Here is a 227,717-nt window from a genome sequence, read left to right on the forward strand (position 1 = left end):
GACGAGGGCTCCTGGGGAGGATCTATGGGTCCTGACATTGGATAGTTTACTTAGAAGGGTGGAGCAGGAGATCCTGTGGCCTCTGCCCTGGACAGACAGGATGTGGAGGTGGCCTTGGGGATGTACAGCCTCCCCTGCCTGAGGCAGGCTGCACAGGAGTCCAGGCAGGCCCTGGCCCCATTACTGTGGTTTGTCAGGTCAGTAGGGCAGAGACTGCCCCAGGCACGAAGGCGAGCTGGGCCTGCATATCAGCTGCACACAGACAGACGCAGTGATAACAAGGCTGCTGTGGATAAAGCCCTGCCACATCCCTGCCGTTCAGCCAGTCACCGGCTGCCAGGCACTCCTCCTGCTACTTGGAATTCAGTGATGAACAAAACAGACAAAACCCCTACCATCACCAACCTCATGACATTCTAATAGAGAGGCGCAGACGATAAACTAATATGTGAGGAGGTACTCAGGACTTGAAGGAGGACGAGGCCAGGTAAGGCAGGGGAGCGTGGCTCGCAATGAGGAGATGGTGGGGGGGAACCTCAGAGGAGGTGACACACGACAGTCCTGAAGGACCAGAGGGAGCACCACGCACAATGCCTGCAACCTGGCAGGTGCGGCTTCAGGAAACCCTCCTGCTGTCCCTGGCTATGTGAGTGACATTCTCCCATCTTACTGACGAGGAAGCTCGAGGTTCGGACTCAGCCCTGCCTCCCAGTCCTCGCCTGCCTCTTCACTGGCTCCCAGGAGTACAAGCACACTCAAGCATGTGGACCTCACGAAGCCTGTGCTGGGGAAGGAGGGGTGTGCGGTGGGGTCATGGGGAGAAAGGGACACGCACAGGGCTATTGGGGTGAGCAGATCTACAGTTCACTCTGGAACACTTCCTTGAAGATGTGAGTTTAGAGTTAAGCTTGGAAAGAAGGAAGGGAGGGAGAGGAGGAGGGAGAGAGAAAGGAAGAAAGAAAGGAAGGAAGGGAGGGAGGACAACTTCAAAGGGAGAGCATCTGGCTCCTGCGGATCTTCAGTGGGAGTGGTGAGGAGAGCTGTCCGCAGGGAGGAGCCTGCTTTGGAGCACACGTTTGGTGCAAATTCATGGCAAGAGAAGAGCCCTCGGATTCAGGTTGTACACTCTGGTCCAGCCTCATGCTGGAGGGCCCACAAGGATGAGGCCTCTAGGCCTTGCCTCAGGGAGCAAGGGAAGAAGAGAGCAAAGTCAGAAACATCCTAGGACAGATTGTAGCAGATCTGACAGTAACCACACATCCGACACCCAGCCTGTGGTAGGCCGGCCAGGCATAGTCCCCTACTGTTGCTTACTCCGTCCCACATTTGTGTCTTCAAGTCACATCTTCTTCCCTACCGCTAGTACCCAAATGTAGGGGGGAGATCCCATAAACACCGAGGCAGGAGCAAAAGGCCTCAGCCTATTTCCATATAAATAATGAAGAAGAAATTGACTAGAAATATAACCGTAGTAGTTATTAGTTATTCATGGGAGATCTTAGTCATTCATAGGTGATCTTAATTCTTTTACTAATGCCTCTCAGGTCGGAAGTATGAACCTGGGGTGACATTGTGAAATGAATGACACTAAGGCAAGATGCTCTAAGCCCTCTGTCACGCCCGCATAAGGGCTGCTGGAGGGCGCCTCGGCCGTGCGACAGCACCAGTGCTGTGAAAGCGCCCGCTGTTTAACCAGCTAGGGAAGGAGGTGTCCAAAATGACCGAGACATCTCCTTTCCCGAAGGAGTTAGGAGAAAACTCTGCTTCTCCAAGCTCTTGTGGTAAGGCCTGGCAGCTGTCAGGGAGGCCCGCAGACATCCAGGGGCTTAACTGTCTCTATGTGATGCTGTGCTCCAGTGGTCACGCTCCATGTCCACTCTCACACCCTGCTTCTGCACCTGCTTCCTTTTGTCTCAGAAAAGATAATCAGTAATAGTAATGTAAATCTTAATGTTTTGGTTCTTTCTTCATAACTATGGAAAAAGTGCTGATGCATTATGCTCCTTACCTCACTTAAGGTGCCAGAAATTCCTGACCCCTACCTGAATGACACGTGATGTACTTGACCCGATCACTGCCACCCCCTATCTACCCTGCCCCAGTCTCCGACCACCAAGACCACGCCCTACCTACCCTGCCCCCAGATTTGCAGCTCAATAAAAGTGAGAGCGTCCCGGCATTCAGGGCCACTGCTGGTCTCCGCGATTTGGGTAGCAGTGGACTCCTGGGCCCAAACTCTCTTTTCTTGATCTCCATGTCTTGTGCCTTTTATTTCTACAATTTCTCGTCCCGCACCAGCCGGGAGGGGCTCACAGAACCCTGTAGGGCTGGACCCTGCACCCAAAAATCCTTGGTTCATTCAGTCACCACGTATTTACTGAGCAGCTACTATGGGCAAGGCACAGTGCCAGGGGGTACAGCAGTGGCCAGAATACTGCCGTCACCTCACAGAGTCATTGTCCAGTGGTGAAGAGGGGCATTTCACAGGAGACAAGGAGGATTAATTAATATTATGCTGAATGCTACCAAGGACAAGGCAGAGACCAAATGGAACGGAGGCCTGGGCACCAGACCTTCCCCCAGCCACATCTTTGAAGGGTCGAGTGGAGGGGGCTGGCCTGTGGGCTGGGTGCAGGGAGGCGGGCCTTAGGGGTGGAGTGGAAAGGGATGTGTGGGCTGGATGTTGTGGGGAGGGAGGTGTGAAGAGGGGAAGCCTGTCTTCCAGGCCCCAGAAGGCTGAGAGGTGCCCGATTCCTAGAGCTGTCCCCACCCCTGTCCTCCACCAGGGGGTGCTAAAGCTGAGGCAGGGAGAGAGGAGGAGGTGGAGGCCCAGAGAAAAAACTCCTGTAGTTTACAAGGGTGCCTGAGAAGGAGGGTGCCTTTTTTTTCCTTTTGAGACGGACTTTCGCTCTTGTCACCCAGGCTGGAGTGCAATGGTGCAATCTTGGCTCACTGCAACCTCTGCCTCCCCAGTTCAAGCGATTCTCCTGCCTCAGCCTCTTGAGTAGCTGGGATTACAGGCGTGCACCACCATGCCTGGCTAATTTTTGAATTTTTAGTAGAGATGGGGTTTCACCATGTTGGCCAGGCTGGTCTTGAACTCCTGACGTCTGATGATCTGCCCACCTCAGCCTCCCAAAATGCTGGGATCACAAGGAGCGTGAGCCACTGCAGCCAGCAGAGGGTGCCTTGTCTTTTGCTGCTAAGATACATGTTCTGCCTGAACCCCAAGTCTGCTGACCAGCACTTGCCCTGAGAATGGAAACAGGTAATAGGGAGAGAAGGTCCGGGAAAGGGCCTTGCAGAAGGGGGCCGGTACTCTGTCAAGTTTTCAGAGGCTGGCTGGCCACAGTGGCTCATGCCTGTAATCCCAGCACTTTGGGAGGCCAAGGCAGGAGGATCGCCTGAGACCAAGAGTTTGAGACCAGACTGGTCAACATGGTGAAACCTCGTCTCTACTAAAAATACAAAAATTAGTGAGGCATGCCTGTAATCCCAGCTACCCAGGAGGCTGAGGCAGGAGAATTGAGGCAGGAGGTGGAGGTTGCGGTAAGCTGAGATCATGCCATTGCATTGCAGCCTGGGTAACAGAGTGAGACGCTGTCTCAAAAAAAAAGTTTCCAGAGGTCAGTAAGGTGTCCCAGGGGCTCTAAGCTGGTCCCCTGAGGGACTTACCAGAGGCTGCTGGAGTAGGAAAGTGATGGACACAGGAGGAATGAGGCTGGGTGCCTGGGGCAGGGCAGGGCCTGGTCTGCAGGGTCAAGTGCCCCTGAGGGGTTTGGAAGGTAGACACCTGCTCTTTCCCCAGATGTCTGCTGGGCCCACTCCCAGGCCTATTCAAGGGCTGCTGAAATGTTGCCTCCTCAGAGAGACCTTCCCTGATCAAATAATACTCACTAGGCTTTTAGACTGTTACTCTACCTTATTTTTTCATAGCACTAATACCACCTGCCATTACATTTGGTTCAACCAAATGTATTAAATATCAACATTTTAAATTATTGTTTTGTTTACTGAGACAGGAAGGATCTTGCTTTGTTGCCCAGGCTGGAGTGCAGCTCACTGCAGCCCCAACCTCCCAGGCTCAAGCAATCTTCCCACCTTAGCCTCCAGAGTAGCTGGGACCACAGGGGCGCACACCACACCTGGCTAAAAAATTTATTTTATTTTATTTTAATAGAGACTGGGTTTCACCATGTTGCCCAGGCTGGTCTCAAACTTCTGGGCTCAAGTGATCCTCCTGCCTCAGCCTCCCAAAATGCTGGGATTACAGACCTGAGTTACCACACCTGGCCAACAAATATATGTTGAATAAATGGGTCAATGAATCCTTGTGCTGAGTATCTGGCAAAAAACTTAATAGAGCAGTTGGATGTGAGTTTGAGCTGACTGTCACCGAGGGGATCGTTTCTGGGGCAGGGACTGGACAGCCAAAGAGCAGTGGCTGGGGTTGGGCAGCTGGCATACCCGGGCAGAGCTGACACAGTCCACTGGGGAAGGAGCCTCTGGCGGGACCTACTGTGTGCCAGGCTGAACTGGACACTTCTCGAGTCATCTCTTTCAGTCTTCACAACAGCGCTGTGACATGGGTCTTATCACCCACTCACATTTTACAAATGAGAAAACTGACGCTTAGAGGAGCCAACTACCTTGTCTAAGATCACACAGCTTACCACGCCACAGAGCAGCCCGCAGGTGCAGTCTTTCTTCTGCATCTCCCTGCCTCCTTGCAATTTTGCTTGTTTCATGGAGTTCTGAAAGCCCCAAAGAGCATGGGAATCTCTAGAGCTGGGGCCAGAGCTCTAGGACGCCCTGACCTGTCCCACCCTCAGAGGACCCCGGATGTGTCACGCTTTCTCATATCTTTGGAGGACTCGTGAGGATGTTCATGCTGGTCCTGCCATTTGGAACAGAGAGGGTGGCTGCTGTGCTCCTGGGGCAAGATGGGGTCTAGGAGACCAGGATGGGGGATGCGACAGCCTCATAGTTATGCGGGGCTTTTGCCTCAATCTCTAATAAACCATAATCAATCCCCACACCATGTCTCTGCCTCCAGAGGATCACAGACTAGTTAGAAGACAATACGGCAACAGCCCCTTCTCAGGCACATGCTGGACACCAGGCATTCTAGTTCGTGGTTAAATGTGCAGACTTAGGAGCCAGATGCCAGGAATGAAGATCATGTTCACCACTTTCTTAGTTATGTGTGACCTTGGACAAATTACTTAACCTGTCTGCGCCTCAGTTCTCTCCATGTGTACTAGGGGAATAATTATATTGAAATAGACTAAAGCAGCCCTGATACCTGGGAGCTGCCCGGTCCCATCAGCCAGGACTTGGTTGCTCGGAGCTGCCCAGCCTGGCGCAATTCGGTCTTGCTGTGCTAAACATAGATAATTTCACAGACATCAGCATCGAACAAGGCCATCCCTGACCAGGACAGACCAAGACAAAAATGAAACTACTCTATAGTCATATCAGAATACAGACAAAACATGAATTTTGTCCAAACCACAGAAATGACCCAAATCCCCCAGTAGAGCTAAGCTGAGTGGCGGCTGCTGCTTGACCAGCTGTAGCTTCAGCCTTGCTCCAGTCTGCTTTCCTTCTAGGCAAGACGCATCAAGACTCCCAATCACAGTGTCACCTCCACTTCCTGACAGCATCAACCCAGAACAAAGCCCCGCTTCCTTCACCCCTCCCAAATCGCCTAACACAACTCCAACATTAGACTAAATCCTTTCTAATGCCCCTTCCTGGGATGCCCGTGATCCCCACGGTGCATGCTCTCCCTCACTGCAAAGAGTCATCGGCTCAGCTTCTTCGCCCACATGTGTGTCTCTGGTGATCTCTGGTTGGAGGCATTGAAAGTTCCTACCTCAGTGGGTTGTTCTGAGGAATATACTTACACTGCACCTGAAATGATACAACCCTAAGGCTTTTTCAATATGCTTGTCATACTTTACGATTATCCCCATTTCACAAGGAGGACTCTGAAGCTCAGAGAGGGGACCAAACTTTGCCCAAGGTCACACAGCAGGTAATGACAGAGAAGGGAGGCAAATGCAGGCCTCATTCCAAAGCTGGTTTCCTGAACCCCTGCCTCCACATTCATAGCGCAGAAACCAACAAGACAACCTTGGTGGGGTTGGTGTCTGGAAAGGAGAAGAGCAAAGGGCCCTTGGAACTCAAAAGGAGAGAGTCTCAGGCTGAGGAGGCAGGGCATCCAGGATGACCTGAGTGACCCTCTCCTCCTCCGCTCCCATTCATGACTCCCCGACTGGATCCTCCAAGGGCTCCCCCCAGGCTGCCTGGCTGCTGAGTAACGTGGGGCCAGTCAGGCCCAGAGTAGGGGTCAGTGTCAGCAGAGTCGGAGGCCTGAGTCACTTCCTGACCCTTGCTCAACAGCATCTGGAGCCACAGCCCGAGTGGCTGCTCTTGTCCTCGGGAGATTGCACCCACTTGGGCAATGAGCATGCCCTTGGTATCCCCACAGTCCTGGACTCACCTCTGCCCTGCTCTGGTATTGAAGACGTGCGGCAGACAGGGTCCAACCTCACCTGCTGCCACATCCTGGCCCCTTTCCTTACTGGATTCTCAAACCAAGAAAACCTGAGTCTCCCAGATCACTCACTCTCTTTTGCCTGCATCCAGCCTAAAATCAGACTTCTAGGACCCCACCCCAACTTCATATCAAGGTATCTTGCACTGGTGCCACCGATCCCAAAGGTCCAAAACTCCTGCAGCACCCCCTAGCACAAAACCCTGCTGCTTAGGCTCCCATGGGTCTCAGGGCCAGAGCATGGGGTGAGGGAGGGAAAAGTCTGGGGAAAATATCGGATACCTCAGGACAGGATGGGCTGAGGGAGACATAGTCTGATCAGTAGACATGTCCTTATGATGTGGGCAAGGCCATTGCCTTTGAGGAGCAATTCTCTCAACCTGAAGCCACTGCATAGCCTTGCAGCCAAGAGCAGGGACCCTAGAACCAGGACGTACTTGCTTTCACCCAGCGCTGCCCTTACCAGCTGTGTTGCCCTGAGAAAATTACTTAGCCTCTCTTTACCTCGGGTTCCTCATCTCTAAAATGAGGACAATCATAGTACTGACTCATAGGCCTCTCGCCAGGATTAAGTGAGTTATATAAAACACTTAATGACTGGCACATGGCAAACATAAGTGTTTATTAAATAACTCTTTCACATCTAATGGGCTGACTCCTCCATTCATTCTCCACGTATTTATTGATTTCCTGCCATATGTCAGAAATGAAAGAGACAGATTGCCTGCCTGAAATAATGGCGGGCATTGTTGTGTGAAGCCTGCACCCCACCCTCACCCCCGAATGGTCTTCCAGGCTGTGTCCGATGCTGCAGGACTGCCCGAGAGGGTTTGGGGCACAGAGTTTGGGGGCTGCAGACTCCCTAGTGTGGACCCCCAGCTTGCTGTAAGCCCCTAGCAAGTTTCTTTCCTTGTACTGTAAGCCCCTAGCAACTTTCTATCCCTTTGACTAAGTGAAGCAAGTAGTCCCGCCCCTTCTACAGCCCATGCCTGGGCCAGAGAGGGGTTGGACAAGTCAGGCTGGGCATCCAGACCCCTTGCACCCTTTCCTCCCCCCACATCCCCACCATGTTCCTCAGAGGCCTCTGTGACTTGAGCATAGAATCTCCCTTAGGCTGCACAGGCCACCAGACATGTGGCAAGGGCCCCAATTTGACATTGTCCTCGAAGGGCCTTAGGAAGCCCACAGAAACTGTGTTCAAAACTGCCCATTTGGGCCGGGCGCGGTGGCTCACGCCTAAAATCCAAACACTTTAGGGGGCTGAGGTGAACAGATCACCTGAGGTCGGGAGTTGGAGACCACCATCTTGGGCAACATGGTGAAACTCTGTCTCTACTAAAAATGCAAAAATTAGCCAGGCGTGGTGGCATGGCCTGTTAGCCTCAGCTGCTTGGGAGGCTGAGGCAGGAGAATTGCTTGAACCCAGGAGGCAGAGGTTACATTGAGCTGAGATGGCGCCACTGCACTCCAGCCTGGGTGATAGAGTGAAATTCCATCTCAAAAAACAAACAACAATAACAAAAAAAACCTGCACGTTTGAACCTGCATGAATATTTGCCATTATAGAATTAGTGCTATTAATTTTAGGCTTAAGAATGTATTGTGGATATATTTTTTAATCCTTAACTTTTAGAGATACAAAAATATTTATGAACAAAATGATATGGCGTCTGGATTTTGCTTCAAAACGATGGTGGGAGAGGAATGTAGATGAAATAAAACTGATTATGAGTTGAGGTTGCTGAGGAAGTGGGGTCACGGGGGTTCACGAGAACCTCTTATCAGTTGTGGTCCAGAAGCCTCTGATCTGGGAGCTGGCTAGAAAATGCCGAATTTCGGCTCCACCCCAGACCTACCGAGTCAGGACCTGCATTTTAATTGAATAAAATGCCCGGGAGCTTCCTGCGCACACTCAAGTGTGAGAAGCGCTGGCTTACTCTGTTCGCCTCTTTCCCGCATGTTTGACATGTTCCCTAAGGAAGAGGTTGTGGGGTTTTGTTTTGCTTTCCTGTGTCTTCACAGTCCCGGGGAGCTCTTCCTACGGAGACCGGGGCTGCAGGGAGCTGGGAAGCGCTGCCTCCCGGCTCCTGTTGGGACCCCCCAGCCCCGCTGCTGGCCCGCGCTCGGCCGGGAGGCACCAGGGTCCCGCAGGGCAGCCCCGACCCGTGCCTGGGCGACCTGCCGCGGTGGCTCCGTCGGGCCGGGCGGAAGCGCGGGAGCGCAGGGTTGGGCAGGCCCAGGCGTGGCGGCCCCGGCGCACCTGGACGAGCCGGCAGGTGGGAGCGTCGCAGCCCCGGGGCCCCCGCCCTCGCGCGGGGGAGGAGCGGGCGGCGCGGGGCGGGCGCGGCGGGGACCGGGGCGCTGGGAGCCCGTTGGGCCGCGAACGCAGCCGCCACGCCGGGGCCTCCGAGATCGGGTGCCCGGGATGAGCCTCATCCGGAAAAAGGGCTTCTACAAGCAGGACGTCAACAAGACGGTCTGGGAGCTGCCCAAGACCTACGTGTCCCCGACGCACGTCGGCAGCGGGGCCTATGGCGCCGTGTGGTGAGACCCCCGGGCCACTGAGGCGCGAGGCGCGCGGGGGGCGCGGGGGACGCGGGGGGAGGCGGGGCGGGCGCCCTGCGCTCCACTTTCCGTCCTGGCCGCCCTGGGCGGGCCCGTCACCAGCGCCACCTGTACCGAGAACCTCAAGGTCCAGCGCCCTCCCCGGGGCCACCCAGCCGCCATCTCCCTTTTCTCACCGGGCGGCTGTGTGAGGTCTCTGTGGGTTGAGTTGGGAATTGGGCCTGGCTTTCCAGGACTGTACCCCTGCAAGGCCCCAGAGTACATCGGGCAGATCGTCCCTGTTGCTGACGAGTACACTGAGGCCCCAAGACGGGGAGGTGGCTCGCCAAGTGGCAGGGAGACTGAGCCTCCCACCCGTCCGGGGAGATCCTGTCGCGAGGAGACGTTGCTGCCCCCGGCATTGTGCCCCTCTCTCGGCTCCTGCCTGGCGTCCCACCCCCTGCCCTGCGCCCCGCGGCTCCCCCATATTCTAGGTGGTGGGCGTCCCCCCCCCAGCCCAGCTGCCCAGCGGAAGGGGTGAGGGAGGCCTGGGAGATACCTCCCAGGAGGAGAGCCTCTCATGCTGACCTGCCTGTGCGCGACAGCTCGGCCATCGACAAGCGGTCAGGGGAGAAGGTGGCCATCAAGAAGCTGAGCCGGCCCTTCCAGTCCGAGATCTTCGCCAAGCGCGCCTACCGAGAGCTGCAGCTGCTGAAGCACATGCAGCATGAGAACGTAGGCAGCGGCGGCGGCCCTGGGGAGGGGGGCGGGGGCTGCCCTGGGGAGTCAGGGGCGGCGCAGGCGGGGCCTCCCGGTACAGAGAGCGGAGAGCTCAGAGAGCTCGGGACAGTCTCCTCCCTGCTCCCCTGATGGTGCCTCTCACCTCAGTATTGAAAGGAGGGGGTGCCGGGACCTGCCCTGCCCACTTTCCAGGAAGGGGTCAAAGGGTATTTTTGGCAGAATGCACTTTGTGAGGTACAGACTGTCTCATCCTCCCGAGGAAATGGGCACAGGGGAACTTTGTCATTGGTTCCCTGTCTGAGAGCTTGTGACCAGCTGGGACTAGAATCCTGGTTAGTGTCCTGTCCACCTGACCCTGATAACAGCAACAGCAAAGGACACATAGTGAGCGCTTCCTATGTTCTAAGAGCTCTGCAAACACGAACTTGTCTAGTCCTGGTGATATAGGAATACTATTGCTTCCGTGTCACAGATGAGGAAACTAAAGCACAGCAAGGCTCACAGGTTAGGTGGTTAGTGAGTACATGAGCTGGGGTTTCAATCTAGGCAGCATGGCTCCGGCCCTGAGCACATGACCGTCATGTCTGACAGAAGCAGCTGGGAAAACCAGGGACCCAGCTCGGGGCCTGGCAGCCAGGCTTTGCTCCAGGATACCTAGATTGGAGGGCAGACATTACAAAGACTGATTTCAAAATGTTATGTACATTTTAAGCCCATCCCTTTCCAGCAAACCCTTTCCTTCTGACCTCCAGCCAGGGTGATCTTGCCCTTGGCTCCCAACGAGCCCTGTGGCCGGCAAGGATGGATGTGGCTGTAGACCCAAGGTCAGGGGCAGGGAGTTTGCTGGCTGGAAATCCTCTTCCCTGTTCCCTCCTTTTTCCCTTCCACCCTCCCTTCGTGCTTTCCTGCTGCCTATGTGAGTTGAGAGTGGGTCTCATTGCTTGCCCTGAATACCAGACTTGAGAGCTATGAGCACACCTCATTCTTCTCCCCACCTTCCCTTCTCCCCAGCCCGACTCTCTGTCACCATTTATTGCAAACTCCTTCCAAATCCAGGGGATTCCTCTAGCCTCTGCCCTTTTTACTGCTTCCAAGAAGGTTGGAGACCTGCCTCCTGCTGGAGGTGGTGCATTAGGAAAGGGGGAATGGTCCTGTGCATGGCCTGGGCCCAGGAGGAGGTGGGAGGAGAAGGCAGCATCTCTCTAGCCCTCATAGGTGACTTCTTCCCCAGGTCATTGGGCTCCTGGATGTCTTCACCCCAGCGTCCTCCCTGCGCAACTTCCATGACTTGTGAGTTGAGCTGCACTGGGTTTGGGGGCATTAGCAGGCTGGGGAGCAAGGTGGGGGGAGGTCCAGGGTCTCTATTTCGGGTGTGGTAGGGAGAGCCTCCTTCCCTGCCAGTCCTGTGCCTTTGCCTGTCAAGTGTGATTCTCTCTGGAAAGATGCTTTTAGCCAAAGGCAGACAGGAAAAGGCAGGAAGGACTTTGTGGGGTGCTTGACTGGCAGGGAGCAGTCCACACAGCTACTTTGCTTTTTACCCAGCTTTAACACCATGAAGACACATCTGCCAGTCCTCACAGGGTTAGCGCCAACTTGCCTTTCCTGGGGACACAGATGCAAGTCTGGACCTTGGAGCTCTTTCTAGCATGAAGCAAGGATTAAGAAGCCTTGGCTGCCTCTGGCTGATGGGTGTGTTTGAGAGCATGGCACAGAACCAGAACATTCAGTTGCAAAACGTATAGCTTTGCCTGTGCAGTGTTTGAATGAGACTGGACTATTTGGACAAGATGGAGAAGTCAGTGTGGCGAGTGGAGGCCAGCAGCTGGCTTGGCCAAGCTGAGTCTGGATTGATCCTACAGGCAGCCTCAAGACCTGGGGATTTTGAGCAGGAAGGTGATGTGTTCAGATGGGATTTGGGGGATGCACTTGGGTAGCAGCAAGAAAGGAGTAGGAAGCAGCTCTGGGGCAGAGGGAGACCCTGGAGGTCAGTGTCAGTGACCCAGACCGGGACCTAAAGTAGAGGTGACGGGACACCGAGAGCAGACTTGAGGCCCCATTTGGGAAGCAGGGCCGACACAATGTTCCATCTGTTGGGGTGCAGTGGCTGACGGAGGTGGCAGAGGTGGGGGGATGTGCAGGTTCCTGCTTGGAATACAAGGTGGGGGAAGAACAAGTCTTGGGGGAAAGATAATGAGCTCCGTTTAGACACTTTACTTTTAAAGAGCCTGTGAACATTCATTCTGATGTTTAATCACAGTTGCAAATAAACATGAACCTCAGGAAAAGAAGGCCTGGGCTAGGGATGTGGATTTGCGCTGGAATAATCACCTATGGGTGATAGCTGATGCCCGGGGACGGGTAACTGTAGAACGTGGTAAGATAGTGTTGATTCAGATATCAACATGAAAGAGAAGATCCAAGAGGATCAGCAGGTGGAAGAAGCTGAGAGGGCCGGATCGGAGGCAGAGGAGAGTCAGCAGAGAATTGAGAGGGAGGTTCCGGCTTGACCAAAGGTCAGATAAGAAGAAAAGAGAGTCGTGGTTTGTTTGTCGGATATTCACTGGTGACCCTGAGCTGCGTAGTCTGGCAGTGGGAGGGAAGCAGAAACCGGGTTAACTCAGGACGGGGAGGTAAGGCAGTGAGTCCAGGAGTGTGAACCACCCTTTCTAGAAGTTTGGTGGTGAGAGAGGGAGAAGGGGTGGTCAGTTGAAGAAGCAAAGTAAAGAGAATGTGGTTGTAGCACAGAGAGGCTTCAGGAAGTTTGTCGCCAAGATGGAAGAACCAGTGTTTGAGTGGAGGTGAAAGACACAGCAGGGGACCAGGCATGGTGAGGGCCCCGAGGGAGGTGTGTGGTCAGGCAGGAGAGGGCTGCCAACATCCAAAGTCTCCTGGAGATGCCTCCAGCATGTCCTTTCCAAAAAAATAAATCTATTTTATAACTTTTTAAGGTAACTTTTTTTTTTTTTAATTTATGATATTCTAGAGATAGGGCTGTGTCCCCCCAGACTGGAGTGCAGTGGCACAAACACTGCAGCCTCCAACTCCTAGGCTGAAGCCATCCTCCTGCCTCAGCCCCCTGAGTAGGTGAACCTATAGGTGTATGCCACCATGTCCAGATTTTTTTTTTTTTTTTTTTGAGACAGAGTCTCATTCTGTTGCCAGGCGCCAGGCTGGAGTACAGTGGCACAATCTCGGCTCACTGCAACCTCCACCTCCCGGGTTCAAGCAATTCTCCTGCCTCAGCCTCCCGAGTGGCTGGGACTACAGGCGCAAGCCACCACGACCAGCTAATTTTTACATTTTTAGTAGAGACGGGGTTTCATCATGTTGGCCAGGATGGTCTCGATCTCTTGACCTCATGATCCGCCTGCCTTGGCCTCCTAAAGTGCTGGGATTACAGGCTTGAGCCACTGTGCCCAGCCTTTTTTTTTTTTTTTTAAATAGAGCTGGGGTCTCACTATGTTACTCATCCTGATCTCGAACTCCTGGCCTCAAGTCATCCTCCCACCTCAGCCTCCTGAGTAGCTGAGACTAAAGGTGCATGGCACCACACCTGGCTAATTTTTTTTTTTTGAAAGATGAGGTCCAGGCCAGGCACAGTAGCTCACGCTTATAATCCCAGCACTTTGGGGAGGCCAAGGTGGGCAGATCACCTAAGGTCAGGAGTTCGAGACCAGTCTGGCCGACATGGTAAAACCCATCTCTACTAAGAATAAATAAAAAAAAAAAAAACCCAGGAGACGGAGATTGCAGTGAGCCGAGATCGCTCCACTGCACTGTAGTCTGGGCGATGGAGCAAGACTCCATCTCAAAGAGAAAAAAAAAAAAGGAAAGATTAGGTCCCCATGTTGCTCAAGCTGGTCTTGAACTCCTCACCTCAAGCTATCGTCTAGACACCAGCTCCCAAAGAACTGGGATTGGAGGTGCGAGCCATGGCCCCTGGCCTATTTTATAATTTTTATGAGTTTTTTGTCTTTATCCTGGACTTCACTTTATTACCTTGAGAAACGGTTACATTTTGCTGGCCTCATTCTGTTGTACAATCCCCTAGGAGGCTGCAGCAGCCTCCCCATCTCCCGCTTCCCCCCTCCTGGAAACGGTTTCCTTCTTGGAAAGGTAGACATGTTGTTTGTTTGCGGGGGCATCTCAGCTGGGCATGAGGGATACAACATTTGGACAGAAGCCGAAGGAAATACTGGCAGATTTTCTGACTCCTAGCTGTGGCTTTCCCTGGGGTGTGGAAGAGGGCAAGGAGAGAGTACCTTTGAAGAGCAGAAACAGCTCCATGCGGCTTTCCAGAGTATGCTCCAACTGCCAGCTGGGCGGCTCGCCACGGGAGGCTGGGAGCCAGGAGCCCAGAGGCCCGTGCAGTGGTCTGGCTGGCTGAGGTGGGGCTGGCTTTTGTACAGTGGAGGGCATCTCTTTGGCCCCTGTTCTGCCCTGAGGCCCCTCCTCTGAGCTCAGACCTGGGGCTGAGGTGGGACCTGGGACTGTTCCACGAAGCCCTCATGTCTTCCAGCTACCTGGTGATGCCCTTCATGCAGTCGGATCTGCAGAAGATCATGGGGATGGAGTTCAGTGAGGATAAGATCCAGTACCTGGTGTATCAGATGCTCAAAGGCCTGAAGGTGGGTGGGGACTTGGAGAGTGGCAGAGCCGACGCCTTGGTGTCCAGACCTGAGGTGTGGGGAGGCTGGAGGGAGCACACTGTTACAGGTCGGAGGTTTCTGAGCCAGCCTGATGTGCCTGATGTGGGAGCCGGGCCATGGACTCACCCTTCTCTCTCCCCCATACAGTACATCCACTCAGCTGGGGTCGTGCACAGGGTGAGTGCTTCTTTGACATGGTCCTCAGAGGCCCCGTCCCATCCCTGGGTGGGGGACTCTCTGGAAGCCTCGAGCTGCCTCACCTCCACCCGCAGCCTCTCTTCCTTGCCTCCTCCGTCTTTGTGCCTGGCCACTGCCAGCCCTACCTGCCACCTGAAGCTCCTGCCCCTGCCTTCTTGGTGGGCATTGTCTCCTGGGTGCTCTTTCTTCTTGAGCTGACTTCACTCTCCATGCTCTGTCTGAAGGGGGTTGGGAAGGAGTGGGAAAGGTGGAGGGATAGGACACTTCCCAGGAGCACAGAATGTGGAGTTTTTCAGACCCAGCCATGGCCCAGGAAGACCTGCTCGAAAGAGTTGCTGTGTCCCAGGGGACTTCCTGGGGGAATTGCTGCAGACACAGTGAGCCCTGAGCTGAGTGTTTCAGGCTTCAAGAAGCAGGAACATTTTAGAGCTGGATGGGCCCCGAGAGAACACCTAGTCCAACCCTCATTTACACATGAGGAAACTGAGGCCCAGAAAGGGAAGGGGCTTGGCTGAGGTCACATCCCTGGGTGGTGGTGGAGCTAAGACCAGCTCCGTCTCTGCCTCAGCCTAGCACGCACTCTCTGTCCTCCCCCCAGGACCTGAAGCCGGGAAACCTGGCTGTGAACGAGGATTGTGAACTGAAGGTGAGTGGGCCACGGGCTCAGCCCAGAGGCGGGATGGGCCCTCCCCGAGGGGAGCCTCTGGAAGCCGCTCCCAGAGCCTCCTCCCCTCTGCAAGTTCCTTTTCCATTTATCCCCTGAGCCATAGATCCTGGATTTTGGGCTGGCGCGGCCTGCAGACGTCGAGATGACTGGCTACGTGGTGACCCGCTGGTACCGGGCCCCTGAGGTGATCCTCAGCTGGATGCACTACAACCAGACTGGTCAGTGGTCAGTGCCTGAGAGGGCGGTCCTGGGGCCAGCTGGTCACTCAGCGCTGACTGACTGCCGGGTCCCGGTCAGACATCCCAGGTGATACTCTCCCTCCCTCTGCAGTGGACATCTGGTCTGTTGGCTGTATCATGGCGGAGATGCTGACAGGGAAAACTCTGTTCAAGGGGAAAGATTGTATCCTTTGCTGGAAAAGCCAAACTCCATCTAGGGATTCCTTCCTTCAGCAGACACTTTATTTAAATAACTGTCTTTTTTTTTTTTCTTAATGTGAGAGTGATACATACTCCCTGTAGAATAATTTGTAAATGCAGTAAGGCTGGATGAGGTGGTTCATGCCTGTAATCCCAGCACTTTGGGAGGCTGAGGTGGGAGGACCGTTTGAGCCCAGGAATTTGAGACTAGACGTGGCAACATAGCGAGACCCCATCTCTAAATTTTTTTTTTAATTAGCCAGACATGGTGGCATGCACCTGTAGTCCAGCTATTAGAGAGGCTGAGGTAGGAGGGTTGCTTGAGCCTGGGAGGTTGAGGCTGCAGTGAGCTATGATTATGCCACTGCACTCTAGCCTGGGCGACAGAGGGAGACCTAACTCAAAGAAAAAGAAAAAGAAAATGTTGGGTGGGCGCGATGGCTCATGCCTGTAATCCCAGCACTTTGGGAGGCCGAGGTGGGCAGATCACCTGAGGTTAGGAGTTTGAGACCAGCCTGGCCAACATGGTGAAACCCCGTCTCTACCAAAAATCACAAGAATTAGCCGGGTGTGGTGGCACACGCCTGTAATCCCAGAAGGCTGAGGCAGGAAAATCACTTGAACCCAGGAGGTGGAGGTTGCAGTGAGTTAAGATCGTGCCACTGCACTCCAGCCTGGGTGACAGTGAGACCCTGTCTCAAAAGGAAAAAAAAAAAAATGTAGATAAGCAAAATGATGAGAAATGAGTCACCTATAATTCTACCACTATGGAAAATACATGTTGGCACCATACACATGAACTGAGTGCCCGTGTGTGCAGGGCAGGCCTTTGAACAGAAGACAAGGAAACGAAAAAGAATGACTGAGTGGGATGAAGGCTGAGAAATCCAAATGCATTTGTTGAGTAGGGACCCCCACTCAGCCTGCCATGTTGGAAAGGCCTCTGGAGCCCTGAGCCCTGAAGAATGAGCCTCCTCCTGAGAGCTGGAGATGGTTAGGCAGGGCTAGAGCCTGGATGACCCATTGCCACGGTGCCCGGGTGGAGTGATGGTGGGGTCGCGGGAGGGGCAGTCTCAGACCCACAAGGAGAGCAAGGCTAAGCCTTAACCTGCCATCAAGACCTGGACCAGCTGACCCAGATCCTGAAAGTGACCGGGGTGCCAGGCACAGAGTTCGTGCAGAAGCTGAAAGACAACGCGGTGGGTGGTAAATGGGACGTAGGGTGGCCTGGGCTGTGTGCTTGGCTGACGTGGGCCTGGTGGACTGGAGGCCTTTGTGGAAGAAGGCTCGCCAGCACCTTCCCACAGCATCCTCCTACCCTGCAGGAGCTCTTGTCTTCATCTCACCATGGACTGTGACCTGAGCCTTCAGCCCTGCCCTGAGGCTTTTCTGAAATCCCTGCTCTACACCCTAAGGCCAGAGCCCTGAGGGATTTGATGCTTTTCTGTCTTCCAGGCCAAATCCTACATCCAGGCCTTGCCACAGAGCCCCAAGAAGGATTTCACTCAGCTCTTCCCACAGGCCAGCCCCCAGGGTGAGTCTCAGGGTTCCCTCCTCAGGGGCCTCTCAGCACACCCCCATGGGCGGGCTCTCCCTGGCCCAGTGTGAGGCTCACAGCTCTGCCACTGCAGCCGTGGAACTGCTGGAGAAGATGCTGGAGCTGGACGTGGACAAGCGCCTGACGGCCGCGCAGGCCCTTACCCATCCCTTCTTTGAACCCTTCCGGGACCCTGAGGAAGAGACGGAGGCCCAGCAGCCGTTTGATGATTCCTTAGAACACGAGAAACTCACAGTGGATGAATGGAAGCGTAAGAGCTGGGGCCTCGGGCTTCTTCGCCTCCACTTGAAGCCTTTCTTCCTTGCCTCCTCCGTCTTTGTGCCTGGCCTCTGCCAGCCCTACCTGCCACCTGAGGCTCCTGCCCCTGCCTTCTTGTTGGGCATTGTCTCCTGTGTGCTTCTTTCTCCTTGAGCTGACTTCGCTCTCTGTGCTCTGTCTGAAGGGGGGTGGAGTTCTCGCCCTCAGCACCTCCTTGCCCACCTTAAACCATGCTGCCTTTCTCAGAGCACATCTACAAGGAGATTGTGAACTTCAGCCCCATTGCCCGGAAGGACTCGCGGCGCCGGAGTGGCATGAAGCTGTAGGGACACATCTTGCATGGCACTGCCGGCCAGACACTACCCAAGGACCAGTATTTATTTGTCACTACCAAACTCAGCCCTTCTTGGAATACAGCCTTTCAAGCAGAGGACAGAAGGAAGGATCCTTCTCCTTGAGTGGGAAATGGGCCTAGTAGATGCAGAATTCAAATGCTGGTTGGGAGAAGATAGCTCTGATTCTAATGGGCCACATTAAACTGCTCATCTGGAGAATCGCCTGCAGTGGGGGGCCTTTCCTTTCTGCTGGAGTGGGGCTGAGCAGGTGCTGAGCCAGGCCGGGGGGCTGCTTTGGTTTCCTAGGGATGCTCTAACCAATTACCACAAACTGGGTGGCTTGAAACAGCAGCACTTGATTCCTTCATGGCTCTGGAGGCTGGAAATCTGAGCTGGAGGTGTTGGCAGGGCCGTGGTCCCTTTGAAGGCTCCAGGGAAGAATCCTTCCTTGGCTCTCTTTAGCTCATGGTGGCAGTGGGCAGACCGTGGCATTCCCGGCTTGGGCTGTATTCCTCCAATCTCTGTCTCTTCTGTTCTCTCCTCCTTTAAGAACAACAATCATTGGATGTGGGGCCCACCCTAATCCTGTATGAGCTCATCTCGATCCTTATTAATTACACCTGCAAAAGCTCCAGTTCCAAATAAAGTCACATTCTCAGGTTTCAGGTGGACACGAGTTCTGTGGGGGAAACTATTGGACTCACTACAGATAGCTGGGAGGGAGGGCCCCTTCCTGGGCCTGGTGCTGAGGCCTAGTGCTCTGTTAAGGAACCAAATGTGTTTGGCTGCTAAATTAAGGGAATTGCGGAGAGAGCTGCAGCTGGTGCGATTGCATTCAGGTTATTTTGGGTGAGTGATAAGCAATCAAGATATGAAACAACAGCAGGCTTGGAGCCTGCGAGCTGCACAGGCAGAAATGGGCTCTTGCCTGGCTTGATGGCAACCGTTCTGCTCCCTTTGGGAGATGGCCTGGCCCTCCAGAGCTTTGACCTGCCAGTGGCTAGAACCTCTATGTTTTTATCTGAGAAACTCTGGCAGAACAAATTTCCATGTGCACAAGCTATCACGGACACAATGGGTTTCAATTTCCCTGTGCACCAGGGGACTTTTTAACATGCAGATTCCTGGGCCCCACTCCAGGGCTTGTGACTCAGCAGGTCTGGAGTTGAGACCTGAGAATGTGCATTTGAATGAGGCCCTCTAGCCCCTACCCAAGCCTAGTGATTCTGATGGATATCAGACCATAGTTCGAGACATTTAGTGGATTTCAGTCCCACTTGATTTGTTGGGAGGCCTTAATCAGAAACCTACAGTAGGAGGCTGAGGGGCTTCAGATGGAGCTTCACACTCATCTTACAGGTGTTAAAACTGAGAAAACGAAGGCTCAGACAGCTGTTTTTTTTTTGTTTGTTTTTTTGTTTTTTTGAGACAGGGTCTGGCTCTGCTACCCAGACTGGAGTGCGGTGGCACAATCACAGCTCACTGTAACCTCAACCTCCTGGGCTCAAGCCATCCTCCCACCTCAGTCTCCTAAGTAGCTGGGATTATAGGTGTATGCCACCAGGTGTACCAGGACTACAGGTGGCTAATTAAAACAATTTTTTTCTTTTTTGTATAGATGGGGTTTCTCTATGTTGCCCAGGGTGGTCTTGAAATTCTGGACTCAAGTGATCCTCCCACTTTGGCCTCCCAAAGTGCTGGGATTATAGGCATGAGCCACCCTGCAGGCCCAGACAGTTTTTAAGGCCTTGAAACTCTTCTGTATGACACTGTAATGGTGGATACATATTGTGTATTTGTTACAATCTGTAGGACTGGATAACACAGAGTGAACCCTCAAGTAAACTATGGACTTCAGTTAGTGTATCAGTATTGGTTCATAAATTGTAACAATTGTGCTATACTAATGCAAAATGCTACTAATCAGGAAAACTAGGGAGAGGGAAGGAGAAGGAGTACTGGGAACCTCTGTACTTTCTGTCAACCTAAAACTGCTCTAAAAAATAAACAAGGTCAGGCACAGTGGCTCATGCCTGTAATCACAGCACTTTGGGAGGCTGAGGCAGGCGGATCACGAGGTCAAGAGATCTAGACCATCCCGGCCAACATGGTGAAACCCCGTCTCTACTAAAAATACAAAACTTAGCTGAGTGTGGTGATGGGTGCCTGTAATCCCAGCTACTTGGGAGGCTAAGGCAGGCAAATTGCTTGAACCCGGGAGACGAAGGTTGCATTGTGAGCCAAGATCGTGCCACTGCACTCCAGCCTGGCAACAAAGCGAGACTCTGTCTCAACAACAACAAAAATTAACAACAACAAGGCTGGTCGTGGTGGCTCATGCCTGTAATTCCAGCACTTTGGGAGGCTGAGCCAGGTGGATCACTTGAGGTCAGGAGATCAAGACCAGCCTGGCCAAAGTGGTGAAATCAACCCCGTCTCTACTAAAAGTACAAAAATTAGCCAGGTGTGGTGATTCTCCTGCCTCAGCCTCCTGAGTAGCTGGGATTACAGGCTACTCAGGAGAATGAGGCAGGAGAATTACTTGAATCTGGGAGGTGGAGGTTGCTGTGAGCCGAGATCGCATCACTGCACTCCACCCTGGGTGACAGAGTAAGACTCCATCTCAACAACAACAAATACCCTGAGGCCCCAGAGACACTGGGTCAGATTCCCACAGCTAGGAAGTGGTAGAGTTAGGATTGGAACCCAAGTAGGCTTGACCACTGTGCCCAGCTTGGATTCAAGGGTTGCCCAGCCTTCCCTCTTCTCGCCAGTCTCTCTGAGACCCTTACTGCTGGCTGTGTCCATGGTCTCTGTTTTCTCTCCCACAGAATGACCCTGCTGTCAAGGAGCTGGGGAGTTCTTGACAGGGACTGGCTCTGTCCTGCCCCAGCCCTGACCTTGCTGGCTACTAAACTGCCACAGGTTCCTTGAGTCCAGATCCCTCCAAGTCTCCTCCTGAGAATCCTCACCGCCCCAAGGAAAAAGTCCAGCCTTCTTGGCCTGGCATTCAAAACCCCTGTGTTCTCTTTCATCTCATCAGCTCCTACTGCCTCCCATAGTCATGTCAGTGTGGCCTGCCCATGGGAAACCACTCCTGGAGTCCATCATAAGCTTCACTCTGTATTCACAGGTTACATGTCCTGGCAGGTCCTGCAGTAAAGAGATGAGTTCAACTCATTTAATTCGGCACTTCCCAAATATACTTAACCACAGGACCCATTTTCTCCCAACACATGACATAGCCTTTTTTGCCCTGTGCAGCCCAGTGCACAGGTCCCGATACTGCCTCTCTCCAAGCAGGCTTAGCCTTCTTTTAGTGCCTGTGTGTGGAAGGCCCTCCATGCTCCTCTTCATTGTCCTTGGCCTTCAAGGCTCTACCTTAGGCCTCCCTCCACGCAGCTGTTCTCCATCATCTCCCCTGGGCTGCAGGCCCTCTGTGGGCAGCATTTACCATGGTGTGTGATTTGGCCTCCCCTTCCCTTTGCCCACAGTAAGCAAGTACCTGTGCATGAATGAATGAATAATGAGTAAGTGAATGATGTCCCAGAGGCCTGTTGGTCACTTCTTTGCCCCGACCAGGCCAATGTTGTCTGGAAGGTGGCGGAGAACACAGCAGGAAGCAGAAGTGGGCGTCCCCAGGCTTACCTTTGAGCTGCTCTCCTGAATCATCTCTGTTCTCTCAGACTCCCAGACCCTCCCTATCATCCCTTGGTGTCTCCCCAAGCCATCCCCCCTTCAGAATTAAACCTCAGCCCCCTCCCACAGAGCTTTCTCAAACCTGAGAAGTTTCTTCAAAACCTAGTGGAGGTGTTCAGCAGTGCAAGGTTGGGGGTGGAGGAGTGGGGGTAGGGTGGGGGTTCCGCGTGTTTGGGTCTTGCCCATTAGGTACATGGGTGATAGGAAACAAGTCTCTTCTGCCGCCGGGGGGCAGAGGGGCTGGTGGGGGGGGGGGAGGGGGATTTAGGCTCAGGTACTCTTGGTGGATGGGCTTTGTTCTGTGGCTGATGGGGTGGCTTAAAAGATCTTTTTTTTTTTTTTTTGAGACGGAGTTTCGCTCATTACCCAGGCTGGAGTGCAATGGCGTGATCCCGGCTCACCGCAACCTCCACCTCCTGGGTTCAAGAAATTCTCCTGCCTCAGCTTCCCGAGTAGCTGGGACTACAGGCGTGCGCCACCATGCCCAGCTAATTTTTTTGTATTTTTAGTAGAGACGTGGTTTCACCATGTTGACCAGGATGGTCTCGATCTCTTAACCTCGTGATCCACACGCCTCAGCCTCCCAAAGTGCTGGGATTATAGGCATGAGCCACCGCGCCCAGCCAAAAGATCTTAACAGAGAGATCAGGAAGCCAGACTGCAAGGTGGGGGACATTTCCTAATAGTAAGCGCGCCCTCCATTCCCTCTTTTGAGGAACAGAGGGTGTTTTTGCTGGGGCCTGAGTCATCCATCAAAACAGACAGCAGAGGATTGGGGTGGTGCTGCTCCCAGTGAGGGGCAGCTCAAGGGGACATGGAAATGGAGGAACAGCCCCCATAAGGGTGAGCCCAGTGTGCACTGGTGCCCCGAGCTGCCTGTGCAAGGCTGGAGGCTAGTTTGGATGAGGACATGGCTCAACTTTCACTTGGCACATTGAAATAGCTTTTGCTGTCTGCTAGGATGTGGAAAGCTGTTTTCCCATGACCCTGAGCAGTGCTGCAACCACAGCTGAGGAGGGAGGAATCTCTTCCCAACGCTTGGCTTTTGCATCCTTAAATTTGGTTGCAACAATTCCCTAAGATCCAAGGCTGGGAGGCTCCCCTTCCTTCTTTCCACAGTGAACTCTGTGCTATATCCACATTCTCCCTAAATCTCCCTGAGCTTTTTGGTAAGAGGCTGGTGACTTTTCCTCTTTCACAATGGGCAGCAGAGGTCTAAGGTCATTCCATCAAACCGAAGATGGCAGCAAGTTGTCCCCACTTCTTCATCGAGCGCCCAGGGTTGTGCCTGGAGCAAGGGTGGTGCCAGGGATTCTCCTGCTCTGGTTCCTCCTTCGAGGCCCCTGCTCAGCTGGGCAGCTGCCCTCACTCTGGGTGGGTGGCACATGAGTGTCAACAGGGACCCTCTCAGCCAGGGGCTTTTGGCCATTTTTTGTGGCATGGATCACTTCTCAAAATACTATTTTCTTTTCTTTTGAGACAGGGCCTCACTCCATTGCCCAGGCTGGAGTGCAGTGGTGAAATCATGGCTTACTGCAGCCTCGGCATCCTGAAGCTCAGCTGAGCCTCCCACCTCAGCTTCCCAAGTAGCTGGGACTGCAGGCATGCGCCACTAGATAATTTCAGAATAATATTTTCATACACATAGAATATGTAGGAGTACAAAGTAAGCTAGTTATACTGATATATAGTTGTCATAATAGTTTTAAAATGTGTCACATGGGCCGGGCATGATGGCTCACACCTGTAATCCCAGCACTTTGGAAGGCCAAGGCAAGTGGATCACCTGAGGTCAGGAGTTCGAGACCAGACTGACCAACATGGAGAAACCCTGTCTCTACTAAAAATACAAAAAAATTAGCTGTATATGGTGGTGGGCACCTGTAATCCCAGCTACCCAGGAGGCTGAGGCAGGAGAATTGCTTGAACCTGGGAGGCAGAGGTTGCAGTGAGCCGAGTTCATGCCACTGCACTCCAGCCTGGGTGACAAGAGCAATACTCTGTCTCAAAAAAAAAAAAAAAAAAAAGTGTAATGTGACGCTATGCACACAGATTTCTTTATTAACATATTGAATAACAAGATCTAGGGGTGGGCCTATTAAGCAATGGTAAATTGAAGTAGAGATGAGTATAAATGATATTTAAAGATACCTGTGGCAAACTGTAAAGGGATATGAAAAGCTCTGTGGTTTCTATTGGGGCTGCTGATACAACGCACTTTGCCACCTTTGTTCATAACCAAGGACATAGAAGTGACTGAAAATAAAGTTGTATTCTATCCCAATCCAAGTGCATAGACCCCTGAATTCCACAGTTTGTAGACCCCAGTTATGAGCCCCTGTTCTAGCTACTGAAATGAGGCTTTAGATATCCTCTGCAAATTCCTAACAAAACCCCCAGCTCCACCCTCTATGGTCACGGAGCCAGACTGGAAACTCCCAGCACTACACCTGGACACCCACACCTCATCATCCCCACTCCTCTGGACTGCCCAGCCTCACCATCCAGGTAAAAATGGATCTGACTGGGCATTTTGCTGGGGCGGCAGTCCCCAACCTTTTCAGCTCCAGGGACTGGTTTCATGGAAGACAATTTTTCCATGGTTGGAAGGTGGGGAATGGTTTTGGATGAAACTGTTCCACTTCAGATCATCAGGCATTAGATTCTCATAAGGAACGTGCAACCTGGATCCCTCGCATGCGCAGTTCACAACAGGATTTGTGCTCCTGTGAGAATCTCGTGCCACCGCTGATCTGGCAGGAGGCAGAGCTCAGGCTGTGATGCCCACCTGTGGCTCATCTCCTGCTGTGCAACTCATCCCTAAAAGGCCACGGACACGTATCGGCCCCCCGCCTGGGGGCTGGGGACCCCTGTGTTAGGGAATTGGTGGAGGCCTCTAGATTTAGTTTGCAGAATGGGTGGAACTCTTCCCGAGTGGTCCCTCTGAACAATTTTACTGATGGAGACACTTAGGCCCAAGTAGGGCCAGGACCCAGGTCTCCAATCCAGCACTGCACCATTCTTCCTGCTGCCGCAGTGGCATGGGCACTAGGGAGGTGAATGTCTGTTTTTGGCTCCTTGTGTTACTGCTCCTGAGCTCCTCCTGCCACCACTACAAGCACAAAGGTAGCTACAACTTGGGACAGGTTTGTGTTAACGGGCCAAGAGAAGGAGCTGCCACAAGATATTCCTCTCTGTTTTCCCAAAAGTCTCATTATTGAGAATATTTTGCCAGGACCCTGGGATGGGACAAGATGGGGGACAAGGGAGGAAAGTGTGGTTGTGAAACACTGTGGCTTAGATAGGATGTTTCTCCTGATCAGAAGGAGGTACAAAGAAGCCCATGTGTCCCCATATTCATTTGGGATGGTGCCAGCTCCCCCAAACACCCTGACAAAGCCCAGGAGGGAGCTGCTGGGTTGCTTGGGGAGGCTGGGCCTTAAGCCCAGGGCTCCTGATCTTGGTTGAAATTTCTGTGTCTGGAGTGTGGCCTTGGGTGGCAGACCATGGACCCCAAAGAGCCCTGTGGACTGGGATAGTGCTTTTCTGGGACAGAAGTAGTGGTTACTCACCCAACAGCCATTCTCCCATCTTCCTTAAAGACCCCACATTTTCTTCTAGATGCAGCTTGCTCAGGAAGGTGGGCCTTCCCTCCAGCTCCAGAGGGTGACCCATGAAAGCCCTATACTAAGTGTGGTGATTTTCCCTTTGCTAGGGATCCATTTAGGACTGCCCAAGTGAACTTGGGGGAAATCTGGGTAGGAGATACAGATGGTCTGTACCTGCTGCCTGCCCTGAAGATTGTTTTGTGAGCTCTGCAGTTCTGGCAGCCATGATGTGACCATGAGGTAGCAAGCCTAGGGTAAAAGGCCCACACACTGAGGATGATGGAATGGAAGGTTGGAAAGATCCTAAATGCTTGGATACATCAGGGAGCTATGAAAACCACTCTGGGACTGCCTGCCTCTAGACCTCTTGCTATGTGAAATAACTAAAGCACTTTTTAGCTTAAGCCATTATGAGGCAGGCTTCCTGTATGTGTGTCCCAAACATTTTTAGCTGGCACAGCATCTCAGTGGTTTCAACACAGATTCATACTCATGGGGGCTTTCTTCAGGTTGTGGGGTCCATAAGATGGCAGAAGTTTTGTAAAGTTCCAGGGAAGAGCCCCAGTAACGACTGCAGGCAGATTTCCTCCAGGCCGGCAGGATAGGGCATTGGCTTTAGAAATTCGAGCTTAGTTCATCCTTTCTTTTTCTTTTATCTTGTTTCGTTTTTAGACACAGGGTCTCGCTCTGTTGCCCAGGCTGGAGTGCAGTGGCACGATCATAGCTCACTGCAGCCTCAAACTCTTGGACCCAAGCAATCCTCCCACCTCAGCCTCCCAAGTAGCTAGGACTACAGACACATGCCACCATACCTAACTAATTTTTTTATTTTTTGTAGAGACAGGGTCTTGCTGTGTTGCTCAGGCTGGCAATCTTTCTTTTTTATCCTCCGTCAGAGGAAGTGGCACCCCTTTCTAATGCTGCTGCCTCCCTGTGTGGTACACTATAGCAGTTAAGTGCCAGTTCTGGAGACATATCACATGCTGTTCTTAGCAGCCATGTGATCTGGGGCCTCAGTTTCTTCATCTGTAAAATGGGGACTGTAACACTAAAGAAATAAAGATAAAGAATGTCCTCAGAACAGTGCCTGGCACAAAGGAAGTGCTTGTCAAGCATTAAGTGTTCTTTTTATTATTTTCTCTACCACATCCTCTTCCCTCCTCGATTACTCCATCTTCCTGACATTTCTACTTCCTCCTTCTCAATAGCTGTTTTTTCCACTCACCTTATCTCCAAGTTAAATCCTTCCTCGACGGGTCTACTGCCTTATTTCCATCTGGGTTCTTTTCCTCCTTGCCAGGCCATCTGTTTTGTCACCTCTGTTTTCCCACAACTCCCTAGCAAACACCCTGATACCTGCCTTCAGCATCTACCCTTCTTCCACAAGGACTCTCTCATGTTCTAAAACAGTCTCTGATCAACGAAGTTCCCTGTCCTGGGTCCCACGCCTCTCCACTATGCCTGCCACCCCCATTCTACAGGGAGCCCCTGTACCTCAGTGGTGTGACTGTCTCCCACCCCCCAGTGCCTTCCAGCTCTATCTCCCCAGTTTTGGCCACTGGGCCAGCGTCCTCCTGCCTTTGACCTAGCTCAGAGGGCAAGATCTTTAGCCTGTGGCTTTCCTTTCTTTGCAGCCTTACTGGCCCTCCAGCATGGTCCTCTCTCTAGAGCCTGGATTAGACTCTGGAGGCTTTCTGTGGAATCCTCCCACTGGGCCACCCCATCTCTTCCCACTTAACCTTCCTAAACTAACATCTCTAGACCAGCTCTCCCACCAGCCTCCCCTACTCTGGCCCATGATGCCCTCTGTCTCTTGGCCATTCAGCGGGGCCACCATGAAGACCCCTCCCTGCCTCTGCCTTGTTTCCCTGTTCATCCCACATCTAGGGACCTTTCCATGATAATGCCAGTCGCAGCTATTCTGCGTTGGCCATTCTAGGCCCCTTGACGCCTGTTCTATTATAATATTAATAATACACAATGATTTCCTCCTTCTAGGCTCTTCCTTTGCTTATCTGTTCTGCTACCAGATTCTTCTACCTTAATGATGCTGAGACACCTCATCCCCTTGCTCAAAAGCCAGATAGCCCCCTCTTGCTTACAGCACCAGATACAGTACCCTGACTGGCTGTGTTAGTTCCCACAGTAGGAACATAGCTGGGTTACAGCTGTTCTTGCTTAAATTACAGCTCTGATATCTGCAGCCTTTTAGGCAAGGTCTGCAGAGTGTGGAGTTTAGAGCCTCAGCTTTGCATTCAAAAAGAGCTGGGGTTGCATCCTGGCTTTGCCACTTATTAGCCATGCATATTATTCAGGGTTCTCCAGAGAAACAGAACCAACAGGATATATGCAGAACCTGCAAAAATTATCTATCTATCTATCTATCTATCTATCTATGTCTGTATCTATCTATCTGTCATCTATATCTATCTATGTATCTATGCATCTATGTATGTATGTCTGTACCTATCTATCTATCATCAATCATCTATCTATCTATCTATCATCTATATCTATCTATGTATCTATCCTATTATCTATCTATCTATCTATCTATCTATCATCTATCGTGATTTATTTTTAGGAATTGGCTCACAAGATTGCCAGGGATTTGCAAGTCCGAAATTTGTAGGACAGACCAGCTGATTAGCAATTCAGGTAAGACTTGATGTTGCAGTCTTGAATCTGAAATTCATAGCGCAGGCTCGGTAGGTTGGAAACTCAGGCGAGATCTCTATGTTGTAGTCTTCACTCAGAATGCCTTCTTCTAGAAACCTCAGCCTTTGCTCGTAAGGCCTTCTCCTGATTGGTTGAGGCCCACCCTCAATAGGGAGGGTAATCTGATTTGCTTACAGCCAACTGATTGTAAATGCTAATTCTAGCTACAAAAATTCTTTGCAGCAACATCTAGACTATTTAGCCAAATAACTGGGCATGTAAGCCTGCTCGTCACACTATGCATTTTGGAACAGGGTATTTTCCTCCTCTGAGCCTTATTTTTCTTCTCCAAAATGGAATGTTGGAAGAGCTTAGCTTGTAGGACTAGTGAGGGTAAAGTGCATACACAGAGTGCACAGTAAATATTAGCTATTTTTGGCCAGGCACGGTGGTTCACACCTGTAATGCCAGCACTTTGGAAGGCTGAGGCAGATGGATCACAAGGTCAGGAGTTTGAGACCAATCTGGCCAACATAATGAAACCCCATCTCAACTAAAACCACAAAAAATTGGCCAGATGTGGTGGTGTGTGCCTGTAATCCCAGTTACTCAGGAGGCTGAGGCAGGAGAATTGCGTGAACTCTGGAGGCAGAGGTTGCAGTGAGCCGAGATTGCACCATTGCACTCCATCCTGGGCAACGGTGCAAGACTCTGCCTCAAAAAAAAAAAAAAAAATTAGCTATTTTTACTATTGTTATGGTTATATCAGTGGGTACTCAAAAACACTTGTGGACTATGTCAACACTCTTGAGAATACTGGGACCTACAAAACATGGCTGCTGCCCTCCAGTTTTTGGTTGGGCTGTGTAGGTATAACACAAAACCACGGAGGTGAACTGTGCTTATTCCCATCTGACTCTAGCCCAACCGATTGGCTCAGAGCCTTTATTTACTTCATGTACAAACTCCCAAAGGAACAAAATCATCCAGAATTCTTCATGTTCTTTTTTTGTGAAGGAAGGAGAAAGTTTCTCCACTGATTTCTTCATTTTGAGAGGATTTGGAACAATATGTCAAAAAGAATTAAATTTCACTTCTTCAGCAGCCATTTCACGTTTTGTAAGAACTGCATATTTCTGCCAGTAAACAACAAAGTAGGAACAAGATGATAGCTCTGTTTTCCTGGAAATCAGGAAATCAATCAAGCTGTCTCAATCTGAGATGTCTGCATTGTGAAATCCTGCTAACATTCCAAAAAGCTGTTTTAAATAAGAGTAATTTTTATAAATGGAAATCCTCTCCTCTCTTTCTCCTTCCTCTCCCCTCTTCCTTCCTTCCCTCCTTTCTTTTTTTAAACCAGTGTTGCCCACTGACTACCGATGTGTTCAGCCCAGGCATCGATTTTTGAAAATAGGTGGGATGGGATATGGGTTTCTCTGCTTCTGTCTCTGAGACCTTTCCATTGTTTCTGCCCAATTAATTGGCACCCATCTCTGCCTGCCTAGGAGTCTGCTTGCTTGCCTTTGTCCACACCAGCCCTGCCTGTTCCTATTCATTTTTTTTTTTTTTTTTTTTCCGTGAAGCCGTTACCTCAGCTACCTCTTTCAGAACCAGGAATAAAATGATCACAAAACAACTTCTCTGTGTACAGTATTAAGATTACATATATGCATATTGTATTTTATTTTAAGGGTACAGTGGGGTATGACTGTATTCCCAGCTACTTGGGAAGCTGAAGCAGGAGGATCACTTGAGCTCAAGAGTTAAAAACCAGTCTGGGCAACACAGCAAGACCTCATCCTTTAAAAAAAATTTATACAATGAACAACTTTTTAATTTTAAATTTATAGAATAGCTGCAAGAAGAATACAGAGAATTTCTATACACCCTGCACCCAGCTTGCCTCTTATTAACATCTTAGTACAGTACTTTTGTCACAACTAATGAACCAATATTGATATATTATTTTTTTTTCTTGAGATGGAATCTCACTCTGTCACCCAGGCTGAAGTGTAGTGGTGTGATCTCAGCTCATTGCAACCTCTGCCTCCCAGGTTCAAGTGGCTCTTCTGCCTCAGCCTTCTGAGATTACAGGCATGTGCCACCACACCTGGCTAATTTTTGCATTTTTAGCAGAGATGGGGTTTCACCATATTGGCCAGGCTGGTCTCGGACTCCTGACCTCAGGTGATTCACCCACCTAGCCTCTCAAAGTGCTGGATTATAGGCATGAACCACTGCGTCCAGCCTATTACATTATTATTAACTAAAGTTCATACTTTGTTCAGATTTCCTTTATTTTTACCAAAGTTCTATGGTAAAACTTACTTCCTAAAGTTTTACGTAATGTTCATTTTCTGTTCCAGGATCCCATCTAGGATGCCACATTGCATTTAGTCATCATGTGTCCTTAAAGTCCTCTTGGCATGACAGCTTCTCAAACTTTTCTTGTTTCCAATGACCTTGATGATTTTGAGAAGTATTGGTCTGGGATTTTGTAAAATGTCCTTCAATTGGGGCTTGTCTGATGTTTTTCTTGTGATTGGACTCAGGTAATGTGTTTTTGGGAGGAAGACTACAGCGGTAAAGTAACCTTTTCATCACATCATATCAAGGCTATGATATGACTCAGCCCTATCAATATGACTCAGCCCTGCTGGTGTTGACTTTGATCACCTGGCTAAGGTAGTGTTTGCCAGACTTCTCCACTGTGAAGTGATTTTTCTCCACCTTCTTCCCACACCATAGTATTTGGAAACAAGTCACTAAGCAGAGCCCATACTTAAGGAGGGGGGTTTACTCCACTTCTCTGAGGAGGGAATATCTACATAAATTATTTGAAATATTTCTGTATAGGAGATTTTTCTGAATAATTTATGTCTATGAACCCACATGTGTTTATTTTATACTTTGGTTATAATCCAATAAATAACATAATAAAAATAAGGAATACTAGTGATATGGTTTGGCTGTATCCCCACCCAGATCTCATCTTGAATTGTAGCTCCCATAATTCCCACATGTTGTGGGAGGATCCCAGTGGGAGATAATTGAATCATGGAGGAGATTCCTCTGTGATTCTGGTGGTAGTGAATAAGCCTCATGAGAGCTCATGGTATGATAAGGAGCTTCTCGTTTTGCTTGACTCTCACTCTCACTCTTGCCTGCTGCCATGTAAGACGTGCCTTTTGCCTTCCGGCCTCTGAGCCACTTGGAATAGTGAGTCCATTAAACCTCTTTTTCTTTATAAATTACCCAGTCTCGGGCATGCCTTTATCAGCAGTGTGAAAACAGACTAACACAAATAGTAAATCATTTCTGTTTTTTTGAGATGGAGTCTCAAATTGCTTGAACCCCAAGATGGAGTGCAGTGCCGTGATCTCAGCTCACTGCAACCTCTACCTCTGGGGTTCAAGCAATTCTCCTGTCTCAGCCTCCCAAGTAGCTGGGATTATAGGCACCCACCACCACATCCAGCTAATTTTGTATTTTTAGTAGAGATGGGGTTTCACCATGTTGACTAGACTGATCTCAAACTCCTGACCTCAAGTGATCCACCCGCCTTGGCCTCCCAGAGTGCTGGGATTAAAGGCATGAGCCACTGTGCCTGGCCAGTAAATACACACACATACACACACACATACATATATACACACACACATATATGTATACACACACATATACACACACACATATATACACAGACACATACATGTGTGTATATATATATATGTACACATATGTGTGTGTGTATATATATATATATACACACAGACACACGTGTGTGTGTGTGTGTGTGTGTGTGTGTGTGTGTATTTTTTTTTTTTTTTTTTGAGATGGAGTCTTACTCTGTTGCCCAGGCTGGAGTGAAGTGGTATGATCTCAGCTCACTGCAAGCTCTGCCTCTCAGGTTCAAGTGATGCTGCTGCCTAGGCCTCCCGAAGAGCTAGGATTCCAGGTGCCTGCTGCCATGCCCAGCTAATTTTTGTATTTTTAGTAGAGACAGTGTTTCACCATGTTGGCCAGGCTGGTCTTGAACTCCTGACCTCCAGTGATCTGGCATCCCAAAGTGCTGGGATTACAGGCGTGAGCCATGGGGCCTGTCCAGTAAATAAAATTTTAAAGAGCTCTGCCTTTTGACTTTGATTTGTAGGATTTACTTCCTTTTGTGTGGATTGAGCCCATTTCCCTGAAAGGACCTGGAGGTACTGCTCACAGCCAAAGGGAATCAACTTAACAGTCAAGCAAACCTATGGAGTCTTGGGGGTGGTGGAAACATGTTTCACTTCTCCCATTTTGATGCCGATCAATCCAGAGTCCACTTTGGATGGGCACCCTGGAGGCCCTTCCCAATCTCATCTGGCTTCTTCCTTGTTGATCCTCTCTGCCTTTTCCATCCCAACACCCACCTACCCCCTGGTAAGACATGTGGGAGATCTTCATTCTATTTGCATGAAATAAGGAAGCAAAATATAACAGATATAAGTCATGGGTAGGGTAGTTATCCTTTTGTTGCATGTTTTCTAGGTGCACTCTTCTGGGTACTTTAAATATATAATTTCTAATCTTCACACTAATTACACAGCAATTATTATTACAAGTTAACAAATATAGAAACTGAGTTTCTAAGAGCTTTTTTTTTTTTTTTTTTTGAGACGGAGTTTCACTCTTGTTACCCAGGCTGGAGTGCAATGGCGTGATCTCGGCTCACCACAACCTCTGCCTTCTGGGTTCAGGCAATTCTCCTGCCTCAACCTCCTGAGTACCTGGGATTACAGGCACGCACCACCATGCCCAGCTAATGTTTTGTATTTTTAGTAGAAACGGGGTTTCACCATGTTGACCAGGATGGTCTCGATCTCTTGACCTCATGATCCACCCGCCTCGGCCTCCCAAAGTCCTGGGATTACAGGTTTGAGACACTGCGCCTGGCGCTTTTTTTTTTTAATTCCTCAAAGTTTTCCTCTTACTGCAGTTTTTTCTTTTCAGTCTCTTCCACCAGCAACTCCTCTTATGCATCTCCTAATGGTTGAGTGCTCATGGCTCTCTCTTTGGTTGCTCTTTTCTGTTCGTGCTCCCCTCTAAATGGTCCTTTCTACTCTCACGGCTTTCCATACCATCTATATGCTGATGAATACCAAATGCACATCTCTACCGTGGATGTTTAAATTTGATTTCAGACAAGTCAACATCCTCACTTGAGTGGTTTAAATCAAAAGTCAGAGGCCCTGCTTCCAACAGTGGTGAAGTCACTTGTATTGTATTATAATCATTATAGAATCTGGGCAAAATAAAAAACGCAACTATTGGAAGGCACTGGAGAGACCAAAAGCAGGCAGAAATGAGAGGCGAGCAAACCACCAGAAGAAGGGAGTGCAACGGGGAAGATTTGTGATCACAAGGCTGTTGCCTGAGGGTACTCTTCAGAACAGGTAGCACAGGATGGCCAGAAAGCTGCTGGTTTTACTGGTTTGACGAGTCAGAGAATGGGATTTAGAAAGAAAATCTCAGAAATAAAGAAGCCACAGAGGCTTCTTAAAAGTGCATATAAAATGTAATCAAATCCTTGGCTGACTCCTGACCTGTGCATGGATAGGGGATACTTTAAAGAACCCAGCGAGACAGGGAGGGGAGCATTACACACTGGGGTCTGTTGGGGGGAAACAGGGGAGGGACGGTGAGGGGTGGGGAGTTGGGGGGAGATAGCAAGGGGAGAGATGCCAGATGTAGGTGATGGGGAGGAAGGCCACATGTGTACCTATGCAACAATCTTGCATGTTCTTCACATGTACCCCAAAACCTAAAATGCAATAAAATAAATAAATGAAAGAAAAAAAAAGAAATACATAAAATGATAAATTGAAAAAAAAGAACCCAGCAAGAAACAAGCAGAAAGTAAAAGACAGGAAGTTGAAAGAACTGAGCAGAAAGTTTAGCTGCCACCCACCTCAGGGGACACAGAATTTGGAATTTTATGCCTGCCAAGTTAGCTGCCTGGAAATAAATGCTCTTTAGAGGAAGGTAACAGAATCCAGATTCTCTACAATTGTATTATCTATAATGACTAGTATAATAAAAAATTTTAAAAACTCTAAACTTGAAAACAAGCAGGGAAATGTGATCCATAGTCAAAAGAAAAGCAGTCAATGAGAACCAATCCTGAAATACTTCATATATTGGAATTAGTAGACAAAGATTTTAGAGCAAATATAATAAATGTTTTCAAGTACTTTGAAAACACAGTCATAATGAATGAACAGATGGGCAATTTCAACAAAGAACTAGAAACTATAAAAAAGAACCAAATGGCAATTCTAAAATTAAAAAGCATGATATCTGAAGTGAAAATCTCACTAGATAGGCATAATAGAATATTGAGGATAAAATAAGAAAAGGTGAACTTGAATAAAAATCAATAAAATTTATAATAATCTAAGGAACAGAGAAAAAAATCTGAAAAGATACACAAAGCTTCAGTGACTTATACGACAATATAAAATCATCTAACATACACACAATTTAGTTCTTAGAAGGTGAAGAAATAATGATACAGAAAAATTATTTGGAGAAATAAATAATTTGGAGAAATGGCCAAAATTTTCACAAATTTGATGATAAATATACAGTAAGCTTACAGACCCAAGAAGCTCAACACAATTTGATAAATACAAAGAAAACTACTCTTAAAACACATCATAATCAAGCTACTAAAAACCAGAAAATCTGGAAAATGACCAAGAAAAACAGTATATACTAACTACATACAGGGAAGCATGAGTAGAAAAATCAGCTAACTTCTCATCAGAAATAATGAAGGCCAAAGGCAATGGAATGCCACATTTGATGTGTTAAAAGTAAAACCCTGAAGCCCAGAATTGCATACAATATATTGATTTCATTATTATCATGTTGCTAATATATTTATTATAGCTTATTCTAAACTCTTGGTTCATCTGTTCTAATGCATCTCCTTCTGATAGTATCTGTCATCTGGTCATTTTTTTTCTCCTTTGAAGTGGTTGTGTTACTCAGATGTCTCAGTTTGGTCTGTGAACTTATATCCCCTAGCTCCTCTGTCCAATAATGAACACTGGGGAAGGACAGAAGCCACAGTATCACAGTCATGAGCTAAAGTGTGTGTGTGTGAAAGATAGGACAGAGAGAGAAAGATGGGAAGGATGTGATGTGGAAGAACAAACACTAAGAGATCCCTGGTGTATTAGTCTGTTCTCATGCTGCTAATAAAGACATACCTGAGACTGGGTAATTTATAAAGGAAGGAGGTTTAACTGACTCACAGTTCAGCATGGCTGGGGAGGCCTCAGGAAACTTATAATCATGGTGGAAGGGGAAGCAAACATGTCCTTCTTCACATGGTGACAGGAAGGAGAAGAATGAGAGCTGAGTGAAGGGGGAAGCCCCTTATGAGATTTCCTCAATACTATCACTATTACTAATTATTTATTACAAGAATAGCATGAGAAAAACCACCCCCATGATTCAGTTATTTACCTCTCACCTGGTCCCTCCCATGACATGTGGGGATTATGGGAACTACAATTCAAGATGAGATTTGGGTGGGGACACAGCCAAACCATATAAACCTGGGCACCAGAAAACCAGTAACATCAAACCGATCTTCAGGTTAAGTCTTCATTGAAAACAGTCAAGGAGAAGTTATATTGGTAGGAGGGTTGGGAAGGTGACTTGAGGCTCTTCAACATCCACCCATGCAACTCCTCTAAAGAGCAGAACTTCTGCACTGTCCTGACTCTATTCCCTGAACATCAGTTCAAAACAGTCCAGTACAATGTTAAATAGAAGCAGAGGTAGCTAGATGAATCCATGGATATAGAAAGCCAAATATATATACACACACACATATATATATAAACACACACATATATACAAAATATATAAAATATACAAATATACAAATTATGCAAAATATATATACAAAATATATAAACTCTTACAAAACTAAAATTTATCAAAACAAATTGACAAATACTATTACTCTGTATCTTCAACAACCATATTTTTTACACTATTTATTCAGGTAGCAAGTAAAGATCACTTGTCCAATAATTTTACTAGGATATGTTTGAATAAATTTTCTGGCACATGGTATATACTTTGACTTGAAAAGAAGAGTCAATCTTCCTTTATTTCAAGAAAGATTTTTAAATTTATATATTGAAATATATCTTGATCTAAATCATAAACATAGTTGGCTGTCCATATCTATGGGTTCCACATCCATGGATTCAACCAACTGGAATCAAATATATTCCAAAGAACAACAATAAAAAATAACAATACAACAATTAAAAACAATACAAAAGTTAAAAATACAGTGTAACATCTATTTATATAACATTTACATTGTATTAGGTATTATAAGTGATCTAGAAATCACTTAAAGTATACAGAAACCCAGCCTGGGCAATAGTGAGATCTCCATTTCTACAAAAAATAACATTAGCCAGGTGTAGTGGTGCATGCTTGTGGTCCCAGCTATTCAGGAGGCTGAGCTGGGAGAATTGCTTAAATCGCAGAGAAGGCTGCAGTGAGCGGTGATCACACCACTGCATTCCAGCCTGAGCAACAAAGTTGAGACCCTGTCTCAAAAAAATAAGTAAGTACAATAAAAAATAAAGCACACAGGAGGATGTGCATAGATTATATGCAAATCTCACACCATTTCATATAAGAAACTTGAGCATCCTCAGATTTTGGTATCCATGGAGGGTTCTGGAACCAATCCCTTGTGGATACTGAGGGATCACTGTATACACACAGACACACACACACACACACACACATATAAATAGACACACACACATATAAATACACACACACATACACAGAGTGCAATTGCTGGAGTGTCTGGTAAGCCTTTGTTAATCTTGTAAGAAACTGCCAAACTGTCTTCCAAGTGGCTGCATCATTTTGCATTCCCACCAGCAATGAATGAGAGCTCCTGTTGTTCCACATCCTCATCAGCATTTACTGTATTTTGGATTTTTAGCTCATCTAATAGGTGTATAGTGGCATCTTGTTTTAATTTTCAATTTTCTAGTGACATATTATGTTGTGAATCTTTTCATGTATTGAGAATCTTTTCATATGTTTATTTGCCATCTGGAATGATTGCTAATGGAATGAGGTTTTCATTCAGATCTTTTGCCCATATTTTCATCAGGTTGTTCATGTTCTTATTGTTGAATTTTAAGAGCTCTTTGTATGTTGGATACACATCCTTTATCAGATAGGTGTTTTGCATATATTTTCTCATAGTCTGTGACTTGTATTTTCATTCTCTTAACAGTGTCTTTGCAGAGCAGAAGTTTTCAGTTTTAATGAAGTCCAACTTATCTATCTTTCCTTTATTTTATGGATTGTGCTTTGGTGTTTTATCTAAAAACTCACTGCAACCTGACCAACATGGAAAACCCCATCCCTACAAAAAATACAAAATTATCCGAGCGTGGTGACCCATGCCTATAATCCCAGCTACTCAGGAGGCTGAGGCAGGAGAATCGCTTGAACCCGGGAGGTGGAGGTTGTGGTGAGCTGAGATCATGCCACTGCACTCCAGCCTGGGCAACAAGGATGAAACTTCGTCTCAAACAAAACAAAACAAAATAAAACTCACTGCCAAACCCAGAGTCACCTAGATTTTCTCCTATGTGACATGCTTACCTGACTTGAAATGTTTGGCTTTTTCATTCTTTTTCACGTACAACTCTCATCTAACTTCATTAAAAAAAAAAAAAAAAACTGTAAGCCATTCATTCTAGTTTTTCCGTATTTTAGCAGCCACATTACCAAATCACTTATTTTTCAGGTTCCAGTTTTCTCCCCTCTTGGGAAATCATCTCCCTGAGTCAGCAAAGGCCCATTACTTTTTTAGTTTTCTAGTGTCTTTAGTCTCACAGTTGTGTTCTCTGACTTTTGGATAACGATCACTCTCCTCTTTAATCCTCAAAACATTGCCATGGAGTTTTAAAAGGAAGGAGAGCAAATGATATGGAGGTAGCAGTTGCTGATTTCCTGAACCAACTTCAGGAGATAAATGAGCAAACACTTCCCAAACTTCACAATTCCAGCCTGTTTGGCCCAAATTTATATGCAGTGCTCATTTGTCAATTAATAGCTTTTTCACTGATTTTTCTTGCAGCCTTAGTAAGGAAACCTCTTTTTTTTTTTTTTTTCTTTCTTTTAATGAGACAGGATCTCACTATGTTGGCCAGATTGGGCTGAACACTTGCCCTCAAGCAATTCTCCCACCTCACCCTCCCAAAATGCTAAGATTACAGGTGTGAGCCACCACGCCCAGCCAGGAAACTTCTATAAGAAAAGAAGAATTTATTTTTTATTTTTAAAATAGGGCTCTGTCACCCAGGCTGGAGGGCATGGCACAGTCACGGCTCATTGCAGCCTCAACCTCCCAGGCTCAAGCAATCCTCCCGCCTCAGTCTCCCAAGTAGCTGGGACTATAAGCATGTGCCACCATGCCTCATTAACATTTTTAGTTTTGTAGAAACAGGGTCTTCCTATGTTGCCCAGACTGGTCTTGAACTCCTGGACTTATGCAATCTTCTCGCCTCGGCCTCTCAAAGTGCTGGGATTACAAGCATGAGCCACTGCACTTGGCTCTGTTAGAGAGTTTAAACTGACAACAACTCTTGTATCAAGGAAAATTTAACTAGTTTCTTCCCATTTGCCTTTTCTTTCTGTAATGGAGTTCCAAATGTAATTAGTAATAGGTATAGTAATTTGAGTTCTGAATGGTTTTAACAATCACACTTTTATTTCATTTGAAAACAGTATTAGTAAGAAATGTATAATGTACTACAGCCTGGATGACAAAGTAAACCTCCATCTCAAAAAAAAAAAAAAGAAAAAAGAAAGAAATGTATTTGATAGACTTGTTAGGTAATTGATTTTATAAATAACCGCTGGTTCTGATTAAGCACACTTTTTTTTTTTTGAGACAGGATCTCCCTCTGTCACCCAGGCTGGAGTGTAGTGGCTCCATCTGAGCTCACTACAACCTCTACCTCCCAGGCTCAAGTGATCCTCTCACCCCAGCCTCCTGAATACCTGAGACTACAGGCACATACTGCAAGGCCCAGCTAATTTTTGTATTTTTTGAGAGGCGAGGTTTTGCCTAGGCTGGTCTTGAACTCCTGAGCTCAAGAGATCTGTTTGCCTTGGCCTTCCAAAGTACTGGGATTACAGGCATGAGTCACCACACCCAGCCTAAGTATGCTTCTTATAAAGATAACCCACTAAATCATTCATAGTGTTTCTGTCTGACATGTTTAATTTAGATGAGTTGAGGTGAAGAATGAGTATGAGTTTCCTAGGGCTGCTATGACAAATGCCTACAAACTGGATGGCTTGAAACAGTTGAAATGTATTCTCCCACAGTTCTGGAGCACATAATTCTGAAGTCAAATGTCAGCAGAGTTGTGCTCCTTCTGAAGGTTCTAAGGGAGGAAGAATTCTTCCTTGCCTTTTCCTAGCTTCTGGTGGTTGCTGACAATTCTTACCATTTCTTGGCTTATAGCTGCATCACTCCAATCTCTGTCTGCACATGGCTGTCTTCCCTCTGTGTGTATGTCTTCAAATCTCCTTCTCCTTATAAGAACACCAGTCATCGGATTTAGGGCCCACCCTATTCCAGTGTGACCTCACCTTCACTTGATCATGTCTCCAAGGATCCTATTTCCAAATAAGGTCACAACCACAGGTATTAGGGTTTAGGATTTCAATTCAATACACAGCAGAGCGATGCTATAAGGCCTTGGACATAAAAAGAAAATTCAGAGGAGATATGCTAGAGAGAAAAACACAGAATAAAACATGCTTCAGGAAGAACAATTGGAAGCATGTGTGGTGTGTGGTTACAGCTTTGAAGACAGGCTGCTTCAGAGTGAGAAAATGCCTTTTGCAAATATACATAGAGAAGCTTAGTCTAAATATGTTTGACTTTAACCTTGAAAAGAATAATTAAGAAAATAAAAAACCCAAATCTTCAATATTAACTAAAGTACACTGTCAGAGAGAGTAAAAGTTTAAAGCATAATTGCAGCTGAACACGGTGGGATGTGAGAGGTGAGGTCTCACGACTGGTCACCAGTCAAGTAATAACGGGCAGTGAACTGCCTGTACCTTTATTTTTGTTTCATTTTGTTCCTGTTTCTGTTTTGCTTCATTATTGATTGATCAGGCATCTGGTAAACATTTCTCATCAACAGTATTGATTGGCATCTCACTCTACCATTTGCTCAGGTATCAAAAGTATTGGCTGTGCTGTCATGGCACACAAGTCACCTGGGGAGTGCAGTGGAGAGAAAGACCTGGGGTCTACACAAGGACATTGTGCCTTCTGAGTATGACTGAGAAGGTGGAGCTAAAACCTGCTGGTCTTGCAGTGTTTCAATTCCCTCACAGTGTTGGAGATTACAGTGTGTGGCTTTAAATGTCAAAGGTTATTAATTAATTATAGTAACGATGCAATAATTTATCATCTTTTGCATTGACAGATTTTTCAAATTCACTTATTAGTTCCAGTAGGGTTTATTTTTTTCTGGTCCCCCTATATCCGATTTCCACCTATGCCTTACCTATTATTTTATAGTGAAGACTTCCTAAGCTTCCTTATGAGGTAGGAGGCAGGACTTTATTTTTTTTTATTTTTTATTTTTTTTTATTTTTTTTTTGAGACGGAGTTTCACTCATGTTACCCAGGCTGGAGTGCAATGGCGCGATCTCGGCTCACCGCAACCTCCGCCTCCTGGGTTCAGGCAATTCTCCTGCCTCAGCCTCCTGAGTAGCTGGGATTATAGGCACGCACCACCATGCCCAGCTAATGTTTTGTATTTTTGGTAGAGACGGGGTTTCACCGTGTTGACCAGGATGGTCTCGATCTCTTGACCTCGTGATCCACCCGAGGCAGGACTTTAATATGGACCACATTGAAGACTGCCTGAAACAGGGAAGAGGTGAAAGCGCCTCTCCAGCCTGGGCACAGTTGCTCACTCCTGTCATCCCAGCACTTTGGGAGGCCAAGGTAGGTGAGGCTTGCTTGAGGCCAGGAGTTTGAGACCAGCCTGGGCAACATAGGGAGATCCCATCTCTACAAAAATACAAATGTTAGGCAAGTGTGGTAGCACGTGCCTGTAGTCCCCAGCTACTTGAGAGGCTGAGGCTGGAGGATTGCTTGAGCCCAGGAGTTTGAGATTGCAGTGAGCTATAATTGTGCCACCAAACTCCAGCCTGGGTGACAAAATGAGATCTTGTCTCCAAAAAAAAAGTAAAAGAAAAGAAACACCAATGCCAAATATTTCTAAAATTCATATGGAACCAAAAAAGAGCATGCATAGCCAAAGCAAGACTAAGCAAAAAGAACAAATCTGGAAGCATCACGCTACCTGATTTCAAACTATACTATAAGGCCATTGTCACCAAAACAGCATGGTACTGGTATAAAAATAGGCATATAGGCCAATTAAACAGAATTGAGAACCCAGAAATAAATCCAAGTATTTACAGCCAGCTGATCTTTGACAAAACAAACAAAAACATAAAGTGGGGAAAGAACACCCTTTTCAATAAATGGTGCTGGGATAACTGGCTAGCCCCATGTAGGAGAACGAAACTGGATCCTCATTTCTCACCTTATACAAAAATCAACTCAAGACAAATTAAAGACTTAAATCTAAGACCTGAAACTACAAAAATTCTAAAAGATAACAATGGAAAAATGCTTCTAGACTTTGGCTTAGGCAAGGATTTCATGATCAAGAACCTAAAAGCAAATGCAATAAAAACAAACATAATTGTTGGAACTTAAACTAAAGCACTTTTGCATGGCAAAAGTCACAGTCAGCAGAGTAAACAGACAACCCACAGAGTGGGAGAAAATCTTCACAATCTATACATCTGACAAACGACTAATATCCAGAATCTACAACAAACTCAAACAAATTAGCAAGAAAAAAAATCAAACAGTCTCATCAAAAAGTGGGCTAAGGCTGGGCGTGGTGGCTCACGCCTGTAATCCCAGCACTTTGGGAGGCCGAGGTGGGTAGACGAGGTCAAGAGATAGAGACCATCCTGGTCAACATGGTGAAACCCCGTCTCTACTAAAAATACAAAAAATTAGCTGGGCATGGTGGCATGTGCCTGTAATCCCAGCTACTCAGGAGGCTGAGGCAGGAGAATTGCCTGAACCCAGGAGGCAGATGTTGCGGTGAGCTGAGATCGCGCCATTGTACTCCAGCCTGGGTAACAAGAGCGAAACTAGGTCTGAAAAAAAAAAAAGTGGGCTAAGGACATGAATAGACAAATCCCAAAAGAAGGTATATAAATAGGCAACAAACATCTGAAAAAATGCTCAACATCACTAATGATCAGGAAAATGCAAATGAAAAACCACAATGTGATACCACCTTACTCCTGCAAGAGTGGCCATGATCAAAAAATAAAAAAAAAAACAGATGTTGGCATGGATGCAGTGAATGGGGAACATACTACACTGCTGGTGGGAATGTAAACTAGTACAGCCACTATGGAAAACAGTGTGGAGATTCCTTAAATAAATAAAAGTAGAACTACTGCTTGATCCAGCAATCCCACTACTGCCTATCTACCCAGAGGAAAAGAAGTCATTATATTAAAAAGATACTCACACACATGTTTATGGCAGCAAAATTCACAGTTGCAAAATTGTGGAACCAACCCAAATGCCCATCAATCAATGAGTGGATAAAGAAATTGTGGTATATATATGATGGAATACTCAGCCATAAAAAGGAATGAATTAACAGCATTTGCAGCCACCTGGTTGAGAGTAGAGACTATTATTCTAAATGAAGTAACTCAGGAATGGAAAACCAAACATCGTATGTTCTCACTGATATGTGTGAGCTAAGCTATGAGGATGCAAAGGCCTAAGAATAATACAATGGACTGTGGGGACTTGGGGGAAAGAGTGGGAGGGGAGCAAGGGATAAAAGACTACAAATATGATACAATGTGTACTGCTCCGGTGATGGGTGCACCAAAATCTCACGAATCCCCACTAAAGAACTTACTCAAGCCGGGCGTGGTGGCTCAAGCCTGTAATCCCAGCACTTTGGGAGGCCGAGGCGGGTGGATCACGAGGTCAAAAGATCCAGACTACCTGGTCAACATGGTAAAACCCCGTCTCTACTAAAAATACAAAACATTAGCTGGGCATGGTGGTGCGTGCCTGTAATCCCAGCTACTGAGGAGGCTGAGGCAGGAGAATTGCCTGAACCCAGGAGGCGGAGGTTGTGGTGAGCCGAGATTGCACCATTGCACTCCAGCCTGGGTAACAAGAGTGAAACTCTGTCTCAAAAAAAAAAAAAAAAAAAAAGAACTTACTCATGTAACTAAATACCACCTGTACCCTGATAACTTATGGAAAAAATAAAAATTAAAAAATCCATTCTTTTGGCTTATGCATACATTTTCCTCCATCATCATTGAGAATATGTTATCATAATTTTGTGTTTTTATTTAACACCTTTTTCTGATAAAATGTTGTAATAATATTATTTGCTAGATTAAGGCAAAAAGTGTTTCTGATATAATTATAGTGGCCATGTAAATTTACATGCTCTCTTCTCATACCTCCTTAAATCATAACAAATGGGAGAGTCAAGCTATTTCACCTTTTTAACAGTAACTTATACAAAATTCATTCTCTTTTGCTCATTTTACAGTGACAGATTGCTAAGTATTGTGCCAGATAAAGAGGATCTAAAAAAAAATGATAGGTTTGTGACCTGGAATACTTACAGTCAGGGACAAGGAATGGACACAGTCAATAAGCACATAATTTGCCTTGGAAGGTATGAAAAAAAAAAGCACATAATTACAGTTTTATATGTGAAGATATGATAGACACAGCTCTGAAAACATACTTACACAGTGTTATAAAAGTGCAGAGGAAGGCATGTAATCCAGAACCGGGGATGGGGCAGGGAAAGAGGACTCAGGTAACGCATCATAGAGAAAGTGACGTTGGAATTGAGTTTTGAAGGACACATTGTAGGGTGCCAAGTGAAGAAGTGGTGAAAGACATTTTAGGCATAGGACTGACCTGAGCAATGGCACAGAAGAATAATAATAAAGCACGATCCTAGAATTTCAGAATAGTCAGCACTACACAACACAGAACATGTGTTGGAAGCGTTGCAAGAGAAGTCTTTTTCAATATGTAGCTTTAAATCATTTTTTAAAAATCAGAAAGATTTTGTTGAATTATAGTTTTTAGTACTTGTTCTATTCTCTAATTTTTTTAAAAACCCTGGGACTCTTATTACACATATGGTGGCTCTTCTTTATCTTCAAGAGGAGATATCTTCGCTATTGGCTATTTTCTCTCAAATCCTTTTTTATCTTTTTATTTGCAAATTTTCTTTCTTTTCATCTTACAGCATCATCTGTTGTATTTATTCTCTCTTGTGTTTCTTTTAATTTGGTTTTCATTTATGAAACAATCTTTTATTTCTAATTATTTTCTGAATTTTGTCACTCACGCTGTTTTTCTAATTCTGATTTAGGGTTTTCTTTATCCCATGTATTATTTTATTTTAATGTCTTTTAGCTTGTTTTAAAGTAACAAGTTACAATTTTGATCCATTGTATAGGTTCATCCTGGTATGTGTTTGTTAGTTGTAGGCATGTTATTCTACATATTACTCCATTTTTATTATAATAATTTTGTATCAAATTGATCTCGATACTTTCTGTTGCAATTTTTTTTTTTTTTTTTTTTTTGAGACAGAGTCTTGCTCTGTCACCCAGGCTCCCAGGCTGAAATGTAGTGGCATGATCATGGCTCAATGTATTCTGGAACTCCTGGGCTTCCTGGGCTCAAGCAATCCTCCCACCTGGATCCCAAGTAGTTGGGGCTACAGGTGCATGCAACCATGCCCAACTAATCTTGTTTTTTTGGTAGAGACAGGGCCTTGCTATGTTACCCAGGCTGGTCTTGAACTCCTGGCCTCAAGTGATCCTCCTGCCTCAGCCTCCCAAAGCAGTAAGATTACAGGCATGAGCCACTACACCCAGCCTCTGCTATACTCATTTTTATCTGAGATTTGTTTTTCTGAACTTTTAGAAGGCAGTATGGTTGAGATGAGGTTTTTCCAATCTCACAGAGTTCTCTCTTCTGTTTCTGTGTACTGTTCAAATAAATTGCAGCTTATGTTCTGGGATTTTTCTGGCTCTATCTCCCTGTCCCTCCAAATTTCATTTTGTCCTTCCTTGTTTTCTGTGGTCCTGATATTGTCCCTGTCCTGCTCAATTTTAATTCCATTCCTCAGTTTCTCCTCAATGTGGAAGTCTTGGGAGGTCAGTCTCATGAGAATAAGGTGCTGTACTTCTACCATCTTATCAGACTTTTCTGGGGATGGCCTTATACTTGCCAGCTAGGGGAGTGAGCAAAACTCCTCCTGGTTTCTGTGACTATTCTCAGAACACCCTAGTTCACTTTCCAGTAATACTTTTTTGGGAGCACTTGGGGGTTCTCATTTTCTCAGGTTGCCCAGGAACACCATCTTTCCTCTGCTTCCTCTCACACAGATGCTGATACTGCGTAGGTTTGGGGCTGTTGTTTTGGCCTGCTCCCTGATATTTTCTGGGTTTGTCACCTAGTTTGGTTATAAGTATCATCTACATGGTTTTGGTTTCACTATCTAGTTACTCTGTTTTTATTTGAACATTAGAGGAAATTCATTATGCCAATCTCACATATTCTGTGATTCCATTTATATAACATTTTTGAAATGACAAAATTATGGAGATGAGAATCAGATTAGTGGTTGCCAGGGCTAAGGGATGTTGGGCAGAGCAGTAATGAGGAAGAGCATGATGGTGATAGAATAGTTCTGTATCTTGGGTGCAGTGCTGGTTATATGAATCCAAACATGTGATAAAATGGTACACACCATTTTATTTTTACCAATATCAAATTCCTGGTTTTGATATTGCACTATAATTATGTAAGATGTAATCACTGGGGGAAACTGGATGAAAGTTACACCAGACCCCTCTGTACTATCTTTGCAATTTTCTATGAATCTGTAATTGTTTCAAAAAAAATTTTTTTTTTAATTTTGAGATGGAGTCTCACTCTGTTGCCCAGGCTGGAGTGCAATGGCACAATCTCGGCTCACTGCAACCTCCGCCTCCCTAGTTCAAGTGATTCCCCTGCCTCAGCCTTCTGAGTAGCTGGGATTACAGGCATGCACCACTATACCCAGCTAATTTTTGTATTTTTAGTAGATGGTTGGTCAGGCTGGTCTCGAACTCCTGACTTCACCATGTTGGTCAAGCTGGTCTCAAACTCCCAACCTCAGGTGATCTGCCCGCCTCAGCCTCCCAAAGTGCTGGAATTACAGGCATGAGCCACCGTACCCGGTCAATTATTTCAAAATTTAAAAAACGTTTAAAAGAGGAACGAAGTATTGATACATGCAACAACATGGATGAGCCTTGAAAACAGTATGCTAGCCAGAGCAATCAGGAAAGAAAAAAGAAATAAAGGGTATTCAAATAGGAAAGGAGGAAGTCAAATTGTCTCTATTTGCAGACGACATGATTGTATATCTAGAAGACCCCATTGTCTCAGCCCAAAATCTCCTGAAACTGATAGGCAACTTCAGCAAAGTCTCCGGATACAAAATCAATGTGCAAAAATCACAAGCATTCCTATACACCAATAACAGACTTAAAGAGAGCCAAATCAAGAACAAATTGCCATTCACAATTGCTACAAAGAGAATAAAATACCTAGGAATACAATTAACAAGGAATGTAAAGGACCTCTTCAAGGAGAACTAGAAGCCACTGCTCAACAAAATAAGAGAGGACACAAACAGATGGAGAAACATTCCATGTTCATGGTTAGGAAGAATCAATATCGTGAAAATGGCCATACTGCCCAAAGTAATTTACAGATTCAGCGCTATCCCCATCAAGCTACCAATGACCTTCTTCACAGAACTGGAAAAAACCACCTTAAACTTCATATGGAACCACAAGAGAGCCCACATAGGCAAGTCAACTCTAAGCAAAAAGAACAAAGTGGGAGGCATCACACTATCGGATTTCAAACTATACTACAAGGCTACAGTAATCAAAACAGCATGGTACTGGTACCAAAACATAGATATAGACCAATGGAACAGAACAGAGGCCTCGGAGGCAACACACCATATCTACAACCATCCGATCTTTGACAAACCTGACAAAAACAAGCAATGGGGAAAGGATTCCCTGTTTAATAAATGGTGTTGGGAAAACTGACTAGCCATGTGCAGAAAGCAGAAACTGGACCCCTTCCTGACACCTTACACTAAAATTAACTCCAGGTGTATTAAAGACTTAAACATAAGACCTAACACCATAAAAACCCTAGAAGAAAATCTAAGCAAAACCATTCAGGACATAGGCGTAGGCAAGGACTTCATGACCAAAACACCAAAACCATTAGCAACAAAAGCCAAAATAGACAAATGGGACCTAATCAAACTCCACAGCTTCTGCACAGCAAAAGAAACAGTCATTAGAGTGACTTGGCAACCAACAGAATGGGAAAAATTTTTTGCAGTCTACCCATCTGACAAAGGGCTGATATCTAGTATTTACAAAGAACTAAAACAGATTTACAAGAAAAAAACAAACAAGCCTATTCAAAAGTGAGTGAAGGATATGAACAGACACTTTACAAACAAAGACATACACGAGGCCAACAAACATATGAAAAAATGCTCATCACTGGTCATTAGAGAAATGCAATCAAAACTACATTGAGATACCATCTCATGCCAGTTAGAATGGTAATCATTTAAAAATCTGGAGACAACAGATGCTGGAGAGGATGTGGAGAATTAGGAACACTTTTACACTGTTGGTGGGAGTGTAAATTAGTTCAACCATTGTGGAAGACAGTGTGGTGATTCCTCAAGGATCTAGAAATAGAAATTCCATTTGACCTAGCAATCCCATTACTCAGTATATATCCAAAGGATTATAAATCGTTCTACTATAAGGACACGTGCACACGAATGTTCGTTGCAGCACTGTTTACAACAGCAAAGACCTGGAACCAACCCAAATGCCCATCGATGACAGATTGGACAGGGAAAATGTGGCACATATACACCATGGAATATTATGCAGCCATCAAAAACGATGAGTTCATGTTCTTTGTAGGGACATGGATGAACCTGGAAACCATCATTCTCAGCAAACTGACACAAGAACAGAAAATCAAACACCACATGTTCTCACTCATAGGCGCGTGTTGAACAAGGAGAACACATGGACACAGGGAGGGCAGCATCACACACTGGGGTCTGTTGGGGGGAAATAGGGAGGGCCAGCACGGGGTGGGGAGTTGGGGAGAGATAGCATGGGGAGAAATGCCAGATACAGGTGAAGGGGAAGAAGGCAGCAAATCACGCTGCTATGTGTCTAGCTATGCAACAATCTTGCATGTTCTTCACATGTACCCCAAAACCTAAAATGCAATAAAAAATAATAAAATGAAAATAAAAATAAGAAAGAAGAAAAAAAAAACAGTATGCTATGTGAGAAGCGAAGTACAAAAGACCATATATGATGCAATCTACATGAAATGTCCAGAATAGGCAGATCCAGAGACAGAAGCGCAGATTAGGCGCTGCCTAGGATGGGAGATGGGGTCAGGGAAAGGAGAAAGTAGGGAATGAATGCTAACGGAGATGAGGCTTTTACTAAAAAATTAGGTAGTCATGTTGATTGCACAACTCTGTGAACATGCTAAGAAGTTATTGAATTGTATATTTTAAATAAGTGGATTTTGTGATATATAAATTATGTAACAATTCAATAAAGTTGTTTTAAACTATTAAAAATTACTGGCTGGGTGTAATGGCTCACCTCTATAATCCCAGCACTTTGGGAAGCCAAGGTGGGAGGGCTGCTTGAGTCCAGGAATTGGAGACCAACTTGGGCAACATAATGAGACCCTGTCTCTACAATTTTTTTTTCATTAGCCAGGCATGCTGGTGCATGCCTGTAGTACCAACTACTCAGGAGACTGAGGCAGAGGATCACCTAAGCCTAGATGTCCAGGCTGCAGTGAGCCATGATCACACCACTGCAATCCAGCCTGGATAGCAGAGACCCTGTCCCAAAAAGTTTTTTTAAATACTGTCCATACCAAGTATTGGTGAAGATGGAGGAAAGTTAGAACTCTCATTCACTGTTGATGGGGATGTAAAAATGGTACAACAGTTTTGGAAAACAATTTGGAAGTTTCTTTAAAAAAAAATGATCATAAGCCTGCCATATGATTCAGCCATTTCACTGCTAGGAATTTATCCAAGAGAAAGGCAATATATGCCCCATACTTGTTCTTGAATGTTCATAGCAGCTTTATTTGTAATGGTCAAAATATGAAAACAATCCAAATGTGTATCCACAGGTGAATGCATAAATAAACTGTGGTATAACCATACAATTGAATACTACTAAACAATGAAAAATTAACTATTGAAACATGACATGATATGGATGAATCTCAAAATAATTATGCTCAGTGAAATAAGCCAGATAAAACACAGTAATACTGTATCATTTCATTTGAATATCACTGGTTGCCAGTCAGGGATTCAAAGGAATAAAATAAAGGAATTACAAAAAGACATGAGCAAACTTCTGGAAGTGATTGTGTGTTCATAATCTTGATTGTGACAATTTAATGGGTATATACGTGTCAAAGCTTATAAATTATATACTTTAAACATACGCAGATAATTTTATACCAAGTGAACCTTAATAAAGCTGCTTTAATAAAACTATGCTACCATCATGTTCTTAAAATCAGCAATCATGTTTTTAATTCTCAAGAAATCTTTCTTGTTCTTTGTTACTGTTTTATAACCCAACTCTTTTTTAAATTAAAAAAAAGCTGTGTCTTTGAGAATACAAATTATTCGTTGTTGTTTTTAATCTATTTCCTGAATTGTCTCTGGTGTCAGATTTTTTTCTATTTTTTAATTTTGATTTTCCAGTTGTATACTATAGATCTTTCTCAATGTCTGGTGATCTTTGGTTTTCTACTCATATTGTAAAATAGAAAAGAGGACATCTCACTGAGGGCCAGGTACATGGGAGACCTGTGTTGCTTTGGGTAAGGTGGAGGAATCTTGCTTTACAATGAAGTTCTCAAATTCCAGAATGAGGAGGGCTTGGTGAGATGCCGACATCACACTAGCTGCCTCCAGACTTTGTGTTCTATTCTTTTTAGAAAAATATTCTGTGCTATTTGTGGTAGGATTTGGGTGGAAGGGATTGTCATTTCAATTACCCTCCTGTGTTTAGCTTCAACTTTATAATTCACTTCCACTTTAATCACCCACTGAAGCAGTCTCTTCTCCCTTACATGATGAAGCTGTCTCTTCTCTACTTGAAAACCCATCTATCCCCTTTCCTTGCAAGAGAAAGGCAATCCTAACTAAAGGCAAATTCCAGTAGGCTTTTAGAGATAAAAGTTCAAGTCAAATCTAGGAAAAGCTTTATACACAAAAATAAGTATAGGGATATCACCCATTCATAGCAGAACTGGATTCTGTGTCTACCCACCAAATGAGGAGGAATGTAGTTTTAGTTTGGGACTGAGTTTACTGATGTGGATGTCCTTACACTTTTGGATTCATTATGCTAGCAACAGGGAATAGTTCTAACAATTTGCTCAACTGGTTAACCAAAACCCAGACCCTGGTGTTCACTTAACAATGGACCACACTAAGTTGAGGTGCCAGAAGTGTCCTGAAATAATGCAGTAGTACATAGGAAGCTCCTTTGCTTAGCGTTTATGGGCCCGTGGATCCAACGGTGTTCCATAAATGAGTGTGGCAATTGTGAATGTCATATGGAATCTGTTGCAGGCCTCAATAGGAATTGCAGCAGAGGCCCGTAGAGTAATGGAGCAAAGCCATTGTCTCATAAGCAAGTGATTATTTTCATTTTGGAAAACTGCTCCAGCCTTGCTCTGGGGATCTGGGGAATGCACAAGTGCTAAGATCAAAACTGCCCACTGTGAATTGTCTCAGCTACCTAGCTATAAAGTTGGGCATTCTATGCAACATTTTAGCATTAGCTGTAAGAGGTATAAAATACAGAATGAGGCTCCAGCCATAGCTGAAAATACAATAAGCTATTGTCTGAATATAAGTAACACATGCTTCCACCATGCGTAGTCTGGCAGCTTGCCTTAGAGAATAGCAGAGGCCCTGCTGAAGAGCCAATTGTGCCTCCAACTGGGACAACACCTCATGAGGTTGGGGCACTGGCATGCAGGATGTATTATATGTTCTGAATCATGAACCAATGTGTGCATATGTGTTGCTTCTCCTGTAATTAGAATATACAGGTGTGGAAACAATGGGGTGGAAGTGGAATAGTACCTTTTGTGATTAAGTCTAACGTGTTTATTACTCATCAAATTGTTGCTTCTGCTGTCCATGATTTGGGGCTCTGTTGACTTGGCACTTGGGGATCCAAGCAATAACTGCTTCTATAAGAAGACAAGGCCGGGCGCGGTGGCTCAAGCCTGTAATCCCAGCACTTTGGGAGGCTGAGGCGGGTGGATCATGAGGTCAAGAGATCAAGACCATCCTGGTCAACATGGTGAAACCCCGTCTCTACTAAAAATACAAAAAATTAGCTGGACATGGTGGCGCGTGCCTGTAATCCCAGCTACTCAGGAGGCTGAGGCAGGAGAATTGCCTGAACCCAGGAGGCGGAGGTTGCGGTGAGCCGAGATCGCGCCATTGCACTCCAGCCTGGGTAACATGAGTGAAACTCCGTCTCAAAAAAAAAAAAAAAAAAAGAAGACAAAACAATGTTTCCACTGCTGGTCATTTTGGGCTCTTATACCACAGGCAAAAAAAAAAAAAGGAGGTCATGATTTTGACTGGGATGACTGATCCTGAATAATCTTGACCACCACGGGAAAGAAGGTTGCTGCTTCAAAGTGAGGATGGGGAAATCTTTATTAAATTTTTATATAGGGTCTCACTCTCTCACCCCTACTATCACAGCTCATTGTAGCCTCTACCTTGGGATGGAAAAATCTTAAGAGAACTCAGGTCTGCTACTCTGAAGCAGGTCTTAGCCACATCCAGAGGAAAAAGTTACTGGAAGACTGCTATATCCCTGTAAGGACAGAATTACCAAGGAAGTAATTCTTATGAGGTGAGTTTGGTAAGAAACTCCAACTTACTGAGTTCCTCTGTGAAGGCAAAGGGAACATGACACAAATTACAGAGACGAAAATTTATACATATCAACCACAGCCCCATAAGCAATTACAGAATAGGGACTGTCACCTCTTCCCATATTTCTTTCCCTGTTGGGTATATATTTATACATTTTAATGAATTTTAAAATCCTCTTCCTCACTTGTACTATTTATGTTTGGTATGTAAAAGTGATTATACAATTTCTTTTTTTCTTTTTAAAAATATCAGGTTTACTGAGGCCTAATTTTTTTTTTTTTAAACAGGGTCTCACTGTGTTGCCCAGGCTGGAGTACAGTGGCATAATCTTGGCTCACTGCAACCTCCATCTCCTTAGTTCAAGAGATTCTTGTGCCTCAGTCTCTCAAGTAGCTGGTATTACAGGTGCCCACTACCATGCCTGGCTGCTTTTTATATTTGTAGTAGAGATGGGGTTTCACCATGTTGGCCAGGCTGGTCTTGAACTTCTGACCTCAGGTGATCCACCTGCCTCAGCCTCCCAAAGTGCTGGGATTTTAGTCGTAAGCCACCGAGTCTGGCCAAATTTTTTTCAAATATTTTAAATCAGCAATCGGTTGACTCTGAAGATTCAGAACCTCAGAGGGAGACTATGTTGTTCAGAAGACTTACAGATTTGATTAGCTCAAGACATTTTAAAGTACACATGGTAAAAATTTTAATTTTAACCACAAAAGAATAAAATTAGAATGTATAATTTCCAAACCAATAGAGAGAAGATACATACAAAAGGAAGAAAAGGAAGGAAGGATTGATTGAGAGGCAAAAATCTAAAATGAGGCAAGAAATGTGTATATGTGTGTGGTGGGGGGAGTATAGTGAAAAGGGCACAATGCACAAAGCAAGGTGATGGAAATAAGACCAAATATATCATAATTACAAGAATGTTAATGAGCTAAATGTGCCATTTAGGACAGAGATACTTAAATTTGAAATAAAAAAGTCCAATAATATACTGTACAATAGGCTCACTTAAAACATAAGTCAACAGAGAGGTTGAAAGTAAAAAGATGTGAAAGACTAATCCAGATAAATACTAACAAAAGAAAGCTGAGGTAGTTATACAAACATTAGAGAAAATGGATTTTAAGACAAAAACATTATTAGGGAGGAAGAAGTTTTTTATATAATTTTAAAAGTATGCCAGGGAGTTATAACTATACAAAAAATTGATTAAAAATATACAAAAGATTTGAATAACACAATTAGTTTTATTTTGTTTTGTTTTTGGAGACAGGGTCTCACCTTGTCACTCAGGCTGGAGTGCAGTGGTATGATCTTGGCTCACTGCAACCTCTGCCTTGCAGGTTCCAGTGATTCTTCCACCTCAGCCTCCGCAGTAGCTGGACTTTAATAGGCATGTGCCACCATGCCTAGCCAATTTTTGTATTTTTTGGTAGAGATGGGGTTTCACTATGCTGGCCAGGTTGGCACGATTAATTTTTGATCACACAATAGAACTCTTCATCTAAAAATTAGGGAATATTCATTCTTTTCAAGCACATGTGGAACATTTATAAAAAATTAAATACTAGTCCATAAAGTGTCAGCAAATTTCAAATAATTGCTATATTATTGATAATATTCTCTGACTACACTTAATTTTCACTAGAATTAAGTTAGATGTTAATAATAAAGAAATAAGGCTGGCTGTGGTGGCTCACGCCTGTAATCCCAGCACTTTGGGAGGCTGAGGTGAGTGGATCACTATAGGTCAGGAGTTCAAGACCAGCCTGGCCAACATGGTGAAACCCTATTTCTACTAAAAATACAAAAATTAGCCAGGCATGGTGGCATGTGCTTGGAATCCCAGCTACTTGGGAGGCTGAGACACGAGGGTTGCTTGAACCCGGGAGGCAGAGGTTGCAGTGAGCTGAGATCGTGCCACTTCACTCCATCCTGCGTAACAGAGAAAGACTCCATCTCACAAAAAAAAAAAAGGAAGAAGAAACTATATATTTAGAAATTTAAAAACATACTTCTAAAAATATCAATACTCCCCAAATTCTTACATAGGTTTAATAAAATTTCTACTAAAATCCCAGCAAAGTTGTATGTAAAATACATATTTTAGGTAGAAAATTATTCCCAAATTTATACGGAAAGACAAAGGAACTAGAAAAGCCAGAATAATTTGGAAAAAAGAATAAAGTGAGGAAACCAGTATACCCAGCTTCAAGACTTTTTATAGAGTTACACTAATCATGACTGTGTGGTATTGGGAGAGGGACAGATACAGATCTGTATCCTGTATCAACAGGATACAGGTTACATGGAATGGTTACAATGAAACAGGATACATTGAATTGGTTTTGCACCTTTTTCAAAAATAAGTCAGACATTTTTATGTAGGTCTGTTTCTGAGTTCTGTATACTGTATACAGAAAATAGGCCTACATAAAAATGTCTGATTTTTGACAAAGGTGCAAAACCAATTCAATGACAAAAAGCCTTTTCAACATACGGTGCTGGAGTAATTGAAGATCCATAGGCAAAACAAATAAAAACCCATGAACTTTGACATAAGTCTCATACTTTCTACAAATATTAACTAAAAATAGATCACATACTTAAATGTAAAGCATAAAACTACAAAACTTTAAGAAAAAAAAAACAGGAGAAAATATTTGAGATCTAGCACTAGGAAAAATTTCTTAGACTTGACAACAAAACATAATTCATAAAAGGAGAGATTGATAAATTGGACTCTATAAAAATTAAAAACTGTTGGTCTGTTAGAAATCCTGTTAACAAAATTAAAAGAAAGGCTAAAAACTGAAGAAAACCACTTATCCAACAAAGGACTAGTATCCAGAATATACTCTTCAAAGAACTCTCAAAACTCAACAGTAAAAAATAATCCAATTACATGGGAAATGAGCACATATTGGGGTGTTTAATATCATTAGCCATTATGTAAGTGCAAATTAAGCCACAATAAAATATTAACATATACCTCTCAAACTAGTTAAAACAAAAAATTTTGACAACATCAAATGCTGGCAAGTATGCAGAGAAACCAAATCATTCATATATTGCTGATGGGAATGTAAAACAGTAGAGCTGAATTGAAAAACAGATTGGCAGTTTAAAACAATTAAATAAGTGAAATATGTAAATGCCATATGACTCAACAATTGCACTCCTTGGCATTTATCTCAGAGAAATAAAGATTTACATTCACATAATAGCCTGTACGTGAATATTCATAGCAGCTTTATCCATAAGTCCTTAAACTGGAAACAACTCAGATGTTCTTCAGTGGGTGAATAAAGAGTGATACACCCATATTATGGATTACGCCCTAGCAATAATAACAAATTATTGATCAAGGTAATAATCTGGATAAACCTCCAGGGAAGCATGCTGAATAAAAAAAAGCCCAAAAGGTTATATACTGCATAGTTCCATTTATATAATTCTTGAGATAACAAAATTATAGAAATAGAGAACAGATTAGTAGTTGCCAGTGCTTAAAACAGTTATAGGAAGGAAATGCATATGGCTGTAAAAGAACAAACACAAGAGATCCTTGTGGTGATTGAATTGTTCTGTATCTTGACTGTATTAATGTCAATATGACGGGAGCTGCATTCCGATTGGTGGGGTATGGATTGCCAAAAATTGATTTCTCCACAAAAGCAATGATAGCACTGGCCAAAAATTGTTAAAATCAACATTTTTAGAACTCTGAAAATTAACCAAAGACTCACAACAGTCTGGGGAGCATTTTCACACACACATCACACACACACACACACACACACACACACACATGCTAAATCTCATAAGAGCAAGCTTTGTGGCACTTTAACTTGTCCTATTGCCATCCCTCTTTCTGCAGTTCAATGGTAGCCTTGGAAACCAACAACCTTGCAATCACGGTAACCCTGAAAACCAGCAACCTAGCAGTCACTGAAGGGAGCAGAATGGGCTTGGAGTTCCCCTAAATGCTCATCTTCTATGAGTTATTCTTTGACTTGTCTGGCAGTTTCCTGGAAACCACAAGGGCTCTCAGAGCTGGTCTTTATTGGAACTGACTCAGAGGTCATTTACTGTGAACAGCCTTTTCTCTTCGGTGTTTATTGAAAATGATTAGTGGCAATTGTTTAACATCTCAGGTGCCTCAGGTGATAACAATTGGGGGAAAAAAGATTACAAGGAAAAAGTGAGGAATAAGATTTTTATTTTTTAAGATGGAGTCTTGCTTTGTTGCCCAGGCTGGAGTGCAGTGGCATGATTTTTGCTCACTGAAAACCTCTGTCTCCTGGGTTCAAGTGATTCTCCTGCCTCAGACTCCTGAGTCGCTGGGATTACAGGCACACACCACCGTGCCCAGCTAACTACTGTATTTTTAGTAGAGACGGAGTTTTGGCATGTTGGCCAGGCTGGTCTTGAACTCCTGGCCTCAAATGATCTGCCCGCCTCAGCCTCCCAAAGTGCTGGGATTACAGGCATGGGCTACTGCGCCCAGCTGGAATAAGAAGTTTGTAAGTGTGTTCAGAAAGCTTAATCATATTCCTGGAAATGCAGAAGACCACAGGCACGTATAGGCTGTGTCCCTGCCCAGAACTATGTGTGTACCCAGGAAAGGTTTAAGACCTCAATCTCTCACTATTGGCTGACCTTGAGGGTCTGCACAAGAAGAAAGTAAAGACTAAAGCAGAGTTTTCCAGTGTGTGGTGGAGCTTTATGGATACGTCCCAACACACACAGAGACTTTTGGCAAAGGCTAGAGACTTATCAATTCAAAGCATTTAAGAAAATATCTGTCCATTCATTACCTGATCACTAAGCTAACCGAGCAGAGGCTATAGTGGACACACATTACAAAGAATACAGACTTTACAGAATTAGTTTAGGAAAGTAACTAGACAAACAGCAGCAACAGCAACTGCAACAAGAAATTCTGGGGAGTAGGGAGAATCTGATTTCCAGAGTTGCCACATTTTATTATTTAAAACATCTAGTTTCCAATAAAAGCTTATGAGACATGCAAAGAAACAGGAAAAATAACCTATACACAGTCGGGGCTGGTGGGGGCCGGTGCGGGGGAAGCAATGAATAGAAACTGTCAGGAAGCCCCAATGCTGGATTTACTAGACAAAGATTTAAAATAAGATAGTATAAATATATTCAAATAAGGACAGGAAACCATATCTAGAAAACTAAAGAAGAGCATGAGAATACTGTCTCACTATAAAGAAAACATTGATAAAAAAGATACATTTATAAAAGAGGACCAAATAGAAATTCCAGAGTTAAAAAGTACAATAACTGAAATGAAAAAATTCACTGGAAGAGCTCAATAGTAGATTCAAGCTAGAAGAAAGAAAAAACAAACTGGAAGAAAGGTCAGTTGAGACTCCCCAACAGAGAGAAAAAGAATAGCGCTTCAGACATCTGTGAAACACCATGAAGTGTACTATCATACGCATAAAGGAAATCAAAGAAATAGATGAGACACCCAGAAAGAATACTGGAGGAAAAAAAGGCCAAAACTCCTCAAATTTGGTGAAAAACATTAATCTATACATTTAAGAAACTCAGCAAACTCAAAATATGATAAACTCAAAAAGATTTGCACCTAGATACATTATAATCAAATTGTTGAAAGCAAAGGACAGAGAATCTTGAAAGCAGTGAGAGAGAAGTAATTCATCACATACAAGGGATCTTCAGTAAAACTAACAGCTGACTTCTCATTAATGTCAATATCTTGATTGTGATATTTTCTTTTCTTTTTTTTTTTTTTTTGGAGAAGGAGTTTCACTCTTGTTACCCAGGCTGGAGTGCAATGGCGCAATCTCGGCTCACCGCAACCTCTGCTTCCTGGGTTCAGGCAATTCTCCTGCCTCAGCCTCCTGAGTAGCTGGGATTACAGGCACGTGCCACCATGCTCAGCTAATTTTTTGTATTTTTAGTAGAGACGGGGTTTCACCGTGTTGACCAGGATGGTCTCGATTTCTTGACCTTGTGATCCACCCGCCTCGGCCTCCCAAAGTGCTGGGATTACAGGCATGTGCCACCGCGCCCAGCCAATTGTGATATTTTCTATAGTTTTACAAACGGGAGAAATTTTACAAATTGGGAGAAACTGGGTCAAGTGTACACAGAATCTCTATTATTTCTTACAGCTGAATGTGAATCTATAATTATCTCAAAATTTAATTAAACATACTTCTGAAACAACACTTGAATCAAAGATGAAATTGTAACAGAAGTATAAAAAATATTTAGAAATGAACAATAATAAAAATACTATGTATTAAGATGTAGGAAACAATGGTGGTAATTCAAGGTAAATTTATATAGCTTTCTATGCTTATATTTTAAATTAAGAAAGCCTGAAAATTACATAATCAGACATCCAACTGAAGACAGGAGAAAATAAAGAATGAGCTCAAAGAAAGTAAAAGGAAGCATATAAAAATTATTAAAGCAACAATCAAGAAAATACAATAGCCAGGCACAGTAGTGTATACCTGTAGTCCTGACTACTTGGGAGGCTGAGGCAAGAGGATAATTAAAGCCCAGAAATCTGAGTCCAGTCTGGACTACACAGTGAGACACCATCTACAAAAGTAAAATAAAATGAGGTACTTTTAAAAATTAAGGTACTTTTAAAATTATTTTTAAGGCCGGGCGCGGTGGCTCAAGCCTGTAATCCCAGCACTGTGGGAGGCTGAGGCGGGTGGATCACGAGGTCAAGAGATCGAGACCATCCTGGTCAACATGGTGAAACCCCGTCTCTACTAAAAATACAAAAAAAAAATTAGCTGGGCATGGTGGCGCGTGCCTGTAATCCCAGTGACTCAGGAGGCTGAGGCAGGAGAATTGCCTGAACCCAGGAGGCGGAGGTTGCGGTGAGCCGAGATCGTGCCATTGCACTCCAGCCTGGGTAACAAGAGCGAAACTCCATCTCAAAAAAAAAAAAAAAATTATTTTTAGAAGTACAACAGAGGAACCAAAAAATCCAAAAGCTTGTTATATAGGGGAGAAACTAATAAAAATGACAAACTGTGGTGGCAGGGGGAGAAGAGAGAGGGAGAAAAAATATTAGTAATGCAAAGGGGAACATAACTACACATGGAGCAGAGATTTAAAAAATTTTTTTTTAACTTAGATGAACAAAATCCCAGGAAAACATACTTCAAGAAGAAATAAGTCCTATGACCAGTAAAGAAACTGAAGTTAATAAAAATCTTACAATAAAGCCATCGGGATTAAATAATTTATATTATCTGAATGTCCCCTAAAACTCATGTTGTTTCATGTTGAAACAGTCTCACCAATGTAATAGTATTAAGAGGTAGGTAATTCTTTTGTGTCAAAACAGGGGGGGATAATAAAAAAAAGAGGTAACCCCTTTAGGTAATGATTAATTCATGAGGTAGAGTCTTCATGAATGGGATTAGTGACTTTATAAAAGGGTCCAAATAACTAATCAGCTCCTTTTGCCCTTTCATCTCTTCTGCTATGTGAGGACATAGTGTTCGTCCCCTGAGGGAGGTAGCAACAAGGCACTATCTTGAAAGCAGAGACTAGATCTTCACCAGACACCAAACCTGCTGGCACCCTGATCTTGGACTTTCCAGCCCCCAGAACTATGAGAAAAAAAATTTCTTCATAAATTACCCATTGTCAGGTATTTTGTCCCAGCAGCAGGAACAGAGTAAGACAGTGAGTTCTACCAACTTTCCAAGAAACAGTTTATTCCAATCTTATACAAACTCTTACAGAAAATAGAAAAAAAGAAAATATTCCCAACTCATTTATGAGGTAAATAAAACTTGATTACCTAAACAATCAAATTATAGACAATCTCACTTTGGAGCCTATATGTAAAAATATTAAAGTATTAGCAAACCAAATCATTAAGATATTTTAAAAAGATAATAAATAATGACAAAGTCAGGCTAATCCAGGGATGCAAGAATAGTTTAATAGATATATTTTTTGTCAGCAGAATTTTCCACTGCTGAGAATGGTTTAATATTTCAGAAACAATTCTTCACATTAATAAATTAAAGGGGTGATTGATATGGAAGAAAACAAACTGTTTCTCCTACTATGCCCTCACAACACAGGACACTTCTGTGACTCCAGATGTGTAGGGGTTTATACCCAAACATCAAGCAAGCAATCAGTTCTACAGCAGATACTGAGTGTCTTTTAGTTCCATTTGATTCTGATACTATCTACCTGGAGTTCTATACCCATAGGTTAAGAGATCAGTCCCACAAGACTCCTCTCTACTTTAGATACCAGTTGCAAGCATAGATTGTGTTGTGCTTACATTGTGCAACCTGAGTTTCTGATCAACTGACTATAAATTGAGGGTTCCCATGACTCCCTCCTTGGGTTTGCTTAATTTGCTAGAACAGCTCCCTCAGCTCAGGGAAATACTTTACTTACATTTATCCATTTATTATAAAAGATATTACAAAGGATATAGATAACAGCTAGGTAAAAGAGATGCATACGGTAAAGTACGAGAGAAGGGGCATGGAGCTTCCATGCTCTCTCCAGGCCTGCTATTTCCCAGGAATCTCTACATGTTCAGCTATCTGGAAGCTCTCTAAACCCAGTCTTTTGGGTTTTTATGGAAGCTTCATTACATATGCATGCTTGATTAAATCATTAGCCATTGGTAATCAACTTAAGCTTCAGCTTCTCTCCCCTTCTTAGAAGTTGGGAGGTGGGGCTGAATATCTCAACTCTCTAATCATGCCTTAGTCTTTCCTGTGACCAGCCCCCAACCTGAAGCTATCTAACAACTGCCAGCCGCTAGTCACTCACTAGCATACAAAACATTCCCTTATCAATTATCATTATCACTGCCTTCTCATGAAATCCCCTCCAGAGATTTCAAGAGTTTTAAGGGATGCATGTCAAGAAACAAGAATAAAGACCAAATATATACTTCACAATATCACAAGGAGAAAGCTAATTATAATCTTAATAAATGCAGAGAAAGCATTTGATAAAATTCAACATCTGTAATGATAAAACAATTTAAAGTAGAAATTTTTTTCCTTAATCTACTAAAGGGTATCTAACATACCTTTACAGCAAACATCATTCTTTTTTCTTTTTTTTTTTTTTGAGACGGAGTTTCGCTCTTGTTACCCAGGCTGAAGTGCAATGGCGCGATCTCGGCTCACCGCAACCTCCGCCTCCTGGGTTCAGGCAATTCTCCTGCCTCAGCCTCCCGAGTAGCCGGGACTACAGGCATGCGCCACCATGCCCAGCTAATATTTTGTATTTTTAGTAGAGACGGGGTTTCACCGTGTTGACCAGGATGGTCTCGATCTCTTGACCTTGTGATCCACCCGCCTCGGCCTCCCAAAGTGCTGGGATTACAGGCGTGAGCCACCGCGCCCGGCCTAGCAAACATCATTCTTGATAGGGAAATGTCAGAGGCATTCTCTTAAGTGTGCAAACAGAGCTGGGCATGGTGGGAGGCTGAGGCAGGAGGATTGCTTGAGCCCAGGAGTTCAAAACCACACTGGGCAACATAGTGAGACCCTGGCTCTACAAAAAATACAAAAATTTAGCCAGGTATAGTGGCATGCACCTGTAGTTCCAGCTACTCAGGAGGCTGAGGTAGGAGGATTGCTTGAGCTTAGGAGGTCAAGGCTGCAATGAGCCATGATCATACCAGTGCACTCCAGCCTGGGTAGTAGAGCAAGACCCTATCTGAAATAAATAAATAAATAAATAAATAAATAAATAACAAGACAAGCAAGACAAGGATTTCAACTATCACTTTTTCTATCCAATACTGTGCTGAAAGTTAGAGAGGTGGGGGAGACAGGGAGAGAGAGAGAGAAAGAGACACACAGAGAGAGAGCGAGAAAGAGAGAGAGAGAGAGGCAATAATGAAAGCATATACATTCAGGGGACCCCAGTCTCTGGCTGGTCCCTTTAGACCCAGGCACCAGGCCTACCTGCCCATTGATTCAGGCACTAAGCCATGCTGCCCAGGGACTCCAGCAATAAGCCTTCTTGTAGGCCCCACCAGCTAGCCTGCCCAGAATCTCTGCACAAGCTGACTGGTGAAGGGCTTTCCCTGCTGAAGCCAGTGCGCAAAGACTGGAAGAGACGCCTGCTTCTTCAAATGTACGGACATCAACACAAGGCAATGAGAATCAAGAATAATCAGGAAAACATGACACCATCACCAAGCTAACAAAATAAATCACCAGTAACTAACTCTAAAGAAGCAGAAATCTATGAACTCCCTGAAAAGAAATTAAAAATAATAATTTTAAAGAAGATCAGTGAGCTACAAGAGAATATAGACAACTGAGCAAAATCAGGAAAACAAGACATAAAGAAAATGAATGAGATGTTCAACAGAGATAGAAACCATAAAAAGAACCAAGCAAATTCTGGAGCTGAAAAACACAATGACTGAACTGAAAAATTCCATAGACAGCTTCAATAGCAGATTTCATCAAGCAGAAGAAAAAAATCTGTGAGCTCAAAAACAGGACATTTGAAATTATTCAGCCAGGGAAACAAAAAGAAAAAAGAATGGAAAAGAATGAAAAAAGCCCATGGTGGGATACCATCTAGTGAACCAATGTATATATTATGGGATTCCCAGAAGAAGAAAAAGAAAAAGGACAGAAATAATATTTAAAGAAATAATGAGAGAGAGCTTCCCAAATCTGGAGAAGGAAATGAACGTCCAGGTCCATTAATCCCCCCAAAAACTCAAATAGTTAAACACAAGTTTTTTTGTTTTTTTTTTTTTTTGAGATGGAGTCTTGCTCTGTCACCCGGCTGGAGTGTAGTGGTGTGATCTCGGCTTACTGCAACCTCCGCCTCTCGGGTTCAAGCAATTCTCCTGCCTTAGCCTCCCAAGTAGCTAGGACTACAGGACATGCCACCCTGCCCAGCTAATTTTTGTGTTTTTAGTAGAGATCGGGTTTCACCATGTTTGCCAGGATGGTCTTGATCTCTTGACCTCATGATCCACCAGCCTCAGCCCCCAAAGTGCTGGGATTACAGTCATAAGCCACTGCGCCTAACCCATAAAAAGATTTTTACTGAAACACATTGTAATCAAACTCCTAAAGAGATAATTTTGAAAGGAGAAAAAGAAAAAGACTTGTCATATCCAAAAAAACTCCGTAACACCATGAGTGAATTTCCCAGCAGAAACTCTGTAGGCCAGGAGAGACTAAGATGATATATTCAAAGTGCTGAAAGAAAACAACAACGAAAACTGCCAACTCCAACAAAGCTATCCTTCACAAATGAAGGAGATATAAAGACTTTCCCAGACAAACAAAAGTTGAGGGAGTTCATCACCACTAGACCTGCCTTATAAATACTAAAGAAAGTTCCTCAAAGTGAAACAAAAGACATATGTCAAAGAGATATCTGCATTCCACTGTTCATTCCCACACTGTTGACAACAGCCAAGATTTGGAATCAAAGTTTCCATCAATGGATGAATGGATAAAGAAAATGTTATAAACACATACAATGAAACATTACTCAGCCTTAAACAGAAGAAAATCCACTGGGAATGATGACTCATGCCTGCAATACAGCAGTTTGGGAAACTGAAGTGGGAGGATTGCTTGAGCTCAGGAGTTTTTGAGTTCAGTCTTGGCAACCTCATCTGTACAAAAAATTAAAAAAAAAAAAAGCCAGGTGTTGTGGCTGACACTTGTAGTCTTAATTACTTGGGGGGCTGAAATGGGAGGATCACTTGAGCCCAGGAGATTAATCCAGCCTGGGCAACACAGTAAGACCCTGTCTCTAAAAAAATTTAAAGAAGGAGATGCTGTCATTTGTGACAACATGGATGAACCTTGTAGGGTCCCCAGTTTCCCCTGCTTTCTTCCTTTGTTTCGAGTCAGAGGCAGAGTACCTTGACCATTCTATGGCTTGGGCAGCTGTATGTTTTCTCCTGCAGGCTTGAACCCAGGCTGGGACCTTGAACATCTCCATGAACTGATAAATTTGTTTAGGATGTTGTCCAAAACACTGAAACATCAACATGCTGCTAAATATGTAAACAATAGCCTTGGCCCTAAGCCAAACTCCTTAAACCTCCATATAAACTTTATAACCCAACCTCTTCGTTGTTGACATACCTAGGTAGAACATCTTTTTTCTCACTGTCAATCAGAAGGACTGCTGAAGCACTCTGTATGTAAGTTTCCCTAATTAGTGCTTTGGACTGATCATTCTGACATTTAACACTTCTTTCTTTGGGATCCCCACTTTCTCCATCTCAGGATGGTTTGGTCAGTCCCTTGCAGGAACTTCTCTGCTGCTACTTTTGTGTCAACTTTAGCAGTGGACTTAACTGGATAGAACAAATGTGGAGAACATTATGCTAAGTGAAATAAGCCAGAGACAGTCTTGTGGTAATCATTTCACAATGTATACAAATATCAAAACATCACATTGTATACCTTAAATATGTACATTTTTTACTTGTCAATTACATCTCAGTCAAGCTGGAGGGGGGGAAATACATTTTTTTTTTTTGAGTTGGAGTCTCATCCCGTTGCTGAGGCTGGAGTTTAACAGCACGATCTTGGCTCACTGCAACCTCCATCTCCCAGGTTCAAATGATTCTCCTGCCTCAGCCTCCTGAGTAGCTGGGATTACAGGTGCCTGCCACCACACCCAGCTAATTTTTGTACTTTTAGTAGAGATGGGGTTTCACCACGTTGACCAGGCTTGCCTTGAACTCCTGACCTCGTGATCCACCCCCCTCAGCTTCCCAAAGTGCTGGGATTACAGGTGTGAGCCACTGCACCCAGCCTGGACCCCATCTTAAAAAAAAATTAGATTGTTTGAATTATTTTTTGTTGCTTGCAAGCACACATCCTGCAACTACATTATTTAATATTTTATAATTTATCATTTAATTTTGTTTATTTTTATTTCATCTGAGACAAGGCCTGTCACCCAAGCTGAAGTACAGTGCTGCCATCATGGCTCACTGTAGCCTCGACCTCCTGGACTCAATCGATCCTCCCACTTTAGCCTCCCAAGTAGCTGGAACTATAGGTGGATGCCACCATTCCTGCCTGATTTTTGTATTTTTTTTTTTGTAGAGACAGGGTTTCACCATGTTCCCCAGGTTGGTCTTGAACTCCTGGGCTCAAGCGATCTGCCCCTCTCAGCCTCTCAAAGCACTAGGATTACAGGTGTGTGCCACTGCACCCAGCCCTATTATTTTAATGAGATATTTGAATTACAACATGTGTGTTGGGATCCCCAAGATCATCCCCAAGTCCAGTGATTTGCTAGAAGGAATCACAGGACTCAGTATACAGCTGTACCCATGGCTGTGACACACTGAAAGGATATAGTGCAAAGTCAGTCAAGGGAAAAAACACATACAGTGAAGTCCAGAGGAAAGCAGGCCCAAGATTCCATGAATCCTCTCCCAGTGGAGTCACTCTTATCAGTTAGAGTGGTGGAGAACACTCCTAAAATCCAAGTCTCCAGATGCCAACTATGTGCCTGGTCTGGTCACCATCCTTTGAAGGATCTGCTTACAATATTGGCTTCACTATAACCTTGAATTCCTGGCTCAAGTGATCCTCCCACCTCAGCCTCCTGAGAAGCTGAGACTACAGGCATGCACTATCATGCCTGCTTAATTAAAAAAAAAAAATTAGATATAGGGTCTGGCTATGTTGTCCAGTCTGGTTTTAAACTCCTGGCCTCAAGTGATCCTTCCACCTTGGCCTTTCAAGGTGCTGAGATTACAGCATGAGCTACTGCACCCAGTCTATATTTCTTTTTCATGTGTGATGTGGTCTGGCTGTGTTCCCACCCAAATCTCATCTTGTAGTTCCCATAATCCTCATGTGTCATGGGGATGGACCCAGCGGGAGGTAACTGAATCATGGGGTAGTTACCCTCATGTTGTTCTTATGATAGTGAGTGACTTATCCTGGGATCTAAGGATCTAACATTATGTAAGGGACTTTTCTACCTTTTGTCCATTCTATTTCTTGCTGCTGCCATTTGAAGAAGCACATGTTTGCTTCCCCTTCTACCATGACTATAAGTTTCCTGAGGCCTCCCCAGCCATGCTGAACTGTGAGTCAATTAAATCTCTTTCCTTTATAAATTACTCAGTCTTGGGCAGTTTTTTATAGCAGCATGAAAACCGACTAAAACAATGTGAGTTATCTTTCTTGAAATTAGTAATTCTCTGATTTAAAATATTTATTTTCTATGTATACGTTATTAAATCCATCCTAAAACTTTCCATCAGTATTGAAAAACTTCCTCTCATATGGTCAAAGGCCATGTGGTAATCTATCCATTTCAATTGTTTCTGGAGTCCTCTGTCTTCCTACTCCAATGATTTCGTTCTAGACCTGCCACACAATTCTCTTCCTTGAATTTCACTTCATCATAATCCTGGGAATATCTTTTGCTTCTTTCTTATATGGAATCCTGTATTAGTCCATCCTTATATTGCTATAAAGAAATATCTGAAACTGGGTAATTTATGTTTAAAAAACAGGTTTAATTGGCTCACAGTTCTGCAGGCTATCTAGGAAACATGGTGGCCTCTGTTTCTGGGGAGGCCTCAGGAAATTTACAATCATGGGGGAAGGCAAAGGGGGAAGCTTGCACTTTACATGGTTGGAGCAGGAGGAAGGGTGGGGATAGATTCCATACACTTTTAAACAACCAGATCTCACAAGAACCCATTATTGCGACGAAGCACCAAAGGTAAGGAGGAAACGTGTCCCCATGATCCAGTCACCTTCCACCCAGCCCCACCTCCAACACTGGAGAGTACAATTTGACGTGAGATTTGGGCAAGACTCAGATCTAAACAATATCAAATCTCATTTCCTGGATCCCATATACTTTACTTTTCTTGTTTTTTTCTCCCTCATTTTTGTGAAAAATGTCATGCAGTTATTTCCTGAGAAAGTATAGATAAATGTGAAGTCTTGAATGTTTGAAAATGTCTATACTATTCTCACACTTGATATTTTGGCTCGGCATAGACTTTTCTATTGGAAACACTGTTCCTCAGGATTTGAAAGAGTTGTTCTATTGCCTTCTAGCTTCTTGATACCATTTTGATTCCTAGTTTTTTGTATGTGACCTGCTTTTTCTCTCCAAAAGCTTTAGGATTCTATCACTAGTATTCTTGGCTTAGATCTTTTTGCATTAATTGCACCAGAGCACTGGGGGAGCCTTTTATTCTGGAAACTCACAACCTTCATTTCTGGGAAAAAATTCTCATCTCTTTCTAGAACTACTGTAAATGGGATGCTGAACTTCTTAAATTCATCCTCAAATTGCCTTTTTTCTTCTCTTTTCTGTCCTATTTTCCATCTCCTTTTCTCTCTGGGAGAGTTGTTAAACCTCACCTTCTCTTTCATTACAACTTTAAAAATATTCAAGATTTACTCTTTTCTGACTTCTTCTTTCCCATTCTTTCTTCCTTCTTTCCTTCCTCCTTCCCTTTCTCTCCCTCTCACCTCCCATTGCCATCTTTATTTCTTGAGACAAGGTCTCTGTCATCTAGGCCAGAGTGCAGTGGCGTGATCTTGGCTCACTGCAGTCTGAAACTCCTGGGCTCAAGCAATTCTCCCACCTCAGCCTCCCAACTAGCTGGGACCACAGGGACATGCCACCATACCTGGCTAATTTTTTTTGTATTTTTTGTAGAGACGGGGTTTCTCTATGTTGCCCATGCTGATCTTGAACTCCTGTGCTCATATGTGCCACTCACCTCCGCCTCCCAAAGTGCTGGGATTACAGGTGTGAGCCACAGTGTCTAGCCTCCCCATCTTTCTTAATGGTATCATGTTCCTGTTTCATGGATTTTTTTTTTTTTTTTTTTTGAGATGGAGTCTTGCTCTGTTGCCCAGGGTGGAATGCAGTGGCACTATCTCTGCTCACTACAACCTTCGCCTCCCCAGTTCAAGTGACTGTCCTGCCTTAGCCTCCTGAGTAATTGGGATTACAGGTGCCCACCACTATGTCCAGCTAATTTTTTTTGTTTTGTTTTGTTTTTTTAGTAGAGATGGGATTTTGCCATTTTGGCCAGGCTGGTTTCGAACTCCTGACCTCAGGTGATCTGCCCACCGTGGCCTCCCAAAGTGGTGGGAATACAGGTGTGAGCCACCATGCCTGGCCTTTTCTTTTTTTTTTTTTTTTAAATGGAGACAGGGTATTGCTATGTTGCCTAGGCTGGTCTGAAACTCCTGGCCTCAAGTGATTCTCCCACTCTGGCTTCCCAAAGTGCTAAGATTACTAAGCATGAGCCATTGTCCCTAGCTGGCTACTCTTTGAGGCTCATAGAGATTTTTGTTTGTTAAGACTTCTTTGGTTCTCTATATTGCCTGTTTTCCCTGTTCTTTTTTCTTAGATTCTGACCTTCATGATACTTTTCTCATATACCTGTTGGCTTTTGTCTATTCAATGTTAAGAGGTAATTTTTTTTTAACTGTTTAAAACTCGGCCAGGCGCGGTGGCTCACGCCTATAATCCCAGCACTTTGGGAGGCTGAGGTGGGTGGATCACGACGTCAAGAGATTGAGACCATCCTGGTCAACAAGGTGAAACCCCGTCTCTACTAAAAATACAAAAATTAGCTGCGCATGGTGTTGTGAGCCTGTAGTCCCAGCTACTCGGGAGGCTGAGGCAGGAGAATTGCTTGAACCCAGGAGGTGGAGGTTGCGGTAAGCCGAGATCGTGCCATTGCACTCCAGTCTGGGTAACAACAGCGAAACTCCGTCTCAAAAACAAAAACAAAAACAAAAAACTACGTCTGTTGGGGTAGGGGTGGGGAAAGCCTGATGCCCGGTAAGCTTCAGTGTAAGGCAAAAAAGGTGACAAGCTGGATGTTTTAGTCAAGATGTTCCAACGCATGTGTTCATAAATAGGTATTTTTTCCATCTTCAGAGAGGAATCATGGTATTCTCTAACAATCTGTAATCCACTGCTTCTCAAACCTTAATATGCATATGAATCATATAGGGAGATCTTGTCAAAATGCAGATTATGGTTTTGTAGGTCTAGAGTAGGGCCTAAGATTTCATATCTTTAACCAAGCCCCAGGAGATGTCAATACTACTGGTTCTTGGTCAATAATCTAAGTAGCAAGGTTCTGACTGGGGGTGGTGGCTCATGTCTACAATCCCAGCACTTTAGGAGGCCAAGTTGGGAGCACTGCTTGAGCATAGGAGTTCCAGACCAACCTGGGCAACAAAGTGAGACCCTGAATCTAAAAAAAAAAAAAAAAATTATAGAGGCAAGATGCTGTGCACCTGTAGTCCCAGCTACTCAGGAGGCGGAGGTGGAAGGATCGCTTGAGCTTGAGAGGTTAAGGCTGCAGTGAGCTGTGATCACACCACTGCACTCTAGCCTGTACAACAGAGCAAGACCCCATCTCAAAAAACAGAAACTAAAACAAACAGTAGCAAAGTTCTAAAATAAACCTGGCTTCCGCTGTTTTGCATTGTGATTGGGAGAGGAGGCAGGATCACTAAGAATTTTGATCTATTAAACATTTATTTCAACTAAAAGGTTGGACTGACTAGAAATGTTTTCATGGAATTTTCTCTTAGCTGCCTTCTGGACCACCAGATTCCAGCAATTTGTACTAGATTTCTCCTCCCTCATAAGCCTAGGGAAGGATATGTGATGGTGATGATCGGGGCGGGGCGGGGGAGCATCTTACTATTTAGTATGCAGAGTTTCACTTTAATTTCCATTTCCAGTATACTTCATCTCTGTCTTCATTGGTTTCTGGTGGCCCCAAGACTAGAATCTCTTTAGTTTAATTTCTTGAGATGGTAAATCTCAGCTGCTGTTGTTTTCCCTCATTGTCTTTGTTCTTGTGGATTTCATTGTCTTGTGGATTTTTTTATCCTTTACTAACAGTAGTGAAATTAGGGGAGGAAGTGGGGACAAAGGCATGTGTTCAAGCCAGACATTTTAACCATCCAATCACTAAACTTTTCCAGGAATGTCCCACTCATTGTGGACTACTATTTCTACAGTGTATAAAGTAAATTATAAATTGAATTTAAATTTGCCATCATTTCATTGTTTTCTATGCTTCATCTTTACTGTATTTCCTTTTCTTTCTTTGACTTCTTTTAGGTTGATTGAATTTTTACTCTTTTCTTCCTTTCTACTAGTTTGTGAGTCATATCCTCATTTTTTCATTCTTTTAATGATTAGTCTAAAAATTGCAACAGGTATGCTTTATCAACTTAATTGTGGTAAAATCTATGCAAAATAAAAGACAGCTACTCTGTACAGTTTCGTTAAGTTTTGACAAATGTATATACCTGTTTCTCTACCACTGCAATCTTACAGAATGTTTCTATCACTCCAAAAAGTTTCCTCACGCCCTTTATAGTCACTCCTCCCCTCCATAACCAGGAAATCACCAATCTGCTATCATTATAGAGCAGTTTGCATTTTTCAGAATTTCATATAAATGGAAACATTCATTACTACAAGTATTCTTGAGTAATCAAAAGTTACTATTAATTCTTTAACTTTGCCTTTTTCTCAGACAGTGTTTTAATCCTGGAATTCTCTAAAATCCTCCAGTTCACTGCTTCTCAACTTTAATTTGCATATAAATCACCTACAGAAGAAATCTTGCTAAAATGCAGGTTCTAGTTTAGCATGTGCTATTATTTTTGCGTATTTTCTCTCCTTTTAGTAAAATTATGCCAAGAAGATAGCTACTTTTAGGGTTGGTACTTCTGCTAAAATATGGAATTATATTTTATGGTGTCCTGGCTTCACTTACAGTTAAGAGTTTAGGACTTAATAGAAATTCTAATTAAAGGTTGAAATATCAAACATTAGATCAAGCTGAACAATTTATACCTGTCACATACTACTTGCTTTCATGCTTACTTGGTTTAGCATTCCGCTGAATATATGGTAAAAAGTTCTAGCTAGAATTCAAGTCCAAAGAGGATAATGCAAGCCATACTGGATAGCTAATTTAAACCATACTGTATCACACTCTCTTTCCTGACTAGAACTTAAAGCATGGAACTATTGAAGTCATTTCCCTGTTCCAAAAATCATCAGGGTCTCCTTCCTCTTCATGTCTAGCTCCCTACCCAACAGCCTCCATGCTCTGACTTTACCTTGCTTTCTCTCTCATATCCCCCATTTTTTGGTTGAGGGGGTAGCCCACTGCTTCCTGAATCAATCTTATGGCATTAGAAAAGACAGCAGTCCCCAAATGGAGTCATTCATGCTGAGAGGTTCCATGACACCAAATCAAAACATGTATTTTACTGTAAGATCTGACCCTTCAAGAAATCAGGAAAGAGATGATAGTCAAATTCTATTAAACCAACAAGATTTCTTTTACATTCCTATGAGAAAAGTAATCCTGAAAAGACCAATCTGCTATTTGCTCACTGTTCCTGATTTCTTTCACTTTTTTCTGCCTGTAAAACTCACCTACTTGTCTAGTTCATAGGAGCTCCTGTTTTGCAGACTGGATGTTGCCCAGTTCATAAACAGCTAATAAAAGCCAATTGGATCTTTGGGATTCATTTGTTGAAATTTTATTCTTTGATGCGTTATTTCTCTTTGCTTATGCTGTTGGCTCAGCCTGGATCACACTCCCTCTACCATCTTTCTAGCTGACACCCTACCTGAGAGCTTTAAGGTGGAGCTCAGATGGCACCTTCTTCACCTAGCCTTCCCTTTTCTCCCAAACGGACGAGCTCACTTCCTCCTCCAAACTTTCTCACTTTGTTTGCATCTTTCTTGAGGTGCTTATATTGTAACACATTCCAGTTATAAATATCCTTGCTTTATTCCATGATTAGAATGTAAATGCCTTCAAGTCTGAAAGCATACTCTTCACCTTTTTAGCCTTTGCAGGCATAAAATAGAACCTTACCAGCAGCTTACAAATAATAATTGAATAAATACATATTTTAGTGTGACCAAAAGAGGTTCCAGAGAACTTAAGCTGATCTCATTTCCACAATCCTCAGATTCCCACCTCCAATAGGAGCTCCCAAGCGACCCTTTGCCACCTGTTAATTAGCAAGGATTGTATCAAACTGTGAAAACCTCCCAAGTTTGAACTAAGATTCTTCAATCTTCTCCCTTGTTCTTATGTCCAATCGGACAAAACAGTTGCTTTGTTGTGACTCAGATTTTCCCTTCCTTTTCCTCTTTCTCTACCACATTTTCCATCATTCTGTTTAATGCCTTTTTATTTTCATAATGCCTAATTACCAATAGTAAACTTTTCCAGGTTTACTGGATCTCCTGTTCTACTTTCTCCAATACATAATGAGGATAACAATGAGTTAGTAAGTTGATAAATGAGATACGGTGTGCATACTGGACCTAGTTTGTACATGTACCTACTATCTTTTTGTAGAATGTTCTGCTCATGTCCTCTGGTTTTAGGAGTTGATACATGACAAGTAGCATGTCCCTTGGGCCATAGTTATTGGTTCAGGATGGCTGAGAAATCGCAAGATACAGGATGCTGATGACATAATTTGAGTCCCTTGACTTGATCTAGATATACCCCAGGACTTTCTGGTTATGAGAGTTGATTTCCTTTATTAAACTCACTTGAAAAGAGTTGGTTTTCTGCTAAGTGCAACAAAGATCTTTGATAAATGGAGTATATAAAGCACTAAGCACGGTACCTTGCACGTGTTAGGTATTATTTTTATTATCCCTGTCCCCTTGCCATACCTCCTACCCAATTCAACCTTTTTCTTATCATCTTATCTTATCATCTTTTTCTTATCATCATACCAGCTAGAATAATTGCCTTATTATTCCCTGCATATTGTCCCTTTGCCTGGACTGCCTTGCCACCAACCCAATGTTATTTTATACTCTTTTCACCAATTCATATCCATCATGATTTAGAACTTGGCTTAAAGAAGTCTCCCATTCTCCAAGAAGCCTTCTTTGAATAATGGTGGCTCCACACTCTTTACTGCTTTATCTATTTTTTTTTTTTTTTTCTGTATGTGTTTTCTACTTATTTCTACCGTTCTGGATTGCACACTACTTAAGGCAAGAAAAAATATATTCTATCTATACATATGATTATCAGTCCTTTTCTAAGTTGAGATTGTCATTATTTTCCAAAGAAACTTACACAGTATTAGACACACTCTAAGTGGTCAATGAATATGTTTTAGAAATATATAAATGGAATTAAATCTAGAGGGTTTGGTATCTTATTCTATTTAAGACTTGTTTTTAACCTAGCTAAACTTTTCCCATTTTCTAAGCAAACTTTATATTCTTAAACCATTTTAATTAGTGTAAAAGTATCACAATGATTCCAGCCTCAAACATTCCTCCTAACTGTGGTTTCAGAATTCTCTTAGTCAAGTATCTAAGGAAGGAATATTCTATTAAAAATAATTTTACGATCAGTCAAGGCCTATTTTTTTTCTCATCATCCACATGTCATTAATCCAGTGGGTATTGCGTCTGACCCTTGAGAATTTTCTTGGCCTGAAAAACTAATGACAATAGTGAAGCATTAACAAAGACATCCTGAAATGCCAGGAAAAAAAGTGTAAGGGGGAAGTGTGAAAGAAAGAGATGGGGAAATGATGTTTTTTTTAAATTCATGTTTGTTAGTTTTAAATAGTAAAATCTTCCCCTATCCCAAACAAGTTGGTTTCTACTTACTTGATTTTTAAAAACAACTATTTGGAATCAAAGTCCACGCCCCTGTTTGTTGAATTTAATTGCTGTATGGTTTATCAGAAAGGCCAGGGGCTGGTGAATTTAAACTATTTAAAATAGCAAAAGATTAAAGTGAAACAAATTTAGTGCCTCTGGGATTTTTGATATATGTTACAAATTTGTTTTTAATAACATAATTGCTCCATGTTACATTTAAGATTACATCACAGGGAACTGGTTACGTGTGCAGTTATGCTCATAGAAACCAATTCCAAATGTCAAAAATGACAGTGAGGGCAACTGTAATGTTACCATTAAAAAAGTAGAAGTTGAAAACGGAAGAGAAACACTTAGGTTGAATAAGGTCTTAATATGAAAGCTTTAAACAGAAAAACCTGAAAAAAATAACACGCATTAGGTTGATTTAATGCTTTTTCAACAGCATTTAAGTCATTATTTTACTTTCAAGTGGAAGACAGTGCAATTTCTCAAGGTATTTATTCATTCATTTTAGTGGAAAAAGATAGTTCCTGATTACACAAATGGAAATTGTGCTAAATAAATTTTGAGAACATCCATCAAGAAATAAAAGTTACTAGTCATATGTATAAATGGTTATTACATTTCATCTTTTCTAAAAGAACAAGAAACTCGGTATCGTTTCTTTTAGTTTTCAGACTTTTTTCCCTTAACTAAAAGTACTGTAATTGTAATATTCTCTTGCCTCTGGGGCTTTCCCTTCCACAATTAATCATCTTTTCTTCCACACCTTCCCTCCAAATGATTATTCCCCTTAGTTTCAGAACACTTGACGTTAATTCGTACTATTTCATTTTCACAGCTTTCAAAACATTGCCCTGCCCTTGCTTAGTTCCACGAGCCACCCCCCTTGCTTTCAAAAAATTGGTTAACAGAAGCATTTTTGTACTATCTCTTTGCCAGAATATGCTACCATTTATTTGGGAACAACTTTGAGATATTAATTAGCTTCCTAAGTCAAACTTTTGAATTTGAAACTCTCTATATTTAAATTCCTTAGGATAACAAACATCTATACTTCAAAAGTAGCAGTATGTTCACTTTAAACATTCAGAAAACTTGGATCCTAAGACTTTATCCTTCATCCTCCTGACTCTAGAATACACGTCCTTGATCATCAGAATCAAGCAAGAAATTGAGTCTCACCAGCTACAACCCAAGTGTTGGCAAAGGAAACACTTTCAAATTGTCATTCATCTGCACATTTACAGGCAGCTTACCCATACATCCTTTATAAACATTATTACGCATTGGTGCTTAAGACTTCAGTCATATGAGGTAAGCTTTCCAGTTTATAGGCAAAAGGGGGTGGCAATGGAGCCCTTTTATTTTTTTGTTTTTTTAATCAAAAATCCAGTTTGGTCTGATGCTGCTATTTGTCAAGCATCTTTTAGAAAGCCGCCTAGTGCATTAAATTAACCAACTCCTAACCAAATCATGTTTAAAGTGTTTCCCATGCCCACGGTGACAGACGAGTTACTAGGCATACTTAAGTAGACATTCAAACTTTTATGTTTACTCTTTTAAAAAGGGAAAGTCTGTTTATTTATTTATTTTTTTTTTTGCTTTTGTTTTTTTTTTAAGGATGTCTGGTGCGGAACAAGACGCTCACCTGTACACAACAAAGGCAGGTCTTTCCCGGCTGTCCTCATGGGGGAGGGGCTGGACAGTCTCTAGACCTTTGTCCTCAGGTATTGGGCATGGGGGTTGGGGGAGACGTGACTTTCTGGGAGTCGTGTAGGCACCGGCACCCAAGAAACTACAGACTGGCTTTGGCCTCAGTGACTGCCCTGGCTTAACCTTTGGAGGGGCCCTTTAGTTTGGGGAGGGGGCTTGCTGCCCCAAACCGTAGCCACATCACCTATAAGCATTGGGGAGGAAATGACTGACCACTCAAGAGTGAGGGATCCCTGTCTCTCCCAACTGGACCCGAACGTCCCCAGCCCTCTCATTGGGCTCGCCCCGTGGCGGGCAGGGCCGCGGTGCGCCGGGATCGCGGCGGGCTCAGACCAGGTCTCTGCTCGGCGCCCCCGCCGCGCCCGCACCGCCACCGTGAGGCCGAGCCGGGGACGGTGCCCCGTGGCGGCGGCGGCGCCTCCGCTCCCTTCTCCGCACCGCCCCGGCCGCCGCCGCGCCGGGCACGGGTGGGGGGATTTTTTTTCCCGTTTCCCCCTCTTTCGCGCTCTCGCTCCCGTTCTGCGGGAGAGCCCGCAGAGTCAGGGAGGGAGCGAGGGAAGGGGTGGAGGTGGCGGGGGGAGGCCGGAGGGGCGGATCCTGCCTGGGGGCTGATCCCTCCCTCCCCTCGGCCGGGCTCCGTGGCGGCAGCGGCAGCAGCGGCGGCTCCATTCCCCCTCCTCCCCCGGGAGCGGCGGCGGCGGCCGGGCAGGGGCCCTAGCGCGAGCCGGGAAGGGGCACGGCGGAGGCCACGGAGGCAGGCGCGGGAGGAGACCGCGCTCCGCTTCCCGGGCCACGCCAACCTGCTCGGCGGCCAGCCCGCCCGCGCCCAGGGGCCCCGAACGGTGGGGCCGGGCCGGCGGCTGAGGTAATGGGGGCGGCAGCGGGGCCGGACAGAGCGGGGGCGGGGGCAGCGGGGCCTACGGGGACCAGGGACTGCACGGGGGTAAACCGGAGAAGCGGGTGGCTTTCCGAGCAGGGCGGGGGCGGTGCGAAAGCTCTCTCCTGGAGCGAGGGCGGCGGCAGGGAAGGAGAAGGCGGGTGAGCGGGGGAGCTGAAAAGCGAGGACCCCCTCCCGCAGCCGCCATCTTGTCTCCCCCCAGCCCTGGAAGCCGTGCTGCCAAGCCCCGCCCCCGCCACGCCTTCCAATTGGCCTGGCCAGAGGAGAGTTCCGCCCCTTGAGCGTCCCTTAGTCCCCCGGGTCCCCCTGACGGGCAGGTGGGGCGGCCAATGGGCTCTCGCGCCTCTGTCCCGGCTCACTCACTGGCGCTCGCTTTCTCTGTCTGAGGGTCGGACTTCGCGTCAGGCTGTCTCTGGTGCGCTCGCCCCCTCCCCTCTGAGGAGATGTTATTTCTCTCCTTTCTTCTCCGAGGGGTCAAGATTCTTCTGGAAGAGGTGCCCCCTTAAAGGGGCAGAAGCCTTGGCTGGGGGCCTCCCTTGTCTCCTGAGTATCTTGTGTGGGGTGCAGGGGTTACAGTCTAATTGCAGAAGCTCTTCATTCTTCGGGGACCTGGGTGGGTGAGCGAGCGGGGGTTTAGGGGGTGCCGAGAGGAAATCTGGGGGGCGGGGGATGTTGGAGATATTTTGGAGGTGTGTATGTGGGAACGGCTGTGTAGGTTGAGAAACTCCCGCCAAAAAGCTCGTCTAGACTGTAAGCTCCTTGTGGGCGAAACTCATTTCATTTCCCTCAGCAGCAGCCCAACGCTGTAGAGTTTCTCCCCGGTGTCTGGAGGCGTGGGTGGGCACAAAACACGTCTGTGTAGAGACTTGCGTGGTCGAGAGATGCCTGAGCAGCCGAGGAGGTGGCAGGTGGGGAGGGAGAAGATGGAGCGGCTTTCAGGAAAGGGGGCGCCGCACCGCCTGTCTGCTGTTTGGGGTCGGTGTGGAGGCAGATGTTCTCACCTCCTAGGTCCTCCGTTCCTTTGGAGGGGTGGGTGATGAAGCAGGTCTGTTGGCCCTGTCTGCCCCCAGGTACTTGGCATTTGTAAGGAATCCAGTGGCCATGGGCCTCTGGAACCCGGACAGAATTGCTGCAATGATTCTGTTTCCTTTGGCTCCAAGTGGGGTGTGTGCCAGCCCGCCTCGCACTGCTCCTCAGCCAAATTTTTTGTTTGTTTCAGTCACACTTTGGGATTGGAAGCCCTTTCAAATAAGGATGATGATAATACCTTATTAACAAGTAGCACCTTGAGAGCTAGATTGTATTACTCTCATTTTACTGATGGAGTGTGGAGGCATAGAGAGCTTAAGGGACTTTCTCCAGGTCACAGAGGGCCAAGATTAGAACCTAGATTGCCCCAGAGCCTCTTTTTGTACCAGACCACAGCACCTCTGTGTTGTTTTTAATTCCCACTGAGATGAATTGAGCATTGGAAGATCTGGGTTCAAAGTGTAGCTTTATCACTTACTAGCATTAGGTTAAGTGACATCTTTCTGAGCTTCTAGGTAGATGATGGTAGCTATACCATCTCCTAAGGTAGTTGTGAGAAATATTAAAAGTAAGTGGGCTTTGTAGTTTGGAAAAAGTGCTTTTATTATCACAGTCTCTACTTTATAAATGAATTGTTTTCTCTTTGAAATCTTCTCCCTGTTCATATCCTTCCAAGTCTGCCCACACCATGGGGCCCTGTATCCCCAAAGGTCTCTTCTGGTGGTGACAACCTTGATGACTACCTATAGTTCCTCATGAGCTTGTTGTAGTTCCCTTCATCCAGAGAATGGTGTGGGAAACTAGGGCTTTCTCTTGGCTATACAAGGATAGACTAGATATAAGTGTTCTGGGAGAGACTTTTGAGGTAACAGAATGCATTGAGAGTTTACCTCAGATACTGCCCAGATCATATTGACTTTGGGTCGAATGAAGGTCCCAGACAGGCCACTACAACTTCAGAGATCTCTTGGAGCCACTTCAGAGCTTCTAGGGTTTGTTTCTGCCTGGAAATGTGCTAGCTGATATATCTTGGATCATGGGTCCCCAATCCCCCAGGCCATGGACTGGTACTGGTCAGTGGCCTGTTAGGAACCAGGCCGCACAGCAGAAGGCGAATGGCAGGCGAGTGAGCATACCAGAGCTCTAACTCCTGTTAGATAAGTGGCTGCATTGGATTCTTAAAGGAGCGCGAACTCTGTTGTGAACTGTGCATGTGAGGGATCTAGGTTGCATGCTCCTTATGAGAATCTGACTAATGCCTGATGATCTGAGGTGGAACAGTTTAAACAACCACCCACCCTCATATGTGGAAAAATTGTCTTCCATGAAACCAGTCCCTGGTGCTAAAAAGGTTGGGGACCACTGTCCTGGATGCCGCTTTTTGTAGGGAATACCCTGCATACTATAGTTTGAAGCCCTTAGACCATGTGTTATAGGCATTTCAGATCCCCTCACCCCTTCACCCCTAGGCAGGATCAAGGAGTAGGGTTTCTGATCATGGTAAGATGTATTGAGAGAAGACGCTAGACTTGTGAAGTTTTGATTCTCTGATGGGGCCTGTTGTTCATTTACAGAGCTTGACAGTGGTTGCTGTTCTTGTTTTCTTCTTTTCTAAGCCCTTAACTACTCATGCCTTTTCCATAGTTAGCTGTCGCATAGCTTTATGTACATCATTAGAACATGAGATCGTTCCCTATGTTACGTTGTAATAATCTGTTTACTTTTCTGTCTCTTGAGTTAGTCAGGGCTCCTTGAGGGCAGGGATCATATGTGTTTGATTTTTCCTTTCATTCAACTAATACTTATTGAGTGGTTATTTAAGAACTAAGCACTGCTCCAGCAGTGAACAAGGCAAACAAAAATCTTCTTCATGGAGCTTACATTCTAGTGGAAAGAAGGAAACAATAAACATAGTAGTAGGTAAATTATGTAGCATGGTATAAATGGTGAGTGTTAAAGGGAAAAATATAGCAGAATGAAAGGTAGATTGCTGGTAGAAGAAAAGAATTTGCAATTTTAGATAAAGTGGTCAGAGAAGGTCTCACTGAGAAGGGTTGTTCGCTTGAAGAAATGAAAGACTCAGAGGAGGTGAAGGAAGGAGCAGGCCATGTGGATGCGTGAGAGACAGGTTCTTCAGAGGGAACAGCCAGTCCTCTTGGTGGATGCCTTCTCATATGGGAGGATGAATGGGGGCATAAGGGCATGAACATCCAACTCATAGTCTCCTGGCTTTCTCTCCTTAGGCCTGACCCCTCAGTTCCCAGGTGCCATGAAGAAGCCTCGTCGGAAGTCCCGGCAGAATGCCGAGGGCCAGCGTTCCCCGTCCCCCTACAGTCTCAAGTGCTCACCCACCCGGGAAACACTGACATATGCCCAGGCCCAGCGGATTGTTGAGGTAGACATTGACGGGCGCTTGCATCGTATCAGCATCTATGACCCACTCAAAATCATCACTGAGGATGAGCTAACTGCCCAGGATATCACTGAATGCAATAGTAACAAGGAAAACAGTGAACAGCCTCAGTTCCCTGGCAAGTCCAAGAAACCCTTATCCAAGGGCAAAAAGAAGGAATCCTGCTCCAAGCATGCATCTGGTACTTCCTTCCACCTCCCACAGCCCAGCTTCCGTATGGTGGACTCAGGCATCCAACCAGAAGCACCCCCGCTGCCTGCTGCCTACTACCGGTACATTGACAAGCCACCTGAAGACCTGGAGGCAGAGGTAGAGTATGACATGGATGAGGAGGACCTTGCTTGGCTGGACATGGTGAATGAAAAGCGGCGAGTAGATGGGCACAGTTTGGTGTCTGCAGACACCTTTGAGCTGCTAGTAGACCGGCTTGAGAAAGAGTCATACTTGGAGAGTCGCAGCAGTGGTGCCCAACAGTCACTCATTGATGAAGATGCTTTCTGCTGTGTGTGCCTGGATGATGAATGTCACAATAGCAACGTTATTCTCTTCTGTGACATCTGCAACCTGGCAGTACACCAGGAGTGCTACGGCGTCCCCTACATCCCTGAGGGCCAGTGGCTATGCCGCTGCTGCCTGCAGTCTCCCTCCCGGCCTGTGGATTGTGTCCTCTGCCCCAATAAGGGTGGCGCCTTCAAACAGACCAGTGATGGGCACTGGGCCCATGTGGTGTGTGCCATCTGGATCCCTGAAGTCTGCTTTGCTAACACGGTGTTCTTGGAACCTATTGAGGGCATTGACAATATCCCACCTGCCCGCTGGAAACTAACCTGCTATATCTGCAAGCAGAAAGGGCTGGGTGCAGCCATCCAGTGCCATAAGGTGAACTGCTACACAGCATTCCATGTGACATGTGCACAGCGGGCTGGGCTCTTCATGAAGATTGAGCCCATGCGTGAAACCAGCCTCAATGGCACCATCTTCACAGTGCGCAAGACTGCCTACTGTGAGGCCCACTCGCCACCAGGTGCTGCCACTGCTAGGAGGAAGGGTGACTCTCCCAGAAGCCTCAGTGAGACTGGCGATGAGGAAGGGCTGAAGGAGGGTGGTGGGGAGGAGGAACAAGAGGAAGAAGTCGAGGAAGAGGAGCAGGAAGGCCAAGGTGGGGTGGGTGGCCCCCTCAAGGGAGTGCCCAAGAAGAACAAGATGAGTTTGAAGCAGAAGATCAAGAAGGAGCCAGAGGAAGCAGGCCAAGACACACCCTCCACTCTCCCCATGGTCACTGTCCCACAGATACCCTCTTACAGGTAAGCATGCCCAGAAGGGTTCCTCAGGGACTGATGGTTTCTTCTTGGGTTGGTGTTGGCCCTTGCCAGGCCTTCCCTAAATACAGTTGGACACCATTCTCCTCCCCAAATTTAAACTTTTCCTTATAAGCCCAGGTTCACCTGGCCTGGTTTGTAGTTTTGATTATGCTCTCAGAGTAATGTATTTCCTTTAGTTCAAAGTGAAATAAAACAATTAAGTTACTTAGAAACGCAGGTGATAGGATATCTAAGGCAGTATTTTCTAATAGGGGCATTAAGTGACATTTTGTAAAGAATAATTGTTCATGTTACTTAGAAACTCAGGTGATAGGATATCTAAGGCAGTATTTTCTAATAGGGATGCTAAGTGACATTTTGGACAGAATAATTCTTCATTATCAGAACTGTCCAGTACATTTCTAGATGTTTAGTATCTGTAGTCTTTGTATATGCCAGTTGCATCGCCTTCCCCATTGCCTGGTCTTTGTGACAACCTCAAACACTCCTCACGCATGTTTTAAAAAACCTTGGGGAGGATAGAACTAATTACCCAGTGAAGAACCACTGTTTCAGAGGATTGGTAGGGCCATCTGCTGTCCAGCAAGTTCTGTCCTGGGTATGAGGGGATGATGGTGTGGAGAGAATACGCTATTCCTCCTCTTGAAGTTTAGGGATAAGAGGGTCATTCAATTTATCTGTGTAGCTAAGCCGTCTGGACTCCTATTGAGTCTGTAGAGAGCACATGGTCCCTGTTTTAAAACATCAGAGAGGTATCTGGAGCCATTGGAGGGATGGGAGCTTGGTAGAGAAGCAAGAGATAGGGAAGATTTCCTAGCAAAGGCTTATCTCAAGGGTGGTGTTCATTAAAACAGTATAGGAAGGAGTCTTGGAGATTGTTCATCTGATATAGTCCTTGCACCTTCTCCCATACCCCCAGATGAAGAAACTGCGGCCACGGGAGGTAAAGTTGTTCACTCCTTTATTCATTCAATTATGTATTTATTGAGCACTTACTACATGCCATGTCCTGTTCTAAGGGATGGAACCGGGTGGAAAGTGGCAGACCTTATACCACAAGCTGGGCCTAATGATGCCTCTAGGTTGCATTCCTCTTGTCCATCTCTCTTGATGAGAAGGGTAGGGAGAAAGGAGCCCTAGGGAAAGAGTTGTATGCGAGCTATGAATAGGCAACCAGACTTGCCAGGCTGGGTAGAAGACTTAAGGGTGCGATCAGGAGGGGAAGGGTCTTATTGTCGGCTATGACCCAAGTTAGAATTTCAGTGACTCTGAATGTGTTTTCTAGTCACAGAGCTGTTCTAGGTTATTTTTTTTCCTGAAGTAAGTGGGTGGACGCTTAGTTCCATCTGTAGGGTGGTTACACCCTGAGGCTAGAATCTTTGGTTGTCATGTATGTTGTTCTAGATGTCTCATGCTGGGGCCAGCAGAGCTTGCTGGCTAAGAACCAGACAGACCTACATTTGAAACCCATTTCTATCACTTAGTACCTGTGTGACCTTTGGCAAGTTGCTTAACTGCTCCAAGCCTTAGTTTATTTGTAAATGAACGCATCACATAGAGTTGTGAGAAATAAATAAGATAATATAAGTAAAGCACTTAGCACAGTGTCTGGCAAATAGTGAGTGCTCAATAAATTGTGGCTACTGCTGCTGCTGCTATATTATTATTACTATTCTTTTCCCTACCTGCACAAATGCTATTGGGATCCTCCAAGGCCAAGAGGTTGTAGAGGGAGGATGCCGCATACATCTGGGCAGGTGTGCTTGGCATGGGCATTGGTGGGGATCTGTTCTTTGGGGAAAGCCTAATTCTTGATTTTATAAGCTTGGCTTTGGGGCAGGAATGTTTGACTGTGGAGAGGAGCAAGGCCTAGGTGAGCAATGTCCTGCCCAACATGTCCATCCTTCTAAGGTTTCACCTTCTTGTTTAGCTGTGCTTATCTTTGCATCAGTGGAGTGGGATGAAGAGAAAAAGCAGAGGAAACACCACAGAAGTACCGAGACCTTGCTTACCCTGTGGATAACCAGTTTGGGGATGTACCGTGGTATAGCAGAGAGATCGTGAATTCAGATCCCTCCCAGATCCACCATCTTATTAGCTGCATTAGTTACTTTGACAATTTATTCAGCTTCTGTTCCTATGCTGCCTTTCCATCTTTTGTAAAATGGAAATAATGATACCCACCTTGCAGTATGGATATTAAGATAGAGATTATAGGCTTGCATTAGTTCCTCCCCTACCCGTTTTCTTCCCCCAAGGAGTTATTGGCTTAAACCCTGACCTTAAGACATTTGAGTAGTTTAGCCAGCTGGGTTTTCAGATATCTCATCCTCTACATCTTTAGATCAATTTTTTTTCGTTTAGTTCAAAATTAAACAACATTTTTAGGCTGCTGAGGTTTATACCATGAAAAACCAGAGGTCAAACAACTCTAAGGGGTTGTGTTGCACTTAGCCTAGGTGTGGGCTACACCCTGGTCTGATGGGACCCTCAGCCACAGAAAGCAGGAAATAGTGGCCACATTACCCATAGCTTACTCAAGTTCCCGTTCCTTTTTGCTGTTTTTATACAGAGGAGGGTGGGGGTATCAAGGCACAGCCTTGTTTCTCAGTCCATACCTGCTACAAAGATATCCATGACCATAGGAAATAGGATTCTGGGAGAGGGTTCTTTTGGAGGATTAGGACTGCAAGGCAAGAGGTGGAAAAGCAAATGAAATACCTCATGCTAAATCTGAGCTGCTTAACTTTTCTGTCCTTTTCAAGCCTTTCTTTGAGGTGAGGTATTTGGCCATTTTATTCTGTCTTCCTGTGTAAGGTTCAGAAATGAACCAGGATCTGGATAGGATGCATGGGCTATAATCTGGGCTGCCCACTGACCCTGTCTTTCACTTCCGTGTGCCTCTACTCAAGGTTGAACAAGATCTGTAGTGGTCTCTCCTTTCAGAGGAAAAACCAGTTTATGCAGCGGCTTCACAACTATTGGCTGTTGAAGCGTCAGGCACGGAATGGTGTCCCTCTTATCCGGCGCCTGCACTCCCATCTGCAGTCCCAAAGAAATGCCGAGCAGGTAGGTGCAGTGGTGATTTGAGACTGGTAGAGGGAGGTGGAGAGTGAAGGAAAAGGAATGATGGTTGGGGTGGGGCTGGCACCCCTCCTTGATCCCTCCATGGAGCATTTTCCTACAGGGGATCACCCCTCTGGGTGGTCTATCCCAGGAACAACCCCCAGCACTACAGAGATCTTCAAGCAGCTCTTCCTGGATAGACGAGGCTTGACTTTGTAGAGAATTCTAGGGGAGAGTGGAGAGCATGCCCAGCTTTCCATATATGTGGGGAAAATCCTCTAAATGTGGCAGAAAGTGAGAAGTAGGCTGAATGAGAGCCAGGGTGGCCACATTGTGTTAATTAGGAAAAGGCGCCCTTTCCTCAAGACATTATGCTGCCATCTGCCAAAAAATGTTTCATAGTAAATACACAAATTTACGATCTACGTTGTAACACACAGCCTGTCCAATTGTGGTGGCTGTTTAGCCATTAGCACCTGGAGTTGCTGCATGTTTGTTTTCTGCTCCTAATTTCTCTTAACTTTTTAGTTCTTTCTCCCCCTTTAACTGTTCTATTCCTTCTGCCTTTAAGTGTTCCCATACTGCTGCTCCAGAGATGAAGCAAAGCTTCATGTGAGTCTGGTGCCTTCTGCATTCTGTCTGATCTCGCTTTTGCCTTTTATAACTAAACTCCTGAAGTACAAACCTGTATCTGACTCCCTGTGAATCGTTTGGTCCACCTGCTCCCCTGAAGCCTCCCCTAAAACATCAGCTATCTTCTCCCAGGAAGTCTTATATTCTCACCTGATTCATCACTGAGCTGCATTTGAGCACAAATCACTTTGTCTAAGAGCTTCTCTGTAATACCACTTCCTGCTTCTTCTGCCTCTCTGACTGTACCCCATGCTGACCCCACTTCTTTCTCTTTAACGGTAACATTCCCAGTGGCTCTGCTGTCCTTTTGTTTGCTTGGAGAACATGTCCACTCTTATAATTGACAGTAACTGTGTAATAGTAGCTCCAGACTTTTTGCCTTGTCCTCATCCCTTTTTTATGCCATCAGCGCCTCAGGGATGTTTCCATGTGCGTGTTGTTACTTATAACTCAAATATTGGAAATTAATTGTCTTTTTTACTCTCAGTAAACTTGTTTCCCCATTATTATGGAACTCCTCTCCCTCCAGGACTCATATCAAGACTTTCCCACCTTGGAGTTATTTTTGACTCTTTCCTCCCTAATGGGCCACTGCTAATCATCCTTTAAGCTGCTTTGGGGGCTTTATCAACGTGGCCTTTTGTCTTCATTCTGCAGCTCTCCTACTCACCCATGCCCCCTTAATCTCAGCAATAGCTTTCTAGGTGATCTCCAGCGTCTAATTCTTTCTTTGTTCTACAACTGGTAGTGTCTTATTCACATACTATTTTCCATTCTCTCACTTCCTCTTCCATAATATACTCCTCTTTCTAGGCAATCCAAGTTAAGGCTCTTTTGTCTTACATTTGAAGCTTCTTAGCTGTGTCCTGGATCTTCCTTGGCTTTTGTAGTTTTCCAGCGTGTTTGCTCTGGCCAGCTTGTTTTGCTTACCAAGCAAGGAATCAGTAATTCGGCCTCTACATTTTTGCCCCTTTCATTCCTTTGGTTCCAGAAGAGATCTTCCTTACTACTTTGCCCATCCATGTCTGTCACCTACCTGTATGTAAAACTCTAGTAAGACTCTTCACCAGGAAGCTTCTCTGATCTAACCTCCACCTACTCAGATCTTCTCTCTATTTTATATTCTCTTAGCATTTTATTTCCAGTTTATGTTATTAGTTTTTATTATATTTATGCTAATATGCCCTTGTGCTTCAAGCTCTAGGTCTCTTCCCTTCGCCTGACTCCAACTGTAATTTTTTCTACAGCAGGAATTGTGATTATTTTTTTGTTGTCTTACCAAAGTATGTTGAAGCTTATAGTAAGAACCTCACTTTGTTTTCTAGCCAAGTGAAAGCTCTAGGGTGAAATTCTTTTTGCCCCTGAGGTCAGTTTTCTTGTGAAATTCTTTCCGGCCCAAAGGGCCGTAGCTGCTCTCTGGTATACCTGGGGGTGGGAGAAGCAGTCCCAGATCCTACTCCAGCAATGGTTACTGCTCTGTAATGAAGAAACATTGCTATAATACTGGGGCAGCTCAGGAGGAAGGCATGGGGTAGAGAGGGGTGGAAGGGCTCTTGGAACTGTGGGTCAAGGAAGGGGACAAGACTTTTACCTGCTGCAGCCCCATGAGGCTTGAACAGGGGGAGGACTTTGGGCAAGAAGGAGGTTCCTAGTTCCTCTTTGCTTCGCTCCTGCAGCGAGAGCAGGATGAGAAGACAAGTGCAGTGAAGGAAGAGCTGAAATATTGGCAGAAGCTCCGGCATGACTTGGAGCGGGCGCGGCTGCTGATTGAACTGATTCGGAAGAGAGAGAAGCTCAAACGGGAGCAGGTAAGGAGGAGCCCCCAGCCCTAGGGCCCTAGTTCAAGGTCACTTTCTCCCACTATTAGTCTAGTATTGGGAAATCCAGGAGTCCCTGCCTTATGCTAGCTTTTTTCCCTCCCTACCCAGCATTGTGGGCTCCAAGATCTGCCTACTCTGTATTGGGTATAGTGGTACTGATGGTTTCTGTATTTTGGGTTTCAGCTCCTGGTGGCCTCATATGATGTGATATTATATGCCTGGTCCTGTTCCTGGAGTTTCTGATTCAGGAAGTCTCAGAGGGAGCCTGGCCTTGAGGATTTTGGAAAGCGTTTTAGGCCATTGTAACGGGCATCATCAGTTGAAAGCCTCTGGCCTGGGAACTTGAGGGTTCTCGCTTTAATCTTAAACACTTATGGTCTTGAATCATTTAAATTTTATTTCTCCTCTGTTCTAGGAGATCCTAAGCCCCTGAGCATAGGAAATGTTGAGGTAGGTAGTATAGCTTAGTGGTTTAGGAACGTGAGCTATGGTACCAGACTGTCTGAGTTTAAATCCTGCCTCTTCTGCTTATTACCTGTGTGACATTAAGCAGGTTTTTAATCTCTTAATACATCAGTTTTCTTAACTGGAATATGGGGGTGATTATAGAGCCTACATCATAAGGTTGTTGTGAGGATTAGATGACTTAGTCTATGTAAAGAGCTTAGAATAGTGCCTGGCACATAGTAACAGCCAGAGAAGTGTCAGCTGCTGTCATTATTATTATCAATACTCTTTGCTTCTCTGAAGTATCTACTGCACATGGCAGAGAGCAAATACTATTAATTGCGTGGTTAAAAAGCCAAAACTGTTCTCTCTGGTCCAGGAATAGCAGCCGTCACTTGCATGCTTCCGAGGCCCAGGCTAAAGATGTTCCTTTCTTGCTGGGCACGGTGGCTCGTGTCTGTAATCCCAGCACTTAGGGAAGCAGAGGCACGAGGATAGGTTGAGTCCAGGAGTTTGAGACAAGCCTGGGCAACATAGCAAGACCCGTTCTCCACAAGAAAGGGGGGGAAAAAAAGATGTTTCTTTCTCTTTCTCTAAATTCTAATTCAGTGTTCAGCCTTAGCACGACCCCTTTTCTAGAAGGCCAGTAGCCTCAGTTTCCATCTCACAGCCTGGGCAGCTCGTGCCATATTTACCATGAATGGCCATGGAGGACATCTCAGGACCTTCTTCCTGAGCTCAAAATGTCTGTGCTATCCCAGGCATGATCCCACAGCTGAACTTCTCGTCCCACCTCTGGTTCAGAGAAATGAGAGAGAGGGAAGGAGGCCCTGGTCCTGGGGAAGTAGGCAGGCCTGTTCTGATATAGCCAAGAGGTGGGAATTTTCCATATCTAATTTGTGGCTTCCCAACTTTTCACCTTAGGGCATATGTATAAAATAGCATTTGTACAGCATACTACTGAAATATATGAGGCTACTTGCCATTTGTGGGGGTCAAGTCTGGAGGCCCTGGTGACCCCATGCTGACCTAGATGCATCAAGGGCTGATGGGATTAATATTTCAGCACACTGGATGGGAAATTCTGGTTCAAGCACGTTTTACATCATCATTGTGCCCCTGGGACTAAGTCAGACCTGGCTTCAAGTCCTGCCTCTATTCTTTTCTAGCCAGATGACCTTAAACTAGGAACTTTTTCACTATGCTCTCTCTAAACTTCAGATTCCATATATATTTTTTTAATTTGTATTTTTTTTTCTTTTAGTCCTTGGTGATCTTTTTTCTGATCCATATTTGTAAAATGGGGATAATAATTTTGTTGCAGGGTTATCATGATGATTAATTGAGGTATTACAAGTACAGAGGTAGTGTGGCATAATGGTCAAGAGCACTCACTGTAGAACCAGTGTCTGGGACTAAATCCCAACTCTGCTGCTTACTAGCTATGACTTTAGGCCAGTTACTTAGTAATTCTGTGCCTTGGTTTCCTTTTTGTAAAATACCTCATCTGTTCCTACTTTATATACTCATTTATTTTGCTTAAAATGTTTAGAACATTACCTGGCATTTAGTAAGGGCTGTAGAAGTATTAATTATTGGAATTGTAGTGATAATTATTATCGATACTGTAAATTTTGGTATGGTGTTTGGCACATAGGAGACACTCATAAAATGGTAGCTGTTGGTATCATTGTTCCTAGGCTGAAGGTTGGGTAATAGTTCCTTATATACTGTTCAGCTTAATATCCTATGAAAATTTGTTGTACATGATTGGTAAAAGTCAAGCTATCAAGAAAAAGTTTCAGTACATCTTTGCAGGGGCCGTCCTGATTTGATCTCACCCCACTTTCCCCACAGGTCAAGGTCCAGCAGGCTGCCATGGAGCTGGAGCTGATGCCATTCAATGTTCTGTTGAGGACAACACTGGACCTGCTGCAGGAGAAGGATCCTGCACACATCTTCGCAGAACCAGTCAACTTGAGTGAGGCAAGTTCCCCCTACTTCCCAAGTAGTAAATTCTTCCTGAACTGGAACACGGTCTGAGTAGGCTAGGAAGGAGTTGGGCCACAGGGTGTACGAAACCAGGGGTAGGAGGGTGGGTCTGGCAAAGCTAGTAGACTTGCCCTTGATGAGAGGTCAGCAGGCCAGGGTGGCCAGGCCTGTAGGGCTCTGAGTTAGCCTGGCTTGGCCAAATCAGAAAATGAGGCCAAGAGTACCAGTGAAGGGTGTGCCTGTTTGGCTAGTAAATGGTTGTTGTAATTGTACAGGTTTTATATGTTTAGGTTCCAGATTACCTGGAATTCATATCCAAGCCAATGGATTTTTCTACTATGAGGCGGAAGCTGGAGTCCCACCTGTACCACACCTTGGAGGAGTTTGAGGAGGACTTTAACCTTATAGTTACCAACTGCATGAAGTATAATGCTAAAGACACAATTTTCCACCGAGCAGCTGTCCGCCTGCGGGACCTGGGAGGGGCCATCCTACGGCATGCCCGGCGGCAGGCAGAGAACATCGGCTATGACCCCGAGAGGGGCACTCACCTGCCCGAGTCACCCAAATTGGAAGACTTTTACCGCTTCTCCTGGGAAGACGGTGAGAGGCCTGGATGGGTGGGGAGGAGAGGGACCAGAAGGAGGCACAGGAACAGAGTCTACAGAGTGAGGGATCAGGGTGGTCCTTGGGGCTGTAGATAGACTCCAGGAGCAAAGCCGAGGGTGAGCACAGACTGAGGTATACCTTTGTGGCTGGAATAGTTCTAAGGGTTAAAGTTTAACTAATGCACTGAACACTTGTTAAATGGTAGAAAAGGGGAATCAGGTACTAGCAGTCTGTTTGAAAAGCTTAAAGCCTCATCAGAGGTCTTCCTCTCTTGGATCCCCTCTGTATGGCATTGGAGCATGGGGCAGGGAGAGTGCATTGCTGGTGTGTGTCTGGTTCATTCAGAAGATTGCAGGTGGAGGACCAGAAAAATGGAATTACCTCTGAGCCCCACATGCTGCCTGTCCCTGCTCTCTTTCTCAGTGGCAGCAGCCAGTCACTCAGGCCAGGGCATTGCCAAGCTGCCTCATGCCTGCTGCATGGAGCCCATAATCGTGACTGTGAACTGCTTCCTGCAGACATTTCCCAGATTCTGACCTTGTCCCTGTGGCTGCCTTCTGGGCAGTGGTGTTGCAGGGCCAAGGCCCACAGTGATGCTGCTGGAAGCTGCTGGCCCAGGCATTCCAAGAGAGTGTCTTGCATCCGAAGGATTCGGCCCCTTTCTGTTGCCCTGTGCTGGGCAGGTCCTTCAGCCCCTTCTGTCCTCCCTTCTCCCTGGCAGTGGACAACATCCTCATCCCAGAGAACCGAGCCCATTTGTCCCCAGAGGTGCAGCTGAAGGAGCTGCTGGAGAAACTGGACCTGGTGAGCACCATGCGGTCCAGTGGGGCCCGTACCCGCCGTGTCCGCCTGCTACGCCGGGAGATCAATGCCCTTCGACAGAAGCTGGCACAGCCACCACCACCACAGCCATCATTACTAAACAAGACATTATCCAATGGGGAGCTGCCAGCAGGGTCACGGAGGGATGCAGCTGTGCTGGAGCAGGCCCTGCAGGAGGAGCCAGAAGACGATGGGGACAGAGGTGAGAGACAGTAACAGGAAGGCAGGGGGTTGGAAGGTAAAGAAGGACAGAGGCTAAGCTGAAATCTCATATGGGGGTATCCTTTCTGAGTTTATATCTGACACTTGTGGGCAAGCAGAAGGCCCTGAAAGGGCCACACTTCCATGTGTACTCAGGGATGATGTTCAAAATATTTAACAATCAATAGAGACCAAAATTTATCACAGTAAATATTGGCTATTGTATTGGAGTGGGCTCCTTCCGAAGGCCCCTGATGTGGATAATCCATTGCTGGATTGTGGGGAGTTTCAGGTGGTGTAGCCCAGCAACTATTTATTAGCCAATTAAGTATGTCAGTATTTTGTACCTGATCCAGCTGTATTGTACATATCAATTAAATATCAGCTTACCTTATATCACCATGTGGAGAGACTGTTAGAGCAGGTTAGGTTGGGGTGTGAGCAGATAGCAAAGAAGGAAAGACCTTAGAGTTTTGAGCCACCTCATGGTTTTTACCCCATCTGGCTGAATCTACAGGCCCATCCCAAGTAGAGAGGCCAGACTATAAAAGATAGTCGGTTTCCACAAATTTTCTTAATCTTGAGAAAAGACAAAAAAAGAAAAGAAAAAAGATAGCTGGGAAAGTGATTCTCAGAAACCGAGTAACCTTATAAGCTAAGCTGCTTCTCATTCTTCTCCTTCATTGGGAATGGAATTGTCTCCATTCGTACCTGCCTTTGGATCTGAGCCTACAGCTTGGGAGGGCCTGTCACGCACACAGTCCGAAAGATTGGGAGTTATTTCCAATGGATAGGGGCCCAAAGGGCAGGTAACAGCCCATTTTATTTTAGGTTGGCAGAGAATGGTGACATGGCTGAGAGATCACATTTGACATTAGAGGGCTTTGTGTCCATTGCGTGCCTCTGGACTCCCCATGTGACAGTCAGCATGCCACTTGTATCCCTACTTCTGGGGCTGTGGCAGTACAGAGTTGTGCCCAGTGGGCCAACAGCATCACCTAGAAAATTAAAAAAAAAAAAAAAATCACAGCCTCACCTCCTGTAGATTCAGTTAGGGATGTCTGGGCTTTGGCTTGGAAGTCTCAATTTTTAAAAGTTTCAAGGTGGTAGGTGAGCAGACATGTTTGGCAACCACTGATTTAACTTACTTGGTCTCTGTTTTTCCATATCTGTGAACTTTTTCTGCCTGCTGTACTTGCTCTCACTTGGGTGATGTGAAATAAAATCAATTGACAGATGAGAAAACTCTTGAGTCCAGTGAGCATTGTGGACACCTAATCTGTCAAGCTGAGATTTAACCTATTTATTGATTAAGCATGTGGCTTCCTTGGGTGTAGAGCAATGGTTTGCAGTCCTCACTTCATTAGACACACCTGGTAAGCTTTAAAAAACAAATACTCCATCTTTACAAACTTGGTTTCAATTGGTATGCGATGGGCCTAGGCATTAGAATTTTTAAGAAACTTCCTATGTTACTCTTATTAATAGCCAGGATTGAGAACTACTAGTGTAGATAAAACTTAGTTCTCCTGGGGATGGGTACAATGGCTCATGCCTGTAATCCCAGCACTTTGGGAGGCGGAGGCAGGAGGCTTGCTTGAGGCCAGGAGTTTGAGACCAGCCTGGGCAACATAGGGAGACCCTGCCTCTACAAAAAAAATTTTTCAAAATTAGCCAGGCGTGGTGGTATGTGCCTGTAGACCTAGGTACTTTAGAGGCTGAGGCAGAATAATCACTTGAGCCCAGGAGTTGGCAGTTGCAGTAAGCTGTGATCAAACTACTGCACACCAGCCTGGTCAACAGAGCAAGATCCTGTCTCTGAAAAAAGACAAACAAACTTAGTCCTCTCTCTTGCTTCAGATCTAAGATCTTGTATGCGTCTCAAGCCTTATAATAGCTCCTGCCTTTGGTTTTTGGTTATCAGTGTCAGTATCTAGCTTATAGGAGCAGACTCTTTCTAAAATGTTCAAGCAGGTTCTCTTTTTTTCTAATAGATGACTCCAAACTGCCTCCTCCACCAACCCTGGAGCCCACTGGGCCTGCACCTTCATTGTCTGAGCAAGAATCCCCCCCGGATCCCCCGACTCTGAAACCCATCAATGATAGCAAATCTCCAAGCCGATTCCTTAAGCCCAGAAAGGTGGAAGAAGATGAGCTCTCGGAAAAATCACCACTGCAGCTGGGGAGTGAGCCTTTGCAGCACTTGCTCAGTGATAATGGCATCAACAGACTGTCCCTCACGGCCCCTGATACCCCTGCCGGTACCCCTCTTAGCGGTGTGGGTCGCCGCACATCAGTCCTCTTCAAGAAGGCCAAGAATGGGGTTAAGATACAGAGAAGCCCAGACAGGGCCCTGGAGAATGACGAGGACCATGGTATGGCAGGCTCTCCTGCCTCTGCAGCCAGCATCGAGGATGAGCACCACTCCCGGAAGCGGCCAAGGAGCAGGAGCTGTAGTGAGAGCGAAGGGGAGAGGTCCCCCCAGCAGGAGGAAGAGACAGGTGACCCTGCCTGTGACTTCTCTTGCTACTTCACATCTGCTTTTCTGCTTTGCCTTGCCAGCCAGCACCTTCCCCAATTGGCCATCTCCCTAATGGCCCTGTTGGACAGCAGTGGTAGCATTGAGGGCACCATAGTTCACAGTCAGGCCTGGCATGTGAGTAGCAGCCAGGGGAAATAGGCTTTGAGCAGGTATTTTCCAGAGAGCCAGATTACGTCTGGACTCTCACTGGCCCTGAGGGGAATGCAGTGTTGTATAGAGTAAAATGATTCCTACCTTTGTTTCAGTTCATTAATCAAATATTTGTATCAGGCACTGTTCTAGGCACTGGGGGAAAAAAAGCAATGAACAAAACAGACAAAAATCTCCTCTCTTATGGGGGAAATAGATTAAAAGCAAATGAGTAAGCACTATCTTGTATTAGAAGCTTTGGAGAAAGATCCAGCAGGGAAGGAGGATAGGGAATGCTAGGGTGGTCTTAGAGAGGGTGGCCAGATCGTCTAAGGAGATGATATTTGAGTAAAGATCTGAAGGAATTGAAGACATGAGCTATTTGTGTGTCTAGGGGAAGAACGTTCCAAAAAGATAGACTAGAAAGTACACAGGCCCTGGAAGTGGGAACATGCCTGCATGTCTGAGGAACGGTGAGGGAACAGTTTGGCTACAGCAGTGTGGGTGGGGTGGGGTGAGGTGGTGGTAGAGGTAGGTGATGGAGGCTGAGACTCCATCACTAAAGAGAGGTTTTTTTCTTTTTTCTTTTTTTTTTTGAGGCGAGTCTTGCTCTGTCGCCCAGGCTGGAGTGCAGTGGCATGATCTCAGCTCACTGCAGCCTTTGCCTCCCAGGTTCAAGTGATTTTCCTGCCTCAGCCTCCTGAGTAGCTGGGACTACAGGCGCCCACCACCTGCCTTGCTAAGTTTTGTATTTTTAGTGGAGATGGGGTTTCACCGTGTTGGCCAGACTAGTCTCCTGACCTCAAGTGATTTGCCTATCTCGGCCTCCCAGAGTGATGGGATTATAAGCGTGAGCCACTGCTCTTGGCCTAAAGAGTTCTAATACACATCCAGCAGGAGCTGGTCGTGAGTGGGGATGGCAAGTATTAAAGTAAGTCAGACTTCATTCCAGCTCTGGAAGGTTCACAGACCAATGGGCAAATGAATCTCTCAAAATGTAGAGGAACCACAGTGGTGAACAATGTCTTGTTATTTGTCACATGAGGTAGCATTGCTAGAGGTGTTCAGGGTATTTGAGCTGTAGTAGTTGGGTTGAGCTGGCCCTGTGGGATGAGGGCAGAAAGGAATAGTTGTGAAGGCCTAAGGCCAGGGTGTGTGGGAACAAGGAAGAGGACAGACTCTCTGTGAGGGACAGCTTAGAGAGGGGGCTTCCCAGAGCATCAGGAGCCAAGACTGGAGTGAGATGGGACTGAATGTGAAGGACTTTGAATGCCAGGCAGAGTACTTAGGTCTTGTTGGGATAGGGAAGACCCACTTTCTTGGCAGGGAGGGGCTGCTCTTGGCTTTTGCTCTTTGCATTCCTCATGTACTTTTATGTGGTGACTTTGGACTGTGTGGCCAGCACTTGCTTTTCTGTCTTCCTGCCTGACATTTTGTTTTAAACATACCTTTCCATCCCATCTGGCCAAAACTTTTCTGTATTAGGGGAGTAAGTTGGTATATACAGACAAGAGATTTGAGGCCTGGAGTTAGGCATACCTGCATTCAAATCCCCAACTTCTTACTCTCTGTAACCACAGGAAAATTAATTAACTTCTCTGAGCCTGTTTCCTTATTTCTAATGTGGGGCTTCTGATAACTACCTTGCAGGGCTCTAAGAACTGGAAATAACCTTTATGAAGCACCTGGCATATAGCAGTAGATGGTAGCAGTTATTGTTGTCATCCTCTCAGCTGTATCAGGCTTAACCATACAGTGCTGAGAACACTGCATTAAAAGAATGAGAGATTCTGCTACTGGGAAATAGCTCTGTACATGAGGCCCACCCAACCTGAGGTGCCTGCTATTTGGAGATACTGCTAGAATCCTGTCTCTCTCTCACCATCCCAGTTGCCTGGCACCCAGGAATATTTCTATACAACCTAAGATGAATCTCACAAAAAGAGATGTTGATCCTTTATAAGTGAGGCATCCAAGACACAGATGACTTCAGTGATTTAAATTATGGTCGTAATGTTAGAGGCAGAGCCAGTTCAGAGGATAGACATTGTGGCTCAGACACCTGCTTTTACAGGAGGGACTTGCCTCACAGTTTTCTAGCTAAGGTGTCTGATTTACAGCTTTCAAATTGGGTGCCTGGCCATTCTCTGCACCCCTCTTGGCTCAGCTATTAGAATTACAGGACTTTTAGTGTTGCTAGCAATTGGATAAAGGCCAGGCACAGTGGCTCATACCTGTAATGAGCCTTTGGGAGGCTGAGGCAGGAGAATTACTTAAGCTCGGGAGCTTGAGACCAGCCTGAGCAACATGGCAAGACCCTGTTTCTACAAAGTTAAAAAGTTAGTTGGGCATAGGGTGCATGCCTATGGTCACAGCTACTCAGGAGGTTGAGGCGGGAGGATCACTTGAACCTAGGCAATTGAAGCTACAGCGAGCCTTGTTTATGCCACTGCACTCTAGCCTAGGCAACAGAGTGAGACTCTGTCTCAAAAAATAGAAAAGTAAATTGGATAATAGGAGAGTGGAAGCCCTCACTTTAAGGTCATATCCCTGGAATAACCAGTCTTCATTTGCCTCTGAAGGGCTCCCCACTGTAAATAGACCTTCTCTCATTCATACTGAATAGTAAGTAAGATATTATCTTCACTTTACAAAAGGAGAGGCCAAAGAAAGACCTCAAAGAAAGAGAAAAGGAACCTGTGTTTCAGAACCCAGCCTAGAATGCCAGGTTCTGACTCTCCCAGGAATTTCTGGGCTGCTTTAATTCCACTGAAGAGTACCCCCCAGTCCTCAATTTAGATTAGCCCTGTGAGATAATTCAGGGTGTGGTTGACGAAGGGCCCTTATCCTTCTCTAGTCTTTCTTGATACCATCCCCAGAGAATCAAACTAGCTGTTGCCAGCTGCGTGATGGATAGGGTATGGGAGTGTTTATCTGAAGAGGCAAGGCAGGTGGGTTCCTGAAAAGGACAGAGAAGACTCCCTGATAATTGAGGTTTGAAATTAGAAGCAGATCCAGGGACTTAGAAGCCAGGCAAGGTGGGAGAAGTCTCCCTTTGTAGCTGAATGACAGTAGCCGAATAAGCTGTGTGCTATGGTTTCCTTAAAGTAAAAGCAGAAGGATGGGAAGGAAATTGCAATGTCTGCTCCTTGCCTTAGCCAGCAATATTTCCCCCCAAACCTTTGTCTTTATCAGATCTTCTTTACCACCCAAGACCCATTCTTAAAGGGAAAAGAATAGCCATCCTCTCTCCACTCCTCACTGAGCCCTCCTGAGGTGGCTGCCTCACACCGTAGCATATGTTAGGAAGGGGGATTTCTGCACTCAGACTTACTGTGTGTGTCCTTGGCAGGCATGACCAACGGCTTTGGAAAACACACCGAAAGCGGGTCTGACTCGGAATGTAGTTTGGGTCTCAGTGGTGGACTGGCATTTGAAGCTTGCAGGTAAGAACACATTCCCCAAAGCTTTGTCAGCAGCTCTGCCAACTCTCCTTTTACTCTCCATTCAGATATAGATTGAACCTCCTCCTGCTTACCTGTTTCTTTCTTTTCCCACTCCTGCTATTTCCTGAGGCCTCTGGTCTGTAACTCTGGGAGTTCCTAGGAAACAGGGTAACCCTTGACTCTCAGGTATGTTCTAAGAGAGGAAGAGTAGTACTGATGCTTTACAGGGTTTGTGGGGCTGAATTTGGACTCTAGAGGATAGGGAAAGCTAAGTCTCTCATTGCTCAGTGAAGTTAACATTTGAGCCAACGTCCCCTCCTGCCCCTACACACGTACTTAGACAACCAAGCCTGTTACAGACTTGGTTTTTGCTCTTTGCCTTTTGGGGCATCATAGCTTCTTCATAGAGGTGTGGTGTAGGTATATGAAATGAACAAGTAGGAAATTTGGAATTGCCTTTTTTTTTTTTTTTTTTTTTGAGATGGAGTCTCCCTCTGCTGCCTAGGCTGGAGTGCAGTGGCGCAATCTTGGCTCACTGCAACCTCCGCCTCCTGGGTTCAAGTGGTTCTCCTGCCTCAGCCTCCCGAGTAGCTGGGAGTACAGGCATGTGCCACCATGTGCAGTTAATTTTTGTATTTTTAGTAGAGATGAGATTTCACCTGTTCAGCCTGTTGGCCAGGCTGGTCTTGAACTCCTGACCTCAAGTGATCTGCCTGCCTCAACCTCCCAAAGTGTTGGGATTACAGGCGTGAGCCACAGCACCTGGCCTGGAATTGCCTTTTATTCGGACAAAGGCCCCAGCTCTTCTTCTGTCCTTGAGCTGAAAAGGGATGAATTTCTTCCCATTCTTTTATCTGAAGGGAGGATTTCTCAGACCAGAACCTTAAAGTTTCTTCCAGGCCCAAGACTTTATGGAGCTCCTTCTCTGTGTTCTTCCATGTCTCCAAGACATCAGGGTGGGGAGGACTCTTGGAAATGAGAAACCTTTAGTACCACAAAGGAAGAGTGACTTGTCCTGAAGTCACTTGTCTTGGCCCCACCATATGACTGCTGAATGGATCCTAGGTTCAAAGTAGAGGAGGAAGGTCCCAGGGCAGCACCAGAAGACTATATATTTGTGTTTGAAGTGCTCCCAAGGCAGATTGGGCATGTGTTCTGTTATGCATTCAGTTTACCTGGGCAGTAGAACTACTGGTAGGGCTGAGGGGGTCCCCAGCTACTCCTTGGCCCTGGAGTGGTTCCCTGCTGTGGTTTCTTTGAGATCCCCGTACCCCCAGCCAATCCTCAGAGTTGACCTAGCTTCCTATTGCAGCCTCCAGAGATACAGGGGAAGTAGATGGGAAAAAAGTTATCAGGCACAGGAAAGGAAAAGAGATTTCAGAATCTTACAAAATGCTTCTAGCCTGGCCCTGGGTTGAAGTTCCTGACTCCTTTCAAAGATAAAGTGCCTGGAAGCCCAATTTATTGGGGCCAGGGCAGGATTGGACCCATCAAACTATCCTTTTCTAGCTCTTGACTAAAGGTGGAAGGTGTGTTGGCCTCTTCTATGAAGGGCATTCTTTTCAGCTCTGAGCCACAGGAGTAAGCCAGTCCGGGCTCTGGTTAGCCTGCTGATTCAGATGGTGTGATTGCCTTTCTGTAGAACTCCAGTGCAGTGCCCTTGATTTATCTGGGGTCCCCTGGAGAAAGTGTGTATTAATATTTCAGGGTTTAAAATAGGAGATTCAAGGGTTTCAACTGCAAGGGTTGTTTTCTTTTTCTTTTTCCCCCTGTACTGTGGTAATAAGTACATAAGGGAAGATCTTGTTTATTAGACCAGAATTAGAAATAACCTTGAAACAACTGGTCACTTCACTAACCCATCCCCCACCCCCTCTTTTTCACTTACCCCTTGGTTTATCTTTTCTGATAATTTTTCTGAGCAGGTTTTATAGGTCACTCGTTCAACTATTGATAATTCAATACCTACTGTATGCCAGGTATTGTTCTAAGCAATAAGATGTCTGTTCTCATGGAGATTTTCTTCTCAGGTGTCTATTCTCATGGAGATGGATGTTAAACCAGTAAATAAGATAATTATAGGTTGGGTTGTGTTTTTAGGCTGGGGTAACTTGAAAAGAGGGCTGAAATAGAGGCCATGATTTAGTCAGTTATGCTTTCTTCTATAAATCAGAAACATACAGACCATTTTTGGTGTTGCATCCTGTTTTATTGACTCATCCTTCTCAGAGCTCATCATTCTATAGTAAAATATTAGCAGTTTGCAAGACTTTAAGTAAGACATTAAAATTTACTATCCTTCATATGACAATAACTACAACTGCCGTTTATTGACCTCATGGTACGTGCTGTTCTGAGGGCTTTATGTGTTCATTCATTAATCCTTATAGCAACACATGGGAAGTGCAAGTCTTGGAGAAGTTAAGTAACTTGCTGAAGGTTACAAAACTGATGACAAGAGTTGGGTTTTGAACCCAGATTGGCTCCTGAGTTTCTTAACTATGCTGTGTTCTGTTCTGTTGTATTTGAAGGTGTCTCCCCAGTTTTTTGATGTGAACTGTGATTTTTTTTTTGGTCTTGATGTGAACTTTGAGAGGCTTTTCTGATAAAATTACTAGCACTTTACATTTGTACAAGGCCTCAAAGTCTAATATGTTGGTGGATTTTTGTAGGGTGAATGGGAACTGAATCTTAAATGTAAACTGGGTATTTTTTGTTTTTTTCCCAAATGGTTCCTATTTTGACTAGCAATAAAAAACTACCAACCTAACTACTGGTTACTGAAAAATTATGATTCATTGGGTTTTGGTTAAGCAAAGTTTTCTTAGCATAAGGTCCTCATAAAGTCAGTTCTGATTCAATAAAACAGGAGTACCGTACTCTCCATCAAGTTCCTACTCCTGGCTGTTTCTTATACCACCAAGGGTTTCTTCAAGCATTTCTGCTTTTCTACAGATTGACAACCTATTCTTTTTTTTTTTTTTTTTTTCTTAAGACAAAGTCTCGCTCTGTCATCTGTGCTGGAGTGCAGTGGCATGATCTTGGCTCATTGCAACCTCTGCCTCCTGGGTTCAAGCGATTCTCCTGCCTCAGCCTCCCAAGTAGCTGGGATTACAGACATGCCACTCCATGCCCAGCTAATTTTTTTTGTTTTTATAGTAGAGACGGGCTTTCACCATGTTGGCCAGGCTGGTTTCAAACTCCCGATCTCAGGTGATCTGCCCTCCTTGGCCACCCAAAGTGCTGGGATTACAGGCGTGACCCACCACACCCGGCCAACAGCCTATTCTTTAAGCATTTTTTAGTAGAAAAAAACTAAAATTATATAGGAGTAATATATTTTGAAGTTTGGATGGAAAAAAGCCCTAGCCACATAATTTTTGCCCAGAAACTGTGGTCATGCATTAGAATTGCATGGGGAATAGTTTGAAAATACTGATGTGCAGTTAGGCTTCAGTTGTAACATTGCTTTACTATTGCTATTCTCATTTTTGCTTATCACTTTTTAGTCTTTGTTTAATTTATATTTTGCCTCTTTGCAGTAACCATGAAAAAAAATTGGTCCACTTTTTTTTTTTTTTTTTTTTTTGAGATGGAGTCTTTTGCTGTGGCCAGGCTGGAGTGCAGTGGCATGATCTCACCTTACTGCAACCTCTGACTCCCTGGCTCAAGGGATTCTTCTGCCTCAGCCTCCTGAGTAGCTGGGATTACAGTCACGTGCTACCACACCCAGCTAGTTTTTGTATTTTTAATAGAGACAGGGTTTCACCATGTTGGCCAGGCTGGTCTTGAACTCCTGACTTTGTGATCTGCCCGCCTTGGCCTCCCAAAGTGTTGGGATTACAGGTGTGAGCCACCATGCCAGGCCCACTTTTCAGTTTAAAAAATCCACTTCTCTCTATCCAAGAAAAACTTCACATATAAACCATTTGGAAGTGAGAAGTGATTTTTTTTTTTTCCAATTTAAAACTGTCTTTTCTAATTAAGGAAGTATGATATGTCCACTTTAGAAAATTTGGCAAAGAGGCAAATTTTTGAATCTCAAAAATAAATTGGTTTCTAAAGAAGTGATGTGAACCAAAGCAAAGAATTCTGGGCAGATGTAAGATGGCCCCTTTTCATGGCAAGGCTGCTGAGACTCTGGAAGGATTGACAGATGACTGGGGTGACCTTTCCTTTGGATGAAGTCCAAGGTTTCTGAGCAGGGAAGCGAGCAACTCCCTCCAGGTTCAGTCCTTACATGTAGATTAAATGGTTCCTCAAAACCTCATGGGAACTTTTCAGTGAAAAACATGGGTTAGTGTGAGTTTTTAGGGGAAGATGGAAACTATCCTCCCTGAAGAGTTTTTGCAGCTCCACTCCTGTCAGAGATGGGAGAAGGGAGAAGGGGAGTGGGCATTTTAGTCATTGAAATTGCTCATTTCACCCCTCTCCCTGCTCTGTGTGCAGTGGTCTGACGCCCCCCAAACGCAGCCGTGGAAAGCCAGCCCTGTCTCGAGTGCCCTTCCTGGAAGGTGTGAATGGAGACTCTGACTACAGTGGCTCAGGTGAGGAGCAGTGTTCAGGCAGAGCTCAAGGGGCCAGGCCTTCTGGGGAGCCAGCTCTTCAGGCAGCTGCACTGCTGGGCTCAGAACCAGGCAGCCAGTCCCTGAGCTCCCCAAAACTCTTGGGCCAGTGGGCAGGGAGACGGCCTTCTCCCAGGCCAATCATACCCTTTTTTTTTTAATTGCATCTTAAATTTGAATAGGTTATACATGCCCATATTAATAAAAATCAAAACGGTACTAAAGGGTGTATAATGAAAGCTACCATCCCCTTCCTGGAACATCAACTGTTAGCATTTTCTTTTGTATCTTTCCAGAGGTAATCCGTATGTATACAAGCCAAAACTTGCATGAATAATTAAGAGAGTGAATGGAGAAGCCTAATATGCACATGTTCCTCTAAACCATTTCTCTTTTCCAGTTAATAATATATCATGGAGATCCTTCTGTGCTTTTTATTGGCTTCCTAGTGTTCCATTATATCGGAATGCCATCATTTGCTTAGCCAGTCCTCTAAAGATGGACATTTAGATTGTTTTTACTTGTTATTATAACCAGTGTTGCAGTGAGCAATCTTATGCGTAATTTTATATCCATAGGGAGTATATCTATAGAAGTGGAATTGCTGAATTGAAGGAAGTGTGTGTTTGTAATTTTTATGGATACTGGCTGTCAGCATTCACTAACGTACTGATAGCCTGTATCACTGAATCTCATACATACATAACCCTGTAGTTTTATGGGCCTTGTCTCCTTGGACAAAAGGAATAAAGGGCAGGGCAGGACCTAGGGGAGAGGTCTGGGGTGCTCAGGTGGGGCAGGTGCAGAGCAGGCTGTTGTCTGCGCTCACCTCTGTCCAGCCCTGCTGTACAGGGGTGTGCACTCCCTAGATGTCCTGTCTTTGAAGTTTCCATCTAACACACAGCCTGCAGCGTTTCTCTTCCTTCTTTCCTTTACCCAACTGCTTTATTTTCCCATAGCATCAGTTTCTTTCTCGTATGTGTGTTGATGAATGCATGCCTGTGTGTTTCATTGCTTTCTGTAACTGTCAGTGCCCAAAAGGCAGGGCTCGTGTCTAGATGAATTTATACAGCATCTCGCACAAAACCAGGAGTGGATTGGCACACTTTGTGCTTCTGGTGGTGACATCTTATTCTTTACTTTTAAAACCACATGCTCATTAAAATGACGCCAAAGGATACTGACCTCCCATAGTTCCATCACTGTAACATGATTGTCTTCATTTCTCTGTGTTGCCTTCTGTTTATTTTAGGCACATTTTTAACAAAATGCTAATCCAAACACACGCACTTTTGTATTCTACTTTTTTCAATGTTACTTTATACTTTCTTCATGTTGACACATAATCTTTATATATCTCATTATTGGAACAATGATCTAACAATGGATTATAATTTACTTAACCATTCTATTGTTAGGCATTTGGGTTGTTTCCAGCTTTTAACATCATATGTAATGTAGTGAACCCATATTTTTGTTTAAAATTCTTTTATTCATCTTTAAAGTTATTTTTCTTAGAATAAATTCCCAGGGAAGGAATTTACTGGAACAGGTGGTTCATACATTTTTTAAATGGCTCTTCAGACACACTGCCAAATTACATTCCATAAGGATGGATTTGGTCTGCAGTTGCATCAGTAGTATGTGATTGCACCAGTTTCCACTCAGTCTACCTCTTTTGTATTGGATTTAATCTTTTTATTGTTACTGCTATTGACCAAATAGGAGCAAAACAGTATCTTATTATAATTTTTGAACATTTTTAAAAATTACAAGTAGAATTAAGCACAGTGGCTCATGCCTGTAGTCCCAGCACTTTGAGAAGCCAAGGCAGGAGGGTTGCTTGAAGTCAGGAGTTTGAGACCAGCCTGGGCAACATAGTGAGATCTTATCTCTACAAAAAATAAAATAAATAATTTTTTAAAAAAAGTGAGATAGTAATATTTCCTTAAAAATAATTTCCACTCTGTTAGATTTGGACTTTTTTCCTTGGTTGAGTGTGGTCACCTGTGCATTCCAGTGTATAGACGTGGGGAGGGAAAGAGAGGTTCTTTTGTGTGTTCAGAAACATCTGTGAAGCACTCATTCACATGTGCCTAGTGCACTGAGTGCAGAACAAAGCAAGATGAAAAGATGCAGTGCCCGCCCCAGGGATACCCAGTCTAAGGTTCTGACAAAAGAAGGCATGTGAAGGACTTGCGGACTGCTTGGCTCTACTGAGTACTATGCATCCGGGTGACCTAGATGGCCAGGTGTGACCGTCAGAAAAGAACTCATTTAGCAAGTAATTTTACCAAGATGTCCTCCCTGGGATCTTTGTCCATGAAGCCTCCATCATGAGGACTCCCCACTCAGGGAGGCCCCGAGAGCAGTATGTAGCATTGCCCAAGCTGGACTATGGCCCTCCTTCCCTAGGGCCCTGAGGATGAAGCAGTTACATTTTTCCAGGGAAAGCCGTCTTAGGGTTCTAGTTCAGAGGTCGGTGAACTATGGCCTGTTACCTGTATTTGTATGGTCCATGGGCTAATAATGGTTTTTACATTTTTAAATGATTGAAAAGAAAAATCAAAAGAATGATACTTTATAACATGTGAAAATTATATGAAATTCAAATTTCAGTGTCCAAAAAATAAAGTTTTATTGGGACATAGGTATTCATTCATTTATAGATTGTGTGTGTGGCTGCTTTCATGCTATACCAGCAGTGTTGAGTAATTGCAACAGAGTCCATGTTGCCCACAGAAGCTAAAATACTTACTATATGGCCCTTTACAGAACTGGTTTGCCGACCCCTGATCCAATCTAACTTCTAAGGAAAGGAGAGGGAAAAGGAAGGGTGGAGGGGATGTTGTGATTCATTCCTGGGTTGCCCCAGTCAAATGGAGGCCACAGGCAGGTCTTTTGGGCACCATTCCAAGTCCCCTTTGGGTGCTGTCTCCTCCCCTCCCCACCACCAGGCAGAAGCCTCCTGCTGCCCTTTGAAGACCGCGGAGACCTGGAGCCCTTGGAGCTGGTGTGGGCCAAGTGCCGAGGCTACCCCTCCTACCCTGCCTTGGTGAGTCTGCCCCAGACACCACCGTCCTACCTCCCCTGGGCGGTTCTGGCCCCCTGCCTTGCCTTGGGGACTTATCTGATTGGATTAAGCCAGCAGAGTGTGGTGGGAGTCAGGGTGCCTTTAGCTGTAGAAGGGAGGGGGTTTTGCCCCAGCCTGAGTGGGTCAAACTAGCAAGGCTCCTAGTTTGGGGCACTAAAAATAGACTAAAAGTATGCAGATCAAAGCTAGGGTTCTTAGAGTTTTAATACCATTTATTTATTTGTTTATGCATAAAAGTAACAGGGCCCATTATAGAGAATCTTTAAAGCTACTGATAATGCTTAGATGTTTTATTAAACATTTGTCATGCTAAGTCCTTGAAATACTGAGGAAAGTATGATTATTCCATTTTGTAGGGAAGAAAACTGACGATTTGTGGTCATCCAGCTAATAAATGACAGGGTTGGAATTTGAGCCCAGGGCTTAAAATGTGTGATGTCTAAGTCTGTGTTTTGAGCCACTGAGTTCAAAATCATCCACAGTCCTGTCTATTCAGGGATAACTTGGGGTGTATAGCCACTTACCCTTTAATAAAAATTTTATAAGTATGCATATACATGAGACCATACTGGTTTTAGCCTCCTTTTAACTTAACAGCATATCATGAACATGCACATCTTATGTCATTAAACATTCTTTGTCAACATCACTTTTAATGATTGCATCCTCTTCAGTTGTATGCATGTACCATATTTTAACCATTCCCTAGTTGATCACTTAGATTGTTTTGAATTTTTCACTATGATAAACAGTTGGCAATAAACATCATTGTAGCTTTACCCTTGTGCACATCCATGATTATTTCCTTACAGTGAATTCTTAGGAGTGCCTTCTTGGGGCAAAGTCTATGCAGAAATCTGACACAAGTTGCTGGAAGTTCATTTCGGTTTATACTCACACCAGCAGTAACTAAGCTTTTCACTTCTTTCATAGTAACAGCAGCTAAAACTTCAGTTCTTACCACCTTGATTATTATTTCTGAACCCTTTCTCAGTTGGGGAGGTAGTGTCCACTTGGCTCTGAAAGATACCACTGATACTAAACCTTTGCGACATGTGAGAATAATCTGGGGGAATTTTTAAAACAATACCCATATCAAGTCAGCTCCACCCCAACACTATCAAATTGGACTCTCTGAGGCCAGACTGAGGCATGAATATTTTTTAGAAAACATCCCAGATGATCTGTAGCCAGGGTTGGGAACCACCCCACCAGCCTCTTAATGTATACAGGACTCTGGGTTTCTCCAGCCCCTTCATATCTGTGACTCTTAACAGCAGCCTTTTAAGATAAGAAGAGGAGGAATTCTGATCCTGTTTGGTCAGATAAGGAAACTATGGCCCAAAGAGGTTATATTAATACAATTTGTCGGAACCATATTGGAAACCACGTTGCCTACTCTAGTCCCTCCTTAGCAGTATCAGGTGGGGAAAATCCTTGCTGTACTCCAGCAGCTGAAGAGTTAGGGCCTCGGGCTGCCTGCCCTTCACAGGGCTTTGTGCCCTGCCAGTGGTGAAACCACAGGACTCCAGCTCAGTCATTAAAGAAGTGATTAAGCTGTGCAGGTTTGGATTTAAAAAACAAACAAAATATCTCACAATGCAAAAATGCTCATCTAAAACTTGTCTTCTTTTTTTTTAATTACCTTCTTAATTATATACTTTCTCTCATGATTAAAGAAATTCAGCCACCACCTGAACACAACCTGTGTTTTTATTTTGGTGTATGCTCTCCTAGTCTTTTTCCTATGCATTCTTCGGTGTGTATTTGCATCCATAGATAGTGGGTATGCAGTTTTTAATTTTTTCTGGGTCTTGTCTTGTTTTTTCCTTGTCTTTTAAACATTTTTTCTTTTCTTTTTAAGAGTAATATACCACATTATAGAAGTTTGGAAAAATAGAGGGGAAAGAAACAACACAAACCCCACCATTCTAATGTTGACTCCAAGTATTTTGTATCGTTCTTAGTGTTCACATATTCATATTATAGTTGTAATAATAGTGTATGTACACGTATTTTAAGTTTTGTTACCATGTTGTTTTACATTTGCATAGTATTCTTGTTTTACATTTGTATAGTATTCATTGAATGAATGGACCATTTATTATTTTGGGACACAAAAGCTCTCCTCAGATGGCAGACTTATCCACCTTGCTTTTGCCTCCAGGGGAAATTTTTCACAATCTGTCCTCTACAAGAATGCTGGGTTCCAGGGCAGGAACCAGCATGCCTTAGTCAAGAGGAAGCCTTGTCAGAGTAGCCTCTTTGTCTTGTTTGGTAATCAGGGAAGCTTACAGGGGCTTGTATGGTGGTTCTCGTTAGAACCGTTTACTTCAATCCCTGGGAGATTGACAGACAAGCTGGGAGAGAGAGTTTTATCAAATTACACACCTGGTGGGTGGGGTAAGGTGATTTAAGATGGTAAGTTTACTTCCTTAGAGTAAACTTCTAACCAGAACAGCTGCTTTGAGCTGCTTGAGAGGGATGTAGTGAAGTTGGCAGACATGCGAAGGTAAATAATGAGAGCAGTTTTTTATGAGAAGGGGCCCACTGGGACAGCGTATAGGAAGTAAGATTGCTGTATCTCTGGAGAAGTCTGCTTCCTCAGTAAGTTCCCAGTCTTTGCTCCCAGAGCGATTAGCTGCCTGCTCTGGAAGCAGGGGCTGTGTAGGAGGCAGTCGGCTGCAGAGGCCCAAGCCTCATCTGGTTTTAGTCCCAGTGTGGTTTTAGCCAGCTACATCCTGCCTCTGTGCTTGGTGTTTTCCTCTGTCAGCTAACACCTGTCAGCAGACTTCTCAGCATCAGCAAGAGATTGAAATGAGATGCTGTGTGAATAATTAGCTTTGGAAACTTTGAAAGTGCTCCCTAGTCCTGGATTTTGATTGTTGTGTTGATGCTGCTAGGCCTTTTGCTGAGCACCTACCTTCTCTGTGCTAGGCAAGGCGGGGCTAGATGCCAGAAGCAGACCTGAAGAAGAGGGGCCCAGCTGCTGCCCTTGTGGAGCTTGTTGCCTCAAGGATTAATGCCTCCAGTGGCCCTTGTTTCTACCCCCATCATACCCCCGCTCTTCATCAACTTCTAAGCTCATTCTCTAGCTATACACTAAGATCTCTGATCTTACCATGGAGGTGTCACAAATGTATCTGGTCCATATATCAGGAAGGATTGTAGTCAGACAGAAAGGTAGTAGATAACCAGAGACCTTGTTAGACAGAACCAACTGGATGGCCTTCCCAGTGCAGAGCCTTCTTCATAGCCATGGTACCTAGGGAAGGCCCCCGAGCATTTGAAGTGAATTGCAAAAGTACTAAAGGGAAATTGACAGGAAAAAAGTGACCTCTGCTCTTCTCTCCTAAGGGATATTGGAGGAAGGGGTTTGCCTGTCTGGTCTAGACATCAAAGATATCCCACTCAGGCCTGATACTCTCCTGGTGTGGTTGCTTCAGCAGTTGGTCCTGCAGCAGGGGCGCTGCTCACCCTGGCCTCCCTCACTGAGTACCCATCTTCTATTCTGCCTCCAGATCATCGATCCCAAGATGCCCCGGGAGGGCCTCCTGCACAATGGCGTTCCCATCCCCGTCCCCCCGCTGGACGTGCTGAAGCTGGGAGAGCAGAAACAGGCAGAGGCTGGAGAGAAGCTCTTCCTTGTCCTCTTCTTTGACAACAAGCGCACCTGGTTAGTGGGTGCTGCTGTGAGGGGGCTGAGGGGCACACCAGGAGTCTGTGCCAGTACCGCTGTGCTAGTGAGATACACAGGGGCCATGGATACAGTTACCCTTGTCTCCACTCAGGTGAAGGGGATGGTGTTAGTTGCCAGCAATTGGCCTGCACTTGCCACATCAATAGTAACTGAGGGGTGTTGCAGATCAGATTCCCTGGAAAACACTCTGAGGTCAAGACCTGCATCAGAAGGCTTAGTGAGGAGAGCTATAGGGTGGGAGTGATGCAGCACTGGGCAGAAGTTGAACTACAGCCCACTTGCTGCCTCTGCTCATCCACTGGGCACATCTGGAGCTGAGTGGCTCAACAAGATAGAGACATCAGGAATTGGGGCTGTGCCTTTTTACCCTGTGCCAACTAGTTATTGAATGCCACTGCCCTGAGACGGGTGTGGCCCTGAGCCAGAGGCTTCTTTGGTGGAGGGTATTTTCTAGAGAGGGACTCAGATGAGAGCCTGTCGGCTTCTAACACTTCCTGTAGCTTCTGGGGAGCATGTTTCCATCCTGGAGGGTTCTGGCCAGTGCAGTGTCCACTATAGGGGACTTGCTCATTCATGGTTTACAACACTTAAAGTTTCTCTTAGCACCAGCAAGAGAGTCCTTTCACCTTAGCTTCTATAGAGTGAGGAGGTAGGACTAGCTAATAAAAATAGTGATGATAGTAGCTGCCATTGAGTGTTTACTCCATGTACTTACACAGATCGTTTTATAGATCTGATCGCTTTTAATCCTCATTTAAATCTTCATTAATCCCCCTCATAATCCATTTTGCAGATGAGGAAGTTGAGGCTCAGAAAGTCTAGACCCTGTAGTCAGAACTGGGATACAAAACAAGATCTTGCTTCAAAGCCTGTGTTGTTAGCCACATGTTATATTCACTTGGGGGAGCTTTCAAAACACACACACACAGGGTATAGGTCCCACCACAGATCAGTTTATCAGTTTCTGGCATCAGCTCTACTTCCTAGCCATAACTCTTTAATTCTCTAAAGCAAGGTGAGACTCAGAGCCCTCCAGGGTGGCTCATCTGGCCCCAAAGGGCAGCAGGTGGGCCTCTCTTAGCCTATGGACCCTGACACCTCTCCAAACAGAGTGAGGCCCCAGAGAAGGACCTAGCTGCAAAATGGATTCCATGCCATTCCCCCACTCCACTTCTGCATATCCTGCTTGCTGCCCTAAACTGCTGGGTTCTTGGTGGCCTCCTACATGGAGTCTCCCAATTTGCGTCCCTCTGCCCTGTACCCTCACCCTGGCTTTGCTGGTCCTGGCCAAGTGGGGCCACAGGAGTCCCCTGTGAGACCCACTACTGCCCAGTGTCTTACTGTGCTTGCATTTCAGGCAGTGGCTTCCAAGGGACAAAGTCCTGCCCTTGGGTGTGGAAGATACCGTGGACAAGCTCAAGATGCTGGAAGGCCGCAAGACCAGCATCCGCAAGTCAGTGCAGGTGGCCTATGACCGTGCGATGATCCACCTGAGCAGAGTCCGGGGGCCCCACTCCTTCGTCACCTCCAGCTACCTGTAAGGGCGGGGCTGGGCCTATATCTGCTTGCCCTGCCTCCGTCCCACGGGGCACAGAGAAGCCTCTTCTGCCCTGCTAGATGTATGGCTGGCAGCTTCCCTCTCGTGGCAGGCCAGGGACTGGGCTCTCGCCCCACCATGGGCAAGGCCCCAGTTTTGACCAATTGCATGGTTCCCCTGGCAGGCCTGCTGTGTGCCAAAAACTCCCACCCAAGGTCCCTCAGGGGATATTTCACTAAAGAACCAGTTAGAAGTAGAAACAGCTGTGGGGCTTGGGCCTAGCTTAGGAGATAGACCCAGCCCAGATGGCAAGAGGTCCTGGGCTCCTTCTTGAGGGGCTGTTTGGCCCCCTCCATCCTACTCCCACTAACTACACCTCAGGGCGGGTGAGGTTCTGACACTGATCCCAGAGATGCTGTGGATACGCCAGGGTCCCGAGGGGAATCTCCCCAAGTTCATTCTCTCTCCCCCTTGTCACCCATTCTCACACTTCTTCCCTGTCTCATCTTCTGCACCCATTGCCCAGTCTTGCTTTCTCTTTCCCATATTCCCTTTTCTTTTTCTCTTGTGCCAAACTGACAGAAACCGTCACCACACTGGTCTTTTTCTTTAATGTCTCATTCCCCTTGAGGCCAGCTGCTATGCCAGGTCGGTGTCTCTGCCAAGTTCCTCAGGGCCCAGAGAGAGGCCAGCCCACAACCTGGTGACCCCCTCCCCCAGGACACCACGTCCCACCCACAGACCTTCCCTTTTGCTGACGACATAACTTCCCGGCTCTGTGAGTATGTCCCCTGGATTGAGGCGGGTCCTCTCTTGTTTTTTCCTTTGCTGCCGCAAGGTGGGCCAAGCCTCCCCAGTGGGCTCCTGTCACACTGGGTGTGTGAGCGTCCATCTGTCCACGTAGATGTTGAGGGTAGTTGGGGTGGAGCTGTGCCCATCAGCTGAATCTGCCCTCTTCCCCCTTTTCTCCTCATGGACTTTTTCTGTAATTGTAGTCTTAAGTTTCACTCTCTACCCCCTGGATGGCATGGCGCCTGCCACCAAACATCTTCCTGGCCTGCGCTCTGCCGTGCCCTGCTTAGCCTCTGCTACTCCCACTTCCCAACTCCAGGGAATGCATTACTTTTATTTCAAACCCTCTGCCTCCTTCCTTCTTTCTCCTCAACCTCCTCCCCACCTTCACCTTCTCAAAAATGGAAGGAAAAAAAAAAAACAACTGTGAACGGGGAATGCTGACTGACCAACACAACTTTCAGAGGCTTCAGTGTCTGTTCTCTGGACATTTCTTTTCACCTTCTGAGCACCAAAGTCGCAGGGCCAGTTGCAGGCTGCTGATTGCCATGTTGATTTTTAATCTGATGTTATTTTTAATTGTTTTAAACTTTTCATAGGGGAGTTTTGGACAAAACAAAGTCACTGGGGAGATCACTGCCGTTTTTACACACTTGACTTTTTAAAAATACAACCAACCAACCACAACTTCTTATACATTTGGGACATGAGCCAGAGTTTAAAAGGGAACCAACAAAACACTATAACTTAAAGGATGGGGTTTTGAATTTTGTACAATAATAAAAACATAATACAGCATATGGCTAGGGAAGGACATGGTGTATATAATTGTAAAATACTGTTCTAAATTATTCAGGCCTATAGTTTCCATTATTGGAGTCCTCCATTGTGTGGCCACACAGTGTCGTTGATTTAAAGGAGCCAGTGCTTCCCTTCTCCCCAGGTAGTTGGTCAGCTGTAGACTCTGTGACCTTTGTCTAAACCTGTGTTGTAACATCTTGGGGCTTTCTCCCTCTTTCTATGTATATCTTTCTCTTTCCCCCACAACACTTACTCTTCTTAGTCTCTCTCTTTATTTTTCAGTCTCTGAATCTTTCGGTCTCTCTCTCTGAGTCTCATTTTTTAAAATGCTCTTTTAGAACGGGAAATGGCTCAGATCCTGCTGTGGCATGGGGCCTATGTGTCTCTGTCGCGTCTGCTGTGAAGCACATGATGCTCTATTTATTGTAGAAAGTGACTTTATTTGCTTTCTAGAATTGTTTATAACAGATGGTATAAGAGAGGTAATAAACAGAAAAATCTATGCTTGTAAAGAATACAAAAGTTAATTTTACCTACTATAATATGACTGTCTGAAACTTATTTTCTCTCTGAGAAATAAATGTTCTAATGGGCAGTAGTTGCTGTGCTGTGTTTAATGTGATCAGTAGGGGCCTACACCTGTCTTAATCTCTACAGCCACCACCTCAATAGATGAGGACCATTAAGAATGGGGTTGTCTAGCTAGCTATTGCAGTTTCCTAGCTAGTGAGGGCTCTTTCTATCTTTTTTTTTTTTTTTTTTAAACAGGATCTCACTCTGGCTCAGGCTGGAGTGTAGTGGTGTGATCATAGCTTACTGCAGCATCAATTTCTTGGGCTCGAGAGATCCTCCTGCCTCAGCCTCTCCAGTAGCTGGGATTAAAGGCACATGCCATCATGCCCACCTATTTTTTTTTTTTTTTTGAGACGGAGTTTCACTCTTGTTACCCAGGCTGGAGTGCAGTGGCATGATCTCGGCTCACCGCAACCTCCGCCTCCTGGGTTCAAGCAATTCTTCTGCCCCAGCCTCCCGAGTAGCTGGGACTACAGGCATGCACCACCAGGCCCAGCTAATTTTTTTGGTATTTTTAGTAGAGACGGGGTTTCACCACATTGACCAAGATGGTCTCGATCTCTTGACCTCGTGATCCACCTGCCTCGGCCTCCCAAAGTGCTGGGATTTTAGGCGTGAGCCACCGTGCCCAGACTTTTTTTTTTAATTCTTAGCAAAGATGAGGTCTCACTATATTGCCCAGGCTGGTCTCAAACTCCATTGCTCAAGCAATCCTCCCGCCTTGGCCTCTCAAAGTGCTAGGATTACAGGTGGGAGCCACCATGCCCAGCCTCTGTCTGACTCTTGGACCCCTGGGAGGAGGGTGAAGATGGTCTCTTGACTTTACTTCCCTCCCAGACAGCACTGCCACCTTTAGGGAGCTGTGGAAGGTCCATCCTACCTTCCCATGCCTCACCTCCCTGTGGTCATGTCCCTTTAGGAGCCTCTGCTCATTGAGAAGGAGAGTAACCCTTTGGACACACCTGGCACCTGTTTACCAAGCTTGCTGAACTTGACACTCTAGGATGCTCACAACCCCTGTGTCATTGCTGCTGTATTAATTCTGTAGATGGGTAGCTGGGACACACAGAGGGAAATATGGGCCTCACTCCTCTTAAAGCTGGAAGGCATCCTTGAGCCTACGTAGTCTTCATTTTACAGACAAGGAAACAGACCAGCAAAATTAAAAGACCAAGGTTAGCCAGCTAAGAAATGGTGGCAGAATTCTGGGACAAGGATCTGGCCAAGGCATTCTTTAAGGGCGCCACAGCATTTCAAGACTCCACTGGCCTGTTCTGTATCATGCTTCTTTCTCAGGGGCTGTGGCTCCAGCATTTCTGGATAGGAACACCCTGAAAGGCAGTAGCAGAGAGGGGTTCCCAGAGACAAACTGCTTAGTTGCTGGGCATAGAATGGCTTTTTCCCTGTCCCCACCCCATCCCATTCTGGTGCTACCTGGCTCCTATGCTTGTCTCAGTGGTGTGGCTGAGGATGCAGGGGTCTTCTGATTACCTCCTCCACGAGGCCTTTGACAGCCTTGTCTTTGAAGTCAGAGTTCTCATTTTGGCATAACACATTAAGTACTACCAATGTGCTAATAATCCTTGTATTATGTGTTGGGGCTGCAAAGACACACATCCCTGGTCTCAAGACACTCACAGCCTGATTTATAAGACACATCTCACATAACTCCACATAAGGCCGGTGTGAGGGTCACAGACGTGGAGGAGTTTGGGAGAGACACATGTTTGGTTGGGGAGCAATGAAAGCTTTCAGAAGAAGCAGTTAATTCAAGCCTTGACAAAGGCGGTTAAGAAAGACCTTATATATGAATTGTAAGTTGAATTACAAAGACATTTTCAAATTATTTACAAAGTAGGGTGAAGTTACGAGCTCATTCTGTAAACATTTTAGAAATAAAGGAAAAGTGGCCAGATGGGTAGGATTTTAGCAGGCGAGGCCGAGAAGAGGAGGCAAAGTCATGGCTCAGAGAGAGACTGTGTATTCCAGCTCCAGTGACTAGCTGACCTCCCGTGTGACTGGAAGCCACTGAGGTGGTGGGGCGGTGTGTTGGACTTAAAAGCTCTGTCATTATCACTCACTGTGTCACCTTGGGCCTCTCTGAGACGATGTAGTAAAGGACCCTGAAGACAGGGCAAGGTAGATGTCATTCGGATGTGGCAGGTAGCAGCATCCATTGAAAGATTTGAACAGGGCAGAGACCTGATTGGAGCTTGGCAACTAACCAAACATCAAAGTTAAAAAGCAGGAGTGTTAAGACAGGATGCCGATTGGCTACTGGAGCGATCTCTGTGGGTTTTGAAGGGAGGAGAAAGTGTAGTTTTTATGAGTTTGTGTTGTCTGTGGGACATGTAAGAAAAACCTCCAGCAAACAGATGGGAGTTGAGCCCAGAGTTCAAGAGAGAGATGGGAGCAGATGACAGAAATGTGGGCACACTGGAACCCACCTAGGCAGTTAGAAGAATGGCTGAGGAGAGCAAGGAAGGCAAAGGACAGACCTGAGGAAAGCCCCTTGCCTTTAAAGTCGTGTTGGGGGAGGGGTGGAGATAGCACCTTCTGAGAGGTCTGTTCTCCAGGGAGGGCCTCACAGGGAAGGTCAGCCCTCACCCCACTGACTCATGCCACAGATGGAGGGGAGAGGCAGGTCAGATGTGCTCAGCATCACAAAGCAGGAAAAGGCAGGGCTGGACCAGAACTCAGCACCCAGCCCTTTCTACTGTGCACAGACCTGCATATTACTCAAGGTAGGCAAAAGTGTCCTCAATGAATTTTATCAATGTTGTTTTAAAATTCATGAGCTCAAGTCTAAAATGATACTTTAGTATTGGGACGTGTGTTGGACACGCTAACTTCGGAACAGAGAATCCCATTCTCCTAACAAGTTTAAAAATATCACTGAAAGCATTTGCCAAAATCCCTGGTCAGCTTGGCTGCTTCCATTAATGTATTAGATGTCATTAGCACCTGAATGTGAATGTGCCTGCCAGATAGGCTCTCCTGAACTGGCTAGGCTCTGAGCTTCACTTTGAGAGAAGAAGGGGCTAGTGGCAAGACTGCCAGGCTTGGAGCAGTGCTGAAGGAGAGACGGAGGGTGTGGGTCTTGACTACCCTAAGTCTGCAGGCCTCCCATAGTATCTGCAGTAGGGCAATGAGTGTGCGGGTCTTTGGTCCTGCTGGCTGCAGCCATCTGGCCTCTACTGGGGCTGGGATGAAGGAAGGAGGTCTTTGGAGGAGGGAAGTGGTTTCTCCAAAAGGTGGGGCAGAAGCTTCTTACTGTGTGGTGAGGAAGAAGGGCCAGAGAAATACTGCTGGGCTAGAGCTGGAGGGGAGTGCTGGCTCCACCCTGGTGATGTGGGAGCGGGGCGGGGAAGTGCTGGGTAGAGAAGGGTGGGGTCTCTGGTGAGGGCTCCACCCTCAGGCCTGTGCCCATGAACCTAGGTGAGGACAGGCACTCTTGGTTTTGAGCCCAAATGTTGCATTTGCCAAGACCACTCTGGCCCACCACACCCCCAATCCTGTGCCTATAAAAACCCTAAGACCCTAGTGGGCACACACACACAGAGGGCTGGAAGTCCAGAGGAACAGAAGAGCACACTGAAAGGCACCAGCAGACGCCTGACAGGCCATCGACCCAGGCAGGACGTCATGGAATTCGGTAAGGGATGGGAAGGGGGCGGGGGCATCGGGGTCCAGGCAGCCCAATTCCAGGGGAAGACCACCTTCCCACTCCATCCCCCTACTGGCCTCCCCATTCACCTCACTGAGAGCTACCTCCACTCAATAAAACCTTGCACCCATCTTCCAAGCCCACATGTGATCCTATTTTTCCGGTACACCAAGGCAAAAATTCAGGATACAGAAAGCCCTTTGTCCTTGTGATAAGGCAGAAGGCCTAATTGAACTGATTAATACAAGCTGTCTGCAGATGGCTAACTGAAAGAGCATATTGTAACACACACCCACCATGGCTTCAGGAGCTGTAAACACTCAAACCTTAGATGCTGCCGTGGGGTTGGAGCCCACACTCCTCACAACCTGTGTGTTTGCATGCTCCCGCTAGGGGTTTGAGCTATGGGGCACCGAATCGAGCCACACCCCCAATCGCATGCCCAGCGAGGGGAATAAGGGAACTTTTCCCATTTCACTGGCACCTGGGGTGACCTTCTGTTTGCCTTTTTCCTTCAAGGGTGGCAGAAGGTAATTGGGGACAGAAAAAAAAAATGTGTGTGCGTGTGTGTGTGTGTGTGTGTGTGTGTATACAAATACGTAAGTATTCTCTTCAACTTTAATACTCTTTTTTTTTTTTTTTTGAGACGGAGTTTCGCTCTTGTTACCCAGGCTGGAGTGCAATGGCACGATCTCGGCTCACCGCAACCTCCGCCTCCTGGGTTCAGGCAATTCTCCTGCCTCAGCCTCCTGAGTAGCTGGGATTACAGGCACGCGCCACCATGCCCAGCTAATTTTTTGTATTTTTAGTAGAGACGGGGTTTCACCATGTTGACCAGGATGGTCTCGATCTCTTGACCTTGTGATCCACCCGCCTCGGCCTCCCAAAGTGCTGGGATTACAGGCTTGAGCCGCCGCGCCCGGCACTTTAATACTCTTAAGAGTCAGGACTCATGGACTACATGAAGTCAAACACTCTACCACTGAGTTCTACTCCCATCACAGGCTACACAGAATCAAAAAAGTTAATTGTCCTCAAATTTCAGAAGGGCTGTGGTGCTACTTCCAAGAACATTTTGTGTCCTTTGCTCGGCACCTGTAAGGCTAGATGGAAGAGGCTGGATTCAATTGAACTCCTGAAGCAGTGTCTCAATTCCTTCTTTTTCCTTTCTGTTTGGTATTCATCCCTTTGTGGGATACAGAAGCCTTATTGGGGATGCAACATTGATGGTTCCTCATGGGCAGGGAGTGCCACATAAGGGCCCAGGGGTAGCCCCTTCCCTCCAGCTTCACAGTCCAGAATGACACCTGAAGGAGATTTTATCTAAACTGGTCATGAAAGATTATAAAATGTGTGGGGACTGTTTGTCTGTAATGGAGGATAATTTTGTTTTTTTGTTTTTTTTTTGTTTGTTTGTTTGTTTTCTTTGGGACAGAGTTTCGCTCTTGTTGCCCAGGCTGGAATGCAATAGCGTGATCTCAGCTCACCACAACCTCCGCCTCCCAGGTTCAAGCCATTCTCCTGCCTCAGCCTCCCGAGTAGCTGGCATTACAGGCACGTACCACCATGCCCAGATAATTTTGTTGTATTTTTAGTAGAGACGGGGCTTCTCCATGTTGGTCAGGCTGGTCTTGAACTCCTGACCTCAGGTGATCCGCCCACCTCAGCCTTCCAAAGTGCTTGGATTACAGGCATGAGCCACCACACCCAGCCTACTGCGGGATACTTTTTAAGTGCAAAGGAGAAATTAAGAACTACCCTTATTCTGACCTTATTCAGAAATTACCCTTATTCAGAAATTACCATTTTAATGTAATTCCTTATAGCCTCTTGGTTTTTCTAGGTAGAGCATGTATTTTAGTTTCTTGTACCTGGTAGTTGAGAAATCTCTTAGCTCTCTGACATCACTGTGGAAGTTCTTGGTACAACTAGAATGCAAGTCCCCACGCCTCCTCAGCCTAAATAAGTCTTGCTTTTTCTCACTTGCTGTGTGGATCGTGGACAGGCCTAAACCAAGCATTGCCTGTTTGTTCCTTTATTTTGTTAAAATATTGGTAGTTTCCATAGCATTTGAAATTAGATGGGTGCTATATCTCTTCATTCCAACAACTTTGCCCTCTTGGGGTAAATTTCCATGGAATTAAGTCCTAGACTAAATTCTGCCCCCCATACAAACACCTAACGAGGGAGGAGGCCACCATATGGCCATATAATTCTTCTCTTGATTGAGAAGTTCCCACCTCTGCTTTCAGATACAGCCACCAGCATCAGGAACAAAGGTCTCTCCACAGCAAATACGACACTCTTCTGAGGACATAACCAGTTAGTCGGGTAGTCAGGTTGGCAGCAGGAGGAACAGAGCCTGAACTTTGAATATTTTTATTTTTTAGATCTAGTTTTACATAAAGTAACTCTGGCACACAAATCTTAGGTTTAATCTCTATGAATGTTTATACATGTACTCATCCATGAAATTGCAACCCAGATCAAAATACAGAATGTTTCCAGTGGCCCAGAAGGTTCCTCATGACCCTCCCCAGTCAGGACCCTCCTGCAAGGGTAACTACCATCCAGACTTCCATTGCCATGCATTAGTGTTGCTTGTTCTTGAACGTCACATAAATGGAATCACACAGCCTGTGCTCTTTTGTGTCTGGCTTCTTTCATTTAACATTATGGCTCTGAGCTCCACCTTGTTTTGCATGTAGCTATAGTTTGCTTTCTGTGTTGCTGAGTAATATTCCATCACACAGACACACCACAGTTTGTGTATCCATTCTCCTGATGATGGACATCGGGTTATTTCTGGTTTGGGGCTACTGTAAATAACACTGCTGTGAACATTCTTGTACATGTCATTTGATGGACATGATAAGTGCTTGTATATCCCAGGAGTGGAATTACTAAGTTACAGGTCAGATATATGTTTAGCCTTAGTGGATTCTGCCAGTTTTCCATTTGGTGTTCAATTTATATTCCCATCTGTATTAGTCTGATCTCACACGGCTATAAGGAAATACCTGAGACTGGGTGATTTATAAAGAAAAGAGGTTTAATTGGCTCACGGTTCTGCAGGGTGTATAGGGAGCATGGCTGGGGAGTCCTCAGGAAACGTGGAATCGTAGCAGAAGGGGAAGGAGAAGCAGGCACATCTTACATGGCCAGAGCAGGAGGAAGGGAGCAAAGTGCGAGGTGCTGCACACTTTTAAACAACCAGATCTGAGCACTCACCTCACGATCGTGAGAACGGCAAGGAGGAAATCCCTCCCCCCATGATCCAATCACCTCCCACCCAGCCCCTCTCACTTGCTGTGGATCTTGCACAGGCCTAAACCAAACATTGCCTGTTTGTTCCTTTGTTTTGTTAAAATATTGGTAGTCTCCATAGCATTTGAAATTAGATGGGTGCTATATACGTTTAATTCCAACACTGGGAATTAAAATTCAACATGCGATTTTGATGGTGACACAAATCCAAGCCATGTCACGACTGCAGTGTGCGAGAGTGTAATTGCTCCACGTCTCTGCCAACATACCCTACTGCCGGCCTGTGACGTTTGCTCCAGACTTGCTTGTTGAATGACTTCCAGTAAGCTCCACTGTGCTGCAAGGCTTCTGTCTTCCTTTACAGCACTGTCTGGCTCTAGATGGAGAGTTAGGAACAACTACCAAGGTGCTTTTCAACTGGGGAACCCTGATTGAGAGGAGGTGAGGAGGGAGAGCTCCCTGGAGTGGATTTGCTGCTGATCCTGTCCTGGACGCCAGGGCATGTACACACCTGGCTATGTAGCCCAGGCTTCTCTTAGAACCCACCTCCGTACTATGGTGCCACCCAGATCCCTGCATGGGCTGTTTGGGAAATAGGGTCGTACTGGGAAGTCCTTTTTAGTTCAGAGTAACAAAACCTCTCCCACTTTATCCTCCTCATCTCCACCATTGGGCTCCGAGGGACCCACTTCTGCGGAAGGGTTGCTTTTTTTATTTTCTGGTTGTTTCTTTTTCTTGAGATAGGATCTCACTCTGTTGCCCAGGCTGGAGTGCAGTGGCTTGATCACAGCTCACTGCAACCTCTGCCTCCCGGGGCTCAAGTGATTCTCCTCCCTCAGCCTCCCAAATAGCTGGGACCTTAGGTGTGTGCACCACCATGATCGACTAGACTAATTCTGGTATTTTTTGTAGAGATGGGGTTTCACCCTGTTGCCCAGGCTGGTCAAGAACTCCTGGGCTCAAGGGATCCACTGGCCTTGGCTTCCTAAAGTGCTGGGATTACAGGCGTGAGTTACTGTGCCTAGCCTGAGGGACCCACTTTTGAATAGAGACCCCAGCCTGTGTCCTGAGGTGTCATGGTTACTGATGAGGCAGAAGGAAGCCCTGCACACCGTGTCCATTGTGTTCTTGTCCACTGGCTGACGCCCAAAATTCTACCCTTAGTGCTTCATGCTTTTACCTCTCAAGGGTATGATCCTTGGGGACATGGCAGTGACCCCAGTTAGATTGGGCCTGTTTCCCTTTAAGTGACTGGTATCCCAGTGTGAACAAAGGATGTGTGAGCAGGTTTTGATAAGGCAATACAGCAAGGACACTGAGTCCTTGAGGGGAAGGTTTAAAAGGGGGATGAAAAGGGCCTACTTGCTGTTGCCTGACCTTGGTGCCACAGACGCACATTTCAGAGTCGTCGGGGATGTAGGCTCAGAAGACTCTGAAGCAACTTCAGAGGAATCGCTTGGATCACAGGTGGGGTGAAGGTCGGAGATAAGAAGGCAGGGCCAGAGAAAGAGATCCGAGGGATCTTCATTTAGAAGCAAAGCTCTGGAAACAAAAGACTGCAGAGCCAGGGTCAATCAGGGCAACTATTTGAAGCCGGCCCGGTCCTCAGGTGCAAGAGCATGATCTGGGTCTAAGCCTGAGTTGTGCAGGGAGGACTCAGGCTTTGCTGGGTGGCCCGCAGGCTTCTGGCCCCACTCGTGCCTGTGGGCACACACAGGTTTTGACAGCCAGAGCCTGGCCAGTCCTCCTCTTCCTGCTCCCTGTCCCTCCCGGGACCAGAATTTGGCCTCTCCCCTCCATCCTCCCTACTCTTCCTCCTTCACCTCTTTGTCTCCCTCTCTTTAAATTTTGTGATTTTTAATTTCAATTGATTTATTGTCCCTCCTTGTCCCCAGCCTACCAGTTTTCCTCCCCAGGGAAAACCAATTTCACCAGTTGCATGTGAAACTTTCCAGAGACACTTTAATTATGCACAAGAGTGATGTGCATGTCCCCCTTTTCTATACAAATGGTGGCATACTTTTTACACTGTTCTAGGCCTCATTTAAAATTTTTAAATTCAGTATCTTATAATGGCTGGGCGTGGTGGTTCACGCCTGTAATCCAAGCACTTTGGAGGCCAAGGCGGACAGATCACCAGAGGTCGGGAGTTCAAGACCAGCCTGACCAACATGGTGAAACCCTGTCTTAAAAAAAATAAAAATTAAAATTAAATTAAATTAAATTATCAAGTAGATACAAAAATATTAGTTATAGACTATATATACTTTTTTTTTTGAGATGAAGTCTCACTCTGTCGCCCAGACTGCAGTGCAGTGGTGCAATCTCAGCTCACCGTGACCTCCACCTCCCAGGTCCAAGCAGTTCTCCTGCCTCAACCTCCCCAGTAGCTGGGACCACAGGCACGTGCCACCAAGCCCAGCTAATTTTTGTATTTTTAGTAGAGGCAGGGTTTCATGGTGTTAGCCAGGATGGTCTCGATCTCCTGACCTCATGATCCGCCTGCCTCAGCCTCCCAAAGTGCTGGGATTACAGGCACGAGCACCGCGCCAGGCCCGAGAATATATATACATTTTTAAAACACCCTTAATACAATAGAACAGCATGGATACCCACACCCTATTCTAGACAAAGAAGCTGGGCTTTTAAAGTCCTCTCTGTGCCCCTCTTCAGCTCCACCTCCTCTTCCCCTAAATACTGCCATGAATTTTATGCTTATCCTGCTCTTTTTGTTTTTTTTAATAATCTTACCAGTTGTCTATAATAGATGATAATAAATATGCTATATTTTTATACTCAATGAGATAAATATAATAGACGTTGTATATACCAGACATAAATATATATAATCAATTAATATGATATACTGCTTCACTTTTCTGGATTTTGAATAGGATAGTTTTCTACAGCTTGCTTTTATCCCACCCATAATTATAGTTCTGAAGTTCAGTGTGCTGTTATGCATGGCTGGAGTTAGTTCATTTTCACTCTTGTAGAAAATTCCGTTGCATGGAGATACAATGATTATTTTCATTGGACTGTTTTATTTATTAATAATAATTATAATTGTTTTCTAATTTAATTTTATTGTTTGAGACAGGGTCTCACTCTGTTGCCTAGGCTGGAGATCAATGGTGCAATCATAGCTCACTGCAGCCTCAACCTCCAGGGCTCAAACAATCCTCCTACATCAGCCTCCCAAGTGGCTGGGACTTCAAGCATGAACCACCACACCTGGCTAATTTTTAAAACTCCTTTTATAGAGACGAGGTCTCACTTATTGCCCAGGCTGGTCTTGAACTCTCGGTCTCAGTAATCCTACTGCCTCAGCCTCCCAAAGGGTGGCTCATACCTGCTGGGATTACAAGCATGAGCCACTGTGCTTGGCCTCGTTGGACTATTTAAGGACATTTGGGTTGCTTTCGATTTTGGGCTTCTAGGAACAGAGCTGGTGCAAATGTTCTTCATTGTTTCTTCTGGTGTGTGTTGGGAGTGGGGGATTGGGTAAGAACTTCTCTAGGGCATTTGCAAGGCCATTGGGAAAGTACATGGTCAACTTCAGTAGATAATGCCAAAGGTTTAAAAGGTGGCTATAACCATTCACACACCCGCTAGCAGTTTGAGCATTCGCCTCGCTCCGCTTCCTCACAACACCTGCAATTATCAGCTTTTTAATTTTGCAGATGGATCTGTGTAAAACTGTAACTCACTGAGGTTTTAGTTTTCATGTCCCTGATTATGCATGCTGCATTTTTTTTTTTTACTTAAAATATGTCTTGGTGACTATTCTGTATCAGAGCAGTGGGGACTTCCTCCTCCTTTCTTGGCTGGAGAGTGTTCCATCCTCATGAAAATCTCCTGGTCGATTTAACCCATTCCCTATTGACAGACACTGAATGGGCTCCAGCCTTTCACAGTCAATTCTGCAATGCATAATTTTGTGTATAGACAGCAGGATGCAGCTGCACATGGGGCTGTGTACACGTAGATTTTTCACAGGAGCCTCCTGAGATGTTTAGAAGGAAAGGAAAGAGAGTGTTTGCTCTGCTCTGGCCCTGTGCCTGCCTGTTTTCAACAAATGCCCTTAATTCCGTGAGTGTCCCAGGGTCAGAGTGGTATCTGCCCTGCCCTGTTTGCACCACACCATCTTTCTTCCCAGATGATGCTGTTCATCTCCCGACCGCTTCCCTTTGAGCCACCCCACCTCCACACAGCTCCTCAGGAATTGTCTCTACCCGACTTCTCTCACCTTTTCTTCTTTTCTTTTTTCCTCCTTCCTCTTCCTTTCTTCCCTCCTTCCCTCCCTCCCTTTCTCTCTTTCTTTTTCTATTTCTTTCTTTCTCTTTCTTTCTTTCTCTCTCTCTCTCTCTTTCTTTCTTTCTTTCTTTCTTCCTCTCTCTCTCCTTCCTTCCCTCCTTCCATTCTTTTTTTCTTTCCTTTTTTTTTTTTTTTGGAGATGGAGTTTCACTCTTGTTACCCAGGCTGGAGTGCAATGGTGCAATCTCAGCTCACCGCAGAGATGAGCACCTCTGCCTCCTGGGTTCAAGCAATTCTCCTGCCTCAGCCTCCCAAGTAGCTGGGATTACAGGAATGCCCCTCCATGCCCAGCTAATTTTGTATTTTTAGTAGAGACAGGGTTTCTCGATGTTGGTCAGGCTAGTCTTGAACTCCCAACCTCAGGTGATCCACCTGCCTTGGCCTCACAAAGTGCTAGGATTACAGGCGTGAGCCACCGTGCCCAGCCTCTTTTTTTCTTTTTTAATTAGGGTCTCGCTGTGTCACCCAGGCTGAAGAGCACTGGTGCGATCACGGCTCACTGTAGCCTCAAACTCCTGGACCCAAGCAATCCTCTTGCTTCAGCCTGCCAAGTAGCTAGGACTGCAGGTGCTCACTACCATGCCCAGCTAAGTTTTATATTTTTTGTAGAGATGAGGTCTCGCTATGCTGCCTTGGCTGGTCTCAAACTCCTAGGCTCAAGCAGTCCTCCCCACTCGGCCTCCCAAGTCATTGCCAGAGAGCTTTCTTATGAATACTAACCTGGATCCCCATCTCAAGAATCCAAGTTAGCATTCACTGAGGGATTAGACTTTCCCTGGCCCTGAAAGAGAGAAAAATAAACTGACCACCACCTAGAGAGTGTTCAGTCTCAAAACTGGATGCAGTAACACACACACACACACACACACACACACACAACCAGGTAAAGGCAGACAAATCTCAACCAACCACTATGTGCTATGCCCTGGGCAAACCCTCTGACATCCCTCAACCTCAGCTTCTTCTTCTCTGAAAAGGGACAGTAACACTTCTTGGAGGTGTGGGGCAGATGAGGGCCAATGTTAACAAACCACTCACATTTCATGCACTCACTAGTCAAAGCTTTCATTGTTATCAAGGATAGTTCTAATCCAAACAACATATGAAGAGGCTATGACAGACACAGAATCAGCCAGAGGGGAGCCCCCATTGGAGGGCAGCCCGCATTGGAGGGCTTCCTGGAGGAAGAGATGGTTGAGCTGCTCCTATCAAGGTAGGTGTGGTTTAGGCAAGTGAGAACATGTGCTTGAATGCCTGGTGGGGGGTGGTGCGAGGATTCTTGAAGGAGAGAACTGCAAAATCAGAAGCATGGAGAATGAGGGAGGAAAGATTTGGATGTGCTTGAGAGCCAGTGTGTAACTGGGGAGAGAGGTGGATTGTAAAGTGTGCGGGACCTACAGCCTGAGAGCTGGCAAGAGCTCCATCTTAGAGAACTCAGTGGGCAAAATGAGGTCCTGGGCTGGGCCCAGGAATTAGCACTGCACCAGAAATTCACATGCAAGCTTGTGTTTGAGAATTGCTCTTTTCATCTGACGAAGGAGGTGCAGCCTGGGATGAAGGAATGTGGGGTTCAGTAGAGCAGGACCCTACTACCAGAGGGCCCAGCAGTTAGTCTGCAGGGGGCTTTGCTCTGGGAGGAAGCATAGGGGCTGGTATTGTATTTGACTCAAGACACTCACCTCCCCCATCTCTGCTTTGATGTGGTATCACGCAGGCACAGGGGCTGCCACGGGCTGGTGCCTGGGGCATTGCATTTGCCCTCCAGGAAGTTTGGAAGCTGGTCTGGGGAGTGGGAAGCCAGGGCTGGTTAAACATCTATAGCAACCATTTCCAGCCAAGAGCTTTAAACTCATGAGTCTCAATCTCCCTACAGTCCACGTAGGTTGGAGGCACTACGTAATTGTCATGCCCTTTTCCTGCACAGATGGAGCCCCAGAGAGGTTGAGTAACTTGGACAAGACCACACAGCTGAGAAGTAGTGGAGCTGGAATTCACAAGTCTATCTGATTCTAGGGCCAATGTACAGTGTTTCTTTCTCTCCTTTCTTCTTCGCCTCCTTCTTCTCCTCCCTCTTCCTCTCTCTGTCTTAGATATTGCATTGACATGGTCTCAAAATCAAAGGGTACAAAAGGATATACCATTTCCCAGTTTTCCTTCCTAGAGACAGCTAAGGGTACTAGTTTCTTGCAACTAGCTTTAGAATATTCTATTCATATATATGAGTATATTCCATGATATTCTTCCCCATTTTTTAGACAAAAAAAAAAAAAACAAAAACGGTGGCATCCTACATGTACTGTTTGGCACTGAGTTTTTTTCACTTAGTACTTCTTGGCAGTCTTTCCATGTCAGTTCATAAAGAGCCTTTCCTTATTCTGCTTTCTCATCTGCATATTCAACTCATCCTCTATCTGGTGGATGCAGAGGAGGCTTCCGACCTTATGCAGTTACAACCCATTCTGCGTGAGCATCCCTGACCTTAGGTGCAGAAGGCATGAGCAGCACATCGCTCAGATAACACCCTAGAAGGGGAGCTGCTGAATACACTTGGTGCCATTCATGACCTTGTCCTCAAATCTGCTCACAGACTTACCCATAATGACGCTTTTTTCTTCTACAATCTGACTGCTCCAGCATGTTCCTCTGACAGCACTTTCTCCTACAGACTCTGTTGCCAAACTAGGGTCTGCCTACCTGGTGCAGCAAAGCCAAGCACTGACACTGGGATTTGCAACAAGAGAGGCATTTACTGCAGGGCGCCAAGCAAGGAGAATCGGGCAGCTCATGCTTAAGACCCGAACTCCTCCGTGGCTTACAGGTAAGGTGTTTTTGTTTGTTTGTTTGTTTGAGATGGAGTCTTGCTCTGTTGTCCAGGCTAGAATGCAATGGCCCCATCCCAGCTCACTGCAACCTCCGCCTCCCGGGTTCAAGCAATTCTCCTGCTTCAGCCTTCTGAGTAGCTGGGACTACAGGCACCCACCACCACGCCTGGCTAAGTTTTGTATTTTTAGTAGAGGCGGGATTTCACCATATTAGCCAGGACGAAAGTCTTGGTCTCCTGACCTCGTGATCCGTCCCTCGGCCTCCCAAAGTGCTGGGATTACAGGTGTGAGCCACCATGCCCTTACCCAGGCCTAGGTAAGGGTGTTTAAAGGCAGGGAGGCAGAGTTTACAGGCAAAACATAAACCAATACATGGAGGCTGTGCATTGGTTTGACCTAAAAGGGTGGGACATCTTGAAGTGGGGCCTGCAGATCATAGGTGGATTCAAAGATCCTCTGATTTGTGATTGGTTAAGGGGGCAAAGCTTTCTATAAAAACCTGCGGTCAGCAGAAAGGAATGTTGAGCTCTGGCCTTAGGGTGTGACTTCCTCCAGCCCCCTCAGGAAGAAATGTTGAACAAAAAATGGTGGGCTGAGTTAAGTCCTCAGCTCCCAACTGAGGTCTCCGTGCCAGTGGATGGCATTTTCCATTTGGTGGGGGCCTGGGTTTCTGAAAAACAATTCAGGAACATATCATAAGATGTTATCTTAAGTTTCAGTAGGGAACCAAGCATTCTGTGACTCTAACTTCCTTGGCTATTTTTTTAAAAAACTATTATTACCTTCTTGCTTATCATGTTGTTCATGTACTTCTCAGGGCTAGCTAGGCGCCTGGAATTTTCCTTGAAGGAACTCAAGGTTTACCTTTATTTCCATGCCTGGGGAGGGGGTTCTGCCTAGCAGGCCCCAAAACTCTGTCTCAGCTCTGGCTATCTGGGTGCTGGTCCTGCCTTCCGGGCACTGCTGCAGGGAGAAGTGAGTGGCTTTGCCCCTGTGCCCAGCACACAGTAGGTGGGCACTCAGCAGCACAGGGGAGCTGCATCCGCTCTTCTGGGGCATTGTCATTTACCTTCAAGGAGCATTTCCTCATTTGGTACTCACAACAGCCTTGTGGGGACCTGGCAGGAACGGTCATTCCCACGTTACTATGAACAAATGGGTTTGGGGACATCCTGACTTGGTCTTGGCCTCATTGGCTGAGGAGGAAATCCAGGCCCCCTGACTCTCAGTCCCCCCCACACTGCCTCCCAGTGGCTGCTGAAATGCAATTAGCCAAGGAAGGACCTGCTTTTCAGCTTTATTCTGGCTGTTATTCCACACACAGAAATACCAATGGCACAGGGCCATCTAAGCCTGTTTTTGTTTGCCAACAAACAAGAGAAAGATTAGGATAGCTAGCCAACATTTTGTGAGTCCTCACAACACTGCAGGCAGGTCTCTGTGCACATATGCCCTCATCTACTTCTCAGAAACAGAGAGGTGGGGGCTGGTATCACCCCTGTGCACAGATGAGGATAATGAGCAGCAGGAACAGAGCCAGATTTAAACAGATCCCATGTTTTTGGATTTTTTTTTTTTTTTTTTTTTGACAAGGTCTTACTCTGCCACTGAGACTGCAGTGCAGTGGCACAATCACGGTTCACTGCACCCACCACCTCCCAGGTTCAAGCAATTCTCCCACCTCAGCCTCCAGACTAGCTGGGATTACAGGTGCCCACCACCACACCTGGCTAATTTTTACATTTTTACATGTTGCCTGGCCATGTTGCCCAGGCTGATCTTGAACTCTTGAACTCAAGTGATCCACCCACTTCAGCCTCCCAAAGTGCTGGAATTAGAGGTGTGAGCCACCGCGCCCGGCCAGGTCCCGTGTTCTTAACTTCTCTGATCAATCAATTACATTAGTTCTATGATACTGATACGTTGTCATTATTAATGTAATCCAAACCTCGGCTGAAATGGTGGTGATCTACTTGGTATGATTTCAGAGACTACAGTAAGGTCCTCCATGCATAAAAAACTAGAGGCCTTCCCACCCAGCTTCAAGTCACTCACAATTGCATGATTCGGACTCCATCCCTTTGGCCCACAGCTTTGAGCCCAGTTGAAATAAGATCCTCCCAGGTGTTTCTCAGTCTTGTCATGCTGAGGCCTGCTTTTCATGACACGAACAGCTCCGTCCCTTTCTGTAGTTCTAATTATGAAAACAAAAGGGGTTCTTCCCACATGTAAAATTAAGAAGTACTCTTAAATATGTCTTCTCAAACTCCATCGCCCCATCCCAGACTCAGGACCAGCCTCCCCGCGCTCACCGCTGTGACTGCTTTCCGCACTCCCTGCCGATTTTAGCTCCCATCTCATGTTCTCTCTCAGATTCCTCCTGCCCCCTGCCTGGTGGGTTCACCATCCACTTACCAGCCCACCGATGGCACCCTGGCCTCATCTCCCAGTTTGACCGCCTCTCCCCAGTGATCTTGTCTTCCGTGACGTGCCTTGGAACCCTCACCCCCTCAGGGCCCCACAGTCTACTGACCTCACCCCCTTTCAAATCCCTACTCCCTCCTTTCCCAGCCTAAATTCCAGGGTTAGTTATTCTAGTCCCTGCCTTGTCTATGCCTTCGCCTCCGCAACCTGAACTGGATTGTACTCGCTTTTCAAAACCCCAACCCAGTTAGATCCAGCTCTTCACCGACTCTGCCTGCTCTATGTGTGTCTTACTTGGTTATTTTATTGCCTCTGTCTGCCCCCACCAGCATGTTGACCCCAGGGGGACAGGGACTATGTCCCCACTACTCTGCCCTAGCACCCAAAGAGTAGCTGGTGCATAGTACGAGCATATTCACTGAAGTGTATAGTTGATGAATGAATTTTTCCCTGAATGTGGAAGAGGATCTGAGAGCAGGTTTACTACAGTATCTGGGAAAAAAGTAGAGGGTGGAAGTTGCATTGTGTCCAAGGGGGCTAGAGGAGGGTCGAGGAGGCAGATATGAAGAGGCCAAGCCCAGGAGTCCTCCAGTTTGCCCAAAAGAATGCCAGCATTCTTTCCTAATTAGCTCTTTTTGGTCTGGGAGAAGATCTTAGAAGAGTTCTTCATTCTCAAGCACTAATCACAGGATTCTGAATCTTTACTAAACTGTTGCTTCCTGCTGTCTTGGTTACTCAAGGCTTCTGAGCCAACCTTTGGATGGCTGTGATTATCTGGGATGTCTCAGGAGTGACCTAACCACTCACCTCTTCCAAGTTCTGAATTTTACAACAGGAAATTGAGGCCCAGAGAACAGAAGGACACAGGCATGGGTCCTGCTGGTAGAGCTGGAACTGGAACCCAGATCTGCCTGCAGCCCAGAGCTCATCTGCTGCTGTGTGCTTTGCCCTCTCTCTGTTGTCACATGCAATCACTTGCCCGATGGTCCACACCCTTAAAAGAAGCAGAGATAAATGTTTGGCGTAATCCACACCGAACACTGAGATGAACAATGCTGTGGGAGGCGGGGAGGGAGGTGGTAAAAAAAGAAAAAAAGAAAAAAAGAAAAATGCAGCGGAGAACATGCTGAAGGATTCAGCAAGGCTCTGGTGAGCCTGCAGAGCTTGCTTCCGGGGTGACAGCGCAGTTCGCAGGGCTCTGTATGCAGCACCTCATCTACTCCTCCAGCCACCCTGTGAGGCCGGCTCTGTTATTATTACTCCTGTTGTGTTGGGACACAGGCAGCTGCATAACCACACACATTATTAGCAAGGGACAGAGCCTAAATTCAAACCCTGCTTGACTCGGGCTCATCCTTACTCTCTAGGTGTCTTAAATGCCACAGCAAAATAACTTCAATTTTTATTTTCTTTGAGATGGAGTCTTGCTCTGTTGCCCAGGCTGGAGTGCAGTGGCGCTCTCTCAGCTCACTAAAACCTCTGCCTCCTGGGTTTAAGCAATTCTCCTGTCTCAGCCTCTCCAGTAGCTGGGATTACAGGCACCCGCCACCACACCCAGCTAATTTTTGTATTTTTAGTAGAGACAGGGTTTCATCATGTTGGCCAGGCTGGTCTCAAACCCGTGACCTCAGGTGGTCCACCCACCTCAGCCTTCCAAAGTGCTGGGATTACAGGTATAAACCCGGCCAACTTTTCAATTTAAGCAAACTTTTCCCCCCAAAAGATTGAGTCCTATTGAGAAGAACTTGATCTTCTGGAACAGGGTGGGTGTGGGCAAGGTCGGCTCTGCTTGATGCATTGTGTGCTGGTTGCGTATCTGCCCTAGAGAGGCAAGGGGAGAGGGGACTGGTCCTTACGGAGTCCCACTCATGCCAGGTGCTTCTGTCCATGAGTGCTGCTTCATTTTCGCAAGGGGCCTAGTCATGGGGTCCCACAGCTGGGAGGTAGTATAACCCGCACACTTTCTCCTCCAAGAGACTTCCCAAGGCTTGTGTTACACAGGACATGATTCAACGTTACTAATAAGGCATTTCTGGGTCAAGAGTTTGGGGTTTGAAGTTATGTCAGTACATCCCAGCTGAGGCTCTGATCTTACATTCTTCCTTTTATTTCCTGAGAACTAAAAAATATGATACACACTGGAGTTTCCATTGAGATGAATAAGAGTTGGAACCAGCTTATCATCAGGTTTCGACTCCAAAAAAGGAAACAACTTGTTCTAATTTGCCAAACCTTAAGTCAAATACAGTTCTATTTTTAACCAAATTGTCCACAGGATTCCAAATTTGGCATTTTGTGTTTTTAAAGATAAGTGAACTGATGTGGAGCTTCCGAATAGAGGCAGCCCAGTGTGACAGAAAAACAACAGCAAAAAGACAGTGGCCCGAGTGTCGGGACTCGTGAGTTCTCGGCCTGGCTCTGACTTGGGCTTGTGGTGTGACTTTGAACAGGTCACCAGCCATCTCTGGACTTCAGCTTCAGCACCATGGAAGTCAAGGGTTTGTGTCTGATGAGCTCTGGGTTCCCCTGAGATCTAACCAACGTTCTAAGCCACGAACATGGGCCCTGGACTCTTGACCACGGGAGTTTACATCCCTGTTTCATCACTTACTAGCTGGTAAGTTGGACAAGTTGGACAAGTTGCTTAACTACTCTGAGATCCAATATCTTCATATGTAAGACAGAGATTGATAGTACCTCTGTCATAGGATTGCAAAGATAGAATGAGAAAATTCATTTAACTTGCTCAGCACAGAGCTCAGAGTGAACAGAAGATGTGTTCAATAGTGGTTAGTCCTGCAATGATGAGGGCTCTTTATATGCTATTACAAACAAAGAAAGAACAGACCATAAAAATCTGAGCCTCCACCAATAGATATTTATTAAGCACGTAGCCCTCATTTGTGGTGAACGCTTTCAGTTGGCCACCTGAACCATTCCCAGTCAGTCCCTTCCTTGGCATCTCCAGCCACAGAGATTGGACATCCAGATATTCTCTCTTCTGGCCTTGCTGTGCCATGTGATTGTGCCTAGTCTGTGAGATGTGAGCTACTGGGTGGCTTCTGAGAAGGCTTTTGTTCCCTGCTAAAGCAACAGTCACAAGAGGAGAGCCCTACCCCCGCCGCTGTGGCCTCTTCTGCTTCTCCCACCTTCAACACTGTATGTTATTTGGAGCTGTGGCAGCAGTCCTGTGATCATGAGGCGCAGTCACAGGAAGGAAAGCCCAAAAAGCCGAGAATATCATGGTGTAAGACTGGAAAGAGCCTGGGTGCTGAGTGACATTGCTGAGCAGAGAAATGAATCCCAGAAGTTACTGGCTGTTAGACTTGTTGCTCTGTGAAAATACCACCACCACTTATGTTTGTTTAAGCCAATGACAGCTGGGCACCTTATTCTTTGTAGCTGAGTTCATCCTCTCTCATACATCATTCAACAAATATTTATTAAATGTCTACTAGTGCTAGGCACCATTCTAGGTATTAGGTTCACAAGAAGAGATAAACATCTTTAAAGTTTATAGGAGGGAGACAGGCAAGTTGTTGTTTTAATGCAGTGAAAACGTAAGAGCTGGCAGATCCTGAGGGAAAGTCTTCTGGAGAGCTTTCTCCAAAGGGTTTTTTCTCCCAGATAAAACAAATAGTCTTGTTGTGTATGCCACTCTACATTGAGTTTTCTGTGACTTGCAGCCCAAAGCAGCCTAACAGAGACAGCAGTGATCGCTGCAGTAACACAGTGAGAGATGAGGCAGCCCTCAACACACACCTTCACATAGGGGACAGAGATGTGGAATGGAGTGAGGAAGCCAGGAAGCAGAATCAGTAGGACTTGGTGAGTGATTGGATTCAGGGGTTGGGTTCTGTGTGTGCACAGCAGAAGGGGTCAAAAAACCAAAGTCAGGAAGCCCAAGGGAAGAGACAGGTATTTAATGAAGACACCAACTTCACAAGACAGCCTATCCGAGGACCTAAGTGTGCTGTAGAAATTGCGAAAGGAGGGCTGAGGATGCAGGGGAAGCCTTGTGGAGAAGGCAGGACTTGAAGCATGGCTGGGCTTTGGATTTGAGTGGATAGAAGAGATAGTAATGTCTAGGCAAGCCCTTCCTGGTATATCTTAGACCAAATGTTATAGCTAGTACTTCACAAAAAATCTTTGCCTTTCAATTTTTATTTTTAACTGCATTTCAACCATTTTCACCTGTTGGACACATTGGAAATCAGAGCTTGGAGTTGCAAAGAAAACAAGCACTCAAAGGATTTCTCAGCAAGGCAAATTTGCTTCTGCAGAAGGGTGCTGCTCGTTCTTCTGGTCACTGTGAGACCACACTGAAGAAAGGAGGGAAGGGATTTTTATCTTTAACACAGTCAGTCCCTGCTACTGTATCCAGTCCCCATTGGCTGGGGTCAGACCACACAGTCTAAGCTGATCCCAATTGGCTACTTCAGATGGAGCAGGGGTGGGGGCTACAACAGTGTGAATAGCAGTTTCACAACTAAGGGTGCCAAATAACAAACAGATGTAGGTTATAGAATGGGAACAGATGTAGTTTACAGATTGGGAACTGATGTGGTTTACAGATTGGGAATGGATGTGGGTTACAGATTGGGAATGGCTGGAAGGTTGTTTACTGTAACTAGGGGCAAGGAGACGAGGAAGTTAGGTTTTGAAAACAGAGCACAGTCAGAACCTTTGAAGACGTAGTCACTGTTTCCAACAGACAGAAGGCAATAGAAGGCTGGGCATGGTGGCTCATGCCTGTAATCCCAGCACGTTGTGAGGCTGAGGTGGGCAGATTGCCTGAGCTCAGGAGTTGGAGACCAGCCTGGGCAACGTGGTGAAACCCCATCTCTATGAAAATAGAAAAAATTATCAGGGTGTGGTGGCATGTGCCTGTAGTCTCAGCTACTGGGGAGGCTGAGGAAGGAAAATTGCTTGAACCCCAGAGAGGGAGCTTGTAGTGAGCTGAGATTGCACCACTGCACTCCAGCCTGAGCGACAGACTGAGACTCTGTCTTTAAAAATAAAAGAAAGACAATAGAGGGGTAATCTAGTTCAATACCAAATATACTATGAATGTCAACATCATTTAAAATGTAGCTACTCAACATAGCATTGGGTGAATACACATTTTACTACTCCCGTACTCTCTAATGTGGGTTTACAATGCTTGAATAGTTAAAATAATGCTGCAGTGAGCTCTTTTGTCTAGAGTTCTTCCCATGCCTTATTTCCTATGCCTTATGATTGTGGAAATTAGGATACATTTCCACAAATGGGCTAAGTCAAAGAAATACTGAAAACAGCGAGTCTTACCTAACACAGCAGTTATAATTCTTGATAGTTTTTTTTTTTTTTTTTTTTTAAGACAGGATCTTATTCTATCACACCGGCTAGAGTGCAGTGGTGCAATCATACATTACTGTAGCCTCAAACTCCTGGGCTGAAGCAATCCTCCTGCCTTAGCCTCCCAAGTAGCTGGAACTACAGGCATGCATCACCACACTCAACTAATTTTTAAATAATTTTTAGTAGAGACTGGGTCTTGATATTTTGCCTAGGTTGGTCTCAAACTCCTGGCCTCAAGTGATCCTCTTGCCTCAGCTTCCCAAAGTGCTGGGATTACAGATGTGAGTCACTGCTCCTGGCCAGAGTTGTTGATAAATAGCAAATTGCTTTTCAGAATGGTTCTATCATTGCGCATGAGAATTTTGCTTAACATTTAAAACGCAAGACTGGCACCTGAACAGGAAGAAGTTAATGTATCTTTCGGCTGTGTTCTCACCATGTGAGCTTAGTCCTCAGCACTGGTCTCATCTTAGATTCCTTACAGTCAGGGTATGCTGCTCCCATTCCAAGGTCATATGGTCCGAATACAGAGCTAAAGTTGTAGCTACTGTTAACTGAGCTAGAAAGCACTCTGTTTTCTCACCTTTTAAATAAACAAAATTGCAACCCTTTATTAAACAGCTAACCAACCATTAAATAGCCAAGTAAAGAATGCATCAATAATTGTTTTTAAAAATAAACCTCTAAATAATACTTAAATTTCTTATAAACTAATTGCTTCTGTTCTTTTCTCATTAATCATAAATTCTTTTCAATCATATCCTAATCCCATCCTGGTCTTGGTTCCCTAATTGATTAGAATGGGCCATCCTAGGATGTGTGTGGTGGCTCACACCTGTAATCCCAACATTTTGGGAGGCTGAGGCGGGAGGAGCACCTGAACCCAGGAGCTCGAGACTAACCTGGGCAACATAGTGAGACCCTGTCTCAACAAAAAATTTAAAATATTAGCCGGGCGTGGTGGGGTGAGCCTATAGTCCCAGCTATGCTGGAGACTGAGACAGAGGATCACTTGAGCCCATGAGTTCAAGGTTGCAGGGAGCTATGATTGCACTACTGCATTCCAGCATAGGCAACAGAGGAAGACCCTGCCTCAAAAAAAGAAAAGAAAAGAAAGCCATCTTAATTGGAGTAGAGTTTAAAAGTCTTTGCAGGCTACTGTAGGGACTAGCCTGGTTTTCTTGACCAAGAATTTGTTATTGTGGCCATTGGGTCTACTTAACTCTGAGGCTTGGATTCAGGCCTCTCTCAGGAGCTGAGACCTCTCTGAGCTCTTGGTAGACAGACAGGAGTAGCTGGTTGTGTGAACTGCATTATCACTTCTCTCCTTCTGGGGCACAGGACAGCCCTGGGCATTGAAAGGAGCACGATCCTAGTAGAGACCACAAAAGGATGTTCAATGGGATGGCAGGGGCTTGCCTCCAAATTTAATTGGGTATCAAATGCCTGTATCATTGAAAACAATGACATAGTGCCTGGACAATGAATTGCAACTTCTTTCTCAACTACGGGACTCAATACAATATATCACTTTACTTGGCTGAATCTTGTTTCCTCTTCTATAAACAGGGGTTTAAAAAACTCTAACACCTGTAATCCCAGCACCTTTGGGAGGCCAAGGCGGGTGGATCACTTGAGGTCAGGGGTTTGAGACCAGCCTGACCAATATGGCAAAACCCTATCTCTATTAAAAAAATACAAAATTAGTCAGGTGTGGCGGCACACTCTCGTAATCCCAGCTACCTGGGAGGCTGAGGCAGGAGAATCACTTGAACCCAGGAGACAGAAGTTGCAGCGAGGCAAGATTGTGCCACTGTACTCCAGCTTGGGCAACATGAGTGAAGCTCCATCTCAAAAAAACAAAAAAACAAAAAACCTAACTGACAGCATTGCTGTGAAAGCCAAATGAGATGATTCTGTGAAGGTCTCTGAAAAAGCTGGCTAAGAAATGATTATTAGTAGTTTTTTCATTAATTACAGTGCCACTAATTTCTCTATTGCAGTTTATAGTTTACAGGAGTCCTTCTCAAATTCTATCATGCATATGAAACATGCATGTTAGAAACATGCAGCTGAGGGGCCTTGCTGAAATGCAGATCTTAGATTCAGTAGGTCTGAGCTTGAGCTGAGATGGTGCTGTTCACATACCACATTTTTTGAGTAACAAGGGTTTCCAGTAATTTGAAAATATGAAAATTTCTAACAGTAGATTCCTAGCAGACTTCCTGTCACCAGTTGTTTGTGTACCTCACTTATTATATAGTCAAAATAGCCTGGGCCTTTAATAGCCTACAGGTGATATAATTGAACAATGTAGATTTTTTTTTTTTTTTTATAAAGACGGGGCTTCACCATGTTGGTCAGGCTGGTCTTGAACTCCCGACCTCAGGTGATCCGCCTACCTTGGCCTCCCAAAGTGCCTGGATTACAGGTGTGAGCCACCATGCCCAGCCAACAATGTAGATTTTTTAAGATAGAAACTAAAATCTACACAAGATTTTCCTAAGTGTGCTTGATATGTCAATAGATCTTACTTTAAAAAGGTATAGTTAGCCGAGCGTGGTGTCTGATGCCTGTAATCCTAGTATTTTGGGAGGCCAAAGCCGAGAATTTCTTGAGCTCAGGAGTTCAAGACCAACCTGAGCAACATAGGGACAACGTATCTTAGGAAAAAAAAAAAAAAGATGTAGTCACATACGTTTGGTGATCCTGGAGTTAAACAAATGAAACTAAATTCTTTACTTGAGAGCATTATCACTTATGATGCTGTAAGAAATGACCCACCACATTTCTGAGGTTTGATAATTTTGTCTGAAATAGACAGCAGACAGACTAATAAGAGAAAAAGCATACCAATTTATTAACATGCAAATTTATGGGAGCCACACAAAGCATAAAACTCAAAGAAGAGCAAGATGATTAAAGCTTAAATACCCTCTTCGTAGGGCAGAGGAAGTGAGGGGATATAGGCTATTTTAGAAGAAGAGTAAGTGATTTTTAGGGGAGATCAAGGTTCCAAAGAACAGACAATATCCTGGGACAACTGGGCTCTGGGTATGGTGTCAACTCTAGTCTTCCCTCTTGAAATGTGCATCAGTTTCCTCAAGCAGATGAAATATGTGGGGAAGGGATTCACAGCAATTGAATTGAACTGAAGATTCCGGAGGAGGCTTTAGGTAGAGAGCTTCAGAGAAAACCCTTCCCTGCATTTGCTGCTCCCCAGGTACCTCAGTTTGAAGTCCCAAACAGCATATTTTAGGGTATCCATTTTCTGAGCCCTAACAATGTTTTCTTTCTCCTATTAGTAACATAAAATCCAAACATAAATTGCTTGAATAAGGATATTTTACTTTTCTCCCAATACAAGAAGTCTGGCAGCAGGGAAATTCTAGTTAATCCAGTGGCTCAGAGACATGATTAACGACCCAGATTCTGTCTATCTTCTTGCCCTGCCATAGATGGCACAGCACATAGGCCTTGTCCTCAGGATGGCTATCCTTATGGCAGAAGATGACTGTGGCAAAATAAACATCACATCCTGATGATAGCCAAAGGCAAAAAATGGGCTATTGCTTGTCTTTTTCTTTCAGATGTTGTATTTTTCAGTGCTGGAATTTCTACTGAGGTATTTTTACAGTTTTTTCTCATCTGCTGAGATTTCCCATCTTTTCATTCATTGTGAGCATATTCTCATTTATGTTCTTGAAAATGGTTATAATAGCTGCTTTAAAATTCTTGTCTGTTAGTTTTTACGTCTGGGTTATCTCAGGTTGTTCTCCATTGATCCTTTTTCTCTTTTGTATGGGTCACATTTTTCTGTTTCTTCTAATGTCAAGTATCTTTAAACTGTCTCCTGAATGTTGTGAATATACAGTGTAGGGACTCTACATTCCTTTTGTTCTTCTGAAAAGTATTAGTGTTTGTGTTTATTTGTTTTAGCTAGCAGTTAACTTGGCTGAACTCTCAAACTGCAAATGCTGTCTTCTCTCTGCTGAATAGGAGCTGAAATGTTTATTTTATTTTTGTAGAGATGAGGTTTTGCTATGTTGCCCAGGCTGGTCTAGAACTCCTGGGCTCAAGCAATCCTCCTGCCTCAACCTCCCAAAGTGCCTGGATTACAGGTGTGAGCCACTGCACCTGGCTGGGAACTGAAATCTTAATTTAGATCGTTTAGCCTTAGCTGTGCAGCTTGGAGTCTGTCCCACACATGTGGGGTTCAGAGATGTGAGCAGAGCCTATACACAGAATTTGAGGCTACTCATTTATGGCTCCGTCTCCTTTCCAGGATTTCCTTCCTCATTTTCCAGCTGTGTAGTCACCAGAACTCTGTCCTCTGGTTTTTTGTGCCAGTACAAGTGTGAGCTTTATATCCTAGTTTTAACCACCCCACACGTCCCTGACTAGGGGCTTCCCTCAGCAAAAACCTACAAAACTTTTTCTTAATTCATTACTATTCCCTTCATCCAAGTATTGACTCCCCTCCAATATCCATGTCTTTTGATCACTCTCCAGGGCTTTCATAGTTGCTTTTTATAATTTTGACATGTGGGAGGTTTGTGGTCCCATGGGAGATACTCAGCCACTACTGAATGCAAAATTTTTGTTAGTGTCTTTTTAAAGAGCAAAGACATCTTTCTCAGAATTCCTCCACAGATTTATTCTCTCTCTTATTGACCAGAATTGTTTTCATCTGCTCTTTCTTAAACTCCTTTGTTCAAGACTGCAGTGAGCTATGACACACCACTGCACGCCAGTCTAAGTGACAGAGTATGACCCTGTCCCTAAAAAATACAAATAAAGATAAAAAATAGAAAATGCCATTGATGGTGAGATACATCTCAATATCAGAAACCTTACAATGTAGGGGGAAAATATGTGCCTTAGAATTGAGAAATATATTGAAAAAGTATATTTATTTTACTTTGCTATGTGTCAGAAAGTGTTTTAAATTATTTAATTTTTGAATCAGAAACACATTCACATGGTTCGACAATCAGAAGTTGCAAAAGTATTGTCACGGACATGTTTCCCAACTGCCCATCTCTCGGGCCCCTTCCTTGAGGCCACCAATGTCTTCAGTCTCTGTGTCTCGGTCAGAGGTAGTTTATCCTTATTTCTGCAAGTGAAGTCTTATGTTCTTTGCCCCCTTTTTTACACAAATGGTAGCATATTATACACCCTCTTCTGAACCTTGTTTTTTCACTTAATATATCATACAGATGAATTCACATTAGGTCTGTTTCGATTATTTTAGTTTATTTTGTTTTTCTAAGATTACATCATAAGCATTTTCTCTATCTCCCATATGATTGTTTTCTGGGGCAGGGATGGGGGTGTGGGCTCTGTCGCCCAGCCTGGAGTGCAGCCTCGACCTCCTGGGCTCAAGAGATCCTCCTGCCTCAGCCTCCCAAGTAGCTGGGACCACAGGCACGTATCACCACAACAGGCTAATATTTTGTGTGTGTGTTTTGTAGAGATGAGGTTTCACCATATCTCCCAGGCTGGCCTTGAACTCCTGGGCTCAAGAAATCCTCCCTCCTCGGCTTCCCAAAGTGCTGGGAATACAGGCATGAGCCATCAAGCTTGGCCATGATCATTTTAATGAATTTTTTTTTTTTTTTTTTTTTGAGACGGAGTTTCGCTTTTGTTACCCCGGCTGGAGTGCAATGGCTCGATCTCGGCTCACCGCAACCTCCGCCTCCTGGGTTCAGGCAATTCTCCTGCCTCAGCCTCCTGAGTAGCTGGGATTACAGGCACGCGCCACCATGCCCAGCTAATTTTTTGTATTTTTAGTAGACACGGGGTTTCACCATATTGACCAGGATGGTCTCGATCTCTTGACCTCGTGATCCACCCTCCTCGGCCTCCCAAAGTGCTGGGATTACAGGCGTGAGCCACTGCGCCCGGCTTAATGATCATTTTTAATGATTGTTCAGTTTTGTGAGGTGACTAGACCACAATTTAATAACGGATCCCTGTTGTTGGACACTTCGGTTGTTTCCAGTGTTTTGCTATGACAGAGGGCACTGCGATGATCATCACTCATTCAACAGGTATTTTTCTGACCACCATGAATGGCAATCCTGTGTACCAAAGTGTCTTCCCCTAAGGGGCTTACAGTCAAACCGCAGGAACAGCCAGGGAAGTAAATAAGTTAGGGAAGTGTCCCCATCCCCCAAAGAGGGCCTGAGTACAGTCTGGGCTGCCACATGAGGAAAAGCGAGGAAGGTGCTGATGGTCTAACCCACGTGTTCAGGCCAGTGTAAATTAGTAAGTTGGGTTACAAGTTATTCACAGGCTTGTGAATTCGGTGAACATGTGTCCACCTCAGGCGTAGCTCCAATCTTCATGCACTGACCATAGCCCTGTCCTAGGGCCGCAGCTGCACTGAACTTACAAAAGTGAGAAATAAAGAATAAAATCAGTTAACGCTTTGTAAGCACTTGCCATGTGCCAGGACGAACTCCTAGGGCAAATCTAATTATTTTCCCCGTTTTCTAGATGAGAAAACGAAGGCACAGAGGTATTAAATAACCTGTCAAAGGTGCAACTAACATACCTGTGTTTTGAACTAAGACAGCTGGGCTCCCTAAGTGGCCACACTGTACCGCCCTGAGAAAGGCAGCTGGACTTATCCCTGTGACTTATCCCTGGCGGCACATCTTGTCTTTGCTCCATGGATGCTGACCTGATCCCTTTCTCTTCCTTTAACAAGGGTAAACTCAGGGGGCCTTTATTTCTCATTTATTGGATGAGCATTTTCCCAGGATGAGCACGGCTTTTTTTTCCCCTAGGGAGAATCGCCTGCCAGAACCTTTGAGATTGGGATTGTTGTCCACCACTGGGGAGCGGGTGCAGAGGTTCTTCCAACCCTGCAGCCAGGCAGGGCAAGGGGACTGAGAGCCTAGGGGTGACCCAGACCTCACACGGTTGGTCCTGGGGCCACAGAAGCCCAGGCTGATCCTCTGGCTCAGACCCGTCCCCCTTCAATCCGCTTTCCCCTGTCCCCCACCTCGTCTCACCCCACCTCTGTTCCACAGACAACCCTCCCATCCCCCACTGCTTCCTCTCTGCCCGCGGTCCCCAGACAACAGCAAGCCTGAATCTCATCAGCCAGACCGGGCTACGCAGCACATGTTATGAAACCTCCTCCCCCATTTCTAATAATTCAATTTCTTCATAGCTATTGGAACAAAAGGCCCTCTTCACCTCAGAATATTCCAAATGCCAAAACGAATAGCAGCGCACAGAAAACGTGACCATCCACAGCAATTCTTCTTTGTTTACTGTAATAGAAGCAACAATGAAAAGAACACAAGAGGCTGGCAGTGAAAAATGGGTTTCCCTCCACCCACAAGCCCCAGTCCCCTCCTCATAAGTAACCATCCTCAGCAGTTTTATTTCTGAAATGTTACATGCATACACATAGAGAAGCTCTTCCCCACCTTTTAGACATAAATGGTCGAATACTATACTGCTTGACTCCTTGTTTTTTTATTGTTCTTTTTCCTTCCTACCAATATGTCTCGGAGAACTTTCCCCATGAGCACATCCAGATCCACAATTATTCTTTTCAATAGCTGCAGAGAATCGCATTATGTGGCTATACCATCATTCATTTAACTAGCTTGCCATTGATACACTTTTAGGTTATTTCTGGATCTTTGCTATTACAATTGATGTTGTATTTAACAATCCTGTGCATATATTTTTGGAAGTCTCCTATGAGTATTTCTGTAGGATAAATTCCTGCAAGTATTGATTTTTAAATAGATGGTGCCAAACTGCCCACCCAACTGCAGCTTTTCAAAGGAGACTGAATGAATAGCTTAGGCTTGATGGTCAAATCATTAAAAATAACCAAATTTTATTTTATATGGGAGAGCATTCTGATGCCTTTAAAACAAACCATAAACACAAAAGTATAAACTGTAAAAGAAAAGAATGATACATTTTATTACATTAAAATTTAAAACTTTTGTATCATCGAAGACACAAATGTTAAATAAAATGTTAAATAAAAAACCACACAGCGGGCGAAGATATTTGCAATGCATTCAACGGAGCCCATATTAGTACCAAAGTCTACATGCTATTAACAAAAAGACAAACACCCCCTGCCCTTTATTCCCAAATGGAAAAAGCCATTCAGAAAAGGAAACTGGAACAACCAATGAACATACGAAATGATGCCTAGCTTCACCAAGAAGTAAGGAAAATATAAACAACAGTGAGATGGTATTTCACACCTCTCAGACAGGCAACATATTTTCAGTCTGGTAATAACAAGAGAAGTGACGTGATTAGATCTCTTACAAACACTCAGTGGGAGTGGAAAATGGCACACCCACTCCAGAAAGCAAATGAGCAACCCCTCGGAGAGTCGCAGAGGTGTCCACTGTATTTACCGTGCTTTCTTATTTTGTGAATTCTTGATGCTCTGGCATTTGTGGCCTCGCTGATGGGGGTGAGGCTGTCCCTCCCAGGGCTACCTCATTCTTAGAGATAGCAGAGGGCTGGGGTGGGTGGGGCAGCGACGCCTTTCATAGGTAAAGTAGCCTTTCCAGAACTCATGCTATGATCCACCTCCTCTCTCTGGCTCTTCCACTCCCAGAGGCAAAATCACCCAGGGCCAGGCACCAGTCAACTACAGACCGCCCCTATGGCCCAGCCCTGCCACCGGGATTTGAACCAGCCAGTCCTAAGCTGTTTATCTGCCCAGCCTTGCCTTTCCCACGGAAAACACCATAAAGCCTCTGAGCTGTGCCCTCTCTGCATCCCTTCTGCCCCGTGACCGAAACTGAGGCTTCCCCCATACGGTCCTGCGTGGCGAGGAAATGTACCTGAAATAGAAATCGCTTCAATGGCACTAGCCTCTCCATGTGGTAACTCAGTCACCTCCATTGACTGAATTCCTGTGGGTACCATTGATAAACCCACATTGTGACCTGAGAAGTTCTCATGCAGGGCAAGGAAGGATGTACACAAGAGTGTTCACTGCGGCACTGCTGGTTACAGCCAGACACTGCAAACAGCCCAAATGTCCATCAGGAGGAGAATGTTACATATACTGTCCCATGGTCTCAGAATGGGCCACCAGAAAGCAGGAAAATGGAAAAGACTAGAGCCAGGGATCATAACACCGATTAAAAACAGCAGTTTGCAAAATAAATGCAATGTATTTGTTTATGTACAAAAATTTAAAAGATTTATAAAACAATAGTATATATTGTTTACATATTCACGTACTAAAAGTATAAAAACATGGAAGGGAAAAAGTCCCTTCAATTTGGAACACTGTTCTCATAGGAGGGAAAGTGAAGGGTGACATTGATTAGGAAACATTTTGAGGAGATTTCACCTTTACTTGTGATGTCTCATTGCTTTAAAACTACAGAAATAACTGAGCCAAATGTAGTAAAATGTTTGTTTGTTTTTGAGACAGAGTTTCGTTCTTGTTGCCCAGGCTGCAGTGCAATGGCATGATCTCAGCTCACTGCAACCTCCGCCTCCCAGGCTCATGCGATTCTTCTGCTTCAGCTTCCCAAGTAGCTGGGATTACAGGCATGCGCCACCACACCTGGCTAATGTTGTATTTTTTAGTAGAGATGGGGTTTCTCCATGTTGGTCAGGCTGGTCTCGAACTCCCGACCTCAGGTGATCTGCCCACCTCGGCCTCCCAAAGTGCTGGGATTATAGGCATGAGCCACTGCACCCGGCAAAATGTAGTAAAATGTTAAGATTTCTTCAATCTCGCTGGTGGGTACATGAATGTTTGCTGTACCAGTTTGGGTAATTTATGTTAGAGCTCTTTCATTATGAGAAAAAAGATACTATTTAGGCTGTATGAATAATCTCAAGGTTCTACAAATAACAAGTCAGGAAACCAGCAAGCTTCTCAACTGTGTCCATCTCAGCACCTCAAACCTTCTCCTCTCTCCTTACATTGTATCTTTTGAAATTCCTGACTTTTTGGAAACATTTAAACACTTCTACCCCCACGGTGGATATGTCTGTAGGTTTGGTCAAGGATTCAAAAATTAAGTCACACACCTGAAAAAGCCGTGCTTCATTGGAGGACTGTTTAATTAGTTATCAGGGCCGGGCACGCTGGCTCACACCTGTAATCAGGCACTTTGGGAGGCTGAGGTGGGCAGATCACCTGAGGTCAGGAGTTCGTGACTAACCTGGTTAACACGGTGAAACCCCATCTCTACTAAAAATACAAAAATTTGTCGGGTGTGGTGGTGCATACCTGTGATCCAGAGGCTGAGGCCAGAGAATCTCTTGAACCCGGGAGGCAGAGGTTGCAGTGAGCTGAGATTGTGCCATTGGGCTCCAGCCTGGGTGACAAAAGCAAAACTCCATGTCAAAAAAAAAAAAAGGATAGAAAGAAAGAAAAGAAAAAAAAATTATCAGAACTCCACTCTATTTTCAGAAGGGGTAGAGAAGGGAAAAAAAATTTTTTTTTACTTTTTTTTTTTTTTTTTTTTGACAGAGCCTCACTTTTTTGCCCAGGCTGGAGTGCAGTGACACAATCTCAGCTCACTGCAACCTTCACTTCCCGGGTTCAAGCAATTCTCCTGTTTCAGCCTCCCGAGTAGCTGGGATTACAGGCATGTGCCACCACCACACCTGGCTGATTTCTGTATTTTTAGTAGAGACGGGTTTCACCATGTTGTCCAGGCTGGTCTTGAACTCCTGACCTCAGGTGACCCACCGAGCTCTGCCTCCCAAAGTGCTGGGATTACAGACATGAGCCACTGCGCCTGGCTACTTCTTGGTTTCTAACAAAAATAAGTTGATTGGCCGGGCGCGGTGGCTCAAGCCTGTAATCCCAGCACTTTGGGAGGCCGAGGAGGGTGGATCACGAGGTCAAGAGATCGAGACCATCCTGGTCAATATGGTGAAACCCCGTCTCTACTAAAAATACAAAAAATTAGCTGGGCATGGTGGTGCGTGCCTGTAATCCCAGCGACTCAGGAGGCTGAGGCAGGAGAATTGCCTGAACCCAGGAGGCGGAGGTTGCGGTGAGCCGAGATCGCGCCATTGCACTCCAGCCTGGGTAACATGAGTGAAACTCCATCTCAAAAAAAAAAAAAAAAAAAAAAAGTTGATTAAAAAATTTCTTTAAAAAATACAAATTTTCAAATTAAGTTTTTCAGAATTTTCATGAGTCAGTTATTTTAACTGCAATAACAAAATATCTATACCTTAAAGTATTTCTTTTGTTTTTACTAAAAGCAAAGGGCATATTTCATTCGTTCTTCTCAAATTAAGGGCTATATTTTTCTAGAAGTATTTAAAAGCCCTTGCATTGGCCGTGAGGTTTTCAACAGCAAATATCAAGTGAACAGTGACTAAAAACAAAGACGTTGAGTTACCTGACATCACAGGATGCACACACACACAAACGGTGGCGGGGGTTGTTGCAGTCACACAAGGATCTCAGCACGGACACAGGCTTTTTCTTATACGGTTTTTGGTGCCTTAACCAGCCTTCAAATTTGCCCTCAGTAATATCCACCCTCTAGTATTCACGCCTTTCCTGCATTTTACCAGGGCTGGTCTCTGCGACCAATAGAATATAGATGGGACTATATCAGAGATTAGGTTATAAAAGACTGCAGCTTCTGTCTTGGGCTCACACGCTCTCCTTCCCTCGTTCTTACTCTCACTCTCTTCATCTCTCGCTGAAGAAAGTCATCTGCAAGCTGTGAGCCGCACAGTGGAGAGGCCCACATCATGAGGCACGCAAGCGTTTGTCAACATTGACCACGAACTGATACCCACGGGCAACCAGGAGGGTAGCTTGGAAGTGGGTTCTTTAGCTCCAGTGAGCCTTGAGATGACTGCGTCCCTGGCTGTCAGCCTGAATGCAAGCTTGAGAGATGCAGAGCCAGAACCACCTGCTAAGCCGTTTGCAGTTTCCTGACCCTCAAAAATGGTGTGAGATAGTATGTTCTTATTGTTTCAAAGTGCCCTGTTGTGGGGGCGGGGGAACTACAGGAAGGACAGCGGGAGGGCGGGTGAGGGAGGGATAACGTGGGGAGAAATGTCAGGTGTAGGTGATGGGGGGATGGTGGCAGCAAACCACCTTGCCATGAATGTACCTATGCAGCAATCTTCCATGATCTGCTCATGTACCCCAGAATCTAAAGTATAATAATTAAAAAAAAAAAAGTGCCATGTTTCAGGGTAAATTGTCATGAAGCACTGGATAACTCATACACTTAGTGTGTCTGCCACCTTTCCCCTGACGGATGGAAAACAACTGTCATAGGTCCACACACCCTGTGCTCCCAGGACAGTGTCTCTGGCAGGAAGAAAAGGAGATGGAGCTACAAGGGGCTTCCCATGTGTCTTTTTCCTTTTATCAAGGAGGAAAATCTAAGAAGCCACCCAGCAGAGTCCCTGTTACTTCTCATTATCCAGGGGAATGGGGCCTGATGAACCCATGATTCACCCTTAGCTGAAACCAAGGACCAGGCTTTTCAGCTGCTTTACCTGGAGGTGGGCAAGGAGTAAGTGGGCTGGAGATGGCTGCTGGTGCCAGCAACGGTCTCTGCCAGCCTCTCACAGGCTGCATTTGTCTGATTGTTCTCACCTCCGTTTGTCTGATTGTTTGTACTTCGTATTTACTGTAAGCTGGAAGTGAGGCCTCAATTAGATTCCAGTGACATTGTTTTGGCACAAATATTCATGGGTGATGTTGTGACCTTCCTACTCTACTGAATCAAGAAACCACTGAGTTCTTCACTAAATCAACATTTTCGGGATGTAAGCAGAGGGTGATACCCCACGAGGCAAAGCCAATCTGGAATCAATGGGCATCTTTTTCCCCGGTATCCATCCTAGGCAGCTTCATATGTCTACAACTTACAGGGAGTCCAGGTTCCTATAGAAATTCATTTTGGGTTGTTTTGTTGGAAGTGTGTGTGATAAGCAATCTGTTTCTCGGGCATGACTTCCTCAGGGACTGATGAGTCACACAAGCAGTGTTAATGTAGTTAAAAAACACCTGCAAAGATCATGAGATGACTAAAAATCAAGTGCTGGAAATCGAGTCTTCCTCGATGTCATTTACTTGATGTTCTTAGGGCATGCGTAGAAGGTCAAGAACGAGGGTGAATGAGAGGAAGCTTCTCAAGAGCTTAGCAGCCAGCAGAGGACAGGTTGAGGCCTGTTGCTCACCAGCCCTTGCCAGCTGTGGAGCCCAGCCTTGTCCACCAGGCCCAGCCACTGGGGGCCAGGTTAGCAGCTCCTCCACGGCTTTCCTGGGCACAGTCACGGATTTCTGGCTGGCGTGTTTGCATGGAAGAGGTTGTGCGGCACTGCAGTCTCCATGTCCACAGGGAACAGAAACATATGTGCGTTCATGCAAGTCAGCCAGGTCCGAGGAGGTGGGGACAACAGAGGCCATGTCAGGATGCGCTATCTCTGAAGGGGTGGTGGGTCCCCAGCACCCCCAGGTGCCTGCAGCCCTTGTACAGCAGGTGGCCTTACTTTCTGTTTCACTGGGATGACCTGGAAAAAGAAACCTGTCCATAGCTGTCCTCCCTTCAGCATGACCCCATGCCCTCCTGCACCTGCTTGTCCTTCTCTGCTGCCTCAGTGGCAGGGGTCTCTGTCCTTTCTTCTGGTGCCATCCCTGCCAACACCCTCCGTGGATAGCGCCAATGTCTTGCTGTCTTCTCAGATGCATTGTAAAGTAAAATCATCCTCCACCCAGCTTCCCCAGGTCTGCCCCAGTTTCCCCAGCTGTGCTGAAGACAGCCCCACTCCTCCCTACCCCGAGGCTAAAAGCGAGGCCTCCGCCATGACTCACCCTGCCCATCCAACCAGTCCCTGCCCCTGAGAATCTTCTGCAGCAATAACTTCATTCACTTGTCTTCCTGCAGCTGCTTCCCTGGCCTGGCCATCACCAGCCTCCAGCCTCAGTCACATCTTTCTTCCAAGGCTCTGCTGCCTGAGACCCCTCCAAGCTCCTCTACATGTCACATGTGGATCAAGCCTTCCCCTTTGGACCCTGCCTCTCTATTCTACCTTAACTCTGGGGTCCATCTGTTCCAGAAGCCTTGGCTCTTACTACCCTCTGGTAACCACAGGCCTGCCCTGTGCCAGGCACCCTGCAGCTATTACCTCTAGCCTTACAGCTACTGGGCAGCACAGGAATGACAGTGTTGTTCCTTTCACAGATGAGGAAAACTGAGGTCCAGAGCCATCATGCAAAGGCCACACTGCTTGTAAACAGCAGAGCTGGGATCCAACGTCATGACTTGGAAGGCCTCTCATCCAAAGCCCTTTGTCCTGTGAAACTGGCTCCAGGACCCCCCTCCCCTTCTGTGTAAGGGGCTCCTGCTACGCCTGGTCCCAGTGCCCTGCCTGCTCCTCCCCGCTGCCTCCGGCCCCGTAGCCCACAGCTCGGCGGCTCCGCGGCACAGTTCCTCAGATGCTCCAGCCCACACTGCTCAGCCCCACCTCCTAACTTTCCTGGCAGGAATCTCAGCCCTGCACCGTTTAGTACTTAATTATAGATTGCCTTATATGGTTCTCTGCTTATTTCACATTTGCCTGTCTCATTCCCAAGAAGCCTGCAAATATATGAATTGAAGATGGAGCCTCTGTGTACTCCTGTCCCCAGGGCCCCAACATGGCACAGCGCTGGGCACGCAAGTACTCACTGGAGCTGAACTGACCTCCCAGGAAGGGGACAGGGTCTCTGCTGTCCAAAAGCTGACTAGACTCCACCCTGACACACCCACCCCCACCCCAGCAGAATGCCTCAGATCTCTGCACACACACGCACACATGCATAGCTGCACACAGGGACACACACACACACACATACATACACACAAACTTTATCTGTTGAACATCTAATCTAAAGGTCTCTTTTCAACCTGAGGCAATTATATGCCTGGAATTACCTACCCAAGACAGAAAACTCCCTCTTTTTTTTTTGAGACGGAGTCTTGCCCTGTCACCCAGGTTGGATTGCAGTGGCAAGATCTTGGCTCACTGCAACCTCCACATCCCGGATTCAAGTGATTCTTCTGCCTCAGCCTCCTGAGTAACTGGGATTACAGGCGTGTGCTATCACGCCCGGCTAATTTTTATATTTTTAGTAGAGATGGGGTTTCACCATCTTGGCCAGGCTGGTCTTGAACTCTTGACCTCATGATCCACCTACCTTGGCCTCCCAAAGTGCTGGGATTACAGGCGTGAGCCACCGAGCCCGGCCTAGAAAACTCCCTCCTAATTGAAGACTGGCCTTGCCCTCCCCATGGAGTTCTTATGTAGATGAGTGAGTCCACCAGAATGATGTGAGCTCCCCAGGGGCGGGGACACCAATGATATCTCATCCTGACAGAGAGGCTGGAGCTGGATTGGCACTTGGTGGAGGCCTTGGTGTCTTGATTCTGATTCTGCTTCTGTTGCTGTGTGGTCTCTGAGGGGAGCGGGGAGAGGCAATCTTGTCTTCTTTGTGATATCTCCATGAGGGGACATTTTTCGGGTGTGAGGACCACTCCTTCTCCTCATTAGGACCACATTATGTGGCTCCTCAGGGGGTGGAACCGCGGCCCCTGGAGCTAACCCTGGTCCACCTCCCTCACCAAAACGTTTCTCTGCCCTGACCCCGACGTCCCCACAGGTGACCTCCCCAGCTGCTCATCCTTGGAGTTAAACATTGCTATCTCAAACTTCTCATTTCTGAGCGGGAAGTAAAACATACAACACGAAGCCTCACACACTTACAATGATCTAGATTTCAGGCTGACTTCTTCCTGAACACTTAGAAGATAGCATGAGGGCTTGGGGCTTGGTGAGAAGGCACTGACCAAGGTCACGGGGTCAGTGAAGGGCCCAGGAGGAGACAGTGAGAGGTGCAGAGGCAGTGGTGGGTGGAGCCCCCAAAGTCAAACGTTTTCTCCGACAGTTTTACCCAGGGCCGATGCTAACATGTAAATAAACAAGTGAATAAACGAAGGGGCACTCCTGTAAGAAGAACAAATAAAAATGCTTGTGTAACACATCACACATACCACACCGCCTGAAGGAGCCCAGAAAGGGCATCTCTTTTGGGGGACCTGTCCAAAAAAGACAGCGCGGGCATCTTCCTTCTGGAGGGAGGCAGGCTTGGAAGCCCTTCACGGCCGCAGCAGCATGTCGGGGAGGGAGGTGCCCGATAACCATCACAGAGGTTTTGCAACTGAATGTTGCAGCTGAGGGCTGGGCAGAGCCCGCCTCCTTGGGCATGGCCCTGTGTGGGGAGCAGTGAACACGGCTCTGTGTACCACGGATGGGCAGAGGGCTGAGGAGCCCGTGCCCGAGATGAATGTAGCCAAGAAATGAGGCCGGTGAGGGGCTCACAGGATCAGGACCCTGCTCACACACCAGGGAGGCCTTCTGCATCTTGTCCTGGGGCCCCTTTCCAACTTTTGGGGCTGCCTCCTGGCAGAGCTTAGCAGGCTGAGGCAGCTGCCCGAGCAGCCTGTGGTTGCTCCAGCAGACCGGATAGGGACAGCCACATTCCAGGCTCCGGGCTGGCAGGGAAGCTGGGCAGGGAGTTCCTGCAGGGAGCGGCAGCCCAGGCTCGGGCAGGCAAGTGCTGAAGGGTGGTTCCTCCTTCCACGGAAAGCCAGAGGCCAAAGAGATGGAAGAACAGGTGTTCAAGGGGGACCCGGACACCCCCCACTCCATCTCCTTCTCCGGCAGTGGATTCCTCTCCTTCTACCAGGCCGGGGCCGTGGACGCCCTGCGGGACCTGGCCCCCCGGATGCTGGAAACAGCCCACCGCTTCGCAGGGACATCTGCAGGTGCTGTGATCGCTGCCCTGGCCATCTGCGGGATAGAAATGGGTAAGGGTAAGGCCTGTGTTCTGGGTCCCCTGGAAAGTCTCTGGGGGGATTCCATGGAGGCAGAATGAGCCTGAAGGAGGCTGGGGATTTTTTAGGGAACAAAGCCAGGCCTGGGTGGCAGGAAAGGAAGGGAAGAGCTGAGTGGAGTATGACGGCAGCAGCTGGGACATCTGAAGGTTGGGGTCTGCCAGGCGCCAGTCTCTGACCTGCAGGGTGAGCGTGGACCCCTGTCCCTCTCCCTCAGTGCCCTTACCTCTGAGATGCTCTGTCTCCCGGCGCCTGGGAGAGTAAAGGGCAGTATCTCCCTCCAACATCAAATGTGGTGCTGCAAGAAGCTACCTGGCCATGCGGTCATACATCGGGGTTCAATGTTGCCCTGCCTGGCCTCTTTTAAAATGTGAATACGCTGGGGAGAGGTCACTCTTCAACTCTCCATCACGCTGAGGTGGACAGATGTGCCCACCATTTCCAGGTGGCTGGAAAGATGAACGCCCTGAGGTTGGAGGGGTAGACAGAAGGGAGCACAGAGTGGTGGAAGATTAGCAACGGGTGGGGAGAGAATAGAGAAGCTCTTCCTTCACCTTCTACCCTGCCAGGGGCCTCAGCAGGAAGGACTGCTGCACTGCTGACCCAGAGAGAGAGCACCATCCTGGCCGGGGAGCAGATACGCCTAGCAGCCCCTAGGAACAGGCCCAGCAGCCTAGTGTGCTGTCTTAGGGGGCATTCATTCATTACGGAGCTCCTGTGCTGGGCCAGGCTCTGTTCGATGCACTGAGGACAAAGTCCCTGTTCTTGTGGAGCAGAACTTCTAGAGAAAAAGATCATAAACCTTCAAACAAGGCTTGAAGTGTAAGGTCAGGAAGTGATACGACCTACGAATAAGATTACAGCAGGAAAGGGGCTGAGAATCAAATGGGGACTATTTTCGAAAGGTGGTGAGGGCAGCCTTTCTGAGGAGGTGACCTTCAAGCCTAGAGCCGGGTAGAGTGACAGAATACGTTATTGGGAGCTCCTGAGAAGGAGAATTCCTGGTGGAGGAGCAGCCATGACGCCTGTGGTGTGGAGCAAGGTGGTGGGAGGTGGACAGGGGCCAGGTCTTGCGGCCTTAGCAGCAAGCTCTGATCTCACCTGAGGAGCATGGGAGGCTGTGACAGCAGGTGGGGAGGGGGCAGAGAGCATGCGCTCCTCAGGTGGGATCCCAGCTCTGCTGTTTCATGATGCGGGTCCGAGGCAAGTTATTGAACGTTTCTCCATCTAGAAAAGGGAGATCTTAATAGCGCCTAATTCCCAGCATTGTTATAGCCGCGGTCTCCAGCCTTTTTGACACCAGGGGCTGGTTTTGTGGAAGACAGTTTTTCCACATACCAGGGTTGGTGGGGGGATGGTTTCGGAATGACTCAAGCACATTACATTCGTTGTGCACTTTATTTCTATGATCATTACATTTTAATATATAATGAAATAATTATACAACTCACCATAATGAATGTAGAATCAGTGGGAGACCTGAGCTTGTTTTCCTGCAAGTAGATGGTCCCATCTGCGGGTGATAGGAATTAGATCCTCATAAGGAGCGTGCAACCTAGATCCCACCCATGTGCAGTTCACAATAGGGTTCCGGCTCCTGTGAGAATCTAATGCTGCCACTGATCCCACAGGAGGCGGAGCTCAGGCGGTAATGTGAGCGGTGGGGAGCCGCTGCATACAGATGACATCTACAGATGCTTAAATACAGATGAAGCTTCACCTGCTGCTTACCTCCTGCTGTGTGGCCTGGTTCCTAACAGGCCACAGACGGGGGGCCATGGCCTGGGGTTTGGGAACCCCTGGTTATAGGATTGACTGAGTTAAAACGAATACGTGCTTAGAACAGTACCTGGCACATGGCCAGTGTTCAGAATATGGCAGCCATCTGATTAGGGTTCCTAAGATCTCTGACCGATGGGCAGAGTGTGTTGGAAGGAGCAAGGTAGAAACTAGATGAGGGAAGAGATTGGAGTCAGTATGTGCTTTGAAAGTAGAGCCAATGCAACTTGCTGAAGGGCCAGCTGGACTGTGTGAGGAAGAGGCTGCAGACAGGAGCCTCCTCCCAGCCCAAGCCGGGTGCCTTCCTGTCTGGGGACCCCTATGCTGGGTGGAAAGTCTTTGTTTTAAAGAATAATAGTAATGCCCATTCACTGAGTACCTCTAATGTATAAGATAATTTTTTCTTTTTAATATCTCACAAGTAATAAACATGTTTTTCTCACTGGACAGAATTCAAACAATGCAAAAGTGTCCAAAGTAAAAGCACAAAGAGTAGAGTGAGGCCAGTCGTGGTGGCTTATGTCTGCAATCCCAGCACTTTGGGAGGCTGAGACAGGTAGATCAGGAGTTCAAGACCAGCCTGGCCAAATGGTGAAAACCCTTCTCTACCAAAAAAAAAAAAAAAAATTAGTTAGGCGTGGTGGTGCACACTTACAGTCCCAGCTACTTGGGAGGCTGAGGCGAGAGATTGCTTGAACCCCAGAGACAGAGGTTGCAGAGAGATAGCGCCACTACACGCCAGCCTGGGTGACAAAGCCAGACTCTGAAAGGAGTAGAAAGAAAGCCTCCATTCGCCTGGTGGCCCCTAATCCCACCCTGCCTCCTGTAGCCAGTGCTAAGGGCTTGGCATGGATCTTTCCAGATCTTTCTAATGCACAGTCTTCTGTGAATGTAGTCGTTAATGGCTCCTCCTCTGTGGATTCCAGGCCTTTGGAAAGGGGCTGGGGTGACACTCCCGACTCTGTCCTGGAGTCACAGAATTCCTGCCCTGATAACACCTGGCACAGGGATTCTCTCTCCCTTTCCAGGCACTTTCGCTGCTCATCTGCTCCATGACCCTCACTCTTCTGTCTTTATGTCATCTTAAAATACAGCATCTGGAACAGTGGCTCATGACTGTGATCCCAGCACTTTGAGGGGCCAAGGCAGGAAGATTGTGTGGGTCCAGTTCAAGACAACAAGACAAGTCTGGGCAATATAGGGAGGCTCCAACTGAAAGAAAGAAAGAAAGAGAGAGAGAGAGAGAGAGAGAAAGAAAGAGAGAAAAAAGAGAGAAAGAGAGAAAGAAAGAAAGAAGGAAGGAAAGAAAGAAAAGAAAAGAAAAAAGAAAGAGAGAGAAAGAAAGAAAGAAAGGAAAGAAAGAAAGAGAAGAGAGAAAGAGAGAGAGAAAGAAGGAAGGAAGGAAGAAAAAGGAAGGAAGGAAGGAAGGGAGGGAGGGAGGGACTTTTCAGAACTGATTTAACTCATCCTCATTCAGTTTGATGAATACTACTGCAAACCGCCTTGGCCAGGCTGTGATGGTCATGGACAGCAGTGGTGGGAACTCAAACCTGTGCAAAGGACATCAAGCAGTGGGGTATAATCAAGGACTAGGCTGTGGGCTGCTCATAATTATGGCAGAAGTCCAGGGAGGGGTGAGGTATACGTGGAACTCTCTCTGTCCACTCAGCAGCATGTTTATGAGACTTGTCAATGTCACTCCAGTCTAGTTCATTCATTCATTTTAACAGTCGTACAAGTTACTTTTAACTAGCACTTCCTTTATATCAGGGACTCTTCTACCTCTGGCATATTAACTCATTCAGTCCTCACAACAGCCCTTCTAGGTGAAAACTATTATCTCCATTTTACAGAGAAGGAAACTGAGTCACAGAAAATTTAAATAACTTGCCTGCAGTCATACAGATATCACTTGGTAAAACTAGAATTTGAATCCAGTCTGGCCACAGTCTATATTCTTATCCTTTAAATTGCCCTGCTTAGCAATACAGTGTTAAGGGGTGCGGAGGCTGGGTCGGGGAGTCTCTCTGAGCAGGTGGAATTTACGCACAGACCTGAAGGTGGTAAGGGAATGAGCCCAAGACTATCTTGGGGAGAGCATCCTATGCAGAAGCAGAAGTCCCATCGTCAGTTAGAAGCTGAAAAGGAACCAGAGCTGGGCCTCTGGTTTTTCTTCAAGTCTCTGTATTCCTATACCACAGTACAGTTAGCCATTTTATTGATGGACATGACCAATTTCTTTGTTGTTACAAACTTCCTTGTTTGTGTTGCCCCTGCTCACGTGGAATGTATATCATTCTAGGGTATGTGTGTCATTAACTTTGTTTAATGCCTTTGATAAATTACAAAGCAGTTGTACCAATTTAATCACAAGCAGCAGATATGAGTTCTGATTTCCCCACAATGTCACACTCGAAAATCTTATGCCGATTGAATGGATGTGAAATTCTACCTCATCTATTGTATGTAATCTACCTATCCTGATTCTAGAGATGCTTAGTATCCCTGTGTACTTACTGACCACTAGACGTCTCCTCTTCTGTACCTTGCCTGCTCACCACCTTTCCCTATTTTTTTCTACCAAGTTATCTTTTTTCTTTAATGTGTAGATGTTCTTTATACATTCCGTACACTTACCATTCGCCAGCCATACACAATGCACCTATTTTTCCCCACTCTATTTCTTGTCTTTTATTTTGCTTTGATGTCTCTTGTTATTCACAAGATTTTAATTTTAGTGCAGTCAAACCTTTTCCTCTTACAATTTGGGGTGTTTTTTTTGTTTTTTGTTTTTTGAGACTGCGTCTCATTCTGTCACCCACGTTAGAGTGCAGTGGCACAATCATTGCTCATTGCAGCCTCAAACTCCCAGGCTCAAGCGATCCTCCTGCATCAGCCTCCTGAGTAGCTGGGACCAGAGGTTATGCCACCATGCCCAGCTAATTATTTATTTATTTATTTATTTATTTATTTTTAAGACGGGGTTTCATCATGTTGGTCAGGCTGGTCTTGAACTCCTGACCTCAGGTGATCCGCCAGCCTTGGCCTCCAAAGTGCTTGGATTACAGGTGTGAGCCACCACACCCGGCCGGCCAGCTAATTAAAAAAATTTTTTTTGTAGAGTCAGGGTCTCGCTATGTTGCCCAGGTTGGTCTTGAACTCCTGAGTTCAAGTAATCCTCCCTCCTCAGCCTCCCAAAGTGCAAGGGTTACAAGCGTAAACCAAACTGCGCATGGCCATTTTCTTATAATTTGTGTTTTAAAATATCTTTATTACAATGATTTCTTCTACGTTGTCTTTCAAAAGTTTTAAAGTTTTCATATTTAGGTTAATTCTTCAGGAATTTACTTTGTTGATGGCTGAGGTAGAGATCTAAGTTTTAAATTGTTTTGCCATGTGATAGCCTGTTAGAGGCTACCTCCACATTTACTTGAAATGCTGCTTCTGGAATATTCAAATCTCTCTTCTATTCTGTTGGTGAATTTGTCTATTTCTGTTTTAATCATTACAGTCTTATAGTAAGGGGTTCATTACGTATGACAAGCAATCTCCTCCTCCTCTTCCTCCTCTTTTCTTCTTCGAATATTGCCTCCATTATGCTTGGCCCTTTCCCCATCCCATGTGAAAAGCTCTGCTGGGATTTCAGCTGAAATTGCATCTTCCCATTTATAAATAGAGTTGATCTTTCTCTTCTGGTCTTTTTTTGTCAGTAAAGATTTTGTGTGTTTTATTAGCTTTATTTCTCCCTTGTAGTTTTATTGCTATGGGAAATGGGACTTTTTTTCCCATGGCATTTTCTTTTTTTCTTTCTTTCTTTTTTTTTTTTTTTGTGAGACAGACTCTTGCTCTGTTGCCCAGGCTGGCACGCAGTGGTGTGATCTCAGCTCACTACAACCTCTGCCTCCTGGTTTCAAGCAATTCTCCTGCCTCAGTCTCCCGCGTAGCTGGGCTCACAGGCACCCACCACCACACCCACCTGATTTTTGTATTTTTAGCAGAGACAGGGTTTCACCATGTCGGTCAGGCTGGTTTCCAACTCCCCACCTTAAGCAATCCACCCACCTCGGTCTTCCAAAGTGCCGGGATTACAGGCGTGAGCCACCGCACCTGGCTAGCATTTTCTGAGGCCCTCCTCAAGGCCATGGCCCTACTTTTGCAGCCAGCTTGGGGCTTTTCTGTCCTGAGAGTCTGTGTTTTGTTCCTGTGAAAGCTGAGGCAGCAGAGGATGCATCTCCTGGCATGTACACCCAGTTCTGTGACCGGGCCAGTTCAGGGCACATTAAAATGTTTGTAAAAGCATTTAACACACTGCTTGCTTTCCACCAGAGATGTGGTAACCTTCATTAATCCATTCATTCACCTAGGAGGGGTGGTCTCCATGATTGCCACTGGGGGATCCAGAATTTCCAGTCTTGTCGGAAGTGGGGTTGGAAATGTGCCTCGAAGCTGCATTTGCATGATTTTGAAAAATAAAATGTTTTTTTTAATCAAAGAATACTGATTTGGCAGACTTAAAACCCTATTCCCACTCAAGCTACTTCTTGGTACCTTTCTCTCCATAAAACACTGCATGGTAAGACTGTCTGTTCCCTCCTTCCTTCCTTCCTTCCTTCCTTCCTTCCTTCCTTCCTTCCTTCCTTCCTTCCTTCCTTCCTTCCAGTGTTAGTTGAGCATATACTAGGTCCTGCAGAGGATGTGAAGATATAACACAAAATGAAAGTCTTGCCTTGCTACAAGGTGCTTACAGTCTACTCAAATTTAAATGCAGCTACCAAATATTTATAACGAAAGAAAGCTCCAATTGAATGTTAGAGAATTATAAGGCAGAGGAGTGCAGAGGGATGGAGAAAACACTTCCAAACATGGAAGGCCTCATGGAAGTGGCATTTGAGCTAGTCAGTTCTTGACATAGACGTTGGACAGGTAGAGACAGGTTGGGCAGGAACCAATGCTTCCAGCAAGGACATGGCATGACAACACGGCAAAGCCATGCAGTGAGGAAACGTGATGCCTCCAGAGCATGGTAAACAGTGCAAGTCAATGACACTGGGAGTTGAAGGATGTTGCCTTTCATGTGGTCTGAGTGCCCCCTGCCATGTCTGCACTCCAGCTGGTCGGAAAGGGAAGAGGGAAGGGCACAGCTCATCCCTTTAGAGCAAGACTTGGAGGTGACACATATCCTGTCAGCTACATCCCATGGATTGGAATTTAGTCACATGGTCACACCTGACTGCAAGAGAGCCTAGGAAATATAGACTTTATTTTGGGAGGCCATGTGGCCAGCTAAAAACTGAGGGTTCAATTACTAAGAAAGAAGGAGAGAATGGATACTGCGGACAAACAGCAGTCTCTGTCACAATAACACAATCAATGACATGAGGACACTGGAGAAATTCTGCCCCTGCCTGAGACCAGGACCATGGCTTCATAATCACAAAGTTGGCCAGGTTCAGTGGCTCATGCTTATGAACCCAGAATTTTGGGAGGCTGAGACAGGAGAATTGCTTAAAGCCAAAAGTTCGAGGCCAGCCTGGGCAACAAAGTGAGACCCCCTTCCTACAAAAGATAAAATAATTAGCCAGGTGTGGTGGCTTATGCCTATAGTCCCAGCTACTCAGGAGGCTGAGGTGGGAGGATCACTTGAGCCCAGGAATTTGAGGCTGCAATGAACTGTGATTGTGCCATTGTGCTCTATCCTGGGCGACAGCATGAAACCATGTCTGAAAACAAACAAACAAATAATCACAAGGTCCAGTCCAGTTTGTTGTCTGGGAAAGGGCTCAGCTCCGATCCACCAGCAGCTGCCCTCCTGGCAGTGAGAGCATGAGTGCCTCAGTCCTGCAGCGGGGGGCCTGGGCAGTGCACCATGGCACCTGCTGTGTCTCTTGCCTAGAATGACCCTCTGCTCTCCTTTCAGATAGAAAACCTCCTCCCCAGCTACCATCCCATTTTACCACACTCCATCTCTTCTTTCCATGCTGTCTGGTTTGCCTGTAAAATCTCCACCCATTCTAGCACTTGATCTTGTACAGTCTTGACTGTTTCAGATGTGGTGTCTCATTCCATCAACTACGTTGGTTGAGCCAATCTGAGATCTTATGGGTCCTATGGCTCCCACAAACTGCTCAGAAAACAAGAGCTCCTTGATAAACTCCTGGTGTTTGCTGGCTATTGGCCAGTGTGACACTGAATGTGTCTTTGCAATTTGTATTTTGGAGCTTCCCTGGCTCTTGGATAATTTTCTGTAGTTGTGGATATGAGATATAATGTTTGAATGTGACAGTGTCAAGGTCAGTAAGTCCAACTCCCTCATTTTACAGATAATTGTATTTAGACCCTGGGGGAGAAAGTGACTAGCTGGAAGCGGACCTCACTTAGGTCGATGGTTTCCAAACTGTTCCAGGGATCCTCAGGGTTCTGCAGATGGGGAGGGAAAGCAGGGGACGGACACACCTGAAGCCCCGGCTGCACTGATACAGCCCTGCTGTTGTCCATCTTACACATGTGGGATCTTTCTAAAAATTTATTTAAAGGAAATCTTTCAGTAATTTTTTTTAAAATTTTGAGAATCACTGTTTGAGCCCCGTTCCTTCAAGGTGCAGACAAGGGGGTTGAAGATCAGATTTTGGCTGAATTGTGGTGATAAAATAGATTATGCATCCGCTCATTCATTCTAGGTCCTGGGGATCCAGCAGTGAACAAAGCAGTGTATGTCCGCCCTCACGAAGCTGGCATTCTCTTGGTGAAATTAAACCATAGAAAATTGAGCATATACAAAAAGGCCAGCATGCGTATTCAAAGGAGAAGATAAAGCGGGGGAAGGATGAGAGAATGACGAAAAGAGCACAGTTTTGGGTGGGCTGGCCAGGGAAGGCCCCCATGAGCTGGATGAAGCTAGGGAGAGAGCCGCATGCACTGAGGGAAGAGCGTTCCAGGCTGAGGGGTCTGCAGATTTAGTTGCCCCTCCCCCCCACCCGGTGCAAACATACTTGTGTTCTCAGACAGAGAGGTGGCTGGTCCTTCCAGACAGGAAACAGGATTCAAAGGGACCTTGCAAAACACACCCAAGGTCCAGAGAAGCCATGTGTTTTGCCCCTTGCCCCACAAATGTGTGCACAGCAGGACCCAGCACAACTCCTCCCGTGTAGACAGAGCACTGGAGAATGTTTTGATTGGCCTTCCACACCCAGGCCAGGGCTACCTTAGGCAGCTCCTGCCCTCCCAGTAACTGAAATTCTCCTGGGCTGCTGGAGCTGAGGCTGGCTGAAGTCACTGTCATTGATAGGTGGCTCAAGGTGTATTCTGGTTCCCTGGGGCTGGCACTGGGGAGTCAAGCCTTCCTCTGTGAGAACCTCGCTTTAGTAACTACTTTTCTTGGTCACTCATGCATCTATCTTTGTCACTCAGTTGAGGACTGAGACATGGCCAGGATTGGTGGAGAACACAGTTCCCAGGGAGGAGGAGGGCTGGGGTTGGACTTCCAACTCTGCCCCTGAGTGCTGTGGGTTCTTGGCTGGCCAGGGACCCGTCTCACCCCTGGTTTTGCCATCTGTAACTTGGGTAATTGGAAACACATCCCTTGGACATTATGGTGAAAGACAAAAGAAGTCATGGGTGCATTCCTGGCCCAGTGCTTGGCAAATATTAGTCACAAAATAAGTCTTTGAAGAATGAATTTTGAATGAATGAATGAATATATTAAAAGGAAAGTATCTTGAAATAGAAAAGCATAGATAAAGCAGCACTTTCCAAACTCAAGAATGTCCCTGAGAATGAATTAAACCTTATTAAAACAAAATGACTGGAATCCAGCCTGATCTGATCCATGTTTTTCACGGTAATTGTGAGCTCATCAGCACAAGGACTTGGTTTTTCTGCAGGAATTCTGTGTGGCCCCGGCAGTGGAAGGGCCTATCTCAGCTAGTCTGCATTGGCCCTGGCTAAAACCCTAGGATTATCACCGACTTGGGAGCACTTCTCATGTTAATTACTCTGTAGGTTGTATCAATTCAAGCTCTAAACCATATGTAATACAATTTGGGTCTTCCATTTTTATGGGAGACTGTGTTTTTTCACCCAGATCCCTGGGCAGACACAATCCACTGGCACCTTGTAATGGTGCAGCAGCCTTTGGAGGGTCCTGGCTTTACGCAGAGGTCTCAGTTCACTCAGCCCAAGAATGTAGTCCCCGTCCCTGCCAGTTTCTGGTCTGGTAACAGTCTCCGCAGTGACCACATCATCAGCTTTCCTTCTCAGGCGACTGGCTTTCAGTTCCCTCTGTTTCTTCCTTTCTCTCTTGTGAGTTTAACCATGTCATAGAACTTTGTTTTGTATTTTATTTAATATCGGACTTTGTGTCGTTGTTGTTTGAGACACGGTCTCTCTCTGTCACCCAGGCTGGAGTGCAGAGGCACCATCATAGCTCACTGTAACCTCGGATTCCTGGGCTCCAGCGATCCTCCTGCCTCAGCCTTCTGAGTAGTTGGGACTACAAGCACGTGCCACCATGCCTGGCTAATTTTTTCATGTTTTTGTAGAGACTGGGTCTCACTATGTGACCCACACTGGTCTCGAACTCCTGGCCTTAGTCAATCGGCTTGCCTTCGCCTCCCACAGTGCTGGAATTATAGGCATGAGCTGGAATTACCTGGCACCTGATCTGTTGTTTCTGAAGCTGGAGACGTTCCTCCTTCACTCAGCCAGCCATACTACTGGAGCTGGAAGTCTCTCCAATGTTCCTTAAAACATGAATGAGAACCTCCATTTTTTCCTGTTGCAGGTGTGTGGGTGAGTGTGAGTAAGTGTGTACATGTAGGTGTTGCATACACGTACAATCCAGATGTAACTTGAATTTCAGTCCTGGTTGCTGGGTACACTTTCAGAATCAAAATGTCTTCATCAAAAATTACTCCCAAAACTAGTTATCTGAGATGGCAGTGTTTTCCGTAAAAAGGTATTCTGCTCAACTTCACAACCTCGTGCCATTCGACTAACGGCTATTTACCAAGCACTTCGCACGTGTCAGGTCCCGAGCTAAGTGCTTCATATGCACCATTTACTGTAATGCCCTCACAACCCTATGAAGCAGATACTATATTTATACTCACTTTACAAACAAGGAAACAGGGATTTCGAGAGATTAGATAATTTTCCCAGGTTTAGACAACAAGCCAAGACTGGGATTTCCCTCAAAGTCTACATCCTCATTATTTCAGAAATTGCTTTGCAAGCAGCATGACAGCTTTCTTGTTAATCTCCAGGGGCCAAGCAATTATCTATACATTGGTTAAGAAAGTGAGATCCGGCCGGGCTCGGTGGCTCACGCCTGTAATCCCAGCACTTTGGAAGGCCGAGGCAGGTGGATCACCTGAGGTCAGGAGTTTGAGACTAGTCTGGCCAACATGGTGAAACCCTGTCTCTACTAAAAATACAAAAAATTAGCCTGGCAGGGTGGCAGGCACTTGTAATTCCAGCTATTCAGTGGGGCTGAGGCAAGAAAATCACTGGAACCTGGGAGGTGGGGAGGTTGCATTGAGCTTAGATCGTGCCATGGCACCCCAACCTGGGCAATAAAAGTGAAACTCTGTCTCCAAAAAAAAAAAAGAAAGAAAGAAAGTGAAACTCTGTCTACAAAAAAAAAAAAAGTAAGTAAGTGAGATCAAACGGCGTGACAAATACAAAAATTATACCATATTGTAGAAATGGTGTCATTGCGTTGTTGCTGTATCTCCCACTACCATGTTGGAATTAGTATCTTCCATCTCACTCAAAGGAATATGCTTTACATGTTTAAACCTCTCCACCCAAATGGATAAAGATTTATTTTCCCCAGACAATCCCTTGGACTTTTAAGTAGAAGAACATTGAATGGAAGATCTGGTAAAGCTCTGAATGTGCTCATTACGCAACAGAAACATTTATTTGGAAAGCAATTCACGGAGGTGATATACGTTAATCCGTTCCCCTGGTATCGGCAGGCGTTAACTGAGCCCCTGTGAGTGCCAGGCAATGTCTCTCTAACAGCCTTGCTTGATCTGTGTTTTAAAAAAATTTAATAATAAACTTTTTATTTTGGAAGAATGTCAGATTCCCAGAAAAGTTGTTAAAATAGTACAGATAGTTCTGCATATCCTGCATCCAGTCTCCCCTAATTTAACATCTTACATAACCATGGTCCATTTGCCAACACTAAGACATCAATATTGGTGCATTCCTATTAACGATACTGCAGACTTAGAATCTCACCAGTTTTTCTACTAATGTCTCTTTCTGTTCCAGAATCCAATCCAGGATTCCACACTGCATTTGCTGGATCCATTTTTAAAACAACTCACTTAGACAGTATTAAAATAGCATTGTTTTCTTTGCTTCACTTTGGGCTCAAATGCAGGAAAGACACTCAAGCTCTTTTTCCAATTCTAGGGAGAAGGCAGGCAAACAAATGGTAAATAAACCTTCAGACTTTTTTGGTTCTTCTGAGTTAGGAGTTCACCCATGAATCCTGTGGGTAATCCAACTCTGTCCTCATGAAATCACCACGTAAGGAAGAATTTCCTCAGCTGGGCATGGTGGCACACCTGTGGCCCCAGCTACTCAGGAGGCTGAGGTGGGAGGATCACTTGAGCCCAGGAGTTCAAGTCCAGCCTGGGCAATGTAGTGAGACCCTGTCTCTGAAAAAATTAAGAAAAACAAAACAAACAAACAAAAAAAAACAGAAAAAGAATCTCCTCCTATGCCCTCACTCAGAGTTTAGTATGCATCCCTGTGGGAGCACAGGTTAGAAGCAGGCTTGATAAAGCACACTGCCTGTGGTTTACCCCACCAGACCTGAAGACCAGCTGAGTCTTAAGGCTAGGGGGTGACTTAGTTCACAGCTGTGACGTCCTCCTAGTGTCCCCTTGGTAGTTAGTGCAGAGAGAGCCTGTAGGGTAGGATAGGCCACAGCCTAGATGGGGTGAAGTATTAATTTCTGCCTTGGAGCAGGACCCCAAAAGGACTTCGGTTCCACCAAAGAAAAGGGACAGAAAAGAGCAGGGGCAAAGCCCTGAATACGTGATCATTTCTAGGGAACTTTCTGGATGCATTTCTTCTCTGCCTGTTTCACCTCAGGGTGATCAGTAAGAACCTGCAGTGGGATGTGGGAGGTTGTGCCTGGTTTCTGGGGGGAAAAGCTCATAGTGGGGTGAGGGCTGAGGCCCCAGGCCCTCTACCTGGGGCAGTCAAAGAGGCCTGTGGACACCTTGCTAGGAGCACAGGTGATGAACCAGTGGAAGACACTTCTGTTTCCATGACAACTGGCTATAATACAGTCTGAACTTTTAAATCTTTAGTAAACTCTTAGGGTTAGAAGAAGGTCTATGTGGAGAATTGTTATTATCCATTAAAAACATTGCTTGGTTTGGTTTGAACTGTTAAATAGGTCAGAGTTGTTTTGCTGTTAGCAAAAGCCTATAATGCATTCAGGACAGAGCAGGAAAACATGAGTCTTCACATACATTCTAGTTCTATTTCTGCAAACAAAAACTGTGTGACCTGGGTCCTAGGGTATGTCCTTCCTTTATCCATCCATTCATCCAACCATCCATCCGGCTGATATTTATTGAGCCTCACCTTTTTCCTGGGCAGGATTTCTTACCTGTAAAATGTGAGAATTCATTGGGACTCATATTTCTGACCTAGGATCCCAGAATCTTAGGAATTTCAGGGCAGTGTTTTGGGGGCTACCTTCCTAAGGTGGGTAGGGAGATGGGACAGGGTCTCAGAACAGCTTCAACCCAGAACAGCCATGTTTTTAGCTGTTTTTATATGTTGGGTTTCCACTTAAGATTTCTTTTGAACAAAGGCTCCCCGACTGAAAACTCACTACCCCAGAGGGTCTCTGTAAACCTTCCAGGAGTGACACTGCAGCTTCAAGCCAAATTGTTTTTAAATCAATGCCCCTGCAGTGTAGGGCAAAGAAATATAATGGTAAGTAAACCAGGATCACTGCTCCTCGGAGGCTGGCTGTCACTGTGAGGACAAACTGAGATGATAGGTGGGAAAGCTTAGAGAAACGACTGTTTTCAAGATGATACCAATTATCATTATTACATGGGGGTCGGGTAGTCAACATATACCCACAGGAAAATGCAGATTACAATTCAGTCTGCAATTAGGGACCAGATAGAAGCAGCCAACTCTCAGGTGCTCCATGTAGGGATTCTGAGCATTCGTCTGCGCCCCCCGCGGGGGCTGTTGCGCCCCCTGCTTCCTGCAGGCGTCCACCGCGCACGCTGCTCCGGGAGCAGGGCCCGCGGCGGCGGCGCCTCGCGGTGATTGGCTGAACCCGAGGTTGTTGCTAGGCTACCAGTGCGCCCTGAGCCTGGGGCCCCACAGTCCCATCCTCCGTGGCAGATCCATCCCTCACTGCAGACCTAATTCTGGCACCCTGTGAACGGCATCCTCAGCAGCTTAAATGATCAGCCCCAAGCGCTGTCTTTCTAGGATTTTTGATTTAGCAAGAGGCCATGTGAAGTTGGGGAAGAGAAGCCCTCTGTTTTTATCCTCTGGGTCATCATAGCGACTTCTTTCACTGGGCCTCAGCATCCCCCTTCAGTTTCTGGAGTTCACTCATTTATCCATTATTCATGCCTGCGTGCATGATTCTTAAGTGTCGACCGTATTCCAGGCACTATATTGAGTGCTAGGGACAAAAGAATGAACAAGACAGAGACAATCCTTGCCCTCGTGAAGGGGGGAGCATTATCCACCTAAACAAAATAAACGCATGTCCAGCTATCCCTTTTCTTCCTTTGATGATTTTTCTAGCCCTTCTTTCCCCTGCCATACCTGTAGGGTCTGCCAAGTTGGCAGGAGAGGGAGTGTGCTCCCAGTCAGGCCTACGTGACTCTGAAACTGGAGCGCACCTTCTCACTCCACACTTGTATTTTGCCCTTTTGATTCCACGCATGAGCCTGACCACATCTTAATAAGAATGTGGGGCAGGGATCACTGTCTCCCCTTCCGATGAGCAGGCTGAGAGTCCAAAACATCAAAACACCTTGTCACATAAGGAATTATTGTCATACGCAATCTTTGAGCATTTACTATGTGCAGGCACTTTAAAAGCTATCTGCCTCATCATAATCCAGTAAGGTAGGCATTCTTATACTCATTTTACAGGCAGCAAAGTTGAGGATGAAAAACGTTATTTGAGTGGCCGATGATATATAGATAGTCTGTGGTGAAGCTGGGACTTAAACCAAATCTGCCTGGCTCCAAAGCCTAAGCTGTTTCCAAGAAATGGATGTGGTTACAGAAAGACTCTCCTATCAGCTGGACACAGTGGCTCCTGCCTGTAATCCCACCACTTTGGGAGGCTGAAGTGGGAGGATTGCTTGAGCCCAGGAGTTTGAGACCAGCCTGGATAATACAGTGAGACCCTGTTTCTACAAAAAAAAAAAAAAAAAAACAACCAGCCAGTATGGTGGCACTCACCTGTAGTTGCAGCTACTCAGCAGGCTGAGGTGGGAGGATCCTTTGAGAAGTTCAATGCTACAGTGAGTTGTGATGGTGCCACTGCACTCCAGCCTAAGCAACAGAGTGAGACCCTGTCTCTAAAAATAATTTAAATTAAATTAAAAAAGAAAGATCTCTGGGTGGCTGGAACTTGGAAATATAGCTTCCAAGTGCCCTTCAAAAATCTTCCAGTCTCAACATCTTTTTACATTTTACGTTTTAGAGGCAGGGTTCCACTCTGTCATCCAGGCTGGAATGCAGTGGTGTGATCATGGCTCACTGCAGCCTTGACCTCCCAGACTCAAGTGATCCTCCCACCTCAACCTCCTGAGTAGCTGAGACTACAGTGGCATGCCCCTATGCTTGGCTAATTTTTGAATTTTTTTTTCTGTAGAGACAGGTGTCTTGTTATGTTGTCAGAGCTGGTCTCAAAATCCTGGGCTTAAGCAATCATCCACCTCAGCCTGTATGTGGCTGGGATTACAGGCATGAACCACCCCACCCAGCATCTTATTTACATATTTTTCTCGGCACATGAGGCTCATAAAACTTGATGAGCTGACCACACTAATCAATATTGTTACTTTGTTGACTGTCCATCTCTCTGGGATGATCTTGCTTCAAGCTTTTATTGGGTAATTAAGTCAAGTAGCTCCCCCTTGGGGGCATCTCCATTGCTCTCAGGTTTCTATATTCCTTTGTTCACACACTGAACAAACACTCATCACCCACCAAGTGTTATGGGAAGCTTGGTGGACACAGAGTATGGCCCATCTCTGCCCTGAAGGAATTTCCAGCCTTCAGGGGAGGTTTCTGAAGAGACTTCTATGGGCAAAGCTCAGTGGTAGGCTGTTGTAAGAGGAGGAGGAGAACCAGATTTGCCCTAAGAGAATCCCCTCCCCTGAGCAGAAGTGGATGTGTCTAGGGTGGGGTGGGGGCTGGAAGCAGCCAACCTTGAGTATCCTGATGAGGACATAGTGGGTCTGCGGTGCTGCTTCTAATAACCTTGCTACGGTTAGTGTGGGACTCTGTCTCAGAGCCTGGCAGCCTGCAGCTCGGAAGGAGGACTTTAAATGGGAGAAGGTGCTGGAAAATATGGTAATACATAAAGAAGTAAGCTAAATTTATCCCCTCTCTCAGCACCCAACGATTGCTGTGCTTAACACTTAAATTTCTACGAGCATAGATTTGTTTAGCCAGAAGATTAGTTGCTGGGAGAGAGAAAGGAGAGAGATAGACAGAGACACAGAGAAAGACAGAGACTTTGAAGACAGACAGAAACACACACACACACAGACACACACACACACACACACACACACACACCCCTGGAGAGAACTAGGAAGATGCAGCGATAACAGCATCCTTTGGTGTATGGCTTCAGCCAGCAGCAGGAGAACTAGACTCAGAGAAACAGACAACCTCCTGCCCTCTTCCTCCCAGGATACATGGCTGGCTAGAGCATTGCTAATTTCCAGACAGCACCATTTTCCAATGTGAGTACTTTGGAATGTCGACACTGTTTCCATTATCTTGTCCACTGCTTTGTTCCTGTCATCCACCCCCACCCGTGAATAGGTGAGAGTTGAGTAGATGCATAATATACTAAAGCCGCAATTAAAGTAAGCATTATAAGACTTTAAATATGTATGCCTTTGACCTAGCATTCTCACTTGTAGGAATTTATCCTAAGGAAAATAAGTATATGGATAAAGAAGCTAGCATGAGATTGTTCATTGCATCATTATTTAGAGAAACAATTAAACAAATGAAATAGCCAACCACTCTTGGTTTCCCGATCAATAAATTCTAGTATAACCTTACAACAGCTTTCCATATTGCTTTTAAAATTAGCTTATGGACTGGATACTTACAGGTTTGTGCCTGTAAGTAATCCCAGCACTTTGGAAGACCAAAGTGGGAGACTTGCTTGGGACCAGGAGTTCAAGACCAGCCTGGGCAACATAACGAGATCCTATTACAGGTATTGATCGACTTACCACCTATGCAACTTACGACCATTTGACTTTACGACCACAATCGCTAGCCACAACTGCTCTGCGTCTGGCAGCGCAAACGTTGCCCAGCTGGGCATACGACAGTGTGGACCAGCTTCCGGCAGCACTACCATCTCTGCGTGCACCATTTCAACTGTACGTATAGCCCACTCAATTTACGACCAAATCGTGTTACGACCAGTCCATGGTCCCAACCGTGGTCGTAAGTCGAGCACTAGCACATAACGAGATCCTATTATTACAAAAATAAAAATAATTAGCTGGGTGTGGTGGCACATGCCTGTAGTTCCAGCTAAGGCAAGAGGATTGCTTGAGCCAGGCGTTCCAGGGTGCAGTGAGCTATGATGGTAACACTGCACTCCAGCCTGGGTGACAGAACAAAACTCTACGTGAAAAAACAGATTAGATTATAAATGGATATTTGTTGACCTGGAAAAGCATTCACAATATATTAGGTGAAAGAAGAAAGTTACAGCCGGGCGTGGTGGCTCACACCTGTAATCCCTACACTTAGGGAGGCCGAGGTGGGCAAATCATGAGATTGAGTCAGGAGATTGAGAACATCCTGGCTAACACCGTGAAACCCCATCTCTACTAAAAATACAAAAAAAAAAAAAAATTAGCCAGGAGTGGTGGCACCAGCCTGTAGTCCCAGCTTGGGACTGAGGCAGGAGAATTGCTTGAACTGGGGAGGCGGAGGTTGTGATGAGCTGAGATCGAGCCACTGCATTCCAGCCTGAGAGCCAGACTCCGTCTCAAGAAAAAAAAAAAAAGAAAAGAAACAAGTTACAAATAGTTTATACTGTATGACCCCTAATTGTGAATAAAAATAAAATATATAGTTTAAGAAGACAGACCAAATGTTTTTCTCTAGGAGGAGGGACTCCAAGACATTTTAATTTTTTTCTTTCTGATTATCTGCATTTTTAAAAGTTTTTTTTACAATGAGCATGTCTGATTTTTTGTGATAAGAACAAATTTCCAGCCGGTGTGGTGGCTTATACTTGTAATCCTGGCACTTTGGGAGGCCGAGGTGGGTGGATCACCTGAGCTCAAGAGTTCAAGACCAGCCTGACCAACATAGTGAAACCCCATCTCTACTAAAAAAAAAAAAAAAAAAAAAAAAAAAAATAAAAAAAAAAAAAATTAGCTGGGTGTGGTGGTTCATGTCTGTAATCCCAGCTACTTGGGCAGCTGAGGCAGAAGAATCGCTTGAACTCAGGATGGGGAGGTGTGGTGAGCTGCACTGCACACCAGCCTGGGCAACAAGAGTGAAACTCCATCTCAAAAAAAAAAAAAAGAACAAATTTCCTTGCTTCCCTCCCAGGAGTGGCTTCTGCTGGGAGATCAGGCGTTCCTGGCTCCCAGGCATCGTGAGAAGAACCATTAACCCTTGCCAGCTGTTAAGCTGCTCATTAAGAATTCCCTGTCCCGGCTTGACTCCCCATCCCAACTGGTTTTATGGGCAAGACCTCAGTGACCCAACACCTTGGTATCCAAATGAGCAGTTGCTGCATCACCTGAGAGTGGGTTAGCCCCTGCCCTCCCTTGAGGGCAAACACTGTTTATCACTGTTGGCACATGGTAAGGCTAGCCTCGCTAAAACTGTAGGGCCTTTCCACCTCCCAGGAGCACCCTCCCCTGTAGGAGGGTGACAGCTATGATGCTTCATTGCTCAGGGCGGTCCCGACTCCACAGAGGCAGGTATGATTCTGAAGGTTGGCAAGAAAAGGCTGTCCCCATGGCAACCCGGGCTTGCTCAGCCTTTTCATTCCTGAGATCAGTCCAACCCCCAGGGAATGAAGGTGGGGTTTGGAGTCAGAAAAATCACTGCCTGGTTGTCTGACCTCAGGTGAGACACTTAGCTTTTGTCTGTCAGTTTCTGCATCTGTAAAATGGTGCTGAAGCTTCTTACTCACCTCCAGGACTGGAGTGGAATGATCTGTAAATTGTAAAACACAAGAGGAGTAAGGCATCCCTAATTTTGGCTTGTCCCCAAATTGCCATGTGACTTTGGGAAAATCACTTGACCTCTATGTGTCTCAGCTGCTCCATTTATAAATAGGCAAGTAAGGCACACTGGTTACTTCCCAGATGTACTGCAAGGTGCCTGTGAGAATCCCAGAATCTCAAAGTTGAAAGGAATCTTAGCCCTTACCACTCACGCAGGAATCTTTTTGATAAACTCTCTGACAGAGGTACTTGTCTAGCCTCTGCCTGGTTACCTGTCGTGGCAGAAAACTCATGACCACACAGCTTCCCATGTCGCCATCGCTACATGACACTAACTATAAGAAAGTTCTTTCATACAGCATATTATAGTATATTTTACAATTAAATGTTTGTTTCAAAAAGTTAGCAATCCTTTTCAGAGCTGTTTTCCCTCCTGATTTTCCCAGGGGCTTGCACAGGGTAGAGATGAGCAGTGGTCAGCAAAAAGCAGGTGTGCGCTCAGCTCTTGGCTCAGTGTGTTAGAAGGAGCCCGGGCTCTGGGGTCACACATCCTAGGTTAAAATGTTACTTTATCCACTTGCCAACTGGCTGACACTGACCCTGGGAAAGTTATATTACCTTTCTGAGCCTCAGTTTCCTGATCAGTAAAAGGAAGACAGAAATACCTACCTCCCATTATTGTCATGGGAATTAAGCCAGTTAGCACTTCTTACAAAGCTTACAACCCAGACAGACTTACCTGGTGGAATTTTCGGGACTTGGGGTGGGGAAGGTTACATCCTCCCCGGCCACCCCTGAACAGCACATCTGCCCACCGAGCACATGGCACAGGGCAGTCTTACACACTCCATGTCTCAGGCCTGTCTCCCTCTCAGACCTGGACCAGGGCCATAAAGGAAAGATGATGCAATGGTTTCAAGATAAAGTTCACCTCCTCCTCGTGATTCACTAGCACCCCCTCCCTGCCCGCAGACTCAGTGGGCACTAAGCAAGTATCCCAGGGCGTCACTTGGGAACAACTTCCAACTGCACCAATGTTTTAATAGAAATCTCATACAGGACCCCAAAAATGTGATCTGGCAGTGGACTTCCAGGCAGAGTGACAAGAAGTTGGGGAAAGCTATTTGGGGTTGGGTGAAAGTGTTCCTTTAGCCATTGATATGAAGGTGTCTGTCATGCTGCATCTCCTGGACAAGGGTCAGTACACCTGGGTCCAGCTCCACCATCACCCAGCTCTGGGCTCTCTGGAGCCAGCGACTTCCTTCCGCAGAGTCTTGCTTTCCTCATGTGCAAGACAGCAGGCTGACTCCTCAGGTTTTCCCGGGTTCCAAATTCTAGGTTTCCCCATTTGTTGGATTCAGGGATGAGTTGCAGAAACCAGCAGAGACCCCCTTGGCCCCTGGCCACTGGGTGACGCCAACCGCCCCCTCTTCTCTGCTTCCTCCGCAGATGAGTACCTCAGAGTCCTCAATGTGGGTGTGGCCGAGGTGAAGAAATCCTTCCTGGGGCCCTTGTCCCCGTCTTGCAAGATGGTGCAGATGATGAGGCAGTTTCTGTACCGGGTCCTGCCTGAGGACTCCTACAAGGTCACCACGGGGAAGCTCCATGTGAGCCTCACCCGCTTCACGGACGGGGAGAGTGTTGTGGTTTCAGAGTTCACATCCAAGGAGGAGCTCATCGAGGCAAGGGGCTGGGCCTGGAGGGAGGGCTGAGAGGGGGCGTGGGAGGGCTGCTCCTGCTCGCTCTCCACAGCCCAGCCCGCTGCCTCACCCGTCTGCCTCACTTCCCTAGTCCTTCCTTCATGCCCCCAGTGTGTCTCTGTGCGAGGTGCAGGGTTAGATGAGATGGACACAGAAGCCCAGGACGAACCAGGCTTGACTGCCACCCTCAATGCTTCAGCCTTTGCACCTCTCCCGCCCGGCCCTCTGCGCTAAGCCTGGAACTTCCCAGAGGCCCAGGTGTGACCTGCAGAGGACGGAGGTCCCTTCAAAGCCTCCCAGGCTGCGCCGCCATGCATCCCCCCTGAATTACTCCCAGTTTGTGGGAATGATCAGGGGAGAGGGCACCCTATGTCCCCTTTCTGCCCCCTCTCTTCCAGTGGTTCTTGATAAGGGATTGAATTACCACCAAATCAGTTCTTACTTAGAAAAGTACACACTAACCCTGAGTGCACTGCTCTAAACTCATTAATATGAATTTTAGTTATGAAGAATGATTGCTGGAGAGGGCTGCAGATAAGTCCCTTTGTCTTTCAGGACAAGGGTTAAGCAGCGTGGCCTCCATCCCATATTTCCACTCTCCTTCTTTCCCCCACATACAGGGCCTTCCCCACCCCATCCTCATCCCATACACGCCTGGTAGTGACCCTGGGGATGAGAGATGACTAGGTGGTGGGCATGGACACCCCTCCACCCCTCACGGCCCGCTGGGTTTTTCAGCAACCAGCTCTTCCAGATCCGCCTCCTCATGCCCACCCCCGTTCTGACTTCATCTCCCACAGCTGCCGTTTTCTTTCCCTGGTCCTCTCCCCAGCCTTCCACCCCTACCATGCCAACCCTAGCAAACCACACACAAGCCAGGCCACTGGGCCTTCGCACCTGCCGCTCTCTCTGCCTGGGATCCCCTCTCCCTCCCACCCCACTTCACCTGCTGCTGAAACCCAGTCCCTCCTGCCAGGGAACCTCCCTTCATCCCCTCCCCACCCTGCCCGCACCCCTCCTGTGGAGTCACGGTGCCCATGCTCATCTCCACCAAGCCCCTGTCACCCCATTGCTCTGTCACCCACTTGCTCACTCCCCCTCACAGGGCACTCCCAAGCGTGGACCTCTCAGCCTCCTTTGCTTCCGGGGTCTGGCCCAGGACTGACACATATTAATGGTGGTTGAATCCTACTGGATCTATGAAAGTTCAGCATCAGAAGGGACCCTGAAGCTAATGAGCCCCCCTTCCCACTTTAAAGTTGGGACGTCAGGGCCAGATGAACCAAGTAGCTTACCAAGGACCCAACTAGTGAGGGCCAGGCCAGGAATTGAACTTGAAGCTCCGCTTCCCAGGGGGCCACCTTCACCTAGGGTTTAAGGAGGTCCAGGCTGGCAGTGGGTGGGCCAGCGCCGACAGGTGAGCTGTGCCTGCTGCACCCCCCGCCCCGGCATCTCAGCCCTGTTCTCTCCACGCAGGCCCTGTACTGCAGCTGCTTCGTCCCCGTGTACTGCGGCCTCATCCCCCCGACTTACCGAGGTGTGGTGAGTGCTCCGGCGTGGTGAGGGGTGAGCCGGGATCCAGGGGACCTCGGGTCCCTGTGACTCACACCTGGGGGAACCGGGGGTTGGTCTCAGAATGCAGTGGGGACCTAGAATTGGAAAGTTACTTGCGTTTTTACTCAGAATTCACAATGTAGGTGCTTTCCGGGCCTTCAAGATGAGCTTCTGGGCAGGCTCCTTTCTGGACCCACGTACCCATTGCCAAGCCCAGCAAATGAAGGCTCCATAGGCTTGGCAGGTTTTCCCAGACTTGATAGAGCAGAGGAGATGCACCCCAAAGCGCTGGGACCTGGACACTCAAATGATGAGGACCTGTTCGGAGGCCCTCTAGGACAGGGCCTTACAGACTTTACTGTGCCTATGAGTCACTTGGGGTCTCGTCAAACGATGCAAGTTCTGATCCAGGTGGTCTGCAGCCGGGCCTGGGGGACTGCGGCCCTAATCAGCCTCAGGTGCTGCTCATTCTGCTGGTGGGCGGGCCACACTCTGAGTGGTGACGCTCTAGCTCATGCTCCCTCCTCATTTTATATGCAGGGAAAGTCAGGGCCAGAGACTAGGATTCAGGTGGTAGATGGAGCCTGGATTGCACAGCAGCCAGCCCTGAGAGTTAGAGCCTCAGTATTTGTTATCCTTCGTTCATAGGTGAGAAAACAGAAGCCCCGAAGGGAAGGGGCTCGTGGGTGAACACGTGGTGGCTGGGTCTGTGGCAGAGGAGCACGTCTCCTGCTTTACCCAGAGTATGGGTCCCCTGCGCACAGAGCCCTGGGAACCCCAGTCTCAGCACCACTAAGGTAGTGGAGGCAGGATCAGTGCCGAGAAAGAGCACTGGGCTGGGAGTCCAGAAGCCAGTACAGACTCACCAAGTGACCAGGGGCACACCATACACCCACCAGGACCTCTGTCTCCAGGCTTATCCTGAAGGGTCTTCTGGCCCTTCCTCGATGGGCCCTTGAAGCTGGTGCCATGTCCCATGGGCTGTTTCCATGTACTCCAAGTGGGGCTGGGAACTCTGGCCCCAGGTGAGCATTTCTGACTCTGCCCCCACAGAGGTACATCGATGGGGGCTTCACAGGCATGCAGCCCTGTGCCTTCTGGACCGACTCCATCACCATCTCCACCTTCAGCGGCCAGCAGGACATCTGTCCCCGGGACTGCCCCGCCATCTTCCACGACTTCCGAATGTTCAACTGCTCCTTCCAGTTCTCCCTGGAGAACATCGCCAGGATGACCCACGCGTTGTTCCCCCCGGACCTGGTGGTGAGAGGCAGGAGGGGTCTGGGGAGTAGGGGAAGGTACCCTGCTAGGACTAGGGGTGGGATCAGAGAGCCATTGGGGCCCACTCAAGTTCTATCTGTGTCTCCTCCCCTCAAATGATCCCTTAAACTTCCTCCTAGACCTGCATCCTGGCCTTGCTGCTAACTGGCTGTGTGACCTTGAGCAAGTCCCCTAAGCTCTTGCAGCCTCAGTATTCTCCCCTGTAAAGCAAGATGATGTCGGAAGTGCTGATAGAAATGTTCACTGAACTCTTCCACTCACAGTTCATGTACCAAAGCCAGGGTCAGCAAACTGCAGTCCATGGGCCAAATCCAGCCTCTGGCCTGTTCTTTACAGCCTGTGAGCTAAGAAAGGGTTTTCCATTTTTAGGGAATTATGGGGGGGAAGAAGAAGAAGAAGAAAAAGAACATCAGGCAGAGACTGCATATGGCCAGCAAAGCCCAAAATAAGTGTTTACTATCAGCCCTTTACAGAAAAGGCTTTGCGGGCAAGATCTCGTGTAATCCTCTAGCATCCTCTGTGATCAATAGTGTTACTGTCCCCATTTTATAGGTGAAGAAATTGAGGCTGTGAGTGGTGACAGCCACACAGCCAATAAGGGGCAGCACAGAGACCTGAACCCAGACTCCAAACTCTGCTCTTCATATGCCCCAAGGCACCTCCTCTGGTTCTGCCATGAGCACCCACCACTTTCCTGCCCGGGGGAGGCTGAGGATCTGCCACAAATGGCGTCACTCATGAACGCAGCATCACTGGGATGCATGATCAGGAATTGCTCCCCAACTCTTCTTAGCAGATAGTGAGGGATGGGGCACTGGATGTATATGTTTTGAAAAGTCCATCAAATGAAGTTCAAGAGCAATGGGAGCAACTGCGCTGGGTCGGGGGGATTGTGGTTCCCTTCATCGCTGCAGCCTTAGTCATTCTCCTGGCGCTCCCCCCCACCCAGATCCTGCACGATTACTACTATCGAGGGTACGAGGATGCGGTCTTGTACTTGAGGCGGCTGAGTAAGTACCCACGGGGCCCCAGGCAAGGGCATGCTGGAGGGTAAGGAAAGTTCAAACAGTAGAAGGGCTGAAGGGAGGGGCATTCCCCCCAAATTTGTGACCTGGAGAAACCCTTCACCTGGGAGAGCTGGAAATGGGGGTGGGGACCTAACAGGCTGTATGGCCCAGCCCAGACCTCTGGGGCTAGAAAGTAGGATCTCCATGTAAAGGGGGCTCTGGGGCTAACGAAGGGGACAGTGTCTAGGACAGTTGTACAGGTGTGTTTATGAATTTAAAAACTCTATTTAGGAAATCCAGGGTTCAGATCTTCCTGGAGAATTCCATTTTCATGTCATTTCATTCTCTTTCACTTGATTCTCTTTCCAGTAAAATCACCTTATTAATGTAGAACTGGTCATGACCAGTTTATATTTGCATAAGACTTTGAGTGACCTATCAATCAGCAAATCACAGAGAAGACCCCTTGCCCTCTGTAGGTTTGGAATGCTGGTCCTTCCGCCTATCTATTCTCTGTGTATTATCAGGGTAGAGGAAACAATTCCAATGACATGTATTTTATGTGCTAGCTCCATGGCAAACGTCTTTGTTAAGAAAAATGAACAGAACTGGGTGTGGTAGCTCATGCCTGTAATCCCAGCACTTTAGGAGGCCAAGGCAGGAAGATCGCTTGAAACCAGGAATTTGAGACCAGCCTGGGTGACTGAGACTCCCATCTCCACAAGAAATTAAATAATTAGGGCTGGGCACAGTGGCTCAAGCCTGTAATCCCAGCACTTTGGGAGGCCGAGGTGGGTGGATCACAAGGTGAGGAGTTTGAGATCAGCATGGCCAATATGGCAAAACCTCGCCTCTACTGAAAATACAAAAAAAATCAGCGAGGTGTAGTGGCGTGCGCTTTTAATCCCAGCTACTCAGGAGGCTGAGGCAGGAGAATCGCGTGAACCTGGGGGGCAGGGTTCGCAGTGAGCCAGGATTGCGCCACTGCACTCCAGCCTGGGCAACAGAGCGAGATTCTGTCTCAAAAACAAACAAACAAACAATTAGCGCCTATAGCCCCAGCTACTTGAGATCAAGGCTGCAGTGAGCCTTGACTGCAACACTGTACTCCACTCTGGGCGACACACTGAGACCCTGTCTCTAAAAAAAGAAACCAACACAAGCTTTGCCATATTTAGAATCAATTTTTTTTTCAGTAAAAGGGATCTCTAGATCAAAAGGTTTACCTAAGGTTACATCGGAAGATTTTTCCTCGTTGCCATGTGTCTTTATGACTGTCTTTTTTGTCAGTCGTATAATATTCCATCATAGCTATACAGAAAATGTTGCTTGATCATTCCTTTGAGTCTCCAAATGTTGGTGATTATGAGTAATTCTGTGGTAAACTTTTTGTGTATGTACCTTTAAAACTACTCTGTGGGTGAGATTAAGGGGTTGGATGAGATTTTCTTCCTAGGAGGTGATCACTTATTTTTTCCCTTCTTCAAAATTCCTTCCTGCCTCCCAAGCTCCCCTTGTCCTGTCTCTATTTTCTCCTGAGTGCTTTCTCCCAACAAGGGCGGTGGAGAGGTGGACTGACAGGAGAGCAGGATGCAGAAAACCTGGGCTCAGGAGGCAAGTAGCTCTAGGCCCCCACCCCTCCACCGCAAGCTGTGTGACCCTCAGGATCATCACTTGCCCTCTCTAAGGCTTTCTTAATCTATTGAGAAAACGGGGGAGGTTAGATCCTAGCTCCAGACACCTACTAACTCTGTGATCTTGAGCAGGTAACTAATCTCCTGGGGCCTCAGTTTCCTCATCTGTAAAAGGGGCCTAATCATGGAACCTTATGGTTTTATTTTGAAGAATAAAGATCAAGCCCTTAGCACAATGCTCAGATAAATGGTGGCTCTCATGAGAACCTCAGAATGCTGTGTCCTGGCTAGGGTCAGTCCAGCCTACCGCTGGGCGAAACCTGATGGTGGCACTTCAGGAATCCGCCCCCAAAATTGAGGCAGGATATGGGTGGGGGCAGTTTTTTCAATGGCCCAAGTAGGAACAGAAACAACTCCTAAGGGAGAAATTGTCTCCTGCTGACTACCAGCTATTTTTGCTTCCTCTTCCAATTTGCCAGTGTATGGCACGGCTTTCTCAGCTCAGATTTCACCTTCACTACCTCAATCCTCTTGGATTTAGTGGGACTGGATTTTTCTCCCTGCATCAGACGTGAACAGGAACTACTGACATACAGTGAGAAATTGCAGTTGGTCTCCAGAGCCACACTCTTCTCCCCCCTTGCCATCTGGGAACAGAAAATGGGATTCCGCCCAGCCCCTGCCGGACTGCTTTCTGGGTGGGCGGTCACCTCCAGCAGGAAGCTGCACCCCAAAAGGTGTCACCCTCCACTCCTCAGCTCACATTCTCACAGCCTGTTTCTCCTCCCTCCCAAGGGCTCACATCACTTAATTATTCCTGCTGTCAGGCAAGCCACTCTCTCCACACTCGGCCCATCCTGGCAGCAGCCTTCTGCCAAGGGGAAGGGCAGTGCACGCTGGCGCGCTTGAAAATCCACATTCCCCACACAGATGTGTGAACGTGGGCGCTGAGTGAGGTTGGAGCTCAGAGGATGCCATGTCTAAAATATTCATCCGGCATCCAGGCATGCCAGGCCAAACCTCTCTTCCGCCTCCTCCCCGACTCCCTTCTTCCCTCTCACAGTTTGATAAGTCTCTCTCTCTCTCACACACACACACACACCTGTGAAACCATCACCACAATCAAGACAGTGAATAATCCGCCATCCCCAAAATTTCCTCATGCCCTTTCATGATCCTTCCCACCCTCCCTCACCCCTACTATTCCCAAGCAACCCCGATCTGCTTTCTACCATTATAGATTACTTTACTATTTGTGAACTCCTTTTTAACATCTGAATTCTCTCACTCTGAATAATTATTCTGAGATGCATCCATGTTGTTACACATATAGTTTGTTCCTTTTTACGTTCCCTGCCACTGTCTTAATGGACCACAAAAGAGTTGACTATACCGCTGTATGCACACACCACAGCTCATTTACCCATTCGCCTGTTGGTTATTTCCAGATTTGGGCTGTTATGAATAAAGCTGCCGTGAACACTCATGCCTGAGTCTGGTGTGGACATATGCCTTCCTTTCTCTTGGGTAAATACCTAGGAATGGAATGACTGGATTGCATGGTGCATGCATGTTTAACATACATACACAAATATTTTAATTGTGGTTTAAAAAAAAACACATAACAAATGTTAAGCACACAGTTCAGTAGTCTTAACTATGTTTGTATTGCTGTGCGACAGATCTCTAGAGCTTTTTCATCTTGCAAAACTGAACCTCTAGATGCATTGATCATCAACTCCCCCTTTTCTCCTCCTCCAGCCCCCCGGCCACCACCATTCCACTTTCTGTGTTGATGATTTTGACTACTCTAGTCCCCTCACGTAAATGGAATCATGCAGTATTTGTCTTTTTGTGACTGGCTTATTTCACTTAACATAAATGGCCTCAAGATTCATCCATGTTGTAGCAGGCGATGGGATTTTCTTCCTTTTTAAAGCTGAATATATTCCACATTTTCTTTATCCATCCATCTGACAAAGGACATACCTTACCGCTCTTGTGGATAACGCTGCAGTGCCCATGGGTGTATGCGTGTCTTTTCCAGATCCTATTTCAATTGTTTTGGATAGATAACCAGAATATATGTTTGATTTTTAAATAAACTGCCAAATCATTTTCCAAAGCAGTGGTACCACGTTACATTCCCACCAGCAATGGATGAACATTTCAGTTCCTCCAAAACTTTTGGTCTTTTTAATTAACGCTCAGAATTTTAAATTTTAGCCGTTCTAACAGGTACGTGTCGGTAACTTGTGGTTTTAATCTACATTCCCCTCATGACTAAAGATGCTGAGCATCTCTTCATCTGCCTGTTTGCCTTCCATGGATCTTCTCTGGCGAAGCATTCATTCCACTCTTTTGCACATTTCTCTCCTAGACTTTTAATAAGCTTTTTTTTTTTAGGGTTAGTTTTAGATTTGTGGATAACTTGTGAAAACAACACAGGGTGTTTGTCTCACATTTGTTAGATGTTGCAGAATGGTATATATATAACATGGTACACAATCCAGTATATTTGTTATAACTCATGAGCCACTCTTGATATCTTATTAACTGAGAGCCATTGCTTATTCAGATTTTCTTAGTTTTTACCTAATTCTCTTTCCTGTTCCAGGACCCCGCACCCAGGGATCACATTACCTTTAGTCATCACGTCTCCTCAGGTTCCTCTTGCCTATAACAGTTTCTCAGACTCTTCTTATTCTTGATGACCTTGACAGAGTTGACTATTGGTCAGGTATTTTGTAAAACGTCCCTCCATTGGGGTTTGTCCGATGTTTTTCTTGTGATTGGGCTGGGGTTGTGTGTTCTGGGGAGCAGCCGACAGAGGTCAGGTGCCATTCTCATCATGTTACCTCAAGGGCACATGCTGCCAACATGACGTATCCCTGCTGATGTTGACGGTGACCGCCTGGCTGAGGTAGCATCTGTCAGGTTTCTGCATTGTAAAGTACCGTCCCTCTATCCCTACTGTAGTTTTGGGAAGAAAGTCACTGTGTACAGCTCATACTTAAGGAGTGAAAAGTTCCACTCCACTTCCTAAAGGGCCAACTGTGTCTACATAAATTGTTGAGAGTTCTTCTGCAGAGAGCTTTGTCTCTTTTCCCTGATGTGCTTACTTATGTAATCGTGTGTTTATGGCAGGAGGGACTCTCAGATGGTTATGTTATACTTTGTGTTGTTATTCAATAACACTACTTTGTTCCTCAAATTGTTCCAGCTTTGGCCATTGGGAGCCCTTTCAATTGGTTCTTTTATGCATTTAAAAAATTGAATTGTTTGTGTTCTTATTTAAGCGCTGTTATATGGTAGAGATAAATGCCACCCCCCCAACCCTTTTGGAGACAGGATCACCCAAGCTGGAGTGTAGTGGTGCGATCACGGCTCACTGAAGCCTCAGCTTCCCAGGCTCAGGCAACCCTCTTGCCTTCTCAATGAGTTTTACAGTCACAGTGACTTCTCAGAACCTTACCTCCCCTGCCTAAAAGTCATGCTACAATCATACTTGCATTGAAAACCAAGGATCCTAGCTGCTGCCTGCAGCCCTGACGTAGTCTGGCCTCTGCCACCTTCTCAGCCCCTCCCCCAGTACAGTCCCCCCGCCCCACACTGACCTTGGGCCTCCAACACCTGGTGTGTCCTTAAACCTTGTGGCCTTTGTGCGTGCTGTTCCCTCTGCTGAAACACCCTCACCACCTCGCCGTGACCATCCTGCACCACGTGCCCTCCAGACCTCTGCTCACAGTCACTCCCTCAGATGAGCTGCCTCTCTCACAGCACCTCACTCCTCTCTTCCTGCGCTTGCCTTAGTCAAACTCTAGATGATTTGGGTGGGTAACGCCTGCTCCCCTACACTACACCGTAAGTGCCAGGAACCATCAGTTTGTTTTCACTCACTATACATTCAAGTAAGTACAGAAAGACCTTGGAAAAGCACTGATCTTGTTTAGGAAAATAACTCAAGAAACCATTTCTGCAAAGGTTATGCTCCTGCCAGGGCTGAGTAACACCCCATGCTGTTGTTTCTCCTAGATGCTGTTTATCTTCATTCTCCCTCCAAGAGAGTGATTTTCCCCCGGGTGGAAGCGTACTGCCAGATACAACTCGCCCTCGGCAATGAGTGCCCTGAACACAGTCGACCAAGCCTTCAAGCACGGCGGGCCAGTCTGGAGAGAGCCACACAACCTCACACAGAGTGCGCTGCCAAAGCGGAGGGAAGGGGCAGCCATGGTCCGCCTGCGTCCTCACCTGTGCAGACACCTGAATCCACATGTGAACCACCTGTTTCACCACCAGTATCTCCATTTGAGCAGCCACTTGCACAGCCACTGGCCTCTTCAACACCACTTTCTTCAACTGGCACGCAACCTGTATCATTCCCAGCTGTGCACAAGCCACCCAGCTCCACATCCGGCTCATCACTGCCCACCACACCACCTGGGCGGTCACCTGCGTCACCTCAGCAGCAGGTACAACCATCTGGATCACCACCCAGATCCCCTCACTCTCAAGCATCCACTTCACCCAGGCCATCGCTGGGGACTTCAGCTGTGGGGGCACCTCAAACACCACCCCAAGGTTCTCTTTCAGCCTCCCCTGCTCAGCCACCTGTGGAGGAACTAGGCCGAGGACAGCCCCAAGGTATGGACCCTTCTGGCTTCTTACAGCTTTCTCATTCCTGGAGCCCCTCGACAAGTGAGCAGGACACCAGGGCTGATAACTGCTACTTTAGGGGTGCATGGGTGAAGTTTGCAGTGAGCTTCAGCGGCTCTGTCCATTACGAGGACAGGCTGCCACAAGGGGGCAGTATAAAGGACATTTGTTCGTTCCCTTGGTGCAGTGTTTCTCAAACTGCGGTGCCCCCACCGGCAGCAAAAGCATCACTCGGGAACTTGTGAGAAATTATAATCTCAGGTTCTACCGCAGCCGGACTAAATCACCAACTTTGGAGGTGGGGCCCAGCTGTCCTTTTTTTTTTTTTTTTTTTTTTTTTAAGACAGAGTCTTGCTCTGTCACTGTCACCAGGCTGGAGTGCAGTGGCGAAATCTCGGCTCACTGCAACCTCCGCCTCCTGTGTTCAAGCGATTCTTCCGCCTCGGCCTCCCGAGTAGCTGGGACCACAGGCGCCTGCCACCACGCCTGCTAATTTGTGTGTGTGTGTGTGTATTTTTTTTTTAGTAGAGACGGAGTTTCACCATGTTGGCCAGGTTGGTCTCGGTCTCTTGACCTCGTGATCCGCCCGCCTCAGCCTCCCAAAGTGCTGGGATTACAGGCGTGAGCCACCGCGCCCGGCCCCCAGCTGTCTTGTTTACAAACTCTCCGGGTGATTTTTTTGCCTGCTCACATTTGGGACCACTGTGCCAGTAGCTTTTGACTGTGAAAGCCACTGTACTGGGTAGTTTTACTCAGAGTGGTCCGCAGACCAATCCAGCCCTCAAGTGTGTGTTACTAGCCCACCATGGAGTGAGTGCAGAAATTAAGAGTAATCACTTAGAAACATTTATAGCACTAAGGTTGATGATTGCCACCACATTGATTGCTTGTCCATTTTTTACTAATTCATTTACATTGTATTTCACAAAAGTTTGTTATAGACTGTAAAGAAATTAAAAAAAAAAAAAAAGCTGGTTCCTCACTACAGATGGTTTCAGAAGCACCACTATAGGGGCTGCAAAGATAAACTGTTCTCAATTCCTTACTCAGGAAATCTCCCTTTCAGCAGAGAAGATAACAAAGATACTAACCTCAAAAATACAATCAGGGGCCGGGTGTGGTGGCTCACACCTGTAAACTCATCACTTTGGGAGGCCGAGGCAGGTGGATCACATGAGATCAGGAGTTCAAGACCAGCCTGACCAACATGGTGAAACCCCCGTCTCTACTAAATACAAAAAATTAGCCGGCCATGATAGTGCATGCCTGTAATCCCAGCTACTTGGGAGGCTGAGGTGGGAGAATTGCTTGAACCCAGGAGGTGGAGGTTGCAGGGAGCTGAGATTGCACCATTGCACTCCAGCCTGGACAAGAGTGAAACTCGGTTTCAAAAAAAAAATCGGAAGTATTACAGTGTTGGAGGGTATTCGTAGAGAATAAGACCACTTCTCTCTGGGAGAGTATGAAAAGCTGCTTGGAGGTGACAGGTGAGTTTAAATGGGCAGGATTTTGATCATCGTGGTTTATGGAATTGGATGGGATGGAATAGAAAGAGCATTTCAGAATTTGTTTATATAAGACACTCAGGTGCAGTGCAGGAACGTCCAGGGTACTTTCAAGGTTCTGTAGGAAGGAGAGGACATGTGTATGGCCACCATGGATGGTCTGGATGGGGACAGAGGGAGAGAGACCCAAATGAGGGACTGAAGCCAGATTGTAGAGTGCTCATGGTCCTCAGGCAAACTTCCAGAGTCATCACAGTAGACGTCACAGGTCGGCAATGTGTCCTCCTTGGGAATCAGCCCCAAGTTGGCGGAGATGCCCTTTGTTTGGAACAGATTTACTTTGATTCTTTTAATGAAACAAAAACAATAAACCATTAAGAAAATTGGGTGGTGGCTCATGCCTTTGAGCCCAACATTTTGGGAGGCCAAGGCAGGTAAATCACTTTCAGTCAGGAGTTCAAGACCAGCCTGGCCAACGTGGTGAAACTCCATCTCTACTAAAAATACAGAAATTCAGCTGGGCATGGTGGCAGGCACCTGCAGTCCCAGCTACTCAAGAGGCTGAAGCAGGAGGATCACTTGAACCTGGGTGGCAGAGGTTGCAGTGAGCAGAGATCGTGCCACTGCACCCCAGTCTGGGTGACACAGCAAGACTCTGTCTCAAAAAAAAAAAAAAGAGTCAGAAAATTGGGCACAGTGTTTTAACTGCTCTCTTATGTCCTGTTAAATGCAAAACATTTGTTTTATGTTGATCACACCTCTTATGTCCTGTTACATGCAAAACATTTGTTTTACGTTGATCACACCTGTGCACGAAGGCAGCCATCTTCAGGTACCTGAGCAATCCTGGGCCCCAAGGTGGCATTTCTCACTCATATAGGGGGTGGAGAGAGGGCATACATATTCTAGTGATTCTCCACTAGGAGTGATTTTGTCTCCAGGAGACATTTAGCAATGTCTGCAGACATTTTAGTTGTCACCTAGTAGTTAGAGGCTGGGGGCATTGAAAAATATCCTGTATTACACAGAACACTATCTGATCTGTGCAAAGTGCTATCTGATCCTTAGTGTCAATAGCCGGTACTGAGACAGAGAAACCATGTTATAGGCACAGCTGAGCCTCAGTGGTGACATACTAGGCCATCTAAGCGAGACCCCCTAAAGCAAGCTTGTCCAGCCCATATCCCAGGGACTGCAAGAGCCATGTGCGGCCCAGGACGGCTCTGAGTGAAGTCCAACACAAATGCATAAACTTTCTTAAAATATTATGAATTTTTTTTTTTTTTTTTTTTTGCTCATCAGCTATCATTACTGTTAGCATATTTTATGTGTGGCCCAAGACAATCTTCTTCCAGTGTGGCCCAGGGAAGCCAAAAGATTGGACACCCCCACCCTAGAGTTGAGTGGTATCAGTCATTTAACAATGGCCTTTGGTGTTATTGGGGAGCAGGAAAATTGTTAAAAGCCCTAGGAAAATCCAAAAACAAATGGACAAGCCTCATCGTGAATAGATTTGGGAGAGCTAGGGACATACAACAGGTCTCTAACAAAATAACTACATATACTTCACATTACTTTTATTTATCTATAATACACAGTTACATATTAACCTTCAAATACTATGTACCCCCGTACTCATTAAAAGCATGCAAAGTGCTTGCTTCAGAACAATGGTCATGGAACTATTCATAATCTGTTCTAAGAAAAAAGAAAAAAGCATTACATGAAGCATGTGATGGAAAGTCCAGGCCCCTCCAGGGGATGTTCCTGAAAACCTTCCCTAATACGTTGCTTTCTGTGAGAGAGCTACTATTTCTTTTCTTTTCCTTCTTTTTTTTTTTTTCTGAGACAGGATCTCACTCCCGGCTCACTGCACTCTCAAACTTCGGGGCTCAGGTGATTCTCCCACCTCAGCCTCCCAAGTAGCTGAGATTACAGGAATGCACCATCATACCGGGCTAATTTTTGTATTTTCAGTAGAGATGGGGTTTCACCATGTTGGCCAGGCTGGTCTCGAACGCCAGGCCTCAAGGGATCCGCTCACCTTGGCCTCCGAAAGCGCTGGGATGAAAGGTGTGAACCACCACGCCCAGCCCTGGAAGTTGTTTCTAATGTTCCACCAAGGGTCCGAGTCAGCGCCTCCACGGACGCTGCGGGCCTGCATCTCAGCCAAGTCTCACAACATGACTCTGTTTGTAAAGATGAGAATTTGAGGATAAGAGAGTTTTTCGCTGTTTTTAAATATGTTCATTTACTTACTATTGCTATTTCAAAAATGACTAATATCCCCCCTCCCCATCTCACTCCTGTTTCCACTATTTTTACTTTTAGCTGTAGCTCCTCTTGACTCTTCAAATCCAAAAAGCACCGTGCCTCTTGTTCATGTGAAGGAAACCATCAGCAAGCCTTACGTAATGTAAGTTTCTCCTTCGTGGAGCACGTTCTTTCCTTGGGGCGGGAGAAGAGAGCGTGGCTGAGCAATATCTTCCACCACTTTAGCTGCCCCAGGAACCCTGGGATCCTTTTCTGGTGTGTGTGATTGTGTGATTACAGGTCCACCCCTTTATATCCCACAAAGCCACCTTCTCTTGTTCAGTTAGGGCAATGTGTGGGGAAGGAGCCCATCCATGTTGATGATGTCATTCTCTTCTCCTGCACGCTGGGGATGCTCCTTCTCTGAGTGCAGTGAGAGAATGTGCCTCCCCTGCCCTCATGTTTTACTCTCTGGTGATGCCACAGTTCAAGAGGGCCTGCAGGCATCCTACCTCCCAGCCTTCGGTAGCTCCTGCATGAAATGAATTGAGGGTCTCTATCAAAGGCCTCCCTTACTCGGAATTATTTTCTATTAGCATGATAATGACCTGAGAGTCCTAGGTTGTAGACTGTCCCCAGAAAATCTTTCCATTGTGCACATCAAGTGTCTGGGTTGTGTAACATGCACTCCATTATATCTTTGCAATAGCTGTGAGAGGACCTAGGCGTCTGCATTTTTAAAAACTTCCCTGAGAACCACATTACCCAGGCTCCTTTGCAAGCTGAATGCTGTTTGTGCTGATGGTGGGGAAGGCACCACCGAAGATCAGAGGGTGGGTCAAGGGTATTTCTCCCCACACCTTCAGCCCCCCTCTCATCCCTCCCTGCCTTGGGACCACTCTGGCAGTGGTGGGTTTCTCCGTGACCACAGCTGCAGGTATTGATAGAGCAGGGCCTAAGGCATTCTTTTTTATGTTTGCACTCTCTCTCACATCAAGCATATTGAAATTTACCTGCTTCCCACATTAAGTATAATTTTAACTGTAAAACTTTTTGAAAGAGTTTGTATAAATTTAACAATTTTGAGCTTAGGCATAAGTTACGCATTTTATTCACATAATTTAAACTTTTTTGCATTTACGTATAACTGTATAAAAGTCTGAGTTTCAGTTGACTCATGGGCATGATGTCACTTAGATAAATATTCATTGATTATATTTTTTAAAAAGTTTGCTGGGAAATCCTTCAGCCAGGATTGAGAACCACAGGCTGGGTATGTCCACCTGCGAAGCTGAGCAGGCCCCGATATTGGAGGGCCCAGGCCAGGCCCATCATGAACCATCTACTTAATCTCTTTGCCTAGGGAGAGCCCTGCTGAAGACTCAAACTGGGTGAATAAGGTCTTCAAGAAGAACAAGCAAAAGACAAATGGCACCAGAAAAGGCTTCCCAAGACATCCGCGATCCAAAAAACCAAGCAGCAAAGTGCAGTGAGCATGACTAATGTTCCTTAAATCCCACGGAGAGGAGCAGCTTTGGGAACTGTGTTCAGGGAGATTCTGAGGCATAGAAGGGAGTGGAGGGAAGTGGGGGGTGCGGGGGGAGATTGGGCTTTGAAACAGACACATCAGACATAAAATCCTGCTCTGCCACAACTCCACTCAAGGATCATGGTTGGAATACTTGCTCTCCCCGAGCTTCCTTTTCCTGTAAAATGGGGATATCACTTCATAAGGCTGTGAGTGTTTACTGTGATCAACGATGTAAATTGCTCCACAGAGTGCAGAATGCATAATAGCTCACAATAAGTAGGTATTATGTTTACATGATTCCCAGAGGTTAACTGGCTACCTCCCAGCTTCTGAAGAGTTGCTACTTAATAACAAAACTAGACAGGCTGGACGCGGTGGCGCACGCCTGTAATCCCAGCACTTTGGGAGGCCGAGGCAGGTGGATCACCTGAGGTCAGGAGTTCGAGACCAGCCTGGCCAACATGGTGAAACCCTATCTCTACTAAAAATACAAAAATTAGCTGGGCATGATGGTATGCACCTGCTACTTGGGAGGCTGAGGCAGGAGAATTGTTTGAACCCGGGTGGCGGAGGTTTCGGTGCGCCGAGATTGCACCATTGCACTCCAACCTGGGCAACAGGAGTGAAACTTCATCCTGAAAAAAATAAAACAAAACAAAACTAGACAAGTGAGTGCCTACGTGACACTCAACTGTTGCCAGCATACAGTTCAGGGCCCTCGTCAATGTAGGCCTGCTTCTTAGAGCTTTTTGACTATATTATGTTGTCTTTGACTTAGTCAGTCAACACTTATTGAGGACCTACTAAGTGCCAAACGCTCTCCTGGACTTTGGCAAAAGAAAAAATGAATTAAACTCTATCCCCACGTTTCAACAGTTTACTCCTAATCTAACTTTAGACAAAGGTAAGAATAGGACCTAGGAATTTGATGAGCTTTGAGCCCCACCTAAACGAAGTTTTAATTTTTTTACTGAGTCATCATATTTTAATTAAAGCCTCATGTGTATATACAAACACACTCACAAATTCAAAATGACAGCCTCAAATTCAAACCCAAGCTGAGTATTATTTACAATTATTTCATTGGGTTATCAAAGTACTCTCTGAATTGGCCAGGCATGGTGGCAGGTGCCTGTAGTCCCAGCTATTCGGGAGGCTGAGGCAGAAGGATCGCTTGAGCCCAGGAGTTGGAGTCTGGCCTTGGCAACATAGTATTCTCTCAATGGAACAGATCCACACTAGTATTTCATCTACTTCAAGTCTTTGGTTGTTCAGAAAAAGCTCTAACCATTCTGCACAACATCGTCCTGGTTCTTCTTGTCCCAAGTGGGATCCCTGGACGGGCACAGAGATTTCTCAGACAGACAAGGGTCAGAAGCTCACCCGGTGACTAAAAGCCCACCTAGAAGTCTAAGCAATGCACTTGGTGAGTGGTGGGAAGCAGGATGGTAGGAGGGTCTTAGAGCTGCTGCAGGAAGCGGAACAAACCACATGTTTTTTCTGGATGACAGCTGGGTAAGGGAGGGTGCAGGACGGTAGCTAGAGGTCCCTGGGTTCCTGGGATCAATAGTCCCACCCTGGGATTCTTCTCATTCATTCTTGATCTCCAGCCCCAACACTTCCCTGACCTTTGAGTGACCTTATCTCTTTTTTTTTAATTTAAAAATTTTTTTTTTTAGAGACGAGGTTTCACCATGTTGGTCAGGCTGGTCTTGAACTCCTGACCTCAGGTGATCCACCCGCCTCAGCCTCCCAAAGTGCTAGGATTACAGGCTTGAGCCACCACACCCAGCCTAAGTGACCTTATCTCTGTCCCTAGGAGCTCATGGTTAAGTTCAGCTGGCTGTGGGAAGCCAGGCGGGTCTGCGGTGGGTGTGGGGAGCCTCCCTGGGGCTAGGAGCACTATCGGAAGCCAAGCCCAGTCTCCAGTTCTTTGATTCCAGTGCCAGCTCTCTTCCCACTGCGGCAGAGCAGCGGCAACTATGCAGTTCAGTAAGAGCCACTTTGGTTGACAAACCTCCTGGGAATGAAGGTGCTTTACAAAGAAGCAGGCTGTGATAAAAAACAAACAAGACAACATTCATAAACTGTGGGAAGCACTGCTGTCATTGGGTCACACCTTCTGCACCAGGCAGGTGGTTGTCTGCTGCATTCCTTTACAGAACAGATGATGAGCCTGCCTGAGGCGGCAGTTTACCAATTGATGATCCTAAGCAATTCCAAAGGCTGGGGCAGGGGGTAGACAAGAGCAGCTCAGTGTTAGGGATAGAGAAGGGGGAGTGATTCAGGAAGAACAGAAATCTGCTCATTTCCTCCCAAACTGCAACCGCTGTCACATCCATGGGCTAGTCCTGTACAAACTTCCCGTCCCCAGCTGACGTTCCCGCTGACGAGCAGAGAGAGGTGCCAGAACAAAAGCCAAAGGGTAGATGTCCCATGCATGAATCAGTGTTGTTTTTTAATCAGAGGTCGAAATTCATACTCTGCTGCAGACTGCATTAGTCAGTTATTGCTGCTACGATAACATTGCATAACAAACATCCCCCCAAATCTCAGTGGATTACAATGACATTTATGTTTCTCTTTCATGGGCCTGTGTGTTGGCTGGGATAGCTCTGCTTAGGCTGCAGGCTGGGTCAAGTCTGCTCCAGGCTGCTTTCATTCTAGGACCAGCAGTGATGTCAGCCTTGCTCTTCCTCTGGAGCATGGCTGGGTGTACGCATCAGCCTCGCTTTCCTCTGCTAGCCCTGGCTCTCCTCCAGTAAGAGAGTAAGAGTTCAGTGGTATCTTACTCTGGATTGTGTGAAGAGACAGAGTGAGAAATTGAGAGACTGCCTACAGGCTACAAATGGAGAAGGAGGACCCCATCCTGCCCCCAAATCCTCCTAATTGCCGCCAAGTCTATGACACCAAGTTTCCACCATAAGAGATCCTTTTTTTTGAGTTTCTACGGAATTTCCCCCATTCCAATATGAATGTAATAATCATAGCTCCAACTTACATAGTACTTATGTGCCCAGCACCACGGCACAAAGAGGCTAAGTAACATGCCCAAAGTTACACAGTGGTAGGTGGCAGAGCCAGGATCCCGATCCAGGTTTTCTGTCACCAGTATCTTGATGTTCCAACTTAGTGATATGGCCTACAAGGGTGGTGGGAGCACTGGATTGGGAGTCAGAAGTCACAGGGGTTAGCACTGGTTTCTCCGTTCTGGCAAGTCACTTTACTTAGAGGGAGTTTCAGTTTCTGTCTATAACATCAACTCTGCCTTCAACCTATGGTTATTTGGGACTTAAATGAGAAGCTGAATGTGGAAGCATCCTGTGGAATTCCAGGTAACAAAGACATGTCAGGACCTTATGACTAGTGCCCAGGCCTGTGTGGGACATTTGGGAGGGTCCCGGGGCAGTGTGTAGGACTGGGGCACCAAGAGAAAGGAGCAGAGAGAGCATATCTGAAAGCATGGTTCCTCCTAAGAGCTTGTTAGGAATGCAGATTCTTGGGCCCACCCTGCACCTATTGAACCAGAAACGGGGCTGGGGCCTGGCAGTGTGTGTCTTACATGATCCACCAGGTGACTGATGCACGCTGGAGTTTGAGAACCACTGGATTACTATAGAATAGAAGCACAGAGGAGAGGCAGCTAATTCACTCTGTTAGCTTGGGGATCTCAATGAAGGCTCCCGGTGGAAGTAAGGAAGATGAGCAGAAGTTAGGCTGAGAATGGGGAGTATGGGAGGGTATTCCAGGAACATGGGATGGCTCAGAACAAGGAAATCGTCTATGCAAGCAGTTAACTGTGGTTGCAAGGGAGGTAGAGGAGAGGCCTGGAAGTGAACTTGGTGATGTGACAGAAGGTAGGTCAAGCTGGCTTGGACGACCGGCCAATGCGGTTGGACTTCCTGTGTGGTGCTGGGGAGTCATCGCAGGGTCTAGGCAACAGAATGATAGATTTGAAAATTATGGAGATTTGAAAAGTATCCAAGAATGTACAAGTCCACATCCCCGCATTTCTCTGGTCTCCGCAAGTGTCTTCCTCCAATTTCCTAGAGAGGGCAAGTACTTTCACTGGGAGCCTTCATTGAGATCCCCAAGCTAACAGAGTGAATTGCCCAAAGTCACACAGCAGGTGGAGGCAGGGCTTGGAAGTGAGGTCTTCTGATTCCCCTGTTGTCTCCCTTCTTTTCACCTGTGCTTCCTCGGCTTCTCCCTTCCAGTTCTGCTCCCTGCCCACTCAACTTCCCTCTGCTCTCCACTTCTGAGACAGTTTGGGTCACCTACAGACCTCATCCCAGCCGGATCCAGGAATGCAGCTGCCCTGAGGTACGGAATTCCTTAGAATGACCTTGGAAGGCAGACACTGCCTGTCCTGTTCTGAGATGCTGTGGCGAACCCCTGGGTCTCATTGATCCAGCTCCTTTTCTTCTCCCACCTTTCCCTTCTGGGTCACAGTCAAGGTCAACACTAGCCAGGCAGCATCTTGTGTACTAAGAAAATAGCACCCCTTCCTGGAGAACCTGACTACTAGCTGCTGGAAAATTGTCGTAATATACTGATTTTGTTAGAACAAGACACTTGACTGCCACCTGCTAGAAAACTACAAAGAACATACAAAGACATGCATAAGTCTATGAATTGCCTGCCCCCTTTATGTGGCACTCTACTCTTATGTAACATCTGCACAACCGTAGTCAGCCATCTAGAGGCCACTCCAGCCCTATCCCCTTCCTAAAAAACCAAGTATCAGTTGAACTTTCATAAATGGGATGATGTTTCAAACATCCTTGTATCACCTCCCACTGGAGATTACATTGCGAGCAGCAAAGGACCCTCGTTTAATAAAATGAACCCCCTCACTGGCTTTTGGTGTAACTTAAGATTTCCAATTTCCATGCATTGGCTATAAAAGGCCTGGCTGCTTGTTCAGGGCTGCCCAAGGCGTATGAACCTGTACGGGAGATCCTCGGTGGAATTAAGGTTAGCAAAGTCCTAGATGGGGAACTCAGAAATGACAAATCTGTCCTTTTCCTAGGAAGCTGTGAGCCGAGAGAGAGAACCAGAGACGGCACGGGAGAGAACCTGAGGACCCTGAGGCCAAGCTTGCTCCCCACTGCTGTGGGGCACACTCCCCTGACCAGAGGACCAGAGGCTACACCTACTGCCAGTCCTGATGGTGCCCAGGATCTGTTTCCGTTCCAGGGTGAGCATCTCAGCCTCCCTGCGATCCTTCCAGCCCTTCCACTTCCCTCCTCTGGACAGACTGATGGACACCAGCACTGACCGGCGCTCACGGACCTTCCTCCCAACCTTGGCCTGAGCTCGCTTCTTTGAGATGGGCCAGATCGCTTCTAGACTCCCCAGGATCCTGTCCAAGAGCACAGCTCTTGGGGGCCCAGCAGGACTGAGCCCACGATACACTCCCTCACTCCCGCAGTGGCAGGAGCCCAAGTTCTGTTTGGTTTTTAATTCTCACAGTGTACTAGCGGCTTGACCTCAGCTGGTCACTGGAATCGCTGGCTGAAGTTGGTCCGGCAGCCCAGGCATCAAGGTCTTTGGAGCTCCTCCGGGATTACATGGTGCTACGGTGTTGAGACAGGCAGCCCTGGAGTCCTGGGTCCCTGTAGAGGAAGAGGGAGGCCAAATGTCCCTCCCCCGGAGCCAACACAAATGAGGGTTGACTCTGTCTGCTGTTCACACCTCAGTGAAAATGTTCCATGGGGAAGACAACTTCAGCCTCAATTTTTTCCAACTTGTCCAGAAAATAATGAGCCCCCCGCTGCTCCCCAGATAGCAGACAACCTCCAGTCCCGGCCAGGCCCAAAAAGGAAGTCCCAGCTGCCCGCAGGCCTCAGGTGCATTTGCTTACCAAATCCTGAAATGCAAAACCCAGAGTGAATGCGTGGGGGACAATGCTAACCGGGCCTTAGGAGCCTGGGGAGGCCATACGCAAATTTGAGCCTGGTGGGGCTGGGGATTTAGGCGGTTAGGGCACAGAGGCTGCGAGGGATCCCACTTAACAGGGCCATTTCAGGGAACAAAATGTACCTTTGGGAGGCCTGAGAAGGATCAGAGTCCCAGGGGTCTTGCATCCTCTGACTACTCTGTTTGATCTGTGGCCAGACCAGTCAAAGGAAGCAGCTGCGGGTATGTGTTGAGGGGAGACTGACCGGAGAGGCCCGCCTGGCCACAGGCCTTTCTCCCAGGAGTGGCCTCCATGTTTGCAGAAGCCTGACGCCTGGGAACCAGAGACAGGGGGTGTCCTTTCCTGCACAGCCCAGGGATGCTTATTCCCTGGGACCCAAGGAAAATGTGAACTTCATAATAATCATTGTTTTTTTTTTTTTTTTTTTGAGACGGAGTTTCGCTCTTGTTACCCAGGCTGGAGTGCAATGGCGCGATCTCGGCTCACCGCAACCTCTGCCTCCTGGGTTCAGGCAATTCTCCTGCCTCAGCCTCCTAATAATCATTGTTTTAATTCAAAGTCTGTATTTAGAGGCCAGAGGCTCTTAATGTCAGTTACATTAAAGTATGAATGCATTCACTTGCATATTTCCCTTCTCTTAGGTTAATTATTTTTCATGTTTGAAGGTAATTAAAATAATTGTTCTTACATTAGTTTCAGAGTTGTCAGATAAAATAGAGGACATTTTGTTAAATTTGAATTTCAGATAAACAACGAATAATTATTTAGTGGAAATATGTCCTCAGTGTTGCAATTATTTATAATTTATCTGAAATTCAAGTTTAACTGGGTCTCATGTGTTTTTATGTGTTAGATCTGGCAACCTGAATTAGCTTCTCTTTTTTCTCTTTTTTTTTCTAATCAACACGAACGGATTATTTGTTACATGCCAGCCACTGTTTTCTTTTGAAACTGGGAGGCCTCAGTTGTGCCCAGGGCAATGCCAGGACGCTCTCTTTTCTTCCAGACAAGCACCTCTGACTGATACCCACAGCACAACCCCCACTGTAACCCAACCAACACCTCCAGCTCAACCAGTTCTCAGCTGACCCCATTATCTTTGACTCACCCACTTAGGCGTCTGACTTCTCAGAGGGAGGGAATTAGGTTAATTATGTCACGATGTCACTTGCCTACCTTTTTACAGCCATGCAAAGCAGGAGGAACTCCCATGCACCTCATGCTCTTATAAAAACCGTCTGTGTTGCTCTACATACTTGCCAGCACTTGGGGGAAAAAACCCAAAAACATCTATAGTGGGAGTTGAGGGCCCCCACTCACCCACAGCATCCTAACATGGTGCCCTGTATTCCTATTGGCTCAAAAGCTCCATAACCAGTGGGGTCCATGAGCATCCTGAGGGCAAGTGTTGTGTCTTTTGCATTTGTTTATACCACACAGTTAGCATCAGAGCCAGAACATAGTAAGTGCTCAATAAACATTGGTGGAATAAAGGAGCTAAAGGATTAGATCATAACTGGAGGCAAGGACACTAAACTAGGAGTTCTCAGAGCCTGGTCCTGGCTGGGTTCTGTCTGTATCTGGCTGTGTGACCGTGAACAAGGTACTTCCCCACTGAGAGCCTCTGTTTCCTCATCTGTTAGAGGAGGATAATAGTGCTGCCTCCTCCCGCTCTCCTTGGAGCATTGAGGGGAGACTTCAGGGACTGAGGAACAGACACTCTTGTGTCACCCGAGAGAGGAGAAAGGACGTCATCCATGTCTCCCTGGAGACCAGATTTTATGGATGAAAAACCTAGCACTGTATTCTAACAATTTTTTATCTTTGCTCTGTGTGACAGAATTTAAGCACCAGATTTTGGGGACTAGTAAGAGGCAAGGTAGAATCAGTACTGCTCTCTATTTTCCTGGACATACAAGGAACTGTCGCACTGAGAGTCGCTGAGTTGTAGAATGTCAGGTCTGGAGGGCCAAGTATCTTGTCCCCAGGGTCACCCAGCCTGGGGGCAGCTGAATTAAAACCCAGGTCTCCTGACACCTAACCCAGGACACTGTTTTACTGCATCCACAAGCTGGCACTCCAAGGATGGGACACCTGGAGGGATCCAGGCAGTGACAAGGAGGCCAAACCCCACAGCCTTGCAAGACCAGATTGTCACAGATGTGGCAGGTGGGTATCTGTCTTGCCTCCGTGGTGAATAACCCAGAAAACACCTTTGTGCAGGTTAATTTATTTGCTCAAATAACACAGTACAAAAATGAGACTCAGATGCCAGCATCAGGAGCACATACCAAACATTCATAGAGTTTAAAGGACATCATTCTAAATAAGAAACTGTGTACAAAAGGTTCCTGACCATTTCAGAACTTATTCTGAACCTTCACATTTGGGTGCTAAGATCATGAACACTGCCTAAACAAATCCACAAATAGCTCACCTCTCCCCCACTTCTCAGAAGCAGCAATAAAAACTAAATGGCTTTCCAGATAGGCTGAGTTGAGCTTACTGAGCTGGTGCCTCTGGTTGGAGGCCCCCCCATGTAAGCACCCAGGGCCTCTCCGCCCTAGGCTGCTCCTCCTCCCTAGTCCTACCCAATGGTGCTACAGCAGGTTCAACACGGCGATACCATGTCCCCAATCGTCACAAGATCACACTTGCTATCCAGGTTTATCACCCTCTCCCCCATGACCACATGTTCTGGGCAGTGTCCATGGCAGCCAGATGTCCGTCTGCAGTTTTGTCCATGTTGCACATAGATATGAACGTGTGGCAAATTTCACTCCCGAGTCAAGCTGTTGAAACTGTTGAGCTATACAGAAGGCACAGCCTCTGGCACCCCACACCTCACCTTTGTGCAAATACAAAAACGCATCCCTTTTCTCAAGACATTGTACTGCCACCAGCTGGAAAACTGTCATCATAAATCTACAAATCCACAATGTCTAAGATGTGAATGGCACCTCCCAGAGTATGGTGCTCTTGAGCAGTGCGCCCCATGTGCAACAATCCATGGCAATCCAGCCCATGAAAGCCCTCCTCCACTTCCTGAAAACTACCCAGAAGAAGCTATAGTACATACACGGACCTGGCACTACGTAATTTACAGACTCTTCACATCCATTTTCTCACTGACTTTTAGCCAACCCCATGAGATGGGAGAGGTGCAAGTTATCAGCTCTATGAACACAGGGTTAGAAGGATTCTGAGAGACCAAGCGTCCTCGGTGTCCAGGTCTTTCCATTTGTGGCCTGCAGAGTTCCTAGGACGCATCTACAAAGCCATATGAGCATGAAGAACGACTGGTCAACGGAAGAAATGATGGGATACATTTAGATGCACATCTGTTTGGATACATGTGGATGTTCTGGTTAGAGATTAAATAAAAACTTAATTTAAAAACTAGACTCAGTTAAAACTAACATCTGAGAAAATGTCAGTAGGCCTTCTGGGTGAGATCCTAGACTCCAAAGTCTGGAGAGGTACAGGACATGTAGAGGGTCACAAAGCAGGTCTGGAGTAGGTTCAGCAGGTGGAGCCCTGGTCTCTTCACTTCCAGGCCAGTGCTGATTTCCCCAGACATGGCGTCTGTGTCTTGCCTTCTGGAAGAGTCCTTTGTGCTTCTCAGATACTAGGGTATGGACACAAAATGGTTGTCTGCTCTTGTTTTCCATCGTGTTTGTAAAGCAAGGATTGGGATGTCATAGGGCATCTTCAGGGTCTCTTGGCTAAAGCTGCCAAATGTTTGGCTAGTTCAAAGGAATTTGAGTGCAAGACACAGCTTTCAATCTGGACTTAGAATCTCAGGACTTTCGATGCTCTGGGAAGAGAAAAAGAACCTCGGTGTTAGCCATGGCCCAATTGTTTATGGGTTCCACTCTGGAAACAACAGACATCCCATCATCCCATCAACACCCCACCCCAGCCTCTGTCTCTGGGTCTTTGTTCTTGCAACACCTCCTGGGGACATTGCTCTCCTGATCTTTTCTCCCCAGGCAGCGCCCCATTCTCAAAGGTCAAAATCAGCACGTCCACCTCCCGGAAGGTTTGCAGGACCAACTTGCTTTATGGGCCTCAGCTACCACTCATTTGGCATTCGGTTGCTGTTTAATTTTGTCATCAAACAGTTGTCTTTTCCATTAGCAGATGAAGCCTTTGAAGGCAGAGCCTTCTACAGAGCCTCACGGCACTTCGTACAACCAAGCACATAGGAGGCTGTCAATAGCTACCAGTTGAATGAATGAATGACTGTTTAGTAAAACCAGAAGATGGAGTCAGGGCAACTGAGGATGTCAGACCGATGCTTCTGTAATATCTTTCATGAAGAACTCAGATCACTCTGTAAGCTATTACCTAACCCACCCTAGAGGCCAAATTATCTGTAACATTCCTGTTCTCTAGGAGAAGCTGGTGAGGCCAAGAAGAGAGAAGTCTAAGGTAGGGAGGATTTCCCATCAGGAAAATGAGCCAAAGTAGGGCAGAGCGTTCGAATGACAAGATACGACTATCATGAAACAAGCCAGCTTTCTTGAGAGGCTTTTCAAATGGCTTCTAAAGGTAGTTCCAAGAAAGACAGAAGTGCTTTGGGTGGTAATAACATCACTGCAAAAGGGTCTGGTTTCCCAGCGGACCACTTGGATGTAGAAGTTCTGGTCCTGTTTGCCCAACACCAGCAAACAGAACATGTCGTTCCTCTAAAGTCACACCTTCATGCAGTGGCTTCTACCCTGCGGGTCTGGGTCAGGTGTTTGTAGGCAGGTTATGTTAAGTGAATTAGAAAAGGATGAAGAAATCTTTATCAGAGTCCACCAGAAAATATGTGAGCTCGTAATTTTTAAAAAATCAGGCCAGGTGGCCCGGCACGGTGGAGTGCCCGTAGTCCCAGCACTTTGGGAGGCTGAGGCGGGCAGATCACCTGAGGTCAGGAGGTCAACACCAGCCTGACCAAATTGGAGAAACCCCGTCTCTACTAAAAATACCCCAAAAAATTAGCTGGATGTGGTGACACATGCTTGTAATCCCAGCTTCTCAGGAGGCTGAGGCAGGAAAATCACTTGAACCCGGCAGGCAGAGGTTGCAATGAGCCGAGATCATGCCATTGCACCCCAGACTGAGCAACAAGAGCAAAAGTCTGTCACCAAAAAAAAAAAAAAAAAATCAGGCCAGGTGTGGTGGCTCATGCCTGTAATCCCAGCACTTTGGGAGGCCAAAATGAGAAGATTGCTTGAGACCAGGAGTTCAAAACCAGCCTGGTCAACATAGGGAGAATCCATCTCTATACCAAAAAAATTATTTTTAATTAGCTAGTCATGGTGGCATGCACTTGTAGTCCCAGCTACTTGAGAGGCTGAGGTGGGAGGATCACCTGAGCCCAGTGAGGTTGAGTCTGCAGTGAACCGTGATTACACCAGTGCACTCCAGCCTGGGTGACAGAGCAAGACCCTGGCTCAAAAACAAACAAAAAACCAGTGACAATTATCATCTCTGAAGGGAATGTCTCAGAGACTTACGGGAAAGGAAATTATTAGGAAAAGCGTGAATGCACTCAGAACAGTGAAGGTGACGGCAGGAGAGAGGCTGTTCATTAAGGAACCAAGGCCAGGTCACTGAGTGATCGCCTCCTGGAAGCCTTTCAGAACCAACAGCCTCATGAAACCCTCTCATCTACCTCAGCCACGCCTTATTTGATAGATGATGCCATTCCATCAAAAAGCATGGAAAGGTACATGTAATTGAAGACTAGAGCCAAATAAAGAAGATGCTAATTATGGAGTAAAATCAGTGAAGTTTCAGAAAAGAAGAAGGTCTTCATGGTTTAGAATTGTCTCAGAAGGCCTCACTGAGGAGGTGGCATTTGAGATAGACCCAAAAATTCTGCACTGAGCAGGGGAGGGGAGAGGAGAATCAGTAGGATGCCACTGGAGGCCAGCTATGAGCCTGCTGTCACTCATGCCATGTCGCCATTGCCTTCCCTGCCCTCGCTCACCGGCTGGTCCTCCCTGTCTGGGAAGCGGGTGCGATTGTAGCGGTCTCTTAGGCCCATGAGGATGCAGATGGCGTGGCTGTTGCTGCCAGCAAATTTGTCAGCCAAGCGAACGTCAAACTGGTGGAGTCTCCTGGCGAGGTTCCTGTCCCACTGAGAGGAGTGGGGCACCTGGCTGCGTAGGGTGGCTAACAGCTTGCTGAGGGAGGAGTCTGAGAACTTGTAAAAATACCTCTTAAAGCTGGGGTGGCGCCTGATCTGGAAGCAGAAATGAAAGCAGGTCATTAGTGTTACTGGCAGCACCCCTCCCGCCAACTTCCCCCCACCCCACCCCGCAACTCCATGCAGCCAGGCGGGGCACCCCTCATCCCTGGGATGAGCTCCCTTGTTACATCCCTCCACTGCCCCAGCCTCTCAGAATCTGTTCCACAAGGTCCAGCTCAAAGCAGCAGGACAGAGTAGAGGGTGAGGGTGGAAGTACAGGTCTTTAGACTCAGATAATTCAGAAGCAAACAGCCCACAGAGCCTTCTCGTCTATGCTAGCTACTACTTATTTCACAGGTTATCTTAATTTATTATTTCAATGTGTGACAGTCTAGAATTGGGACGCTTAAGTTGCTCTTACCAGGTGTGTGAGCCTCTGATCATTTGCAAATGTAAAATATCCATCCAGCCCCAGGATTGTTGGTGGTGGTGGGGGATTAAATGAAAGAGTTATATAAAATGTTTAGTGCAGAGTAGATGTTGGATGAATTTCAGTTCCTTCTAAGCCTCCTCCAACAAACTCCTGTCTCTTAATAGCTAAATGGGTTCCCCAGAGGCAGACCCAGACGCAAGGACTTGGGTACAGGCATTTTATTGATTAAATGACCCAGGGAAATGCTGATGGGGGAATGAGACCTGGAACAAGAACGGGAAGGCGGCTCAGGGGGTGGCAACTGGAGTTTAATCTACTCAGGACACCTTGGGAGTGAGCAGAGAGCACATTCCTCAGCTATGCCCCATAAGGGCGAGGGAGCTGGGGCTTATCCACCAACTCCCACCAGCCATTGGTTGAGGGCTGCTTATGGGGAAGTAGAGGCTGTTAATTCTGCCCCCAACATGGGTTACAAAATGGCCCTGGGTCCTCAGGCAAAAGGAGGCAGGGGCTGGCAGCTGGATGAGTCAGTGTACACTCTGGTGGTGAAGAGAGGTACCCGGAGCGTCAGCTATGCTGATTACTCATCTTTAACCTGACCTCTTCACATGTGATCTGTGCTTGTCTCTCCAAATAGACTATGTTTTCCAAGGGTGGGGAGCCTTCTGTTACAGACTGCCTAGCAGGGACGGAAAGTCAACAAGCTTGAAAGAGTGGGAGACCATATGAACGCTGACGCGGACAGCAAGGCCAAGAGTGAACCCAGAGACCACAGGGAATGGAATCAGCCAGACAGGTGAGGCCAGGAGTGGGCAGAGGAGGCTTCCAGGGATTGGGGACATGAGCCAAACTTCAATCGCTGATTTGGATAGGAGTGGTCCTGGCTGGCAGGGGGGCCACGTGAGCATTGGGTTCTTTTAAACAGTTCCCACATCTGCTGCATATCTGGCATTTTCTACATATGCACTAAGCTTGGTCGAGTAGGTAATTATCTCTCATTTTGAAAAAGAGGAAACTGAGGCTCAGAGAGGTGAAGGGATATCCTCAAAGTTGCCCCGAGGTGCAGACTTGGGGATGGAACCCAGTTCTCAGCTGTGGGTAGATGAGGCCCTGGGGCTGGCTGGGGAAGGCTGAGTGGTGCTCACCTGCTGCCCCAGTTGGCCATCCACTTCTTGGAGAAGCGCCACCAGCTTCAGGATGATGAGCTCCTCTAAGGAAAAGAAAGGATTGAGTGACTATTGACTGGGTGATGCCCAGTTCCCTTCCAAAAACAAAGTGCTGCAACAACACATCCACCTGTGAAAGACAGTATTCTCTCTCTAAAACTCCACACACACATTAGTTATGGTGGATCAAGAAAATTCTTGCCTTAAACTACAGCTGGAGTGTGAGAGCTTTGCTTGGGTTCCCTTTATAGAAATAGAAGGGACTCTGGCTTGCTGGGCCCCACCTGTAACCACATTCAGCTCTATTTGATAGGTGGGAAACTGAGGCCTCCCAGTGTCCCTTATCCAGGCTGCAGAGTAGCCCAGTCAAGAGTGGGAGTTTGGACGAGGGGCAGCGCATCAGAGTACAGGGAGGTGACGTGCCAGGGCTACTGACCCATTGGAAATGCACCCATCTACCTGGGTGCTAACCAGCGGTATGCCAGGGTCTGCTTGTACTAAGTTCACTGTAACTATTCAGGAAATTTGTAGACTAGTTGTTTTGTTTTGTTTTAGACAGAGTCTCACTTTGTCATCCAGGCTGGAGTGCAGTGGGCACAATCTCTGCTCACTGCAACCTCCACCTCCCAGGTTCAAGTGATTCTCCTGCCTCAGCCTCCCAAGTAGCTGGGATTACAGGTTCCCACCACCATGCCCAGCTAATTAATTTGTGGACTAGTTGTTATAAACTGTTGGCAGCTTGAAATCAGCCAAGGTAAAAAATATTTATGCCATGGAAATCTGCAAAGGCTACAAAACAGGGCATCTCTCTCCCAGTGGAGAGCCTGCCTGCCAGCACACCACTGCCTATGAGGCCTGGAGCAAGCTAGGAATTTCATAAGAAACATTCAAGCAAACTAACGGGGGGTGTTAACTACATCCCACAGAATAGACAGGTGTCCTCTACCTGCAACTCTGCCCCAACCGCCCCAGTTTAAAGGCCAAGTCTGTGCCCCCTACCCCATCCTAAAGTCTCCTTGGGTCTTTGTCTGCTGCCTTCCCCATTCCTTTCTCAGAACCCTCCCCAATTCTGCCTGTGAACGCCATGTGGAGGAGAGGCGCTGGGAAGCTGTCCAGGTAAGAGCAGGGGTGGTACTGACTAGATTCACACACTCCACTCAGCGGAGGTGCCCCTTCCGGTGTGTGGCCTCTGGCCTGGAAGGGTGCTTCTGGGACCACATCAGGCTCCCCTTCTGCAGGTGAGGGCTCCTGGCACTCGAGATCTTCTGGATCTAGGGCAAAAAAAGAGTTGGTGAGTGTTTTGCAGAGAGCTAATCTAGTTCCTGACAAGAAGCTGTTCAGAGGCACAGGCATAAGCGGGGGCTGGTTTCCAGGATCCTCCGTGAGCTTCCTGCCCCCGGCTCTGCCTCAGAGGAGTTCGTGGTGCTCTCTTGGCCCTCTCCAGAAACCTAACTCCTCCTTCACCCAGCAACCATTTCCTCCTCCTCACAGTCTGGGAGGGTGTGCCGACAGGTCCACCAAACAAACCCTTTCACCCTGCCAGGCTTTCTGGGTCACTCAGCCTGTCTGAACCTCACTTTCTCCATCTGTTAAGTGGGAGTGATAAGACTGACCTCACAGGGTTTTGGGCAGGTTAAATGAGATAATACGTGTGAAAGCAGCACGCAGCAGGCGCTCTGTGATGTCAGGGGAATCACTGTACACCAGTGGCCCTCGCACTTTGGTGTAGTTAAAAAAAAAAGGCCCAGGCCATATCCTACTTCATCAAACCCAGGTTTCTATGTTTGTCTATGGACTGGCCAGGCAATTCTGACACACAGCTGCACGGATCTCCCACCACAGCTGCTGTTAAGTGTTTGTGTGTGGCGGGGTGTGGGGAGGGTGTGCACTGTGAGCAGGGGCTGCTAGGGGTGGGGTCCTGCTGGCACCTGTCCCCTCACCTCTCCCCACACTTCCACAGCCCCCACTCTGCTCAGCATGGAAAGCAACGGTCAGGGCTGGACGTCCCCTACTACGCCAGCCTGTCGGCAATAGACAGGCCACACAGCAGCCCTGTCTGAGAGGAAGGCTCTGTTACCATGGCAACACCAGGCCTGCTCACCAAGGCTGCTGGAGGTGGAGGCCCGATGGCCGCCGACACACAGGGGCAGAAAGTTGGGCCTCTTGGGCCGTCGGGTCTCTGGGCTGGCAGCCCCTGCTGCCCCTGCTTTCTTGGGTTCCTTGGAGCTGTGTTTCTTATGGTAAAACGCTCTCCTGAAGCTCAACTTTTTTTCTTGAGATTTCCTTCTGCTGAGTGGGGCCAAGTTTTCTATACACCCCTCTTCCTCCTGGACTTGAGGTTGCTGTGGGGAAGATGACAGACACTGAGTCAGGGCCCCTGACCTTGAGGAGATCTCAGGTGAGCTGGGGAAAGAGACCCATGGTGGGCTAGCGGGTGTTGCCCAGAGATGTGTGGCTGATGCTCAGTGAGACTGGGGCTGAGTGCAGTGGCTCATGCCTGTGATCCCAGCACTTTGAGAGGCCAAGGTGGGTGCATCACCAGGGGCCAGGAGTTCGAGACCAGCCTGACCAACCTGGTGAAACCCTGTCTCTACTAAAAATGAGCCAGGTGTGGTGGCACACACCTGTAGTCCCAGCTACTTGGGAGGCTGAGGCAGGAGAATCGCTGGAGCCCAGGAGGTAGAGGTTGCAGTGAGCCGTGATCGAGCTACTGTGCTTTAGCCTGGGTGACAGAGTAAGACTCCATCTCCAAAAAAAAAAAAAAAAAAAGACGGACTGGAGCCGGGCTTTGGCAGGACACAGAAGTGCAGGAGGGGCGGGAAGTTGTTTCTCAGGCAGGGTTGGGGACCCCACAGTGAGGTCAGGGCTATGGGAGCATCTTCCTCACCTCCTCTCCTCGCTGTTCTTCTGCATCTTGGAGCATGGAAATGATCTTCTGAATGAATTCTCCTGAAAAAGGTCAATATGCATGGTTACACATCAGTGCCAGAAAAGCTCTTCTATGGTCAGTCTTCATTTCCTTATGCCCAGCTGGCTGCCTGGATGATTCTCCAGGGGGCTAAAGAGCTGCCAGAGGTGGCCTGAGGGCAGAGCTGGTTTCATGGGACACATGTTTACCTTCCCAATGAGGGCCTCCAAATAGACACCCAGGAGGAGGCCCCTCAGGGCCATCTGGAAAGGCCTGTTCCCTATAGGTGCCCTCACCTTGCACCTTCCCCCTGTTCAGGCAGAATTCCCCTTTAAGGCACATTCTCTATGAAAAGCAAACAAGGGCCGGGCGTGGTGGCTCACGCCTGTAATCCCAGCACTTTGGGAGGCTGAGGTAGGCAGACGACGAGGTCAAGAGATTGAGACCATCTTGACCAACATGGTGAAACCCCGTCTCTACTAAAAAAAAAAAAAAAAAAAAACTTGTAGTCCCAGCTACTCGGGAGGCTGAGGCTGAAGAATCACTCGAACCAGGAGGTGGAGGTTGCAGTGAGCCGAGATGGTGCCACTGCATTCCAGCCTGGGTGTCAGAGCGGGACACTATCCCAAAAAAAAAAAAAAAAAAGGAAAAGCAAACAAGGCAGAATGGCAGGATGTAGGAGGCAGAGATCTTTCCAGGTCTTTTCAGACGTGATGGTCATATACACATGATTGTAGGCCTGGCTCTGCCAATGATAAAATAGCAATTACAGTGATGGCAGCTGCCATTAGCTGAGCTTCCCTGCTACGGCCCCTACCCCTCTCCCTCTCCTCTTTACTTCTGAGCTCTGTTCTCAAGCTGGGCCACCCAACAACGACTATAAGAGCAACAGATGGCGGCTAACACATATTAGCCACTACCAGGGGCTGCCCTAAATGCTGTAGAAGCAGGAATTCATTTAGAGCTGCCGACAGTTCTAGAAAGCAGGTACATTGCTGTCCCATTTCACAGATGGAGAAACTGAGACCAGAGATGAAGTAACTTGCACAAGTGCACACGGCTCAAAGGGATCACAGCCCAGATTGAAACCCAGGCCCATAAGATCACCCCATCGGCGAGCCCTTGGTGAGGTGGGGGGAGCATTTTCCTCCCCTCCCCTCCTGTCAGCCTCATCAGGGTGAGCACCAACACTATAGCCATTTATTGAGGTATAGACAGGCAGCCTGGCTTGGGCCTGGACTCTGGGACCCAAGCTGCCTCCCCAGCCTGCTATACTCAGAGGGAGGTCTGGACAGGCCACTGCCTCTCTCTGGCTCAGTTTCTCTTCTGCAAGTGGAGGAGTCAGAGTAGAAGTTTTCCAAGGGATGTCTGAGAAAAGGAGAGGAGTACTGACTGTATTCTGAGGCTCTGTCTGGCTGAAGCTCCTCTCCAGGTCCCAGGCTCTCTGGTGGTGTGGAAAGCTTGCAGGGGCCTGGAGCCTCAGCCTCTGTAGATAGGATCTCCTGGACTTCAGGTTCTTCCAAGCCTGAGAAGCAGAATGAAAAAAGGGGGTGTGTTTTGTCCATCTGGGCCTGTTAACCATGCATAGAAGCTGGCACAGACTCTAAAGTGGGTTCCGTGGCCACATCAGACTAAGGCCTATGGGGCTGGCACACAGCTGCTGGCAAGGACTGTGTCTCTGATTTACTGGCCCAGACCAAGCTCTCTTATCCCTTTGTGCTTCCATAGAACTGGCTTTTCTGGGCTTTGCTGCCCTCTCCTCCCTCCCTTGGAGCCCTCCTCCCTCCATCGTTTTGACTTGATCCACAAGTTGAATGGTAGAGGCCTGGTCCCATGACATGAATTGATGAATCACAGCCAGAATCCCCCTGCATGAAAATATCTCCCCAAGTGGCGTGAAATTCCCCTCTTTGGTGTTAAGCATCACTCCCTCCTTTCTAAGATGTAAATTCCCCTGACCAGGATGACCTGTTCTCCCTGATGCCCAGGAAGAAATTACTTGACTGATCCTTTCTCCTTCTAGCTCTGGCCCCCTCATCCATGGGCCATGGACCTTGGACACATAGTTTCACCTCCCAAAGCCTCAGTCCCTTCACCTGTGAGGTGGGGATCATAGTTGCACTTCATCTGACGGCTGTGAGGACTGGATGAGTTATAGATACGCAGCAGGGAAATGTCTCACTTTACAGGTGAAGAAACTGAGGCATAAAGATGGGGAATGACATAGACAATATGCTAGAACCCAGGTCCCCTGCCTCCCCTACTCCAGCTCCTTCCTACGCACATGACTCCCCTCCCTGCCAGGGGGCAGAAGCCAAGGCAGCCAAGAAATGTGGATGGCTGGGGAATCCCGGAACACAATTTCCCTCAAGGGCTTATTGGGGCGGACTAGACTTGGCTGAGGTTTTGAGTGTGGAGGTGACCTGCTGGCTTTCTCTCTCTCTTCCCACAGTCATCCTTATGCCACTCAGTGCAGAGTGCAAAAGTCAGATCAGGCTCAGCACAGCCTTAAAAGTGGCCAATTCCATCCAGGGGGAAGGTTGCAGAGCTGGAGGCAGCTGCAGGGTTGCTATGGCAACTGCAGAGCCTGCTCACCATAGCTGCTGGAGATGGAAGGCCGATGGCCGCCGACACACAGGGGCCGGAAGCTGGACTTCTTCGGTGGCCGGGCCTCTGGACTGGAAACATCTGTGGCCCCCCTCTTGGCCTCCTCGGAGCCGTGTTTCTTAAGAGAAAAGTTTCTCTTGGGGCTTGTCTTTTTCTCTTGGGATTTCTTCCTAACAGCTGCTGTTGGGTTTGGCAGGACCACCTTTGGCTGTGAGGCCTGAGATTGCTGTGAGGGACAGGAGAGAAACTGAGTCAGGCTCATACATTGAGGAGAAGGGGAAAGCTCTCTGAAAGCAACTGAAGAGCACCCGAGCGACAGGATGGCCCCCGGTGAGGGGAGGCAGCAGAGCCCAGAGCACAAGGAGAGCTGAGTTCTGAAGCTGCAGAAGGAGGCTTCAGGGAAGGAAGGGACTGGTGCCGGGCCTGCAAGGACAGGAGTTTGGCAGAGGAGAAGGAGAAGGCTGAGAGCCCCTGGAGATCTGCCAAGTTTGCTCCTCACCTCTTCTTCCCACTGGTCTCCCACTCTTTTGAGAAATTCCACTATCATCTGAATGATAGCATCCTCTGGAAGAAAGCAAATGCACCCGGTTATTCTTTCTAAATGCACAGACAACTCCTTCGAAATGACCATCTCGGACAGTTCTCTTAAACAACTCTTTAGGCCACACAACGGAGGGAAACACCACATCCCAGGACAGGTCCTTCAGAGAGAAGTTTGGAAGATCCGCCAGGGAAGGTGCTAAGCCAAGTCACGACACTTTATGCAGGAAATTTCAGGTCAGTCCTTTAGGCATTCAACTTGTGCCCCCCATTTCCTTTGAACTTCACAGATCTACTTTGGGTTCAGTAAGCTGTGTGTCCTTGAATAAGTGCCCTAACCTCTCTGGGCCTTCAATCTCTCCCAGCAAAATATGGGTCATAATCTTTGTCCTGCCTTCCCCAGAAGGCTGTCAAGCCATCAAATGAGGGACTGGGCTTGAAAACACTTTGCAAGACTAATGCTGATCTTCCAACCTGCAAAATTTCAGTGGGGAAAATGGTGGATACCTGGCCTAACTAAGGTGGAGGAGGGAGGGACGTCAGCAGGTATGACATGGAGAGAGCCTGCCACGCTGATGCCTCAGCCACGCCCTCACATCTGCACGGAGAAGCCACTCCAATGGAAATGGTTTCCTTTGATACGCCAGTCAGCCTATTCAAGGACAATGTCCCCACACTGTCCTCTGCTAGGTGCCGCTGAGGAGTTGACATGAAAAGAGATGCAAACAAATTCCCTGTCCCCAGGCTGCTGTCTGTGGGTTTGCTTTTTTTTTTTTTTTTTAACCTCCTAACTTCCCTCTCACTTCCAACTTCCCTCTCACTTCCCTCTCGCTTATAAATTGGCTTTTGTTGCCTGACTCAGCTACCAGCTGGCTATCTCTCATGTAAGAAAATGATTAGCTGCAGAATAGCTAACTAAATGCCTTTTAGTTATTCTTTGACACATACATAGCTCCTTTATTTCACGTATTATAACATAGGCTCATCTTTTTTTACAGAGAATTAGACAAATAGGGTATTATTCTCAATTTATTAGGAGCACTCATGGTATTGTGGTTTAGTGTGAGACTGTACTTCTTTTTTGGAGATGCATGTTTAAGTATTTAGGGATGAAGCATGATTTACTCCAAAGTGATTCAGCAACAAAAAAATACATGAAGCAAACTGGCAGAGTTTAACAACTGTGAGCATACAAGGGTGCATTGAACTATCCGTTTCACTCTTCTATATATTTTTAAAGTAAAATAAATTTTAAAAGACTAAGAAAAGTTCCAATCCCATTAACACAGAAGGCAGCAGCATTTGCCAGCAGCCTTTCCAATTCCCCAGCCTCCCTTCTGTGAAATTCTAAAATAAGCAGATGTGGCCAGAAGCACCAAAAGAGGTAAGAAAGACCAGTGCGTGTATTTTGGGAGCCACCATCCAAGGTCTCAGTGATCATTCAGAATAATCCGTCTCACTCAGTAACAGCCACCTCAGCCACAGGTAAAAAGGTCACTAAGAGATTCCGACTCACCATCAGGCTTTCTGAGCTCCTCTTCTTGCTGGTGACCTGTGGCGTGGGGAGAAACATCCAAAGCTCCAGCACCATCTGCTCTGATGAGGAAGGACTGACGATCAGAGTCTTCCCCACCTGGAATAGAGACAAAAGCAAAAGGGTGTGTGGGTGTGAATGTGCGTGTGCGTGTGTCAGTGACATTCTCCTGACTGTTCGTCAACACGAGAAAGCAGCACAGAATTCACAGTGCAACAGGCACTGCTGCAGCCTGCTCTAGGCTTAACCAAAACACATCAGAAACCCATTAAGGTTTTTATTTGAAAAGAGGCTGCTTCCACCAAGGCACGTCTCTCACTAGCCCCTCTCCTCAAGTCCTCAATCTTCTCCCCATCATAAACACTGGGTTTTGAGTGCTGCAAGGCAGAGCCCCCTCTCCCTCTCGGTGCCTGTGGGCATTCAGCTCCAGAGCCTTGCAAGGCAGAATTGGAAGTCACCTTGGGAGCCAGCACCCTCATTTGCATGTGTAGAAAGCAAAAAGTTCCTCTTCAAAATTTCCCTTCTTGTTAAAGAATAATAAATGTTAGAAATAATAGTTTCTTTTAAAGACTAACTTTCTTCAAAGCCTTCTTGCTTTTTGCTGCTAACTCTTTGTTAAGCCCTATCCTATGCAGCTGTTAGATATAAGGGAATAAGTGCACTCTATGTCCTTGTACTTTAACCAAGATATTTGTGCTGGATGTGCTCACAGGCATGTCCCAGCTTGCAGCCTCCGCCCCTCCCTTATTTGGGAATGTTATTACTTCTCTATGTCCTTCCGCAAGCAACTTCCTCTTTTCCTTTTGTTCTCCATTGCCTTTACCAATTTGGAAAAGTTTTAAGTGGTTAGCCAATCCAGTTTAGTTTAGATTGTGAGGTCCAGCTCCAACCAATGGAGATCAGACACAGCAGTAAGGACCTAATGTGTAAGGAATAAATATGCCTGCCTTTCCTTTGTTCATTGTATTCTCATGGCAAGATGGCTGATGAACAGTACCCTTTCTGCAGAAAGTAAACTGGCCTTGTTGAGAAAAGTTTTTGTCTGAATGCTCATTTTTCCTTGCGGTACCTAGGAACAAGCAACGATTCTTTCTAACATGAGAAATCAAAAGTTCCAGGGGTGGCAGCTCAAGCTCAAAGTCACACAGCAAGTTTACTCCTGATAGAGCCAATCCAGAACCAAGGCCTGGAAGCAGCAGCCCAGAAGCACATAGGAACCAATAGGGCTTCCCTCCTCGCCCCAATCCCTGCCTTCTCATTTCTCCTAGGTCTGTGCTCCTGAAACTAGAGTACTTGGCAGTAACAGCTACCCTGCACTGAGCTCTTTCCTTGTGGCCTGTGGCCACTCCATGAGACAGTAACTATTTATCTTCATTTTACCCATGAAAAAAGCTGAGTCTCAGAGAGGAAGGCTGCCACCCCTGGCCACACAGCTTGGGAACAGCAGCAGCACAAGTGGTTCTCCTGGAGCACTCAGCCATGGTGCCATTCCACCTCAAAGAATTATCACAGTGGGCCAGACACAGTGGCTTATGTCTGTAATCCCAGCACTCTGGGGGGCCATGGCAGGTGGATCACTTGAGTCCAGGAGTTCGAGACCAGCCTGGTCAACACGGTGAAATCCTGTCTCTACCAAAAAACACAAAGATTAGCCAGGTGTTGTGGCAGATGCCTGTAGTCCCAGCTACTTGGGAGGCTACGACAGGAGAATAGCTTGACCCTGGAGGCAGAGGTTGCAGAGAGCCAAGATAATGCCTCTGCACTCCAGCCGGGGGGACACAGCAAGACTCCATCTCAAAAAAGAAAATAAAAGAAGAAAAGAAGAGAGAAAGAGAGAAGGAGAGGAGAGAAAGAGAGAAAGGAGGGAGGGAGGGAGGGAGGGAGGGAAGGAGGTGAGGAAGGAAGGAGGGAAGTAAGTAAGTCATAGTGGTACGGCCCTGACAGCTCCCCAGACTATCCCCGTCCCCTCTGTGAAGAGGCTCCTGGAGCAAGTTTAGCGCACCCTAGGGGTTGCCATAGGTACAGGCAAGGTCCACTCACCCCTGTGAGCTGGGCCCAGGTCAGCCTCCCCAGAGTGCAAGGCAGCAGCTGTCCTGGACAGCCCTTCCTCTTGGCCTCCGGCCTCCCGGTCTTGAGCTGCCTTATTCACCTCGACCATGTGTTTCTTGTGACCTTGCTTCTTTCGGCTGGCCTTCTTGTCATGGTGGGCTTTCTTCCTGAGGGCTGGCTCCCCCGGTGCCTCTGGGGGCTCTGGAGGCTGGGAGAGGTCCTCCGGCCCCCTTGGCCTCCTGCTGGCCTTTTCTCTGGGCTCCTCATGGCCCGTCCTCAGTAAGAAGAAGTTCAGCATGGTCTTCAGCCACCCCTGCTGGGCCCTCCTCTGGGCCTTGTCCCTCTTGGTGTCTTGTGGAGACCTCTCCTCGCCGGGGAGAAACTCTCCGGTCTCCTCCGGAGTGAGGGCTGCAGCAGTGGCACCCTGAGCCTCTGCAGATGGAGCTGGGCTCTCCGAACGTCCGGCCCAATCACTGGTTGTCCAGTGAAGCGCCTTCCTGGTGGGGGCAGTGGGCAGGGAGAGGCAGTGGCAGTCCCACGACTCTGAGTCTTTCCTGGGGGCCCATGGCCTGTCCAGAGACTTGGCTTTCCTCTCCGTCAGGGGCCTCCTCGGGCGCCTTGGATTCTCCATCAGGCTACAACCAAAACAAACAACTCCCTTAGTTTTGTTTGTTTGTTTGTTTTTGTTGTTGTTATTTTAAGATGGAGCCTCGCTCTGTCACCCAGGCTGGAGTGCAGTGGCGCTACCTCAGTTCACTGCAACCTCCGCCTCCTGGGTTCAAGCGATGCTCCTGCCTCAGCTTCTTGAGTAGCTGGATGACAGGTACACGCCACCACGCCCGGCTAATTTTTGTATTTTTAGTAGAGGCGGGGTTTCACCATGTTGGCCAGGCTGGTCTCGAACTTTTGACCTCAGGTGATCCACCCGCATCAGCCTCCCAAAGTGCTGGGATTACAGGTGTGAGCCACTGTGCCCGGCCAAACAGTTCCCTCAGCAGAGGCCTCCTGGGCACACAGAAGCTGGCTCCCAGCGCTGCCCAGTGGCTCATTCACTCTGCTCACTAATGTGAGGAGTGTCAACCCCTCATGTCAACAATTTCTCAAAGCTGTTGTCTTGTGCAAATTCCCCCAAAACCCTTGGGGAATGGGGGTCGTTGTTCTCATTTTCCAGAGGATGAAAGTGGACCACAGGGAGATCCTGCTCAGATCTCAGGGCTGGTCAGCTACACCTCCAGAGCCCCTGAAAGGAACACAGCCCTGCCCACATGCAGGTTTTAGTCCATCAAGACTGATTTGGGACCTCTCCTCCAGAACTGCATGATAGTTAGTTCATCTTGTTCCAAAGCCACTGCATCTGGGGGCTTCTGTTACAGCCCCAATGGAAAATGAATACAGCCGGAGCCAGAGGTCTAGTCCTGCCCCTCACTAGCCTTGGGACCTTGGGCAGCTCAGGCACCTTCTCCGGCCCCATGTTCTTCTCTGAAACATCCCTGAGCCCTGCCCTACCTCACCGGCTGCCAAGAGTATTCCACCAGGCAGCTCTGTCAATGGCAACTCTCTTCTTCTAACTGCTCAAGCCAAAAATGTAGTCACTCCTGACTTCTTTCTTTAAAAAAAAATTATATATATATTGAAAATAGATATGGGGTCTTGCTGTGTTGCCCAGGCTAGTCTCAAACTCCTGGGCTCAAGCGATCAACCCACCTTGGTCTCTGCAAGTGCTGGGATTGCAGGCATAAGCCGCTGTGCCAGCCTCCTTTCTTTCTTCCACTCCCACATCCACCCATCAGCAGAGCCTTTTGGCCTCACTCTCACAGAGCCTATCCTCACCCTGACGGCCCCTGTGGTTTCTAGGTCCCCACCTGCACTCTCCTGAACTGTTATCATCACCTCCTAACTGATGTCTCTGCTCTCCTCTTGCCCTCCTTACAGTAACTTCTCCACTTAATAACTGTGGTACTTATAAAATGAAAGTTACGGCCGGGCGTGGTGGCTCATGCCCGTAATCCCAACACTTTGGGAGGCTGAGGCAGGTGGATCACGAGGTCAAGAGATCGAGACCATCCTGGCCAACATGATGAAAACCCCATCTCTACTAAAAATACAAAACTTAGCTGGGAGTGATTTTGTACTTAGCTGGGCCTGTTCTCCCAGCTACTCCAGAGTCTGAGGCAGGAGAATTGCTTGAACCCAGGAGGCGGAGGTTGCAGTGAGCCAAGATTGCGCCACTGCACTCCAGCCTGGCCACCTGGTAATTGAGCGAGACTCCGTCTCAAAAAACAAAAACAAAAGTTATTTCCCTTCCTCCAAGGGTCCCCTTTCACTCACAGTCTTTACAGTGGCTGACACATCCTGCACATTCCAGCCTCCATCACCCCTCTGACCATGTCTCACACACTCCACTTCACGCACACAGACCTGCTTGCTGTCCTTCAGGCCCGCCTGCCTCTGGGCCTTCACACTGGCCAGTCCCTCTTTCTAGAACATTCTTCCCTCATGGAAAGAATGAGTTTGTTCATGGTTTGCTCCCTCACTGCCTTCAGGGCTCTACTCCACTGTCACCTTTCCATCGAGGCCCCCGCCCACTCCCCATCGGCACACCCTTTCCCCGCCTACCCCGCGGCCTGGTGGTGTGCAGTGCCGTGTCTTTATGAGTTTAGTGGTTTACTGTCTGAGTCTCTCTCCATCTCCTGTGTCTATTTTGCTAGGTCTTCTATCTTTGGGTGTCTAGAACAATGTCCAGCATATCACTGCCACTCGATAAGCACTTATTAAGCAAAGGAACAGATGCGTAACACATTTAGTAAATGGTACAACACTTAAGGTGTCTTTGGATGTATGGTTAGCATGAAATCAGTGCTTTCGGGCCAGTCTCATCTTGGAGCAGCAGGGGCCCTTCCATTCTCCATCCAGGATGAAGCAGCAGCCAATGGAAAAAGATTTTAAAAAACAAACAAAAACCTTCGTCTCCTGGGCGGCATTTCAAGCAGGCCTGGGGAGTGGGCAGTGCACTTGATTTGTGTGTCTTTAATCTAAAGCTCTTGGGGCTTTCCAATTTTTCTAGAGTTGTTCAGAAGCCTTTTTCCCTTCAATGGAAGGTAAAAGAAAAATAAAATATGGTTTTGAATTCCAAACCTGAGCCCCTGGAGAGTCCTACGCAGTTTAGGACCACGGGTTGCCTGCTCTAATTCTTCATTACAGCTTTAGCCTGCGTTCACCAAGTAATGCAGTGCTATGGGATGTACTCTAAAATGTATTCTATTGCTATGCTCAGCTTAGAGGCAAAAATAAGAATCTATAATTGCAATTTCTTATGTGTGGGATCCACAGGAAAGTGAAGAAGACACAGAGAAAGAACAAAAGAAATGAGAACACACAGATTTGAAGGCGGCACGAACATTTGGGATGCCTTCCCTCCTTCAAGCGCCACTGTGGGAAGAAAACCAGATGGTACTGCAGCCCCAGGTCGCCGAGGTCAGAGGCTATTGGAGCCAGGTGTCCACATGCGGATGAGCTTGGAGGAAAGGAGAAATCGGGCCGGGGAGGAGGCAGGCAATTTGGAAGGCCTTCTTTATTGTTTAACGTTCCTTAAAAGGAGCACCTGGGCTACGTGGAAACTTTTAGCAATACGTGTCTGTACCTTACATGGAAATTCACTAATGTTCCTGAAAGGCTCAGAGACTGGTTGCCTTATGGTTGTTTCCGAAGACAATGCGGGGTAGGATAAGAAGCAGCAATCAGAGAGGAAAATATTTATGTTTGTTCTCACTTATTTCGCTCAACAAACATTTAATAAGCACCCACTCTGCACCAGAAATGATGCTCGGTGCTAGGGATACCGTCATGAACGAGGTGCAGCATGTGCCCCCAGAGGGAATATTCTGGTCTTCTCTGAGTGCGCAGGAGTAGGGATGTGAGTACAGTGATGTTTCATTCCCCTGCATCTGCTCTCTCTTCAGAAGCACACGGTCTTCAGAGAAGATAAATTTAGGTTGAAGTTCTGTGCGATTTAAGATCACATAAAAAAAAAAGTGAGCTGAGCCAGAAATATTTACTGAGCGGTGTCAGGGTTCTCTCTGTGTTTTCCATATGTTCCTGTGGTCAGGGCACATTGGATGGGATTGGCAGAGAAGCTGTTCATTAACAAAACCACAGAACCAGGACACTCTCGCTCAGCTCAGACCCTCTTCTGTCTGCGCAGACCTGGCTCCAGGGGACCCATCGCACAGAGGGCCGGCGCTTCCTTACCCAGTTAATGGGAAGAGAGACACAGTCATCTTAAAAAGCTGTCATTGCTATGGAAACGGTTTTCTCCATTGCCGATGGTGGCAGTTTCCTCCTACCGCATTCCAAGGACATGTTGCTCCTCACTTAGCTCAGCTTCTCCGATTAACACAATCCCACCAGCAAATGCTTTCCCTGTTTTTTTTTTTTTTTTTTTTTTTTTCAAGAAAGCTGCCTTAATTTGGCCGCCCCCTTCCTGGAATAACCAGTGCTCTGAGCCCTCGGGGAGATGAGAGAAGCTAAGCCTAGGAGCCCCGCTGCTGCTGCTTTAGCCCAGAGGCAGGGAGCGGGCCGGGTGACGTGCAGCCTCTGCTATCCAAGAGTTTCCCCAGGGAAGAGATTCCAGGGTCTCCCAAGGCTTCCTAATTCCAAATCCAGTGGCCTCTTCCCACGCGTCCCTAACGTGCTGCAGCATTTGACACTAGCCCTACTTCCTTCTTTCTTTCCTCTTTCCTCTCTGGGTGGCTGTGACTGCTCAGCCCGGCTCTCTCCTCCCTCTCCCCCACTCCAACGGCTCCTCCTCTGTAATGTTCCAAAGCTTGTCTTCAGCTCTGGTCCAGGGATTGAGAGTGCAGCTGACTGGGGAAGACACACCCACATACCCCCGGTAAGACCCCTGAAGAACTTCTGTGGATGGTGTGTCCTCAGACTTTTAAAGTCTCTAAGCCCTAGGAAGGTTGTCTTTTAATCCTAACAACCTCCCTCTTCCTCCATGTGCCAAAATTAAACCTTTCAAGACTTTCCAAGTATAAAATTCGGCTATCCAGAAGTTATCAAAGCAAGACTTTCCTTTTCTTTCTTCTTTTTTCGTTTTGTGCCTCAGTTGCTCAACGACATTCAGCCGGACCACCAGGGAACCCCACCCTGCCCAGGCCGTGCTCCCAGACCAGGAAGCCCCAGCCAGCAGCGCGCCCACACTGTGCGGAAACCCAGCTACTCTCGTAAACTTGCTATTGTCTTGGCCGAAACTGGAGGTCAGAGCAAAGTCCAAATCAGCTCAAAATACCCGAGTGATCTGCAGATCACAAGACTCCTTCTGATAAGATGTCATGTTCACCGGTGACATGTCCAGCAACAGCAGCAAAGAACCAGAGAAGGTTCACACAGCTGACCCTGGAGCAGGAAGTTTGCCTGCCCTCCCCAGGCTTGCTCCTGTGTTTTGTGTGCTTTCTAAGTTGCACGATGATCTCATCTCTACGCTGTTCTCTAATTTGTTCACCTGGCCGTGTTACTCTGTAACTGCTCTGTGCCTTTCACGGAGATAACTCTGCGGCTCCCCTTCTCCACCCTGTTATTCACACAACAGAAGCTTCACAGAGAGCTAGCCTGCTGCACACCCACAGCAGCACCCTGAGGGACGGAGTGTGTGGCACCCACGTGTGGACCCACAGTCAACACCACAGACATCCATGTGTCACCGAACACACTTGGGCACACCACAGACCTACACGGACTCAGGACGCCCTGTATTTCTCCTGTCCCAAGTATAAATAATTACGTGACCAAGCTCACTACTTGCCATCGGTCCTCCCTGCCTAAGTTCCGTGAGACCTGAGCCTGGGAGGCTCTCGGTGATCGTGAAACAAATAAATGATACACGGACACAAGCAAACCCAAACCAGCTCACCGTCATGCAGCCACACAGCGTCCACAGAGCCCTTTCATTTACATGATCTCATTTCATCTTTGCCAGGGGCCAGGAATCAGATGGGCTAACAATGGGACACTGAGGCCCTGAGCCATTAAGAGACATGCCCAAAGTCCCATAGCCAGAAAGCAGAGAGCTGACACTCGAATCTGCTTCTCCCGATTTGAATGCTCTCTGCTCTATTCTACACCAAATAGCCTCACATAAGCATAGATACACATGCACGCACTTACACACGGACTTAGAGGGGAGAAATCTGCTATTTCCCACTGATGGAGATAACCACATTCACATACACGCCTACCGTGATCTGTGCCCATAGAGCCACACCATCACATGTGCCCATATAGACACCACACCCTCCGCACCCCATCCTGACCTCTATCCAAGACCAAGGGCAATGCAACGCTGCATAAGGAGTCGGTCAGGACTGTGGGTTCTAATCCACCTCCAACCTATAAATTCCCATCAGAGAGATCATTAGACCACGAGTTATTTTCATAAGATCTCCCCATTCTTGGACTAACATCCAAAAACCTTAAAACATAGGAGCTTAATTCAACCACAGGTAATAATAACACCTCCCATTTATTGGGGGGGTTCCCTCAGTAAACGTAAGGTACATACCTTCACATAAAGTATATGACTCGACCTCTACAATATCCTATAGGGAAACCAGCAGGTGAGCTATGTAATGCTGCTCCATCCTACAGACAAGAAAACTGAGGCTCAGAGAAGTAAAGTTCCTTGCTTAGCATGGTGGGATTTGAGTGGGACTTAAACACAGAGCTTTTAAGTCCAAGTGAGCCCAGAGCTTTTTGAGAAACACACAGTTGAGATAATATCATTGAACCCTGCTTCACCTTTTTAGAGATAAGAAAACCGATGTCCCCACACCACCCCCACCTCTCTGGGAGGGCCCAGCACGCTGGAAGCAGAACTGGGGCTGGACTCTTGGTTTGACTCCCAGGACAAAACCCCCTTCAAGACTCCAAGATACCACTGCTCCAGCACCCAAAGGAGAGGATATTGTTCAACTAACCTTGGAGCACGGAAGTCACTTCTGTCCTGGACACCCTGGGCTGGGATCTTCAGACGAGAGGTCTCTGTGTCCTAACACAGCGGTCTCTGCTCCCTGTGGGCTGGTAACTGTGCTGGACAAGAAGTCAGGTCCAGCTCCCTCTCGGGGAGAAGATGCCACTGCTTGGTGCTGGTAATTTTCTGAGTGTCTCGGAAGATATATATATTGTATCTCCCAGGAGCTGAGCTCATGGCAGCCAATCCTGAGAGCCATGGGCTGGCTCACCTGCCTCCACCTGTCACCACCCATCCCCGGGCTCCTGCCCGCTTCTCCAATGATAGGAGGCTTAGCTCAGCTACCCCAGAAAAAACAGTTTCACTTGACAACTTCCTTATTGCACAAAAACCCAATAAGAAACCAAACCTAAGGTCTGTCTGGGGAAAGCCCTACCTGTAGAGTTGAAAACAAGCCTTAATGGGAAATACAGGCTGGGGGAAGAAAGTGCAGGTAGCCTTACGGCCGTTACAACGCTCAGTTATCTTTGAAGATTAGTGGGAAGGGAGGGACCTGATCATGCTACTCCAGCCTAGGCAACAGAGTGTGACCCTGTGTCAAAGAAAAAAAGAAGCAACAGACAGAGAGAGAGAGAGAGAAAGAAACAGAGAGAGAGAAAGAAAGAAGGAAAGAAAGAAAGAAAGAAAAGAAAGAAAGAAAGAAAAGAAAGAAAGAAAGAAAGAAAGAAAGAAAGAAAGAAAGAAAGAAAGAAAGAAAGAAAGAAAGAAAGAAAGAGAGAAAGAGAAAGAAAAGGAAAGAAAGAGAAAGAAAGAAAGAGAGAAAAGGAAAGAGAAAGAGAGAGAGAAAGAAAGAAAGAGAGAAGGAGAGAGGGAAGGAGGGAGGGAGAGAAGGAAGGAAATGTATTGAGCGCTAGACATCTTTCTTTCTGTGTATTAACAGTGTCTGGTACTTGTAAGGGCTCCATAAAAGGCCAGTATTTTATTATGGGCAACAAAGTTATTAATGCTTCATTCATTCTGTCAACAGGTTTTGGATCCAGCTGTGTGCTAGACACTGTCTCAGCACTAAATTTAGAATTTATCAGTCCAAGAAGTGACCCTGTCTTCAAACAAAGGTTAAATAATATTACATATTTTTCATTTATTTAATGAAACTATTTTGCCACCCACTTCTTCCAGGTCTTGTGTGGATTGTGTGTGCTCTTTCTTCTTCTGAGGTGAATAGGCTTGGCCCGGCACAGCCCTCATGGAGTCCACAGAGTTGTTGGGAAGAGAGAAACACACAGAGAAAATCATACAAGCAAGCGGAAGGGAATGGGAAGTTACTGTTTGTCTAATGCGTACAGAGTTTCCGTTTGGGAGGAATGTTGTATCACTGCCTCCACCATCAAACCATCTCCAGAACTTCTGAGATGTGGAGGATTTTTACAAGGCACGCGCGGCCTCGACTGGAGTTGTGGAGATGGTTCAATGGTGGACGTAGTGGTACAACAAGCAGAACGTACCTAATGCCACCACACCGTACACTTTAAAAAGGTTAAAACAATCAACTTTATGTCATGTATATTTTACCACAATAAAAAGAAGGGCAGGGGCAGAGAACCATGTGGGGCACTGTGCAGGTACCTCCCATGTACCCAGAAATCCCATCTGCAGGTACATGAGCTCCTAGGTTCTCATGGGAAGGAGAGCCGCCATGGGCGGCTCTGGGCATTCCACACCTTTTCCATCAGGGGTCCTGGGGGCAACCTAGCCCTGCCCTCAGTGCCTGCCAAAGACCACGTCCTGGGCCGGGATCTGGAGACAGACTCTGGCAGCTGCCTGTCCCAGGGCCAAGGTCTGCTACACTATGTGCAAGCCCCCATGCAAAATGAAAACAAAGCATCCTTGTTCAAAAAGTATTAAGGGCTTCAAGACAGACAGCAGAACGTTAAACCAAGCAACAGACCCTTCTGAGTGCAGACCCTGTGCAAGTGTCCAGGTGACACAGCTGTGAAGGGGGCTCTGAAGGTGACAGTTCCCAACCATGTGCTGGGAGGGCAGATGGCAGAGGGAGAGAGAGAGGGAGATTAAGAGAGAATATTTTTGAAATTTTTATTTAAGTATAATGTGTCTTGAGGTCATGAGTATAACATACAGAAAGTGCGCAGACAGCTGGCTGCGGTGGATCACGCCTGTACTCCCAGCACTTTGGGAGGCTGAGGCGTGTGGATCACCAGGTCAGAAGTTTGAGACCAGCCTGGCCAATATGATGAAGGCTCGTCTTTACTAAAAATACAAAAATTAGCCAGATGTGGTGGCATGTGCCTGTAGTCCCAGCTACTCGAGAGGCTGAGACAAAAGAATCACTTGAACCCAAGAGTTGGAGGTTGCAGTGAGCCTAGATCATGCCACTGTACTCCAGCCTGAGTGACAGAGCGAGACTCCATCTCAAAAAAAAAAAAGTGCACAGATCATAAGCAGACAGCTCAATGAATTTTCACAAAGGGCATAAACCTGTGTAACTGGCACCCAAATGAAGAAAGAGAACATTCCCGCACCCCAGAACCCGCCTTGTTCCCCTCATGACCCCAGATTAGATTAGTTTTTCCTGTTTTTGAACACCATCGGTCTAGATGTTTTCTACCCGTCCGGCTTATTTCACTGCATGTCTGGGGGACTCAGCCATACTGCTGTGCTGTGATTCTCAGACGGACAATTCCACGTGACAGAGCGGGTGTGGGGCAAGCAAAACTCTCACACACTGCTGGTGGGAGTGGAAAATGAAGCAACTAGTAGGAAAAAATGACTGGCAATATCTACCAAAGCTGAACAGATACCTGCCCTATGACTTAGCAATCCCACCCCCGGATAGGTAAGCAACAGAAATGCGTCCCCCCGCCCCCTCCAACGACTTTTACATGAATGAGTGCATCAGCGCTGTTTGTGATAGCCAAACCCTCAAAAACTTGGAACAACTTCAATGCCCATGGACAGGAAAATATATAAACAGTGGCATATTCACAAAATTTAGGTTTTTTTGTTTTTTGTTTTTTTCCCAGAGAGTCTGTACATTTATTTAGAAAGACTTTTCACCTGCTTGTGTGGCCTGGGTGTGCAGGGTGGGGCACGGAAGATAAACGTGATCTTGGATAAAAATGACGGTAGCAATGGAGAGCGCTGGGTGAACCACAGGGCCCCAGTCTCAGGAGCACTGGATGCTGAGTAACAAACCTAAGAAGGATTTTCCCAAGGCACACTCTAACCTCTCTGCGTATGAACCTCGCTTCCCAGAAATCCGTCCCCATCCAGACAGAATTCTCTACACCTGGAAATGGGCCCGGCCTTGATTTGCTCTGCGGCTCTTGTTCACTGCAGAGCAAAGAGCAAGCTGGTGAACTCTCACTCCTTTCCTGGGCCACACCCTCTGCCTGGAGCCTGCTAGTTCGAGGTCCAGCCTCCAGCCCACAGGTCTTCCCTAAGTCTCCCTCTCTGTCCTCAGTGAGCGGGACCTGAAGGACGATGACCTCACTCCTTCTCAGTCCCGTCAGGACCCAGGATCAAAGTCCCCAGCTTGAAAACAGCCTGGGAATATCCCCACGGTTGCTGTGTGCAATGCCTGATTAAGGTCTTGGGCCAGAAGTGCTCAGTGAATCTCGGTTCCCCTCCAGGCTCCCCTGCCTGCCTCGTGGCTCCCAGCAGCTCCTAGACTCTCCGCCTCAGCTGTCTGTGGGCACCTCCAGTGCCCATCCCCATGGAGTGGGAAAGCTCTGGCTTTGACATTAGGCAGAGCTGCTCCGCAGCCCCAGCTGCCCACCGCCAGGGGGCGTGCTGGTGATCACAATGACAACGGCCATTTGCAAAATGGTTATCAGATGTCAAGCCCACAGCAGGAGCTTCTAAATACGTGATTTTTGCCCCCACAGCAATACTCATAAAGAATATATTGTTATTTTACAGATCAGGATATTAAGGCTCAAAAAGATAAAATAGGCCGGGTGCGGTGCCTCACACCTGTAATCCAAGCACTTTGGGAGGTTGAGGCAGGCAGATCACTTGAGGTCAGGAGTTCAAGACCAGCCTGGCCTACATGGCGAAACCCCATCTCTATGAAAAATATGAAAATTAGCTGGGTGTGGTGGTGTGCACCTGCAGTCCTAGCTACTTGGGAGGCTGAGGCAGGAGAATCACTTGAACCTGGGGGGTGGATGTTGCAGTAAACCAAGATCACACCACTGCACTCCAGCCTGGGAGAGAATGAGATTCCATCAAAAAAAAAAAAAAAAGTAAAATGCTTAAGTGATACTAGTGAATAGCAGATTAAAACCTGCCGGTCAGCCAGGCCTCATGGCATGCAACTTTAGTCCCAGCTACCCAGGAGGCTAAGGCAGGAGGATCTCTTGAGCCTAGGAATTCTAATCCAGCCTGGACAACATAGTGAGACCTTATCTCCCAAAAATAAATATAAAAATCTGCCAGTCTCCAAAGAACACTCCACTGTTCTTCCTAACCTCAACTTTCACACCAGTATAATAGGAATAAACGATACCAACCTTGCAGGACTGCTAGGAAATGTGAGGCGATGCAGTGAGCACTTGGCATAGGGCACTGGTGGGCATGTGGGTAGTGGGAGCATTAGCTGTACAGAAGCCCACAGTGAGGTCTCATCATGGGACTGGGGTCCGCAGCTCTCTCACAGAGCTTGCTCCAAGCCCAACAGTATTACATGGGTGAACCCAGCCAGGATAATTCCCCAGATTCCTCTTCCCTGGGTCCTAAGGTGGACATTGGTCTGCTCAGTAAAGGAAGCACATGGTTTAAGCCAGGGTGTCTCAACCTCAGCTCTGTTGACATTTTGGACCGGATACCTGTTTGTTAGAGGAGAAGGGCACTGCCCTGTTTATTGTAGGATGTTTAGCCTCATCCCTGCCCTCTACTCACTAGATAATTGCATACCCCACACAGTAGTGAAAACCAAAAATGCCTCCATTGTACCCTGGAGGGCAAAATCTTCCCCAGCTGAGAACTGCTGGCTTAAGCAATAACAACATGCAATGATCTCAGGTTACCTAGGAGTCCCTGAGGCAGGTAGTTTCAGATGATGCCAACAAGCACCAGTTTTGTCCTAATGCTCATCACTTCATGACCACAAGATGGCTGTCACAGATCCCACTGTGCCACCACCACAGATCCCACTCAAAGGCAGGCAAGACGGGGAAAGTGATGGTGTCATCTGTGGCATCACCTTTAATCTAGAGAGTTTTCCCAGACGCTTCTAAGCAGATCTCCCCTACATCTCATTGGCCAAAACTGGGATATATAGCCAGCCCTAGCAGCAAGGGAGCTGGGAAAATGACTAAGTGGCAAGGGGGAAGAGAGCTGGAAATGGTGGGCCCTCCCTGACCTGGCAGAATAGAACTCCTCATACTTGCAGAAATTATTTTTAAATCTATCTGCTTTTCCTCACTAAGACTTCAGGACAGGGATCCACATGTTTTCCTCTGAATCCTCAGAACTTAGCCTTCTGCTCAGCACTTAGAAGGTGCTTACTCCATGCTTGTTGAATGAATGAATGAATGAAAGAATGAATGAAACCATCAATTGATCAATGATTTGACCTCCCCCCTTCCTTGCTTATATCACTAAGAGCCCTAAGTAGATGATTATCTTCCCATATGCAAATTAACTTGTCTAACTACAAATCACCCTACGACGCTGAGGAAGGAGACCTAAGCATTTAAGATCAGCCCCCCTTAACTCCACACTGCATTTCAATAGAAGTAAAGGCTGGCCCGCCAGGCGCCACCTTAATCACCGTCCTATAGATTGCAGGCATGGTATGGGGAAATCTTTCCGGAAGGCATTGTTTTTACTTAAACAAGATCAACCCCCCACCCCAAGCCTACTCCATGGACCAAGACCCTTTCACACGTAATTTCTAAAGCCGTAAAGTGAAGACCCTTTCACGTGTAATATCTAGAGTTGTAAGCCTATGTAAAGGCAGGGCTTCTCTTTGTTAGCGGAGCTTGGCTATTAGGCAACTATGCCACCTTGCTCCCAGCGGGAAGGTCTCCAAAAGGTCTGTTTCTCAAGGCAGCTCCTGCTTCAATGCAAATAACAATGCAAACATCTCCCAGTTTTTCCAACAAGCCCTGATCCCTCTGGCCATTGACTATGCTGTTCCTCTTGCCCAGAACATTTTTCCCGCCACCTCTAACCTCCCCTCACCCCTCTTCATCTGGCCAGCTTCCTCTCACTCCTAGGTCTCAGCTTAGATGTCACTGCCTCTGGGAAGCCCTCCCTGATCTCCTCAGTGTGGCTCGAGGCCTCGGTCCCCTGTGCTGCTCTATCCTAGCACTTGTCACCCTATGTTGTGACTGTCTCCCTAGCAGGACAGCAAATGTCCATAGAGACCAGAACAGCTTGTCCTTCACCAAAGTTTAGGTTCTCCATAAACTTTTATTGATTGCATCATTTATACCAAGGGTTGGCAAAGCTGTTCTGCAAAGTGCCAGATAGTATTTTCAGCTTTGTGGGCTGTATGATCTCTGTTGCAACCATTCGACTCTGCAGAGGAAGAAAGCAGCCATAGCTGATACTTAAATGAGCATGGCTGTGTTCCAATAAAACTCTATTCGTGGGCACTGAAATTTGAATTTCATATGAATTTCACATGTCATGAAATATTATCCGTTAAAAACTTTTTCAACCTTATAAAAATGTAAAAACCCTTTTTTTTTTTTTTTTTTTTTTTTGAGGCAGAGTCTCACCCTGTTGTCCAGGCTGGAGTGCAATGGCGTGATCTCGGCTCACTGCAATCTCTGCCTCCCAGGTTCAAACGATTCTCTTGCCCCAGCTTCCTGAGTAGCTGGGATTATAGGCACCCACCACCATGGCCAGCTAAGTTTCGTATTTTTAGTACAAATGGGGTTTCACCATGTTGGCCAGGCTGGTCTTGAACTCCTGACCTTGGGATCTGCCTGCCTCGGCCTCCAAAGTGCTGGGATTACAGGTGTGAGCCACCGCGCCTGGCGGTAAAAACCATTTTAAAAGCTCACAGGCTGTACAAAAACAGGTAACGGACCTTAGTTTGCTAATCCTGATTAATACTGAGAGTCACATGTTTTGGATTTTCTAGGTCATTCTCAAAGATACAACAGGATCACGTAAAGCAGTAATACACAGTATTTCTTTTTTTTTTTTTTTTTTTGAGAATGGAGTTTCGCTCTTTTTACCCAGGCTGGAGTGCAATGGCGCGATCTCGGCTCACCGCAACCTCCGCCTCCTGGGTTCAGGCAATTCTCCTGCCTCAGCCTCCTGAGTAGCTGGGACTACAGGCACGTGCCACCATGCCCAGCTAATTTTTTGTAGTTTTAGTAGAGACGGGGTTTCACCATGTTGACCAGGATGGTCTTGATCTCTTGACCTCGTGATCCACCCGCCTCGGCCTCCCAAAGTGCTGGGATTACAGGCTTGAGCCACCGCGCCCGGCTATTACACAGTATTTCTTAAGATCAAGCAGTAAGTTAAACTTGAAAGTGCATTAAATGACTTACCCATCACAACCCAGAAGACTGTGTCTCAGGAAATCTAAGATTAAGATTAATTTAAAACTGGAACTGGGCACAGTGGCTCACCCCTGTAATCCCAGCACTTTGGGAAACTGAGGCAGGCAGATCACTTGAGGTCAGGAACTCGAGACCAGCCTGGTCAACATGGTGAAACGCCATCTCTATTAAAAACACAAAAAATTAGCCAGGCCTGGTGGCAGGTGCCTGTAGTCTCAGCTACTCAGGAGGCTGAAGTAGGAGAATCACTTGAACCCAGGAGGCAGAGGCTGCAGTGAGCTGAGATTGTGCCACTGCACTCCAGTCTGGGAGGCAAAGTGAAACTCAATCTCAATTAAATTAAAAAAAAAAAAAAAGATTAAGACTGGGTAACTCTTACTATCAGGGAACCCTATCAATAGGTTCAAACAAAAATGTTTGGCAATTTCTATATGCAATTCTGTTGGAAATTTTTAAAACTAGACAGAATGATATTTCTTTTCCATAAGAATGATTTCTCTGAAATAATATTCAAAACATTATCTATATTAATGAAAGTGGCTGTGATGGTTAATACTGAGTGTCACTGGATTGAAGGATACAAAGTACTGATCCTGGTGTGTCTGTGAGGGTGCTGCCAAAGGAGATGAACATTTGAGATTAACATGGAGAAAGGCAGACCCGCCCTCGATCTGGGTGGGCACCATCTAATCAGCTGCCTGCACGGCTAGAATACAAGCAGGCAGAAAAATGTGAAAAGGAGAGACGACGGGCCTAGCCTCCCAGCATACATCTTCCTCCTGTGCTGGATGCTTCCTGCCCTCAAACATCAGACTCCAAGTTCTTCAGTTTTGGAACTCAGACTGGCTCTCCTTGCTCCTCAGTCTGCAGACGGCCTAGTGTGGGAGCTTGTGATCATGTGAGTTAATACTTAATAAACTCCCGTGTGTGTGTGTGTGTGTGTGTGTGTGTGTGTTCCATTAATTCTGTCCCTCTAGAGAACTCTGACTAATACAGTAGCCATTGGAGAAGTTGAAAACAAATTAACTGAGACTGGTTGTCCTGAGGGCACAGGATTGAGGGTGGGTTTCCCATAATGCTAGTTTTGTTGTTGTTCTTGCTGCTGTTGCTGTTGTTGTTTTAAACCAGATTTCCTGTGTTGGCCAGAATATTGACAGGGGTGTAGGAACTTCCATGCCCTGCTACAGCAGGTGGTGGGTACAGGGACTGGTGCAGCCATTCTGGAAAACAATTAGGCACTGTTAGTCAAAATTGGTGCATGTATTTCCAGGATCCAGCAATTCCATTCCTACATGTATGTTCCAAAAAAATTCTTACATAGCCAGGTACAGTAGCTCATGCCTGTAATCCCAGCACTTTGGGAGGCCAAGGCAGGCAGATCACCTGAGGTCAGGAGTTTGAGACCAGCCTGGGCAACATGGTGAAACCCCATCTCTACTAAAAATACAAACAAACAAAAATAATAGATGGGCATGGTGGCGGGCACCTGTAATCCCAGCTATTCAGGAGGCTGAGGCAGGAGAATCACTGGAGGCGGAGGTTGAAGTAAGCCGAGATCACCCCACTGCACTCCAGCCTGGGTGACAGAGCGAGACTTGGTCTCAAAAAAAAAAAGAAAGCAAATTAGTTACCAGTGTTTCTCTGGCTTTGGTCCCCCACCAGGTAAATTACAGAAACAGACTCTTTTTGCCAAAGAGGGTCTTCTGCAGTTTCTTCTGCAAATGGCCCCATTATATCCACCCTCCAGCAAGGTCTGAACTGGCTGAGAGTAAGTTGAGCCCTAGGAGGCAGGATTCACCTGTCAAGGCGGGGCTCAGACACCAGGCCAAATTGAGGACTAGGTAAAACCAGGACAGGTGGAAGCAGCTTTCCATAAGACACACCCACCAGTGCGGCTTGTCAGTTCACCATTGCCATGGCAACACCCAGAAGTGACCACCCCTTTCCATGACAACTACCAGGTGACCTGGAAGTTACCACCCTTTTTCTAGAAATTGCTACTTAATCTGCCCCTTAATTTGCATATAATGCAAGTGGGTATAAATGTGAGTGCAGCTCTGCCTCTGAGCTGCTGCTCTGGGCGCACTGCCTATGGGGTAGCCCTGCTCTGCAGGGAGCAGGACCTTTGCCACTGCGGAACACTGTCACTTCAGTAAAAGTTGCTGTTTTAACACCACAAGCTTGACCTTGGATTATTTTCTGGGCAGAGCCAAGAACCTTCCTGGGCTGAGCTCCAATATTAGTCTCACCTGCCCTGCATCAAAAGGATATAACTGAGACCTCAGGAGCTGGGACCTCTTTTACAGATTTGAGGTTATGCAAATAGTTAGGCAACGGGAGGTTTGCCACCATCACTCCACAGCAGGCCAGGGCTGATGAATTGCAGTAGCTTGAGGGAGGGAGATCAGCAACTGACCTCTGTTGTGTTGCATCCCTCTTGGTCACGGCCTGAAGAACGGCCCCCAAAAGGCTATGTCCAAGTCCTAATGCTCCGAACCTGTGAATGTGACCTGATTGGAAAAAAGGGTCTTCATAGACCTAATTCAGGATTTCAAGATGATCTCACCCAGGATTTGGAAGGGGCATAAATCCACTGAGAGGGGTCCTGATAGAAGGCAGGAGGAGACGTGAGGTTCACAGAGACACAGAGAGAGAAGACGGCCACAGGAAGAT

The 227,717-nt window shown here is 46.5% G+C and overlaps 4 protein-coding genes and 1 long non-coding RNA gene across 10 annotated transcripts; 3 read left to right on the plus strand and 2 right to left on the minus strand.

The window, feature by feature from the left end:
* Positions 1-603: 603 nt before the first annotated feature.
* LOC116533684 lies at positions 604-6,571 on the minus strand. The gene is made up of 3 exons (XR_004261405.1): positions 6,556-6,571; positions 770-784; positions 604-681 (listed from the first exon to the last, which is right to left on the minus strand). It is a non-coding gene; the product is annotated as an uncharacterized LOC116533684 (long non-coding RNA).
* Positions 6,572-8,480: 1,909 nt separating this feature from the next.
* On the plus strand, positions 8,481-19,792 carry MAPK13 (mitogen-activated protein kinase 13). 2 transcript variants are annotated; one of them, XR_004261406.1, is made up of 12 exons: positions 8,481-9,106; positions 9,712-9,841; positions 11,079-11,137; positions 14,367-14,475; positions 14,644-14,673; positions 15,293-15,340; positions 15,465-15,586; positions 15,692-15,763; positions 16,900-16,979; positions 17,236-17,314; positions 17,412-17,588; positions 17,843-19,792. XR_004261406.1 is itself a non-coding variant. In XM_032253554.1 (12 exons), exons 1-12 carry the CDS (start codon positions 8,988-8,990, stop codon positions 17,920-17,922), a joined length of 1,098 nt encoding a protein of 365 aa, XP_032109445.1. In that variant the 5' UTR covers positions 8,543-8,987; the 3' UTR covers positions 17,923-19,792. The 2 variants fall into 2 exon arrangements, 1 of the variants encoding a protein (XP_032109445.1); XM_032253554.1 differs by having other exon boundaries at positions 8,543-9,106; positions 15,465-15,579.
* Positions 19,793-76,184: 56,392 nt separating this feature from the next.
* Positions 76,185-112,114, plus strand: BRPF3 (bromodomain and PHD finger containing 3). 4 transcript variants are annotated; one of them, XM_032253555.1, is made up of 13 exons: positions 76,185-76,523; positions 79,829-81,302; positions 84,233-84,389; positions 86,696-86,827; positions 89,144-89,272; positions 89,569-89,881; positions 90,609-90,911; positions 92,905-93,411; positions 96,934-97,027; positions 101,477-101,574; positions 104,550-104,647; positions 108,208-108,362; positions 109,744-112,114. In XM_032253555.1, exons 2-13 carry the CDS (start codon positions 79,855-79,857, stop codon positions 109,925-109,927), a joined length of 3,618 nt encoding a protein of 1,205 aa, XP_032109446.1. In that variant the 5' UTR covers positions 76,185-76,523; positions 79,829-79,854; the 3' UTR covers positions 109,928-112,114. The 4 variants fall into 4 exon arrangements, with proteins under 4 accessions (XP_032109446.1, XP_032109449.1, XP_032109448.1 ...); XM_032253557.1 differs by lacking the exon at positions 76,185-76,523 and adding an exon at positions 76,908-76,971; XM_032253556.1 differs by lacking the exon at positions 76,185-76,523 and adding an exon at positions 77,006-77,169.
* A 38,056-nt stretch (positions 112,115-150,170) lies between these two features.
* On the plus strand, positions 150,171-193,515 carry PNPLA1 (patatin like phospholipase domain containing 1). Of its 2 annotated transcripts, XM_032253560.1 has the most exons (10): positions 150,171-150,791; positions 171,515-171,747; positions 173,242-173,307; positions 174,373-174,582; positions 175,550-175,610; positions 181,277-181,885; positions 185,734-185,818; positions 187,019-187,144; positions 191,404-191,509; positions 192,219-193,515. In XM_032253560.1, the coding sequence occupies exons 1-10, from the start codon at positions 150,587-150,589 to the stop codon at positions 192,267-192,269; spliced, it is 1,752 nt and encodes a 583-aa protein (XP_032109451.1). In that variant the 5' UTR covers positions 150,171-150,586; the 3' UTR covers positions 192,270-193,515. The 2 variants fall into 2 exon arrangements, with proteins under 2 accessions (XP_032109451.1, XP_032109452.1); XM_032253561.1 differs by lacking the exons at positions 191,404-191,509; positions 192,219-193,515 and having other exon boundaries at positions 171,515-171,759; positions 187,019-187,148.
* Positions 193,516-195,323: 1,808 nt separating this feature from the next.
* Positions 195,324-217,829, minus strand: BNIP5 (BCL2 interacting protein 5). The gene is made up of 12 exons (XM_032253562.1): positions 217,505-217,829; positions 210,522-211,165; positions 208,464-208,580; positions 206,907-206,971; positions 206,396-206,633; positions 205,194-205,325; positions 203,780-203,841; positions 202,994-203,234; positions 202,032-202,163; positions 200,872-200,936; positions 199,093-199,347; positions 195,324-196,926 (listed from the first exon to the last, which is right to left on the minus strand). The coding sequence occupies exons 2-12, from the start codon at positions 211,159-211,161 to the stop codon at positions 196,891-196,893; spliced, it is 1,983 nt and encodes a 660-aa protein (XP_032109453.1). The 5' UTR covers positions 211,162-211,165; positions 217,505-217,829; the 3' UTR covers positions 195,324-196,890.
* Positions 217,830-227,717: the final 9,888 nt, after the last annotated feature.

Source organism: Sapajus apella, unplaced genomic scaffold (assembly GCF_009761245.1).
Source record: "Sapajus apella isolate SASKATOON/1434 unplaced genomic scaffold, GSC_monkey_1.0 scaffold83, whole genome shotgun sequence".
In the NCBI taxonomy this organism is placed as follows: Eukaryota; Metazoa; Chordata; class Mammalia; order Primates; family Cebidae; genus Sapajus; species Sapajus apella.

Excerpts from the sequence above, each read along its gene's own strand:
- MAPK13 (XM_032253554.1), top strand. The coding sequence starts at position 8,988 with ATGAGCCTCATCCGGAAAAAGGGCTTCTACAAGCAGGACGTCAACAAG. Across the intron at positions 9,842-11,078 it reads AGCACATGCAGCATGAGAAC|GTCATTGGGCTCCTGGATGT; the intron begins GTAGGCAGCGGC and ends CTTCTTCCCCAG. Across the intron at positions 14,674-15,292 it reads CAGCTGGGGTCGTGCACAGG|GACCTGAAGCCGGGAAACCT; the intron begins GTGAGTGCTTCT and ends TCCTCCCCCCAG.
- BRPF3 (XM_032253555.1), top strand. The coding sequence starts at position 79,855 with ATGAAGAAGCCTCGTCGGAAGTCCCGGCAGAATGCCGAGGGCCAGCGT. Across the intron at positions 89,273-89,568 it reads AACCAGTCAACTTGAGTGAG|GTTCCAGATTACCTGGAATT; the intron begins GCAAGTTCCCCC and ends TTATATGTTTAG. Across the intron at positions 90,912-92,904 it reads AGAAGACGATGGGGACAGAG|ATGACTCCAAACTGCCTCCT; the intron begins GTGAGAGACAGT and ends TTTTTCTAATAG.
- PNPLA1 (XM_032253560.1), top strand. The coding sequence starts at position 150,587 with ATGGAAGAACAGGTGTTCAAGGGGGACCCGGACACCCCCCACTCCATC. Across the intron at positions 174,583-175,549 it reads TGTTCCCCCCGGACCTGGTG|ATCCTGCACGATTACTACTA; the intron begins GTGAGAGGCAGG and ends CCCCCCACCCAG. Across the intron at positions 181,886-185,733 it reads AGGCCGAGGACAGCCCCAAG|CTGTAGCTCCTCTTGACTCT; the intron begins GTATGGACCCTT and ends TTTTACTTTTAG.
- BNIP5 (XM_032253562.1), bottom strand. The coding sequence starts at position 211,161 with ATGGAGAATCCAAGGCGCCCGAGGAGGCCCCTGACGGAGAGGAAAGCC. Across the intron at positions 205,326-206,395 it reads TTCCATCTCCAGCAGCTATG|GCTTGGAAGAACCTGAAGTC; the intron begins GTGAGCAGGCTC and ends TCTGCTTCTCAG. Across the intron at positions 203,842-205,193 it reads AGACAGAGCCTCAGAATACA|GAGAATTCATTCAGAAGATC; the intron begins GTCAGTACTCCT and ends GACCTTTTTCAG.